Source organism: Arvicola amphibius, chromosome 2, assembly GCF_903992535.2.
Source record: "Arvicola amphibius chromosome 2, mArvAmp1.2, whole genome shotgun sequence".
Taxonomy (NCBI): domain Eukaryota; kingdom Metazoa; phylum Chordata; class Mammalia; order Rodentia; family Cricetidae; genus Arvicola; species Arvicola amphibius.
Window position 1 is genome coordinate 13,140,382 of NC_052048.2, and position 288,358 is coordinate 13,428,739.

Below are 288,358 nucleotides of genomic sequence, written 5' to 3' on the forward strand. Positions count from 1 at the left end.
TAATCCACCCCTCCCAGAAGGGGAGGGCCACTGTGGTTTGCTGCCAATTGGAAAATGCAGATCACAGGATCTGCTGTGTAGCTCACTTCCTTGGAGAAATTCAGCTTGTGGGTCAGTGTGACCCTTTGGTGTGCTTTGAGGTGACACGTATCTCAAAGATGACACTTTCTCAGCTCCTCTATCTAGACACGTGTCTTCAAGCAGTGAAATAGGAAAATAGGAAATCATTATCAGGGAGTTGGAATTCACGTTAGTGTTTGGGGGATCTATAAATTCTAACCTTTGCTTAAGTACAAAATCAAGTCCGGCTTTTCTGAAAAGTGTGTGGCTTTTCCTCCCAGAAAAAGCGGAGCCCGTTGAACTGGGACTTAATTACTTATGCCATTCTGTACAAAATTAACATTGTCTAAGACCATATGTTCTTTGGAAAGAGGACTCAGGCTTGTCTTCCTCCTCGATTTGAACAACTGTCTAATGGACTCCTATTGAATGCCTAGTGCCCTCTGAGTGTTTGAACAACACCAGTCTCAAACAAAAGTCCTTGCCCTCTGAGAGCCGGCAGTGTGGTGAAGTCAGGGATTAACTAACAAACGAGGAGCCACAGCTGTTGCCCCAACTTTGAAGGTTTGTTTGTAGTGTGGGGAGTATCTGATAATGTGGTTCTGTTTATTCAGGAGAGTCAATAAGAGCTCCCCAAGGGCACGGTGACTGACTGAACTGAGATGAAAGAATGAGGAAGAATTAGCTGGAAATTGCCAGGTCTTGAGTATGATTTCTTTAATACCGTTTTGATCTGAATTGTTCCCTTCTTATATACGCCTATGATAACCCTGGATTTTCTTCACAGTGGCAACTACATTTTATAATTCTCTATTTTTTCAGTAAGGGTCTGCTTTTATCACCAGATAAGGCCGCATCTAATTTGTTCTCCAGAGGAGTCCTAGTGTCTGTCTTAGCACCTGTCACCAACTCAGCACTCAGTAGCTGCCTGCATCTCCCACCCAGGCCCTTGGCTTTAAGCTGGGGGATGTGTGTCCCCTACCTGAAGGTTGGCTGGAATTTGCAATGTCAATGAGAGGACAGGGTAGAAAAACAAAACAGGATTCAGGGTGGGTTAGGGGCAGAGAAGCCAGGGAGGACTGTGGATCCAGTAGTGAGAAGATATTGATTAGCACACCAACATTTTCATCTTTCTAGAGAAGAAAGAAATGGCCATCGTACTGATAACGGAAGGATTTGACTTGTTTTTACTCACTTGTCTTGTTTGAAGGCAATTTTTTTAAAAAAATCATATTATTATTATTTATTATTGACTATGGTGTGCATGTGGCATGTGTGCATGTGACAGCATTGTGTGGAGGTCAGAGGTCAACTCTGGAGTCAGCTCTCTCCTTCGATCACGGGTCCTGGGCATAGAACTCTGGTCCTTGGATGTGTGCAACAGCATTTTGACCTGCTGAGTCTTCTCTCCCACTCATTTGAGGGGAATTTGTTCCATTTAAAAATGCACTTAAAATGGTTTCTGGAGTTTAATACTAGGGATTGATTTGGGCAGTTATTTTCTCATGAGAAGTAAAAGGAGTGTGCAAGGGAAAGTGTCTTAAACAAGAGATGAATCCAAGTGTGTAAGAATCACAAACGAGGCGTTGTTAAATGTGCACGGAAGGAAGGGAGAGGAAAAGGAGGGAGCTTGGCGTGTGCCAAAAGGCAGACAGGTGACCTGCAGGCTACGTTGGATTGAATCTGGTGTCGTTTTGGTGCTAGGGGTTGAACCTAGGGCCTCACATGTGCTAAGCCAGAACTCTCCGTGGTTATCTTTAAAGGGTCTGGTTTGCCTCTGGTACTTTTCTGTGTTCTATACATCTTCATCAATCTAGTCTATACTACTTTTATGACGCAGTAAGAGAATGACACCTTGTAGAGCTGACCGGAATGGGCAGAACAAGGAATTATGATGTTAACTGAAATGACTAAAGATTCTGTTACAGGTTTTTCTTTAACTCACTAAATTAGCCTTTTTATTAGTCATAAAATCCAGCTGGTCCTCATTTTACGTGCCCATGCCTCCCTCTGAGCCTGCGCGCTTGAAGGCAGAGACCTTACTGTTTGCCTTTCTAGTATCGGTCTGGCAGTAAACCGAGATGTCCTGACTTCTTTCTTACCTTTGACCTGTGTGCCTTTCTATTTTTAGAACTGAGGCGTGAGAGCCGGCATGAATGGTCATATGTCTAACCCTCCCAGTGGTTATGGAGTCTACCCTTCTCAGATGAAGTAAGTTGAAGAGTTCATGTATGATTTGGGCAGGGGTTTGATGTGGTGTTTGCTTATTTTAGGAGATGTTCTTACTCTGAAACGCAGACCAGCCTAGAACTTTCTGTGTAGTCTGATCTATCTAGCCTTGATCTTACAAGCTTGGCCTTTCAAGAGATAGTGTTTCAGTCATGTGTTACTATGCCTAGCTACTTTTAAACATATTTTAAATGAAAATATTATTTATATTTCTTTATGCAATCCATTTTTAATTCATTCAGAAGCAGTCCCCTTTTTTGTTACTAATCTGTGTTATTATTAAAAGCTATCATTAAAAAGGCCAAGTAAACACAAGTCTCAGGGATATTGTCAAGGAGTCAAAGGATATTCGAGGCTGGAATTCTATGTCTTACTGCCTTTTGTCATCAAATGTGTATCATACAGCAGCTTCGGGTATTTCTGGAACATTCTGTTGTTATTTGTAAAACAGAGCTGAGGAATGTTCATTACCATTTAGTCCACACTATATAGATATTTGCCATTCATTGTATACAAGAACATAAAGCAAAATCCAGACAGAGCCATTCCTCAAGTCTCCTGCTACCAACTGAAACCACAGGACCGAATTGAGGGGCTGTTACCTTCTATGGCATGCATAGTATAACTTTCTCATGTCTGCCATCGTGACCTCTGTTCCACTTCACATTCTTTAGGACAGGTTATATTTACTGTATGTAGGAAAACACATTTAACTATTAAATAGGACGTAAGAGGTTTCCATCTACGTTGCTTCTTCAGTATTCCTTTCTCCTCTGTGGTTGAATAGCAGAGGTTTGTATTCTAATAAGGTGGTTTCCAGCCCTGATTCTCCTTGCTGTAGTTCGGACTTGGCATTGAGAATGGGCTGAGACTGGCTCCATGGTCACCATTGGCATTACCTGATTTATATTTCTGTTTATTCATGACTTGCCTGAGCGGGAACTTGTCCCCATTGGGTTGCTCAACTAGTGTAAAGCAGTATTTTTTTTTAAACAGTTGGTGCTTGTGGTACATCGACATTTTAAACTCTTGGTTTCTGAATTTTTATTACCCACAGTGGACTTTTACCCAAGACAATGAACATTTTTCTTTTATTATTATTACAGTGGCTACGGATCTTCACCACCCTTTTCCCAGATGGACAGAGAGCATAGTTCAAAATCAAGTGCAAAGGCCCTTTATGGTACGTATGTCTATGTGATAGGCTGCTTCTATGTCTAACTGCTTAGAGATCCATATTTTTAAGCTCAGAACCTGCTGTCATGTTTGAAATGACAGAGCTAGCTAGATAATGCTACTTAAGAATCTTCACAAAACCTAAGCCATGAACTCTTTTCTTTCCTACAACCTCAAACTTTGTCTGCAGTGTGGTCAATGCTTTAAAGAAGTCTGCTGCGTGTTGCTGAGACCTCAGGAGGGGTTTCTCATGTATTATTTGTAAAATGTATGCTGACTTCTATGGCCAATCCAGCTGACAATTATGGGCCCATAGATGATGCACTGTTCCCCATAGAGCTATTAAACACTTGTGGTAGTCAGTCAATATGACTAGTTACCTTCATAGAATTTCTTTCTAGATCACAAACTAATAAGGTGTTCTCCTCAGTCCTTCTGGGACTTCCGTTAACCTTTCTAGTTTGTTTTATATATACATAATTTTAGTTTTCAGACAGAGTCAAACGTGTCCCAGGTGGCTTTAACCTCACTAAGTGGCCAAGAATAACCTTGAACATTTGATCCTCCTGAGTCCCACCATTTGTAGTCATGGTCACTATGTCCAGCTTCTGTAGTGCCCAGGACTGAAGCTGGGGCTTTGTGCAAGCGAGGCCAGCACTCGGCCCACTGATCTGCATCCCCAGTCCTCTCTACTGTTCACTACAAGTTACTAAGAAGAAGCTGAGTACTCTTGAGGCACATCACATAAGCATTGGAAGTTTATCGTTTATAGAGGATTTGTATGACCTTTTATTATTGTTTAGCAAATAAGCTAGAAATGTGATTAACAACAGAGATGCTGGCAAGAATTCCCATGTCCAAAGACATTTCTTCCACACCGGAGCTGCGTGGCCTCGAGTGAATGACTTCACCTGAGTGTGCCTCATTTTCCTCACCTTTTCCGTTAACACTGGAACAGTCACTAAATGATATATAGTAAGCTGTTTCCAAAGTAGTGTAGGAGCAGAGAGCCCTGTAAATATTTCCTATTATTATGCTTATTATTACAGTTACTCTGTGTTATAGAAACAGTAGCATTTTCTAAGTTTGGGAATTATTATACATTATCTAGGCTTATGACCTTGGTGGTTAGGACTTACCAATCCTAAAGTTTTGTGATTTGTTTTTAACAACTCAAATCATGCATTCATAAAATGAATTTAATACTATATATAAATATGTTTCTCGATGGCTATGATAATGCTGCTAATGCTGTTTTCAACTTTGTTTGTGCCCTATCGAGACATCCTTTTTTCTTTCTTCGTTCTTTCACATTTCATACATGCATATAATGCATTCTGACTACTCTCCCACACCCCCTCTTATCTCCCTCCCATACTGTTTACATCCCCCTACTCCCTACATGTCCCTCTCCCATGTTTATGTCTGTGGTTGTTTTGTGACCCATTTACTTTAACCAGGGCCATGTGGGTGACCACTATGCTAGAACTGTCCACTGGAGCCTTGTGGGGTCACAAGTGGGTATGCAGGGGAAGACAATGGCTCCTCATCTCCCCAGATTTATCAGTAGCTAACAGTTGAGCAGTGAGGGCTGAGGTCCCTGAGGCTCTCCTCCACCCATGCCTGGTTGTTGACAGGTCTGTGTTGTAAGGAGAGGACCCACTTGTTCATCCTGGCCGCCCAGCTAGCTTAGCCCTGAAATAACCAATCACTGTTTGGCCCATTAACTCTAGCCTCTTATTGGCTAACTCTCACATCTTGATTTAACCCATTTTTATTAATCTGTATATCGCCATGTGGCAGTGGCTTACTGGGTAAAATTGCAGCATCTATCTCTGGCATCGGCTCCATAGCATCTCTCCACTTCCCGACTCTGCCTCCTTTCTCCCAGCATGCCATTTAGTTTTCCCTGCCTACCTAAGTTCTATCCTATTAACAGATCCAAAGCAGTTTCTTTATTAACCAGTGAAAGCAACACAAAGACAGAAGGACCTCCTACACCAGGCCTGTTCTCGTGCCAACTCAGTGTAGACATTAGCAGTTACTCTGAGTTTGCCATTGCAGTGGTAGCATCTCTCACAGAAGATTGCACTTCCCAGCCCTTTTCCCTATTGTTCAAATCTCATGTTCATTCCTTTCCTTTGCCCATGCTGTTCCCGGAGCCTAGGGAATGTGGTATAATTGTTTCAGGCTGAGCCCTTGCTCTCATGCTTGCACGCATCCTTGTTCTCGACTCCTTAAGCAGCTGTGAGTCTGTGCATCAGAAAGAGAGGTTTCTCGGATTAGTTAAGAATAGCATTTGTCTACGGATAGAAACCACATTGAGACATTCTTACCACAGCTTAGTCACTCGTGGTCATCTTTAGAGAATGTATTCAGCACATACTTATTTGGTGATTAACATGTGCTCAAACCAGAACCAGTAAAGTCTGCTTCCTGGCTCTAAGGGTCTTGTAATAATAGAGATTGGCCTGAAGAAACTGAATAAATGAAATGGAGTTTATAAGGATAAAACAATCCTTTCAACCTTCCTTTTCTAGACTGACATTTGTTATGGACTATGTAAGTTCATTGTTATGCTTCATAATCATCATTATCTCTATTTCCATGCCTCTTATGTCATTGCAAACATAAATGACAGATTATCATAGCCAGTGTGTTATGGTGAGATAGACTAGCAGGAACTATTTTCAAATACATGTGACCACGTAACCAAGTAGAACCAAGAGGATATGAGCAATTGAATGACTTACAGAGAGAGGGAGAGAGAGAGAGAGAGAGAGAGAGAGAGAGAGAGAGAGAGAGAGAGAGAGAGAGAGAGAGAGAGAGAGAAGCAGCTTTCAAAGTCTGCAAGCACAGAAGAGCCCAGGAGCATATGGATTCACTTTTGAATTCTGTTAGACGTTAAAAGAATTACCACCAAGGCTCCCCACACTGTCCTGGAAGCAGGAACACCATCAAATTATTTTTATGAAGCCAGTGTCATTCTGATAATAAAATTGGAGAAGAAATAACAACAATGAAAACTACAAATCAATTTCCTTGTTGAACATAGATGCAAATTTTCTCAATAAAATACTTGCAAAGTAGAATTTAGCAACACAGCAAAAAGATCATAAACCCCAGACATGTTGGCTTCATCTCAGGAAGCAAAAAGATACATGTGTACATAAATAAACATAAAACAACACATAAATAGAATCAAAGGGAGAAATCAGAAAATTGTCTCGACAGATGCAGAATAAGCTGTTATCAAAATCCATCATCCTCATTCATAGTAAGAAATGGTACCCATGCAAGAGGAAGAAGGCGAGGTGTCCGTATGTGCAAGGGAAGAAGGTGTCGGGTCCACATGTACTAGAGAAGGTGTGGTGTCCGCACATGTGAGAGAAGGCGGCGATTGCCTATCAACACTGCAGTATCTCCCTTCAAAGGCAAGGAAAAGCTAACCCAAAGTATCCAAAGCAGTCCTGAAAAGTAGAACAAGCTAGAGATAATGGAATTCTTGAAATCAAATTATACTATAGGTCCATAGTAACAAAAGCAGACATGTGACCCAATGGCTTAGAGTAAAGGAAGCATAAATTAATCCCACACAGCTACAGTCATCTGAGACTCAACAGAAATGTCCAAAATATACATTGTGGTTAAGACAGACTCTCTTAGCAAATGTTCCTGGGAAAACTGTATGTATATCCATATATAGAAAACTGTCATAATAAAAGGCTAATAAAATACTAATTAAGTATATTAAATAAACACCAATTAAATATATTAATATATGCCACAAATATATTCATATGTAAGACAATATAAACTATAAATAAATATATTAATAAATACTAAATAAAGGTAAACAAAATATTCATGGGAATATATTTCAAGTCTGCTTGGACGTCAGAAAGTAGGTGTTGTCGGAAAGCAGTTTTGCTTGATGGGGTGTGGTCAGCAGGGGTTCCATGGGGGGACCTGAGCCTTGAAGTGTGTTCTGAAAAGTCAGCTGTGTTTTCCAGACACTGTAGGGGGTGAGTAGGTGGATGCTGTAAGAAGCAATGTGAATCTCAGGTATGCAGTCAGCCCATGACGGTGGCCTCCATTTGTCCTGTTCATTGCGGGGTTCCCTGTGCTTATTGATCAGCACAGTGGCTAATGCATCATTCATGCTCAATAACTACTTGTAGAATGGATATAAAGAATTAATGAACTGCTGAGAGCTTGGTACTAACTGGAGAGTGTAAAGTCATGTGTTCAGAAATAAGAGGAGAAAAGTGAACACTACCATGTTATTTAATAACTAAATAATTTGAGGGACAGAGAGATAGATGGCTTAGTGAGTACGAGCTGCTGCCACCATGACTGAAGGTCTGGGTTTATTCCTGCGGATCCACATAGAGACTGGAGAAGATGGGCTCCTGCAAGTCATCCTCTGATGGTCACTTTTGCCCCTCCTCCCTTTTTATGCACGCAAAAGTTTTTAAGCCATAAAAATGATGTGAATATTATTTCAAAATAGCAAGCAGCCCTTGGCAGCTTTCAATTAGGAAAGAAAGGTGAAATTGTTCTTGGTTTATGTATGCTGTGGCCGAACCAGATGCATCAGAAGTTTAAGTAAATAAATTAGATGTCCTGGGTCTGGAGAGAATGCTCGGTGGTTAAGAGCACTTGTGGCTCTGGCAGAGGACCTGGGTTTAATTCCCGGGACCCACAGGTGGCTCAGAACCCGTCATAATTCCTGTTCCAAGTGTTCCATTGCCCTCTTCTAGCCTCTGCAGGCAGGAGGCACACATGGGGAGACGTAGCACACATAGCTACCTATATGAGATGTCTACTGACACCAGACAAGGAACCCTTGACAGGCCAAAGTACAGATACCGCCCAAGTCCCTTTTGGTGAGCCGTGAGTTTTATTAGGATTACCTACAGGAATATGGGTGAGAGGTTACTTCCGGGAGCAGACATGACTCAAAGGCAGCTGCATTACCCCAGCACTGGTGACAGCTCACCAAGCTGGGAACCTGGAGCACACCACACAGCTGCAGGGGCCCCATTGGTCTAAACCTCTTCCAGGCAGCTAGACTGCTTTCTGCCTCTTCCCATCAGCTGGTCTGGTCTCACTGTCTCTTTTGCTACTTGGCTTGTTGTCTGTGCAGCTCTGCTTTGTTCCCCTGAGAGAATTTCAGCTTTTCTTTCTTACTCTGGCAGGGAGGAGCCTAGTGAATCTGGTCGGTTTCAGGGACTTCCTGAAGTTGTTTAGAGCAGTTATTAGTTGTAATTTTTGTTGTTAAGACTGGCAGTATGAGCCGCAGTCCCATCTTTTATTTAGGTCAAAGCGTTCTCTGTAACTGTTCTTTGTCTTTTTGTTGAAAGGTCCAGGCCATTACTTTCTGAGCAATGCCTTTTTAAAGAAAAAGTAAACGTTCTTAGTCTTAGCTGTGTGTCTGAATATTAGCTCTTTTAGATGAGCAAAGTAGATAAAAGCAAGCTTCACCATTGCCTGCTTACCTGAGGAGGTGCAGTTGTACAAACTAAACATTTGAATGAACTTGGAGTGTAATATAACTGGCCTCAAGATGGCTATCAGTTTGTGTAAGAGCTTATCAACTCAGTGCTAAAATGGTCTGCAAAGAATTTTCTCATTGGTTATTGAATCTAATCTGTCTGAATGTGCTTATGTGTTCTGTTCCACAGAATTAAAGCTAATAGCAAAAAAAAAAAAAAAAAAGTTTAGCAAAACTAGTGTTACTCAGAGAAAATGAAATTGTACTTAGGTTTTAAAGGGATCAGTATCAGCACAACACACCTCAAGACCAAGTTTTGAGCACAAATGAGATGTGTTTGCCCCAGAGAGACAAAGGCCAGGGATAAGGGACAAAGACAGGAGATTGCAAGGGAGATGGGGGTGGGATATTTGCTGGGGGGAGGGTTCAACAGACTGCCTCTGGATAAAGAGACAGTCTTGACCCATGGGCAAATGGCAGTTTATAAACAGAAAAGGAGAAACTTTGTGTTAGGATGAGGTGTTTAATTGTAATTGGGCATGTTAATTAGGGCAGCCAAAAGGGGCCTTTTGGTTGCTGGACTTAAATATGGTGATAGCTGGACCTTGGTGGTCTGCCTCAGGAGGAGGAAGTGGTCAAATAAAAGAATAGACCTTCAGGGCTAGCTTTAGAAAGGTAATCTAATGGTTTTTAGCAAGGCAGAGACCTGCCAGGGCCATATGTGCCCACTGGGGCTGGCTAGAGTCCCTTCAGGTAAAATTTATTTTGAGATAGAGAAAGTGGGGCAAGGGGAGGGGGAGGAAAGAAAGCAGAAAGGGAAAGAGCGGGAGGTGGGAAGTGGAGAGACACTGGCTTTTGTATGGGTAGTTGAGAAACTCCAAACTCCACACGCAGAGTTATTCAGTTATTATTTGATGTGCCATTTGACTGTTATTTACATCCTAACATGAACAGCAGTAGCAACCCTTGAGGGGTACACAGCCAATGAGTTGGCATTCTTACGGGTTCTGGAGTGAAGGTTTGCCTCCCAGGCTCCACGTCACAGTTCCTCTGGGACCTTTATAGATCCCAGTGGCCTGATGAGCCCTAGACCAGTACGTGGGAGTCTTTAGAGTGGGCTCACAGGTGCTTTTTGAAAAGCCCTTGGTCATAGGCAACTGAGGACAAGAACCACTGTTAGAGAAAGTGGCGATTTCCCGTGCCTTCCTCTTGATGGCTTCATTTTGAAAGCCTTCATTCGTTCTAAGGCTTGGAAAGTTTTCAGCTTAGGATCCAGAGTGCTGTTTACCACTGAATGTTTTGGTGTATGGGATTCTCATTCAAAGAGACACTGCAGTTGACTTTCAGGTGTGTCCTTTCAAAAATGCCTATTAAAGTGTTAATAATGGACTTTCTCTTGACGTTATATCACTACAATTCTTTTCTTTTTAAGTCATTTTTAGGACATTAGTACACTTTTAGGGTCCTTCTAAGGTACTTTTTGTGACACGTATCTTATTTCTTGTGAAGCATGGTAAAGAATACAAGCTAGGAATATTGGGAATGACAGCTCACCTTCTGGCAGTCAGTCGGAAGGAGCAGTTGCCATCACCACCAATCATTTTCTGTTCCTATGAATTATGTTTTCCTGGGGTTGAAATACTGTGTGTTCTGAGATTCGGGGGATGAACTTTTTTTCTTCATAATAAAAAGCCTATGTCGTATTTTGACCCTTTACTTGTATTTGCCAGTCATTTTATCTGGAAGGCCCAGTCAAGCATTTGAATATGCTGGAGCCACCATATCATCTTGCCATCAGGTACCATGGCAACCGCTGCCATTCCCTCTGTTATCCGAAGGTCACATCAGAGGAGACAACCACTGTTGTGTTCTGGGGCTCTGCTGGAGAGTTGAGTGGGAACCTGATGAACCTGTGATGTTGAAGTAGTGGTCCCTGCTAATAGTGCTTCTGTCAGATGTTTTCATGAGTCATACGCTGTGTTTCATGCGTTACAGAGGGTTTCCCACGAACAGATCATGTATTAATATCCCATATTAACCCTCAGCTAATAGAAAAATGGTGCACCTCTGTGCTACAGATGTTAGGTCCAATCACAGGGGAAGAGGTGTGCTTTGAAATGCTTGGGAAAATGGTAGGTGGAACCGGATCTTTCTTGTGACCACATTGTTTTGGTAGGAACAGACGGAGCGTACTTCTTCAGATCATCCTCCAAACAGAAAAAGAAAGGTAGCCACGGTTGGACTTTGTGGTGTGTGTGCTTTTACTGAGTGACTTTAATGCTGCAAAAGCAAAACCAGAGTAGAGCATGAGAGGCGGTAAGAGGGGCACGGAGGTTTTCCTGGGTAAATCTGCATGGGAAGATCAATGCTTCCATGTATTTGAAAAACATTCATTTGTCATGTTTTTAAAACATTGGACTTGAGTGTTTTGGGTCTGCCTATGTACTTTATAGTATAGAGACATCTAAGAGTGAAAAGAAACATGTTTATAGTTAAAAATGCTGGCTGGTAGGAAAACTATACATATCTAGTGTGTATCTATATTTATATAGATATTTTATATATGACAATATATATGACATTTATCTACACACACACACACACAAAATCACAAAACCTAGAACAAATACTTAAGTATGCTAAAGGTTTTTAGGCTTTAAGGACTTTACCTTTAACTTGTTTAATTATTTTATATGTAGTAAATCTCTGAGACCCAGGCCCTTAAGATTCTTGCCTAAATCTACTTTCTTACGTATGGACAAACTCAAAGCTGGGTCTTGGGTCACAGAGTCCCCTGATCACCTATTAGGTTCCTTTCCATCCAAATATTCTGCCTGAGAACCCTGAATTTCCAAAGAAAGTACTTGATTGGAAACTAACAAATACCAAATACGGATAATGCCTGGGCTTGGTTTATGTTTGGTTTTGCAGCATCTTCAAAAGGAAAGGTCTCTTCTGCCTGCTGAGTGGTTTGATGCAACAGCTGTCTACCTAGCTGCCTCATTCTCCCTGCCTGCTTGTCTTTGTAACGCTGAGTATCTCATTTGTGTGTCCTATTGATGTGTGATGATTGTTAGTCTATGGCAGTCCTCGGAACTGAGTCTGTTTGGGTGTGTGGAAGGAGGTGGTCCTTGCCGTGTCTGTTCGGTAACCCCCTCGTGTCAACCAGTACCTGCCACAGCGTTCACAGGTGCATTTTGACCTTGGTGCATCTGCAGAGGAAATTTGACTAATACTTTTTAAAAATCTTTTTCATAAACAGTAGGTTCCTGATTAATAAAAACCTGGATATTAAATGGCTTTTTTTTCCTCTTTGAACGCTTATAATGTGGGGGCCAGAGGGACGACTTGGCTGGCAAGCTTGTGTATTGTTCTTGTGGAGGGCCAGAGTTCAGTCCCCATCACCTACATTGGACAGTAGCTCACAACTGGCTGTAACTCCAGCTGCAAAGAATCCAATGCCTTCCTCTTATCCTCTTTGGGCTTATGCGTTTATGTGCATATATTCTCACAAACATACCCGCATATACATAATTAGTAAAAAAAATGTTTAAAACCTAGGACATTTATAATTTTGGAACTCTGATGGTTTAAATTGGGTCTGAGGGCTCTCGCATAGTGTTAGTCTTTCTCGTGACCTTGGGATTGGCTGTGAATAACGAGTGTTTTCAGGCACAAGGCACAATGGGGACTCGTCAATGTCTGTATTCATATGTGAGACAGACTAGCTTTGGAGGTGCCATGTGACTCCAGCTATGAACTTGAGCCTACTAATAGCTCAGTCATGGCTTTTCAAAACTTCTCTTTCAGAGCAAAGGAAGAACTATGCCCGAGACAGCATCAGCAGCGTGTCAGATGTGTCCCAGTACCGGGTGGAGGTGAGAAATGCTGCTCCTGCCAATATGTAGGATGCCTCTACTAGGACAGAAATACAGGGGGAGAAATCAAAACTGTGTTTCAATTCATTCGAATAGAATGTATTCTAAGAAGTTTTTGTTTTTGTTTGTTTGTTTGCTATTTCTGATTTTTTGAGAAAGGGTTTTACTATAGCTTTGGAGCCTGTCCTGGAACTCACCTAGACCAGGCTGGCCTTGAACTCACAGATCTGCCTGTCTCTGCCTCCAGAGTGCTGGGATGACTATGGATCTTCCTTTGGATTTTGTTTTAAACTGAGATGTTAGTGTCCAACTATTGAAGTTTATGTTCTAGTTTCATAATAAATACATGAAAATCTCAGCTGCTGCTCGTTGGCTTTTACCAGCCCAGTTAAAACAGGAGAAAGGCTTCCATTGCACTTTGAAATTAAGCTGTGGTACACCAAGTAGTTCAGTTTTATATTTAGTTTCCTCTAATGTCATTATTAGCTCTTATTAAACACTAGTTTCTTTTCAGTTTTGAAGATACTTGCTTTTCATCAGAATCAAAATGACCCCAGTTGATAGCTGAAATATGTAAGCAGGGCATCATTTTTAAACTGCTGTTTTCAGTTTGCTGCTTAACTCAAGCAGGCTTAATTAAACCTAAACCACTTTGTTTCGGTAAAGTGGTTGCAGGAGAGGGCAGACTTGGCAGCTGTTACAAAGCAGCACCGTAGCACGGCTCACAGGTAGGTGTCTAGGATGTCGCCATCACCGGGAATGCTGCCACTGTGCCACATTTCAATAGCTGTCGGAGTAAGGAGGGGGGACCTTAGTTTAAGGAGAATGCTGTTTATGGGTTTCTACTGCTAAGAACTTGTTTTTATTCCATGCTATTGTACCTCCACGCGACCCAGCATGAAACAGGTTTAGAGGTCTTACGAGTCAAGGCACCCTGTTCTGTATGCAGCAAGGCCCGCTCAACTCCATCCTCTGTGGAGTTACTGAAGTTGTGGTGTGCTGTGCTCATCCTTTGATTCAATGCCAGTTAACTTCCATTAGGCCAGTTCTTCCTTTGGGAAACTACGTACAGAGAACGGTTTATTTGTGTGCCGAAAGTTTTTCTTTTCTTTCTTCTTTTACTGACCATAAGCACCTGACCACCTTCGTGCTGGACCGGAAAGAGGCTATGGTAACTGTCGATGATGGGATAAGAAAGTTGAAGCTGCTTGATGCCAAGGGCAAAGTGTGGACTCAAGATATGATTCTCCAAGTGGACGACCGAGCTGTGAGCCTGATTGACTTAGAGTCCAAGGCAAGTGTGCGAAGCTCATGCTGCTTTACCCCTCAGGAATGTCAGTCGGGACAGGTTCACGGATGAGTGGAAGTTGGACACTATCAAACATTTACTCTTTTTTATAGAATGAATTGGAGAATTTCCCACTAAACACAATCCAGCATTGCCAAGCTGTGGTGCATTCATGCAGCTATGATTCCATTCTTGCCTTGGTGTGCAAAGAACCAACTCAGAACAAGCCGGATCTTCATCTCTTCCAGTGTGATGAGGTTAAGGTAAAAGAGTGATTCAACCTCCCCGTTATTTCTGTGTGTGTGTGTGTGTGTGTGTGTGTGTGTGTGTGTGTGTGTGTGTGTGTACGCGTGTGCTCGCGCAACTGTGTGCATGTGTGTGTGCAGGTACCAAGAGAGGTACCTAGTAGAGGGTGTCAGATCCCTAGGAACTGGGATTATATAACTCTTTGTGAACTGCCTGATATTTGTGCTTGGTGCCCAGTTCCCATCCTCTGCAAGAACAGCAAGGCCTCATAACTGCTGGGGCATCTCTCAGGTTCCAGTTCATCCCACAACCCCCTTACACAATGCTCTGCAGCTGCCAAATGACCCATCTTGGTCATACAGCTATTAGGAGCTAGGGTTGAAGATTCTGAGACTGTGATAAGGAAATCTCATACCTAAATGTCTTCCTTAAGTTTCCACTCAAGTAAACAAAAGAGGAGATCTGATTGCTATTTTTAAAAACACAGGGTGTGGTATGATAGTTTCTATCTGTAATTCTACCACTCAGGAGAGTGAGGCAGGAGGATTACAGAAAGTCAGAGGCCAACCTGGCCCGCAGAGTGAGACCCTATCTCAAACGTCAAACATAGACATGTGTTGTTTATCTTTGTTTACAAAGTATAAATGATGTATTAAATTCTCATCGGGCCTTGCACATATAGTTAAAATTCAATTGTTAAAAGTCATGCTGGGCAGATAGACAGTAAATACTTATGCTACAAGTCTATTTTGTTCATCGCAAACCTCAGAGCTTATATTCTTTCAGTGGAATAGTTAGATTCCCATGGTATTGATTTAAAACTTGCCATTTAATTATGTGACTTGAAAAATTTCTCCGGGTTTGTAATCCCTAAGTGAAATGAGAAATAGTTGAGCACAGTTACCAATAATAAGTTAGAGGCCCCCCAAATGTATATTTAGTACATGCTGTAATTTCCAGATGATTATAATTTGTGATGCTTTATTAAACCTCAGAACTTATCTTCCACATTGGTTATTTTTATTTTATGAGTTGGTTTCTCTAAAAGAGAAATTACTTTGGTTGAGTGGCACCTTAGTTTCTCTCCTGTCACTTGATAAAACACTGACCAAAATCAACATAAGAGAAGAAAGGGTTTATTGCGGTTTAGAGTTCCAGAGGGACTGGCATCTGTCATGTGGGTGTTGTTGTTGGTCTTTTACTCTTTGGGCTCTTTGACTCTTTTGGGGGCCGCCACCCAGCTCAAATAATCACACATGGAGTCTTATTCTTACTTATGAATGCCTGGTCTTGTTTCTAGCCAACTTTCCTTAACTTAAATTATCCCATCTACCTTTCGCCTCTGGGCTTTTTCCTTTCCTTGCTTCTGTGTATCTTACTTTCACTCTTACTCCGTGGCTTGCTTTGTAGCTGGGTGGCTGTTCCCTGAAGTTCTCTTCTCCTCTTTCTCTCATTCCTTGATCTTTTCTGCCAAGATTTCTCTGTTTATTCTCTCTGCCTGCCAGCTCCACCTATATTTTCTCCTGCCTTGCTATTGGCCATTTGGTTCCTTATTAGACCAACCACGTGCTTAAGACAGGCAAAGTAACACAGCTTCACAGAGTTAAACAAATACAGCCTAAAAGAATACAACATATCTTTGCATTGTTAAACAAATATTCCACAGCATAAACAAATGTGACTCACCTTAAAATAATATTCTACAGCGGTGGGTTAGCATGGTAGCACACAACCAAAATGGTAGCAGGAGCGAAAAACAGAGCCAAGTGGAAGTGGGCAAAGACCTCATAGCTCTCCCCCAGGCTTCCTACAGCAAGGCTTTATAGCCCAATTACCAAATAGCACCACTGACTGGCACTCAGTGGTGTTGGACAATTCTGTATTCTGTCAGTTATATTTTAAATAAATGCAGATTGGTCAGTAGTCAGGCAGGAAGTATAGGTAGGACAACCAGATAGGAAGTAGAGGCGGGTCAATGAGACCAGAATTCTGGGAAGAGGGAAGCCCATTCCTCCACAGTCCTGTCCCAGCCACAGAAGAAGATGTGACTGCTTCACTGAATAAGGTACCAAGTCACATGGCTAACACAGATAATAATAATGGGCTAATATAAGTTATAGGAGTTAATAAGAAGTCTGAGCTAATGAGCCAATCAGTTTATAACTAATGTAGACCTCTATGTGATTTCTTTGGAACTTAACGACTGCAGGAACCAGGCAGGACAGAAACCCCGACAGCAACTCAGTGTTAAAATGTTGGCGATTTGAGGAACAGTTTTCTATTCAGGCCCTCACAGTACCTTCTCAGAGCAGTGGGTTATTTTTCTTGTAGAGAAATTGAAGACCCACACAAAAAAGCACTTAGTCTCCTCTTCAACATGCCTTTGACATTGAACGATAGCATGTGAATACTGTCTTTAACAGGACAGTTTGCAACTTTTTCTGATTTTAATTTATTCCATAGATGGTTATAAAAATGTTACTTGAAAGGAATTATGTCATTTAAGTAACTTGCAGTTTGGTGTACATCAACTTTTCATGTACTATAGTGGTTTGGGTTCTGTAGCTTATTTTAATGATTTTGAGGATTTAGACATGTTAAATAAAAACCTCTAAGGTGACTATTTTGCTCCAAAAAAGAGAAAAACTTTATCGATAGATTTTATTTCTTTAATTTTTACATTTAGTTATTGAGGAGGGGTATCCCATATGGAGGTCAGAGGATAACTTGTAGGAGTTTGTTCTCTCCTTCCACTGTGTGAGTTCCAGGGATCAAATTCAGGTTGTCAGGCATGACAAGTGCCTTACTACTGAGGCATCTTGCTGGCCTAATTCAGAGGAGATGGATATCTATCTATCTATCTATCTATCTATCTATCTATCTATCTATCTATCTATCTATCTATCTATCTATCTATCTATCTATCTATCATCGAGAATACTGAGTTAAAAGACATTTACATTTTGTGTCTGTGTCCATGCTTTTAAGTACAACTTGAGAGCTGTTAGTTACTATTCTGAGTATGGGTTCTGGACTTCAGCTTCTAGGATCAAAGGCTTTCCTTTACTATGGAATTGCACTAGTGATGGATTCTCTGGACAATGCTCTGCTCTTACCAAAGCTCACAACTACTTACATGATGGGACCCACTCACTCGCTGATGTCACACTGCCTCCATTGGCCATGTTCTCCTTGCTGTTTCAAAAATACAGGCACCTTGGTATGTGGTATAACTAGTTTGTGTATAGAGCATCCTGCAATAACACTTTTTGAGTTTAAATTTTATGATGGGATGCCACATTGGTACATTTGTCTCCTTGAGGGTGGTAGCATTTCTCATAGAAGTTCGAGGTTCTAGACACCTCCAGTTTTAATCCTTATTCGGTAGAGACCTTTGGCTTTATGTTGAACATCTTGTTGGAACTGTAATGTTCTAAGGAAGTGACGCTGGATTGGGAGCCATCCCAGTGTCGCCACATTGTCAACGTCATTCAGGTCTCCCCCGAGTATTAACCATAAAGGCGAATGCACAAGGGCTGGGGAGATGGTTCTGTAGATGAACTGCTTGGTGCGCATTCTGAGAACCCAAGTTTGAATGCCCAGGACTTATGTAAAGCCAGCTGTGGCAGTGTGCACCTGTGTTCCTCACACACCTCCAGGGAGATGGGAGACAGAGAACAGAATTCCTCCAAGCTTGAGGCCAGCTGGCCCAGCTTATGGAGTGGTTGGTGATCAACCAAGGGCCCTAGCCCAAGCACAGTATAAGATGAGGGACATCACCTGAGGTTGTCCTCTGATTTCTCCACGTATACCACTGTGGAAACGCACCCCCACATCCCCCTCCCCACCTCTCTCAAATGGACCAGATGATCTTTTTTCTTTTTTTATTAAATTATATAATTTTACAAATTTTCAGCTCCTCCTCTCCTTCCATTTCCTTTCCCCTCCCTTATCCCTCCTCCCCCTCCCTCTCCAGTCCAAGGAACAGTCAGGGTTGCGTGCCCTGTGGGAAGTCCAAGTTCTTCCCCCATCCATCCAGGTCTAGGAAGGTGAGGATTCAAACAGACTAGGTTCCCACATGCAGCCAGTACATACAGTAGAATCAAAACCCAGTGCCATTGTCCTTGGCTTCTCAGTCAGCCCTTCTCGTCAGCCACATTCAGAGAGTCCAGTTTGATCACATGCTCCATCAGTCCCAGTCCAGTTGGCCTTGGTAAGCTCCCATTACATAAGTCCCATTGTCTCGGTGAATGGACGCACCCCTCACGGTCCTGACTTCCTTGCTCATGTTCTCCCTCCTTCTGTTCCTCATTTGGACCTTGGGAGCTCAGTCCAGTGATCCAATGTGGGTCTCTGTCTCTGTCTCCATTCAACATCAGATGAAGGTTCATGTTCGTCTTTTTGGGTCTGGGTTACCTCACTCAGGATGGTGCTTTCTATTTCCATCCATTTGCATGCAAAATTCTATGCATTAGAGTACTACTCAGCGGTAAAGGACCAGATGATCTTGAAGGTTCCCATCATTTCTAAATTTTTCTACTCATCAGTGCTTACTGCTAAAGAATATGTGACTCACATATCTGAGAAAATATGCATAATTACACAGAGCGAGCAAGCACCAAAATAGAAGATGAATACATGAGCAACAACCTCATATACTGTGATAATTACTGGCTACAAATAAATTCCCTTAACCAAGCAAAATTAACCCCTTAGCTACAAACCTAACATGGGTTCCCACGAAAATCTAATCACTGGCCTTGTTGGAAGAATGTTGGGAAATAGTTGACAGATAGTTCGTTTTCACCTGAAGCGGGAAAATGAAGTAGTTATTCAAATGGATGTAGTCTACAGCTGAGACTCCACCTGTTGGTGGAGAGCTACGTGAGCTTTCCATATCTGTGACAAAACACACAAGCTGGAAACCTTATAGAGGGGAGAGGTCTGTTTCCTGTGTGGCTTCCGGTGCTGCGGCTCATGGATATTTGGTACATTGTCTTTGGGCCTGCAGTGGAAAAGTCCATGACAGCAGAAAGTGTGTGATAGAATTGCTGTTCACTTCATGGAGAACAGGAAGTGAAAAGAGAGACAGGAAGTATCCTGCAATCCCAATGTTCTCTTTAAGGGCACGTCCCAATGACTTCTCCTCCACCACCTCCCAGCAGAAGGCTGGTAACCAGGCCTTCGGCATATAGGTCTCCAGGGACACTGCAGACCCAAGCCATATGAGTAGATTTACCTTAAGCTCAGAGTGTCCACGTTGGGCCTGGTGATTGTTTTGGTGAGTTAACAGCTGTCCCAGAGGAAGGCGGAGAAAAAAGGACACACCTGTCTGTCTTTACCTGCCTCCTTCCTTTCTAACAGAGTAGAGACACTCACCTGTGTCTTTTGTGCATTTGCCTTTTTATATTGGGCTCTTGGGCAGGAATCTCTAAGTGGAATCTGGACCTAGATTAACCTTAAAGATGAGTGTTTGATTCTGTTATTATAACATTCACCACTAAAAACCAGAGTCATATTTTTAAGGCATATGTTTTTTAAAACGTTTTTTTTTTATTTGCTTTACACTGTGAATTTAAATGATTTTTTTTTATTTCTATCTTCCTATGAAAACCCAGACAAGCCTGTGGCCTTCCATCTAACCCGTCTCTCCTCGCAGGCGAACCTCGTCAGTGAGGATATCGAGAGTGCGATCCACGACAGTAAGGGCGGGAAGCAGAAGAGGCGGCCGGAGGTCCTGAGGTGAGAGCATTAAAAGAAGTCGGTGAGCGGGAATTGCATGGTGTGTCTACTTTCTTTCTCCTGAAGCTTTACAGAAATTATGTTCAATAGAGGTGAATTATTCTGTTTTCCAAACTATAACCTTCAGTCTCAATTCATTTGCTCTCGCTGGCTTGCCGGTCCCTTCCTGTTTCTCCATGTATCTATCGGCTGTCTCCCGCAGAGCTTCTCACACTCGTGTAGATATTCGGACAGTTAAAAAAGATGTTGGTGTTTTAAGAGATGACCCAAGGCCGCTTCATGTATAAACCATGTGCCCATTGGCTTTTCAAATCTCATGTGACCCAGAGGAAAAAAAATCAGTGTGGTTTCCCAGGGAATTTTAATTTCTCTGCATTTCTGTGTCTCGGGAATCTATAGGCAGACACAGTGGGGCTCGTCGGGAATCCTTATTTCCTTGACCGTGACTCCTGGGGTTGAAGAGCAAACCCCAGCCACTGAGAGAACCGCTGTTGCAGAAATGGGGATTGTAAAAGCCCAATTTGTTTTTCATTCTTAGGATGATTGCCAAAGCAGAGCCCGGCATCCCCCCTCCTCCCAGAGCTCCTGCCCCTGCACCACCAGGGACTGTCACTCAGGTGGACGTTAGGAGCCGCGTGGCAGCTTGGTCTGCGTGGGCCGCTGACCAGGGGGACTGTAAGTACCTATGCTGACCCTAGTAAGGATCCATGTGTTGTCGTTCATTGGTTCAAATTCTCGTGTGGTTGTGGGTTAAAGTTAGTTTTAAGGAATTAAATCTTGGATACTAGAAAGTTAAGTCTTGACTGCTGTTAAGGCTGTCCCTGAGAATTCGTTTCAGTCATTGAACTAGATACTCTTAGGATTATAGTTTTCTTTAATACCAAAAGAGGAAGTTTCACCCGACTCACAGTGACACACATGGCAATAGAATATATACCAAAGAGAAGCCCATTGGGGTTTTGCTTTTCCAAAATATTTTGTTTCAGAATCTTTCTACTCATTGGGCAGTTCTTATGTGTTTGTAGAAAGGGCGTCAGTAAGGACCGTAGCAGGGAAAAAGGGTCTGGCCTTGGCTAACCTTGTCATATGGGCCCTTTGACCTCCCCAGCTGTGGGCTCTTGGCCAGCTTTCTAGAAGCAGGCATGAGTTCCCGTCTGTGGAGCAGGTATCATATCTAAGCAGAAAGTGGTTGGTGGCCCCTGTCATTTCCATGCCACTATCGCCCTAGATGACATATTGTGCCTGAATGGTCATTGTAGTCCACAGTGCTATTGCTGACTTCTCTCCCCCAGCAGCCTACATGGCGCCTTCTGTAACTCTTCATGTGACAGGTAGGGAGGAAACCTCCCGCTTGGTTTCTCTATGTCTTAGGACTGAAGTGTGCAGTGGCTTTAATAGGAGGTGGACTGTAGATCGTGTGGGTCAAAAATCGAGGCCTGAAACAAGACCTGCATCTCTCTATCGATATGACCATGAGACATCCTCATTTCCCACTTCAGCTGCATCTGTAAAGTGGGCATAATGACTCCTAGGTTTCTGTGACTCCAAAGGCGAGCGATGCTGTAGTCCTATGACTCATAGGAACACAGGCATCATTGGCAAAGCACATCAACAGCTTGTGCTTTAGTGATTACGTAGCTTCCTACCAATTCTCTTTGCATTTGAACTGGTTTTCCAAAGACTAGGGTTCATAATGACCTGGGCTTGTTGTGGACTAAAGTGAGTTTTGCTGGTGTTGTTTTGGTGGAAAGGGTCTGCATAGTTGTTCTGGTGGTGGTGGTGGTAGTGGTGTGTGTGTGAGAGAGAGAAAGGTGCCAAAACTGTCTTGACATAAAGAGAAGACATCTTAAAGACATCCTGAACAGAGCTGTAGGAATGAACGGATATGAAACCTAATATAATGTTACAATAAAAAAAATTATACTCAGGTGTTTTTGAGCTCGTCTTAGATTTTGAGTAAAATATTCCTGGCATTGTCACGTGTCATGTGTTAAAATTGCGAAGATGAGGTTCCAGTTCTTACCGCTTGTCCAAACGGAACTCAAGACATGATACACAAAGTTCTGTATGAGGGCCAGAGAGTCTTATTAGCAGTTCCCTGAAGGAGGCTCTCTCTGCTCCCTCTGACGATTTGCTCAGCGCTGAGTGTTGCCCTTTAGAACTCAGAGGTGGAGCAACAGTGTCTTCTACAAGTGAGTTCATCAGAGTAGTGGCAGTGGTGCCTGAGACTCCAGAATGTTGGGGAAATAATTACCCTCTGCTGGCTTTGTCTCCAGCTGGTGTTACGGGATCTCTAAGAGATCCCTTCTCTTCCTCGTTTGAGACATTATCTTCCCGTGTAGCCCTGGATGCTGTGGGGGTGGGGAGTGTTGCAACAGGAATAACAAAAACCCAGAGACAGATATTGGGGTTCAAGCTGAAGATCAGAAAAGCAAAGCAGCCAAGCTACTAGAGAGATCTTACCTCTACTAAGGCTCAGACAACAAAGGGGCGAGAGATCCTGCAGTGCTCTCCATCAACCTCAGACTCCGTACACCACTGAGTTCCTATTCCTCTCTCTCCACAGGTCATATAGCTCCTGTCTCCACCTCCCTAGTGCTGGGGTTAAAGGTGTGTGATCCCAAGTACTGGGATCACCTTTGTGTGAACTCTTGTTTCTTTTTTAGACAGATTTAATCTTTTGTAGTTTAGGGTGGCCTTGAACTCATAAAGATCAATCTGTCTCTGTCCCTGAGTCCTGGGATTAAAGGTGTGTGCTGTCACTTCCTGGCCTGTATGGCTGGCTAGTATGACGAGTATGACGACTTTACCCTCTGATCTTCAAGCAAGCTTTATTTATTAAATATATTTAATTTTATTTAATTTATTTTTTATTTTTTGTGTATTAACTAACAAATAATATACCACTACAGGTGTCACTATGTAGCTCAGGGTAGCCATAAACTCATCATATCCCTGCCTTAGCTTCCAGAGTGGTGGAATTGCAAGCAAGCACTCCTACACTTTCGACCCTCTTTGGAGTTCCTAATGGTTATGTTTCAAGTTCAGTTCCTGCCTTCTGTGATACACTGTACCAAGCAAGCCGCAACTCTGTGTAAAATAGCAACTAACTGGCAATCTTTGCTGCACACAGATTGAGGAGCTTGAATAATTTTATCTAAGAATTCAGATTCCTTTTTCTTTTTGCACGTGCTCCATGTCTGAGCAATGCTAGCATAGAGGAGGCACTGAGATTCTGAGTTCTCAGTATCTTTTGCCAGTTCTCTGCATTAAGCCTCGTGAGTCATGGTGATGCATCGGGAGCCTTATCTCCACTCCTATGATCTATTGCTCCTGTCCCAGCCATATGCCTTTGAATCTAATGTTCTCTGAAATACTTGTGTTGACAGTTACCATGGTGCTGACTGACTCACCCCAGGAAGGAGTCTGTGAGGAAGATCTCATGGTTAAACGGCACATCTGAGCTTCCTTAACATTCAAAATGCTTTTAAGAAATGTAGTCTTGATTCTAGAAATTCCTGAAGTTATATCATTTAAGATCAATGAATCAAATGTTGTGGGTTTCATACTTAATTACAGGAATTGAGAAATCCCTGTACTCTCAGAACTGAAGAACCTTTTCTGTAGTCACAAGGTTGCATTCAAAATGCTTTTGAGAAATGTAACCTCGATTCTAGAAATTCCTGAGGATATACCATTTAAGATCAGTGAACCAAATGTTGTGGATTTTATACTTAATTACCAGAATCGAGACATCCCTGTACTCTCAGAACTGAAGAACCTGTTCTGTAGTCACAAGGTTGGGATGTAGAGGAACTAGCAGCCCAGGCCATGAAGATGGTTCAGTTGGGATAGTGCTCACCACACTAGGAGGAAGAACTGAACTGCATCCCCAGTACTCAGTGGGAAAAGCCAGGTATAATAGCGTGTGTCTTTAATCCCAGCTTGGAAGACGAGATCCCTAAGGCTTGCTAGGCAGCCAAGCCTGTCCCAGGAAATGGCCACTTCCAGGTTCAGTGAGGGCGAGATAGAGATTGATACTCAAGCTTGACCTTCGGCGTTTACATGCTTGCACACACATGTGCACAGGCACCCCCTCCAAGCATCTTCATGCATGTAGACACACATACACACACCACACCACACGTGCACACTCACACACACACACACACACACACACACACACACACACACACCCTGCACCACACACATGAAGCTTGCAGCCCTGCTGCATTGGAACTTATTTCGCCATATTTCACAAGAGATGCTTAAATGCTGATTTGTTTCTTCTGTAGAAGTTGGAGTGCTGAGTCAGGGTTGGCTTTGTTGAGAGCTGAAAGGGGAAGAGGTGGAAGGAGGGGCCATAACAGCTGAATGAGTCTCATATGGGTGAGCAGGCCAGTTCCCTAGCTTTTCCCCAGACTCCTGGTAACTGTAGCAAGGGTGTAGCAATGGATCCCGAGTATGGTTTTGACTTCTTTATTCCAGAGAACCTCCCCCGACCCCAGCACCTGGAATTCTTTTCTCATCGTTTTCACAAGTTCCTTCCTATATCGGCAGTGTTTCACCAAACATGTGAAGTCTTACGATGCCCTTTTCTTTTCAGTTGAGAGGTCCCGGCAGTATCACGAGCAGGAGGAGACGCCTGAGATGGTGGCAGCCCGGATTGACAGGGATGTGGTGAGTGCGGCCACGGGCTTGAGTTCATGGGCGCTTCTGTTTTGTAAAGAGGGGAACCCAGACACTGAGATGAGAAGGGCTTAACAAAATTGGCTTGCAGAAATTGTGTTTTCTCTTCCTGGCAATCGTTATGTCCTTTGAATTTTCCCTTAACTGCTTTTTCTTCCCTCCTGATATTTCACTTGAGTTGGTCTCCTGTAGAATACTAGTGCCTTAACCACTTTACAAATGAAATGAACCCGAATTAGCAAGGTTTGGGGATGGTGTGGCTTTCCTTTTTTCATAGTTGAGGTGTCCTTTTGATATTTATTCTTTCGGATTATTAAGATATTTAAGGATGGGAAGATGGCTGAGTGGCTAAAGTGCTTGCATTGCAAGCATGAAGACTGGCGTTCAGATCTCTAGAGTCGACAAATATCTGATGGGTGGGAGCCTGTGTGTATAAGCATGCAAATATTAATGTTTTATAAAGAATAATGCTACATTTAATTTATTTCTTCGTAGCAATTAACTTGCAGTGTGGCTATAATCTGACATTCAGAATTTAATTTTTGAAAGATTTTTTAATTATTATTTTATTATTATTATTTTGATTTTTCGAGACAGGGTTTCTCAGTATAGCTTTGGTGCCTGACCTAGAACTAGCTCTTGTAGACAAGACTGGCATCAAACTCACAAAGATCCTCCTCCTTCTGCTTCCCGGGTGCTGGGATTAAAGGCATATGGCACCACCACCCAGCAAGATTTTCATTTTTAACTATGTGTATAAGCTTGCTTGTGTGTGCAGGCGCCTGAATAATTCAGGTGTGTGTGTTTGCACGTGTATGCAGGTACCTGCAGAGGTCAGGTGTGTGTGTTTACACATGTATGCAGGTACCTGCAGAGGTCAGGTGTGTGTGTTTGTACGTGTGTGCAGGTGCCTGCACAAGTTAGAAGAGAACATGAGATCACCTGGAGCTGGAGTTACTGGTGATTGTGGGCTGCCCAATGTGGATGCTGGGAACTGAAATTTGGTCTTCTGCAAGTACAGAATTCACTCTACCGCTGAGCCGTCTATCTTTCTTGCCAACCCTAGAATTTAATTTTTATATCACACTGTATTTTACTTAAATGTTTATTAAACCCTAGTTTCTAGTCTTTTAACGTGAAGAATCCTTCGTTTCAGACTAGAGAAAGCTGAGTGAAGTATAACAAGTGATTGGAATGGTCTCATGTGCATTTGTTAATTCTTCCCTGGAGAGCAGTCATCCTAAAGTCGTATTAATGCCTTTTGTTGTATATGGGCTGTGTTTGTAGGTTCTCTCCGCGTGCTATAATGGGTACGAAATAACTTCACCAGAGCCTTTATGGGGCAGGTATTTGCAAAACAAAGACACCCTGTGTTCTCCTCACAGACAGTTTTTCTGAATCCCACCCGCAGCTTTGTGTGGGGGAACACAGCGAGGGAATCAGAGTAATTGAAAGTAATTAATAATCTGATTGCATGGTGTGAATGCTTCCCTAATACCATTGAAAAATGCAGCAAAAGTATGCTTAAAGAAAGGTGTAGAGGCAAGACTATATGTATATCAGGTATATGTATTTTCTTAGAATTAATGATTGACTTGGTAGGGGTGGTCATTTTCTTTCCTCATTTATTTTCTCTCCTTTACTAACTAGCATCATGCAGCTAGAACAAAATTAGTTTTTTCTTTGTTTTATGTCTTGTTCTGTTATTTCTAATTCCAGCAAATCTTAAACCACATTTTGGATGACATTGAGTTTTTTATCACAAAACTCCAAAAAGCAGCTGAAGCTTTTTCTGAGCTTGCTAAAAGGAAGAAAAGCAAAAAAAGTAAAAAGAAAGGACCTGGAGGTGAGCGGGCCTTCTTTACTCTAGGGGTATCAGACCCATGGGGGAGTGTGACTTCATTAGTCTAGGGGTATCAGACCAACCGGGGAGCGGGCCTTCCTTACTCTAGGAGTATCAGACACACAGGGGGATGAGTATGGCATCCTCAGTCTTGGGGTACCTGACCCATGGGTAAGTGGGGCTTTCTTACTCTAGGACTATTGACCCTCGAGTAAGCGGGGACCTCCTAAGGCTACCAGACCCTTGGGCAGTTAGGGCTTCCTTACTCTAAGGCTATTAGACCTGTGTGTGTGTGTGTGTGTGTGTGTGTTCTTTAGGGCTATCAGACCCACGGGTAAGTGGGGTTTCCTCAGTCTAAGGCTGTCAGACCCACAGGTGAGCAGGTGTTCCTTATTCTATGGCTATCACACCTGTGGGGAGCGGGGCTTCCTTGCTCTGCGGCTATAAGAACTGCAGGGCTGGAGGAGCCTGGGTTCTAGTAAAGAGCTACATTGTTCTGATCTTAGATCAAGGCCCTGAGCTTTGGGCACCACCAGAGGTTCAAGTGGACAGGGAAGAACTCATGCTGGTTTCAAGCTGGCTGCGCCTCTCAGTCACAGTGACTCTGAGATCACATGGTGACCACCCGTCTGTAGACTCAGATCACATGGTAGTCGCCCGTCTGTAGAGTCTGCATTCACATGGTAACTACCCGTCTGTAGTTTTCACCAGTCTTCAAGTTGGTTTCTGCTCCAAGCACTGTTCCTTTATTTAGAGGTCTCTCATTTTAAGCATGGAACGTTTTTCACGTTAAAATTGACTTTTCTCATTAGAGTACTTTAAAATACCCACGGATTCGAAGCTCTTATCAGAAAGCCCCCAGCAGTTCATTCATAGTCACAGCTGCATAGAGCCAGTGTTTGAAATATCTTTAAAAACTAGGCCTGGACTCCTAGCACTCAGGAAGCTGATGCAGGAGGATTATTCTTAGTTCCAGAACAACCTGGATATAGAGTAAGACCTTGTCTTAAATAATAATAGTACCAAATGAAAACAAACTGGCTTGGAATGTATCAAAGTCTAACTATAAGGGTAGCGACCTCCTCGGGCAGATGGCACAAACTGGACATGTAGAGAGAGCTGGAGCAGGTCTCGCTTGACCGCTGACTTCAGGTGCTTCTGTAGGTAATATCTGTACAGGAAGAGGGTGCAGCCTCCAGTGTTGTCCTGGATGTGGGCACGTGGACATTCCTGTCCACGTAGTCTCAAATGAAGTGTGCTGCATGGCGCCTCAAGCCTCTTCTGCTTGAGTGTCCCCCAGGACACCCAAGTTCACAGCCACAGACTCCACGTCTTCTCTCTCTAGCAGACCACTGCTTTGATTTTCAGCACACGAACTTTTGGACTGCCAGCTCACTAACAATGACATGGAGACATTATTAATAATGAATACTCAATCTTAGCTTACTCTTGTAAGCTAGTCCCCATAACTCAAATTAACCCATAGTTTTAAATCTACATCTGGCCCGTGGTGCATTACCTCATCTCTCCATGCTGCCTATCCTGCTTCCTCCTTATCTGGCTGGCAACTCTGCCTTTTTCTTCCCAGAGTGCTCTCTGTCCAGCTGTCCCACCCATACCCCCTGCCTAGCTATTGGCCATTCAGCTTTTTATTACACCAATCACAGCAACACATTTTACACAATGTACAGGAATATTGTGCAACAATTTTTCCTATTTCATCTATATTCATTTTTTTTATTCTCTTCATTAGTATCCAGTTGAAACTGTCATCCTTTTTGACCCAACTTGAAAGCAGTTTTTAGCCCTCTAGTGTTCTTTCTTGTCAGGAGAATCAAGTCTCTGGGACAGAGTTTTCTGGAGCTAGCCTCAAAGTTGCTGTAAAATTAAGGATGACCTTGAATTCCTGATCCTTCTGGCTCCACTTCTCAAGTAGTCAGGTTACAGGTGCGCCACAGTCAATAGGATGCCCTTCTTAGAACTCCAGGTTGTAGTCGTCGCTCTTCCGTTCCCAAGCACACATAGTTCTATGTCACTTCTTACCTGGACATTCAAGATCACCCACAATCTAAACTGTGTCTGCTTCTCCGTTCTCACGTTTCTCTGATTTCACATTGCCTGTTTTGCGTATATGCAATTTCTCTTTTACTCCACGTTTTGTTTTAACCCTGTCACCTTATTTCCACAGACCACCCCAGGGGCAGGGATGGGCAGGGGTGGGAGTGGAGGGAGGTGGGCAGAGCTTTTCAAATCCCATCTTTAAAGTTACCAGAAGGAATTTTCCCGTATTCCTGTTTCCCAGCCAGTATGGTTCCCTGGCCTCTCACTCGGTCGCTACCCCTGTTACCCTTCTTCTGATTCATTTCCTCTGCAAGCAGGGCTTGTCTCTTACTCAGTTTTATAGGCCTTATAATGGTGACGTGAGTTCTTGGAACATAGGAAGGCTTATTTATAGAATTGAGTCATTGGGAGTGCCTGAGGGTAGAGGAATCCATTCAAACTTAAGATCTTAACTTATTGGAATAAGAGATGTTGTAGAGTAAAGGTTCATATCTGGCACATTCTTCCATCTGTGGATACAAATGTAGATTTTCTTTTTTATTTAATAAACTTTATTATGAATCTGTACTCATCTGCCCTCTGCTGGTTTTTTATTTCCTCAGAGGGTGTTTTAACGCTGAGGGCAAAACCCCCACCTCCTGATGAATTTGTTGACTGTTTCCAGAAGTTTAAACATGGATTCAACCTTCTGGTAGGTGGACTTTATTTATATATAATTAGAAGGAACAGATGGAAAAGATCAAAGACTAACCAGAATGCTCCTGAAAATTAAATTAAGAGACACAGTTGTCCCTGTAGATTGTGGGTGTGTGCTTTGATTGCCCTTTAATTAGAACACCTGATTGCAAGGCATGCGGGTCGCAGAGGCACGCTTAGCTGAGGAGCAGTGCCCGTGCTTCCTCTGGTTCTCTCCACGCTGCTGGAGCCCTCTGAGCAGAAGTGTTAGGAAGGGATCCACCCGGGGCTGCCTTGGACTTCTGTGTGAGTGTCCATCCTTGGGGTATTGCACTGTGGTAATGCATTTGTTTTCTGATGTCGCAGGCCAAGCTGAAGCCCCATATCCAGAACCCGAGTGCTTCAGATCTGGTTCACTTCCTGTTTACTCCGCTAAATATGGTGAGCATTTATTAATTAAGCAAAGCGACTCTTCTTAACATGACTTCCAACCAAGGGTCTGAACCTCACATGGGTCCTGTTTTTCTTACCATGTAAACTCTAGACCGCGAAGTTTGAGAGTGTAAAAGGACACGGACCTCACTTATGGCTGGGAATGTAGCACACACACGTGGACATAATAATAGCAATTTATTGCAACTTAGAATTATTACAAACATCTTGTTCTCCAGGGAACATTGGGAAGATTGGATGGACTCATGCTCAGGAATTCATACAAAAAAGTACTAGATTTTACAAGGCAAAAAAGAAACATGTAGAGTGGCTGTAAGGGCTCATTCTAACCAAAGAATAAATAACGTCGAAGGATTTGTTTTTACCTGTGGTGTGTGTGTGTGTGTGTGTGTTGTGTTGTGTATGTGGGGGGGTGGGTAGGTGTTGTGTGGGGGGTGGGAGGGTTGTGTGTGGTGTCTGTGGTATGTGATGTTTGGTAGTGTGGTATGGGTGTGGTGTATATGTGTGTGGTGGGGTGGGTAGGTGTTGTGTGTGTGGTGTGTGTGTGGGGGGGTGTTGTGTGTGGTGTCTTGTATGTGGTGTGTGTGTGGTTTGGTATGTAGTGTGGTGTGTGTGGTGTGTGGTGTATGGTATGTGTGATCTCTGTGTGTGGTGTGTGTGGTGTCCTAAGAAGAAAGAAGAGGGTGTCAGATCCCCGGAGCTGGAGTTATAAGCAGCCGTGAGCCCCTCACTTAGGTCTCCGGAGGCACCATACATGCTGTTAACAACTCAGCCATTTCTCCAGCCTGGCTTTTTTTTTTTTTTTCAGTAGAATGACAAAGCAGCATGAAAGTCGTTTTCAACATGTGATCGCTCCCTCATATGTGTGATTTTTCCCCTAGAGAGTAAAGATATAGCCATACAAAATACACATTTCCCCATATTGATTTAGAACATATGAAAATTTGTTTCATTGGATTCTTTAATGTTAATCAAAAACAGAGAAAATTTAATATTTCTCATACATTTTGTTAAAGATTTTAGAAAAAGAGAAAAACCAAGAAAGCAAAGGCGTAAAAGTCATACTGCCTTCCCAGAACTGACTAGGAAAGCCCTGAGTCTACCTTTGCATTGCAAGCAGATGAGACTAAGTGACATTGTCAGCATGGGCATAGGAGTGACTGCTAACAGACAGGGGCAGGGCCAATGGCTGTCGTCCAGATGACCTTAATCTTTGCTGGATGTGTCCATAGATTGTCCTGTATTGAATTTCTGACAACCTAGTTATTGCTGAATTAATATTATTGAACAATTCTTTAAAAAAATTAGAATGCCAGGCAGTGGTGGTGCATATCTTTAATCCTAGCACTTAGAGAGGCAGAAGCAGGCAGATCTCTCTGAGTTTGAGGCCAACCTGGTCTACAGAGCAAGTTCTAAGACAAGCTCCAAAGCTACCCCACCCTCCAAAAAAAAAATTAGAACAAATTGAGTTTGGTTTTGGAAGTTGGCAATTCCATACTCCAGAGGCATAAAATCAGGAGTTCAAGGGCAGCCTAGGCTATACAGAGTGTTGAGAGTCAGCCTTGGCTAAACAGTAAGATCCTACCTCAAAAATAAAAGCAACAGAAACAATAAAACAATGAGATCTGTCTCATCCAAGTGAGAAGAAATCGACACAAGCTCACTTAACAAATATTTTCCTTAGCACCTTTGATGCTGTCTTAGTATCAGCGCATGCTTATAAAGCCGCTGTGTCAGGACCTTTTATTTTCACAGATCTGAAATAGGGATCTAATGACCACCTCGTGATGTCCCCAGCTCACAGTTCACCACTGTATTCAGCCTGCCTATCTAAAAACATCTATTCACTCTATCTTTGCCTTTCTCCAAAAAGACAACTTATCGATGTTCTCGTCACCATGATCCTGCTTCTCCATGCAGGGCTGGAGACATTTTCCTCGGTCAGGGAGCTGGGAATGGACATTCATTTAGAGCTTCCTGTAAGCCAGGCAATGTTGAGTGTTTGCTTGCAAGTCTCTGCTCTCCATGTTCATCATGCCACTAGACATAGCCATGATGCATGGGCGTGTGTGTACATCTGCTGAAGTTCTTGATATGAGGTCATGGCCCGTAGCGTTAGCTCTTTTTCAGTCACTTTCCTTTCTCCTCTGCTAACCCAGAGAGCGTGGCATTTCTGCTCCTTCGCTCCTTTAGTCTCTGCGTGCTTTCTGCAAATGCTTATAGGGTTGGAAGTTTAAAGCCACAGTGTCAGAGTTGGGCATGGTGATGCCCGTGCCTTCAGTCTCAGCACGAGCTGGCATCGTGATAGCGTGTGTGCCTTCAGTGCCTTCAGTCCCAGCATGAGCTGGCGTGGCAGTGCCCATGCCTTCAGCCACAGCCCATTCAAGGCTGGGGTAGAAGAGTGAGTTCCAGGCTAGCCCAAGTTCCATGGTAAAGCCTTGTTTGGAAAACCTAAGACAGCAAACCAAAAGGAATTGAACTTGCCATGTTGGCTCACACCTGTGTGCCCAGCCCTTGGGAGCCTGAGGCAAGAGGATTGCTGTGAGTTTGAACACGGAGTGGGCTAGGTAGAAAGTGTCAGGTCAGTGTGGACTGCAAAGTGAGACCTTGTCTAAGAAATCCCAAGATGCAAAACTAGACAGCAACCGTAGTGGCGGCAACCGTAGCGGTGGCTATAGTCAGGGCGGGTTGTGTCCGTAGCAGAGTAGGCACAAGGCTTTCACCCATTTTAGTGTTTGCACTGATTCCCCCAATGTTGTGCCTTTTGCAATTAAAGTCAGTTACATGAAGAAGCATAAACTTTGTATTACAATGTAGTGTGTCACTACTGTGCACAAATTGACACCAGTGAGTAGCAGGGGAACCTTGTATCAGAGTCCTGCTGGCATTAAGGCTTCCCAAGGGATGGGGTCCCTGAGTCGGATTCTGGAGGACTGTCTTCAGGGTTACTAGAAAATCCTGTGTTTACAGAGGCACCAAGCAGCATGGCCTACCCAGAGCCCCTGACCTGAGAAACATTGTCTCAGTCTAAAGCCATTCAAAAGAATTTTAAAAAGAAAGAAAGAAAACAAAAACAAAAACCCTTTCTTCCTGCAGCACATCTCTGAGAAAGCCAGATTCTAAAAAGTCTCTATCCGGCCTGTCTGCCACAAGATAAGGACCCTCCCTCAGCCAGGACATCACCCCTGGGAGGCAAACGTGGAGCTGTCTTCACACAGACTAGTCATTGTTTTGCTTATCAAAGTGTGCACCTGTTTCCCGCTGACCATTAAACTGTCCATATCAAATCAGGGAAACTTACCTCCCTCCCTCCATGTCTCCTTCCCTCCCTCCCTCCCTCTGGGTCCTTTTCCGTTTTCTTTAGCTCCATGGGCTTAGCATGAACTGCTGAATGGAGGCTTCTTTCTCTCCCTCTCCAGAGTATTCATCCTGGATCCACAGTTTTCAGTGTCGACACAACAGATTTGCCCATTGCAGCTGGTATCTTTAAAATAACAGAAAGCTAAGGAAGTGATAGATGGTTAGACCAGCCGATGAGGGCCATCTGCACTGCCACTAGTATTTTGCAGGGAAAGTAATAGATGCATATAGCCAGTACACAGGTACTGTGAATGTCCTTAAACTATTTACGTTTATACGTTTGCACCCTCATTCTGGATAATTTGTTTTTTACTCTCTAACTTTTAATTTTAACTTATAGAAACGGTGCTTAGTTTTGGAGTTGATTTTTGTGCATAAATTTCAGATTATACAAATAATCATTTTTTCTTTTTTTTGCTAAAAAGATTTGTTCTCCATCTAGGTGGTCCAGGCGACAGGCGGTCCCGAACTGGCCAGCACAGTCCTCAGCCCACTGTTCACTAAAGATACAGTTGATTTTTTAAACTATACAGTCACAGCAGATGAACGGCAGCTGTGGATGTCACTGGGCGAGACTTGGCTGAAGGTCAGGTAAGCACAGGAAAGCTCCGTGTTTAGGAGCTGTGATGCCGAGAGCGCTCTCGGTTGCACTAACCAGGAGACATTTGGGTAAGGTTCTGTGTAAAGAACTACCGGTTGTGGGATGAAGAAGTCAATGCCATTGAAAAGCTTGTTGCCAGGCGGTGGTGGGGCACGCCTTTAATCCTAGCACTCAGGAGGCAGAGGCGGGCAGAACCCTGTGAGTTCAAGGCCAGCCTAGTTTCTAAAGCAAAGGCCAGGAAAGCCAGGACTGTTAAACAGAGAAACCCTATCTTAGAAACATCACACACACACACACACACACACACACACACACACACACACAAATGAAAGAAAAGAAAAGCTCATTGTCAAGTTGGGCCAGAGAGATGGCTCATCAGGTAAAGGATCTTGTTGCCAAGCCTGACACCCTGAGTCCCATTCCTGAGACCCATGGGGTAGAAGGAAAGAACTGACTCAACATTGTTGTGCTATGACCTCCAGAAGCGTACCATAGCATGTGTACACCCCTCCAACATGAACACATACACACATGCATGCACACACACACACACACAGAGTTGGCTAAATGAATGCAATTTTTAAAAATTAAAATTAAAATCAAGTTGCCATCTAAAGGAAGTATACTGTATGCAGAAGCGGAGGAGTGTGATGTGAGCAGACTGGGATCCATCAGCCTGGTGGAGTGATGGAAAAAGATTGAGGGAAAGGGGCATCAGGAAGAGCTGGCATTTCAAGCCAGCAGCTAATGATCCAAGTGGAAACACGCACACGCGCACGCACACATACACACATCTACAAGCACACAGTGTATGCTCTGTGGTCTCTCATGCGTTTTATAGAGATATGGTTGTTATTTCTGTTTCACAGATGAAGAAATAAGGCTGAGAAAGTTCGACTCATTTCCTGAAGTCATATAACATCTTAAGTGACAGAGCTCCAGAGTCAGGCTTCCTAATCCCCTTGCTAATGGGCCCTTCAGTAGGAGGTGCAGGGTTTCTCTAACTAGAGAGCTATTGACAGAGAAGTGCAAAAGGAGACAAGAGGCAGTGAGAATTCAGAGATGAGGGAGGAGGGACTTGGGGGGGAGTTGACAGTCATGGAGAAAGGTTGGAAGAGGATTGGTGTAAAAACTGGAGGCATCCAGAGGTGAGCCGGTTGGTTAGGATGCCTTCTCAGATATGTTGAAAAGCAGATCCTGAAGACCGTGGAGAATGACCGACCTTGTGAACAAGAGTATGACATAGGCGTGTCCATGTTCTCCCCCTCCCCCTCTCTTTCTCTCTGACTTTGAGACAGGTATTTGCTAAGTTGCTGAGTCAGCTGCCTAGGCTAGTTTTGAACTTGTTATCATCCTGCTTCAGCTTCTGAGGGAATACACTGCCAGTTGCACTACCAGCCAACTGTTTGCAGAGATCAGTCTGCCAACTGGGGCCACCTGGCCAGGGACAGAGCCCTGGGGATGTTAATGGTGCAGCACTGACTCATTAGTAATTGGCTTTCTCTGGGGTTAGATGCGGGGCTAATTATAAAATCATCATCACTTGTCAACAGAGAGACTGAGAAGGACAGACTGTTAGCAAAGGCTGACCCGTCCCGAGCAGGGCTGGTCATCCATCTCCAGGTCCCTGGGATAGCCCTTAGCAAACTTTGTTTGACCACACCTTTTTCTTTTCCTTTGCAGAGCAAGTAACTCAGTGTAGTGGCCACTTAGCAGCTAGTCTCTGCAAGTTTGTCCTTGTCCCCCTGGAGGCCTAGTCCAAAAGACGTGGACTAATTCATCACTCTTTTCTTTTATTGAAACACACCAGATAGTCCCGCTCACTTACTACTGTGTGGGAATATCTGTACTCTGTTTTACCAAACTGAAATTCCTTAAGGTTCTGTGTGCTTCTTTTCACACTGTAGACAGTATTTGTCTTTATTTGTGTACTTATTTATAATATCCATGCACCAGAAGATCATATTCTAAAGTTTTCCTGTTATTTATATCTTCATTAAAAGATTATAGCTTTTATTTTTTTATCCATATGTGAGTAGCTACATGTATGTATATGCACCACATGCATGCCTGGTGCACTCAGACGTCAGAAGAAGGTGTTGGATCCCTTGGAAGTGAATTTACATTTGGGTGCTGGGAACTAAGCCCGAGTCTTCTGGGAGAACAGCTAATGCTCTTAGCTGCTGAATCATCTCTCCAGCTCTTATTTTATATCTTATGCTGTGTTAAAGTTGCTTAAATATATTTGTAACATGCTAGGTTTTTGCCGGTTGTGATGCTATGACAAGCCTAGGCCAAGTCTAATTTTTCCCCCATAAGGCTTATTAAATCTGTCACATCTCATAGAATATAAAAATAACTTGAGGTCTTCAGTGACTTTGTTTTGAGCCATACCACAAAACCAGAAAAAATATATAATGATGGTTTAAATAGCAGCATCAAAAGTAAGGATATAATTAGCATTTAACACGAGGAGACAAAGGGTCATTTCAGGTCCTCGTTAAGGGTATTAGGCAGTAAATGAGGATTTAAAAACCCACGAGAAGGGAAAGGATCAAGAAGGCACCAAATAATTTGAATAAGAGGGCTCATTTTATCGTGGTAGAACTGTCATATAAGAACATGTCATCTGTGGAAAGAGCACACTGGAAAAGTAAAGCTGTCGTCTCCGTGGTAGCTTCTTCTGTGATTTGAGACGGACGGAGCTTGTGTGAGCCGTCTCTCAGTGGCATTAGCTGCTGAGTGGGTGTTGATGCTGACCACAGAGCAATGGACTGTCCTAATTAAAATGAAGTTGGTGCTTTCAACATATAAAGTTGGTCATCTGCTTCATTTTAGGAAACTTTGCAATTTAAAAAAAATCATGACCCTTCATAACAGTCTTGGGGTTTTTAAAGGTTTCTGATTTTAAAGTTACCCCCACTGTTGTCATGGGAGAGCTTAGGGCTGGAAAGCCTTTAGGTTCGGCTGAGTTCCATGCTTTCAGTGCTTCCTGCATTTCCATTCTCATGCACACTTGTTAAGAAACCTGCACCCGGCCGGGCGGTGGTGGCGCACGCCTTTAATCCCAGCACTCGGGAGGCAGAGGCAGGCGGATCTCTGAGTTCGAGGCCAGCCTGGTCTACAAGAGCTAGATCCAGGACAGGCTCTAGAAACTACAGGGAAACCCTGTCTCGAAAGACCAAAAAAAAAAAAAAGAAAAGAAAAGAAAAAGAAAGAAAAAGAAACCTGTACCCATGCTGAGCATCGGGCTTCAGGGAAAGTTAAGACAAAGTAGAGAAGTGGAGAGTACAGCAGAATCGAATCACTCTTTCATTTTATTTGTTTGAACTACTGACATAAATAAGTTTTCTTTCCCCTCCTGAGAAATAGAGTTGTTTTTGTGTTTGGCTGTACAGGTAGAAAGAGAACACATTGTTTAACATTTAAACTCCATGTCACCCTACAGAGCAGAGTGGCCGAAAGAACAGTTCATTCCGCCCTATGTTCCAAGGTTCCGCAGTGGCTGGGAGCCCCCGATGCTGAACTTCATGGGCGCTCCCACGGAACAAGACATGTACCAACTGGCCGAGTCCGTGGCCAATGCGGCAGAACACCAGCGCAAACAGGACAGCAAGAGAATGTCCACAGAGGTCAGGATCCACGGCGTGTAATTTCTGTGGGTGGTGGATGGTCACCGAGAGTCGTCACTCACTGAAGGGTGTTCTGGAACCAGTGATGGAATGTTACCCCCTCCTCCGCTGGGAGTCATCACTCACTGAAGGCTGTTCTAGAACCAGTGCCTGAATGTTACCCTCTCCTCTGGCTGCTCTGCATCCTCCCAGCTCTTTCTTGTGTTGATGATGGTTGCTAGGTGCTTCTCTTCCCAGCTCCCCCAGCTGAGTCACTCTGCCGCAGTCTGTTCCTCAGTCCTCCTGGTCCCGTTTCTGTTAGGGGCTTGGCCCACAAGCGCTGCTTATTCTCCCTCTCTCTTCCTTTCCCTGCCATAGACCTTCCAGGCGGTTCCTGAGCCTAGCTTCTGTTGTTTCTGTGCAACTCTTTCACAAGTACCATAATTCCACCCTCTCCCCTCCTCCTTCCTTCTCTTCCTGCCACCCTCCTCTCCACCCCACCACCACTGCTCTTCTCTCTACCTCTGTGCCTCTTCCTCTCTCCCTGATCCTGTGGCTGCCCTCCAGCTCCCTCCTCCTATTCTAATCTTCCAGAAGTGTGTAGAGGAGAAAGGTTTGTGTGGACTTTATTCTGCTGACAAATGCCCACGACAGTGTGGCATCTGCAGAAGGCCATAGCATGCATTTTATCTTTTAGTTATTGATTAAGCTATAGCATATCCCCTGTTGGGGGAGCGCGTGAGAGGAATGAAATTAGGCACAGGGTGATGTTCTTGGAGCATGACTTTTCTGTGACTTTTCTTCCCTACTGGAAAGGAAAATTGAACAGTTTCTAAAGCTGGACCAAGTTCACATGGTCCGCTCAGAACCCCGTGTAACCATGTGTAACTAGTAAGGACTAGTGTGAAAAGCAGCAGTGAGTGGCAGCTAGCTGCTCCTGAAATCTGAGTCTTCCCGTAAAATTCCTTTGCTGAGTGGCTTTGTAATTTGGCAAACACGCTATGAGGAAAGGCATTAGCAAATCACAGTATCTCTCTTGACTACTTTTAGGAAGAAACATTTAAGCTTAAAATTGTTCCCTTGGGCAAAATTGTTCTTTGGACAGGGATGTTATATAGAAAACTTGTTGCACTCTGCAGGCGGGAGATATGGCTCAGGGGGCACAGAGCCTATGTGCAGGCAGGAGGACCTGTCATCAGCTCTAGTCACCCACCCCCTCATGTTCAAGTCTAGTGGGGTGTTATGTACTTGGAATCCTAGAGATGGGGAGGTAGAGACAAGAAGATTTCTGGGGCTCACTGACTGGCTAGTCTTACCCCATCGGTGAGCTTCTGGTTCATGAGGTGACCCTGTCTCAAAAATATAAAGTAGGAGCAATAAAAGATGTCATCAATGTCAACCTCAGGGTCACATACGTGTGCACACATGACACACACATTCGACACACACAAACACAAATTTTTTTTTCTCCAAAAGGCAATCTGTTACAATCTGGAATTTTCAAAATTAAAGCTAACATACTTCATTGATGTCCCCTTTCTGTGAATGGGACTGTTTTTTCTCTAGCTACCTGGAAAGGAAGACTAGACTTCATACCTGGCCTTTTGTCTACATGCCTAATAAGGGCGACCTCCTGCTCTGTCTAGTCGCTGGCTGAGTAGCGTGTGTCCCTGCCTGAGTTTTGATAGCTCAGACCTCATGACTGAACTTTTCTTCCACAGGAAATGGTAGTTCATTTGGGGGTGGGGGAGCAGAAGGGTACACAGGCACACAGGAATGGTAGTTCATTTGTGTTGCCATAGTCACAGCTGTTTTCAAGTCACAGAAATGTCCAGCTTCAAGAAAATATGCCACTTACTGGTGCGCACCTTGAAAAGTTAAACCTTTGGAAGTCCCTTCACAGTTCCTATGTTTAAAGAGGAACCACATGCGTGTTCCAGGCTGCAGTGTATACATCTGTCTACTCTCAACACATAATTTGAAAAGTTATTGCGGATCCTCCCTTGGCATGAGCTGTCATTGTCCTGCTGTAAAATATTTCCCATTTCATGATTTAAGTGGCCATGCAGAGGCTTACGGTGCCTGCTTGGTTGAGATTTTACGGGAAAGGAGCGCAGGTGACAGTGACTTAAAGTACGTGAGAAGCATGATCTGGCTAGGAGAGACTTGATGATATTTTACTACTACTATAATAAATGCACTTACAGCAAGGATGAGCAAGTCAGGATCAGGTGATTTGGTTTACAGTTGAAAAAGGCCTAGGTGGCCCTGAGTGTTGAGAGCAGGTGACACTCAACTTCACTGCTTCCTCTTAACCCTCAGCCTGGCTGTGTGGATGGCACTCAGTCACGTGGCCCCTGGTCACATGGCCCCTTCTTGGCCTGCCCAATCACATGGTCCCCAGTCTCCTCCTTCCTGGCTTGCCCAGTCACTCTCAGGACCTGTGACTTCTTACTGTTCTGTCCAAAAAACAAAGGGTAGGAATGACTCTAGCAATTTCTGGTCCCAGTTGTTCAAGTCTTTGATTTTCTTTTTTTAAATTACCCAATTGAATTCCATATCTCTGCTAGCTCTTGGGGAAATGGTTAGTGGAGTTGACTCATCCCGGGTGTTTCGATGGCTGGAAATTTGTGTGTGTTTGTGAGGATTTGCCCCCAGTCTATATTCTAGGTGGATATGTAATTGTGGTGTTTGACATCCACGCTGGTCCACTGGAGACGTTGCCTGCGGCAGACTCAGCCTTGTTCTTACCAGCCTTTTCCTTAGAATTGGCTGCTGTGTCTATCCAGCCTAGACGCTTCCCAAACCTTCTCAAGTTCAGATCATTTGCTCCAGTGAACCCCAAAATAATACAACTCCAGGGAGTTCATCAACTCTCCCCCATACTTCTCTTTACATGAGGAAACCCTGTGAAATCTGGAGGTGACCTAGTGGGTTGTTTTTCATACAGTCTGAGCATGTGGCCCCCAGGGCTTTAAAGCCACCATGCTCAAAGGTCACAGGCATCAGCTCTCCCTTGGTAGCAGCCAGTGATCTAAACAGTGTTAACCATAGAAAAGAAATGATTACAGAATTATGTGCTCCGGGACTCTTGGCGAACAGGGTCAAAGTTCTGCGTGTATTTATAGTTACTGTTGTAGTGACTCTGAGAGCAGTCTAGCCATTGGTCACAGAATTTTGAAATGGCATTTGGGGGTACTTTGTAAAAATGGGAAAAAAAAGTAGAGTGTTGTAATTCCATTATAATGCAGATGATATTTACTTCGCTAGAGTGTTGACTGTCCATTACACAGGAAGCAAAGATGAAAGGTCATCTCCCAGTTTTATTGTTTACAGTGTTAAAGTCTATCTAAGATCAAAATCATCTGTTGCTGAAATTCCTCAGGAAAGAACTTTCTGCTTTCCTATGTAATATTTTCAGAACTAAGATGTAACCTGTACACTAAAGACAAACATGAACCACCCTTGTCATAACCTAATAGCCCAATGAGCAATGCCATGACAACGGAAACCTGTTGTAGGGCGGGGTTCTGGTTGACTGACGGGGATCTCATGCCAGCGGTGCTTGGTGACACTCCAATGTAATTCTGTCTTCCAGCATTCCAGTGTGTCCGACTATTCTCCAGCCGATGGGTATGCGTTCAATAACAGCATGTACAACAGAGGGCCACATCTGGACCAAGGGGAGGCCGCTGGGGCTTTCAAGTCAACTCCCAATCGCCATGCAGATAGGTAACACTCAGCAGATGCCATGTGGGGGCTCTGAGGGTTGTCCTGGGAGACTTAGGGTGTGGGAGTGGGGGATGGGAGGTAGAGGGGGCGGGCTTTGCTTTGCTGGTTCTCTAATGGTTTTGTCTGTTAATGACTTGGTACGGTCTGCATAGTTCCTTACTAACTGGCTTGGATGCTCAGGAGAGTCAGGGCTTCTAGTCGGTAACTCTCAGTGCCAATCCCTCTGGGTAAGTTCTGCTCTCTTAGAAGGTGCTTCCGACCAACCCATAGAGGAAGGTGAGAGAATTATCTTTAAACCCTGCTGGTTGTTCTACTTGTCCCTACCAGATAGTCCCCAGAGAGCTTTCCCAGGCAGAAGATGTGCTCAGTGAGGACAGTGCTGGCTGCAGAAGAGTGAAGGCCCAAGTCCAGCTGCCCAGAACTCACAGAAACCGGATGTATTAGCTCCTATCAGCAAGACCAGAGCGCTTTCAGTGAGATAGGAGGTAGAGACAGGAGGATCTCTTGAAGCCAGAGGCAGGCTAGCTTTCTATGCAGCATGGGGCAAAAGACCCTGTCTCAGACAAGGTGGAAGGTGACAGCTGAGCCCCTCACAGGTCATGGCCAGCAAACCCACACTCACTCCCCTACAAAGAGTTTTTCCAAGAGACTCCAGCTCAGCGATCTATAAAGGAAACAATTTCTACCTTTTCTACATCTACCAAAGACTAAAAACAAAATACAAAACCGAAAATTCTCCTGCTGTAGATAAAATATTAGACTCATCAGAATGAACCAGGTATGGCGGTATATGCCTATAATTCCGGCACTTGGGTTGACTGAGGTGTGAGGATGGTGAGTTCAAGGCCAGTTTTAGCTATATTGTGTGCTCTGGGCTAGCCTGGTTTATGGTGTGAACCTCTGTTTCCATCTCATTCCCACTCTCTGTCCCCCACGCTGTGTGTGTGTGTGTGTGTGTGTGTGTGTGTATTTGCACTAGATCTAATTAACTGTTTAAATGGAGGTCATACCTTTCCATTTTTTTACTCTTTCCTTGAGTTTTTATTTCTTTTTTTTAAATTTATTTATTTATTATGTATACAATATTCTGTCTGTGTATATGCCTGCAGGCCAGAAGAGGGCACCAGACCCCATTACAGATGGTTGTGAGCCACCATGTGGTTGCTGGGAATTGAACTCAGGACCTTTGGAAGAGCAGGCAATGCTCTTAACCTCTGAGCCATCTCTCCAGCCCAAGTTTTTATTTCTTAAAGATTTAATTTAGCCAAACATGGAGAATTGCAAAAGTCTAGAATAAATAAAAGAGCTATGAAGTTCCCTTTTTTATAAACACGTTGTTTTCTAGCAGTTATGGTTGCATAACACTAGCCTAAACCAGAAAAAGAAGAAATTATGAGATGTTGTATCAGGGATGGAGAGGGATTGCACATTCATTTAATTTGGAGAATGTCCAAGCATCTCTTTCATAAGGAGTTGCTTTTCCAAGATATTATTTACCTGTAGACTCAGAAAGCTGGGGATGTTACTTAGGCCGTTCATTGCTTGCCCAGCATGCAACCGGTCCTGGGTTCAATCCTCAGCATCACAGGAAACCATGACAGTGGCACATGCCTATCTTTCAAGCACTTGCAGGTGACGAGAGTGGGGTCAGAAGTTCAAGGCCACCTCAGCTAGTGCCAGGCTAGCCTGGGATGCATGATACCCTGTCTCAAAAGAAGGTGGGGAAGCTTTGTTAAGGATGACAGAGGGTAATCCTTGGAAACTGTACAGGTGTTACTCTAAGGGCACCAGTAACATATTAAATTGAGTTCAAAGAAAAGTCAACAATGAATAATGTATTTTGAAAATGCCCACATATGAACATAAGTTTTAATTATTTAGGAAATGATTAGCAAATGGGGAGATGACTCAGTGGCTAAAGCTCTGGCCCGCAAGTGTGGGAAGGGAGTTTGGATTCTCAGAACCCATACAAAAGCTGGGCAGACGCGGAGGCCATTCATACGTCTAGCATCTGGGAGACTGAAACAAGGAATCCGCAGAGCAGCTAGCCAGTTCCACAAGCCAGACTTGAGGAACTCTGGGCTCAGGGACAGACCCCCCACTCCTCTGTGTGAAAAGTGGGAAGTGGTAGAGGAGGACACTGGGATTAATTTGGGGTCTTATAAATATGAACACACAAACGTGTACGTAGCCTTACATATACACATGCTCACTAGGTAAGCACAAACGTGGTGGCCTGAATGATTAAATGGTTGTGTCCAGGATTTCAGTCTCTACCTGCCTGCAAGGTCACCTGAATCTGTAAGGTACAGCATCACCTGTTACCCATGGCTTGGTCCCTGCCATCGACTGTGGTAGTGCGCTTCGGTGTCTTTGAAAGCTTCCCTTGTTCTGTGTGATCTTCATAGACTCTCAGGGGACTATGTCTGTGATTTATTCTCTCAGCCATATCTTTCCAAATTGACTTAGGAAGTTAAAGTAAGGCTGTTACTGTAATGAAATAAAATGTAAATTTAGAAATCTGTAACAGAGAAGAATTTTGTGAACTTTAAGGATTAACATTATGATTGAATTTCAGATTTGTTTTTGAGAATGTCCGAGTGCAAGGCTGGTCTTGGATACATGATGAGTACCAGGCCAGCCTTAGCTACATAGCAAGACCCGATTTCAAAAGCAAAACCAAGACATAACCAACAGAGCAGATGTAGAGGCAGCAGTAATCTCAGGACTTCTCTGTCTAACCAGCCACGCCAGCTAACAATAAACCATAGTTTCTCAAAGGCAAAAGTCAGCTACCTCATGGCGTGACGATTCATACAGCGCCTACTGCATTTCTTGCATGTAAAAATAACTTCATGTAATCATAATCACAAAAGCAAATTCAAGACCCTTGTGTGTCTCACATTAGATCAGGACTTTCTGATGGCATTTGCAATAATGACACATTTTCTTTGCAACATAGAAAGTCAGTGATCCCAGGCACTGCTCACCATCCTAGTTTAAAGTGATGGCATCTGTCAGGGACTGTCTGCAAATGGCCCAATGTTACCCCTCTGAGGCTGCTGTCTCCTTGTATGTACTGCCATGGCTGGCTACAGCTGGTTTTTTTTAACACTAATTCAGATAGATGTAGATACTCAGTTGCAGGAAGTTTTCAAGTCTTTCTTAGAATACAGTCCACTCCCTCTTATCCATGGTGGTTCTTTTGCAAATGATAGAAGGGATAAATGGGAAGAAAGAGAAAGAACAGAATTACTATTTTCCTAATTTGGGGGGTTAGTGGATCTCTTTATTCCCCAATTTTCCCATATATATTAGAATATATCTAATCCTTATACTATAAATATAATATCCTTATACTATAAATATAATATTATATATTATATGATATATAAGTAGTATATAGCATATATAAATGTATGCGGTATTATATATAACAATATATTATGTATAAGTTCTATTTTATATAGAGAGAACATAAATATATGTTATTTATAATATAAATATGTAAGTTATAAATATGTAACTTTAAGGATCAGAACATTATCAATATGTAAGTTAATCTTAATATAAATATATAAGTATATAAGATATAAGTGGCAAGAGAATGTATCTAACATTAATATAATATAAATATATAAGTTAGCTAGCAGTAAAACTATCACAGTAGAGGTAGGGATATAGAATCCACGAATAACAGGCCTTAAAGTAAGATTATTCATAACATATTAATAATAAGCCAGGTATTGGTTCATGTAATCTCAGCACTCAGGAGTCTAAAACAAGGGGACCCCGATGAGTTCGAGTCCTGTCTGCACTAAACAATGGCTTCTGCACCACCCTGTGCTACAGTATGAGACCTTAGCTTAAAAATAAAACAAGGTGTAATGCAAAATGATTAGCAGCATAATCTCACTTTTTATTTTAATATATTGAAAATGGCTGGGTCGTCGACACAGCTTGGAAGACTTCCTTCGCCCTGCTCCCCATCTGATGGAATGACCGTGGAGGGACAGTGTAGCTCTCTGAGGAAGGGTCACCCTGTCTCTACACACCATGGAATGACCGTGGAGGGACAGTGTAGCTCTCTGAGGAAGGGTCACCCTGTCTCTACACACCATGGAATGACCGTGGAGGGACAGTGTAGCTCTCTGAGGAAGGGTCACCCTCTCTGTACACACCATGGAATGACTGTGGAGAGAATGTGTAGCTCTCTGAGGAAGGGTCACCCTGTCTCTACACACCATGGAATGACCGTGGAGGGACAGTGTAGCTCTCTGAGGAAGGGTCACCCTGTCTCTACACACCATGGAATGACCGTGGAGAGAATGTGTAGCTATCTGAGGAAGGGTCGCCTGCCCTCTGAGGGCCCAGGTTTGGCGCAGCCTACCAGCAACCGCGTGATGACCATCTTTGGCCTGCGCCTGTTGGGTTTTCACAGAGGCTTGTGAGGAAACGTAAAAATGTGATAGGAGGAGGTTGGGAATAAAATTGTTCAGACTCAGCATTATCATTTTATTCTTGACACATAATGCCAGAGATGGAGATAAGAATACTATTTAATGCATGAAGTTTTGTTGTTCATGTAAAAAGATAATGGTAAATGCATTGTTAAATCTGTGAATGCTGGATTATTGGAAGTAGTATTTGGTTTTCAAGGAAAATGTGCTTTTAAGAAATTGGGTCCATACATCAGTTATTATAATTTAAAAAGCTTATGGTGATATAAAATTGTGTTTTCCTCTTTGCTTGAGAAGGTTGCCCTTCCCTTGCACTTTTGGTAACTGAACAAAAGTTTCTTTAAAAATGGTCCCTAGAAATAATTTTTAGTGTGTTTAGTTGTTTATGAAATGTTGCTTGAGTGAGTGAGATCAACATTTAACTGAAGTTCTGCTGTGGGTGTTGTCTTCAGCCTGCTAATTTCACATGTTCATTCTGTTCCTTTCACGGTCTGTACACTGACCATCGGCAGTCTCTCGCATGCGTGCTTTCTTCATTCCTTCTGAGATGGGATCTCACATAGTCTAGGATGGCCTCAAACTTGATGTGTAGTCCAGGATGACACTGAACTCCTGATCCCCTTGCCTCAGCCTCTCACACGCTGGGATTCTAGGCATAGAACCCCATGCCTGGCGTGAATATGTGTGTGTAATAGACAGCTCCCAGGGGCAGAGTCTAGATTTGGCACAGTACCAGCAAGCCTTGGAATTTTGCATCATTTTCCTTTGAGCAATAGTTTGTTCTAAAAAATAACAAAACAAACAAAAAAAGAAACAAAAAGCCATTTCTTCATGTGTGCATGTCCACCCACCCCTGCACGTATGCCAGACAGAGGCCAGAAGATATAAGATCCCCTCAAGTTGCAGTTACAGGTAGTTGTGAGGCCCCAAAGTGGGCACGGTGAATGGAACTCAAGCCTCTGCAAGAGCCGTGCCCTCTTTGACCTGAACCATCTCTCCAGCCCCAGTTTGTAAGAACACGACGTTTCCTTTCAATTCTCATACTTTGAAAGGGTTGGACTGGCCCTCATGTTTACTTCCGTACTTAGGCTTCAGAAAAACTAGGAGAATTACAGAGTTCTTCCTTTCTTTTTATAGAAATTATGAGTCCGTCAAAACACAACCGAAGAAATACGCCAAATCCAAGTATGAGTTCAGGGCAAGGAACAGCAGCGAGCTCACGGTTCAGAAGGATGAAGTCTTAGAGGTAATTGAGTCTCACCCTCTTATTACCCTAAGAAAGTGGATTTTCTTTGTTCTTCTAATATGTCTCTGAGCTGAGACCAAGAACTTGTCTCTCTGTGCACAGTCCATCCTGGGCGCCTGTATCTCTCTCGAAATATTAGCTACTTTGTTTATCTGACGCCATAAGAGTGCTGCACATTTGAGTAAGAGAGACCTAGGGCACTGTGGAAGTTGGTTTCTTGGCTGGCCTTGTTGCCCTCCCTTTCTTTGGGATTCATTCAGTTTGGAACCAAGGTTAGTCATGAACTCAGTGTAGAGGAACCATGACAGTTTGAGCAAAGAAAACATTTCCTCCTTCTCTGAGTATCCTTACACACAGCGTCACACAAACGCCACTTGGTAATCACATTGAGGATAGTGTTTCTAGGTTATAGTTTAGAGCACATTTCCTAATACATGCAAAGCATTTTGTTAAAAATAGTTCTCATATTTTCCCTTTCTGTCACACAAATGGAAAAAATAGAACTTTCCAGAGTGGGCATCTTATTGCCCTTTGAGTACCTCAAATGATGCAGGTACATTTTGAGGACAAAGTATATATTTGGGTTGGATTTGTCATAGTGACTATTTTATGTAAATATCAATAACTAAATCTTCATGTAATTTCTAAGAATTTCAGTCATCCCAACACTCATGAGGCAGAGACAGACTGATCTCTGTGAGTTCGAGGTCAGCCTGGTCTACAAAAGCTAGTTCCAGGACAGGCTCCAAAGCAACACAGAGAAACCCTGTCTTGAAAAACAAAAACAAAGCAAAACAATTTCAGTCACTCATATGTTCATTCTCAGTTCATTATCTGAATTAAAAAGAATTTTCTTGGTTAAAATTGAGAAATAGATGTGAATTTGCCCATGAGTGGGTTTTCTTACCGAAACTGCTTTTTTCGTCGTTGCATACTGACAGATACTTGATGACAGGAAGCAATGGTGGAAAGTTCGGAATGCCAGTGGAGACTCTGGGTTTGTGCCAAATAACATTCTGGATATCGTGAGACCCCCGGAATCCGGCGTGGGACGTGCTGACCCCCCATATACACATACCATACAGGTAACTTGGGTTCTGGGCAAAAGTTAATGTTTACAGATTTCCATGAACAGCAATTAAGTGCCTTTTGTATATTAACCACTTTGAGATTTAATTGGTTATATTTCTGAGAGCAACTGAAGAGCCACGTGGGGAGACAATTGAGAATTATGTGTGCTTTTTGACTCATTTCCCAAGGAAAGTGATAAATGCCCAGCAATAAGTTACCGCTCCTCTGAATGCTTTTTTATACCTATTTGTAATATCTCTAACAAACATATTTTTTTCTCTTTGCCCATTGATGTGGCACAAGACCAGCTGAAGGGTAGAATTGCATCTATTACAGCCTTGATCTTCAGGGTCTAGTAAATGTTCAGCGTCTGGCAGCCTCCAGTTCACACTCAGCCTGCCTTAGCCCATGCATGGATATATGCCCTGGTGTCACGGTATTTCCCTTTTTTTCTATTAAGGTTAAATGTATCTATGATGTAGGTGAAGTAGGACAGGTTCTTCCCAATAACCACTGAAGACTAGCCGAAGCTTGCACACGCCCCATTTCAGGGCTTTAGCTGCCTGCCGTTTATCCATTTTGGCAGGTGTATTCCCTCGAGCTGGCACTCTGGAGTGAGGTCCTGAAAGAGAGCTAGAAAGGATGGCCTGTGTCAGTATAACCTCCGAACCCCATGACTTCATTCCCATGCCTTAGGGAAAAGCCTTATAATTTTCAGTTTGAGAAAAACACCGTTCCTGGCTCCATTTTTACTATGATTTTGTTAGCATCCCTGGTTCGTGTAGTAACTTCATGGATATACTGTGAAACAGCTCATTGTTGGCCACGTGTAGGTTGGTCAAGCGTCCAGGCTTTGAGTGGAGTTCATTATCCTGGCTGCCACACTGAGTTCTCTGACCACTTGGAACTCCTTGTGACACTCAGCCCCCAGTAGATCCTTGTCCCTTCCTAGAGGGCTTTGGCCTTATTAGAAGCCACGAGTCAAGCAAACACTTGATATAAAGAATTCTTATCCTTCGGTGTGGAGATGCATTCCATCTTCCCAGATGTAGGAGGACAGAAGCTGGATCATCAGGACTGTGATGTCATCTTGGGCTGACAGAGTAGGACTCTCTGACTCAAAAAAAGAAACAGAAAAAGAAGATAAAACATTAGTGTTTTTCTGTATGTTGTCACTGTGTAAAGTGATGGCGGTAGAAGTCTGTTTCCTGTGCTTGGTATCTTGTTTTTTTTTTTCCCTGTGCTGACATGACATATGTACTTATTTATGCCAATCATTTGTCATTAGCTTTTGATGCCAAAGAAGGAATTTGAATTATTCAAGGTATGGTCTGCTGTGTTTCCCGTGGATTTTGCAGTGACTTTTCTAACTTAATTTTCCATTCCTCTTCCTTTGTAAGTTCCTCTTTTTCTACGTGTGAGATGTGGTTGTCTAACAATGATGTAAGGCCTCTCTCCAGAGGATGCGTGCCAGTCCTCTGCTTTCTCTCCTGGAAGGCTGTTGATCTTATTCTTAACAGTGAGGTCATAGATGCTTGAAATGTGTGTCTGAAATACCTGCCCTTCGAGAAGTCAGGATTTTTCAACATTCTAACCACTGATAAAGTGTTTACAAAGGACTATTTGACCACACGGACAAACAGACCCAAGAGTTTCTGAGTCTGCATTAAAAAAAAATTGCTCAGATTGAATTTTGCTTGTATCCATGATTCCTAGGAACAGATTAAACTCAAAAATAAGGTGACTTAACTGAACTTACAAATAATGTGTATTCTGAGTATCTGCCCCCACTAGGGACTCCCATTCTTTCCCAACTATGGGCTTGCCTTTCCCTCAGCTGTGACTCCTGGCCCGAATTGTGTGTTGACTTGCCTGTTTCAAGCTTGCCTCTGGCTACAACGAACCCAGATGATCAGTACACTCCACAGGCAAAACCAGTCCTTGGAGAGATCACGACACCCGCCCTCCCTGACTCTGTTCTTTCACAGAACCTCATCTTACATTTTTGTCAACTTCGGCACAGTGACAAGTCTGTTTTTTAAGTGTTCACACGAACCAGGAGTCAGTGCTGAAACTGTAAAGAGAGATCTGTGGCCACGGTGGAAGGTTGCGTGTTTTGGCTGTTCTCACAGTCTTACTGCAGAAATGTATGTGGAGGAGTGCTTGTGTGTGTGTGTGTGTGTGTGTGTGTGTGTGTGTGCTCTCTCCCTCTCTTCTCCCTCCTCTCCCTTCTGCCCCCCTCTTCTCTTCCCCTCCCCCATATCTCTTACCTGCCTGCTGTGCCATCCCTGCTTCTCTCAAGGGATTCCTGTTCTTAATGAACTTGTAATCGTTCTGAAAAGAGTGGAGTAAGATAGGAAAGAAAACCCCTCAGAACCATGTCCCACCCGCTGCCTATCTCTGTGACTGTATCACAGACTCCTTTATCTGAGAAAACCAGCGCTCACTGCAGAATGACGAGGTCCCTCCCATGTGTTGGTAGAGTCCAGGGATGCTCAGACCCTCACTGTTCAGAACTCGAGTAGCTTTGGGTTCGTGTCTTCCTCTCCTTTCATGCTTCCAGTCATGGATTTGTTCAGTACCAGCATCTTGCTGTTGGTAAGAAGAGTGGTAGAAAGGCCACCACTCCGTGGTTCCTTTGCAGAAGCCAGCAGCACACCTGCCTCCAGGTCACCTGTTGCTTCGCTCTTTGAAGAGCAGTGACTTCCATCACACCCTACAGGTCTCTCTCCCCTTCCACACACTCATATCAGACTTCTGAAGTAAAGGAAGATTTGGTGACTCATAACCATCATCCCTACACCTGAGAGGTGGGAGCAGGAGGATTTCTGGAATTTGAGGCCAGTCTATACTGCAAATTAGTTCTGGTCCAGCCTGGACTACAGTGTATAGCCTTGGGTGCGGTGCCACACCACAGCATGATACCTGCTGAGTCATCAATAAAGCTGTCAGTCTGAGCCCGGAATTCTTTAAGCTCTCCATACATATGTCTCATTGAAGTCCCGCAACAACCCAATGATATAGGTATATATCACGTAGCCAACTTGGGCAGAGGAGAAATAAGAGGCTCCGAGTTACACAGCAGTACGAAGCCAGACCTGGGACCCAGCCATGTGGATCCAGAGCTGGTGTCCTGATATGCTCTCGTTATTCCAGGGAGGGGTCTGGAAATGTCACCATCTCTTTTTGTTTTAGCAGGGTTCTGTTGTCTAAGTACTCGAAGGGTCATGAGCTCTGAGCACATCTTAGAGTGACTCCTCCCCCCGCCCCACCCCATGAGTCCATCGATTGCCCTTATTTGTCCTTTTGTTTTTGCAATACTTTAGAAATCTGTGCATAAGGTATGACGGACTGGCAAAGTGGGCATTCTGTGAGTCTCGGGAGACGGGAATTGGACGTAAACTGCTTCTGGTCAGCATCTCCGGCTCACTTGGTGTTTTTAAATGGATGCAGTCCTGCTTCTCATCTTCTTCCCCTTCTGTTTCTGGTTCGGAAGGATTCTGGGGAGCGGTCCCTAGTGGCCCAAGGGCAGCAGCGCTTGTCTGTTGGTGCACATCTTTGTCTGGGATTCCGTTCTGAGGGCAGGGGTCCTCACACCTGGAGCAGCAAGTACCAGGTGTTGAATTGTCACCTGAAGTCCCTTGGAGTCTAGGTGATTTGATAATCCTCACATTTGGAGTGATTTTTAACAGCTCTCTCAAGACAGATTCCTCCCCATGGCTTTGGCAGCATTTTAAAAATTCAAGAGAAAGAGATGTGATGGAGAATTTACAAAAGTGTGTGTGTGTGTGTGTGTGTGTGTTGTGAGTGTGTGTGTGCATGTGATAGTGTACGTGTATGATGGTGTGTGTGTGTGTGTGTGTGTGTGTGAGAGAGAGAGAGAGAGAGAGAGAGAGAGAGAGAGAGAGAGAGAGAGAGAGAGAGATGGTGTATGTGTATGATGGTGTGAGTTTGTGTGTGTGTGTGTGTGTGTGTGTGTGTGTGTGTGTGTGTGTGTGTATTGTGTCTTAGTGAAGCCACCAGAGAGGGGAGTGAATGCTATCTGATGGTCACAGAAAAGTGGTCTGGCTTTCTGTTAAAATTTAGAACTCACCAGAGCTTTGTGGTCTCTTCTCTGGGCCACAGATGGCCCCCAGGTGCTTTCTTTTCATCCAGAATCTACTGCCAGGGAAAGATTATTTTTTTTTTAACTTGATTCCCAGGCTAGCACTGGCCATCTCGTGGATAGACTTCTTCCCATGGATCCCCGCTGTGTGAGGAACAGAAATGACTTCCTCCCCATCTTATTTCTGATACTACCACAGCTGGGCTAAAGAATGCTTCTGTGTATTGTCAAGTGTTGAGTTTTTATGTTTGTTATTTCTGTTGTTTTTCTTACTCCGCCAAGGGGGAAAAATAATGACAGCTGTCCAGCCATTCTAAATCTGATGACTCCACCACCCACTCTTTCTTGGCTATTGTGGTGCCATGTGAAAAGCCCACTCTAGTGGTATTTGGTTTTTATTCTGGCCTTGGTTCTGTCACAAGCTGTGTGCCGTTAGAGAAAGAATTTTATTTTTCTCAGTCCCCATGGGCTTGGCTGTGAACTAGAAGTCTGGCTATGTGTCATCAAATTTTCTTCTCTTCTATGGATCCGTTCGAAGAGCTCAGAACTGAAAGTGGGAATATTCTCTAGAGGTGGCTGTTAAACCAACAACAGTAGTATTGAGTTTAGCCCATCTCATCCATGCCTTGTTAAAACTCAGTCCAGATGCTGGAATAACAGCTGGACAGAAAGTGGCATCTGGCTAACATCACTCGCGTTCTTCAGCCAGGCCAGCTTCCTTTTAATACATATGCTTACAAGTTGTTCTGAATTATTTATAGAGGCCCATCAGGGGACCATTAGTTAGAGGCAGGCTTCTTAAACAAAAACGCCTATCATTTTTGTTGAATAATCACATTTTTGCATACATACACACATGTATATGTACATATGCATGCATGCATACATAAAAGATGTTCAAAGTACACACACAATAAATTAAAATTATCACAAAAGTAAGAGAATGAACATATCATTTCACACAGCTACCTACTCCCCCCAACATGAGCAACCATAGCCTGCTCAGTTAGCAAACCTGATTCCAGTGTCCGGTTATTGAGAACGACCCTCCTACTGCGCATTCGAGTTTCTGTTCACAATACACATCCACTACTTCCTGTCATAGGACCTGCACCCCTCCCTCCATCTTCTGTGCCTACCACCCCAATCCTGTAATCACAATCTCGCTGTGGTTGCATGTTTGACTCTGAGTGTGTCCTTTGTAAGATGTGAATAGAATGAACCTATCATACTCTGCACAAAAGGCTCCAATGCTCTGAGTGCTTACTGGGGTGTTCTGTCTCTGAGTGCTGAGCTGGAAGATGGGTAAAGAGGTGTGGGGATTAATTATGTATTTACGAGCTCCTTTGCTGGCTGGCTTGTGGGTAGGTAATTTTGCTGTCAAAAAACAGTCTGTTCATGTTTTCTGTTCATTGATGTGAATTATAATTGATATTCTTTCAATTCCATCTCCCGTGTTAATTTTCTCATTTAATGTGATTTGCTCCATCCCTAATAGCAATTACTTGGCGAGCTGTCAGAGGTAACTCATCTCCGTTCCCTCCTGGCAATTCTTCCTGTAATTTTTTTTTTTTTTTTTTTTGATTCGGTTTCTAGACTTAACACCCTCCAAATATTCCAGCTGTGCTGTTTTCGTGGCAGAATTTCGGAGAGGCCAAATTTAAAGGGCGAAAAGTACAACTCGGCGTAGAACAGCGCTTTAAGAACAGTTCTATGCCAATGGCTTGGTTGGCTTTTACTTGCATAACCTCCTCTCTGAAGCAGTACGCTGCATGAATCCAGCACTCACCTCTAATCACTTTAGTGCTCGAGAATTTTCACTCCGTTTTGGTTACTGAAGAAAAGTGACTCACTCCAGCTTAACTGTCAGTAGTAGGAAAGTACATTTCTGATGAGGCGGAGCCACTCTGACTTCCTTCAGAGAAACACACAGGATACTTTGTTTACAGTGGAGCTCTGCCGGCGTTCGTGAGAGAGGGTGGTTGGGACTCAGGAAGTGACAGTGTTACACAGAAGTGGGTCTCCACCCTGTGATGCGGCTGCCACAACCTGAGGGGTCTGTGGAGATGCGGGATGTCAGTGGTGGTTCCTGGGAAAAGCCCAGACCATGGCCTCTTATAGGATCCGAGCCTCAGCCTCCTTGGCGCAGGAACAAAAGGTTCCAAACGAGCCATGCCCAAGAAGGTCTTCCATGGCTTGAGGTGTGGGAGTCACTGGGTCTGTGCCTCCACACAGGAAGAGCCGAGCGCAGGAATGTGAAGCAAGAGCAGGCATGGGCAGTAGATAGAGAGGAGCAGAGCTGATGGGAGGGGCTCAGGACAGAGGAGCCAGGGATCAGTACCACCTGGGTGACTTTCAGAATGCGTTGCAGGGCTTGGAGGTCTGTTCCTCTTTTCCCTTCTTGTCAGAGGTTGAAGGCATGAGGCAGGCAGAAGGGACTAAATGGAGAGGGAAATATGCAAGTTATCATAACTCTGGCCGAACTCATGAAAAATGTCTTTATATGGCTTTGGACGTTTCCATAGGGGCCTAAGTTTTTGACCTGTTGTTGAGTGAGATCTGTTGGTACTGTCACCTGTGCAGCAGAAGAGGGTGAATGACCTGAGACCCGAACACATGGTGAGCCCGTCTCTGGGCTTCACTACGACACTGTCATGTTGTTTTGAGCTTCTCACAGAATGATTCCACAGATAGAAAAACACTAGCTCTTCTTGATTTTATGGAAGCAGAAAAAAAATGAATCATATTGTAGCACTCGGAGCTTGTAGCTTTTTTTTTGGCATAAGCTTTAAAAACAATCATTTAAATTCTGACACTTTGGAGACATTGACATGATTTCATCAAACCTTTAAAGGACAGGCTTGTCTAGGGGACGCAGCATGTATATTAAGTGGCTTTGGCGTGTGCTAAGTAGTGCTTTTGGTGATGTTTGCTTTGTTTGATTGCTTTAGATATTCTTTAGCCCAAATATAAGAGAAATATCTTGAGGGGTTTATAGTAATATAGCAATGCTTTCTGACATTATTACTGAATATATGAGGAGCATCTCTAGGACTGGGTGTTGGGAAAAGCAAAATTCTGTTCCTCTCATGCTAAATTTTGTGGCTTCCCCACCTCCGGCTCTTCCTCCCCTCACTATCGGGCGGCACGGACTAGCCCTCCTTCAGTGTTGGCCCTTCTGTGCATGGATCTCTCCCATCCTTACTGCTGGCTGGTGTGTGAGCCGCAGCCCTGGAGAAACCGCAGCACGGGCCAAGGGCCCCTTCCCACGAAGCTTCCCACGACTATGAAGTCTCTTCCTGGGAAGGAACCCTGGCGGTCAGTGTGTTGTTTTGTGCGTGACGATTTAATTTTAAAGTAGTGTGTGCTGTGTGTTTCTCTGGTTCTGATCTCTGTGGAATGGGGGACTTGCTTCAAAATCAGAGTTGTCTTATATTTGGGCTAATTTAGAAGTGAAAAGTAAATACTGTCTTAACGCAAGATCCAGATTTCCAGAAGGTTCGCTCTTGCATGTTATGTGGCGAGCTTCAGTGTTAATTGGAATTGTGCTGGCTCAGTATTTAAACTTCACTTCCATCATAGCTTTGCATCTTTGGCTCTGCAAAGATATGCCTATTGAGACCTCGGAGTCTCTTACCTGTAGTTAATTATGTTACCTATGCTTAAAGCCTTGGATATTGTGTTGAATAGGAAATACACAGAGATACTGTTTTATCATAGCCCTGCTTGTGTAGTTACATCTTCTTTTTAAAATATGAATCCCCATGCACATGCCTTTCTCCCTCCCCTCCTCTCCCTTCCCCTCCCCTCCTACTCCATTTCCCCTTCCTCTTTTCTTTTTTTGTGGGTCCAAGGGTGAAGTCAGAGCCTTCTGCATGTAGGGCAAATGCTCTACCATGGATCTTCCCCCCAGCCTGAAGGACTGATTGTGCCTTTATCCTTAAAATCACCCACCCTATGTATTCCCATTTAATAAAGGAAATTTCTAATGTGAGGAAATTACTGTAAGACAGTGGTAGGAAGGGCCGTGCAAATGTTACTAACAGCAGCCCACACATGCTTATTTTAAAAGCCCAGCTCCTTTAGTCTCAAGTTAACACCTTGCTCCTCTCAAATCTCCTCGGAAACAGCAGAGTTAAAGTCCTTTGACTGTAGCCTACCTTAAAAACAAGGAGTGGGTGATGCTTAATGTTCTTGATTTTCAACTCCATTGAAATGATTATTTGTTTAAATTGTGAAATAGAGTATTTTTAACCTGACATCGTCTTCTGTAAGTTCAAGCCCAAACTTAGTTTTCTTGGCCTGTATTTTTTTATTTTTATTTATTTTTTCTTGTCCTACATTATGATTATTATTCACTCCTGGTTTGAGCTTCTCGTGAAACTCACACTCTGACTTTGAACAAATAGTAGAGTTTTTAAGAGATGATTTTAATAAAGGCGATATCATATTGGATTAAAAGTGTGCGTATATATTAGGGAATGGCACAGGTAACTTTACAAATAAATATCCAGTGGTACCGTGTCAATTTGTACCTCATTTTCCAGTCTGAGTTCATACACACATGTACACACCCATTCATATCTATTTATCCACACATACACATTTCAAGTTAATTGTTGTCTTTTTGTAGAAACAAAGGATGGAGTATGGTCCAAGATCAGCCGAGGCTCCTTCTGCCCCGTCACCCCCTCCAACACCAGCACCCGTTCCAGTCCCCCTCCCCCCTTCTGCACCAGCACCTGTTCCTGTGCCCAAGGTTCCAGCAAACATCACCCGTCAGAACAGCAGCTCAAGCGAGAGTGGGGGCAGCATCGCGCGAGACAGCCAGCGATACAAACAACTCCCAGTGGACCGTAAGTTTCCTGGGGGCAACCCAGTTCACTGGGTCTGCTCGTATTAAATGTTGTTAGAGGTAAATAAGTATCACTTATACTTCATGGATAGTTCCTCCTGACTTCTTAATCTCTGAGTGTCTCTGAGAAGCGGGTCATTTTCTCACATCTCTAAGGCATGTGTCTGTACACATCTCCTGTGTCATGGTCATTGAATGTAGACTTGCTCGAACCGGACATGTTGGACATGTTGGATTCATGAGCATTACTTCCTACCTGCAATATTTCAAGGTTTTAATGATCTGCTCTGTATTTTAGCATGTAGAAAGTGGGGGAAAACAGAGCTGCATTTCCTAGGACAAGTGTGAAGATTTGAGATGATACAAGCAAAGTATTTAGTGGGGGTAGGGATGGAGGTGTGTGGGGTTGCTCAATCTCCCTCTCCCTGAGGAATGTTTTGTTTTCTTGGTTGTCACAAGCTACTGACATCTAAGCAGAAGTCAGGGGTGTTCGCCAATATCCTGCATCGTGCAGGCAATTGGAAATTTCAGTGGCGCAGAGCTTGGAAACTGGGATTGATTTTGACCAGCGTAAGCAGTCAGGAATGTCTGCTACTATCATTGTCATCTCCTCATCGGTCCCATCTCCCTCTGTCTGCTCCCTAGTGTTTGCCTGAGAACTGTCCCAGCTTAGAGCTGCGTGCAAGGCCACTTGCTCACTGGTCGGTCATTGCCACATTCCTATAGCCCGAGAGAAACTACGTGACTTTACATGTGTTAGGAGTATGGGTTGGGCCCTGAAAATGTAACAGAATTGTCCAGAGTCTGACTGTGAGGAGCAGGGCTAAAAGCAGAGGGTAGAGCGAAAGGCAGAGAGCAGCAGTGTAAGGAGCAGAGAGCAGCGGTGTAAGGAGCAGAGAGCGGCAGAGCAGGAATGGCCGTGTTGAGAGAAGGCTGCTGTGGGAGGGAGAAATGGGAATGATGAAGAAGAGAGTGAATGAGGGAGAGTCAGTGAGCAGAGAATGAATGCATAACCTAGCAGAGTATGAGAGAGAGAGAGAGAGAGAGAGAGAGAGAGAGAGAGAGAGAGAGAGAGAGAGAGAGAGAGAGAGAGAGAGAGAGAGAGCGCTGTGTGGAAGAGCTACTGTGTAGCTGTGGCTGTGTGGGGATTTGTAACCTTGTAACCGTGTGGAGGCCACAAAGAAGAGGCCGTCTAGAAAAGGGACACAGAGGAGAAATGGGTATAAAAGAACCATGTGTGGTCATGTTGTCCCTGAATATTGGAATATGGATTTAAGCAGGGGAGTGATGGATATATGTAAGAGAGATTGTCAAGTAAAAGACCAAGTTGAAGTAAAAGCCAGGGTCACCATCAGGAAAAACGTGTGTGCGTGTCCCTTTTTCCGTAGGTTACCCGCAGAAAGCACGTGTGTCTTCATTTCCCCTTAGACAGAAGTTTGGTTCTCGCTGCATTCGTGGATTTCTTTGCACTGGAGGTGCCCCTAAGTCAGCTTAGGTACATACACCATCACATTAACATAAACACCCGCCAGCATCACCTTCTGTTTGCTTCCAACACAGATTTCATGTAAACTTGAACTTCACGTATTTTCACTAATTAAAACAGGGTCTTTTTGAGAATGGTTTCTCAAAACAGTAAGAAAAGCAAAATTAAAGACATGACAACTTCAGTTTGTCTGTTTTGTTGCTGTTGTTGTTACTTTGGAAGCTGAAGGTAATTCTGAGAGTTTTGCTGTACCTTGTGTATTATACATATCTGCTTCAGGTCTAACTATGTTTATAAAGCATTGCAAGTCAATTTGCCTGACAGGAACTCATTACAGAAAACTTGGAAAGTCAAAACCAAGAAGCCATTTCCTGTATCTGAGGCTTGATAGAAAGTGGACATGCTGTGTGAAAAACAGATCAACCATTTTGTCTCATTGCCCCTCCCGAGGGTCTGGACTTTTCTCTCTTTATCAAATTACTTTTCCTATAAATGATCAACCTGTTTCCATTCCCTTTCATACTATTAATGTTGTCAGAACAGGAATGACCTGCAACTTAGCCTGACTGCAGAACCGCATCTCTGATATCCATGTACCTGTATCCGACTATTGATCTCATAGCTGATGTCATAGCCAGAGGCTCCGGTTCAAACTACATTCCTAAATTGTCAGTGCCATTTCCCCCAAGAGCCATAGCTGCAGGATTTTATCTCTGAAGTATGAGTGATTCAAATCACCTTTTTAGTCATGTTTGACCTCATTAGAATAATGCAGAGCGACCAGCAAAATGATGCAATAGGAAAAGGTGCTTGCCTCTAAGCCCGACCTGAATTTAATCCCTGGAACCTACATGGCTAAAAAGAGAGAACCAATTCTCTTGTGTTGTCCTCTGACCTCCAACCTACCTATGCGAGCGCACACACACAGACACAAACACACACACGTGCACACACACAGACACAAACACATGCACATATATGCACATACACACCAATAAATAAATACATGGAAAATATAATAAAAGGAAAATAAAAGTTTGGGAAAGCAACTAATTCTTTATCAGAAATAGCTGTTTATGAGTGTGAAAAGGTGTTTAACCAATTGAATATGCTACTAAATTTTTCAAAATATGTGTGAGCTTTTAGAGGGATGCTTGTTTTTCGCAGATACCCAGAGAAAGAGTTTTCAGATGGGAAAGTTCTATGAATATATTTTATTTCCCTGGGGAACATTCCCTCTGAGAAACAACTGCTCTTTTCTCCTTCCCACAAGTTTGCACACATCTCTGTGTGACACATCAGTACCGTGATCTCTGACACAGTGGCAGTCTGTTCCAGGCCTGGGGTCAGAGTTCAGAGGCTTCCAGTCCCCTTCTGGAACAACACATGGCCTGGAATGGCTTGTTCTTTGTCCCACTTGAAGAAACGCAAGAACCTAGTGGGGAAGATGCATAGTTTGAATTCTTTTACATAAGTGGACTCTCCTGATAATTGAGACTCATCATAATCAAATCTGCTTTTCATACGTGAAAAGGTCACGGGGTCTGTAGAATAGAAACACTCCCCAAATTAGCGCATGGGCTTGTTTCCTTAACATAATTGCTCATGTAAAATTCCTTTTTAAGATATCTCCAGAGTGCGAGAGTATAGTTTGGCATTAAATAAATTTATTTCTTTGTATAAATGAATATTTCCCGATAGCATATTTTTGGAGCAGTTTTTTTTTTTTTTTTTCTGAACAAAGGCCAGGGCTTTCTCATGGTCATTTAGCAGATGGCATAACTGTGTGTGTTTTGAGGTCCATGTTTCTCTCAAGATGAGCTCCTTGCCATGACATTCTTTGTTTGTTCCCCAAACTTCTGATAAAAATAAAATGAAAAGGCCAAGGAAGTGGGAACGTACGCATATACTATGGCCGTAGACAAGGCCATGATAGCAAATGTCTGTTTTAAATTTCAGCAAAGGGTGGGAGGTGTGTTTGGGCAGAGCGTCTTCTGTGCAATGTGAAGGCCTGAGTTTGAGCTCCAGCATCCACATGAACAGCCAGGCGTGGCCATTAGCTTCACTCAGGCAGAGACATGCAGCTCCTCAGTCCGCTAGCCACAACGGCAAGTGCCAGGTTCAGTGAGACCCTGTCTGAAAATGTAACTTGAGAAGTGAATTGGGAAGACATCTGGCTCTTACCCTACATAGGAGCATGCAGGGTGCACAGCACAACCAAGTTCACATGCCTCTCTCTCTCACACACACACACACACACACATCATACACACATTATATACACACACATGCATCACACACATCACACGCACATGCATCACATACATCACAGACATGTATCACACACATATACACACACATTACACAATACATGCATCACATCACAGACATGCATCACAACTACATCTCGCACACATGCATGACACACAGGCATGATACACACATGCATCATATGCACATACACATGCAACACACACATCACACACATGAATCTCACACACACACACTGCAGGAGTGAAGCCACCTTTGCTGCAATGGAGCATTGTTTAGATGAGCTGTTTGGAGGTGGGTGGAGCCAGGCATCTCGTAAGCCATTCAGATTAGTTTGTCAAAGATCCAGAGAGCATCCCCTCTTGCTGCTTTTGAAGATGCCCACTTGTTAGTTTGCTCTCATTTCTTGCTCAGTCCTTTGACATCTGAGCCCTTTGACTTGAGTTCAATCTTTTGTAATCAGAACTGTCACTGTGGGAAGGGGTGTGATGCTCATCTGCTTTGTTGTTAGGGGAAAGCTTTGAAAGTGGAAACCAAAACCCTGGAGCATTCTAGAAAGAGGTTTCTCTGTAATGCCCCAGGAAGGCTACGTGGACTTGTGGCCTCTTTGGTGGATAAGAAGGTGTGGTGGTATTTCAGTGGAGTGGTATTTTCTTGTTTGCTTTGAGGCAGACCTATTTCCTGCGTGCTAGCATCCTCGGTGATTTAAAACAGCTACAGAAGCACAGGCACTGTTTTATTTATATCCATCGACAGGGTCCTTTCCCTTCTTTCTTCCTGCATTTTTCTTTTGTTCTTTCTTAATTAACTTCTTCTTCCCCTATTTGGGGAAGGGATCCTCTTTCCAAGAGGCTGTGACAGCCAATGGCTGATGGGGGACATGAAGTCATTGTCTTTAGAGCTGTAACCACTGCTGAGTTACCAGTGCACCAGGGGCTAGCTTCACCTCAAGCCCACATGAGTGGTCCTAGGTAAACCCAATGGTGCACAAAGCAAACACAAAATAAGAAGACCTAGAGGCAGAATGACTGCAGGAGAGGGGGAGGGTAACAATTAGGAAGGAGAGGGTAGAGGGATGAATATGCGCAGAACATATTGTATACATATAAGAAACTGTCAAAGAAGAAACTAATTAGAAATGTTTCCTGCATACTGAAGACTCTACTACAGATTAGACTCTATTAACGCTAATTATTTCACAGTTCACTTTCCAAAGACACCAAACACCTTCTCTGAATGACATAAACAGTTCCCTCAGCTACCAGGTCATTGCCACCTGCCAAGGTAATTAGTTAATTGGATTATTATATCAGTTCTGAGTTCTTGAAAACAGTAACAGGTAACAATATACCTAAAAGTGCACACATGTATTTTTTTGATACATAGAGATATAATTTCATATCCTTGCCATTTTTCTCATAACTCCATGCTCATTCATAAGCACATGGCTAGGAGGGAAGGATGATGGGAAAGATCGTCAACGGTGGTTTCAGGGACCTGAGTATAGAAAAGACCTGGGCTGAAACTCAGACTGTCTGGTTCTAGCTAATTTCTACTCTAATTGTCCGTGTCTCTTAGATCATTTCTCTTTGTTCTCCGTTTCCTGACCTGGTTAGAGTGTGATGGCTGTAACATGGTGGTTGTCAGGGTCTCAGAGGAAAGGTCAGAACACGCCCCACCCTGCTGCATTCACATCTGTTGGATTCCTGTTCCAGATTGGGTGCGGGAGCTCTGCGGTGTTTCTCCAGTGTTCCAACAAGCCAGAAGATTCAGAGAGTGTGGAGACTGAGAAAGAAGGCAGAAACACAGAGGCAAACAGAGAGCAGAGACATTCCATGGCCCCCGGGAGGAAGCGCTTTGAGACAGAACCATGTGGCACAGGCATTGGGTGGAAGGAGGTGGCAGCTGGGAAGGAACTGGCTCCTGGAGTTCAGGCCAGTGGGGGGGGAGAGAGAGAGAGAGAGAGAGAGAGAGAGAGAGAGAGAGAGAGAGAGAGAGAGAGAGAGAGGGGCAGTGATCCTTACAAAGAAGAAAGGAGCAGGCTTGCGTGATGCTCATACAGGCCCCTTCTCATGGATTCCTGATTACAAGGGAACAGAGAAGTGGGGAGCAGCTGGGAGGAAAACATGATCCAAAAGAGAGAGACCACTAAATGAGGAATGTCTCTGTGTGGGGGTGAAATGAAGCAGGAAAGAGGGAAATGGATAAGACACGGGATAAGCAGGAGATAAATTACCTCAGAGGGTTAGAATAGGCCTTGAACACAAGGTCTAGTGCAGAGGGTGGGGCTGGCCTAAGGAGTGCAGGCTGGGAAGGAGTGTAGCTCTCCAGTGTGATAGGGAGGAAGCCAGTCTATGGGAGCAAGTATTGGCAGGAAGAACCATTGGGGAAACCTGTGCAGATTATTCTTTACTTATTTTGAGTCACGGTCCCACTGTGCAGACCAGGCTGCTGTGGAACCCACTGTACAATTTTGGGGGCTCTCTTTTATATACTCTATTTTACTCCTAAGTTAGGAAGTGAGGTCATTAGGGTGAGGATGAAAACTAGGTTGGAGGTCTGCAGAATAAGCCATGGACATTAAATAATCGCCTGAGAAGGGATGATTCCATATGGTTCAATCTGTTATGGGAGGCTTGCGAGGGCACTGTACAATGTGTCTTGGGTTCCAAGTGTCAACCTGGTGCAATATGACAGCAGCCTTCTCCCTTGACCACCGCCATCTTTGCCCCCAGAAGGATGTCTAGACAAGTCTAGATGAGATATCACTGGTTTAGGGCTGTGTAGAAATGATCATCGGAGACATGGCAGCCTAGCGGGGATCCTGATCAATAACCAAACAGGAGGTGTTTAACTGCTGTCCCTCGTGCAACTGAGCAGGCGCAGGCACAGCCTGTGGAGACTCCTGAGCAAAGAGATGGGCCAGAGAGTCACTTTAATAATTTATACCGGGTTGAGGTACAGGTGAAGGGATGGCAGGAACCCGGGATTGCACATCTCTCGGGTCCGGGGATGATTAGGGATGAGGTTCTAGAGGGGATATCATGGCAGAGATCTTTGAACATGTCTGCTCCCTTCCGGCGTTCAGGAAGAAAGTCTCAGATGGAAGAGGTGCAGGATGAGCTCTTCCAGAGGCTCACCATCGGGCGCAGTGCCGCACAGAGGAAGTTCCACGTGCCACGGCAGAACGTGCCGGTGATCAATATCACTTACGACTCCACCCCGGAGGAAGTCAAGACCTGGCTGCAGTCAAAAGGATTCAACCCTGTGTGAGTGTCGCATGCCTCCTTCGCAGTTGGGTCCCTTCCATGCCACTCCTGACTCTTCAAAGTCGTCAAAGCCTAGGTGGCATTCTTTTTCCCAGATTCAGGAAATAGCGGCTAACTGTTTAAAAGCAAAGAAGAAGGTAGAACTGGGGAAAGGGACGAGACTAATTCAAGCTGAGAGTTCATTTTCTTCACCAGTCTCTTGGGCAGTTGTTACCAGCTGGACGGACTATAGGCATTTGATTCTTTCTCATCAGTTATGCAGGGTAAGGTGATGTTATGCAGGACCGTATCACATAGGATGTGTGACATAAGACTTCTTGTGTCTCAGGGCTGTCAATCAGAGGTATCTTCACTGCTTTCTAAACCACTGATCTAAAAGTCTGTAGATGTTCTGTGTGTGTTTGGTAACATGAAATGTTTGAACAGTACATGCCTGAGGGATCTTAATTTAGAAACTCGCTCCCTTGGCATATTTGACAGCCAAGCTCAGTTGTTAGTTGCCATGTTACGAGAAAGCGCTCTGTTGCTCTTAGGAACAGGAAAGAGAAGCCTAAGGGAGTCCATGATTTAGAAACCCCACTGCATTCTTTTAGATGCTTGGTCACCAGTCATTTTATGTGAAAGGATCCTCTGGGTCGCAGCCATGGACGTCTCTTGGTATTCCTCGTCTCAGCACTGCAGTGCCTTTTAAGGATATGGAACACACAGTGATGGTGTGCCTGTCATCCCAGCTCTTGGGAGGTGGGGATGGAAGACCTGCAGTTCAAGGTCAACCTGAGCTGCTTACAGAGTTCTAACCAGCCTGGGCTACATGAGACCCTGCCTCAGAAGTGAAATCAAGTGAACAGTCAAGGAAAAAAGAAAAACAGATAGATAAAGGATGGATGGATGATAGATAGATGATAGATAGATAGATAGATAGATAGACAGACAGATAGATAGACAGATAGACAGACAGATAGATAGACAGATAGACAGACAGATAGCTAGAGAGATGGTTTAGCTGTTAAAGCAAGGCTCACAATGAAAAGCTTGAAGCAGGATGATAGAAGAAGCAGCCGCTTTTCTCTTGCTGACATCTGCAGCCCTCTGGTAACTTCCTCATGCTCTGTATTTCAGGACTGTCAATAGCCTGGGGGTGTTAAATGGAGCACAACTCTTTTCCCTCAATAAAGATGAGCTGAGGTCCGTCTGCCCGGAAGGTGCCAGAGTCTTTAGCCAAATCACTGTTCAGAAAGCTGCTTTGGAGGTAAGAGCCGTGAACAGAGCTGGTGTTTGTCGTCTTTGGAGAGTGAGAACTGGAGCCAATGTTCGTGTCCATATTGGCCAGTTTCTCCTCACTAAAAAGAAGAATTAAATTTGTCTCAGTTTTTCCTTCTCTGCTACTAGATACCATAGGTAACTGTTTTCAAAAAGATTATCTTTCAGGCTAAGTAGAGATTTATTAACAAAAGCACGATGTTCTCATTTTATGGCACAGGCTCCTATAAAAACTTCAATTTTGCTAATAGAAAATAAATTCATACATGAATTGAGTAACTGTCTGGGAAGCAAGGACTATTTTTCCCATTTTTATTTACTTCAGAAATGTCAGTACAATGAATAAATAGAACCCTAGTTGTGGGGTGCTAGAAAAATGACCCTACTGTTAAGAACATGCCCTGCTTTTATGGAGAACCTGAATTCTGTTCCCAGGACCCACTAAAGGTCACACAGTAGCCATCTGTAACACCAGCTTCAGGAAGTGGACAAAAGAAAAATAAAAATAAGTAATCCCCAAGTTAGGCAGGGTGATGGTGCATCTATAAGCCAGCTCTTGGGAGGTAGAGGCAAAAAAAAGCTTAGTTCAAGCCTTAGGTGTATAGTGAGTTCAAGGACTGCTGGGGCTCCAAGGATCCTTTCTCCAACAAACCAAAGTTCTGGGTGCATTTTCCAAGCCTAGTTATCTATCTTTAGAATCATCAGGAATGCTAAGAAAGGATATTGAAAACGTGTAGCTGTGGGGTAGGGAGAAGAGTGTGCAGTTATGAGGACCAGGGTTCCAGTCCCAGCATCCACTTAATCAGGCAAACATCCCACAAATACTTCTGACTCCGGTGCTGAGGGATCTGCCAGCTATTCTGGACCCTGAGTGCTCACAGGCAGACCTGTGTGTGAACACTCCACATGCAAATATAATACACGCACACACACGAACGCACGCACGCACGCACACACATACTCTCACACACACGCACATAAATAAAATAAATCCAAGGGAAAGGAAACTATACAGCTGTAGGAAGTGTTAGTCAACGCTGTCTGCATAGCAGCTGAGGAGTGAATGGACGTCTGTTTAGCAGGAGGTATTCAAGCTGTCCTCTTCAAAGATGGCTCTGTAAGAGTTAAAAGTTTTTGTGAAAATTATAGTTGGCCTCAAATAAAAGGATACAGGATTCAACATGAAACGGATAGCTAATTATCCCTAGCAGGCATATTATGTAAATTGAACAGTTAAATAACTCAGGATAAAATAGTTTCGTGTGTATAATCCTGTGACCATTCCCCATCAAGCGAAATTCTGTTATGCTGAGAGTTCTCTTCTACAACATTGATTTGGAAGGTTTTATATTTGAGTTTGATGATTGCGTTTCCTATGTAGAGTGTGAATAAGAATCATGTGTTCCCTAAAGCAGTTTTCTTACCATCATACTTTTCAGTCTTGTTAACAATGTATAAATTGCTTCTCAGGGGTACATTAGAAAATTCTGTATCCTTAATGTTTCCGGATCCCTTCCTTCCGGGATATCCTGTTACTATGTTTGCCTTCCCGGCCTACTTCGCTGCTGATTCTACTGGGCTTTGACTGAGGCGGAACTGATCCAGTTTCCAAGAGCTTCTTGGCCACTTTCCCTCCTTGCCACTTTCTTGGATCCAGTTCTTCACATAGTTTCTCTCCACACCACACCCCCACTTGTTACCAGAGCCTTCAATCATCAGAGGAAATAAGGACAAGGTCCCCAGGGATTGTAGGGAGACCTTGGAAGGGAAAAAAGCTGGCACGATCAGAGGGGCAGAGTTGTCGGAAGGGAAACAATGTGTTCTGAAGACACCCTTTAAAATCTCTCAGTGGTAATGAGTGCCTTGCTTGACTGACCTTCTTTGGAAGGTGTGAAAAGATGGCTCATTTGATAATGTGATTGTTGTAATCATGAAGACCCTAGCTCAGCTCTCGAGTGCCCAAGTAATAGGTAGACATGGCTGTCTAAGCACTGGGGAAGCATAGACAGGAGGATTCCTGGGACTGGCCAGGCCAACAGACCAATGAGCTGTAGTTAGAAGCTGCTCATTAATTCCAGCTGTGCCCAGACCAGAAAGAATTACACAGAAGCTATATTAATTAAATTATGGCTTGGTCAATAGCTTAGGTGCCTTTTTAGCTAGCTCTTCTTAAATTAACCCATTTTTATTATTTTGTATTTTACCATGAGGCTCATGGTTTACCGATGCCAGCACATGGGTGTCTTTTTCCTCCAGCAGATACGTGGGTCCTTGGCTCTGCCTTTTTTCCTCCTCTGTCTGCTTGGAATCCCTGCCTTACTCAATTCTGCCCTGCTGTAGGCCAGAGCAGCTTGTTCATTAACCAGTGGTATTTATAGCACACAGAGGGGAATCCCACATCAGTGATCCTTAGGTGTAGTCTGAGATTCTGTCTCAGAAAACTAAGGTGGAGCTGGGTATGGTGGCACACCCTTTTAGTCTCAGTGCTTAAGAGGAAGAGGCAGAAGGGTCTCTGTGAGTTTCAGGGCAGCCTGAGCCATATATATAGTAAAATCCTACCTCAAAGGAAAGAGAAAAAATATTAATGAGAAGCCAGCACACACGCCAGTAACTATGATTTGATAAGTACAGACACCACACACGCCAGTAACTGTGTTGTCGGCTCCGTGTTTCTATTCCAGGACAGTAACGGAAGCTCTGAGTTACAAGAAATCATGAGGAGACGTCAGGAGAAGATCAGCGCCGCTGCCAGCGACTCGGGAGTGGAGTCGTTCGATGAAGGAAGCAGTCACTGATGGGTTGGGCGCCATCACTCGTGGCTTTGCTGGACATACTTTGTTTTAAGAAGCCTCGAAGGGAATGTCGAATCGCTTGGCCTGGTCTATGTAAATGATCGCCATAGAAGGAAACAGTGGGTACTGAGTAAGCAGAGGACTTGCTGCTTCTTGGCCCATTGTTTTGGTTAAAAACTGAGAAGTGGGCAGGTGAGGTTGGTTGTTCAGCAAGTAAAAGTATTTGCCGCCAAGCCCAATGACCTGAGTTCGAGTCCCTGGACCTATGTGGTAGAAGGAGAGAGCTAGCTTTTCCAAGTTGTCCTCTGACCACCATACAGGTGAATTAGCAAGTGTCATTAAAAGAATTTTAAAGATAATTTAAATTAAAAAAGAAAAAGATTACACTGTTTTGAGCTTGGGAAGCACTTTTTTCCATTTTCCCAAGGTACACTTCCTTTGGCTCCATTAATTCTCCCAGCTTCATCAGGTGATCTATGTTGGGTTATTTTGACAATGGAAAATTTACTCACTGCAACAAGGAAAAGATATGGCCATTGATGACTAAGTCTACCCACTCAGCTCTGTGACTGGGATACCTGTCATCCAGGGAGGAGGCTCAGCGAGACTACCCTCTGCCTACTTTAGGTCTCTCCTCTGACATACCTAATGACAGCATACTTAGGTGTATTAAAGTTCTTAATGCCAACCGTTTAAAAATAGCACATTTGAATGAACTGTACAATATAGCCAGACCTTGAACGTGCAGATAGGAGACTATAGTACGTTCTCAAAACGCTTTGTTCCTTGAAGCTCTGTCAGTTGCAAAATCTTGCATAGATTATGCTTTGATTTAGCTTAAATTCTGCTTATTATGTATACTGTGTAATTAAATATGAGAAAGCACAAGTGGGAAGAAGTCATATACATTCACAATCACTCAGAGTAACCCACGCTGCTGTTTATTACAGTATTTTGCTTAATGAAAGCCTCAGTTATAAATATTGATATAAGTAGTAAAAGGATATCGGGCCATTTTATGTGTTTTATCTGTGTAACAAGGGACACTTAATTTACATGTACCTTAACCCCATGAAAGAATCTAGATAGAGAGAAGAAAAATGGCTAACCTTCAACAAATGTTATTTTTGGAAACACGATTTTTGTCATTAAATGTAATATTATTTCACATTTATAAAGAAGATGTTATGTAAGAATGTTGTATATTTTAACATAAATCCATTTAGAGAGATTATCTAGATTCATTAATTTTTCATAGTGCCTTTTTCACTTGAGTCGGCTGGAAAGAGTCTGCAATAAACAGTATTTGCTGTATATTAAAATAAATAGCTTCTATCTCATCCACATGAAAATGTTTGCTTTGTAGCCTGGGCACGTGGGTTAACAGAATGAGAGCAGATGTCCCTTACACAGAAAGAAGGCCTCGGTGTGTGTCTGTAGAGCATGACCTCGGGTGCTGTCCCATGATCCTCTGGTTTAATCGTCCACGCTCTCTATCAAGCCACAGTTGCTACCGAGAATGAAAACTCATACACTCTGTATTCATTTTTATCACTGCTCCAGGCAAATTTGTATCTGGAAATCTGCAGTGACTAGGGGCCAAGTTTGCAAAGATGATGAAGGGAATAGCAGCCTTCACCACCCATCTGTCTCCCCATCATCCCGAGCAGTTGTGAGGTGACAAAGGAGAATCCAGTTAGATCTCTTATATTCCATAAACCCTGCCTTTGTTGACAAAAAAAAAATCTGTAGAGCGAATTAAAATCAAAATCAAAATACTTAGATAACCTGGTTGGGAAGTAACAGGTCCAACATAGAAGAATTGCTGTGATTCATATCTGTATACCCAAAGAGCCTGGGATGTTCTGGTGGAAACTTCGCCCCAGCGCCTGGCATCTATAGGACCCAGCCATGACAAGCTCAATAGAGGATCAAGTTTCAGTAGTTTACCCGAAGGCAATACATGCTTCCAAGAAAGACCACAAACTGATGCCATCCAGGCACCACCCAGGAACAAACTATCCAAAGGAAATTCCTAATGTTTCAACAATTATAGATGGGATCACCTGCCAGCGCACACCAATCACTTTCTACCAGAATACTCCTAGACAAATGCTAGCCAATCAGGAGTCCTGAACCTTAGAAATCTTCACCCCAACCTCTGCTATTATAAAAACCCCACCCTCAATGGAATGCTATTACATTGGACACTCAAATGTTATAGGAAAGCTGCTTGTTTGTCCCGGCCACCCAAAACGAAAATCACACAGAAACTATATTATTTTAATTAAGCTATATTATTTAAATCACTGCTTGGCCCATTAGCTCCTTATTGGCTAACTCTTACATCTTAATTTAACCCATTTCTATTAATCTGTGTATCTCCACGTGGCTGTGGCTTACCAGCTGAAGTTCCATCTGGCTCTGGTGGGGCTACATGGCTTCTCTCTGACTCTGCCTCCTTCCTCCCAGCATTCCATTTAGTTTTCCTCACCTATCTCTGTTCCCTTATAGCTCTGCTATAGTCCCAAAGCTGTTCCTTTATTAACCAATGGTATTCATAACATACAGAGGGAAATCCCAATCACCTCCCCTTTTCTGTTTAAATAAAAAGGAAGGTTTTAGCTTTAACATAGTAAAATTACATATAACAAAACAGGTATCAAACAAGAACTACAGTTACAATATTTATATCTATCTTTTATCATAACTAAAGAAAACTATGTTCTTCAACTCCATCAAAGACTCCAAAAGGATATAATGTTACCTAAATAAACAGTTCATTATAAGCAACTGCCAAAACTATAGAATTGACAGGAACATCTCACTACCTGGACAGTCACCCAAAGTTCTTCTGTACTGTTAGGGCACCCATCTTCAGCCTACTGGCCCATAGTATCTGACAGACTTTTCCATGAAGCAGGAAATTTCAAAGACAGGTCCGCCTATATTGGCAGATTGTCAGTCACTTTCTTCTGTATCCTGCAGAATGCCTGGCAGACTCTTTCATTAAGCTGGACCCCTGAAGGATGGTCAACTTTAGGCAAGTTCAGCAGTCATTGCTCTGTGGGTACTGCATGTCCAGTTCATCAAGCAGTCCAGGCAAGAGCAGTTTTATGCCCAAATGGCTAACAAACTCCATAAGGAGCCTCTTCAATGCCCATCTTCCTCTTCAAGTAACTGGTGCTGCCAGGAGCAGATGTGCCTCTTATCATGAAAAGTCTTAGTTATTAAAACATTTTAAATGCCATATTCTATAGTCTTTGAAAGGTTTGAAGAATGCCTATCCATCTGAACTACATCTCTGTACATCTAGAAAATCTAACATGACTACAAGCTTGACAATTATAGATGACTCTCTGTTAATCTATATTTCTTAATTATACATCACATTTTTAAATGAGCTGCACAAACATAATATCTTAATCAAGAGCAGAAATATACATATAACAGAATTTAACTTTGTATTAATAGACCAAGATCCATACCCATGCAAACTATTCATCTCTGTATCACACAAAGAATCTTTAACTTGAATATGAATAAGTGCTCTTTGCTTTTACATACAGGATTCAGTCTCCTAGTTGGTTTGGGGAACTCCGTGATCTGGGCATAACAGCATCCACACAGCATCCATATACTCAAAGAGTCTGGGATGTTCTTCTGGAAGCTTCACTCCAGCCCCTGGCATCCATATAGCCAAAGAGTCTGGGATGTGATGGAGGAGGGTCATATGTCTATCTGTTGTTTCATTGGTTAATTAATAAAGAAAACTGCTTGGCCTGATAGGTCAGAACATAGGTAGGCAAGGAAGACAGAACAGAACAGAATGCTGGGAGGAAGAAGGCAGTAAGGCATTTGCCATGATTCTCCAACCCGAGACAGACGTAGGCTAGAATCCTTCCTGGTAAGCCACCACCTCGTGGTGCTACACAGATTATTAGAAATGGGTTAAGCAAGATGTGAGAATTAGCCAATAAGAGGTTGAAACTAATGGGCCAGGCAGTGTTTAAAAGAATACAATTTGTGTGTAATTATTTCGGGTGTAAAGCTAGCCGGATGGTGGGACGCAGTTCCTTCTACAGGGATGTTTTGATGGCAGCTTTACCCCAGTCCCTGGAATCCATATACCCAAAGAGTTTGGGATGGTCAGGTGGAAACTTCATCCCAAACTCCCCATCCCTCTCCAAACCCTGCTGCATCTCAGAAAGCCCGCCAAATGATGAACCCTCTCCCAGAGATGCTCAAGACCATTCCCACAGGATATTTATACTGCCCCCAGAAAACAGGCATGTGGTTTTCCAGTCTTCCTTTCCCATTTCCTCTTGGGGGGGGGGGGGATGGAAAACCATCCAGAAGCATTGTATCCATTAAACCTGGGATTTTCTAATTTGGTTTTAGTTGGTCTTATTTGGATTGCTGTGTCAGCAGAGAGGCTCATCAGGGTGCAGAAATTTCCCAGAAGGTATTGCCCCAATGAAATCACCTGGAAATGGTGCCTCTACTGGCATATTTTATTGAAAAGCAGACACAAATTCTAAAACTCTTCAAAATCCTGAAAAGCAAAACATTTCTTAATTCATTCTTTGAGACCTCCCATTTTCCTCACACCAGAGCCAGACAGAGAACCCACAGGCAAAAAGTCAACGTCCCTTATATATGAGGTTGTAAAACTGTTAAGATTTTACTCATGAATATATGTCCCCTTGTATTTTCATTTTGAGACAAATTCTCAGCCAAGCTACCCAGGCCAGCCATGAACTCCCTATGTTGTTCAGATAGACCATCACCTTATGAGCCTCTAGCCTCATTCTCCTAGTTAGTTGTCCTACCAGGTCAGGCTCAGTTAACGTTTTCATTAGGTAAGGCAAGCAGAACATAATGAGCTCATCAGCTGTGCTCACTATAGGTGATGTCTAGAGAAGGGTAATGTTCTATAGGTTCCAAACTCAGTTGTAGTATGTGTCCCCTTTCCCTGCCATTCTTTTCTGTAGAGGAACGTTTCTGTCCTGCCCAGTTGTGCAGTTGTTCAGTCCCCCCAAAACACAGAGGCTTATATTAATTATAAACTGCTTGGCCTATTGGCTCAGGTTTATTATTAACCAGCTTTTACAGCTTAAATTAACTTATAATTCTTATCTATGTTTAGCCACGTGGCCTGGTACTTTTTCTCAGTAAAGCATACTCATCTTGCTTCCTCTGCATCTGGCTTGCAACTGTGCCTCTGTCTTTTATCTTCCCAGAATTCTCCTAGTCTGTTCACCCTGCCTATACTTCCTTCCTGGCTACTGGCCAATCAGTGTTTTATTAAACCAATACAAGTGAAAAATCTTTTCAGTATACAAGAGCCATTATCCCACAGCATTTCCCCCTTTTGTCAAAACAAGGCCCTGAATCTAATATCCTTTGTTTAGCTTTTTTCCTGACCATTATCCACAACAATTTTCAAACATGCTAAACAAAAACAAACATCCATAATTCATTTTTGGGGGGAATGTGGGCATAGTTTTCTAGGCTACTTCCTGCTGATTAGGGGTGCTGGTAATATTATGGGAACCCAAAGAAAATTTAGGATTAAGGTCAATTCCTGACGAGTATTTTGTGAGACTGGATCATCTCATCCAGCAGCCTTGAAGCTGTTCTGGATCCGGAAACTGCAACAGACGTGCTCTAAAACGTTGGATCATCTGGACCATTGGTTCCCACTGGAGATTTTTCAGGGGTCTTCCATGACCAAGCCTTATTTTTCTTAGCCCAGAATGAATCCACAGCCTCTCATTTCTGGTGGGAACAAAAGCAAAACTTCTTCTTCAAAGTAACATATCTTTTGACTTAAAATTTGAAGTCCAGGGATTTTTTTTAAATATATAGGTTGGATTAATCCAACAGCATTTATAAACAAATGTCTTTTAGCAGCTGTTGCTCCTTTCTCAGCAAACAATTTAAAGACAACACAATAATATACAGTATTCAGAATTTCTGTATATTTTCTATCTTTATGTGGCTTTTTAAAAAACTCTATTTTCACTTTTTTAATTTTTGATTCTTTGAGACAGGGTTTCCTCTATGTATCTTTAGCTGTCCTAGGGCTCATTCTATAGACCAGGTTGGCCTCGAACTCACAGAAATCTGCCTTCCTCTGCCTTCCAAGTACCGGGATTGAAGGTGTGTGCCACTACACCCAACTACTCTCTTTTTTTTAAAGGACTTTATACTTTTTCTTTTCTCTCCCAAGCCTACATATATTTTTAAACACACTGTAAACAATATACAGTGTTTTTCTGAATTTGTCTTTACTGTATAAATGTATCTTTTTCTGAGCACATGAATCTTTAATCTGCTAAGCAATATGGCTAAGGATATAACTGTGACTTTGGCAGATGGCTCCACCCCATTTCTTAGCTTTTTGAGTCTAGATTCATGGTGGTACTGGTGGGAGTCACATATATTACTACAACTCTGTGGTCCATGCCACCACCAAGAAGCCTGATACTGACTGCTTAAAAAAAACATGTAAGTGTTTGGTGGCAGGCCTCTTAAAAGAACAGCAAGGTTTTTGCTGCTAATGCTGATTCAGGTAGCCTCTCTTAAAGGAGCCACAGCACTGCTCACTGCCAGCAAACAGAGCCTACCAGAGAAAATATGGTTACCAAGAAACTTTGCTTAATTCTGTTCTTGTCTGTCTAGAATTCTCTTTTAAAAAAAAACTTTCTCAGGCTTTATATGGAAATTCTTGCCAAACATTTAGGCACCATTTGTAGATGGAAGTTTCTGTCCCACCTGGTCCTGCAGCTGTTCAGTCCAAAAGAAACACATAGAGGCTTATATTAATTATAAACTGTTTGGCCTATTAGCTCAGGCTTATTGGTAACTAGCTTTTACAACTTAAATTAACCCATAATTCTTGTGTTTAGCCACATGGCTTGGTACCTTTTCTCAGTAAGGCATTCTCATTGTGCTTCCTCTGCATCTGGTTGGTGACTGCATCTTTACCTTTCCTCTTCCCAGAATTCTCTTAGTCTGGTCACTCTGCCTATACTTCCTGCCTGGCTACTGGCCAATCAGCCTTTTATTAAAGCAATATGAGTAACAAATCTTTAGTGTCCAAGAGCATTATCCCACAGCACTTTTCCTTTTATCTTGATTCCCACACCCTTTTCTTTGCTTTCAGAGTCTATTTGCACATCACTGCCTCCTGGGAATTGAGAGGAGGAGATAAGCCAGAGCGCAAGGCCTTTGTGTCATGGGATGTTTTTATCAAGGAGTAGGGCATGCTTAGCCAAAGGAAGAACAACTTCTCATACAAAAATGTTGAGATTTATCTCAGCACATTTGTGAATGATTTGAAAAATGAAGAAGCCAGTAAAATTTGGATAAAGCAAATAATTTCCAAGAACTATACAAGTAGTGAAGCACTAATTGGAAGATAGTCTGGCCACCAGTTGCCCTGAGAGAATTTGTGCCTTGAGCCTGGATTTCTGGATGTACTGCCATGCTTTAGAAGTCTAATATGCTACCTGTCTAATGGGCAAAAGAGTCAGGGACTTGTATTGGGACTCTCCAAGAGCCAAGGTACTTTCCAAGGAGACTGAGGTATCATGCCTTTAATCTGCAGCTGGGAGAAGATGAACTAGTGAGCCAGGTCTTCCAACAGGCCCAGAAGCCCCTGCTTAGACTGATGTCAGGGTTCTTCCTTGCTTCCTATGTAGTTCTACACACTAGGACCAGTTGTGCCGCTTTCTGGGTGGCTGAGTAGCAAAGTCCAGGAACCATATTTCCCAGATACTTGGCTGCATACTAGACTCCTGTTACCCTGGTATCTGTTATTACCATCTCAACAATGAGCTAGAGCATCTGTAATCAATACAACAAAAAACCCAAAATACATTCTGTGTGTGCATGTCCTTGCCATTCTCTGTCTGTTTTTCTCTATGTATCTCTGTCTCTCTAACTCTCCCTCTCTACATATACACACATACACACAGACGACACAGACACACACACACACACACACACACACGCACACACACACACACACACACACACACACACACGCACACACACAAAGTGAAAATGTCCAGGTTGTTCTGTTTCTCAGTTTCATTGTTCTCTGCTCTGATCTGGTATAGCAAACTAAGTCTCCCTGTCCTGCCATTTATTCTTATCAATCAGGGCATGAACTGTATCCATGTTTGCTGATATTTTAATACATATTTCCACTTTATAAATAAGCAAATTAAAATTCCAGTAAGCTAAATAGCTTATTTAAAATAAAGTCCCCCAGTAAGAAGAACAGCTTAATTTGAACTTAAGCTATTGGATGCCTGTTTAACATGCAGACCTTTTGTCTGGAGTCAGACCAATGTATAAAATGTCCTTCTTTTTAGGAAAGAATCTTGCTATGTAGTCCTGGGACTCACATTGCCCTGACTAAGCTTGAACTCATGCTAATCCTCCTGCCTCTGACTCTCAAGTGCTGGAATTGGAGGCATGCACCACCATACTGGGTGAAAATGTACTATTAAATGGAGTTCTGTGGGGAAACCCATGTCTCTTTTGGAAGCCTTGTTTGAAAACCTGTGATTACTTTGTTTCTCTCCTCATAAGGCCCTCACATGATGTGGAAGGGTCATCTGTCTATGTGTTACTTTCAATGGTTAATAAAGAAACTGCCTTGGCTTTTTGATAGGGCAGAATTTAGATAGGCAGAGTAGACTGAACAGAATGCTGGGAGAAAGAAGCAGAGTCAGGCAGATGCCATACTTCTCCTCCCAAGATGGACTGTGGTTAGACTCATGCCAGTAAGCCACAGTCAAGTGGTGATACACATTATTAGAAATGGGTTAATCAAGATGTGAGAGTTAGCCAGTAAGAGGCTAGAGCTAATGGGCCAGGCAGTGTTTAAATGAATACAATTTGTGTGTTGTTATTTTGGGTGTACAGGAGCTGGGTGGGATGAAAAGCTGCTGCTCCTTTTACACTCACAACTGAATTTTCAAGTAGAGATTGTGTTCATTGTTTGGTGGAATATTAGCTACTTTTTAAAATCAATGATATAACAATATTGATGTAACAAAATAACCTAACAAATGCAACTTGTATTGGTTTGAATGAGAATGTCAGCCGTAGACTCATACGTTTGAACACTAGTTCCCCAGAGGCTGGCACATTTGGAGATGTTATGGGGAGGTTTGGCCTTGCTAGAGAAAGTGTGTCATTGGGGGCTGGGCTTTGGGAGTTCATGCCTCATCCCATTTCTTCCCTACCAATCCTCCCATCCTTTCATCCTCCCTCCCTTTCTCGCCTTCTCTGTGTGTTTGTTTAGAATATGTGATTGAAGATATGATCCTTCAAGGCTTCCTGCTCCAGTCACCTGCTTGCTACCTTGCCTCCTCTGCCATTATGGACTTCACAAAATAAACTAATTCTCCTTTAGTTGCCTTGGTCATGGTGTTTAACAAAGCAACAGAAAAGTAACCAATATATAACTTAAGGAAGGACGGGGGTTGTTTTGGCTCTCAGTTTGAAGGGATACAGTCCTTCCAGGTGAGGTAAGCATGGCTCCAGGAGCCTCAGGCAGCTAATACATTGTCCCCAAGTGAGAAAACAGTGAGAAATGAATGTCGTTGTTCATCTCACCTTTGCCCTCCCCCCGTTGATTTTTGTTGTTGTTTGTTTGTTTTTCCTTTTATTCATTCCAGGATTCTGGCCCATGAGATGACACCACCGACATTCACAGTGGCTCTTCTTACTATGAACACCCTCAAAGACACATCTAGAGGTCTTAGAGGTGTGTCTCCTAGATGACTCTAAGTCTGATCGTTGACAGTGATAATTAATGATCACATCAGGCAATAGTGAGGCCAGGAAACCCAGTTCTGAGTCTGAACCATCCTTTTCCATCTTTAGGGATTGTCAGCGGTTGGAAAGCCTGATTTGTTTAGAGAGAAGAATACCTTTTGCACTCGATCCACACTCCTTTTTTAAAGTATGCATGACGTAACATGCCAGTAACCAGGACTGACATTAGCTGATCTGCTAGGTCTTCCCTGCGACGGGACAGACAAGCATTTGCTGTGATAGACGCTGTGAGGCTGTTTATCCTGTAAACGCAATATGAGGGTCCTGCTCAGCTCCTAGGAGGCAGGCAGCTGGCGGAAGGATGGATTAAACTTGCATGAGTGGGGTGAGCAGAGCTATTCGACCTCAGGCTCAGGCAAGGCTGCGGCTGTTTCCTGGCTCATAAAACTCAGCCGGTGCAAAGTGAGAAGTCGAGGCTCATTAATAACCCAGTACCCTGTAGTCAATACACGAGAGTAGAGTTGACATCAGGAAAACAGTGTGAGGATGTTTATTGCCTCATCTCCAAAACCAGTCCACCATAGGACAAGATTCAGATGTTTGGACAACTCATTAATCTTGCGGCCGTAAAAAAGAAAGAAAGAAAGAAAGAAAGAAAGAAAGAAAGAAAGAAAGAAAGAAGGAAGGAAGGAAGGAAGGAAGGAAGGAAGGAAGGAAGGAAGGAAGGAAGGAAGGAAGGAAGGAAAGAAAGCAAGCAAGCAAGCAAGCATGGCGGAATGACTGTTGTTTTATGCTTGGATGGCGGAACGGTGGGATTTATGGAACACAAACAGAGACAGCTCCTTTTTCCAATTGCCTGCTTGCTTCCGACTTCTTGCAGCCTGTGTTCAACTGACTTTCCCATACACATAGGCAGCATGGTATAGACAGGACCTTTGCCTCGTGGAGTTGCCTACACCAAGTCCAGCAGGGTTTAGCAGGGAGAGGGGAGGTTGTTACCACTGCTCTGGGAAACAGACCCAAGAGATGGGTATGCTTGCAGTAGATTTGCCTGTGAGGAGCTGAATACGGCAGGCAGTCTGTGGGGGCACTTTCACCCAGCAGATGTCAGGGCAGAAGAAGCAGGATGGCTTCATGGTGTACGTGTACTGAGGGATAGCATCAGATTCTTAGTTCTGCACTCTACAGTCAATTTCATGTTTTACCGCAGTTCCTGAAAGGAGATGTGTGTGTGTGTGTGTGTGTGTGTGAGAGAGAGAGAGAGAGAGAGAGAGAGAGAGAGAGAGAGAGAGAGAGAGAGAGAGAGAGAGAGAGAGAGAGCTCGCACGTGGGCTTGCAGGTGATTTCTGTGACTTCCAAAGGGCTCTGTGACTCCATAAACTGAGCTTCACAGTTACCCAGTTCTGCACCCCCAAACCACCAGGCACCGTGCCCAGGACTTTCCATTTAATCCTCTGCACAAGGCCATAGAGGAAGCTTTTAGTATTTCTGTTACCAAACAAGGAAGCTGGCTCAGAGGAGGATTAAGTGACATTCACAAATGGTGCCTGCTTACCCCAAGCCTCTACTCTTATCCTGACCCAGGCATGTTTACAGAGTAGGGCTGTACAAATCAGCTTCCTCTTCTAGGAGCAGTGAGCTTTGTTAGCTAGCTCGTTTTGATTCATTTATTTGTTCTTTGACATGAGGCCTCATGGAGCCCAGATTGGCCTTGAACTTACTGTGTAAAGGGGATGAACTTAAACGTTTTATCCTCCTGTTTCTAGTTCCTGAGTCCTAGGATCACAGGCATATGTCACCCCATCTAGAATATATGATGCTGGGGATCAAACCCAGGGTTTCATACATGCTAGGCTAGTAAGCTTTTAAAAAGAATTTTGGTGTTGACACAGTGAATCCACACAAATGGCTTGCACAACCACAGTGTAAACCAAGGCCCATCATTGCTTTGTGGGAAACCTTTCCCATATGTGTTGTGGGGACTGAGCACACTGGACGCATGTTCGGCAGCGTGTGCTAGCAGAGATTGCAGTTCAAAGCCAAGCCTGGGCGATGCTTTGGCCCCACATGTCTATAATTTATATCCCAAGGCCCATGACTCTGAGGGATACTGCCCTGGAGAATCAGAGCTTATCTATTTCAGGTATTGGGTGCTTTTGTTTATTTATTTTTAATCAATCTATTAAAGAAGTTCTGGATGACTCTTGGAGACTGTGGGAGATTAGCATAAACTGAAATCACGTGGTTATCGTAAATGAATCCAAGAATTGTTTTTAGACTCATGTGATGTTTTTAAATTTTGTGTGGTGGGATAAACATGCCACACCCCAAGTTCATACATTGAAACTACCCCAAATGTTATAGTATTAGGATTTGGGGCTTTGGGAAGTAGCTATGTCATGAGAGCCGTTACTAATAGGATTATTGCCACTATAAAATGACCCCAGACAGCTCTCAGTTTCTATGCCTGGTGAAGATAAAGCAAGAAGCCAGTAAGTGGTGCTCACTGGAACCCATCATGATGGCGTTCTGACTCCGCATGTCAGCCAGCAGTCTGAGAAGTGGAACCCTGTACCTCCTTAGATACTCAATCCAGGTTGCCATGTTACAGCATCCTGAGTTGTGAGAAGTGGAACCCTGTACCTCCTTAGCTGCTCAGTCCAGGTTGCCTTGTTACAGCATCCTGAGATGACAATGACACACTGAGGCAAGTTCTGTCACCCTGTCACCTCATCCATCACACAAGAGAGCCACCGGAGCCTTCCCGCCCACAGTAACCATTTTCCGTTACACTGCTAGCCGCTCACATGGTGCTTGCCAGACTTCTGGTTAAAGGCAGTAGAAGAGAGTGTGACTGGGGACACCAAGAAGCCCTTCTAAGACCACTATTTTTTATATTTGTTTCTTAAGATGGCGTGCTTTTTAATTTTTTTCCATTTAAAATATTTTGGAAATTTCATACGTTGTGTTTTAATTACATTCAACACCTCCCCAAACTCCTCCCAGATCCCCACCCAGTTCCATATCCACCAACTTTGTGTCCTCGTTGTAAAACTTATTTTCAATTTTGTGATTATGTGTGGGTATGTACACATGACTGCACTGCCCACAGAGACCAGAAGAGGGCTTCAGATCCCCTGGAACTGGAGTTATAGGTTATTGTGAGCCTCTTGATGTGGGTGCTCGAAACCAAACTAAGGTCCTCATGAGGAGCATTAGAGGCTCTTCCTGCTGAGCCGTCACCACTCCATGCTTCCCACTTGTGACAGAGGCAACGGGTACAACTTCTACTTTAAATAGCACTTGGGACTTTCTGAGTGCTCTTAGAACCAAAGAAAGATTTTGCATCCTCTGGCTTTGAGCTCCTACCCGGGGCTGGAACTCCCTTACCAGAAAAGGTAAGATGAGACAGCAGTCTGGGCTGCTGCACACTGCCTGACATGTTCAAAGTTCATGGCTTCCTCTGTGTTGGGGCTTCCACTGGTACAAAACCAGTCTCAAGTGTGGTAGCCCAGGTGTCTGAACCAAAGCCAACAACAGCCTTATGTACATTCTACTGGGTCTCCTGGGAGTTTTGGCTTTGTGAGAAGATTTGGAAAGCAGTAACAGCAGCATAAAAATTAAGAGAGCTAATGTGGAGGAGAGTGGTTTCTAAAGAGAAATGTGTATTTCTAGAATAAAGTTCATCTGTTGAAGCTAAACTTTTTATTGGTGGTCTTTCCCTCCATCCTTGGTATCATGGGTTTGCGTTGCATGGCTGTTTCACCTGCCTTTTGAGAATTTTACCATTTACACATCATTGTCCTGAAAAATGTTGATGCCATGCAAATGAAGGGCTGGTTGCTTGCTGCACATGACAACTGAGAATCTTAATGACCACGCGGCTGGCAGCATCTCGTTGGTGACACATAGGCAAGTAGGTATCCTTAGTCCATGTTGTGACTCAGGGATCCAGGAATCTTCTCATTGGTCAGAAGCCAGTCAATGACCCCAGCTGAGCTGCAGGGGCCATTTTGTACCTGTAGTTATAGTAAACACTTCAGATGCTAGGTACAAAATGGCCCCTGGGGAGACCTGAAGAGGAGTGGTCACTTTAGGTTAATAAGGTTCAGGGGTAGAGGCAAGGTGGGTCTGGCCATCCACTTGGGCCCCTATGTCAGGATATTTGCTGAATGCAGAGGTGACATGTATCATGTGTGTGGCTGACCATGACTCTGCACTCTTTAAGACTTCAGTGTGTGAGTGTAGTTTTTTATTTTATTTTTTACTGACTTTTCCAGGAACTAAACAAACCCACTGCTTCCCTGGGACCCACACTAGATGCTGTGCATTTTTATCCTGGCATCAAAAACACACAAGGTCCTTGTTTTCTTCTTTGTTTTTCCATGGTAGAGTGTAAACTCCCTAAAGCAGGGACCTTGTAACATCTGTCTGTCTCCTGAACCACAGCCCTTTCCTTAGTCCAGGGCATGGCATGGGCCACGAATAAATGATGCTGTGTTTTGAATAAGGAATGTCTCCCATAGGCTCATGGATTTGAACACTTGTCCTCAGTGGGTGGTGCTGTTTGAGGAGTTTATGGAAACTTTAGGAGGTGGAGCCTCGCTGAAGGAAGCACATCACTGGGGGTGGGTTTTGAGGGTTTTATGACCTCTTTTACTTCCTGTTCTCTCTTTCTGCTGCTTCCTGTGTGTGGGGTGAGATGTGATCTCTCTGCCTCCATGCCTTCCCTGACATCATGGACTCTTCTGTCCCTCTGGAAAAGTAAGCTAAAATGCACCCTTTTCTCTCCTACTTGAGGCCCTGTCTCAAAATACAACAGGGACTCCTGGTATGGCCTCCCACACCTTCTGTTCCTTCTGTTCCTTCTGTCTGTGTGTTGCTTTTATTGGTTAATAAAATAAAATAAAAATAATTGGAAAACTGCTTTGAGCCTATGGCAGGGGAGAACAGAACTATGCGGGAAAAGCTAGGCTGTATGCTGGGAGAAAGAAGGGCAGAGTTAGACAGAAGGGATGGAGCCATCTGAGACAGACTCTGGGAACTTTAGCCAGTAAGCCACAGCCACATGGCAATGTACAGATTAATAGAAATGGGTAAAATTAATATGAGTTAGCCAATAAGAAGCTAGAACTAATGGGCCAAGCAGTCATTTAGTTAATACAGTTTCTGTGTGGTTATTTTAGATCTAAGCTAGCCAGGCGGCTGGGAACCAACAAGCGTTCCCTTCTCCAACAGACTCCAAGGGACAGGGAGGAAGGACTAAGAGGCCGAAGGTCCTGCAGAAACACACAGGAATGTGTGCAAACTGTGGACAGAGGCAAGGTCACAACCTCACACGTTGACTCAGGCCTCTTTACTGGTACCCATCACTCCACATACTGGACTAGAGCGGAGGACACATCACTGAGTCAGACCATCAGCAGGAAGGTTCTGGTTTAATGACAGTGACAGAGAATGAAACTGGAACAAATGCCCAACTCTTTTTTCAAATAGAAAAGTTGTCCTATATTATTACCTGGAGATGAAACTAGTAATTCTGCCCGATTAGAGTTTTATAGGTGTCAGGTGTGACGGGGAAGCAGTGGTGGGGAAAATGGCTCTGAGGGTGGACAGAGCTGGGTCAGATTCTTAGGTTTTTCTCTTCACAATCCAGCATGTGCTGTAATTTAGCTGGCATGGCCTCTTGATCCAGTTGCTTCTCAATTTCGGCATGTGGAAGTGGACATTCTACCGCGAGAATGTCATTTGGAAGTTAATAAACTATGATGTAAAAGGTTTAGTAATAAACTATGTTATAAAGGGTTTAGCACTTGAGAAAGGAGCCATCCTTGTCCTGAGGGTCAAGTGTAAATGTTGTATCCATCCTGCCTGAGAACATCCTGTGGCCTATTCAAAGCATCTGTGCGAAGCTGCATGTACCCTGTACCTATCTGCCCAGTTACCAGGTGAGAACTGAGGGCCTAGGCAAGAGAAAACATGAGAGAAAACAGACAAGTGCTGACTGGATCCTCCCCAAAACAGAGTCCAAATTCCAAACCAATTTTTAGGATCTGTTAATTGTTTCCTTGTGCTGATGTAGTGTGCTATGCAAGTTGTCACAAAATCTTTTATTGATTGGACATTTTCCTCATGGACATGGGTCACTGAACTGAAGATGAGCGTAACGCTTAGCTTTGAGAATAAGAGAGGCCTTTGATGGGCTGTCTTGTGATAAGCCCTTCATTGACCCTAAAACAAAGGTCCTCCTCTTCTTCACGGCTGCAATTTCTCTCCCAGGCGCCCAACAGAGACTGCTGAAAATCAGCAGTGAATGTCTGCATTTCTCTGTGTTATGTTTTGATCCTCTGTAACCCATTTGGCCAAGGTGAATATCATATTTGGTCCTGGGCATGGTTCCTGATTCTGCGCCCTGTGCCAAGCACCAGGCTGGAGATCGGTGAGCTGGGAAATGGGCCAGCTATTTGAAGTACATTGCATCAGACATTCCCTGGGGTGCAAAGGAAGGCCTCCTTGCTAGAGAGCAGGGGGAATTCTGCCCTAAGAGATCAGACTCAGTAATTTTAACTCCTTGGAGAAAGGCCAATCCTCCAGCCAGCAGATATCATGTGGCCTGTAGAAAATTTAGACACAAAGCCTCTGGCTCTTGCTTTTCATGTGGACACTACAGCCTGTTCTGAGAGCTATGTTGCCCTCAGGGGGACAGTTTAAGAATGTATTATAAAAATCCAACATTAAAAGCATCTTAGTGGATTTCCTCACTCACAAGACATGTAAATATTTAAGAATAATATTGTCTTTCTTTGCAATGAGAAAATGAAGACGAGTCCAGATTACAGAGCCATCAAAAAAGCCCCACTTCTTATTTTCTTTTCAGTTTACATATAATCATCCAGTGATGGATGGATAGATTTGTGTTAATATTACATTTGTAAGTCAGACCTTAGAGGTAGTTTGTGAACTAACTTTGTAACTTGTCTTTTTCAACCCCAAAGTAGACAAATGGTTTGTAATTCTACACTCCCTAGCTCTTTCTGTGTGTTACGCAGGTGCCTGTGAACTGTGTTTGCTAGTCTATGTGCTTATTCAATACAAGGCCTCACTCAAATGATTTTTTTAAATAACTAGCAATGTATAATCTAATCAGTCTTTATGAATACAAAATTGGGAGTCAAATACTGGGGCAAGGACCTGAACGATCAGAGAACATGGTAGGAGCTACTGACACTTCCTACCACTACAGTTCCTCCATCCAAAATGGCCAAGATCCTGTCTCAGCCCTGCCTTACCACTTCCTGCCCCTCTCTCTACAGTCCTCCAAACCTCTATGGTAGGCTAGTGGCTAGCTCCGTCCTCTGACTCCAAGCCAGCTTTATTTGTCAGAATACAAACAAAATATCACACAACCAAAGAGGCCCTGGAAACCTCACCTTATCTGAATGATAAAGGCAGGGTGGGGTTAGAAATAGAACTTGGGGAGTGGCCTCAGGGCACACCAGAGAATCTTTGGGGGGATTCACCCCTTTTGAAAATTTGTACAGTTATGGAACTATGATGCGGTTATTAGCATCCTACAGTGTGTTAACTGAAGTTCAACAAATCCTCAGTGGGAAGGAAAAGCTGACCCCTTTGCTAGCTGGACATCTTTCCTATCTTGAAGTAGAGAACCTGAGGGGCACGAGGGGACAGAGTGATGAGAACAGAGACGGAAAGAATGATCTGGAAACTTGCCTCTGTGTGACCTCTCTGCAGTCTTGACTCTGCGTCTGCAATGCAAGCTCTAGTGTTTTCTTTTCTTTTTCTAAGGAAGCTGGCCTGGGCTACTCGATCCCTCCTGTGAAGGGGTGCTCAAGGAGAACATGAAACATGTGTGATGTGCTCGCTTTCATGGGGTGTCATGGTCCAGGCAATGGAATCTATGTAAGTGTCTTTGTCACCATGAGAGGGCCACGTCTTCTCATCAGCTCTCCCATGGTTACACAGATCCACCTCTGACCTGCTTCTGTGTGATGTTCTAAGGATGTCACACAGATGCTTGCCACCTTTCTTTAACTCTGTTCATTTTGGAGACTGGCATGGTGCATTATTAAAACGCCCAGGAGGGGGAAAGAACAGAGTGAGAGGAGGAGGAGACAGCAGGAAGGTGTGGGGAAGGAGAGCCAAGTAGGTGAGAAAACTGGCATTCCCCATGAAGTCCCACCTGCCAGTCTGCAGGGTACCGATGTATCCTGCCATCCCCCCTGCCAGGCAAAGAGGCTAACTGGCCTGATATTTCAGGACCTTGCCAAGGTCGGTTGTGTCCAAGACTTAACAGTCGTAGGAGTCAGTGGGGGTGTGAGCTGTTCATTTGGTACCCTTTACTGTCGTGAAAGTCAATGACAAAGCACTAAACTGACCTTATGTAGTTTCCAGAAGAGGACTGGAGAGGAATCTCAGCTGTTAAGAGCATGTACTCTTCTTGCATAGGACCTGAGTTTGGTTCCCAACAGCCATGTCAGATGGCTCACAACTGCCTAGGACTCCAAAGCCAGGGGATCTGACACCCTCTTCTGGACTCCATTGGTACTGTACCCACACATACATATACCTATCCACACAGAGAGTTACACATAATTAAAAATGAAGTAAACCATGGGGAGAAAAAAAAGGTAATTGGACATGGGAGGGAAACTTGGAGTGGGGGCCAAATATCAGACACACAAGTGGGCTCCCGACAACCACATTAGTACAGGGAAGCAGCCGATTGTATCACTTTCAATTCAAATGTTGACCTCTATGTCTAGAAGAATGACTGTCAATCTTCCTAATGCTACAACCCTTTAATACAGTTCCTCATGTTGTGACTCCCAACCATAAAATTATTTCATAGTTACTTCATAACTGTAATTTTGCTACCATTATGAATTCTAATGTAAATATCTGATATACGGGATATCTGATATGCAGCCCCTGGGAATGGACCGTTTGACCCCCAGGAGGGTCGAGACCCACAGGTTGAGAACCTCTGATCTAGACCATCACCCCTTCCATCCTAGGGAAGTGGCACAAAATAGCAGTTTCTCACAATGCCAGCAATGTTCATGTCGACAACATTCATGGTCACAACACACAATCATGTATTTTAATCATACAAAATCCAAAGAATTAAATGCCACTAGCTACACCAATTAAAATGAATCTGACAACAGAAAAGAAAAGAAACCCAGGAGAATCTTCTGTCGGAATCCATACAGATGCTCTATGATATTCGTAAGGGATGGTGTCCAATAACTGTCCTAGCATGCTGAGTTTGTTGTCATAACTTCTGAATTCCCATCTCTTCTGGGTGGGGAAAGAAAGTGCATTTTTACAGCCTATCGCTTTAGAGAAACTGCTCTTGTGTACATAAGTGGACAGAAGAATAAATGGCGAGGCACCAGGACTAGCTCAGACAGCAGCGGAGCTCAGAGTCAGACTCAAAACTGCGGAATCAGCTCTGGCTGTTTGAAAAAGACCATGTCATTAGTTCAAAAGGGACAGGGAAGAAACTCCCAACTGTCAACAAGGAAGAAACCCACTGGGAACTACGACAAGTCAGACAAATAGTTTTTTTTTTTCCTACTCTACTTTGAAACAGGTTTTCATATTTGCAATAGGAAAAGATAAGCTGGCTGATAGGTGTGGGTGGACCCTTTCTCCCCCATCTGCCCACCCATTCCTGATCCCGTAGCTTCAAGGTTGGAGCGTGGGTCATTCTCGCTCATTTTCTTTGAAGTAGATTTATCGCTTCTTCCTGTGTGGCTGTGCCTCTTCAGTAGTGAGGTATACCTCTGTAGTAATGTTGGTTCTTTCCAGGGCTGTGGCGTTGATCAATGGTGTGGGCAGATAACAATTCAACGTTCTGATAAAATCACAATTATACAAAAATTATTGCACTTAAAAAAATCAGCCCAGCCCAAGCAGCAAAGGGCCAACTAAACTGTCAGGTAGCGCTGTGCTCCCTGCCCTTTGCGGAGCGTTTTGACATTCCTGGAATCCTTGCGAGTTTGGTCCATCAGACGTCCAGAAGTGAAGATTCCAAAAGATACCATAAGCTCCTTAAGGCTAAGTCTGGATTCTAGGAGGGAGATCACCTCCTTGGCCATGTACTACACAGCAGGGACTCAATTTAGGTAAAGAGCCCCTACGAAAACTCTGGAAACTAGAGAGCATGGGTAGATACGATGTCCTCACCTGTGGATGAGAGAAAGATGGTTAGCAACCTGATACATCAACAACCTCCTCCCAATATCACCCCAATAATATATACAACTCGTGGGGGCCTGAATTTATCTGTGTATCTTTTGGGGACTTGTCCTTTCCATGGCTCTGAATACTTTCTCTCCATTCACACATCTATCTCTTATCTTTCCTCGTGCTTCATCCTTTCAGCTGGCCCATGATGCTCTGGCTTTTACTTGTTGGACAGAGAGGTACCACGATGATACTGTTCTACCACAGTGAAAAGGCACATGTTCTGATCCTTCTGTATTTCTCCAGTGATGGTCTACTGCCCACTCTCACTCTATCAATGACCCCTGTGCCTTTCTATCAACTGAAATACTGCTCTGTTACAACGTGGAGGCTACTTGTTACTTTAGCCAGATCAGATCTTGAGATCAAAATGTGAGTGCACCCCATTGAACATGTCACTAGTGTTTCAGTGACGCTCCCCAATAGCTGCTCACACAAGTGAGTGAAATCTAGGAATTTTTGGAAACCATAATCCTGAGGCTCTGTGGTCAATATTGCTTTTCTTTTGGGGAGTATCCATTCCATCTCAAACTCTTTTGGGGGTCCTCACTCCAGCTCATAATTCTTGTAATCAACACAACATTTGCACAGCTGTCTAGGCAGAGTTGGAAGGCAGTGTCTCTAAGTGGCAGAGAGAAAGCCAGTATCGGAATGCTGAAAGGTTCTGGGCAGAGAGAAAACTAACCACGGACGTCAGAGGTTTCCTCTGCCTCTGTGACCTCAAGGGGGCATTGAAGTTTCAAGCCAACTGTGTGTGACACAGAATACATGATGGGTGTTTGTGAGTCCCTGTGACCACTCCTGTGCTCCTCAGAGTCAGACAGGAAGGCTGTCGTGAAGTCAGAATCACACAAGTCCCCTTACACTAAGAGCTTCTCTTCTTACGGCTCTGGATCCAGAACTAGGACTTGCTGACGTTCTCATAGATGACATCGCTGATGCAGAACTGTTGCTTCTTCCTCAGCCACATCAGCTGCACACACTGATGGATAAAGATGTACTGCTCCTAGGAGAGACCACAGAGGCAGGCCTCAGAGTGGAGCATGTGTGCTGAGGAGGCACCCGTGCAGGCGGCGTGATGGTCAGGATCTGGTGCAGAGGGAAGCCACTTGCATGTCTTTACAGAGACAACGCTGTAACTTGACAACCCAAGGTACTGAACTTTGAAGGTATTTTATCAGTGATAGATCCTAGAACATCATTTCCTGCGTGTGTGTGTTTGCGTGTGTGTGTACACACACATCTGTGAACATGTCCATATATGTGCATTTACGTGAACACGTGTGTGGGCCAGAGGTCAGCATCAAACATCTTCCTCTATCGTTCTCCACTTTATTTTTATGGCACAAGTTCCCTCACTGAACCTGGTGCTTAATGATTTGGCAAGACCAGTTGGCTAGCAAGCTCCAAGCGTCCTCTGTCTCTGTCTCCCGGCACTAGGAATATAGGCTACTGTCCTGATGCCCTGCTTCTAATTTGGGTGCTAGGGACACGAACTCAGTCCCCTATGCCTGGACAGAAAGTTCTGTACCCACTGGGCTGTCACCTCTGATGCCCCATACAGCAGAATTTATGTCCTGTCATTTTCTAGCTTTATTGAGGAATGGTAAGTAATATGTGGGTAAACTATAAAACGTGATATGATACACATAGGGAGATGGTTATCAGACATGTCAGTGAATGGTGGCCATTCTCCTTTCTGGTGATGATAGTACTTCCAGAACTTCTCTCTCAGCGAATTTCAGGTACCCAGCCCCAGCTTTCTAAGGTGAAGCTGCTGCATGGTGCAGGTCTTCATGGCACAGTGCTGAAGGCCATGACATGTAGCATGGTGGGTTTTGGAAACTAAAGAATTCCCACTCTTTATACATTGACACAAACTCTAGAAGTATAAATTAGGCAATGAACATGAAGAGGGAAAGAGGGGTTAATTCCTTGCTGATTATAATACAAAAGGAGATCCTAAAATTGAAAGCAATAGGGAAAATACAAAGAAAAGTTTCACCTCCTCTATGCTACAAATGGCAAAAGAGAGAAGCATATTGGAAGAGAGATGCTTTTGAAGTTACTCCACAGTGGCAAAGAGTTAGCTTTTGTTGGATGGTCTCACAGATCAGGAACACCTACAGATAAACAATCACTATACACCACATGCCAGGGAAGGACAAACTGTCTTGTATTCCTAATTTGTGTCCATGTTTATTAGGGATTTTTAAAGCAAGTAGAAGGAATATTAAGACATATGCAAATTGTGGCCGAGTAGTTGGGTGGGGTGGCACATGTCAGTCATTTCAGCTGGAGGGAGGAGGCTGAGGCAGGAGGAACAAGAGTTGGATGGCAGCATTGGCTGCACAATGAGACTCTGTCTCAAAAAGTAAAGTTTAAGTAGGGAAAAATGTAAATTAAAATGTTTATTTTCATCTATGAACAGCTGATGTAGGTGTGTCTTCTATCTATCTGATGATTTCATTGGTTAATTAATAAAGAAACTGCTTGGCCTGATAGGTCAGAACATAGGTGGGTGCAGTAGACAGAACAGGATGCTGGGAGTGAGGCAGATGCCTTGGGCAGTCGCCATGCCTCTCCTCTCCAAGACAGACGCAGGTTAAGATCTCTCCTGGTAAGCCACCCTTCGTGGTGCTACACAGATTACTAAATATGGGTTAAAGCAAGATGTGAGAATTAGTTAATAAGAGGCTGAAACTAATGGGCCAGGCAGTGTTTAAACGAATACAGTTTGTGTGTTGTTATTTTGGGGCATAAGCTAGTGTAGATGGAGCGGCGGGGCTGTGTCCCGCTACCCGGCTAGCTTTACACAAAATAATTACATGGAAACTGTATTCTTTTAAATACCACCTGGCCCTTTGGTTCCAACCTCTTATTGGCTAACTCTCACATTTTGACTAACCCATATTTAGTAATCCGTGTAGCACCACGAGGTGGTTGCTTACCTGGAGAGATCTTAACCTGCATCCATCTCGGAGAGGAGAAGCATGGCGACTCCCTATGGTGACTGCCTGAAGCATCTCCTCACTGCCTTCTACCCAGCATTCTGTTCTGTTTATTCCGCCTACCTAATTTTCTGTCTCTTAAAGGGCCAAGGCAGTTTCTCTATTAATAATGAAAGTAACACATAGACACTCCTCCATCAAGCTAGCCAGGCGGCCAGGAGCTGGGCGGCAGGAACACAGCCCGCTGCTCATCATTACAAACAGCACAGCTAAAGAAGGGGAAAAGAACACACAGTAATAATTTTGAGCTTATTAAGGTAGTCATCATTTCTTATTGTTAGAGAGGTAAAATTAATAAATGGTGTGGGCACAGATAATAGCATAAAGTAGCAAAAGCTGAAGTTAATGCTCAATAGATCATGTGCTTTCTAAACAGACACAGACAATGGGAAAATGCAGAAAAATATTCAATGTTCTACAAATAAGAAAGCAATAGAAAGAAACATTCATCTTTGAAATGGAGTTTAAGAGCTTTGGGTAGTTTGTGATATATGTTTATGTGTGTATATTAATACACTATGTGAAAATTCAATGTGAAAGAAAGGCACACATATGTGTGTAACACATATATATGTATGTATGTAACATACATGACTGAAAGCTGAGATAAAATCCCCTAGATATTAAGGTTAGTTATCTCTGTGCCACTAAATAAGTTGATTTCATGGGCTTTCTCCTTCTTTACTACAATTGTTTCATTATAGGTGGTACAATTAAACATCACCCCTAAATAATCCAGCCAAGAGGGCCACAGGATTTTAAACGGTCTCATGTAAACAACTTAACACAAAAGATAAAAACAAATGCTTCAAGCCCCAGCAGGCTGGAACCTCACCTGTGTGTTCTGAACAAGCTTTGGAGAAAACACGTTCCCTTATGTTGCGATAACACAACACTGAGCCCCGGCACACTGAGCCACCCGCCGTGGTCCTCACACGTCGCTCCCTTATTTCTGGGGTTATATGAACACTGGGAATGGACTCTCACTCCACAGCTGCCCACTAGCCAAACTTTGCGTCAAAACCACAAACAAACATAACCCATTTTCCTCAGTGGTGCAGTCACAGGGAAGTTGCCCCTGCTCCTGTAAATCATCCCTCATCCCTGCTCTTAAAAGTGCTGTAATTAGGTTCCTTGGATCACACAAAGATGTGAAAGTAGAAAGAAGACTAATTGGGAAGGGCAGGGGCTCAATGGGAGTGGGACAAGAGAGTAATGGGGGTAAGTGAATGCGATCAAAATCAGTTATACACACGTGTACAAATGCCGTGATGAATCTCACTGTTATATATAATTCATCTAATTATTATGTATAATTAGTATATACTAAATAAAATATCTGAAAATCCAAACCAAGCAAAAGCAATCATAACAATGACAAAACCATAAAGCATTGGAAAAAGTAAGTAAAAGACTATTTATGGACAAATCCATAAGACCCAGAAAAAGCCAAGCTGCCCATAGTGAGGACAATCTGCTCAAAGCAAAACCCCAAATGACCTCCAGAGAGGCAATTGGAAGAAAAACAAACGAAATGTTTGCTAAGAATAGAATAGAGTGCAGGGGAAAGAAGGAGGGGGTTCCAACCATCTGTAGGTAGTGTAGTCTGAATTCAAAGCACTTGTATGGATCTTGTCATCTTATATATAAGACATCTGCTATATTCTTTATGACAATGCACGAGAATTTCCAGCAGCTTTAGAGATGAGAAGTGAGAACCGGAAGCGGCGACCCTGATTCGTGAAGCCCTAAAGCTGAGGTTCTGGCCCTCTCCCCAGGTTCGGGCTCTGTGTCATCTCTCCACACCAGGATGGAGAAGTCCCGAAGTATGCCAATCAAATGAAAATGGTCAGGACCGAAAGGTCTGGTCTCCAGAGAGACCCCGAGGACATGGCTACTTGAGTTAGTCACTTTGGCCATTCCAGGGGATTGCATGGTGTGTTGAAATCAAGGAGGTCAGCAGTGTGGAGAAGGTCGGAAAATTAGCAACCAAGACAAGAAGAAATGTGCTGCTCCATCCCTGGGTTGATTGTGGCCAGGAAGACCAGCGCTCAGCTGGAGACAGATTCTGTCCTCTTGATTGGCATGCTTGATTGACAAGCTCAGGGAAAAATCATTTTGTTCTTTGTTCTTTACTTATTAAGCAAGTAAATTAGCAGGCAGTGGGATTCAAATGTGAGTGGGCTGAAGGACAATGTGAGATAAATCCACTTAGCATTGGAAAATACAGGTTGGACCAGGGAGAACAGAGAAACAAGGAAAAATTAGATAAATGAACAAGATGTTCTAGATCTAACCGATAAAACAGGCATAAACACACAAGCAGACGGTGTCCATTGGACTGCTGAGGGAACTCAAGGGGAGAGCTGGGGGGTTGGAAAGACAGGAAGCCACAAGGCCTGGGCTAGACCTGGGCCCCTTTCATGACTTTGAATCTCCCAGCAAGTTCCTGGAAGGAAAGACACACTTTCAAATGACTGTTTTCATGGAGATGTCAACCAGAAATGAGACTGTAAAGAAGGAAGCCAGACACCTAAAACTGCGGGCAAAAATAAGGGAGAAAACAAAGCATTGTCCTAGCTGCGTGGGAAGCCTGCCCCATGGAGACAGGCCTGGCTTCGGCGATTATCATACCTGAAGACAAATACTGGAGCGGGGAATGAGCGGGAGGACCCATGTATACAAAAGCAGTTTTTAAAGACGGATAGTTGTCAAAAATCAAAAGTAAACAGTCTGTCATCAACATCTATAAAGTTAAAAGCGTATCAATGGAGAAAGTCTGTCAGATAATTCAACCAGCAAGATGCTTAAAATAAGACGTCTTTTGAAATGTGGGGATTTATACATATTACATAGGAATATGTTTTATAAAATGTATATCGCATATAATGGACATGGTTTGATTGCATACTGGGATATGTGTTTATGGAAGTTGAAAACCAAAAGTTCGGGCTCAGATCCAGCCCCCATTTCTGCCCTTCCCATCTTCCCCCTTCCAACTTCAGATGCTCTATTTTATTCAGACTCACTGAGGATAAACAATTAGAGCTGCCTGTGTGCGCATGGGTAGGACATCTTCTGGATCCTGGGTAGCTTCCCGTGTCCTGCTTCCCTGCAGAAACCTGACTGCCTCTCCCTAGAGTCACCCACCAATTGTCCACAGCACCCCCGTGCCCACATCCCCCTCTCCACGCTGGGATTTTGCCTGGTCTGATCTTACACAGGTTGTCCTTACTGCTGCTGCAGTTCACGTTGGCAACTGCTCTGCTGTTCAGAAAACAATGCTTCCTTATCATTATCTGCGGCCTCTGGCTCTTGTTATCTTTCTGCCCCCTCTTTCAAGAGGATCGCTGAGGCTCTGGAGGAAGGAGTGTGATATGGACTTCCCCTTTAAGGCTGGTCACTCAGCAGTCTCCTGCAACCTGACCAGTTGTGGGCCTCCCTGTGAGTTGCCATCTACTGCAACAAGAAGCTTCTCTGAAAGGGACAAGATCCTGCCTAGGGTCTGCTTCCTAATTGTCATTAAGGTATCTGAATGTTAGTGGGTCATTGACCCAAACTACTGTGATCTGGATGCAAACCGGCGACAAATACATTCGAATAACTCTGCTCAGACTGAGCTGGAAAGATGGGGCGGGAAGAAAAGCAAACAAGGATAAGAAAGTCAATGTGGAACCTACTCTGCCATTACCCTCCGGGCTATTTGAGTTACATTGCCATCTAGTGGTGCTTGGTGGAGCCTGCAGGAGGAAGAACAAGACATTAAAAGAAACGTCTGGTTATGAGAGAGGTCTGGCTTGACCTTGTTCTATTCCTCAAGCCTTCCCCTCCCACACGCTCCTCCAGGAAATGCTCTATTGTACCCTTGAGGCCAGGGAGGGAGTGATCTTATAGACAAGTGATTTGGATTATAAAGAAGCCTCTGTACTTGGGTTTTTGCACACACACACACACACACACACACACACACACACACACGCGCGCGCGCACACACACACACAGATCCTCTCTGGCTGTTGCTAGTGGGCTGTGCAATGTGGCCCGGAGCTGTCCTTCCTGGGTGAGTCCATCCTAAGGTTTCAAGGGAATGAACGACTTGAGAGAAGAACAGGCAGAGGGAACACTGGTTAATAACCCCAGGGGAATTCTGGGGTGCACCATCCTTTTATTGGTTTAAGGGGATGGGACAGTGATGGTGGAATGAGACTGGCAAACCTTAAAGCCAGGAGAGACAGAATGCACAAATAGAACCAGAAGTTGTCATCTAAAGTGAATGGAGACAGAGTCACATGGAGAAAAAAAAAACCAAAGCAGTGGCAAACTTATTGACCAGCCTGTCATCTCAAGTATAAGTCAAACCGTATCTGTCCTACAGTCTCCCTTTGGTGGCCCTTATCCAGAATGACTGCTACCTTCAGCGAGCTCCATACTACCCAAAAGGCTTTTATTCTATTGCAGACACATCTACAGGCTCCATGTCCCTATAAGGCAGAGGAAGCCAGAATGAGTATAGTTACTTACACACGATATAAGAGGCTAATACCTATTTATTTTGTACTGGGGTCATCTGAAATAAACACAGCAAGAAAATGGGAAAGACAGATGTGAAATCACCCCCACAGCCCTATTAAAACATGGAGTTGGATAATGGGGGCTTTCGGTCAAGTGCAAACTTAAAGCATACATATTGTTTCAGTTCCTACCTCTGTCTGGACCATTGACATCCGGTATGACCTCATTTCCGAAACCAGTCCTAAGATGTCCACAAATTCATGGTCTCGAATGTGCTGCAAGAGCCTGTCCAGGGCAATGAAGGTTCCTGTTCGTCCCACACCGGCACTGCAAAAGAAGGTTCAGATGGCATGTGAGTCACAGCAGGCTTCCGTACTGCTGGAAGTCAACCGGAAATGCTTAAAGCCGCTAGCAGCGATGGGGAAAAACTCTCCTCACACAATGTCTTCTGCTCAGCTGTGTCTTGAGAATGCAGACCTGGTTAGGCTTGCTTAGGTGTCATATTTTTGACCATCACTGATTCTTCCTTAAAGAGGCAATAGTTTGCACCACTTCTGCCCTGGGGTCTCTGGTTTTGGAGGAGAGTAAAGACTCTCCATTAGAGCTGGTCCTCCCTCCCCCTAAGGTAGGGTTGCACAATATCAGCCTTCTGTCTCAGGAACCTGGAACCCTGCTCACAGGTTTGGTTTACACGCCCACTACCTAACTCTAGCTTAGGGCCAGAGACCTTTGTACACGTTCAGCTCCCTGTCACAGACTGTGCCTTTATTGATCTGTCCCAGGAATCTGCATGAAATTCCCAGTGATCATTTAAGTAACTGCTTTAAAGTCAAAGCTAACGCTTGAAGGCCTTCTCATGCGGTCTCTGGATCCCAGCGCTCAGAGTGTGGCTAGATGTGGACCGCTATTGCCAGCTCTCCACACAGGCTCCACCTCTCCATGTCAAAGCCGCTCTCTTCTCTTCTTCCCATCACCCAGAGGGCGGAGGGCTCTGAACTCTAAATCACACTCACGTTGTGGACAAAGAAACGGTTGAAGCCAATTTACATGTGGGATTTGCTAGAGGAAAAAAAAAAAACACTAAACTAAAAGCCTCAAGTTCAGAGCTCAATTTGCTTTTTTTTATTAGATAATTCTTCTCTCCCGGGGCTTCTCAGAGGAAATGATCTTCCACTAAGTACATCCCTGTCAAGTCCCACCCCGAACAGCACCTCCTGGCAGCTGTGGGAGGAGTGTGTGCCTTTGACCCCACAGCTGCAAGCCGCAAGAGAATTGTTTGGAGAATAATCTCATTTTTCAGCAGTCAGCTTGGAAACTGCGAAAGTGGGCAGATGAGAAGGACTGGGTCCTCCTTCAATGGCGACTTAGCAGCTCACCAGCACTTCTGATCTTGAATATTCACACATGAAACACACACACACACACACACCCCACAGAAGAACACACACAGATACACACGGCATCAACATTATGGCTCATAGAGACAAGGTAGTAGATCCCAGGTTCGAGATGTATTTGCTCTTGATGGACTCGTTGCTAATGCCTGCGCTGACATCACAACCCTACTTCGTACAAGGAATTAGGATGAATTGGGATTTAAAGTAATGTTAGGAGCCATTCATCCCATTTTACTTTCGCTTCTGAAATTCCAAACGCAATTCTGAAGTGCAACCACACTTATCAACATACTAAATACTTTTATGTTTTCTTTCCCGCTGCTTTCTCTTAAGTCTATTTAGACTGTTCTGAGTCGTGAGAAGCTTTGTAGAATTTGACCTAAGATTTATTGTGCTATATTCACTCTAGGGTTCGACGGTGATGTCACATGGTATTTGGCCGTTGGAGACCCATATGTGGAGATCTGAATCGTAATTTCTGTGCTCTAGTTGAGTGAACTTTTGTACATCTTTGCATCTCTCTGTTATGTTCTTTTGCTTTTAAAATTGGGATAATAACATCAATTTTAAGCTGAGCATCAAGGCACATGCCTATAATTCCAGGACACAGGAAGCTGAGACAGGAGAATGACTACAAGGCTAGCCTGGGCTAGAGAGTGAATTTAAGGCTAGACAGGGCTACAAAGTAAGATTCTATCTCATAAAAGAGCAAATTAAAAAAAATATTTCCCACAGTCTCTAGTAATAAATGAACCATATGATAAGGAAGCAGTATATACAGTAAAACAACTAGACACAGACTCAAAAATCATAATTAATTTAAAGAAAGAAAGCCATGGTATTTATAATATGATGGTTAACATTTCAAGTTAATAGGACCCAGATCCACCTAGGACAATGGTTCTCAACCTTGCTAATGCTGCAACCCTTTAATACAGTTGCTCATGTTGTAGTGATCCCCAACCCTAAAATTATTTCCAATGCTGCTTCATAACTGTAATTAGTCCTAATGTAAATATCTGATATGCAGGATATCTGATATGCAACCCTTGTGAAAAAGTTGTTCAACCCCCGAAGGGGTCACAATCCAGACTGAGAACCACTGGCCGAGAGACAAGCACCTTTTATGGCTGGGAGGGAGTTTCTAGACAGGTTGACTGAAGGCAGGCAACACCATCGCACAGGCTGTGGCCCCTGCTTGAATAAAGAAGAGAATGCTGGCCACTGTCAGTATTCATCTCTCTCTGCTCACGACAGTGGCTACCTTAAGTCCTCACCACTATGATGTCCCACCAAGACAGACTGAACCCTTGAACTAAGTCAACTTTCTTAAGTGGTCATTGTCAGCGAGACAGGTAACTAAGAGGAAATGCCAGACGAAGGTTACCTGCAGTGGATGATCATGGGCCCTTTGCTCTTGGTGGCTTGCTGTCGGACCATGAATACAAACTGTAGGATGCTTTCGGCAGCATTTGCTGGAGGCACACCGTGATCAGGCCAGGCCGTGTAGTTGAAATGCATGACGTCTTGTGCCTCATCAGCCTGTAGGGGAGAAACACCAAAGACCATGGATTAGTCACTGGCATGGCCCGAGCCACCATGGCATAGCAAGCTGGTACTATATTCTATTGCTTTTCATCCCCCGTCCCTTCCCAACTCTGAGCCCTGGCATGGTACTCATCAGGTCCTGAAGAGAAAAGTTAATTATAATTGTATAAAGCCCCCAAAGATGGAGACACAGGCTAACCCATATCTATTAACTAGAGGCTAAGACCAAGAGCTTATGTAGACTCAGGTTGACACCCTGCCTCTGCCATTCAGAAGCTGCCTCAGGCCTGGCCAATGAATTTTTGAAAACAATTGTTTGTGTCCTACTTGGGGCTCTCTTCCAGCCCAATATATCACATTCCCTGCTAGTGAAACCACTGGTCCTTCATCCAGAGACATTCTCTAGCCAATGAGCTTTCCTGGAAAATTCCCAAGAGATCACATTCATGTGCCAAAGCATCCTGCAGATAAAGACTATTATCAGTGTGCAAAAATCCGTCTCTGCATTGGAATGGACCAGCACTAGATTGTCACTCATGTCCCGGCATTCTTGGGAGATATGACTGAAGTCCAGCTCTAGCTGGATGCACAGCTGCATATGGCACCACATTCGCTTTAAGCCCACCAATGCAGATCTTTTGAGATCAGCTCTGCTTAGTCTCCAATAAGTTATAAGAATAACTTGTTCCCTTTTTAATTGTGAGGCTGGTTCCCAAACCAGGCTCTTCTCAAGTATCTGGTTCATCTCTCATCCATCAAACTTGCAAAGATCCTACAATCTGCTCTGGATAGAATATTCTAGCAAATCTGTAGACGGTTTGGGGTTCAAGTTTATATTCAAGTAGCAAAGAGAAATGAATTGCAAAGGGCAAAACCGTACACTCTTAAGCAGAATTTGCATCTGTATCAGTAAATTTTTATGTAAATAATAGGTGCAAGTACATGGTAAGATTTACAGTGATAACAATACCATCACGTCAACTATATCCACCGTCTCTTTGGCTCCCAAGAGCATATGCCACTCACAGGCAGCATAAAGCGCTCAGAGGCTCTTGTTCCAGGCACACAGTGTAATAATGACCATGAAGATGTGTTCTGGCTTTCCTTATGTCACCAAAGTAACTCCTCCATAATAAACTGTGCAGAATATCAACTATTCAACACCCTGAGTGTTTCAAGTTAGTTGCCTGATAGTCTGGCTTGTCTACAAAGGCTCATAAAACACGCCAACTCTGTTCACATGCTGATCATTGTATTGCCTTTCCACGATCATAGTCCAATATAGCTAATCTGAAAATGTCATTGGCTAAAAAGTATAAGTGGATATAAAACGAGGAAAGCCACTAGGGTCCTTAGTCTCCTTCCAGCTCCAGAGCAGGGCCATGGGACTGGCAGCATCCTTTCCAGGTGATAGCAAAGCCTGGCGTCCCATGGGAATCAGTAACTTGTTGATATTTATTTAATTCACACCAGTCTCCAAATGCTGGGGGAGTAGCAAGCTGGCATTAAAGTCGTTTTCCTTGCTTAAACGAGAAAACCCTTCTGTTTGATCTGACTCGGCTATCCTGAGTTCTCTTCCTCTGATATTCTCATTATTTGTATCTTGTTGAAAAGATTCTTTCAAACTTACTTTACGCATCTCAATATGGAGCAAAGAAAGAAGGGCTGGTGTGGACAAAACTTAAGGGGAAAAATTGCTTGCCTGACCAATTTAGGTTCTGCCAGTTTACTGCCTGAAGAGGGCGCTCCTGCCACCAGATGCTGGTGTCCTCTGAGCCTCCTTACAGGCAAACACTGTTGTTTGCTGCATTATTTCTGATCACTGAAAGATGGGGCTGTCATTTAAGACCAAGGACAAGAAGCATATTATTGCTCACACTATGATCTATGTAAGTCTTCCCTGTAAAAAGAGCAGGCATGAGAACAGACCCCACATTGTACTCTACTTCTTTCCCAGCTCCCAGATGCAAACGTGGGAAAAGATTTGTTCTCTATTCTTTAGCAATTTGCACTGGCTTCCCCACTGAAGCAGCCCAGAAAGCAAGCTCAGTTTAAATGGCATCAAGATGGTGAAATATCACCATTGGTTGTAGAAAAGTCAATTGACTCGGGTAGCACTTCATTCATTCTGAAATAACTCATTCTCAGATACGTTCATTGCGGAGAGAAAGAGCACTTGCTGGTGAAACTGACAGTACTGAAGGGTGGAGGAGGCGAAGAAAGAAAACCGCCATGGATATGTGCTTAGCTGGAGCAGTGTGCAGGGGACTCCAAGGCAGGCAAGGAGGGGCTCAAGTCGCAGAGCCTGGGAAGGCTTCATAAAGGAGTGTCAGTAGTCCAGTTAGCTGCTTGGGGAACAAGAAAGAGCTGGACAATTCAAAAGGAGGGAAGGGACAAAAAAAGCCTGCTACACACACACTGGGGGTGTGCCTGGATTTTTTTTTTTTTACACACCCCAGAGAAAGCTACCGTTTACAGCTAGTAGATAAGAACTGGTTTATTACTTCTACACCAGTGAGTTAGTGGCTAACTGAGTGCTTCTGTTGTATTGGGTAACCTTTGTTTACATAAAGACACATTTTCTGGAAAGGGCTAGGTAGGTATTTTAGTATTTTTAGATATTGCGCCCTGTAGTTTCCGTGGAAGTCACAGATAATATATAACAAATAAATGTTGCCTGTGAGCCAACAGAACACTAGGCACACTGAAGTTTGAGTTTCATATATTTGAAGTATAATATTTTATGTGAAATTACCTTTAAAATTTTTTTCTTGGGGGGCTGGGACTTAAGATATTTAGTTAAGGCGAGCCCCATACTCCTTGTCCTCCTGCCTCAGCCTTCTAAGAGCTGGGTAGTTGGTATGTACCACCATGTCTATGAATGGCCAAAGCCCATGTTTGTGAAGAAGGAACTCCAAAATTTGCATCTGCCATCTAAGCGCTAGGCTGGTTGACTGTATCTCTAGTCCTTCCAACATTTGAAAGCCCAGAGGACATGCCTAACTGTTATGAGATATTTGATCACACTGTGTGAAGACTTTGCTGTTTTACCTCATCTGCCTGAAGCACCTTCTGTTTGGTTTAAAAGAGGCAAACAGCCAATAGCTAGGCAGGAGAGAACAGGTGGGACTTCCCGGCAGACAGGATTCTGGGAAGAATCTGAGAGGCAGGGTATTTGCCAGTGAGGTCGGAGATACGGTACCTAGGAGAGGTAACAAGCCGTGTGGTGGAACACAGATTAATATAAATGGGTTAAGTTTTAAGAGCTAGTTGGGAACAAGCATAGGCTAAAGCCAAGCTTTCATAATTAATAAATAGTCCCATGTCATTATTTGGAGCTGGCAGTCCAAAGAAAGACCTGTAAAACTCAGGGGGCTTTACAAAACAGGCAGTGGGTGCATTTGGCTGAGCCACAGGAGTCAGTACACCCTCTCCTGCTCAGTGACAGTAGGAAGGGGTATCTCTGCCCACAAAAGAACAAGGCAAGAGGACTCTCCAGTTAAGTTTTTTTTCTCGACAGATAGCTCACTGCCAGGGGACTGTACTGGTAGAAATGCTTTTCTCTCGACAGCAAGCTGAATAACCTTGGCTGATGTGAGCACTGGAACCTAGCACTAACACAAGCAGCCCTCAGAGTCTTGTCAGCTGAGACAGAAGCAGGTAAGGGGACAGACAGATCTTTTTGGAACTTTACCTAACTTTAAAAGAGACATTAAGGAGGTTTAGACATTGAAATCAAGAACAGGATTCTAACTAGTAAGTGTCGGTTCTGATATTTAATTGAACTGTATTCATGCTTTATATATTTGGTGGTCACTCTTATCTGATTAATGCAAGTAATGAGAACCCCGCCCCCTCAGTGTGATTGACAGCCTTGCACAAGTTTGAGAAGGACCAGTGCAGATGTTTCTTTCACCTCCTCTGACCTTCAAAGCCAACATTTCTTCCAAAGCACACTTGATGAAAATAGGGAGTAACTCTGCTGAGTCAGATCTTCTGTCTCCTGCAGGTAGCAGCACGGCAGAGCCTACAGTGCTCCCAGTCTTACATAGTGGTGGTCTGATCTCCAGATCCTCACACAGGGGTACTGGTGGGAGAGCGTAGGGCTGGGGACCACCCTCCCTGTGTCTGTTGAAAACTTACATAATTGATCCGGAAGTGTCTGCTGGCCCAGTCGTCCTGTTCTTCCTCAGAGATCATCTCCACGGTGATGTCACCATAAGCGATGGGTTCTTGTGTGAATGGCCAGTAGTGGTCACATTTTACCTAGGCAAAAACAATATGATTTTCATAAACAAACAAACAAACAAACAAACAAACAAAAAGAAGCAGGGAAGAAATAGAGTATGTGCTCACTGACAGGCAGCGAAGACCCTCATTTCAGAAGAAACATGCAGCCCTGTGGTCAGGGTGAAACCTAGGCAAGTGAGTTGCTTCTCTGATTGGACACAACATCCAGGGTATGAATGGGGTGCAGATGGGGGTACTCGAGGCTAATAGGCACACAGTGCATAGGTACACACCCTCCTTTTCTCATTGCATTGAGTGAGCATGACGATGATATGAGACTTCTGCTGGAGGACCATCTTCCAGAAATCGTTTCTGGTTTCCGGCAGTGGCCCCTGCGTGGCGATGTACTCCTGCGGCGAGTTGTATCCCTGAAAGACGAGAGACAACGTTAACACGTCAGCAGCCACCTTCACTCACACACACCTGCGGGGACAGCTGACATTCTGCCGGTGACAAAGCTGGCAGAGGATCACACACCTACACGGCGTTTTCTCCTTCTTATCATGGGAGAGGTAACTGGAGGGACTGCATGGGTCGGTGTGATCTTAAGTTCTTTATGACTTAAAGCTCTGTGTTGTAGGAGCCCTATCAAATCATGTCCACACCTTTTTATGACCACCACACTCTTTATCGCTGTTTTAAATGCACAGGTGAACAGGTGTGCCCTTTGAATCTGGGCTCGGAACTCTAAACACAAGGGAGAGACTCTTTGGTGTCACCCCCTTCCTTTTACTCTGCTGGTCTCTCATGAAGGTCTGTGAGCCCCTCCCTCTACCTGAGAGTGGTTCTCAACCTGTGGGTCGTGACCCTTATGGGGGGCAAAAGACCCTTTCACAGGGGTCACATATTAGATATCCTGCATTTTAGATGTTTACATTCCGATTCATAACAGTAGCAAAATTACAGTTATGTGATGTAGGAGGGGCATCTGTCTATGTGTTACTCTCATTGGTTAATTAATAAAGAAAACTGCTTGGCCTGATAGGTGGGTGGAGTAGACAGAACAGAATTGTGGGAGAAAGAAAGGAGAGTTAGGCAGACGCCTCAGGCAGTCGCCATAGCTCTCCTCTCCAAGATGGACGCAGGCTAAGATCCTTCCTGGTAAGACACCACCTCGTGGTGCTACACAGATTACTAAATATGGGTTAAAGCAAGATATGAGAATTAGTCAATAAGAGGCTGAAACTAATGGGCCAGGCAGTGTTTAAATGAATACAGTTTCCATGTAATTATTTTGGGTAAAGCTAGCTGGATGGCGGGGAGCGGCCCTCCGCCATTCCATCTACAGTTATGAAGTAGCAATGAAATAATTTTATGGTTGGGGGTCACTTCAACATGAGGAGCTGTATGCAGGGCCATGGGATCAGGAAGGTTGAGAACCACTGCATCCTGTATTCTGAACAGGGACAATGGAAACTGCCCATTTGCTCCCTGGGCTCAGCTGTTGGACTGGGACAGCTGCCCCCTCTTCATCTCACACACCCACACAGTCCCTATGGTCTCCCACGGCCTGGATGGTACAGTTTTGTGTGCTTGGATGCCCAATTTCCTTTTCTACTCACAGGGATATAGTTGGCATTAATGTAGTCTGCTCCTTCCTCTTCATTCATGGATACTAGTCTCACTCGGCTGAAGTCATCTATGAAGAGGAAGGACAAAAGACATATTAAAAAATCAGAATGGAAGGAAAATTATCCCAACAGTCTCCATCAAATATCAAGTTAAATCAAACCCTGAGGAGGGAGCTAATATACTGTAGTTCTGCACTGGAGACATTCTGTAGCCTTAGCCTCTCCTGATAACACATGATCAACTTCCAGCCATTCGGCTCCTCCGTCTCTACGAGAAGTATCTGCAGTCACTTCAGGCAGGAACTAAAATATCCTCGTGATCATACGGAAAGATATAGAATGAGCCTCAATGTATGATTCCCATCTCACGAGGGGTTTCCAACAGCCCACGACCTTACACAGGGAACAGAAGGCTTAGGGGCCTTTTGAAGTTATTATTAATGCACTCTGAGTTTAAATTTCTTATTGCTGAATATAGAATTTAATCTTTAAGGCATGCGTGTGTGTGTGTGTGTGTGTGTGTGTGTGTGTGTTCACCCACGTGTGTATTAAGAAATAACTACTAGGCTTAAACGAACAAGCATATCTACCATCTCACATTGGATTCTTCGGTAAAAGTATATGGAGCCCACTCCATAATAAAATCTTCAATGTATCACCCAACAGTAGTGACTATTGTCCTTCTAGTGTGTTTAGACCCCCAGACTAAAGTGTTGTCCTATCAATCTGTACCCCCCCCACCCCAATTCCTGTTCGTTCTCTTTTGTGTTATCATACTATTATTGTAGACCTTTTTGATTTTAGTTTTTTGTCTTGGTTATTTCCCCTATTCTTTTCTTTTAGTCTATTCTGAATTATAGTGTTAACTCCTTTTTAAAAAACATTTCTTTATATGTTTATATATATGTATATATATAAATTTACATATATGTATGTTTACACACACACATTTACCCTATGTGGTGCTGAGCTTCATAAAGAAAATCCCTTCTTGACAGTAACCAACTGTCAATTGTACTTAAGCCCACTCAAAAGGACCTGGTACTGGAAACTGAGGTGCCTCCTCAGTGCTGGTGAGGCTATGGCTCTTAGAAGAGACCCTCCTACCACCACCTCACTAGATCAGAATAATTCCTAGCTGCATTCTAAATACCTACACTTACATCCACAGGGGAGTGTACCTCTTACCCTTTCTCGAAGAACCTTCCCTTTGCAGCAGACAGAGACCATTACAGAAAACCATAACTGGTCAACATGCAGAGACCAACTGATCATGGGTGCTCAGCCCCAACCAGTACATCTACAATACAACTCCTGCACCTAACCTCAGGGTGCATTGTGGACGAGGGGCAAAGATGGTAAGAGCCAGAAAAACAGGAAGTCTGCTTGTGTCTCCTAGAAACAACAGGGACACTATACTCATGATATCTTAAGAGTGGTGGCTCTTAAGCTGCGTGGTGGTGGCACGTGGAGCACTTGGGAGGCAAAGGCAGGTGGATATCTATGTAGGCCAGCCTTCTCTACAAGAGCTAGCTCCAGGACAGGCACCAAAGCTACAGAAAAACCCTGTCTTGAAAAATAAACAAATAAAGAAACAAACAAACAAAAAGAATATGGATGCCTAAAAAGAGAGGAAACAGAGCAACACAAATACACATACGATCATAGAAAGGGATCTCATAGACCCTACCACCAGACAAAGAGCGACAGGCAGCTAACAACTGCTGAGAAAGGGAAAATTAGGCTTCCCTGGGGATGAGCTCCCTAATTGTTTATTCCAGTCCAAGTGGTCAGCCCTGAAGGCATGTGCATATGAGCAGCACGAAATAACCTGAGCAGGTTGTATTCATATATGTAACGATAATAACCAAAGGAAAAGCGGCCATGAATTGAAAGAGAGTAAAGGGACCTGGGAGAAGTTGGAAGAAGGAATGGGAAAGAGGAAAATGGTGTGATTATGTTTTAATTAAAATTTTTAAAGAAATTTGCCTTCAACTATATTATATATTGTGATTCCATTAGTCCCTGTTACTCCCCACTTTCTCTCTGTCTCCTTGCTTCGTTGACTTTTGTTTGTTTTCATTTTTCTTTCTTGATTTTTGGGCTGTGTGTGTGCATGAAAGAGAGAGAGGGAGAGAGAGAGAGAGAGAGAGAGAGAGAGAGAGAGAGAGAGAGAGAGAGAGAGAGAGAGAGAACAAATATATGAAGCTGGGTGGGTAGGGAAGTGAGGAGGACATAGGAGGAACTGGGTTGGGAGAGGACAAATAATATGTCCAAAATAAACTGAAAGAAAAAATTTTAAACAAAATCGTTTCTCAATTACTGAAATGTTTTGGCTTTAAAGTGGCCAAATTTTGTTGACTCCTAACTTAATTGAATTTTAGTGAATTGGAAATTAGGGGAAGGCTGTTATGGGGGCTTTTTAACTAGAAAAGCAGATGTGAAGTGTTATTATAATTCTATCTGCTTTTATCAAGCAACCACATGAAGAATAGTGATATCTTTCTAGAACTTTTAGTATCCCTCTTTCTGTGTTTGCCTTCTTGCCTAGCCTGCCCTGAGGGTAGTAGAGATGAAAAACAATCAGTCTATATTTATTACAGGCATCATAACTGCCCCATGCATACTTTCTGTTGCCTCGCTCTTGAATGCTGCTTTTTATTACAGAACGCTAAACATCCGCTTAACTCGGCAGACGTGAGAGGAAGGCGCTCTGCCTTAGCCCCTTTCGCTCTCAGTGAATTCACAGAAAATATTCCCTAAGAGCACAGATTATCTGATCCCAATTTAGCTAAGCCCCTTTCCTAAAGGTCCAATGCCTAGTCTCTTCTGCTCAGATGCAATTTATGTAAAAGCAGTGTAATGAAATCTCCCTCCACCGAATAAGATCAACGCATTAGTTAGGCACAGGAAATCGCTGCAATAGCCCTGAAATTCAGACTGCACCTGAGTCTGGCTGGGAACTAGTGAAACAGAGTAAGCGGCAGTAGCAATGCTTTGACCTTGAAAAGACAGGGCTGGGATCAGGGCTGTGGGCCAGCTTACATGGCAGGATGTTCGTGTAGCGGTTTTTGCATCGGTTCAGTGGAAGATCTGCAGCGAAATGTGGAATATCCAGTCCGATCAGTTTCAACTCCTGCGAACGAGAAAGAAGAGGTTTCCAGCGTCTTGCTGTATTACTCTTGTGCTGCACACAAAAAAATCTCTAGTTTTGGAAAACTTAACCCAAATCAGTGTTATTTTTTTCAGGTTAATTAGAGTAATCATGAGCTTTTTTAAATGATGCTTTTTCCTCCATTGATTAAAATATTTACAAGCAGACTTTCTTTAGAAAAAAACATAAAGGATAATTTGTCAAAATACCTTCCTTAGTTCTGTGTGCCACGTATAAACTGTCTTTTGAAAGTGGCTCAAATCTCCTCAACATCAATCTAATTATCTCCAAATATATCTTCTAATTTCTCCATTCTTTGCTGGCTTATAGTGCTATCCAATAGAATAATCACACTCAACAAAGGCAAACGTTGCCCTACGGCTACCAATTGCAAAACACTCTGATGGTGTGGTTGTGTTTGTTTCTGCTTTGTCTGGCTTGGGTCTATAATGACTCCTTTCTTTGCCATTGTGTGGATAAAATCACAACTCTCCTTCACTCCCCTTCCATACCCCAATTTGGACACAGACTAAAAAGCAACTGGAAAAGACACAAAAGGAATCTTAGAAGCAGGCTAGGGCTGAGAGCTGGCAGCGCACATGGAAGCTGACTCACTGAGAGACCTGACATCGACTGTTACCTTCCCAGCTGTAAAGGCCCTAAGTTGGTAAGAGCCGCTTAGTTGACTGAGCAGCCGAAGTGTAAGTCAGTCAAGCTGCATTGCGGTAGAGCAGTAGCAGTGTGGACACCCAAGCCACTCTGTGGGCTTCGCAGTTCAGCTTGTCAGCAGGTGAAATATCAAACAAGCTTCTAGTTCAGTCACTCCGCAGCTATTGTCTCTCCAACCGCATGGAAACACAGAGACTTAAATCTTCATTAAGACAAAGTGTAGGGGTGATGGGCTGGAGCCACATAAATCATTCTTGGGTTTCTGTTCACCTGTTTTCCTTCTAATATAGCCAGTCAAGTTTTTACTTATTGTAGACATCTCTGGAGCGTTGAATGGTGTTCACCAAGAAGCGTGTCCATATTAGATCCTATGGATGTAGCCCTTTTGTAAAAGCTGACAGAGATAAATCACTACGGATTACCAGATGACAAGCCACAGAAAGATGGGCTCAGAGTCTGGCTTGATGCAGCTGCCAGTCCAAAAACACTTGGGGCCACCAGAAACTGAGCAAGGTAAAGAAATGCCCTCCCAGAAGCCTCCAGAGGGAGAGAGGTTCCAGTGACTCTGCCTTTCTGCTTCTGAATCTGACATCTGGGAGGGTAAACATCTGTTAAGCCAAGAACACCGTGATGACTTGCGAAGGGCCTAATTTAGTTACCCAGTCCTGCCCTGGTCAGTACTGGGGCAGAGACTGTTGAATCTTTTAACTCCGGGGAAAGAAAGGACAGGCATATGTACAGTGTGTGTGTGTGTGTGTGTGTGTGTATGTATGTATGTGTATTGTGTAAGTGTATGTATGTGTGTTGTATATGTGTGTATGTATGTGTGTGCCTTGTGTTAAGTAAGTCTTTGTATGTGTGTATGACTGTGCATGTATGTATGTGTGTGAGTGTATGTGTGTTGTATATGTGTATATATGTGTGTATGATTGTGTGAGTCTGTGAGAGAGAGAGTATGTGTGTGTCTGTGTGTGTCTGTTGCCATAACTGAACAATAAGAGAGTTGTGGTTTTAACCAAATATTGTTATTATTTTTCAGGCATGAGGGCTGAAAAGCCCCAAACCAAGGTGCCAGCAGTGTAGACTGCATTGTTAATCTGCGGTTTGTAAGCAGCTGTCTGTCAGCTCCCGTGTACTCCCATGTCCTGTCAATGTGAAGCTCGTGGGAAGAGTGGGCAAACTCACCAGTTTCTCTTTTGGGAAAGGCTCTGATATCACCACTAGACTCCCAGATCCATGACTCTGTCTACCCTAATTATCTGCAAAGGGCCTGGTCTTCAGACACTGACAGTGTGGCTGGGCCCTCGACACAGATGGGGGGAGCATAGTCAATCGGTCCTCATCTAAAACAAGCGCCAGCTGTGTTCTCTCTCAGCACTAGCTGCATCGAGCCCAGAGGACAACACTTGGTGTTTACTCTGGAAATGACTGGGCATTAGAGGCCAGTGATATGGGTCAAAAGACCACGTATCCACAGGGGAGGAAACGGGGAGGGAGCAAAAGTGGACGTCTCATCTGCAGCAAGTTAGGGGCAGAGTACAGTTGCAATGTTTGCTTATCTTCAGATGACCATCCAGGGGGACGAAAAGGCTTAGAGGAAGCTGTCTAGTGTGATTCTGTATAAGTCTCCTGGGGCTGCCAGGACAAGGTGCCACAAATATGCTGACTTAACCCCAAATCAATATATTGTTTCATAGCTCTGGAGTCCCTAAATCTGAAACCAAGGCGTCAGCAAGGCTACATCCCCTCTGCCATGGCTGTGGTGGGAGTTTTTATTGCCTTCCCTAGTGACGCATTCACCAACAGCTGCACATAGTATGGCTTCTTAAGTTTTGACCATTTTAACCATCGCCATCCATCATAGTCCTATTGGGAAATGAGGTGGCATCCTGTGGTTAGAGCCTCAGCAGATGAGATAGGGCACAACTCAGTCCATCAAACATACCTCAGGGAAAGAGTATGGCATTGAATGGGTGGGTAACAGAAGAGAAGAAACAAAAGAAATCTTCCCTAGGGAAGTCTACAATAACTCTGGAGACCAAGATGCAGTTCATATCAGGGACAGCACACAGAGCAAGGCTACGGGGCTAAGTATAGGCCTCTGGAAATGGATCAAATGTCTGGGAGAGAAGGAGTGAGAGGAGAGAAAAGTCAAGTCTTGGAGCAAAGACCTTGCACCTAAACACTGATGGAGCAATGTGAGGCAGCCCATTCTAGTCAGGACTTCAGGGAACAGGCCTGAGGCTCACATAATATCAGCCAAGACTGAGCACATCAGAAAGAAAAGGTCTTGCTTGACACTCAATCTTACGTTCACCTTTGTAGCCGTATTTCTAAAGAACGTGAGGGTCTTGTGTTCTCGTTGACCACGAATGCCAGAAATCAAGGGGAGAGCAAGGGGTACGTGGAATGCCTTGCAAACGACCCCACCTCACGCTCTGAAGTCTGGCTCTTTTGGGTCCCTCTTATCAGAGACATCAGAAGCGAAGCTGTCCCTTTGCGAGTTCCCAGCCTCCTTAAGGAAAAATGCGTGCTTCTGTCAGACAAATAATCTTTCCCACAGTTGCCAAATCAGAGACCGAGTGAAAGAGAATTGATCCAGAGACTAGGAGGCAGAAACTGATAGCTTCATGTACGACTTAGAGCTCTATTGGTAATATATGTAAATTGGTAATATATGTAAATCCGTTATCTTCGGTTCGTGTAATGGTTTCAAATGATGCAATTTCTCTCTGCATGTCTGGTCTTTCAATGTCAGTGCAGAGATGATCTCAAGTAGTATAAGCATTCAGATGAGTAGAGCAAGTCCCTGCTTTCGCTGCTTAGCTAGAGTCGGCTGCTTCAGTCATCCGAATACCTTCTCAAGGCACCGTGAGAGCCAGAAGCATTTCCCCCTCATGTTTCAGTAAATACAAATACAAAATACTACAAAATCTGATGCCTGTTACATGAAGGTGAGGTTTATATACAGAAAGCAGCTGCTGGAGCTCAACGCTTCCCTGAAAATGGTGAAGAAATCACGCTCAGTCCGAGAACACTGTGAGTGATAAAGATGTGAGAACGGACTGGAGGCTGTCACAGAGAAGGGGAAAACACCCAGTGGGTCCCTGGCTGAGCAAATGCTTGCCCAAGACATACAGTCCCAGTGCGGGATGTAAAGATCCCCGTGTTTCCCACTGAATCATGCACACAGAGTAAGCATGGAGCCAAGTATATTACACACATGACTAATAGTGTTCTATGAATAAAGACATATGAAAAAATGGTTATTAACCGTAAAAGGCCTAAACATTTCTCCAAAACCTGGCACCATGGCTGCACTTGTGTGTCTGCTTGGCTAGGCTGTAGTGCCCAGTGGTTTGGCCACATAGAAAGCTAGAGCTTGCTATGAAGTTAGCAAAATGTGTTGAACTCAGCGGACTCAGAGTAAAGTAGATTACTGCTTGTATATTGGGTGGGACTTATACAATCAATTAATTGAATTAAAAGGAAAGGTAACTCCCTGACAGAGGAAGGAATTCTTCTCCCTACTGCCTTCAGACTCAGGATTGCAACCTCAGCTCCTCTGTGGTTCACCAGGGGACATCTTGTCCTGAAGATTAGAGTTTCTAGTTGTCCTAAGCCAGTTCCTTAAAACAAATCACTCTCTGCAATCCTGCTGGTTCTGTGTGCACATCCCATCGGGTTTTCTGGAGAACTGTAACACACGAGCATGGTAAAGCATGCTGCACGGTGCTCCTCATGAAGCCCAATGTTTTGGGGAGTATTACTGGTCGAGGACAATTCCTGACTGCACAGCTTGAGGAACATTTAATTCTCCCGCCCTTCTCCCACTGTGTACTGTTAGTAGCCACCACCCAAGGCATTCACTAAAGCCACTCCCACACCTCACCGCACTCTTTGGGAACTGGCTGGGTCTTGCTCACTGGGAAAATGACTAATCTAGTTCAGCCTGTTTATCTTACAGGTGAAGAAACTGAGGTTTTGAAAAGTGTGACACACTCCCATATTGACTTATTAGTGGCCAAATAAATAGAAATCCTTAAATACAAATACAAATGTTATAAACTAAAGAAAGATGTTCATGCATACATTAAACACATAAAAACCAAGCACATAATAAATTGGACATTCAGCATGTAAAGTGTACAATTATTTTAATATATCTGTATGGTATTTAAAGCTAGCACTTAAATTGCTGATTGTCTGGCAGGGCCCCATCTTTGTTCAGGAATATGGCTGTCCCTCACTTAAGGTAATTTAGTCATGCTATCTTGCTCAGCAGACCTTATGTGACTCTTTCTGCTTTAGTAGTTGGTTAAAATGGGCACCATGACCCAGACTGTCTAGACAAAATTCCCTGTTAATTTTCAAAACACAGATGAGCAAGAGAACGTTATGTGGAGGGGTAAGAAACATGAAGAGTAGGAGAAGAGGACTGAAGAGGGGGAGGAGAGGTTGGATACTGTGATGGTTTGAATGTAGTTCGCCCCCATAAGCTCGTAGGGAGTGTGGCTTTGCTGGAGTAGGTGTGGCCCTGTTGAAGGAAGTGTGTCATTGTGGGAGGTTGGCTTTGTGGTCTCATACATGCTCAAGACACTTCCAGTGTCTCAGACCACTTCCTGTTGCCCGTGGGTCAAAATGTAAGAGCCCCCAGTACCTTCTCCAGCACCATGTCTGCCTGCAAGCTTCCATGCTCCACCATGGTGATAACGGACCAAACCTCTGAACTGTAAGCCACCTCCATGAAATGTTTTCCTTTAGAAGACTTGCCGTGATCACCATGTCTCTTCACAGCACCAGAACTCTATCTAAGACAGACACTGAGTTTTCTACTGAGAGAAAGGAGTTGCCTTGCAATGAAAGAAAGCAAAGTCAAGACCAGAGGAGAATGGAAGTGAGGAATGAAAGGGCCCTCTCAGGGATCTGGCTCGAGCTTCCAGCCATCCCTGAGTCTGACCCACGGTTTATCTACTTAGCCCTTCCTTTACTCCCATGAGATATACTAATACCTTTCCAGTAAAGTCCCCTTTACTTAGGTGTAAGCTGGTTATATTATATTTCACTTACCATTAAAGTGTTCTTTTTTTTCCAAATTAAAAAAATAGCATTGAAAAAATATTTTGAGACAGGGTTTCTCTGTGTAACAGTACTAGCTATCCTGGAACTAGCCCTTGTAGACCAGGCTAGTCTTGAACTCATGGAGATCCACCTCTCTGCCTCCTGAGTGCTGGGGATTAAAGGTGTGTGCCAGCATTTAAATAACTATACAATCTAAAAACACACAGTAATATTTGCATTTTGTTTTGATGGCATAAACCTCAGCAGAGGTCATGACCCTTAGCTGTGCCACCAATAGCATCTTTGGTGGCCTGATGAAGAATGTCCTCCGGAGGTGAGTGGGTTTGAGCCATTGGTCCCCAGTTGGTGGCACTGTTTGAGAGGGTTGAGGGACTGTGAGCTTTTCTGGGAGATGTGCAACCCCAGGGTCAGGCTCTGAGACTTTACAGCCTGGTCCCACTTCCTTCCTCTCTGTGCCTCCTTGATGCCAGGCTTGCCTCAAACTGCCGCCACCATGCCTTCTGCACCACAATGGACTCTCAGATCCTAGAACTCTAGGTGAAAGGAATCTGTTCTTTTCTAATTCGCTTTTTATCAGGGCATGTCTTATCAGAGCAACAGAAAAGTCACTTACACAAAATCTAATCTCAAAGTAATTAAGAAACTTTTTACTCAGGTTAGAGGTGTGGCCACACCATCGTTTTCACCTCCAGCCTGATAGCCATCCAACTATTCAGTTCTTTTTAAAGAATTTTGGCTCATTATCAGTATTTTAAAAATATTCTCCTTCTAGTGGCTTACTTTCTGAAATGCTGTTCTTACTGTAGAGCCCGAAATATAATTAGATTTCTGTTATTTGAGCTGTTATATGATACTATTACTGGTACTATTGATAATTTTATATGCACCTGCAGGAAATAGATAATGGGCCAGGCTTTTTGTGAGATTTATCAAGACAGGTGGTAGTTAGGGGTCTTTGAATTTGGTAATGAATAAGATCCTTCGCGGGTCAGTGAGTTATGGTTCTTTCTACCCAACCTGATGATCCCATGAGTCAGATCCCTGGGCCTCATGTGGTGAAGGGGGCACCTGACTCCTGAAAGTTGTCCTCTGACCTACAAACACATTGTGACTCACATATATGCATACATACGTACATACATACATACATACATACACACACACATATATGTATACACACACAGTAAAAGTAATATTTTAAAGATTCTTTTCACCCTCAAACTCCCTGGAAAATGCCTATACTCAGATTACTCCTGGCCGATGTTGACTAAAGGGGTCCTTGGCTGATGAAGATAAAGAAGAAATGGAAAAAATAAACGTGATAAAACCAGTTACTCTAATGGGAAAGAGAACTTAGAATTAAAAAGAAAACTACAAAAGATCAGAGTCATTTCCTTTATCCAGAATCATGGCTCAGTGGGTCAGTGTAGCTGCCATGGCACCTGAGGCACGTGAGGGGCCACGGGGCTGCAGGACCAAGGCCCCAGTTTGTTCTGTTCCTTTGTCCACTGTTTATGCGGGCACTGGTCTCAGTGTGGAGTTCTAGGGAAGGGAGTGTGGACAGTGTCCTCTGTCTACACAAATCATGAACAACTCTGTCCTCCCAGGTTTTCAAAAGAAAAGAAAGCCAGAAAGCAAGACGTGTTCAGCAGTGTTGCTTGGAACCCCAGCTTCATGAGTGCCCTGCCCTTGGCTGTCACACTCCTCAGAGACACAGGTCTCCACCTGGTCTTGGGTCACCTGAAGACACACCAAAGTCCCTGGAAGGCAAGTGCCATGCCAGGTGTCGGTCTTCTTTTCGTCTTCTTTCCTCTTGACTGTTCTTGACTTTTCAAATATGTGATCTCCTGGTCTCATCTATTCACTTTTGACCCCCACTCCTGTTCTCTCCCTCCCTGCACTTAGGCTCTCTGAGCTCTGGCCTTCTAGACAATTGTGGAGGCCCCTTGATCTGGTCCAGAAGTTAAGCTCTCCCACCCCCAGGAAATCAATGGCCTTCCTTGCTTAGCAGTATAGCCCATGTTCCACCCAGGGAGTAGGGAAGTGATCCCACTGTAAACCTGACCATCCCCATGCCACACCCACCCCAAAAGGGAGAGACTGCCTCATCACTCACCTCAAATTGAAGAGAGAATTTATAGTCAGAGTCCTTGGCCATATCCTTGATGTAAGAATCAAAGTCATCCAGCTGAACTGGGCTTTGTCAAACAGAAAGAAAGGGATGGTTAAAAATCAACCCAGTGGGCAGCATATTGGCTGACACCTCAGTTTGTACTTTCCTTGGCAAAAATAGAACTTTTACTTTTCTAGGATAAACACCGACTGTTACTACATTCTCTCATTAAGACTGTCAGTTGGCAATACAATTTTAGAAAAAGTATATATATATATATATATATATATATATATATGTATATATACACCAAACTTCCTAGAGATGTCTCTATCTGCACTTCACCTTTAACTTAGGGAAAAACATATTATATACACACTTCCACTTATATATGCACACATATATACATGTATGTATTTTATGTGTTTGTGTGTTGTGTGTATGTGCATAGAAATACACATCCATAAATTTGTGTGCTTATTTCTGGAGGATCCAGGCATATGAGGAAGAACAAGGGTTTATACTCCAGAGACCTGTCTGAGCTGTGGTTTGCTGCTCTTTGTCTAGACTGTGACTCTGGATAATCATCTAACTTCTCATAAATTCGCCACAGTCATTGGAAAAATGCTGTGGCCACACCCACCTCCTTGGGATCACGTACAGCATTCAAAGAGAATTGTTAATTAGACAGCTTTCTATGGATAAGGAATCCTGCAGCTAGCTACGGCACCCCCAGAGCAGGCGCGGTCCGCAGGATGGAGCATTTTGCTAGAAAACTCAAGTGTCTTGCCTGAGAGAACTGTAATTAAGCTGGTGAAATCAACACAACTGTAGAAATGGTTTAGAAGTGCAAGCAGGTCACACAGCCAAGTTCCTATACCTAAGGTGGTTTTTTTCATGAATAGAATTTAACTTTCATGTTCTGTATATTTTGGTTGCTTCTCTTTAAGAAGCAGCCTGCACCAACTTCTTCTCTACCCTACAGGAAGCTGCAATTTCTTTTCTTATCCCAGCCTTTCCATTTAGGTTGGGTCTGTATATCTAACCTATGCTTTAGTCTTACGACATGCTGTTCAGATTCTCCCATCTGTCTGCAGTCCTAAACTCCATTAGCAACTACACAGCATGGAATAGGTATTTGGTTAAAGCTGCTGACTAGTTAATCTGGTAGATGAAGTTATGATATTCGTTTATACTAAAATTTTAGTGGATTGTAAGAGAATTAAAGTTCTCAGGTATTGCCTCAAAATTCTGATGTTTTTAATCAGAAATGATAGGAACAATGACTCTTGATCATAAAAAACATGGTAGTTCAAAAAACAGGCTGTCATGCTTGGTGGGAGCCACAGATGCCTGGGACGTAGCTTAGGGGCCTGCCTAGGATGTGGAAAGCTTTGGCCTCGAGCCCCAGCACAGCAGAACCAAACAAACATAAGAGAGTCCTGGTTAAGGGAGGAAAGTGGGACCTCTGGGGAGTAGAGCTCCGACAGAAGCGCAGGCAGAGCAAGTTGGTTCAAAGATTTTCCCACTTTACCCTTCTTCTGTTTCTAAAATATCAGCTAACGATGGGCTCCCGTGTCTAACTCCATTAGAGCTGCTCTCTCTGGCTCCAGATGTTGTGGGGGCATTGATCTTAAAGTTGGATCTAACATTTCCACGCTACACCTTGTTATTAGGAAATCAGGAATATGCCTGGTGGTGGCAGACCAGATTTGTGGGCGAGAAGAGGCAAACCCAAAGATGAGGGAGACAGACTGGAGAAGGCCGGCATAGAGCTAGGGCAGAGAAGGCGGCTGGCACACTGGGAGGGAGGGGAGAGCAGCAGGAGCATTTAAAAGATGGGGCAGAAGGTGGAGGAGGGTGTGGCTGCATGATGGCGGGGGAGGGGGGGCGGGGGGAGTGGACGGATGGACGGACAGAAATCCGGAATCACAGGACCAGACCATTCATCTTGTGTCTGCCTGGGACTAAGAAGGGGACATCTCAGTGTGTCCCCTCCACTTTATCCTGTGACTCTGTTCCTGGATATTCTAGCCAACTCCTCTTTAGGTCCCTTCAAAATCCACCAATAGTTTTGAGCAAGGAAGACTTTCTACTGCTGTCATAATGTTTCTCTCAAACAATTGTCACTCCCTGATTAATGGCCCCTCTGCTGTGCCCCTTGCTTCATGCCAATGGGACGTTTGTTGATTTTACACAGACTCTGGAAAAATTATCTTACTGGGCTCTGAAATTATAATCCACTCAAAGCTACATAACAATATTTTATCTTAATGTTTCTTTTGAAGTATCTGACAAAATACTACATTTTTATTTCTCTATCAACAATACCGTCATCAGAACCCCATTGCCTTTTCAAACTGATACATCAGTATTCTGTCCTTGGTAAGAATAAAGATTCAGTTTATAAAAAAATGTTTCACTCTTTATATATACTACAGAATTTTAATCAGGAAAAGGCCTGGAGCTTATAAACACATAAGCTTTTGAAATCTGTGGTGATAATTTCCACTCACCATAGCATAGTCTATGATTTAAGAGTTCAGGAGGTAGGAGCACAGGCTAGCTCATTATTTTTCCTATTTATCAGAAAGAGTTCAGAGGCGGTATTATCAGAGTATTAATAGAAGACCCGCCTCCATCATTTCCCCTTTTTCTGTTTAAACAAAACGGAAAGGCTTTAACTTTAACATAGTAAAATTACATATAACAAAACAGTTATCATGCAAAAATTACAGTTACAATATTTATATCTACTTTATCTTTTATCATAACAAAGGAAAACAACTATAACTATCTATTCTTCTTCAGCTCAGTCGGTAGAGCATGAGACTCTTAATCTCAGGGTCGTGGGTTCGAGCCCCACGTTGGGCGCCATTCTGTAGCGGGGAGCAGCGGGCCGGCCTGTTTCTCATCCCACCCGGCTCCGGCAGGGCTAGCTTTGCACCCGAAATAACAACACACAAATTGTATTCTTTTAAATACTGCCTGGCCCATTATTTTCAGCCTCTTACTCACATCTTGATTAACCCATATCTAATAATCTGTGTAGCACCACGAAGTGGTGCCTTACCATTTAGTTTCTAGCATACGTCCATCTTGGGCTGGAGCTTCATCGTATCTGGCTGCAGAGGCAGGGCAATTGTCTGAGCCATCTACCTCACTTCCTTCTTCCTGTTCTGTCTACTCCACCCACCTATTTTCTAACCTATTAGGCCAAGCAGTTTTCTTTATTAATTAACCAATGAAATCAACAGATTGATAGAAGACCCGCCTCCATCATAGCACCAACTAGAGTAAAAACCTTTCTCTGCAATGAAGTAGAATTTCAAAACATAAAATGACCAGAGGCTTTTGTGTACCTTTATGTCCATATTAGATGGTCATATATTTGGCATGACCTCTTGCAACCTTTTTGTGAGTCCTAACAATCCATTCGTTTTCTGCTTTCCTGTGATGAGAACTGATTTTTTCCTGGAGTGGCTTCTGTGACAAGTGTCTCTAGGGGTCTCTCCCTGCCTGTGTGTAGCCAGCGACACACTGTGCTTTTCACAGAGACCCACCTCTCCTGAGGCACCCTTTCCATTTGGGCGCACGTGATCTTTCTGTCCTGTTAGCATCACTTGAGACAGCATCGGGTTATCTGGGAATGTAATCTTAGTTACGAGATGGCCCAGATCATATTAGCCTGAGGGTGTGCATGCCTGTGGGAAGTTGTCTCGAATGTTGTATGATGCAGGAGGACCTAGAGCACTGTGGGTAGCGCCATGGTGCTCTGGGCAGGTGATTCTGAACTGTGTAAGAAAGCTACCTAAGCGCGAGCCACAGCAAGCCAGCAAGCAGCGTTCCTCCATGTTTTCTGCTTCAAATTCTATTCATTTTGTTTTTGAGATGGGGGGGGGGTCTTTCTCCCATAGCTCTGGCTGCCCTAGAACTCACAGAGAGCCACCTGCCTCTGCCTCCTGAGTACTGGGATTAAAGGCGTGTGCCACTGCATCTGGCTCCGGCTTGAGTTTTTGCCCTGGCTTCCCTCAGTAATGAACTGTAACCTACAAGATGAAATAAAGCCTTTTCTCTCCAAAGTTACTTGGGTCAGACGTTCTATCACAGCAGCAGAAGGGAAACTAGACTAGGTTTTCATCTGGAAAGTGAAGATCCTTATGATGAAAGTCTCTGAGTGTAACAGTGCCACAGACTTACTTCGTCAGCTTCCTCTTCCTTAAGCCATTTTTACTCCTGAAAATTGAAAAAAAAAAAAGTCCATCAGAATAAAAAGTTGATTAATAGGATTCAACTTCAAAGGGCTTTAAACTTTTTCATTAAGCAATTTTTCATTTAATTTTTATTAACTATACTTCAGATTTGTTAAATTAGTCTTCCTTAGGTAAAGATAGCTATTTTAAGAAACTACTAGGTTGAAGCACATGCCTGCATTTCATATTTCCCGTTTGCTAAAAACCGCATTCTAGAGCTACAGTTGCGGACTCCTGGCCGTTACCTTTCTAGAAGGTTTTATTAGTAATGGAAACATCCATTTCCTGGTTTCCAGTGTCTGTAGACAAGAACGAAGAATGGGGGATAAAGAATAAAGCAAGGAAGCTGAAGGCTGGGTTCTTACTTATGGATTAAAGCAGCCTCACCGTCGTTTCTGAGGTGAGCTGCTGGACTGCTGCAGGTGTGTGGCTTGCACAACTCGATGTTCTTACACTCTTAACATATATGAAGAAATGGACCTGCCACATGGTTCTTTTTAATTCCTTAATAACCCATAAACCCAAACACAGGAAGTGTTAATGTACGGTTTGGTTAATTACGTTAACTTAGCATTACTTAGAGTCATTGTTTTCATGAAGCGGGTAAAGCAATCAAGCCCCGTCACCTCACATGAGGAGAGCAGCTACTTGAAGAACTTTGTCGTTTTTTTTATGATCTGTACAAGTGGCGTGTGATAGCCTAATTCAGCTTCTGAGCGAAATGATAGTAACCGTGGCTGTAATCAATTCCCCAGGCCCTTCAATATTCTAATGAAGGCGTGCATATCTTCAGAAATAAATGTCAGTAGAGAATGATCAGTCATGGGTACAAGTACCTTCGTGTACCAGATTATTTATTTGTACATTAAAACTTTGATTGTCTGGATAGCTCAGCTCCAGAAAGGCTTTAAAAGGATGAGGCAGTTCTTTCCCCGGGCGTCCATAGCTCTGGCAAATGGCCATTTCTCACGTGGTAATGGGGGATCCATGTTAACCCACCTGTTAGACACTGTGCCCTTCAGGGCTGAGCACTGACGGTGGACACCACAGTGGCTTGTTCACAAATGTTTATCATGTTGAGTTGAAACAAAATATTCTAAATTTGTATTACCCTTACAGTTTCACCTTGTAAGTTAATTATGCAAATTATCTATCTTGTAGTCTTTTCTATTACATGCAGTCTTATATATGGCGTGAAAGTCCAAGCAGGGCTATCTGGGGACCAGAGGAGGGCTGACAAGAAGGAAGGAAGGATGGTGGGCTGGATATAGAAGACAAGTATGCTCAACGCACATGAAATACTTGAGGAAAAGGTTTTTATGCAGGCCAGGAGCTGGCTCAACCAGAAGAGGGTCTTGCTGACAAGCCCAAGAACCCAAGTCCAGGCCCCGGAACTCAAGGAAGAAGGAGAGAATTGACTTCTGAAATCTGTCCAATGTGGTGTGAGCTTGCAATCGTTACACACAGGTACACACACACACACACACACACACACACACACACACACCACAATATACAATGAATGGATACCAGTAACGGAAAGATTGTGTACTATTCTCAAACTGTCTAAAGAATAGCAATAATCCTAGATTTGGCCTTGTAGGTCCTGCGAAGTGAGGCTTATAGAGCAAGCAGTCAGGTCAGGGTTATAGGGAAGCACCCTTAGTGGTCCATGGTGTTTCTGGGTTTGAATAGCTTTTATTTCCTCCAACTTCCAAGTGAAGACTCACTACCCCCTCCCACCCCCATTGCTTCACTCCTGTTTCTTCCCTTCTCCCCTGGTCTCATCTTCTTTATCTTTTATTCTTAGACTTTAGAAGAGGTACAACTCTCCCCCATCCATTTAAAAAGCACTGATGTTGGATGTAGCTGTGTCACCTAGGATGCTGGAACCTAAAGAAAGCTCCATGGGCCTTTCTTTGGTTCAGTTCTCCTGGTAGTAAGTTAATTTCAGGAATGCAACCCAGCCAATCACGTCAGCATTTGGGAAAGCAGAATGCCAGGGCAGGTGGCTGACAGCTCTGCTGGGATCAGGAGACTGAGAGCGAAGAAAACTCCTTTCCTATCCAAACAGACTGCAAAAGGAATCTGAGACAAAGGGGTGTGTGCGAAGAGAGGTCTTGAATACATCCATGCAGAAATAATGAGCTGCTGTGCTTGGTGGCTCAGGAGAAGCCAGGCACAGACTTTTTCATTCTAATCCCATCTGTTACCGAGTGAACGTTCAGTGTGATGTAAAATTCCGCGGCGTATTTTGTATGGTGTGCTGTGGCCATGAGGGTATGTCTGTATGATTTGTGGCCGCGTTCAATGTTCTATTTAGATTCTGCTGAGTCTGGAGTGTCCCTGTATCTGAAGGCTGTGGAATATGCCAAGACTGACCGATGACAGGCCATGGCCACACGGAGAGCATCTTTCATACACACACACACACACACACACACACACACACAGAGAGAGAGAGAGAGAGAGAGAGAGAGAGAGAGAGACAGAGAGAGAGAGAGACAGAGAGACAGAGAGAGAGACAGAGAGACAGAGAGAATGAGAGAATCATACACATTTTATTTTTCCATTTTTTGTTTATGTAAGACAAAGTTCAAATCCCCAGTGACACAGAGAAATTAAAGTGGATTCTTCCTAAATTCTTTAGGGCCACAACAGGCCCTAAATCCAACCACACTGCAGTCCATTCCTCAAAAGAATCCAAGGTAATAGCAGAGACATGGAATGTGCAGTGATTAAAATAAAGTATAAAGCCCAGAGGTCCCCGGGTTCCTAAGTGCAGCTGCTTCACACGCTAAAGGAAAGCCACCCAGGCCTTTAGGTTTACAGCCGTCTCCAAACACAGCACGCAATGACCAATGAATGACCTTGTATACATCTGAATGCTGTCACTAAAAGTCGCCCTGTCCTTAAAATGCGACTGTTATTAGGAGTTAGAGCAGACACATGCATGTTTGTGTATGGTATGCAGGTGGTTATGGTAGAGAAAAGAAACAGCAGTGAATTCAGTTCAGAGTAGGGGCTGCTTTTAAGAAAGAGTAACGCTCCAGGGCCACCGAAATCAGGAATCCTCACGGAAACCAACTGACCAGGCACTAGCGCCAGACACCCACCACCTGGTGATAGAATTCTCATCAGACAGTGAGAAGTGTCTGATGGGATCTCTCGATTTCCACTCCAGGTTCCAGAGGCATCTGAGAGTGTTAGCAAATCAACAGAAGCCCATCTCTTGGAGAAATCCGCCACTTCCCGGAGGGAGCTGGCTAATGCTTTGGGAGTGTGTGGGAGCCTAGCGCTGCTGTTTGGGGCTGTTGACAGGGTAGATGGCATCTGATGACAAATGCATTCGAGGGAGGCTTAGCAAATGCAAGCTTAGGGAGTGACCTGCTGATCAAGCTGTCGGGAATGCGAGCTGTTCTTTTCTGATTGGGATGTGTGCATGTGTGAAAGTTATAGAACCTGACAACAGAGACTAATCTCTTCCTTGAAGGTCTCTTCTCCCCTCCAGGCAACCATTTACAGCCTCAGGATGTTTTCTAAACACAGTGGGGGATTTTGCTCCCCTTACCAGGGATTCACACAATTTGGTCAATACTGTTGGTAAGGGGCCTTGAAGGGGTTGGTGATCTGTTCATCCACGAGTCGTTAAGAAAGATGCACAAGGCACGCAGTGTAGAAAATGGGAAGATCTCGGGCTGAGCTGGGATAGGGATATAGCACTGGATGGACAAAGCTTTCTGTGGTGGATGCTCTAGTCACTGCCTGCATCCTAAGCAGGGGTGGAATTCCCGAGGATGGTGAGAGGATGTTCAACTGAAAGGTAATGCCAGTTTTGAAGGGGAAGGTGGAAGCAACATGTACTGCTCATACTATCTGACACTCAGCACAGCACACACTGAGCTGATGACGGTGAAGTCTGAACTTAAGAAGCAGCAACAGCCCAGGGAACGGTAGTGAATGCTGCTACAGTGAGATACGATTGAACGTGTTTTAAAGCGCTTCCCTCTAGTGTGCTTTTTTTAATGTGCAGATTCTGTAGTAATGATGCATATGGAGGAAGTCTTTCTCAATGTTTCTCCCTCTATGCCTTGATGTCATAAATTACATCACCTGCATTCTTTTTGCCCTCAGAGGACTAGAAGAATATTTGGCCAATAGCTTCAATGTATTCAATGTATGAATGGTTGTTCGGATTCCCACATCCTTCTCTCACCCTCCCCTCCCCTTCTCTATCTCTCTGTCTGTCTATGACTCTCTGTTTCTCTGTCTCTCTGTCTCTCTGTCTGTCTGTCTCTCTCTCTCTCTCTCTCTCTCTCTCTCTCTCTCTCTCTCTCTCTCTCACACACACACACACACACACACACACACACAGAGCCACTATTCTACTCCATGAGATATTTTTATTGCTTCCTTCCAAGCCTGCTTCACATTGCCCACATTTCAGGTATTTCATAATTGTTTACTATCTAAACAACCATGTGTTAGCTTAAGGGCAATGACTGTGTGTGCATGTGTGTGTGTGTGTATACGTACGTGTGTATGTATGAGTGTGTTGTTGGGAATTTTGTCATTTTCCTGGAAGACTGATCTATTCCTCTGGATCATTTGGTCTAAGGAGTCAAGTTTATTATCATAATTATTACCATTATTATTATAGCATAAGCAAAAGCTAAGAAGAATATGTTTCAAGGCTTCATTGTCCATGTGGTTTAGACACTAATGCAACAGTAGACCAGAAGAAGGGATCTTCTTTTCTGTTCAGAGGAGAGAGGAGACTTTCTGGGCTCTGAACCTGTGTTTATTATATGATGGCTCATAATATCAAAAGAGTCACTCTTTTGGGGGCACTATTTTCTTTTCTTTTGTTGAAGGTTTTAGTTTGAAATTGTGTGTATAAATGTGCATGATTGGGTTGTGTACATGAATGCGAGTGTCCGAGAAGGCTACTGGATCTCCTGAAGTTGGAGTTACAGGTGCTTGTGAGCTGCCCACTGTGGTTTCTAGGAACTGAACTTAGGTCCTCTGCAAGTACTTAGCTGCTTAACTGGGAGCCCAGAATTCTGTTTTCCTGTCCCTAAAAGGACTATCACACGTTACAGATTGTGGGGTATTAGATAAGATAATTGCATAGAAGGGCTTAGCTGAGCTAAGTTAGATATTCAGTAGTTAGAGAGTTGAGGTTGTTATGAAAGCAAAGAGGTCTCCAGATTCAGAGACTCCTTCCCCTACCTTCCTACATTTACCTTCTTGAAAATAAAGAATTTTCTCATGTGTGGAGATGGGAAGAAAAATGGGATTCAAAGATGGGAAGCCAATGGACAACTCCAAGAAGGCACAAATGACAAATAACACAGGACAGGAAAGCCTTCAAGAGAAGCTCAGGAAATCTAACTGGGATGACACTGTAGGCATCTGGGTACCATTCACTGTCTTGATAACTTCCCAGATGCTCATCGTCCTGAGTACTGAGAATCACATGAAATAACTGGCAAGAAAAACAAATCCCTTAATCCCATTTTGTTTACTTTCTACATGTTAACTTGTAAAGACTCGGTGTTGGGTAAATAGTAAAAGTGAAATCACTTACCAAGGGTTAATATAAAATGCCAAAAGATAATCAGTCCAAAGACATGAAGGCAGCAGGGTTAAGAAAGCAAACACACTCCTACGCCTGCGAGCATTAATAAACAACAGATGCAAAGATGAAAACGTGGTCAGGGTTAGTAATTCAGCTGTGAACAGATATCAATAAGTCACTGCCAGGGTCAACTCATACCCCAGCTAAACATCGTTCTCCTCTGTGGGCTTCTGATGGGGAGCTTCAAGGCTACGCTAGTGACCCAATCAGCTTCTATTCACACAAGTCCTCATCGTAATCAGCGACACCGTCTTTCCACCCATTTGGCCTCAGTTCATCTGCTCTTAGATTTCATTTTCCATCTGGTTCACCGAGGCACATTAGTCGGCTGGTGAGTTATTCTCAGCTCTCACCCCTTCCAATTTAACCTGATTTAAGAAGCCAGGTAGCAGAGCGGTAGCTTGTCTGAGTGAATATAGATGGTCAGGTCACTTAAGTGCCGTCCTGGGAGGACCAGGGTTGTGTACCACATCCTTATCAAGTTGACCCGCTTCGTGTTACTTTCAGTAGTGTTTTGAATTTAAACCCGAATCCGGTTTCTAAAGCTACTCCTTAAAGCACAAACTCAATATGCTATATGGGTATCAGCCACTCAATATCAGCACCTCATCCACAGCCTGGGGGTTTTTCATTGGTTCTCATCAGAATGGAAGAAAAACATTAAGTGATTGGATTTTAATTCCAATTGAGGTGAAATGTCTGATTGGAATCTGGTTGTAAGTCTTCAGACAGCACTCAAAGACAGACCATCCAATCACGTGAATGGGAAAATACTGGTCCCACCTACATTAGCGTGAAAGCAAGGAGAGAGCTGTCATCTTGTCACTTCAGTTAGAGCGAACCCCCACTGACACAGCTAGTCTCACTCCCTCACAATATGCTCCTGCTGGTAAAACCAACTTTGCTACGAGTTGCAGGAGGGAATTCTTTGCTTTGCTTTTAGTTTCCCCAGGCTGGCCTATAAATCTTAAAAATTGCGAATGGTCAGGAAGTTCATTAATGCATAGCTTCCATGGGTCGTGGGTACATTTAGGACAGTTTCTACATGGGCCTCATGCCAGAGCTTTGAGGACCTGGTCTTTTAAAGGGAAGAGCAGGAGTTGGTGAAACTCTTAATCTTGAGAAGAGTCCTAGCATATTTGAACAAATCTGCTCATGTTTCTGAAATTGTCAGCATCAAGGGCTTAGAAATTCTCTTTCTTCATAACTGGGTTGATCATATTTTAATAGAAAAACTCTATTAATGTTAAATTTTAAAATGACCTGAAGTGCAGTTATATCAAACAGAATCCCATTTCGCCCCTGCCTTCAACTAGCATGGTCATCATCGCCACTCAGAGAGGAAGGTTTTGTGTTTTAGATAAGGTTTTTTACCCTATTGATTCTATAGGGTGAAATTTCTGTTCTCTCAGATCTGTTTATTTAATATTAGCCACTTTGGGGAAAATGGGTTCATTTAAACACTTCTATGGTAGCCCTTGTTACAGGAGAAATTTTTACTTAATTGGTGATTCTCTTGGATATTTTAAACTTAATACTTAGCTGGACAGTATTGCTATTGATTACACACATAGTTCAGTATAATGACAACCAAATTTATCCCTCGACATTGTTCTAATTCCCTAAACACCTCTTCCCTCTGGGAACTACGTCCCAAACTGTAAATGACAAAGGGCTCATACAATTTTTAAGTTTGTCTATGTCTTTGGTAGAAGAGGCGAGGGCTTTGGGTTACACAACTTTACTTAATTTTTGAATGGAAGTGTTGGCTCCGGTTGCCAGGTACTCAGCCATGTTGCTTTATTTAAGTCTCCCCTAAGGGCCTCTTACTGCCATAGTGGCTCTTGTGATGGAGCCTCTGCTCAGCACAGTTTTGGGCCCCTTGCTTGACTTTATGGCCTCTTTTCCCACTACTTAAGAATTGTATTCAGCTTGTAGAAACCATTTTTGCCCATGATAATCTAGTCATGGATTACCCACCGAAATAAAGGAGGACAGCCATACACACACACAAAAGTCATCTGTGCCTTAAAGACAATAGAATCAGTCAACATGTCCCAGAATAACACTCACCAGCTGTAGGGAAGTTTCCCTTCCCTCTCCAAGGATGCGAAATTGACAAATGTTCCAGCTCCGCACTCCCTGTTTGAAAGAGACAAAAACCAAGGTTACTGCTTGGTGGAGCTCTTTACCTGACAGGTCAAGAGAGCCTTTATCCAGCTCATCATGCCAGCATTAAAAAAAAAGGATAATGCATGTTTTATATGATTCTCTTTCATATACAATATCAAAAAACAAAGGAAGATAAAACACAAAGAAACAGCCCCTTGAAATGCAGCAAATCAAACTCTTGAGTCAAAACAGAGTCTTTCACAATCTTTGCCAAAAGGTGTTCATGACCCTGGAATACACCTGCATGTCCATTGCTGCCCCTCTGCATTGATCTTAGGCATGGCTGTTTATTTCATGATTCCTTGGAATTGTATATTATACCATGCTACTGCCATGTTGTTTACTAAATGCAGATTAAAGTCACCCTACCCCTTCCCAGGATGTGAAGTTTGGTGGCTTTCTGAGCCACCAATTTTTAGTTTTTCTTTTCCTCCATTGGCAAGAACTCATCTGTCTCTTTCTGTCATCTTCTTTTCTTGAAATCTCTGTCTGTATCTGCCTCTATCTCTTTTTGTGTGTGCTTCTCTCTCTCTCTCTCTCTCTCTCTCTCTCTCTCTCTCTCTCTGTTTTTGTTTGTGTGTGTGGGGATCTGTCTGTCTGTTTGTCTATCTTTTTCTGGTTCTCTTTTGGGTGTGGTGTGTGTGTGTGTGTGTGATATGCATGTGTGCATACAGGGTACAGGTGCCTGTTCACATGTATATTTAGGTCAGAAGACAACTTAGAGAGCCCCATTCTATCACTTTCTGCCTCACTCCCTTGAGCTCATTTAAAGCTGTAATGTATAATTAAGAAATATATGTTAATAGACAATCATCTATAATAGTCAAGCTTGTAGTAATGTTAGATTTTCTAGATGTACAGAGATGTATTTCAAATGGATAGGGATTCTTCAAATCTTCCAAAGACTACAGAATATGGCATTTAAAATGTTTTAAGAGCTTAGGACTTTTCATGACAATGAGACATATCTGCTCCTGGCAGCACCATTTGCTTCAAGAGGAAGATGGGCATCGAAGAGGCTCTTTATAAAGTTTGTTAGCCATTTGGGCAAGAAACTGCTCTTGCCTGGACTGCTTGATGGTATGCTGTGTGAACTGGACATGCAAGACCAATAGAGAAATGATTGTGAAACTTGCCTAAAGGTGAGATTGTCCTTCGGGGTTCCTGCTTCATGAAAGAGTCTGCCAGACATTCTGCAGGACACAGAAGAAAGTGACTGACAATCTGCCAATATAGGTGGAAATGTCTTTAAAATTTCTGCTTTATGGGGAAGTCTGCCAGATGCTATTGGTCTGTAGGCTGAAGATGGATGCCCCCATGTTGCAGAAGAACTTTGGGTGACTGTCCAGGCAGTGAGATGTTTCTGTCAATACTAGAGTTTTGGAGGTTGCTTACAATGAACTTATTGTTTATTTAGGGAATATTATATCCTTCTGGAGTCTTTGATGGAGTTGAAGAATAGTTATTATAGTTTTCTTTAGTTATTATAAAAGATAAAGTAGATATAAATATTGTAACTGTAATTCTTGCTTGATAACTGTTTTGTTGTATGTATTTTACTATGCTAAAGTTGAAACCTTCCTTTTTATTTAAGTAGAAAAGAGGAGGTGATGTGGAATTCCCCCCTGTATAATGTGATTACCATTAATGAATAAAGAAACTGCTTTGGACCTATAGCAGGGCAGAACTTAGCTAGGTGGCACCAAACCAGCTCATGTTCCCTCTCTCTTCATTGCCTCAATATAGCCTGTTTTCTGCATAAAATCAAAATGAATGTATCAAAACTCATCAGCACTCATTAACCTGCTCCAGACTCTGCAGTGACTGTTCACATCACCCTGAGTGAAAGCTGATAGTACCACAAGGGCTTCTGAAACCCTCTGTGGTCGGGCATTACCTGCCACTCTTCCCTGCACCTCCTCTGCTTTAACTGTCCTGGAGTCTCAGCTAGTCTTTGAATACATTAGCCATGACATTAGGTGTTTGCACTAGGTGTTCTTTACACTGGACACTTTCCACAGATAATATACGGCTTTCTTCCTCATGGCTCCCAAGCCTTTGTTTTACATGGTTGCTCTTCATCAACCTTTCAGGGTTTCTTTCTATATCCTGGCACTGCCGAGCTCCACTCTTTCTTATGACCCTCTAGCACACTATGCAGCTGTAGCTTTGTCTTCACTGTGTGTTATCTGTGTTCCCCATTGCAAGGGAAACTCCATCAAGTGTTGCCAAGGTCAGGTACAGCAGACACTCAGTACTTGGGTAGTTGTTAACTTAACAAGTATCCATTAGAATGTGCTAAGCCAGTGAATAAAGTTTTGGTGACCTGCACAAGCTCACACAGTTTGTAAGTCTAGACTTTACTTGAGGAGTGCGATGTTATAGGTTTTCCTTGGAGCACTACTATGTAAAAGTCATGCCCCCACCATCCTAAGAGTTATTCCAATACCAAACTCCATAAGCTGGTGGCCATATTAACAAGTGACCATTGTTGTCTATCATGACATTCCATTCTTATCCTTGTAATTAGCTTGAGTCAGTTTACTTAAAATGATATTTTCCTATACATGTTGCTAGCTGGGTTGTAAACTGCTGTTGGACTTGATGATTGTTTGTTTTCTTCCTTCCTTCCTTCCTTCCTTCCTTTCTTCCTTCCTTTCTTTTTCTTTCTTTCTCTTTCTTTCTTTCTTTCTTTCTTTCTTTCTTTCCTTCCTTCCTTCCTTCCTTCCTCCCTCCCTCCCTTACTCACTTCTTTCTTTCTTTCTTTCTTTCTTTCTTTCTTTCTTTCTTTCTTTCTTTCTTTCTTTATTTCTTTCTCTCTCTTTCTCTCTCTCTTTCTTTCTTTCAACAGTGTCTCACTATGTATTCCTGATTGGCCTGGAACTCATTATGTAGACAAAACTGATCTCAAATTCACAGAGATTAGCCTGCCTCCATCTACAGAGATCTGGGATTAAAGGTATGTTACTATCCCTGATTTATTTTTAATATACCGTATAAGCCACTAATTAAGTCATGATGAGAAAGAGCAAACTGTAAAAGATATTGGTTTGTTACTCAGCTGCCCAGCAGTGTACCACTGTATATTTGAGCCAAATTTCTCAAATGCGGTTGTTACCAAATGAGCAGCAATGTCTTCAGAGAACTGATAGGAAATTCTAGAAATGTGAAGAAAGTAGTGGGGGATGTGTCTAAAGAAGAGTTCTCGATGTTTATCCTAGTGGTAGAGTGCTTGCCTAGAATCCACAAGGCCCTAGAGTCTTTCTAGAACTCACGTGCGCGCGCGCACACACACACAGAGAGAGAGAGAGGAGGGGGAGGGAGGGGGGGAGGAACATCTGCATTTTTCTTACCTAGCCATCTGCAGGTGCTTCTTTCTAAGAATGATAAGGGTCACTAACAGCAGTCCAATTAAGAGTGTACTGAGGATGGCCAGCACTGAGATCACCACCACGTTAGGGTTCATCTCTGTAACTAGAGAGAAAAGCCACATGTTGCTATAGGTCCTAGGACACAGAGACTGACAAGAGTCATTCATAGAATTCCATCTATCCTTAGGAAGGTTGAGTTTATAATGAAGATGATAATGGCAACAACCAGGTTTGTCTAAGGCAGCCATTGCCTTGCCTTCTGGTAGAGCGCTGGAGGCTGGCAGACAGTCCTTAGGTATGAGGAGGAACCGAGTCTGTTTCTCAGGCCTCCAGCACGCAGAATGCTCTTAGAAAGAAAAGCTGCAAGTGTGAAAAGAATCCATGCTATGGCTTGCAACAATTTGAAAATTAAAAATCATTACCATGCATTACCACTGCTTAACATTCTCAAAAGCTTCGAAGGTGGCAGGTTCTTATTTTATGCCCATGACTTTAGAGTCGGGAAGCACCGCTGTACAGTTTTCTCTCCGCTAACAATGCATAGGAGCAAGGCATTAGCGAGCTGCCATCTGTGGTGGCATTTTACATGCTACCAGAAGCAGGCATCCTGACGATCTGTAGCCATATGCTCCGAGGTTTCCCATCTGCACAGACGCAGAGATTAAATCTATTAATAAGTTGGAGAGTCCTTAGGAGTGGGGTTGCTCTCATGTGCTTTCTCTGATGAATGGCCTGCTCACCACAGCATGCCAGAGGCAATCTTCACCATGAGCCAGGGAAGATACATGTCCTCCATCATAGGTTAGAAAGCAACAGAACTGATGGACATGGTGGTACATCCTGTATCCAAGGACTTGGGAGGCTGAGGAAGGAGGGTGAGAGGTTTGCGGGCAGTTTAGACTACTTGGTGAGTTTGAGGCCAGCCTGACTTAGATGATAACCATTTCAAATACCTACAGAACCAGTCCTCAATGCCTTGAGTACTTGCTACATGCTACCTCTGCTCGGGTTCTTGGCTGAGTTCAGAGAAGAGATAAGAGCAGGCTAGTCAGCTCTATTTGAGAAGCAACTTCATTTATTTCCCTTCTTCCTTTTCACTAGTAAGTAAACTGGACAAGAATTTCATCTGTTGCTCTAGGTTTCCAGGGAAAGGATAAGAATTAATAGACATTAAAGTATTTTTTTGAAGAGTCACAGAAGTCAGGCATGGTGACATATGACTGTAATTTCAACTTTTGAAGGAAGGGCTGAGGCAGAAGGATTCCTATGAGTTCCAGGCCACGCAGGACTATATAGTGAGAGCATGTAACAACTCTGCTCTTCAAAAACCAAGCAAACACACAAACAAAACCTGCAAAATCCGGGGAGAAAAAGTGTTGTGAGATGTGAGGAGAAACACCATTAAACACACCGCCCATGCCTACTTTCTTCTCTTCTTCTAACACATTAAATGTTAATAGCAAAGACTTCAAAATGAAACGAAGCAAAGGCCCATGTTACCCATCCCTGTACTCAGTAGCTAAGTGCATGGCTAGTGTGACGGACACAAAAGCAGACACATTAAAGGGATGGTGTGCTCTTGTGCACAGCTGTCTTCATAGGGTCTTCACAGATGGTCTGTAGTTCCTTCCATTAACAGTGTACATAATCCAATGCAGGAAAAGAACGAGGAGGCCAGCATTGTTCCAGACCTTGCATTAGTTACTAATTTTCCCATTAGTACGGCTGAACTAGCAGCAGTTTTGCTCTGACTTTTGGTAGGAATTGTAACTACTCCTTAACCATGGCCAGCCAAGGACCAGTGGAGACAGAGTGAACTGACCAGAAGTATGTGTACCACTCTTGTGGACTCCAAGGATGGTGGCCTTGGTGATCCCACCAGCCTTTTTACAGAGTACACCAGGGCTTTCTGTATTTTCTCTTCTAACTTTCAAAATAACCTAGAATGGAGCTGGAAAGATGGTTCAACAGTTAGAAGCACTGATTGCTTTTGCAGAGAACATGGATTTGGTTCTCAGCACCCACATGTTGGCACACAACCACCTCTATCTCAAGTTCCAGAGGATCTGATATCCTCTTTAGACCTTTACAGGAACCAGGAATGTACATGGTACACAGAAATCCATGCAGGGAAAACAATCATACTCATTAACATAAAACAGAAAGAACTCAAATAACCAAAATCTAAAATTCATATACTGTTATTCTATATTTACATATTTAAAAATATTTCAGGGTAATCTTTTCCTAAGTCACCTGTTCTTTGGGATTGGAGTCAAGGGCTCCCTGAACACATATCTTGGGGTGTTGTTTTTAGTAGAAGACCGTTTCCATCAAAAAGCAGACTATGTATATTTAAAAGGAAACATTAAAGAAAATATAGAAACTTTCAAAGACCAGATTGCCTTAATCTGCACAATTACCCATTGTAGAGACAGCTATGAACGTGGGGACGCTGGGACTGTTGTGGCTGAAGCTGGTGATGCTGCAGTTGTAGGCAGTGGCTGGAAGCAGGCTCGAGATGGTCACGACGTGGGAGGAAACAGCTATGGGTTCCTGGAGATACAGAAAATAAAATTCATTTCATGTCATCCTCGTTCACTTTGTCTTTAAAACTATTTTTCATATCAAGGAGGTTGTATGGAGGGTGGAAGCAACTAAAAGATGGAAAAGGTTAACAGTGAAAAATCTTTCCTTCTTTCTCTCTTCTCTTCTATACCACTGTGTCCCGTGGAAGCAGCCAACATTACTGGATGTTTTCCTCCTTGTACACATTTGATGGAGGTATGGACGGAGAGGTCATATTGACAGTTGTGAATGACTTACACATTACTCTGTTTAGCTTTACCTGAATCAGCAGTATCTTCTTGTTAACAGAGACTTTTTTTTTGTTTGTTTCACGGCCAATCAGACCCAAATAATCACACAGACACTATATTAGTTATAACACTGGTCAATGGCTCAAACATATTCCTGGCTGACTCTTATATCTTAAATTAACTTATTTCTATTAATCTGTGTATCACCACGAGGCTGTGGCCTACTGGAAAGATTCTGGTGGGGGTCTTTCTCCTTTGGCAGCTACATGGCGTCTCCCTAACCCCACCTACTCTCTCTGTGTGTCTCTTTTTGGAGTTCCTGCCTAGCTTTACTCTGCTAAGCTACTACTGGCCCAAACAGCTTTATTCATGAACCAATAAAAGCAACACATATACAGAAGGACATCCCACATCATGTTTTGGCATTCTTACTTTAAGTTTGTATCAATCTGTTTAATCCTTTTTTAAATTCATGCCTGCACAGACTAGAAGATGGTACCGTATCACCCAGACCTGGAGTTGCTGACAGGTGTGAGAGACCATGTAGGTGCTGGGAAACAAACCTCAGTTCTCTGCAAGAGCAGCAAGTATTCCTAATCCCAAAACCATCTCTCCAGCTCCCGTGTTACTATTCTTTAAGGAGTGCACACAGGTCCATTTGAAGTTTATACTTGACCTCACCAGCCATCTACCGATGAAAGTTCAAGTGGTTTGTTGATTTCTTTGTATGCTATTGAAAACAATGCTAAGTAAACAGTATCTTGCAAATATATGTATAGTATTTATGTACGTGTGATGGTTAATATTGATCACCAACTTGACAGAACCTGCAATCACTTATGAGATGAGGGATTGTTTAGATTAGGTCATCTCTGCACATGTCCCTGAGAGATTATTGTGGTTAGGCTAATTGACCTAAGAAGATCCATACCAAAGAAGGGTGGCACCAGTCTCTGAGCCTTGATCTTGGACTGCAGTTAGAGGAGACAGCTGTCTGAACAAAGACACCACGATTCTCTATTTCCAGATTGCTGACACAACGTGACCATCTGTCTCCAGCTTCTGCTGACAGGACTTCCCCACCGCGAAGGACTATACCCCAAAACTATGAGTTAGAAGAGATGCCTTCTCCTGCAAGTTGCTTTTGCTTGGGTACTTTTGTCACTACTACAGGAAAAGCTAAAATGCATATATGGTGTACGTCTACGTACACACACAACATGCTGCATGGAAAGGCACATACACATATGTAATTATACAGTCCCAGCAGTTACTATGTGGTCACAAACCATGCCTTTGTAATACCGAAAACTATTAACAATCAACCCCTCACAGGTCAGCTTACCTGCTCACTACTGTTGTGTGGAGAGGGCTGTTTCCCTGCATTCCTTCTAATGTGGCATATTTGTCTGTAGGCTTTCCCAATGAAAATTCTGTCTAGTAGTTTTATTTCGCAATTCTTATCGCGAAGGAAGTTATCAATCTTCCATATGTTGAAGGTCCCTTTGTTCTTTGTTTCCTGCAAGTTTGCTTAGGAGTGTTGCTTATTATCTATTATTCATTTATTCTTTTACTTGTAGCAGTTCTCTATATAGTAAGAGCCCCAACCTGCTTGCCCACATTCTTTTTTTGTCACACCCATCCAAAGCATAGTGACAGAAGATGCTCAGAAGCAAAATCGTCTCATTTTTAAGAAGAATAAATTGCTAACTTGGTGGGTCCATGGCGAGGCAGTGACACAGAAACCGCACACTGTAAACAATGTGTCAGCATGCCCCGCTTTTCCCCAAACCCTCCAGACTAACAAGACAGCAGCCAACAGCACTGCCTTCCCGTCCCACCATCACCTGTCCAGAAAAGAATTACAGCCAGGAGGGAAAGACATGCTGGCAGTACTAAACTCCTGCTGGTAGTTGACCAGTCATTGTGTGTCTAACGGAAGACATCACTACAGCTACAGAGAAGAAAATGCATCCATGGCAGAAGACTTATTTTCCAAAAAGGTTCTTAGCACAGAGACAGGACTCAGCACAGATCAAAAGAGATAAATTTACGGATGCACCTATCAAAGGGGCCGAGGGATCCAAGCACTTTATCTCCGCAATCAGTGCAAAAGGTTTGCTTGCCCAGACATCCTCCTATTCTTCCTTCTCATGCACAAGGTCTTTATTTATCAAAAGAGCATCAATTATTCATGCTAAAAGAATTACTCGACCCCCTGCCTTGCGTGACTCCCTGTCTTTTTCCTCCCCCACCTCCGGCTGCAAAGTTTTTTCTTCTCTCCCCCAACCTTTCCTTCTCTTTTCTTTTTGTGAGTTAGTAACTCTCAGAGCTGAGTGTCCACTTCTCCTACCCTTCATCACAACCTGGAGAACCATAAAGTAGTTTATCACTTCTGCTCTATATGATCCCAAAGCTTTAACAATAAGCATGTTTCAGTGTTTTGTCTTTTAAATTATTTTGACAATATGACTCTTTGCTGGGGAACTTATATTTTACTTATTTCTCTATTTGCACAATACCTGAACTGATATCTTTTATTTGTAGTGTTTTTTTAAATTTAAAATAAACAAAAAATAAATCAATTTACAAGTAATTAAAAGAAAAAAATTGAAGGCGACTGTTGATTCTACTATTTGTGTTCTCTAGAATACCTTTCAAAAACTGGGCAACTGGTTCCTAACTGTTAAAACATAATTTCAATGTCATGGTCCTCATGAATATAGTCCATAAATACTGTTAACTTTTATCTTTACAGCCCAAAGGAACAAGCAGACAGTTTTCACTTCTTGTACTTTCATGAAACAGAAAGTCTTTAGTTTGTTTCATTATCCTTAACCAAAAGAAACCCAGAAGGAAAGTCGAGGCAATCAGTACCTGGAGTTTGACATCATGGCTAGAGCCGAGCTGTTGACAGAGGACTTCAAAGAAATCAGCAACACCCTCTTCCACCCACAGAAGAGTCACCGACGTCTGTGTTTTGTTCACTGCAAAGAGTGATTTCGGAGGGGCTGGTTCTGAGGAAAGAGCAAAATATTTAAAAACAGAATTACACACACACACACACACACACACACACACACACACACACACACACATTATCCTCGTTTAGTAGTAAATGGGTGGGAGGTCCAGAGAACTCACAGGCAGGGATAGAAAAGCCTGTGTTTTACTGCCTTTGAGAAATATGCCCGTCCACAAAGCCTGCCATCGACAACCAAAGGCAGGATGTTCTGTGTTCTTCCCCACTTGTCTTTCCAACTTCTCCTTTTGGACACTTCTGTTTTCTTCTTCAGCTTTATAACCAGAGTCTATTAATAGTTTCTGTGTCATCCATCCTGGAGTTAGCATTGTCCTGACAACACATAGCTTCTTGGATGAGACACAGAAACAAACAAAGATGAAGAAGAAGACAGGAAAGATGGGGAGGGGGCTCTTGTTCCTAATGAGGTGATGACTGGGAATTAGCCTTCCCAAGTCTTCCTTTCTTTGGACGTTTCTCTTGGGAAAAAAAGATCAGATTCTTGAAACTTTAGCGAAATTTAAGAGAGATAAAACTGAAAAGATAACATGATTTTTTTCTTTTGTAAAAGGATGATGGAAAGGAACCAGATGCTTAATAACATGTTAAAGGTAAGACTTTTATCATAGACTTTTTATCATGATCAATAAATTAATTCATTAGTCAAGGGCCCCGCACTGTGCTATCTGGGCCACTTTCTGTTCCTTTTATAGTAATTGAAACACAGGCTTGGTTGAGAAGGTCCTCTGTTCTGGTAAGTTTTCTACACTCCTATCTTCCACTTCTGGATTTTTTCTTCTCTTCCCATATCACTGTATTATGGATGCTGTGTGGTGATGCTGAGTTGTGGGTGCTGTGTGGTGATGTTGTGTTGTGGGTGCTGTGTGGTGATGCCATGTGGTGATGCCGTGTGGTGGATGCTGTATTATTGGTGCTGTGTGGTGATGCCATGTGATGATGCTGTGGTCTGTCTTTCTAGACCCACCAGTAGTATATAAACTGCTGAGTTGCACTCCTGGTCAGGAGCTAGGTCCTTGTAATCTGCTGGCAGTTACCTTTGACATTGCTTGCCTGGACATACAATATCTTCCCCCTCTAGGTTGAGCTGTCAATGTGCTGCCCTGTCTGCACTTCCCTTTCAGATAGCCAGATCTCTGCTGCAGGTCTCCCATTGTTGTTAGTTTGATTTCTTCCTACTTTATGTCCCAATTCCTGAATCTGGCCCTAGTCCTGGATTTTCCCAGAGCTTGAATGTCCAGGAAAACTGTTGACCCTTGCAGATCTTTCTTTGTAGAGCTGGTAAAGAAACAAGTATTTAAAACTAGAAATCCTTTCAGGTGGCTTGAACGTGAGTCATTTTCCAATGAGAAAGTGACAATTTTGGGTGAGTGGGCTAAAGGAGAGAAGAGATGAGTCAGCTTTGGACAGTGAAAACCACAGAATGTCAGGGTCTCCTTTTCCTTGGCAAGCGTCACCCACTCCTCCAGACAGAATTCAGTCTCACTTCTCTTCTGAAGAAAAGGGACAGATGAAGCCTCAAGTGTCAGAGGTCAACATCTCTGCTCACATCCGTCACTGCTGATGGGACTTCGAGATACATTTAAGACCTCCAGTGATTTGTGCAGCTTAAAATCAGGCCCTTGGGAGCAAATGCACGTGGTTGTGGTGTACTGGATAAAGCTAGGCTTCTTTCTTTTCTAAAAACATGTACTACAAAGTCACTCATAACAGCATGCACCAGCGATCCTAGCAGTGGTGGTGTAGAAGCAGAAAGACCCGGCGTTCAAGCCAACTGCAGTAATGCAGTGAATTCAAGGCCAGTCTTAGTTATATGAAAATGTGTCTTAAAAACCAACCTAACAAAACACAGACAGATAAAAGAAAGTAGCTAAGTTTGGTAAATTGCTTGCCACTCAAGCACCAGGACCTGGGTTCAGATGCCCAGCATCCACATGCAAAGTCAGGCATGGTAGCCTGCGACTTCAGCATTGAGGAGACAAATACAGGCACATCCCTGGAACTATCTGGAATCAGCAAGCTCTTAGGTGAATGATGACACCTTGTCTTAAAAAGAAATATAGAGAGTGATTGGAAAGTGTCAGTTGGCTTCTGACCTTTGTACACCCCCCAACACATGCTCATACACACATATGTGCACATCCATATGAATGGTGTGGGAGGTCTTTCTGTCTATGTGTTGCTTTTATTGGTTAATGAATAAAGAACTTCTTTGAGCCTACGGCAAGGGCAGAACAGAACTAGGAAAGTAAAGCTAGGCTGTATGCTGGGAGAAAGGGCAAAGTCAGAGAGAAGCCATGGAACTGCTGAAGACAAATGCTTGGAACATTAGTAGGTAAGCCACAGCCATGTGGTGATACACAGATTAATAAACATGGGTTAAATTAATATGTAAGAGTGTAAGAGTTAGTCAATAAGAAGCCAGAGCTACTAGGCTAAGCTGTGATTTAGTTAATACAGTTTTTGTGTGTGATTATCTCAGGTCTAAGCAAGCCAGGCAGTTGGGAACTAACTAGCGACCTCCCTCCAAAATATGAATATGCACGTAACACAACACAACACTACACACAATGTTATCAAGCACATTGTACAGAACTTGGACAGGATGGAAGACAGCAATGCTAAGTGCCTTTTAATTTATACTGATCATGAAAGGATCAAGCTGCTGCTTCTGAACTTAGAGCTGGTGCCTCAGGATCCTCCAGCAAATCCCTTCTTTCACTTGGAGGTTATAAAGGAAATAATTAGGTGTAACACTTAGTCTTGAAGCAGAACCTAATGTCTTGAATGTCTCAAATTCATCTTTTTCTACTAATCTACATTCTTTCTTTCTTATTTTATTGGGTAGGAGGAGCACAAAGGAGCAAGAAGGGGACGGTTCCATTTTGGAAATCACTATGTGCCTAGACTGCCCTTGTACTCAAGGCAAACTTTCTGCCTCAGCTTCTCAAATGTGGGGACTAAAGGCATGTGACATAATGTCCCACTTACTGCTTATTTTAATGTCAGTCATTGATGTAACTGTCCACTAAATGGTATTTATGAGGTGTCATTATATCGAAAAGTGCAGACGAGTTCCCCACTGTCTACATTTTTCCCTTTAAATGTGATGGGTTTTACACATGTAGCATTGGTAGTAAGAGGATTTAATAGTAGTGCTATAAAAAAATCTCTCTGACTGATGGGGAAGAAAATCTATTTTCAATCTTCAGCCTCAGTGTGAAGAGTTTTCTAAAATTTCTTCATGTCCGAAATTCAAATTGAGAGTCTGTTCCATGTGTGTTATAATGAAGTTTTCTATAGTGGAATAGGTCCTGTGATGGAGGATTCTCATTGGCTAATAAACAAACTGCCTTGGCTTTTTGATAGGGCAAAATTTAGATAGGTGGAGTAGACAGAAGAGGAAAAAGGAAGTGAGGTAGATGGCTCAGACAATTGCCCCACCTCTCCTCTCTGGGGCAGACTGCTGTGCCTCTCCTCTGGGAGAGAGATGCCAGATGCAATGAAGCTCCAGCCCAAGATGGACATATGCTAGAAACTTCCCGGTAAGGCAACACTTCGTGGTGCTACACAGATTATTAGATATGGGTTAGTCAAGATGTGAGAAAGAGGCTGAAAATAATGGGCCAGGCAGTGTTTAAAAGAATACAATTTATGTGATGTTATTTCGGGGCATAAGCTAGCCGGCGATCAGGAGCAGGGCGGCAGGAACGCAGCCAGCAGCTCCTTACTACAGAATGGCACCCAACGTGGATAACTGAATCCACAGAAAGCCTGAGAAAGCTTGGGAAAGACTAGAGTAAAGCATGTTTTCTTGATAACAGCAATTTCTCGGGTCTGAGCAAGTGCTCTCATCTAAGAGAGGCTTCCTGACTCAGCTTCAGCTGCAAAACCGTGCAGCTCTTTTAAGAGGTCCTGCTACAAAACACTTATACAGTGTTGATGAAAAGCTAAATGCATGTTTTCCGGTTTTCAGCCATAGCAGGAAAAAAGCTGTGCTGTTTTAAAATGCCGACTTTCTGGGCTGTCTTGCCAGTGCAAACTCTGACTCTTTGAGGCTGGAGGGCCAGCTACAGAGATAGGACTTGAGTGTTGTCTGTGGACATACCTTTGCAGCTTGCTTACTGGCAGGGACCTCAAAACGTGATAGAGTTGTGGTAATAAAAATGGCTCCAGCGGTATCTCAGCCACATGGCTGGAATCGCAGAAAGCTAAGGAGTGGGCTGGATCTAGCCCGCAAAGCCACGGCTTGAATTCTACTCATATTGCTCAGTAATTTAAAGGCTCATATGGTCAGAAAAAGAGAGATACAGTAAAGAGAGATTGAAAAACAAAGAAAACTTCTAAATGATTTACACTGTGTTAAAAATATATGCATACTAAAGGTTAAAGTTCTTAGGGTAAAAAAGGAAGAAAGAAAGTAGTTGGGTGTGATAGTACACACCTTTAATCCCAACACTTGGGAGACAGAGATTGACATCTGTGACTTCAAGGTGTGGTAGCACACACCTTTAATCCCAGCACTTGGGTAGCAAAGACAGTGGATCTCTGTGAGTTCAAGGACAGCCTGGTCTAAAGAGTTATTCCAGGACAAAGATATACAGAGAACCTGTCTCAAAAAGTAAAAGTAAAAATAAACGAAATAGAGGTTAAAGTTAAAGATGGAAAATACACAGAGAATCTTGATACTGTATACTATTATGCTCTCTTTGAATTGTTTGAATGCTGAGGAAGAAGCAACAGCTGCTAAAAGATATTTGTTTACAAATGCTGCTGAACTAATCCAAGATAGATATTTTGAAAATACCTTGACTTCAGAATTTGGATCTAAGGATATGATGCTTTGGAAAAGAGATTCTTCTTTTGTTTTTACAGAAAATGAGACTCTGTGGATTGCTTCTATCCCAATATGGTATGATAGACCACGTCCTCCTGAAAGGTTGCTGTGAACACCTTCAGGAATTTACTGTACCCAACTGATGACTGAGATGAACCTGGCACACAGGTTACACCATGAAAGATCTGATTAACAGCATCCCCATTCAGCAGGAAGCAGTTTGGAGAGAAATAACTGCACCCATGTTCCCAAATATTGTTTATAAATGTTCTTTTACATTTAAAGGGAGAAATGATATAGATGTGAATAATTTACATTGGTATAAATTTTACTCTATTGATATAAATTTAAGGTCAATTTTGTTATATGTATATGTACTTTTGATACTGATTAAGGTATTGTGATTGTGCAGTTCATTTTAAAAATGTAATGTATAATTAAGAAATATAGGTTGTTAATGGATAATCATCGATAATAGTAAAGCTTATAGTCATGCTAGTTAGATTTTCTAGATATATAGAGATATATTTCAGTTAGATAGGCATTCCTAATATCTTTCAAAGGCTACAGAATATGGCATTTTAAATGTTTTAATAACTTAGGACTTTTCATGACAATGAGACATGTCTGCTCCTGGCAGCACCAAGCTACTTCAAGAGGAAGATGGGCATTGAAGAGGATCCTTATGGAGTTTGATAGTCATTTGCGCAAGAAACTGCTCTTGCCTGGACTATTCCATAAACTGGACACAGAGAACCCTCAGAGAGAGGACTGCTGAACTTGCCTAAAGGTGAGATGATCTTTCGGGGTTCCTGATTCATGAAAGAGTCTTCAAGACATTCTGCAGGACACAGCAGATACTGACTGAACTGCCTTTGAAATTTCCTACTTCATGGAAAAGTCTGCTGGATACTATGGGCCTGTAGGCCAAAGATGGATGCCCCAACGGTACAAAAGAACTTTGGGTGACTGTCCAGGTAGCAAGATGTCTCTGTCATTTCTACAGTTTTGAAAATAGCTTACTTCTTGTTCACCTAGGTAATATTGTGTTCTTCTGGAGTCTTTGATGGAGTTGAAGAATAGATAGATAGTTATAGTTTTCCTTTGTAATGATAAAAGATAAAGTAGATATAAATATTGTAACTATAATTCTTGCTTGATAACTGTTTTGTTATATGTAATTTTACTATGTTAATGTTAAAGCCTTTCTTTTTTGTTTAAACAGAAAAAGGGGAAATGATGGAGGATTCTCATTGGCTAATAAACAAACTGCCTTGGCTTTTTGATAGGGCAAAATTTAGATAGGTGGAGTAGACAGAAGAGGAAAAAGGAAGTGAGGTAGATGGCTCAGACAATTGCCCCACCTCTCCTCTCTGGGGCAGACTGCTGTGCCTCTCCTCTGGGAGAGAGATGCCAGATGCAATGAAGCTCCAGCCCAAGATGGACATATGCTAGAAACTTCCCGGTAAGGCAACACTTCGTGGTGCTACACAGATTATTAGATATGGGTTAATCAAGATGTGAGAAAGAGGCTGAAAATAATGGGCCAGGCAGTATTTAAAAGAATACAGTTTCCGTGTAATTATTTTGGGGCATAAGCTAGCCGGTGGCCAGGAGCCAGGTGGCAGGAAGCCGGCCCGCAGCACCTACTACAGAAGTCCTGTAAATTATTCTCAACTTTGCCAAAGTATCTCCCACATAAGCAGTGGAGACTAAGTAGAGGCATCATGATGCTCAAGTTGATGGCAGCAAAATCTGCCAAAGAAAGCTCTTTTGGAAACAGGGGGAACGCAACTGGAGTAAGGAGAGAAACTGCTAAGGATGACCTATGGTAATTATGCCATAAAAACTGGAAGAGGGAAGTTTGTTTTAAGAACAGGAGTCTGTCAGATTTGGGGCTCTCTAGACTCTTCTCATTGACCTAGGTAGACTCTTCCAGATTTCAACCACTAATTTGAATATTTAAAAAAGCAATACTATATATACATACATATATGTGTGTGTGTGTGTATATATATATATATATATATATATATATATATATAGGCAAACACTTAACATCTGAAAATGTTTTAAATTATTAATTAGAGACTGAAGAGATGTATTAGTGGCTAAGAGCTAGTTACTCTTCAAGAGGCCTCAGCTTCCATTCCCCAAACCCTTGTTGAGGTCAACAACTGCCTGTAACTCCAGTCCCAAGGAATCTTCTGGCCTCTGGGGGCACCAGGTACTGTGTGGTGCAGATACACATGCAGAGAAAGCACCCATAAAAACATGTTATTAACAATGGGTGTAAGAAAGTACTCATTAAATTCCAGACATACCAAATAAGTTAAAAAAAAACTCTTGTTCATAATCAAACGAAGTCTTTAAAGATTTTTCATTCACATCAAAGTTTTCATGACTAAGATAAAGAATGGCAAATTGATGTCCTAAAATCCAGTTTCCAAAAAGGGAAGTGAAACCCACAGGGTGGGTATTGGAGGGTCCTCCCATGTCTGTTATATGGCTGCCAAAAGAAGGAAGGTTTTAAAAAAATATTCCCTAATCCAGTAAAATGTAAAAAGCAGATGCACACAAGGCCCGGTCCTCTGTCTCCAGCTCCTGGCTGGGTGGTGTGTGAAGACCATCACATCTCTTGGCTCCAGCTTGACCACACGTTGCCGTGTGCAGTCTTCTGGCAGTCAAGCTGGGGGATTTCTCATCTCTGGTGTCTTGCACGTGTGTGTGGCCTGGGAAAGCGGAACTTCACAAGGGTGGTTTACAAGGGTGGAGCTGGGTTTTTCTCTCTCTTCATTGGCTGCTCCATGGTACCCTCTCTTCCTAGAATCTTCTCTCTGTTCAGTGTGTTGGAATGTAGGCCACACCCAGGGCTTCTCACTTCCGTCTCTAATTAGTATGGGTGCTCTAACTCATCCAGAAACCCCAGAGCAGAAATTCCTTGTGATCTCTGGACATGGATTGATTATCTTGCTGGACACATGTGCTTTGATTTTCTATAGTTTTCAACTCTCTCTCTCTCTCTCTCTCTCTCTCTCTCTCTCTCTCTCTCTCTCTCTCTCTCTCTCTCTCTCTCATTTGAAGATCTTAACACAACCCTCCCCATTCACCCTTTCATGGCTCCTGCTTTTCTCTGGGTCTCACTGAGTTGCACAACCACGAAACAGAGTTACTCAAGAGCCAAGCTGAGACGTCATTCTTACTTTTTCTCTCTCTCTCTCACTTCCTACATCTGTCCCAAAAGAAAGTTCTGGAGTTCCAGTCTCCAAAATAACTCCTGAATCCTGTCCAATTCTCTTCATTACAGTTATCTTAGCTGGAGTAGTTCTCATTTCTCACGGAATTTAACTAAATCACAGTGATCTTGCCCATATTAAGACAACTAACCTCTTTAAGTAAGTTGTGGACTCAACTTACTTTTTATTCTCTTTTTATTCTGACGTGTGCATGTGTGTGAGAGAGAGGGAGAGAGAGAGAGAATATATAAGTGTGTGTGTGTGTGTGTGTGTGTGTGTGTGCGCGCGTGTGTGTGCACATCGTGCATGTGTATAGATGGAGCCAGAAGACTGTGTTGGGAGTTTTCCATATCCCTCTGCCTATGACCCCAGGGCTTTCCTCTTCTCAACTAAGTTGAAGCCAGCAAACCCCTATAGTCCACCTGTCTACACCTCCCTTGGTGCTAGTGTGGGGGCCAAAGTTATGTTTTCAGTTTCAATTACTGTTCCCAAGAGATCCACAACGCAAAAATGCCTCTAGTCTGTAAGCCCCTTGCCCGAAGACAGATACTGAGGTGCTGGAGGTTGCTGTTCAGGTGAGATAACAAACCACGTGTTTTCACTCCCCTAGACAAGCTTGTTTGACCCAACTACACTGGGTATTCTTAATGCAGGTGGGAGGCACACACACAGGAAGTACATCAACTTATATGCTTGCCCTGATTGGACTTGGTGGGAAACACATAGATTTATGGGTTTGCCTTTCTAAGCCTCTGCAAATGTGACTCGCTGTCATTTCCTGGGAACCCCAGCATGGATCTGCCTAGAGCCCATCATCCTGGCCAGTAATTTAATTAAAGCTTGCTTCAAATTTGGCTCAAAACTGTGGTAGAGGTCTCATTCATGCGTGGTGGGGTTAACACAAGGATTACTGGTGGCCTTGTTTCGTGGTTGTGGGAGCTGCACTGTGGTCTCACAATTGAGGAACAAGCCCTCTTAACCACGGGGCTACCTCTCCAGCCCTTCCACCCTATTTTGCCCCTCAAGTCACCAGAGTTGTTATTTTAAATATCAGTTCTCTCAAAGACTTTTCATTGTTCTGAAACTAAAACCCACCCCCACACCTTGAAAGTCCTCTGCGCCTCCCCCTCCATCTGTCACACTTCCCAACCATGTTGTGGTTTTTGTCACTTAGACCTCAGCTCCCACAGCTTCTTCACAGGAAGCTTTCACCCCGGCGTCACTCCAGCCCACAGAACCAGGCTTTAATGTTTTCTGAAGTATTTGTTAGGGTTCCCTCCTCCCCTCCAGCATAAACTGATGGACAGAAACAAAAGCAGCCCCTTGAGGTTCATTCCACCGTGTCTCGGGTGTAAGCAAAGTTTAGAACTTCCATCACTGCCTCTTCCATAAGGCTTAAAAACAGATTCAGACAATGTATGAATGCATACCAATGGATTCACACAAGTGTATTCTTTCCAAGTTGGCCCATCTTTCAAGTGCACTCATGAATCTATGGGGAAATGAAAATTGCTAATGAAATGATTGTCCTGACTCAGCACAAACCATTGTTGAGCTAAAACTTTTGTGGGTATTGTCGATGTGATAATCAAAAAGGGTTGACAAATTTTTGCAAAAAAACAAACAAACAAAAAGACTCAACTTTATATCTGCTCGTAAGTCCTCTTGGTGAACCTCTATTATACTGGACACATTGGCACTTTATTTCCACATAAGTGTACTCTACCCCAACACTGTATTGGAAAGAGGCCTCAGTCACAGAGAAGTGAGCTGCAGGTTAGTCCAGCCAATTTTGCTCTGAAGTTTACAGTAATTTTCTGATTTGAACAAACTCTGGAAACATCTGTATGCCAAACCTGTATTTTCTACAAAGTAGAATCAATGCAATGCCTGCAAAGGCAAAGATGGATGCAACCAAGAAACGCAAAATGGCTTGAACAAAAGTGTCACAAAACAACCCCTCCCGATGCCTTTAATGCAGTTATGAGTAAGGTGAAATAGTCTTCCATTCTCCTGAAACTGACAGCTTGCTTTGGCTAAATAGTAACTAGAATACTATATAACTCCAAGGCCACAGTCCCATTTCCATTTGGCAATGCTTATTGAACAGCAAAGAATTGTGCTGGAAAACAAAAACCTGAAGGTCGTTAAAAAGCACACTGTCATGGTTACCAAAAGCCAGACATCTTCAGAAGAGACAAGTTGGATTATTTAGTTACCTGCCAATAAGGAGAGGTCTGTATATATGATTCGTCTTGCTTTCAGACAAGAACGAGACGGATGCAGCACTCCACCTGACACCCATGCACACATAAGGAAGTTTATCACCTTTGAAGGTTTTGATGCCATGGAAATGATTTCTCGGGAATTCTACTTTTCATCTTGAAATGCACAAAGGAACTTTCTTACCATGTTTAGATAATTCTATCAGGGAAATATGGAGGCTCAAAACCACACGATGGGGGTTGGAGAGATGGCTCAGAGGTTGAGACCTCTTGTTGCTCTTCCAGAGGACCCAAGTTCAATTCCTAACACCCAGTTGGGGCCTCACAATTATCTGTAACACCAGTACCAGGGGATCTGACCACCTCTCGGTCTCTTCAGGCACTGCATGCATGTGACAGACATATGTGCAGTTGAAACACCCATATACATAAAATGAATAATTAAAAAGTCAACAGCACATCTGATAGATGAGAAACCATCTTGTTTAAACCGTCACTTTCCTGAGTAGGTTTAATGATGCCAACCAGAGATACTCCGTAAAATGGGAATGAGGCAAGCAATAAACCCATTGAAAATTCTTCTGTGGTATGCCCACCTTTGAACTTACATTTTTAAGGACAACTGGAAAACCCAATGACAGAGAGGAAACAGGACCCAAGAAACACTGATAGTTCCACAAGACAACCCCTGGGTTTGGGGAAACTGAGGCATTGGGACTGTGGGCACAACTCTCAGGTCTGTCATTACACTTACCTGCAAGTTGGTTTTGAGCAAACCTTTCAGCCCGTGAACAATATTAGAGAGCATAGCTGGAATCATAGGAAAGTGGTTTGTTTTCTCGTTGGACAGATCATGCGTGCTGGAAGGTGGTACCTTCTTCATTCCTACCACCCATGTGCAGTTGCTGGTAAGAGTGGCTCGTCTGCAGTGTCTGAAATGGACACTACCTGGATTCTCAGTAGGAGTAGTACTGCCCCCTCGAGGGCATTTTGAAATTTGAGAAAATAATTGAGAAAATAATTTCCATAGCCACAGCAAAAGGAGTTAAATGATCAAATTGTGTCAGGTCACAAATGATTTTCTTTAAATTTTCATAATTATATTTACTTACTCACTATGTGTGTGTGTGTGTGCGCGCGCGCGTGTGCGTGTGCATGTGTGTGTGTGCGCGCGTGTGCGTGTGCATGTGTGTGTGTGTATGTACACTGTATGTCACAATACTTGTGTAGAAGCAGAGGACAACTTTGGGGAATTGGTTCTTTTCTTCCATCATGTTAGTCCCAAGGATACAATTCAGGACATTGTGCCTGGCCACAGGTGCTTTTGCCTACTGAACCATCTGGTCAATCACCTTGTGACTTTCTGATATGATACCAGAATAAGCCCATCATGAATAGAAATTGTACATGCTTTTCTATTTCATGATATTAGACATTTGTAAGGAATTAAGTAAATTAATTTTTAAAAAGTTGTCATAAATAATGATTTTAGCATCAAATTAAAGTACAACTTTAAAATTATTCATCACTTCTCTTCTGCTTGTAGCATCCGTGTCTCAGCAAAGATCTGACTTGCACCATGCAGATGAGAATCAGAGACCTTCTCAGACGTGGAGGTGAAGAGGAATGACTTTATTGGGAATGCTAAAGAAAATGCTGTTTTGTTGAAGATTCTCCTTTCTTTAAAACTTTTTTTTTTGTTTTTACATTTTTTTCTTTGTTGGGGAGTGGGGAAACATGATGCCAACATGATGCCACAGCACACACGCAGAGGTCCAAGGACAATTTGCAGGGGTCATTTCTCTCCTTTCTCTACCTGGATTCCAGGGATTAAACGCTGTGCCAGATTGGCAGTGAGCACTTATCTGAGGAGCTGGTTCCCCAGCCCATTGTTTCTGATTTCCTAGCATTTCTAACAGTACCTTCCCGACATCAATACAACTCCAGGGTGTTTGTGCTTCTAGTGAGCTAGGCCTGTGTGAGCCCCTTCTAGTGAGCTACACGTGTGTGAGCCTCTTTACTCATAGCTACTGATATGAGCATAAGCAATAATAAAAATGTTTTGAAATTCCCATGAACACGTTTGAGCACAAGCAAAAAGTTAGCCTGTGTCTGAAACAGAGATGGCAGCAAGTTGTAGTAACTATTTAGAAAATGTATATGATTTTTGTCATACTACACATTTTAATTTTGAAACACACACACAAAATGCTGAACTTTCTGCCACAAGCCTTGGATAGTGATGTGATGCATTTACTTTCTGTTTCATGTAGTGTGCGACAGCATGTCACCCTATCACCCAGGCTCAGCTTGATCCCTCCTGCCTTCAGCATGCATCTGCTTCTATGTGGCTACATTTACAGTAATGATGCCCCAGAAGACTAACATACAACTCTCTCCCAGCTCACCCTCTATCACCCATGGCCAATGAGAGATTGACATTTTCCAAACTCCCTTTCACCTTAAAAAATGAAATGTGGTCTTAATACATGGTAGAGTTTTCAATGACTTATTGTTGTGATTGCATGTACCCACTGGGGGCAGTGTTAGGCAAACTGTAAAGTTCCTTCAATATGTAAGGATCAAGTTGGGCTTATTGGCATACCCACGTCATTATTTCTTTGTGTTTAGAGCCTTAGAGCCCCTCTCTGCCACCTTATAATCAAATACATCAGGTTACTGGAAGTAAAGCTAGCTTCCTGTGCTCTTTATCTTGGTCTGCTACCTCTCCAGTTAAGGCAGTTTTCCTGGGTGTCTCCCTACATGCTAACACTTCTGCATGTTAACACTTCTACATGCTAACGCTTCTAGTTTCTTGTCACTCACTGTAACTTCAGCTTCATTCTAAGCCATACTCGTGTTCATGCTTGCTCAGTTATTTATGAGGAATTAATTAATCTATTTTTTTTTAACATTGATTCCTTTCCTTATTTTTAAGGATATCTTTTACTGTATTTGTGTGTGTGTGTGTGTGTGTGTGTGTGTGTGTGTGTGTGTGTTTGTGCATGTGTGTGTACAGGTGTCCACAGTACCCAGAAGGGGCGATGAAAGCTGTTTGTGAACTGTCTGGTATGGGGTGCTGAGATCTAAGTCCTCGCAGAGAGTAGTAAGCACTTAGCCCCTGAGCCGTTCTCCAGACTCCCTTTTCTACTTTTTATATTCCTTTTCTGGACTTCTACTGATCTCTTCATTTCTTAAAGCCCAAACTCAGTCCTGTTTGCTATGCATAGGCATCATGCAGTCCTATCAGAGGAAATAGCTGTGTCTGAACATGCCTGCAGGGAGCCTATATTAGGTAACACATAGGTGGAATCTTCTCTTGGCTAATGAGAGTGAGTCTGTCTTTCCCTTTGAGTTCCCTGTTATACATTATTTTCTCCTTATGTTTATTTTATTGGAATTATGAAATGATGTTAACTTTAATAAAGTTAAGATATTTTATTCAATCTAAATTACTAACGGATACTGGTGTGGGTGGTCCTTCTGTTTGTGTGTTGCTTTTCTTGGTTAATGAATAAAGAAACTGCCTTGGCCTGTTGACAGGGCAGAACTTAGGTAGATAGGGAAGACAGACCTGAATATTGGGAGGAAAAAAGGTGGAGTGGGGGAGAGACATCACGGAGCCCGCCAGAGACAGACGCTGGGAATTTTACCTGGTAAGTCACTGCCTCCTGGCAATACACAGATTAATAGAAATGGGTTAAATTAATATCAGTTAGCCAATAAGAAGCTAGAGCTAATGGGCCAAGCAGTGATTTAAATAATACAGTTTCTGTGTGATTATTTCAGTTCTGGGCGGCTGGGACGACCAAGTGGTTCCTTGCAACAGGATATTTCATGACAGGGAAAGGTGCTGAATCAGGTGAAGACACTGAACTAGTTAACCAGCAAGGCCTTTGATTTCTAAATTCCTAAGTCTATTTGGGTCCTCCAATGCTGCTAAGATGGGCAAATGTCGATGTCGCAGCTACTCCCCACAACACAGCATCTCCACCCTGACCCATAGTGCTGCTCCCCCTACACAGCATCTTCACCCTGACCCCCAGTGCTGCTCCCCCAACACAGCATCTTCACCCCTGACCCACAGTGCAGCTCCCCCAAACACATCATCTCCACTCTGACCCACAGTGCTGCTCCCCCCAACACAGCATCTCCACCCCTGATCCACAGTGCTGTTCCCCCTAACACAGCATCTCCACCCTGGCCCACAGTGCTGCTCCCCCAACACAGCATCTCCATCCTGACCCACAGTGCTGCTCCCCCCAACACAGCATCTCCATCCCAACCCACAGTGCTGCTCCCCCCAACACAACATCTTTTCCCTTGACCCACAATGCTGCTCCCACCAATACAGCATCTTCTCCCCTCACCAGTGCACTCTTCCTACCTAGCTTGACAAGGCGGAGCATGGAAGTGTTGCTCCCTCTCTCAGTGCAGGCTGTGACAGAGAGGTTGTAGATATCTCCTGGAGGCAGGCTGAGAATGGCAGTCATGACGTTGCGTGTTACCTGCGAGACCATCAAGATTTGTGTCCTCAGTGTGGAATGAACAAGCCAGCCTCTCACCCTGCACAGTGAGTCCACAGCTACTAACTCCAGGGCTCTATCAAACAGTCCCTTTCCCATGAGTTTACACTGCAACCTACAATTAACTTTATCATTGCTTGATTGGATCGTATGACTGCAAGCTGTCTTAAAGTGTACAATACATATCAACTCGAACAACTCTGTAATGTGTTCCCTTATTTGAAGTGGCCGTTGCTCTGATGCCATCCCACATATTCACTACAGCTTTTAGAAAAGGCAGTTAATATACAGTTCCAGAATGTCTGTACACTCACGGCCTCCTGCCTGTAGACTCTATTTCCTGTCTTCTACAAAGCTGGACGGGATTGTGTGGCTGAATTCTGACCAATGGATTGCAAATGAAAGCCACTTGGGCAACTCAGAGTTTAGATGGTGAAGCCTCCTCTGTGTAAATAAGTACTCCACCTAGCAGTGGGTGGGGCAACAGAGGAAAGACTAGGGAGTTCTTCATTTTCTATATTATTTAATTCACTCTTTTTGTTTGTTTTGGCTGCAATAGTTTATCTGTACCCTAACTAACTACCTGATCAATAAGCTTAATAAATCAGGAGAGAAGAAATCAATACTCCAAAGGCACCCAGATATTTAGGTATTGGGGATAAGTGATGAAAATATTGATATATGTTAAGGGATGGTTTGTTTGCAAATATTTAGCCTTCTGAAGAAAAAGATTCGATTATAACTTTGTTTATTGGTTTTTGAGACAGGGCCTCACGTAGCCTAGGATGGCCTTGAGCTTGCTGTGTAGTTGAAGATGACCTTAAACCCTTCTCATGGCTCCCCCACCTTCTCAGTATTCCCTACACTCAGCTCTTAGACTGCAACTTTAATTATAAGTGAGATCAGTAGCAACACTGATTTCAGCTCCCCATCAAAGATGAAAAGATAAGCTTAAGGGTGGTCAACAACTCATGCAACCAACTGTTTAGATGTCGGATGTCAGAACTCGAAGAAACATACACTCTTTTTAATTTTCTTCTTCCCTTCTGCCACCACCATCCAGTGCAGCATCCTAGAATGGGACAGGTCAGTGTGGTCATCCCCATAGGTCCAACTGATGTACAGCAGGCTGTTGTAGTACTCCACAGAGGTGATGTCTGGAGCCACGGGAGCTGCAAGGAAGGAAAGAGGTACAGCTCAGAACAGGAGGCTAAGGACTGAGGTACTACTTCTTTACAAAGCCTGAGATCCCAGCTGAAGCTGACTTAGAAAATTCAACTTCACATCACATGACTATATCTCTGAAACAAAAATGGAGGTCAGTGGTACATTGCTATATGGAACCAACTTTGCACATCTCAGGCACAAGATAGCTGGACCCATCCCAGCCAGAGATATCAACGGCTCCTGTCTAAATTACAGTTTCAAGATGCCTGAAATGTTTGAATGTTTGGGCATATTGGGTACATCCCTCAGTGTTAAAAGGCATTGTGAAGGTAATTATCACAACAATATTGGAAGATTTGGGGCCTGTAATATTAAATCTGTCACTGTGGTGCATTAAAGATGCTTAGGAGACTAAAGAACAATAGGGGAGATGGGAAGAAACAGAAGACAACCATGACGGAAGGACAGACAACTGTTACTTCCCTAGCATAACATGGTGACTTCACTGACAGAATCAACCCCTGTGCTGTTGTAGAAAATTAGTTGAAGATGTTGTAGAACATTTGTTTTATAACACCAAGATGCTTTGCATTCTTTCAAGTTGCGTTTGTTTAACTCTGTGAAGCTGTGTTACTTTGCCTGACTGGGTTATAAAGAACTGAATGGCCAATAGCAAGGCAGGAGAGAGAAACAGGTGTGGCTGCTAGACAGAGAGAATAAATAGAAGAGAGAAGAGGGAGGAGAAAGAAAAGAAGGAGAGGAGGATGCCAGGGACTAGCCACCGAGGTACATAGTAAGCCACAAAGTAAGAAGGAAAGAAAGGTATGTAGAATAGAGAAAGATAAAGCCCAGAGGCAAAAGGTGGATGGGATAATTTAAGAAAAGCTGGCTAGAAACAAGCCAAGCTAAGGTTAGGTATTCATAAGTAATAATAGTCTCTGTGTGTTTATTTGAAAGCTGGGTGAGCTCCCCCACCCAGGGCGAAGAGAAAAAAAAATCGACTACACCATGCTTTTCAGAAAGTGGACTCTCAGTAAATGCAGACATAAGCAGTAAAGAAAGAATAGATTTTTAAAATCATGCCCCAAAGCTTTCGTCTAACATTTAGGTTATTTCTTTAATTCATATTCTAACACTTTAAAATTAAAATTATTTAATTTAAAATGTAATTTTTGCTGATGAGGAAAGTTTATTTAAACTTCATATCATATAAGCTCTGAGAGCATATTTTAATTATCTTTTAAAGTATCCTAAAATTCTAAAGATCTTAGAGAATAAATATGCAATTAAATTAAAATTGCACGTGCAAATTGGCTGGAAAGCAAGCACTTCGCCTCGAGACACGGCATAAGATCAGTCAAAATCTTTAAAGTAAAATTTCCAGAAATTGTAAGAATTAGGTTCTTTAATCGGAAACTATTAGGTGACATGGATTCTCAGTAGACAATTTCAAAACCTATTAGTTACTGAAGGACTTAGAGCATGTGTGTAACTTACAACACGAGCATAATACCTTACATGGGACACGTGTTTACATGCATGTCTATACCAATCACTCATCTGTTTCCTGTGAAGTGTGAGCAGTCCCTTCCTGTATGTCTACTAACACAATCCCTAATGATCAGAGATGCTCTCCCCTTCCTGTGTCTAACACAATCCCTAATGATTAGAGATGCTCTCCCCTTCCCCTGCGTCTAACAACATAATCCCTAAGTGCCAGAGATGCTCTCCCCTTCCTGTGTGTCTAACAACACAATCCCTAAGTGCCAGAGATGCTCTCCCCTTCTTGTGTCTAACACAGTCCCTAATGATCAGAGATGCTCTTCCTGCTAGGATCCTGAATATCCATTCAAAGGCTGGAGGGGTGATGAAAATCTTAGGGGTGGGGCCTAGTGAGAGGAAGGCGGTGCCTGGGGATTTGACCTGGAAGCATATGCTTTGTGCCAGGTCTCTTCCTCTTGCTCTGTCCACTTTTCTGATGCGAGTGGCTTTACTACTCCAGATTGCTACATGCTGCCTCACTGTTATTAAAACTTCAGAAACCATGAGTTATAAGAAAATTTCCTTCCTATAAGTTGGTTGTCTTGGGATAGTCTGCCATAGTAATGTAAGACAAAAATGCCCACATCATATTTCATAATAATCTAATGCAGAGATATGCCTATGACTTCTTGATAGCCTCTTAAGATATTCCAGTATACTTCATCATCTATAGATAACTATACATTGCTTGTTCAATGGCATTTTCTTTACATTCTGATTTTGGTGAGGGCAAGAAATACTCGAAATTGTAAACCTAGAAGTTTGTGCCTGCTCCTCCTCACAGAGCTGGGCCTTCAGATTTGGTACTTGTTGCTTTTAAAGGCCACAAGATGTCACTAGTTGTTTATTTATCACTGTTTGGTATATTCACATAATTACCATGAATTTGGCTTTCAGACAAATTGCCTAACCCTGATAGTAGATTGAGGTTCGAATAAGTCCTGCTTAATTTAAACATTCTGTTTTTATTTCATTTGGTGATGGGAGTACTGAGAACTGGACCTCTAATACTAATCTACACACCCATTCTCCTGCGGTGTTTTTTGAGACAAAGCCCCACTAGGTGGCTCAGGCTGGCTTTGAATTCACCCTGTAACCCAGGCTGGCCTTGAACTTGTGATCCTCCTGTGTCAGTCTCCCAGGTAGCTGGGATTAATGACCTGTGTTTCTAGGCCAGCTTGCTAGTTTCCTTTTACACCATACAATTGATAATTTGGATTAAAAATCAAAACATAAGAAAGTAATATATGAGAATCTCATTAAAAAATAAGATTCTTGTCTGAAATGGTAAATAAGTCAAGTAAAGAATCAAATGGCTAGAATTTCAACCAGTTTAATATATAAATATATACACATATGTATATGTGTGTGTACACATGTGTGTATGTGTAATTTAAATTTTGTAGATTTGTGGTGTTTGTTATGTAGGTGGGCTTGCTCATGCTTATGTATGCAGAGGCCATACGTAGAAAGGGATATCTTGCTTTCCACATTTTTTTAAATGATGAAATCCTTTCTGCTCCTGGAGCCCACCATTTCATTTCATTTCATTTCATTTCACGTCTAACTAAGGTCCTAGGGGTTTGAACATAGATCTTTGTCTGTGTTCAGCAAATGCTTCACCCACTGAGCTATCTCCAAACCCTGCTAGTGTATTCTAATGACTTTTATGATATCGTTTAATTCTTATACTGTTCTATTACTAAACCTAGTTTTTAGACATGAAAATTGAAGACAGTTGTGATAAAACTATAGAGTTAATGTCAGCTGGATTAAGCTGTTCCTCAGGAAAAAGTAAATTCTCAAAGATCATGTTATTGGAGATAGTAAATTAGTCACTAAGGCAGATAACTATTGGAGACCCATTATTTATTTGAACGATACATCCCATCTAAACTGTCGTAAAGTTTGCTCGACCCCAGGCAGGTCCTAATTTTCTTTATCTAAAAGATTTTATTTTTATTTTTAATTATGTGTAGGTGTGGTGTAGGAGGTTCTTCTGTTCATGCATTGCTTTCATTGGTTAATGAATAAAGAAACTGCCTTGGCCTTTTGATAGTGAAAGGTGGGGAAAACAGAATTGAAGGCTGGGAGGAAGAAAGCAGAGTCAGAGAGATGCCATGGATCCTCAGCCTGAGATGGTCGCTGGTTAGAATCTTTCCCAGTAAGCCACTGCCACGTGGCAATATACAGATTAATAAAAATGGGTTAAATTAATATAAGAGTTAGCCAATAAGAGTCTAGAGATAATGGGCTAAGCAGTGATTTAATTAATACAATTTCTGTGTAGTTATTTCCGGGCTAAATTAACCTGGTGGCCAGAAAGAACAAGCGGGCCCTCCTCTTACATATGTGTGTGTACCCTGGGAAAGAGGTTGTGCACAAGATGGCGGTGTCCAAAGAGGCCAGAATTGAACACCAGATCCCTTGGAACTGTAGCTATGGGTGGTTATAAACCATCTGACAGGAACGATGGGAACTGAACCCAGGTCCTCAGCAAGAGCAGCAGGCATTCACTGTTGAGCCATCTCTTCAAGTCATTGTTTGAAGAGGCATACTGCACTACTGCAGACAGAGCCCAGACTCACATTAGTTCACTCTTGCTGCTGACCAAGACTCTGTGGAGGCGATAGTCTAATGGAAGAACGTTTGCTCTATGGATCCATTGACAGGATCTTGTATAATTCTGCTGCTGGGAACAAGTTCAAAATCATTAAGCTGTTTCACTCAAATGTCCGCAACCAGGAATGAGCAGAGTAGTTGGGCTGTGGCACACAACTTTAATCCCAGCACTTGAGAGACAGAGGCAGGCGGATCTCTGTGAGTTCAAGGCCAGCCTGGTCTACAAAAGCTAGTTCCAGGGCAGGCTCCGAAGCTACAGAGAAACCTGTCTCAAAGAACCCAAAAATAGAAAGAAAAGAAAAGAAAAAACAAAAGAAATGATCAGAGCAAGTTAAAAAACCAAGTCTTTTTAAAGGTTACTGTCTTGTCTTTGGAGGAAAGGTCACCCACTCTCTAAGGGCAAATGTCCATGAAGCAAACCTGCAAGAATTTGTGCTATAGTGAAGTTTAACTGGGGTTAACCATGTGCTTATTGATGTAGTTTGAGAGATGACCATAGAGTTGACCTAGTCATTGGTACTCCCTCCTGCCCCAGGATTTTCCCTCCTACTCCTTCTCATATGACTATTGGCATGTGGAGCAGAAAGTGCACTCGCTAGGGGCAATTAAGGGAAGTGGCATTTTACAAGTAATTGCCTCTACCACCTTCCCAACACAGCTCTATGCCCAAAGGAAGTTCTTGAACAACATTAGTCTGAACAAGGGTTTAGTGCTTCTTTTATTTTTAAGATTTACTTTATTTTTAATTAATTCTGTGTACTTAGGTATCTGTGTGAGGTTAATGTTGGTGAGTGCAGGTGCCCATGGAGGCCACAGAGGGCATCCAGTCTCTAAGCTCGCGTTCCAGGTGGTTGTGAGCCACCTGGACCATAGGTAGTCCTTAAGTGACTTTTCCATCTTCCTTTCTTCTGCAATTGTCACTGATGTAAGTGCACAATTTGAGGGACTAAGACTGACTTAATTTAAGCACCTAAACATTGGGCCATGTGTTTTGCTAAGCAGCTTGTTCAATGGAGAAGTCATCATTGCTTGTAATGATAGACACTTCACAACACAACCTCTTCTGTGTCTTACACAGACCTGAGGCATGTGGAAGTCAGCTTCCTCAAGCTCACAGAGACCTGAGGCAAGGCCCCAATGAAGTGACCACTTCTTCCAATGCCTGCAGCGCTCTAGTACCATCAGCCGGTGAGTGCAGAAACGGAGTACTAACAAGGGAATGAAGCTCTCTCCCAGATTTGATAACCTAATGTGTAACATCAATCAAGGGTGCAGGAGAAGCTGAAGGCTACGTTTTCAGCCTCCAGCTCTATTCGGATGGATGCTGGCTAGAGAGCCCCTGACTCCAAATGAGTAAGAGTCAAGGGCAGGAATTGTTGATTTTCAAATCATACTTTCAGTTTTTATGTTGGCCACTAAATCATGAAAGACCAGTACCAAGGATGTTTCTTTCATGAATATGCCAGGCCAATGACTAATGACTGGTACTTTCTGATCATAAGATCCTTTGGTACCTGCTCAAGATGGCATTCTCTCATGGACCCTTTCTTCCAGAACTCACCTGTTATGAAGCTGATGGTGGAACTGTCACAACAGCTCAATTCTGGATCTCCCCACGTAACCATGGTTACCCGAAAGTTGTAGTACCACGCTGGCAATAAATTTGCTATTCTCTGGAAAAGGATGGGGGAAATCAGGAGACAAACGACTAGGAGGAAAACAGTATTTATGGAGTTGATTTATATTCCATGGGTCACAATAAATATCACCGAATACTTTTTTGTTTTCTTTTTCTATGTCTTTAGAATTATTTTTGAAGTGAAATCAGCCGTAAATGAAATGAGATATATATAATTTAAAATGATGATTCGAAGACAGATAAATACGGGTATTACTTCACCATTTCCAAGGTTATACTGCACAATGAAGTGCCACTTATTTATAAATGTCTGCACACATTTATTTCCCTGCTTCTAAGAAAAAGGAGCAGTAGTCAAGCATGATGCTAAGCAGCAATTGTATGCTTTATGTGTCATGCGTAGGTAGCCTGCACTTTGCAAAATGAATCTGGTCTCAGAAAGAGCAGTAATTACCTAAGCTTTGAAAGCTGTTTCCAAGGCTTAGCAATATAGGTATTTAATCATCTGCACAAGCCAAGAGTCAGAGCTAGAGACTGACAGTGTTGGTCAGCTGTTGAAGGCCAGAGAGAAGCCTCTTGTGTGATAGGAATGTTAGTGTGGGTGGTTCTACTCGGATTTGAGAAAATTCATTAAGAGAAAAATACCATCAGGGGTAAACGGTAGTTGCATAATTCTCTCTCTCTCTTTCTCTGTCTCTGTCTCTCTGTTTCTCTCTCTCTCTTTCTCTGTGTGTGTGTGTCTGTCTGTCTCTCTCCCTCTATCTCTTTCTTCCTTTCTTTCTCCCAAGACAATGCAGAATCAAAACCTAAGAGAAAAATAAAGCCACAGACTAGCAACCAAATCAAAAGTAAGAGTGGCCTGGTACTTGCTTACATGCAATTCTAACACTTTCAAGGAGGTTCATGGTCATCCTTGGCTACGTGATGCTGTCTTAAAACCAACAAGACAAAACAAAACTAAATAAACTAAATAAAAATTTAACAACAATTAAATGAAAAACCTAGGGCCTTGAAAATTGCTATTTACCTATGCTTACTTGCCAAATGACCTAATTTACAGATGACTCTCTCTAACATACTTGTGACACAGGCATGGCCATTTACACAAGAGTGCACCAGCGGGCTAAGGGAGGATTACCACAGATGCTGTTAAAGAGACGGTCGCTGCTATTTCGTAGTAGGTTGTCCACTCTGAGGTCATGGTGGTAGGGTTGAAATAAAACATTTCAACCACGTATTTTCTGAACACTCCCAAGTAAGGTCGGGTCCAGCTCAGTACTACTGCCGTGGGACCCAAGGCATAGAGCATTAAGTCCTTTATCCCAGTGGGAACTAAAAGGGAGAGGGACAGAGAAGAAAGAGAGAAAACCAGGAGGGAATATTAGTATCCTCACAATGGCTTAAAAACTGAACAATCAGAACTGTCATTTTCTTAACACCGTGCTGAAAAACCAGAGTAGATATATTTACCTCTGACTTTCTCCCCTTTGTAGTAAACAGAAAGATGACTTCCGAACATACAATTTTGCTTATTTGAAGTAGTCAGTCCTTCACAATAGCAGGTACTGGAATCCATTTACTTAATTCAATGAGCAACAGGTGTAGACTTTATGGATGGATTTACTATGCCCATGGGCTGCCCTGTAAGCCTTACTGTCGAGTATAGTTGTCATCTCATGGTAAATCTACATTCTTGATCTCCGACAAAATTGCAGTTAAAAAAAAAAACGTATCTTCTAAGAGTTACTCCTTTCTAAACAACACAATAAACTCTTAGTGTAGTTTCTATACTGTATTAGATGTTATAAAAGATGGAGCCAGCTATGGCTAAAGTGTTCAAAAAGGTGTCCATGGGTTATACATACACACGAATAACTAAAATATCTATGACTTTTGGCTTCAGCTCCATGTGTGGGGAGACATCCCCTGGAAATTAACTCCCATAAATATTGAAAAACCTGTAATCTAATGCAGAAATATTGAACACATCTCCAGTACTTTTCTATATGTAATGAGTTCAGCCTGAAGACTGTGCCTTTTCAAACAGCAGTCTGGTAAAGACGGGTCATTATTTCTGTGGCTAACAACTTACCAATGGCAAATGTCACAGGATCAGATGGTGGCCCAATCAGAGGGCCTTTTCTTAGGTACATCACAACCTGGTACTGGGCACCGGGAACCAGATTCTCAATAATAGGTTTGCTTGAGTTCACCTTAAATCAAACATCCAAAAAGATTTATGTAGATCTAGGCTTTCAGGGTGTGACAGAAAAGCTGTACAAAGTTGCCAGAGTGTAATAGTTGACTTTGAAATCCAGGATCTTTAATTCATGCCCAGGAAGGCTTGATTTAAAATATTAGGCTGATTTATAGTTTCTGTGAATTCGGAAGGAGACCCAGAACATTCAAATTTTGTGAGCGGATTTAATATGTCCCAGGGGCTCCTCTCTATGCATCACTGTCAACTGTAACCATGCACACCAGCGCTGCATCCTCCCGGAACCATAATCAAATCAGGAATACCATGAGGGCAGCCTGACATCCTAAATTGTAGTGTCAGCTGACGACATGCCAAGATCAGTGCGGAATTGTCTTTAGTCTCTCGTCACTTAGAAGCATAAAATATCTAATTATAGAGATGGAAGTGACCTCAGAGATTACCCATTTAGATTTCTGATTTAATAGATAGAGAAATGTAAAAGCCAGAGAATGGCCAAGGTCAGATTCACCACTGGGAAGAGAAGCCCAGTGCTGGGACTTCTAATCTGCACCCAGGGCAAGCCAAGGTACAGCTGTAAGCACTTTGCAAGTCTATTGTAACCTTATAAAATGATGTCATCGAGAGCGTGTCTCAGTTCTCCATTTTTATAGGTTATGTGACCAGTGTGATACAGAGAGAAATAGTAGGAGCATACATCTGAACAAAGTGGATTTATTCCAGATGAATGTTGGTATATACAAGATTGGTGTTTTAATTAAAGGTTAAGAAGTGAGTGGATTTAATGTGACTATGTATATGTTGTGTACATGTGTGTATATTTGTATGATGTATATGTGTGTACCTGTGCACTCATGTTTGCACGTGTGGCGGCCAGAGGCTATTTTCAGGTGTCTTTGTCCGTCACTCTACACATTTTTGAGACAGTCTCCGTCAGAACCTGGTACTCACCGTTGCCTAAACTGGCTGGCCAGTTTCTGCCTCCCAGAGCTGCAATTACAAGGTTCTGCTACCCTGTCTGGCTTTTTGCAAAGGTTCTGAGCATCTGCCTCTGGTCCTTACACTGTGTGTCAGGCACCTTACCCTAGGAGTCATCTCTCTAGTTCCAGCTTTGATGTTAGGATGTCTAACTAAATACGGCAGATTTACTTAGGGAGACAAACTAATTCTTTTCAGATTGCTTAAAATAAAACCCCAACTATGTTCTCTATAAACACAAGGACTTATTTATACTTTATTTAAAGTTGTTACCTTTGTTTCTTCATTATTGTAATGTAGGTAATAACAGAGCTTAAGGGTGCGGATGTTTAGACCAGAGTATAAGACGCATTTACTCTCAGGATCAATTGTTTTGACGTCTGAGGTACATAAGATGCAAAACTTCGGCAGGAATGAGCAAAACTGACGGCCAACAACTTTGTTTCCAGTTTATGCTGTGTTTTAAAAAGTCTCATTAAAAACTGAATGATAAACAATGCTAGTGACATGAATTCTAATGTTGTGTTTCAGAAGCTGGTTATGTGTATTAGACATGTCACGATTCGATTAGAACACAGCCTACTCTATCCCCAAAATGGGTGCGGCACATTAGAGAAGATGATGCTGGAATCGTTAATTAGTACTCTCCCCTTCTTTGTCTGTTTACAGCCTTTTATGGTAATATCTTACCCATATTTAGATTTCTTTATAATAACACTTACAGTCAAAGCTACTCATTATGATTCTCACTAAAGAGACACACTTGTGATCAGGATTAAGTGCTGGGCATGGCGGCACATTGCAGAATCCTAACCCTTTGGGAGGTAGAGTCAAGGAAGAATAGGAGTTCAAGGCCAGCCTAAACTATATAGTATGGTGGAGACCAGCATGAGCTATGTGAAACTCTGGTCTCAGAAAATAAAATAGAGAGTGCATGTTGTGCATGACAGACAATACAGCTTTAGTAAAATTAAATTCTATGTGACAAAAGTCATGCTCACTCAATGGATCAGTTGTTCATCCTACACACGAGCACACGCAATGGACGTTGTGCTCCTGTCCCACAGGTCGCAGCATGCCAGCTGGCCTTCTAGACGACCCTCTTGCATGTGTGGAATAATGTGCTGTTGAGCGACACGCGTGGGGGGCGTTAGCGACATTGCTAGAGAGTTTTGTTTTTGCTACGACATCTGACCCACGTGTAAATGCTCAGTTGACTCCTTAATCACGCGTGCTGCTATTTAGAGCAGCTTAAGATGCAAGCTGTGTAGGCTGTCCCAGGGTGTGTTGTCACTCCCGGTCGGATGATGTTTTAGGCAGCGCCTGTTTCTAACTCTTCATGGAACACCGGAGTCACAGTCACTTAGCCGGCACGAACCCACCCTAGGAAACGATGGCTTTTAGACAAACTAACGACATGTAGGAAAAAGTCACATTGCTTTGTAAAAAAAGACAAAAGGACATGATCATTGCAAACTACCCATCTTTATAAAAAAAAAAAACCATCAATTCACCCACCCCTTGGATCCCTAAATATCTGTTGTGGTATAAGCCTATATTTACACCTTAATTCTCCTGTGCTATTTTTCTAATTAGTGACCTAGCCAATAAACCAATCAATATTGAATCAATGAATATAATATAAAATCAATATATTAATAAAAGTAATAAGACATATAGTTAATATAATAACAAATATACTGTTAATTCTTTCCGCTTAATTCATACTTAGTCTATAATTCTTTTTTCCCTTGCTAGCTTTACCTTCAACCCGGATGACTCTACTAAATTCAATACATCTCCCAAAAGACTCTGACTCCGACTGTCCCTACTGAGCTAAAACACAACAAGAAAAACCCTAAGGAGAACAGTTGGAAGAAACCCAACAAAGAGTCTCTTAAGTGGTGGGTTGAATGAGGTAAGCATGAAGGTTTTCCCAAGTCTGAGATGGTCCACCCTTGTGATGCTTTCTTCATTAGCTCTTTGATGTACATTCATTTCAGTCTGACGGGCTTTTCTACTCAGAGCCCAGACAGCCACTCTCACTCTCCCTTGAACTGAGAGACATCTGGCGAAGCCTAAATAACAACACAAGTTGGCCGTCTTTTCCTTTTTTAGTATCCTCCAAACACTATGTTAGACACCAGCTCTGTTTTCCCTTACTAAAACTGTGTGAGGTAGGATTGATTTCTCTCAATATCACAGGAAAAGACATCGAGAAGTACATGAGAGCTCAACAGTTAAGGATCTCTCTCTCTCTCTCTCTCTCTCTCTCTCTCTCTCTCTCTCTCTCTCTCTCAGAGGACCTTGGTTCAATTCCTAGCCCCCACAGAGCAGCTCACAACCACCTAGAACTCCAGCCCCAGGGGATCTGATGTCCTCTTCTGGCCTTTGTAGGCACCAGGAATGCATGTGATACACAGACACACTTGCAGGCAAAACACCCTTACACATAACATTAAATAGGTGGGGGGGGGATGGGGAGACAGAGACAGAGAGACACAGAGAGAGCTGCATGGGAAAGATCACTTGGGTTCTCAGAGCTGGTAACTGTGAAGGTCAAGTCTGAAACCCTCATTTATGTGGTGCAGTTGTCTGTGCTCTAGACGCTCACATTGGCTGTCTCTGTACCCTTTCCCCACCCCATGAGGCAACACAAACTGTCCCCAGGACCACCAGCAGCTGTGAAGACAGAGCATTGTGGGGAGGGCCCTGCTTTGACACCAGTCAGCTTGGTGGCTCCCAGGAAGTCCCTTACATATCCTGCCTCTTGGGCCAATCATTTCTTCCTTCATACAGTTGAAAGGCTGATGTGTCTATTTTTCTCATCTGCTTTTGTTTCATTATTATGCACTTGTGCAAGCAGTCACACAGCGTTCATGGACCAAGGCAGATCCCATATAAGGATAAAGATGCATGCATGTCTCCTATGGCACTCATATCCCTGGTCTGTTAGTAGTGATGGCGTGTTAAGTCTTTTGAGAAGATACTCAGAGCACACTTACTTTTGAGAATTAACAAGGTTTCTTATAGAACACAGATTAAATGGTGACTTTACGGTCAACATCTCTGTGAATGGATAGCCCGAGAATAGTTGTAAAAAAAAGGATTAGCTAATTTATTTATTTATACATGTATGCATGTCTGTGTCCATGCAGCAGGTACGCATGTTTTGATAGCATGCATGCTTGTGCATGTGGCAGCTAGAAGAGGTTTTAGGAGCTCTCAGAGCGGGCATTACTGCTAGTTTCTGGATGCCTGGCTTGTTAAGTGGATTCTAGAATCTGAACGTGGATCCTCATGATTTTGCCAGCAGCACTCTGATGAGCCATCTTTCTAGCCCTGTTGAGACATTTTGAATTTAGTTTTCCATCTGAAAATTATATGTAAGTGCAGATGTTGTGTGTGTGTGTGTGTGTGTGTCTGTGTGTTGGAGCCATGGATCATGGATACTGGAGGTATAACATTATGATGATCCTCAGAAAGTCTTGTATTAGTTGAGAGGACACCTGGAATGCTGGGCTCACACTCTTAAACATCAGCCTTGCCCATCCATTATCCTTAAGGGCTTAATGTTGCATTTCAAGTGGATGGTGTGATGATCCAGCTGGAGAGGTCTTTTCTGGATCACTGATAATTTATGGTATCTATAAGAACCTTTCCTCTGGGCTCCCAGGAGAAAGATTCATAATCTGTAACATTAGAAGGGACAAGAAGGAAATGTACCTTGCACAGTGGAGTTCCAGGTCACTGTCCATGAAGGAAATACGTTTTCCCACCAGCGTAAAGTCAGTTAGGTTGGGTATGTTTCGGGAAGGAAACTAATGAGCTGAAAAAGGAGCTGTGATTGCTAGCTAATCGGCTTAGCATATTTACTCCTTAATTTAATTGAGCCAAGGGGGTGGCTTCAGCCTCTAGGAAGGGCTTATCTCAGCCTCCGAAAGCGTTTAGTTCTCCAAAGCCGTGGTGCCCAAATCAATCTTATCAACTTAAAATCTCTCACCCCTTGAATTTCACAGATGCCTAATTTCCCCAGAGGAAGGGAAGTGTCTCAGATGGTCGCCACAGGAGGAGATGGCAACCCCCAGCCCAGCCCCCCCCCCCCACCCCAACCCCATCCCCAGCCGGCCTAGGGAAAAAACAAAAGCTACCTTTTATAGAACTAGCCCAGGGCTCCCGCACTAATGATTGGCTGTAGGTGTCCATGTCTAGCCAATCACAAGGATACTAATTTGCATATCCTTTCCCCCTGCCTCAGGCCTCCCTGTGGCTGTTTAGGTCCCCCTTATCAGTCAAAACTGGGCTTTTTGGGGGGAATTGGTGAAAAGAAAATTGTTATAGTTTATAAACTTTTGCTTTTAAACTTATTTTGTAGGGGCCTCGTTACTTTCAAAGATAAAACCTAAATGAGACAATGCACGGAGCACCGAACCCTTCTAAGAGACTCAGCATTCTGCTTGCTGTCTCCTCCCTAAGGAAGGATTTCTTTGACCACTTTTGGTACTCCGTCCTCACCACCTGTATTAGAATACGGACAGACCCTCCTTTTGTGAACTCAGGGATCATCTATTGCTAGCTTGGGATTCTGAGATGAGGCTCAGTCATCCTGTACTCATTTTGGTTATTCTCTCCATTGTGAACGCACTGCTGGGCAAGGTCGGAATGCTTCGAATTGACCTCAGACTCCGGCATCTCTCTGAGCTCTGGACACACAGTAGGCACTCAGCAGAGGCTCTTGAGTAGGACAAGGAAGTGATGGGACGGTGACCTCTGACAAACGTGAGAAGAGCAGAGGAACTGCCCAGCCATGCCCACTCATTTCCTGGATGCTGAGGAAGGTCTTGCTAATGTGCATGACTTGGGGGAAGGGTCCATCTCGCATCGCCACGGGCTGAATTTCAAGCGGCCTCCAGGGTGTTTGTCCTAGTGCCCCTTACCTGGGTACAGTACTGCTTCTCTAGCCGCTGGCTCTCCTTCTGCTTCTGGCAGGTCAGGGACACCACAGACACAATGGTGCTGTTGTAGTTCTCCTGCGAAGATGTCCACGACATCACCGCTGTGGTTGAGCTTAAGACGTGGACACTCACGTGCTGGGGCTTCTCGGTCAGCTCCTCCATCCACTCTCCTGTAGGGCCTGGACATCGCAAATCACAGTAAAAGGGAGGTTGTATGCTGAGCTAGTGGAGACAGAAGATTCTAGACTTAATGGTCATTATGTGCTCTATGTAATAGTGTCAGCAGCAGCAATGATAAAAACAGGTTCGATTTCAGTTGTCAGGTACGTCTGAGAATATTCCAGTGAAATCTTCATCAGAGGGCGTGATACTGTGGCATTTCATCAGTGTTTGTAATTCCTTCGCTAGGAGGGTCTTTCTAGAAATAATTGCTTTGAGCTGCAAAGCAGCCGCTACCATAATCTTATGCAAACAAATGAAATGTAGTAAAGTAACCAAGAGACAGGTTGTGGCTGCCTTAATGAAATGGGCAATAGGCTGGCGGGGTTCAAGAAGATGCCTAAATCCTGGGTGATATTTGAGGAATGGGGAGGGGTTGTATGATGACGTTCTCTGTGGAGGTACCACCTGGACCCTTTCAGCTGGCTCTGCCTATGCGCTTCCTCATATCTACGATAAACATTCTCCTCCACCACACCCACCTTTCCTGTATTTCCTTCATTCAGTTTGCAAAGTGACATGCAAGGAGCAGGCGGCTCCACTAAAGAGGATGGCGCAGACTCCCGTAAGTGGTGTGAGCCAAGTCATACTGTAAAAGTGATGTGAAGACGGAGAGATGAGCCCTTTACAATCAGGCTCTATTTCAAATGCTTCCCATTCTAGTTTGTTAATACTTATCCCAAATCAGGGAGAAAAGTACGGGTCTTAAATCTCAAGTTTAAATTAAGAAACTGCAGTGGATAGGATTTCTTTTTTAAAAATTCATGATTTACAAATGTGATGTCAGACTTTATCAATACATGTTTTTAGGGTCTGGGAGTTGGGTTTGAACAAAACATTTTATGCACACGCATGAAATTCTCAGACAATGAATTTTAAAACTCCGTGTTCTTAACCATGCATATGGCTTTCTGGATGGAGCGCCATGGACCCATGAAAAGTGTTGACCCAAGGTTCTTATTTTCTCATTGTCATTGGTACAGTTTTCTCCGAGTGGGTCAGCGACTCCGAAACTGGGTTACAGTGTGTGCAAATGGACCACGTGTAACACTAGAAAAGAAGAGATCCTGGGTGGACAAGGGGTGCTGTTCAATTGGTGGACTGTTTGCCTATACGGCACGCACGAAGCCCTGGGTGGGTTTGATACTGTCTTAGGGTTTCTCTGGCTACAACAAAATACCATGACCAAAAAGCAGGTTGGTTAGGGAAGGTTTTTTTTTTTTTTTTTTTTTTTTTTTTTTTTTTTTTTTTTTTTTTTTTTTTTTTTTTTGGCTTACATTTCCTGATCATAGTCCATAGTCCATCACTGGAGGAAGTCAGGACAGGAACTCAGACAGGACAGGATCCTAAAGCTGGAGCTGATGCAAAAGCCATGGAGGAGAGCTGCTTACTGGCTTGCTTCCCCTGTCTTACACAGCCTGCTTTCTTATAGAATCTAGGACTAGCCCAGGGATGGCACCATCCCCTATGGGCTGGGCCCTCCAGCATTGATCGCTAATTGAGAAAATGCCTTATAGCTGGGTCTCATGGAGGAATTTTCTCAACTGAGGCTCCTTCCTCTCTGATGACTCTAGCTTTTACAGAGCTAGACTCAGCCATTCCAGAGACCCAGCACCCCATAAGCCGGGTGTGATGTTGTATACCTGTAATCCCGGCACCCGAAGGCAAGAGGATCAGGTCTTCGAGATTCTCTTCAGCTGCATAGTGGGTTTGAGGTTAGCCTGAGTTAGGGGCACGAGACTCTTCTCAAAAATTAAATACATGCATAGATACATATGAATAAAAGATAAGAGATACAGCGCCTTAACTTTTTAATAAGGAAACTGGATCTCAGAGATTCAGATGCTCTGTCCAATGTCATGAAGACAGTGAGTGTTTGGATCTGGCAGCACAGTTGACTCTAAGGTAAGGGACACTGCCAGTGCCATGGAATACGACATCATCAGAGAACCTTCAACTCCAGTCTTGGTCTTGACACATGTGAAAGTCACAGTAAAATATGGGAACGGCAGATGTGTTCCTCCAAGCCAGGCATGGCGGAGCAAACTTGTGAATCCTAGCTATCTGGAAGGCCAGGCAGATGAGTGGTAGGATCAAGGCCTATCTGAACTCCATTAGGAGTCCAAAGCCAACTTAAGCAGCTGAGTGAGACCCTGTCTTAAAATACAAATATAATGAGGAATTGAGGATGCAGCACGGTGGTAGTGCTTGTCAATCATAAAGAGGCTCCGAGTTCAGTCCCCAGCACTGAAAACAAGCATGCTCTTGATAGGACCAGAGGGGGATGATGTAAGGATGTGTGTGCCAATATTCTCATGTTTGGGAAAGGCTTCAACTCTACACAAATGTGAATCGTGATGTAGTAACATGTACATACATCTTGATGTTATTAATCCCGTCAGCATGGACTGAAAGCACTATTTAGTTTGTGCTTACTCACCTCCCCAGTAAGTACAAGTATTTGTATCTACAGTCTGATACATTGTTTTAAACCAAAGGAGCAACTGTACTTGGCATCTGTGCACTTAAATAGACTATTTCAAGCACTTAAAATATCATCCTTTCATTGACAAAAGTTTTTCATGCATATACTAAAAGCAATCTCTTTACAATAATCCTGTTCACAGTGGCTCTACGGTCTGGTTAAGAAGTCATCTGAAGGCCGGAGAGGTGGCTCAGAAGGAAAGATACTTTTGGGAAAGTCCAAGGGCCTGAGTTTGATTTTTGATCCTGTGTGGTAGAAGTAGAGAACTGATTCCCGTGAGCTTGCCTCTGATTCCACAAGTGCATCGTGAGATGTATGTATGCCCCCACAGACACACAGAATGAGACAGGCACTGAAGGGAGAGGAGGGGAGGAAAATAGATAGCACAATAAAAAATTTAAAAAGAATATATGACCAAAAAAATCTAGCCAAATCTCCCATACCAAGTTCTATGCTTTGTGCTCTGTGCTGTGGAACGCACCTGAAGTGCGAAGAAAAGAAAGGCCAACGTGGCTGTCACCATGCACTGAGTTTTCATGGCAGCCATCAGCACTTGCTGTACACTTGAGCAAGGTGACCTCCTGGTTAGCAAAAGGTTTTCAGAATCGAGAGAAGACTGAAGGCTCACCTTGGTGCTCTGTCATGGGTGATCTCGTATAGAAACATCTTTTATATCTGATACACACCCCAGGTGATTCTCAATGTCCTTTGTCCCTTTGAAGACAGACCCTAGAGGCCTCTCTGTGGTGCTGGGCTTTGTTCCTTAAGTGTAAATGTTGTGTGGGAAGATTTTTAGTGTGTTGAAGCTGCTAAGTGAGCTGATCTCCTGCCTCTGACTACCTACCCTTTGAAGGTTATTTCAGGCAAGGTAGTATTTGGACCCTTTGGGGAGAGGACAGAAGTTATACAGACTATTGCCTTTGTAAAGCTACCTTTATTTAATCTGTTTTCTGACTTTGGTTTTTGTGAATGTAAAGGCACACTTAGCGTCCGGTAAGCTAAGTAACTGATTTTCAGCCTGTGGGCTTCCAGTGGCCAGCGTTTGTCTAAAGAGTTTCTGTAGCTCAGAGAGCCCCACTTTTGCTCTGTTGTCAAAGCTCCCAGGATACTTAGAAGCCTCCCCTTAACTCAGTACTGGGCCTTGAGGACTCCCTGTCTTCTCCTGCCAACTGTGGGGAGACCCGGAAGGCTTGAATCAGCTGGAGTTTTTCTCCCCCACATAATCCTATAAAGCTAAATTTCATTACAGCCTCAAACAAAAGTGATATTTCCCAAACTGTGTGTGCACATCCTTGGAGACATGGTTATAGCAGGTGTGGAAGGCCGGCTTAATAAATGTTCAATTATCACAACAGTGACCAAAAAAAATCCTGTGGTTAACTCCTGAGGCGGATTTGCTATTAAATATACATGTACTTCTTTTCCTGCACACCGTCCCCTGATCCGGAGGTACTCCAGCATCCCTGGGGCTGGTGGATCACTGACACCCAGGCATCACTGACCTCAGCAGTTCCATGCTTCCAGCTCCCCTGTAAGTGCAGGATCGTCCCTCGGCTACTCACTGATATAAAAGCTGAGCGACTTCGCTGACTGGCTTTTCCGAGGCTCACAGACTCCTGAGGAACTAAAGGTTGTCACCGAGAGTTTGTATTTCCCAGGCTCCTTCAGTTCTGCAACAAACTCGTGGGCTTCTTCATCCACTGTCAAATAGTCAGTAAAGTTCTCTAGATCAAATGCAAAAGAGCCACACAAAAAAAGGCAAAATTAGAAGACATGTGAATTGACACCTGGCAGGGCCCAGGATACAGATAAACTGGTTAGGTTTGTAAAATTTATTATTGCATTTCTTTCTTTTTTTCCCAAATTCAACCATACCTCTAAGACGAAGGCACTAGAAATGAGAAAAGTCAATTCAAGTTCAAGTTGTATTCATAATACTTTAAAATGTCAAACCTAAAATGTAGTGTCTCAGTCCATCACACGGGTGCATGGTATTAACACACACACCCCTAACACAATCGTGTACACAAGAGAAATGGGCTTTGAGGGAAAGACAGCGTTCACTACCCTCCCTGTATGACTTTGGAAAAGACAATACATAATTAGTTCTCACTAAATACCTCACTAAGTTTCTGCAGCATTAAATGTCTTTTAAATATTGGGTTACTTCTGATTCAAAGACACGCCAGCTCCCCCACCCTCCCCATCTATCTGCTCCAGCACCGCAGACGGTAAAGTTTATTCTAAGCGGCCTCTGTGTCTGCCTCCCGCAGTTTATAATTTCAGTTGAAGCTGTTACTATTATTTGGCAACAGCAGTCTCCAAAAAAGCACAGTACAGTCAGATAAATACATGATTTAATTGAACTTTCTTGAAAATAGGCTGTAAAAAAGTGCTTTGAGTTACAAAATACTCGGTTCCATAGAGTAAACTGAGAAACAAACAAACAAACAAAAAACATAAGATGAAAGGAACTTTAAGAACAAATAGGCAACTGGGGGTGGTGGCACATGCCTTTAATCCCAGTACTAGGGGGGCAGGGGCAGGGGCAGGGGCAGGGGCAGGGGCAGGGGCAGGGGCAGGGGCAGGGGCAGGGGCAGGGGCAGAGGCAGAGGCAGAGGCAGGTGGATCTCTGTGAGTTCGAGGCCAGCTTGGTCTACAAGAGCTAGTTCCAGGATAGGCTCCAAAACTAAAACCGCTGAGAAATCCTGTCTCAAAAGAAGGAGAAGGAGAAGGGGAAGGGGCAGGGGCAGGGGCAGGGGCAGGGGCAGGGGCAGGGGCAGGGGCAGGGGCAGGGGCAGAGGCAGAGGCAGAGGCAGAGGCAGGTGGATCTCTGTGAGTTCGAGGCCAGCTTGGTCTACAAGAGCTAGTTCCAGGATAGGCTCCAAAACTAAAACCGCTGAGAAATCCTGTCTCAAAAGAAGGAGAAGGAGAAGGGGAAGGGGAAGGGGAAGGGGAAGGGGAAGGGGAAGGGGAAGGGGAACGGGAAGGGGAAGGGGAAGGGGAAGGGGAAGGAGAAGGAGAAGGAGAAGGAGAAGGAGGAGAAGGAAGGAGCAAGGAGAAAGGAAGAAGGAAGAGGAAGAGGAAGAGGAAGAGGAAGAAGAAGAAGAAGAAGAAGAACAACAACAACAACAACAACAACAACAAATAGACAACTAGTAAATACCTATAGTGACCAACAATTTCAGGCGACATTAGAATGTTGCTGATTACTATTGTCTAGAATAAAGAATGATGAGTTATTTTGTCTCATTTTGTTAAATAAAAGTCAACCAGCTTTGACAATAAGGCAACATGATTCTAAAGTCCCACTGTAAAATAAAGGCTGCCATTTTAGCTCCAAACTTGGATGATTGCGCAACTTTTGCTCTCTAAATACTAGGCAGGAAAACAGAAATGGCATGAGCTCTTGCTAAACCCTAGCAAGCAGTAAACAACACAAAAAATCAACAGTGGAGCTATGCTATGGCTCTGCTTTTATAAATTCATATAGTATATACTATAATATGATATAATACAATGTATGAGTCTGGTGAGTGTGGCGGCACACACTTGTAATCATAGCACTTAGAGGTGAAGGCGTGAAGGCCAGAAGCCCAAGATAATCCTCAGCTACACATCAAATATGAGGCCAACCAAGGCGATACAAGGCCCTGTCTCAAAAAATAGCATGCGCGCACACACACATGCACACACACACATATGTACACACACATACATGTGTGCGCAAACATACAGACTTATAGGCACACATATAAACTCTTTCTCTTTTCTCTCTTGCACGCACATGCACACACAGACATACATGCACGCACGCATGCACACACATACATGTGCATGCAAGCACAGACTTACAGGCACACATAAACTCTCCCTCTCTTATCTTTTGCATGCACATACGCGCATACACACATACATAATTTCAAATGATGGATGTGTATCGACTATGGTGGGGATACTATCATCTCCTGCCTATTTTCCATTTACTATGAACTCGATGGGGCAAATTTGATCACCAGATCCAAAGGCCACATCCATTGTACTCAAGCTGGCCATGGAGCACAGACATCTGGAAGTAGTCACTTTGTAGAAGGACTCTTCATTGTAGCCTCAACTATGCACTTAAGTAAACAACATTTCTTAAGGGTAGGCTGTGTTATGTTTGGTGGTCCTGTTTCTAGTTCAAAGGATTTCTGAATATAAAGTCTTTAGAGGCCTGGGGTATGTGAAATGCTGGCCAGAGAAATGTGTAAAGTTTGCAATGGCTGTAACTTGAAAATCACCCAAATATTAAAATTCTGATCTAATCTGTGTATTTTGGTTTTCTGCCTTCAGGCCATATACAATAGTTAATTAAAGTCTCTCTTTGACCTCGCGTGTCCATCTCCCTCCCTGAGTTCAGGTTTCAAAATCACTTCAGTTCCCCTCCCTTGGTGCCATTTACGTCCTCCAACTCCCGGCTGCCTCACCTTCCCTCTCTATGAGGATATTGAACCCATCGAAGGCTGTGGGCGGTTTGGGCGGTAACCAGCTCAGCGTCATCTGCACCGGGAAGGCTGAGAAAGGGTCAGACGTGGGCTTCTCTGTCCGGCTGAGTGTGGTGTCGCTCTCATAGTCCACAGGCAGCACGCTGACGAAGTCCTCCTCGTTCTCGGGGGTCGCAGACGCGCTGTCCCACCAGTAGGGTTGAGATGTGCTTTCATAGTCCGTGCCGTTTAGGTCAGGCCAACCGGAAGACACATTGCTGGGTGGAGTCTCTGGAGTTTCTTCCGGGAAATGGAAGAGTCTGTCCCTTCCAGTTGTATCCTGCCGTTTGAGGAATGAGTCATCCGGGAAGCTCCCACTTGGCTCTTCCCAGTTCTTGTTCAAGTTGACAAAGCGAACGGAGATATTTCGCGGAGGATATGGAGCTGTGGAAGAGAGTTTTCATTTTCAAGTAGCTTTTTAACTGTGAACTGAATATTCATTTACTCTTGAGTCCAACATGCAGACTTATCAAGTACAGTTTAACTTTGCTTCTAATATACAGAAAAAAAATTAAAAACTTTTATGGGGGTTGTGTGTGTGCGCGCGCACGTGTATCCACATGCCACAACATATGGAGATCAGAGGATAATTTCAAAAAGTTGGGTCTGTCCTTCTTTCATGTGGGTCCCGGAGATTGACCTCTCAGATGGTTAGGCTGCATCTCTGGACAGCCACAGAGAAAGTGTTATGAATAATTGAGGTTTTAAAGCAAATCATATATAAACTTCTAACATTTTGTAATATATATATATATATATATATATATATATATATATATTTCTACCTCTCAGCATCTCACTCGTAACATTGTGAGACTGTACATGTTGATGTAGTAATTGGACTTCTCAAGCAGAGTTATGCAAAACAATCTGACTTTAAGAAAACGTGTCTCTGTCCCTGAGTATCTTAAAACGTCAATATGATTTGGTTTTAGCTATCAGAATACACAGTCCCATCTCTGAAATGAACCATATGAGCACAGAGGAACTATGTATTATGGAAACATGTTTTCTCTACAGATAGCAAGTCATAAAGACAACTGTTACATTCTCTGCCCACAACAGTTTCTAGACGCCTATCAAATGGCCCCTCCAATGCTCTCTCCATGGACATCTAGGCAGAGATCCATCCCCCTCCTTCATAGCTCTGCTGCGCTTCTGATCTCATTCTGCCCTGCTGCCCTTTGTGTCAGATGACACCCTTTCTGAGGACAGATTGCTTGCCTCATTGGTCTCTATATTTTCATCTTTCTTAGAATTAGGACCATGTCCAGATGAAAAAGAGTGGTCATAGATGTGTCTTTATCAGAACAGAATATGAAAAATGCAATTAGAATGGCCGGTGTCGATTTAAGAGGAATTACTTGTTAAGATCTTCCTGTCTTGATGGAATGAACTGGGAATCCTGACACAGAATTCCAGACAGAAAGGGGCCTGGGTGGTCTGTCCTGATGAATCCCATCCTCATGAGAATGGGCTCTCCAGCAGTACTGAACACACCAGGCACCCTCAATAATGGTTAAACGATAATATTTGGTAGTATGTGTGTAGTTTATGCATCCATTCCTCTAGCCATCAATTCATACCATAGTCTTTCTGCAGTATTTTTAGTGACTTGAGAATTTCATACAGGTGTGCAGCGTATTTTGATTATATCCACCCCCCCACTCCTTGCCTCCAAGTCTTCTCACGGTCCATAAGGGTTTTCCTTATTACCGATGCTACTAAGGTCAGTACTGAAAGCTTTAGGCATGCCTGAGTCCTAATATTTCCTCTCAATAATCAATTATCTGTACTAGGATGTCTGCCATCTGCTTTTATTCCACGTGGACACTGGTCAAGGTTAGAGAGTAAGCAAAACCTGCCAGATCCAGGTAAGTAACTTGGTTATAACTTTTAAGACTATCATCTGTAATTTTATTCAAAAACATAAAAACTAAGCTTCCATTGATTTACTTTAGATTTTTCTTCTTGAATATTTTGCTTAGATATCTTTAATATGGATACAAATTTTTCTTTGTTATAAAAAATAAGTTCTTTCTTAGCATTGTGACAAAATATTTCTTAGAAATATTATGAATTTTTCCCCTTAGAAACATTAAAAGTAAACACACAGCAGCACTTATTTTCTTGAGCTATTTTCTTATGAGGTTCAATTCCTCCGAAGACTTACCCGTTCTGTGTTGCTTGGGTTCATGGCCCACACCGCTGTACTCTACCAGAGTACTTTTGTTAAACGTTGCCTCAGATACCAACTGAAAGGTTATGTTGCTGTAACATATTCCTGGTAGCCAGTGGTTAAATACTGTTTTCCCCTTAAAGAAGTCTGTGAAGGGAAAGACCAGTTACTTTAAAGTTAGGAGCTTTGTAATGTCACATACTTGGAGAAAGTCCCAGTTAAATTTAAATATCTACAAAATGACTTTTCCCTTGATGCCTGGCACAGTCAGTAAAAATGAACTGGGAGGCTGGAGATGAAAAACTGAGCCTGAGCCGCTAATCCTGAAAAGTCTTTGTTTTTTAACTGTCAGCATTCCTAACACAATTTGACACAATTAAAATTAATTTTTTATCTTCTGAATGTTCTGTGTATATAGGAATTATGGATATTATATTAGCTCTCTATTAATAGGAAAAATAAGTGAGATAGCACTTTATAACAAAAGAAACAGCAAGTGTACAGGAAGGTTTTCTCCTGTAGAAAGGGAAAGTGTCTTATAGGGGCTGGAGAGATGGCTCAGATGGCTCTTCCAGAGGTTCTGAGTTCAATTCCCAGCAACCATAGATGGTAGCTCACAGCCATCTATGATGAGATCTGGTGCTCTCTTCTGGCACGCAAGCATACATGGAAGGAATGTTGTATACATATACATAAATAAATAAAAAAATCTTTTTTTTAAAAAAAAAGAAGAAAGTGTCTTATATAGAGCGTTCATTGGTTTACCTGAAGAGTGGTCACAAAATACCCAAAATACCACCTTTTGCTTTTGAGAATAATCTTGGACCCTCTCCAATGGAAGTGGGTGAAAGCTGCCCACTTGCTAGGAAGCCTAGAGCCATCCTGCCCAGAGGGAAGTGCTGTGGGTGTGGTTGTCTCTAAACTGTCTTGACTTTGTGTCCTGGAGCAGACATACCGCCTTTGGCAAGAATAACACAATTCAAACCAAAGTGAGAATTTCTCATTTTGTATTTATGACTTCCAATTCTCAGCAAATGAGCTGGATATAGTAAGACCCCTCACAACAAGGTTTTTCTTGAATCAATAACTTTTTCTTAATGGCTCATTTGTCAGTCAAGTAGTGAATTATACAGACTCCTTAGAATAAGCAAGATCATCTAGAAAAAGTCTGCAGAAAGTTAATAGCCATGTTTCTCCAGCCACCTCTTGCCTCTTACCTTTGTAGAGCATCGTCCTGAAGTCCCTGCCTTCCCAGTAGCTGATGTTTACTCTGCTGAACACGTTGTATTTTTCCGGATAGTGAATTTCAAACAGTACTCGTGTTTCAGGAGAAGGTTTGTAGTCGTATATGGAGACACTGGTTACAGGCAAAGGTTCTACAGGGGGAAAGAGAGGTGACAGAGAGAGGGATGGAGCCATCGTTAGTCCAAGAATGCACTGTTGCTCTGATATAATCTCACTCCCACTTTTACAATTGCCCTTCTTCCACGAAGACCTCCTCTGAGCCTTAGCAGTAATTAACAATGCATGCTTTTGATGATCTTTTCTGCTTTTCAAATAGCTCTCAACCTCGACTTCCAATTTCTCACTTGCAACAGCTTTGAAGGTTAGGAAGTACAAATATCAAATGTCTCAATTCACTAGACAAACATAATGCAAACCTGGAGTTTATAATGCTTGTCATATGCAATTTAATAGGTTTTATGGCAGCATCTGTCTGTATTAGCAGATTCTTCGTTCATTTTCCTTGTGCCAACAAAATTAGATATCAATAATAGACAGGTAACAAAAAGTAATTTTGGCTGTAGGCAATGATAAATATTTATGGGGTCATTTATTTCTTTGTGTGAATTTTGCGATTTTTCTGTTATGAATAAGAGTGCAAACACTCAGTGTTATGCATACGATCATTTATATCATGTATATTAAGCCCCTCTCTTTACAGAAGCTCAAGGATATTCTTAATTTGTTTGGTTTTGATTTATCATGAAACATTAGAAGTACATGCTCTAAAAAGCCCATGATTGTTTTTCATATGTCCTATGCACCCCATGCTTACAGAAACAGTTTCTCTACCCTTCCAAAAAGGGAAGTAGCTATATTTTATTTGAATAATTTTGTAATAAAATATTATAAGGGCTAAAGAGGTGTCTGAAGTAGACAGAATCCCACCCCTAACAAGAAGCTACTTGCAAATGATACTTGCTGGCAAAAGGGAACTCAGTTTTCTCCAATCATGTGTAACTGGGTATATCATTCATACTTAGGCAGGCCCCATACAAAGAAATAATTGGCCAACTGAAAACAGAACCTGTGTTTTTGTTTTTATCATATATTTTGGTATTTTTGTTCTGTTGTTTATTTTTGTTTGTTTTGATTTTTTTAGAAAGAAAGATAAAAGAACATAAATATGAGTGGGTAGTGAGGTGGGAAGGATCTGGAAGGAAAGGGAAAAACTATGATCAAAATATATTGTCTGAAAAATATTTTAAATAAAAACATCAACAAAGCAAACTTTTAATTTAGTCTAGATAATTATGTTTTTTATTTCAAAAGATTTCAATTCCACTGTATATATTCTACGTGCTTCATTTGTGCCATGTTTTGTTTGGTTGTTGCTGGAAATTAGTTTTATTCTGATCTTTATGTCTGTGAACATTGTGAATATACTGTATAAATAGCTATTTTAAATAGACTCTGACCTATTGTTCTTTTTGACAACTGTCACTGTGAGTGTAGGTTTTTTTATGTGACTTGAAGCATGGGCTCTAAGCTAATTGCTTGTTTTTTTTCACTTTTAATACAGTTCGGTCATTGTCCCCTCTCAACTGCGGTGGCCCGTCACTCATTCTGAGATCCTTCATATTGTGGATGCTATGGTGCTTGTTGCAGACTTTTACCAAGTCCTACGGGGAGGTTTTGTCTTGTCGTTCAGATTATCTATGTGCCCTTCTCTAGGTGGAAAGTCCAACTGTGCCTGCTGTAGCATGGCACATGTTGATTCTTTTGCTAACTGGAGTCCAAACTCAGGATTACCCTTCTTATACCTGGACTTCAGCAAGGCCCCTTCCTACTATACTAGAGTTTCAGTTTCCTTCATGACTTGGAGACAAGTGTGCCCTTGAACTTGGTCCTATGCCTCGCACTTCCTTTTGCCTTTATGGAAAGAGCAAAATGTAGACGACTGAGCAAGAATTTGCTGTCCTCTTTTGACTAGCAATCCCAATATTAATTGATCTTAGATTTGCTTTTAATAAATAATAAACATATGACACACAGTAATGATGTGGGAGGGTCTTCTGTTTTGTGTTGATTTCATTGGTTAATAAAGAAACTGCCTTGGCCATTTGATAGGCCAGCCCTTAGGTGGGTGGAGTAGACAGAACAGAATGCTGGGAGGAAGAGGGAAGTGAGGCAATCGCCATGACTCTCCTCTCTGGGTCAGTCGCCATGAAGCCAGCCACCAGGTCAGACATGCTGAATCTTTCCGGGTAAGCCACCACCTTGTGGTGCTAAACAGATTATTAGAAATGGGTTAAGCAAGATGTGAGAGTTAGCCAGTAAGAGGCTAGAGCTAATGGACCAGGCAGTGTTTAAATGAATACAATTTGTGTGTTGTTATTTCGGGTGTAAAGCTAGCCGTGCAGGAGCCAGGCGAGACAAAAAGCAGGCCCACTGCTCCTCACTACACAGTAAGGTCTTGTTTTTGTCTAATTACATGTTTGACATAATTTTTTTTGGAATTCTTTATTTTATTTATTTATTTTATTTTTGAAAAGAAAACAAACTGCCTTTTTTCCTTTTACATACCAATCCCAGTTCCCAGTCCCTCCCCTCCTCTCATTCCCTTTAACTACCCTCCACCCCACCCTCCTCCACTCCTCAGAGAGGATAAGACACATTGCTTTGGGGAAGGTCCAAGGCCCCCTCTACAATATCTAGACTGAGCAAGGTATCCATCCAAAGTGAATAGGTTCCCAAAAAGCCAGTACAAGCAGTAAGGATAAATCCTGGTGCCACTGCCAGTGGCCCCACAGCCTGCCTCAGCCATACAACTGTCACCCACATTCAGAGTGGCTAAGAGAAAGTGGGAAGTAGCCTTCAATGCATGGGCACAGAAGACCACTTCCTAAATATAACACCAGTAGCACAGACACTGAGAGCAATAATAAATACATGGGATCTCCTGAAACTGAGAAGTTTCTGTAAAGCAGAGGACACAGTCAATAAAGCAAAAAGGCAGCCTACTGGATGGGAAAAGATCTTCACCAACCCCATATCAGACAGAGGACTGATCTCCAAAATACATAAAGAACTCAAGAAATTAGACATCAAAAATTCAAATAATTTAATTAAAAACTGGGGTACAGAACTAAACAGAATTCTCAACAGAAGAACCTCAAATGGCCAAAAGACACCTAAGGAAATGTTCAACATCCTTAGTCATCGGGGAAATGCAAATCAAAACAACTCTGAGATACCATCTTACACTTGTCAGAATGGCTAAGATAAAAAACACCAATGATAGCTTATGCTGGAAAGGATGTGGAGTAGGGGAACACTCATCCATTATTTGACATAATCTTAAATCATGTTTAGATTTAGGATATTTCCTTTCCCTTAACTCTTCTCTTTGAACCATTCACCACAATCAGGAAGGAAGTTGGTGTGTGGAGGTGTGCAAGAGGTGTGTAAATTTTACTCTCCAATAGACAGCACCAGCATATACAACTATAGGACATTGCTGCAGACCACATTCATAGCTGTTTATGTCTCAGTGAGAACATCACAGGCCCAGTGTGTGTTCTCTGTAACCACACCCACTTCCCGCCAGAGGGCTCTGATACTGTGTCCAGTGTGAAAATCTGAAAGGTCTGCATGTGGTTACCAGACAGGACATGAACAAAGGGCAGGAAGACCAAGAAGCCCATGCTTGATAGTAACAGCTGACACTAGAGGCACTTCTGCTTGAGATGGCCTTGCTTTGCCTGATTAAAATCTAAGGAAGAATCCGGCCATCAATGGGAGAGACCTAAGCACCTGTTTCTCCTGGTGCAGTTCTCTTGAGCAATAAAGGAGCTATGATTATACCGTCCTTTCTGATGGTAGATGTGGGGAAAAGACTGATCCAAAATCCCAGCCCAAGCTCCTGCTTCATGTCTAGAAGATGATTAGAGATTGGACCTGCGTGTATCTAAATGGATCCCTGAGGTATGTGGGCCACAGTCACCCAGGACACAGGAGTGATGGCCACCATTCACAGCCACTGCTTTCATTCATGTCTGCACCAATTTCCCCTTAGAACATTTTAACGGCTTTCTGAGTTAATTCTTGCCTCTTATCTAGCCTTTATCTTTGTTTCTTCTCAACACATGTAAGTCCAGAAGCCACTTGATTCTCTCACATAAGTCAGTATCCCTGTCACAAACTAGCCACCCTTACATTAGTGACATTTCCTTTCTCAGTTTCAATTTTCCTTTGTTCCTGATGTTTCCAGTAGCTTTCTATCTAATGCCATTGGTAATGCTTTTATTTGTTCGTCACAGGTTATGTCTTAAATATTCACTTGATTTTATATTATCAGTCCGAGTGAGAAAGACACATAATTTTATATATTGCAAGAACATGTATATTTTTAAACAGTACCTAGTAGGCACTATTATTCTATAGGGTAACAATAGATTAGTCTGGACAACAACAGACTCCTAAACTAAATCTGAATTGCAACTTGCTTGGATGTCTCAGGAGACAGTAGTGGGGTTTTCATTTTTAAGAGATTAATGGGAATCAGAGAAATAGTAACTTGTGACACATGAAAATGTTTTGAAGTTTGGATTTTGGTTTCTATAAAGTAACAGAAGAACATGTTCATGCTACCTCATGTACATACTATTTGTGACGATAGCAAAGTTGAAGAGCTACAATACAGGGTGTGTGGCCTGTAGTGTTTCATGTCTATGTTATTCGGGGCTTTGTAGAAAAGGGTGACAGATCGGAAATGGACTTAGAGGGAATTCACTTCTGCTCAAGGCTACAACGGACGGCTTCTTGAAGACTTTGACAGTATGCTCAGTCTCTGAAACACAACTTTACACAGTGGCTTGGTAATTTGTCCATTGTCTAGGCAAGACTTGATGTCTTTCAGCCTGGGGGTTCTGCTGTGCGAGAGCTTTTCCCGGGGAAATCACCGCCTGTCGTTTCTTTGATCTGTCTTCATTCTTTATCATGTAAAGTCTCAACTCACTTGCAGGCCACTTAAAATCTCTCCCTATATTTCTGGCCATCTTTCCTGAATTATTTTGGAGAACTGGTCAGCAAAGAGCTACTGAACAATCTGGCCAGGCCTGGCTAAAGGTGTTTTTATGTATGACTATTTCTCTGGTATCCCGGCCATGACAGATAATATGCTCAATAAATAGAATTAAATAAATTGATTATTTATATCCATAACAGGAGTAGATGGCGAATAAACCCATGTGCTGTTTCCATGTGTCTCCTGCAACTTTGACATTCACCATTTCTACATCTTCCCTGACACAGGAACCAATTGCATGGTCTAGCATTTTCCCAGTTCTTAAGTGATTGTTTCCAGGTATTATGTTTTTCTGCCAAGAAACAGCTTCTTTCTCCTGAAATGCTCACACTGTACTAACCCATTGTCATCAGTTAAATATTAACTGGGCTAGAGCCTATGGCTGCAGGGCTCTTTTGAACTGGTCACATTAGTCCATTATGCCCAATTTATTCTTTGCCTCTCCACTCCATGCCCCCAACTTTCTCTAGACTCAGAGCAACTGTATCAAAAAATCCAAGTGCTGCCCAGAGCGTCCTGCTCTGTCATTGCTTGTTTCGTAGAGACAGGCTCCAGCACACGGCTGACGGCTGCAACAAATGCCCTTTCATCTTCGAGAGCAGTGGAATCTGAGGTGGGACACTTAAGCCTTTAAAACAGGACACAGTAATGCTGGGGAGATGGCTCTGTCAACTGTGTTTGATCCCTGGAACCCATAATAAGAGCCCGGAGTGGAGGCTGAGGAGATGACTCAGTGGGTAAAGGTGCTTGCTGCCAAGCTTGAGGACTTGAATTTAATCCCCGCATTTCACATAAAGGTGGAAAAAGAAAATATATTCTTGCATTCCTCTGATCTCCAGATATGTGGCCTCACATGTGTACCTCCATACACACACACACACACACACACACACACACACACACACACACACACACCATAGTCAGACGTGATAGTACAAGCTTGCCGTCTCAATGCTGGTGAGGTAGAGAAGGTTGATTCCCTAGAGTTTAGTGTCTAATTAGGCTAGTTGAGCAGACAAGCTGCAAGCCAACAATGAATATTGTCTCATCCCCTGTCTCAAAATAAAGATGAGTAGTGTCCCTGAAGACAACACTGAAGACAGCCCCCTGGTCTTCACAGATACACATGCAACCACATGTGGGGGTTGATTGTACCTCATTTGTGTGGCAGAGTATTTGTTTACATTGTGTGAAGATGTGTTGCTGTGACTGGTTTAATAAAGAGCTAAATGGCCAATAGCTAGGCAGGAGAGAATAGGTGGGACTTCCAGGGAGAGAGAGGAACTCTGGGAAGAAGAGAGGTGGGGAGACATTAGCAAGAGGCAGAAACAAGTCATAGGCACAGAATAGAAGAGAGGTAAAAGTCACGTAGATTAATAAAACCAGGTTAATTTAATTATAAAAGATAGTTGGGAACAAGCCTATGCTAAAAGGCCAAACTTTGATAATTATAAGTAATAAATCTTTGTGTCATTATTTGGGGCTGGTGGCAGAAAAGAAAGTCTAACTACACACTTGAATGTCTATCTTTCCTCCCTTCTTTCTGCTTCTTCTTTTTTTCTTTTTAAGAGCTAGGGTCTCATGTAGCCTAGGTTAGCCTTGAATTTGATATATAGCAGAGGTTAATGCGGAAATCCTTATCTCCCGCCCCACTGCCTCAAGTGTTGGGATACAGGAATTACAGGTGTGACTAACCACAGAGTCTTCAAATTCCTTTAATAACTGTCAGCTGAAGGGCTTCAGCTTCCAACTTTACTTCTTTGGAGTGGCTCTGTACTTGCTGATAAATGTAACAGAACAGGGTTTGTGTTTCTACATCCCCGTTTGCACAATACTTTAGTAGCTGCTCCCCTGACTCTCTCTTATTCATGCTGAACTAATCTGAGATAAGATAAAGGAACAGCTATTAAGTCTCAGGCCAGGTGTGAAGCGATGAAACTGTGTGAAGCAGGATGTTGACTTCAAAGGGTTGGTTGTAGTTATGATGCACCCACCGCTCCGGCCTGAGTCTCAGCCAGATTCATCTTTTCCTGGAACTTAAGATGGGATTTTACAGGTGAGATTTCATTTTAATTGAATTAATTTCCAGCTCTTTCCTTTAGCTCCATTAGCCTTGCAGGTCTTGGGTCTCTGCCATTGTTAATTTTCAGAATTTAATCATGACCCTGGGATTCTGCCAATGAGACTTTAATTAATTTTTGACACCCAGGTTGAAAATACGTCCCCTCGCTTGCTTTTGAGTCCATTCTTCTGATTGCTTCTCTTTTCTTTGTATCCTAACGGACACTGTCGGACTGTCCTTTCCCCTAATTATGTCCACAACAGTCACGAATAACTGACAGATTAATGATGGCAGCCATGAAAGCCCACCCAGAAGCACATGAACAAAGGGGACTTTGATGACGCTCTCCATTGTTTCACAGAGACAGCTCTTCCGTGTACTCTGTAACATGGTACATGTGTAACATATGTAAGCTTATGGCATGGTGCTGAAGCCAGAGAACATGGTAACATATGTAACCTTATGGCGTTATGCTAAAGTCAGAGAACATGGTAACATATGTAACATTATAATGTGATGCTAAAGCCAGAGAACATGGTAACATATGTAAGCTTATGGCGTGATGCTAAAGTCAGAGAACATGGTTAAAATCACCTGCAGTTAAAGCCACTGCTCAAAACTTCCCAGTGGCAGCACCAACTCTCTATTGCGCTTTATCTTTCAGCACTTTGCTTGGGCAGTGGAAGCCAAGGCTGTATTTAAGGTGCGATGAGGAATGGTGGCTGTTGCCTGTGTGTAACTCTAATTCCAGCATTTGGAAGGCTGGATCTGAAGACCTGGGAGGTTGAAGCCAGCCCAAGTTATACAACAAGACCCTGTTTAATAGCAAAGAACAAGCAAACAGCCATGTTTTTATGTCCTCAGCTGAGAATGTCCAGTTAAGGTCAAGTCAGCTGGCTATGAAGGCAAACTCACTCTCTCAAGGATCAGTTGCTTCATATAGGAAGATGTGTTCTGGGACTAAACACAACAATCTAAGATCATGCATTTAAGGTATGTGGGAGAAATTTGGGTGGTCCAGTCATTAACCTGAAATTATCATTCAGTCTCAAAATATATTGTCAATGAGGTTCACTTTTTTTTTAATATAAACCAGTTTTTTTTAAAAGTACTAGTGAATATGATCAAGCTTGGGCTTGGGTAAGGAACTATTTTCTAAATTTCAGGGAGGGGGTTGAGTTATGTCATTAGTCCCCACGCTAAACAGTCCTGCCATTCTGGTAGACCCTTTTTTCAGCTATAGGAGACATATGATGACACACCCGGAGGAGCACAGAGAATGTCAGTCCTGCCTTTCTGGTAGACCCTGTTTCAGCCATAGGAGACACACTCACGAGGACACACCCGGAGGAGCACAGAAAATGATGTCACAGGGTGCTTACTTGTCAACACGGTGATTGATCTGGAGGGTTTGGTGACCACGTTCCCGTTGACTACCACCAGAGTGATGATGTAATAAAGACCATGATAAGTGGCCTTGAAGACCACAGGAGGAGGCAGTGTGCTGTTGAATGGCTCAAATTCGAAGAAATAATTTTTGGACTCGCCAGCGACCCTCACAACATACACAGACGCTGGGCTGACGACATCGGAAGCTTCTAAAGACACAACAATGCTGTTGTCATCTTGAACAGTCACGTGGAACGTTGCAACAATCTGAGAAAGACAAGAGGTAGAAGTCAGAGTCAGATGATTTGCCGTAAAATTATACCAAGGTGATTTTCCTAAAGCAAACACTCGTGGTGAACGTAGTTACCTGTGGTAGCTATGTATATTTCAGTCACACAACAGAAGTCAGTTTGCCCATCTCATGAAATTTGATCTGAATTTTACTAAGAACATTTGATCTTCCATTGAAAATCCATCTTGAGCTCATGGCGTATTTCGTGTGAAAAGCATACAATACACATCAAATGGGCGAGCACATGACAAATGAAGTCACTGTCAAAGTTAATTTCCAGCGAAGCTCTGTGTTCTGAGAAGTGGGAGAAGTGTTTGAGCAAACACTATCTTAGAGGAAGTCTTTTCAAGGTAATTATTTCCTCTCTCTTTCTCACCTGTCAGTTCTGAAAGTGGGGAAGATGTCAGGACAGAATCCTGGGAAGATAATTCTCTTCATTACAAATTAGCCAGCCCTTAAGCAAAGAAGACATGGAATCTCTAGCCTTTTGGATCCCTGGTCCTTGTGCACAGTGAGTACAACCCTTGGATGGTGATGCTCATGCTCACCTGAAGGACAGGACAGTGCACAGCTGACCTTCCACCCTTGGAGTGAGGCCAACAGAAGCCTTCAGTCTTTCTGTGCCCTGAATCTACTCCACGCTGCTAAGTGCTGCTGTCCCTAACCAGACAACTGTTCGAACAGCTGCATTCTCTCGGCCTATCTTTTCCTTGCTGAGAAGGAGAACCTGAAACATGTCCCTTAGTCGTCTGAAGCAGCAGGGAGGTGTGCTGGGGACGAGGGAGGAAAGAAAATGAGGATTCAAACACAGAGAAGCCTCAGAACGAGGTCACGTTTGGTGATCTCCATGACTCTGTTTATGAAATGCCGAGTAAATCAGACACTCGGGTGATAGCGAAACCTTCAAATTAGCTGACAATTATTGAGAAAAACATTTAGATTTTAGTTTATTGAAATCATTGACAAAATGTGCTACCCTATCCATAATAGTTTTTATTGAAGTGTATTTCGTAGCTTATTTGGAATCTAAGAATATTTGTATCTTGGTCACCGAAAAGAGTCTTACTAGTTATCACTATTTTCCACAGATCATACATATAAGGATTTACAGTGGGTATTTGGCTCAACAGCTGTAAGTTACATTTGGGGAAAAGAAAAATAAAATTCACTCATTTAATTTTTTTATATTTCACTTCTTCCTTACACAAATAAAGTTTTTAGCACATAATAGCAACGAAAATGTCCTGTTAATCAAAATCTAGAACTGCGCCAAGCACTGAATAGTTGTCAAATCTGGCTTATGCGTCTCATTGACTATAGAAGTTGATTCACTTACTCAGAAAACATTTAAGTTTACAAACATCAAAGTCATAATTATAAAGAATTTTTTGCACCATGTCTCAGCCAGCCAGTAGCCAGGGTGGCTGCAGCGATAAGGAGGGGAAGCCAGGGGCGCAGTCTGTGTTTGAGTAGATGTCTAATGTGTCACCATGCTTTACAGACAGTGGCGTCTTCCAGAAAAGGGAGTAATCTTCCACATGCTAATGGCAGCTTTGGCGATGATTGTATCAGCTATGAAAATAAGTCTTGGCCCGTGCACTCCCCAGTTGCCAAAAATAAGTCAGAGTGGCTAATGAGATTCACTCGCTGGGACTAATGGGGACAGGCAGTGGGCCAAGTGAAAGCTAGGCACAGAGCCTGAAAGGAACCTGGCCTTGGCTGGTGCCTTCTTCCTGGTCCATTCTACCTCGAATTGTCCTGGGATCTATCTATGCTCAGAAGGAGGGTCGGACTGTATGCTTCAGGCATGAGTTCTATGCTAAGAGGAAGAAGGAATAGAAGGAACCATCCCTGATTTATATCCTGACTGTAAAAATACCTTTAGGAAAAAATTTTGAAGCTGGGCCCACCACTGTTGCTTGACTCTGTACTAAGATTTTCACCTTAATTTCTTTTACATAACACATTTAGAAAGATTTTTTTTATTGTTTAACAGTTTCATGCATTAATATGATGAATTTAGTAGTTCTCAGCCCCATCTCCCTCCTCTGGACCCCCACTCTCTTTGGCACACTTCTCCGCAACGCCTCCTTCTCTTCGCATGTCTTGGTTTCCTGCAGAGCCACTGAGGTTAAGTACAACTTCTTGCCAGAGCAGCGGTTGAAGGCTCTTTACTGGAGCAGGGAGAACTCACCAACAGTTACACGATGGAAAAAAGTGACAGCCCTCTCCCAACAACTGTTGATTGTCAAGCATCCATCTCAAGAGGTGGGATCTCATGGAGTGAAGTGATGGGACCAAGTTTATCTTCTCATGTCTATTGGGATTCGTGGTTCATGAACTAAAGATCAGCTCCTGGGGGCAGCAACTAGGGCCTGAGGTTTGGCTGTAGCAAGAAGTGGTAAATCAGGAGCTTGTGATTGGCCCATAACTATTCCTGAGAGGAAGGAGCTCCTGGAGACAGGGCGGGAAGCTTGACTACATAGGCTCTGGGGTATAGGATGAGGAAAGAGATTGACCAGAGACCACTTAGGTCCTGGTTAGCGGTTCACTGTCCCAAATAAAAACAGTAATAATGGCTACTATTTGACAAGCTTTTGTAATAAGCATTTTTACATATGATTTTTCTTTTACTCCTTAAAGCAGTCATCAGACATAAGTATTATTATCTCCAGTTAATACGGTGAGGTAAAATAATTTATTTACATCCATCGCCCAGGCTTGGTGTCAGATGGTCTGTGTTTATATTCCTGCTTGGCAATTTACTACCTATAAGTGCTCAGGAACATCCGAGGATCTCTGAACTTCATTTTTGTGATGTCTAGAATAAAGAAATATCACTTGTGAATTGTGTGCATGTGGAGAGAGTTCTATGGTATCCAAGCACAATGCAGAATGATAAATAATTCCATCACTCACTGTGTACTAGTACGAAACATAAATGACATTTTCTTATCAAGCTGTGCATGGAGGGATGAAATGGCAGTTTACTGTACTGAACAACATAGGGACTACTTCCTGACATTATGGAGATATGACACTTCTGAGGAAGAAGTCAAACCTGGCATTTTTAAACAAAAAGGAGACCACTGTGTTGAGAGATGTGCCAAGATTTTACATGACATGGAGGGATATCATAATAGCCATGTACCCAATTCTGCATTTCATAAATAACTTCAGATGCATCCTCTCATTGAGTCATCAAAACACCCAATTATGTTGTTATCTCAACTCACAGGTGATGTGGGAGAGTCCTGCCCGCCGAGCTCCACACTACACACAGGTGAAGTCACTGAGGATCAAAGATGATATGTAGATTTCTCAAGGCAACTCTTACTGTATGAAGGAATGGACACCATCCTAGTTAGCTTAGCAGTCAACTCGGCTCTGTGTAGAGTCGCTTGAGAAGGGGGCTCAGTTGAGGGGTTTCCCAGATTAGACTGAACTATGGAAGGGTGTCCTGATTGTTAATTGATGTTGGAAACCCACCCCAGCATGGGCAGCACCAGTCTCCAGACAGGCGGGTCTAGCTGTATAAGGAGAAGGTTTCTTCCATGGTGTCTGCTTGGGTTCTTGCCCTGATGTCCTCCCCCATGGTGGGCTGAGACCTTGACGTGGAAGTGGAAATAAACCCTTTCTTCCACTGAGTCCCCTTTTGTTGGAGTGTTTTATTGCAACAGTAGATTGAAACTAGAAGATAGACTCAGGGAAATTTGTGACTTTTTGTTATGCTACTGTCCCCACACTGTAAGACACGAAGAAAGAATGACTTCCCAAATGCCGCCTTCCATATCTGTGTGCAGTTGATGGGGAACTCCCTCCACACAGACCATCATTGATCCTTCAATATTATACCCGGTAGATGATTGGAAAGTGTGGTAGAAAAAAATTTAAAGATTAACCGACTTGAATTCAAATTCCACTTCATAGCTATTGTCTCATTTTAATTCTTCCCAGGTGTGTCCAACCTAGGGATGGTTATGAATTCAGCTCAACACATTTGTAGACGACAATGTCTTATTACCGTGCCAAAAGGTTGGACATCCTTTTGGCCTTTGTTGTCTCAAGTAAGTGACAGAGATACTAAAACCTGATGTGAGTATTTTTTTTTTTTTGGAGGGAGATTGAGTTTATAGCTGCACTTTGCCTACCTTCCTTGCAGCTAGGAATTTAGTAGATTCTCCCTAAGGACAAGAGCCTCCCACTACACTTCTATTTATTTTATTGAGAGAGAGAGAGAGAGAGAGAGAGAGAGAGAGAGAGAGAGAGAGAGAGAGAGAGAGAGAACACATGCCACAGCTTTGGGGATCTCAGAATGACTGGCAGGAATCACTTCTCTCTTTCCACCTTGTGGGTCAGAGGGATTGAACTCGGGTTGCTTGGTGGCAGGTACCTTCACCCTAAAGCCGCTAATACATTTCTGATCTATTTCCTCATTGATTTTCTTTAGCCTATGTAAATTTTAGAATCTGCATCTTTCCTATAGGACACAGAGTCTAAGAATAACAGGACCAGTAGTCCTGACTTTTAGACCGTTTGCTCACTCCTTAGTGCTAAGCTTCTGTGATGTCACGAACAGTAGAAGCCAGCATCTCTCCTTCTCTTAGCGCTGTGACAGCCTGAGCTCACCTGTTTGAGTGAGGTAACCACGGAAACAGTGTTAATACTAATGAGAAAACGGGAAACCTGAAATCTGTGCTTAGCTGATGATGATAGGTGGGGAGATGGGTTTTGAGCCAGGGACCCACAAATTCCAATCTTAGCAGGCAAGCAACTGGGCACATTCTAGACACCTGTGACTTTCTTCTGTCTTTATGTGCTATGAGAACTAGATGATGCTGGTCGCTTAATTTTGCCCCTTTGGAGTAAAATTTGAAAATGGCTTCCCCTTGCGAAGATGCTTGGGAAATGCTGCTGTTTCACTTGCTGGCAGCTACTGTTAGAGACAGCCGTGCGGAGCTCTTATTTTTGAAAGCCTGTGTGTAAATTTCCTCACAGCCGTGAAGTATCTTTCCAACAGTGACAGCAGTTAACTAAAGCCTGAAGATAGTTAACAAAGAGCTTAGCCTACTGCCCGAGATCACCACATGCTTGCTTATGTAAGGCCCAGGCGACACTGTGTAGTTCTGAACTTTAATGACACTTTCTTTTAAGTTGCTTAGGTTGGCAGCACCATGTGAGACCTTTAAAGAAAACAGTCTCATGTATCCATAACCAGTAGGGCCCTTTAAAACATTTCTATGTGCATGGGGAAAAGCCCAGAAGTTAGGGAAATGGAACACAGCACTTTACTGGCTTTGCTCAAGGTTTTCTTTCAGACAGTAATGGTCCCAGTCTGTGGAAAAAGAAGTTTCTCCCATGAGGCATGAGAGCCACATTTATCTGTGAGTATAAGGGTCTACATTTAAAATTAAGTTAGGTATTATTATGGTTTGATAAAGTGGTAGTAATAGGTTATTATTGAAGATTCCTGACCTAACCAGCCATGGTTGTTGGCTGTTTCTGGTACCAGGCATACTTCTCTCCTATTGCGTGGACCTTTAGTCCAGTTAGATTGCTGTTGGTTACTGCCAAGATGTAAGAATTAGCTTATAAGAAGCTAGAGCTAATGGGACAAGCAGTGATTTAAATAATACAGTTTCTATGTGATTATTTTGGGGCCAAAGGGCCAGGAACTAACTAGCAGCCTCCCTCCACACCAAGCCACCAGTGCCGCTGTTGAACCTTTAGGGATATCTTGCCATGCAGGTCATTGTCATTCTTCATAGGAGTCACATCGGGTTAGGATCAGCAAACATCACTGAAAAGGGACTGGAAAGATCATAAGCCAGGAGACCAAGAAACCTGCTGTGACATTTTTGTGTTCTACATATGACAGAGGAGCTACCCTGACAAAACCTGAACAATTCTAATACCAGTTGACACCCCAAAGGGTATGGGTAAATCTACCAGGGCCCCGTCCTTAGATGGAGAGCTGTGGACAAAGAATGCTGGAACAATGAGAATTAGTCTTTCCCAGGAATGAGCTCCCTAGTTGCTTATCTAATACCAAGTAGTCAGCTCTGAAACCATATACTTATAAACAATTTCGAATGACTCAGTATGTTTTTCTTATATATTTACCTACACATGTGTATTGCATGTGTGTGTGCACACACACATGTATATCAGAAATGATTAAGGAAAAAGAGGCCATGGATTTGAGAAGGGCTGGAGGAAGGAGAAGGAGAGGGGGAAATGTTGTAATTATATTTTAGTTAACATAAAAGTTTTCAAAAGTTAAGAATTAATGCTAAGGCAAAAGAAATACCTCCAGGTTGTGAAGTAGGAACTGGCCAGCTCCCATTCTAAAACAAAAGCAAAAGTTCCCCTACATTGCCCGATGATTCCAGAACGCCTATCGGGAAAATAGCTGCTTGGTAAAGAAGGGAACTATTGGGAAAATAGCTGCTTGGTAAAGAAGGGAACTATTGGGAAAATAGCTGCTTGGTAAAGAAGGGAACTATTGGGAAAATAGCTGCTTGGTAAAGAAGGGAACACTCTGAGGGTCTGAAGAGAAGGATCAGGGCAAATGAACAAAACCGTAAATAGCTAAGCTGGTATTCTACTTACAAACTCGAATGGCTTTATTCCAAATAGCACAGGAAGAAATGAGAGACAACGAGATAAGGAGACCAGTAAGAAAGGAGCCAGGAAGATGGTGAGATCCTGGGAAGTGGAAGGGGCAGGCAGCCAATGGAAACACAGATGGAGAGGGAGCCAAGGGTATTGTAAAGCTGGGAATGGCTAATGTTGTGTTTGAAGATAGCATTTTAATCAGCAAATGTTTTCCCTCTCCTGGGCTCCCAGTCTTCAGGAAGGTCTGTGGCACTCACGGCGCCTCTTCGGTGTGCCTGGAAAGCTTCTGGCGCTCCCTAAGAAGGCTGTTTTACCTCAGCATGGTAGGATGTAGAAATGGTCTCTGAAAGTTGGCACCTGACGGGAAAGGAATTGGTGAGAATGAGCATATCTACTAAGTTAGCAAAATATTTTGTGGGAGATTTGAAATTTTATCTGAGGGGAGGGGATTGAAAGCGCCCTCTTTCAGGCGTCTGTGAGAAGGAAGACATTCCTGACTCCAGCATGGAGTCCTGAGTGAGGAGAAGCGGGGGAGAAGCAGAGGTGAGGGGAATGATGAAATGGCTTAGGAGAGAAATCACAGGAGCACAAGTCTGCGCAGCCTCAAGAGACTCAGAATGCAGAGCCCTCCTAACCTAGAGAACTGGATGGGTGTATGTTGGTTGCACTATGGGTTTTATACACATACACACACACACACACACACACACACACACACACACACATACTGGCATACATGCATGCACACACCAATATGCATGATTCAAAAATAAATAGCAAAAAATCAATTATGAAGACTAACAGAGATTTAAATTAGCAGCCTCTATATGGAACAGTATTATAAAAAGAAAAGAATCATGAAGAAAACAATACCATTTGAAAAAATCCCCATGTCATGGTTTGAATGTTGGGGGTCTGTCTTCTGAGACTCATCTTGATGGCCCCTGCGGTGGCCTTGGGGTGGTGGTGGTTTAAGATGTGTTGGTTTTGTAAGAGGGCTTAGCTCTTCCTCACGGGTAGGTGCTTGCTGTCTTGTAACTGGGGTGCTTTGAGGAACAGACCACTTTAGAGTAGTTCTTCTCATCCTTCCTAAATGCTGCAACCCTTTAATATAATTCCTTATGTTGTGGCGACCCCCAACCATAAAATTATTTTCATCGATTATCTCATAACTGCACTTTTGCTATTGTTATGAATCATACTATTGACATCAGATATGCAGGATATCTGATGTGACCTCTGTGAAAGGGTAGTTTGACGGCCAAAGGGGTCATGACCCACAGATTGAGAACTGCTGCCCTACAGTAAGACTGCCTCCATGTCTCTCTCTCTCTCTCTCTCTCTCTCTCTCTCTCTCTCTCACATGTTTGCCTGCCCATATTATGAGCTAGCATGAGACTCTTATTAGATGCTTCCATCTGAACAGAGAACTACACTCCTTTCCTTGGTTAGTGAACCGGCCTCAGAAGGTTTTGCTATGGTACTGGGAAGACAGATGGTGACAACTACATTGGATGAAGGGTCTAGAGTAGGTAGCTCACGGGGTCCGTTCTAAGTGTCCAGCAAATAACAGCTCTGGTCATGAGAACTTAGGGATAAGAAAGGCTTGCTCTTCTTGTGCATCCCTAATCTGTTTCAGGATGTCAATCAGACCTTTCACAGTTTGCCCTCCTGGTCTCTCTACCACCACTACTCCAGCACAGTTTTCAAGAACTCGGCTAACAGCCAAAGCTTGACAGCATCCACCCGCCCCACGTGCCCCCTGCCTCTGTGGTCCTGCTCGCGTGTTCCTTCAGGGTTCAGATTTCCTCTCCTCCTCACTTTTGCTCTCTGACACTGCATCCCTATTTAAACAATCAGCCTTCTCAGAGGCCCTTGACAATTAGTCTATTTTTGTACTCTTACAGCCTGTATAAGGACCTCCTGGGACATGTCCCTCTAGATGCCAGACCATGTCTCTTCTCATCAGCCCCAGGTCCTCCCACCGTCAATTGTGCATTTGAAGCATCTCAAATGGATACAAAGGGGAATGATGCGCAGATTCTCGGTGGAACTGGGGCGGTTTTCCTGTGCATCTTTCTTTCCTAGTGTCAGCTTGAGTCACCAGTGCGTGAGTGGGTGCTCAGCCATCACTGATGCTGCTCAGAATCAGAAGACGAGGGGAACAACAATATGATATTTATGTTTTATAAATGAAACTCAGAAATACCCTTGTCTTTGAGAACAGCTGGAGAAAGACAGTCTGCAGTCTACCGTGCCGAGTGAAAGGCTCCATTCTTCTGAAGGTCGCACATGTGCATAAAGAAGCCTCTCAGGCTGGGTGTTGGGACATGTCATGACTTCTCTGTGACATATGGAACTTGTTCATTGCTATTTCACTGTTAAATATTTCTCATTATTGTATCTTTTTAAAAATGTGAGAAAACAGACATTTTTCATTACTACAGAAATAGTTTTAAAGGTAGTTTAACAGTTAGATAATTTCTATGGTACTGAGCCCATGGCAATGGTAAACTAGTCTGTAGGATTATTCAGGAATGTTCTAGTCTCTTCCACACATTTCCTTGTTTATACAGACAGTTGCTCTTGGTGGTCTGACCCAAGTCCAGTGTACACCAATCTACAGCAGTTAAGGTAAGATATTTCCACTTAGGAAGTTTTATTCATTCATAATAAAGTCACAACATGAACCACTTTCACTGACAGCTGAGGGGGAAAGGGTCACAGTTTGAAACCAATGCCAATGTGTTTGAACTTCTGAAACTTGCCTTTCCTATCTTGAATACCCTGAACAACAGCTTAAAATCAACATTTAGTTTTCATTTCTCAACCACTTGATCTCTACTTCCTCCTTCTATGTCTCCTATTTCCTTCCCTATGTCTCCTCTCTCGCCAGCCTTGTATCTGTTTGGTTAATTCTGTATATAAGTTTCCTGGTAGATTTTAGCCTCACAGGTATAAAAAGCTGGTTTGTTGTCTAACATAGTACTTTGCTATGCAGAGTTTAATAAATGTTTGCACAATTAAATCCACTTCCATATAGTCACTGCACCTTAGCCTTTAACCAGAGCCTTACTATGACTGTAGCGTATGTCTCATGTTTCAGAGTTTTGCTTAGGATATCTCAGTTTCTCTTTTGCTAAGGCAAAACACTATAATTGTTGTGGGTGGAAATGAAAAGAAAAAGACTTGGCCAAGCAGGGCAGACAGTAAGAGAGAGAAATGAAAGTGAATGGAGGGGAGGATGGGGTCCGACAGAGGAGAATAAGAAAGCAAACAGAGAAAGACAGGGAGCAGAAAGAATAAAGTTTCCGAATTAAGAATAAGCGCAAGTGATCAATGGGGGCTGTACACTGATATCTTGTGCCTTTGCCGCTATTATTGACTTGGGTTATTAATTTCTTGTGCTCTTATTGGGCAGTTAAACCTCAAGCTGAGCACCAGTGACATCTCGCTTGTCTTCCTTTCTGCTGCTGACTCTCCTCTTTTTATCCCATGACTAGGCTGCAACTGGTTTTTGATTATTCAGAGAATTATGTGTTCTTAACAACATGCAGACAAATCATCAATATATCATCTGTTGCTATGGAAACTATGGGACATCTGATCATCCGCCTTCCAGGAAATAGCCATCCATTCACTTGGGTAGGCTTGTGTATGAAGAGTCAGTCACAATCCCAGAGAACCCAGAGAACAATGAGGACCCTAAAAAAGACATACATAGATCGAATCTACATGGGAAGCAGAAAAAGACAAGATCTCCTGAGTAAATTGGGAGCATGGGGATCCTGGAAGAGGGTTGAAGGGGAGGGGATACGCAGGGAGCGGAGCAGAGAAAAATGTAGAGCTCAATAAAAATCAATAAAAATTAAAAAAAAAGAGTCAGATACTGGATGGGAGGCAGGACTCAAGGATTGCCTTCATTTAATAAGTTTTCAGAATTATGAATTAGTAAAAGTTGAGTTCATGAGTCATTTATAAGCAGTGAGAGACACACCTCAGATGCCCCTTTAGACAACTATGGGACTCATCTTCTACAGTCATTTCTCCTAGGCTTTCTCTATTAGCAAGCTTTCAGGAAATAAGTCGTAGACCCTTTGCTTACATAGTTTACTAGTATTTTATAATAATACAACAGACTATTTTCCATGCACAGTTGTGTCTAATTTGTGATTGGTAATAGGAATAATTACATATACCTAGTGAATAACAGGGAGATTCTTTCTTTCATTTCAAATATAAAATACCATTAATGTGATGCATTAGCTTAGTTGATTAATGGGTCTATTTTGGTGCAATCCATTTAGCATGCGAAGTGTGAGAGATTTTTACTTCTCAGGCAATTATAATCTAAGCCCAAACTGACTGCTGTAATAAAAAAGAGAAACAAATGACTTCAACAGCAAGAGTTGGCATACATTAAGTGCATAATGTATGCTGGGGGTGGGGGTTGTTCGAGATATTCCAGATGAGTTGTGCCTCTTTCTTGAAGCAATGTTTAGAAATTATTATTATTATTATTATTATTATTATTTTCCTGTAATCAATGAATAGGAAACAGGCAACAGGAATTCAAATGGAAATTCAAACAGTAATTTTATATTCTTACTTCATGCTCAATACATGAGCATGTTTGTGAGCAAAAGAGACAAAAATATCCTGCCATCATGAAAGTTAATTGGAAATAAATAGTAGCTGTAACAATCAGCAAGCAATATAAGGTCAGAGTGCTGTGGTAGAAAGAATGCTTTATTAGCAAAACTGAGCTTAGCAGTTGAACTGTGTGATCTAGGTAAAGTATGTGGTGCCGGGGAACTCAGATACAAGGTTTCCTGGGGACAGAGAATGAATACATCAACCTTCTAGGAGCAGATAGGACCTTGTAAATCATACTTAGATGGCAGAGAGATCTTCCATGGGTGTCAGTGCTCTGTGGAAGAGAAGCCACGAGCAGCCTTCTCTGATCACAGAGGCCTGAGTGGCCATGTGTAGCCTAGACTGGGATAAGTAGAATCCTCAGGTTTCATGAAGCCAAGGACACCTGAGGCCCATGACAAGGAACTGTTTTTTTTTTTTCCCCCAAAGGCGTTCATAGGAGGAGAGTGTTTCTCAAATGTGGGTCTTCTTGAATTCAAGCTAGTGAAATTTGTATTATAATGTTTCAAGTTCTTAAGCTTGTCCAAGCTGCTTGTTCTTCTCTGCCTCAAGAAACAAAGCTTGCTTAGTTAGGCTTTCTGCTCACTCTCTACAGACACGAAGGAAAATGGAAAGCTGTGTTATTGGTTGGGGTTAAAACTATTTCTGAAATTAGGTAATGATTTTCTAAGGGGAGGTCAAAACTGCTTTCAGTATTTCTCATTTTAGATAACAAAAAAATAAAAACAAAAGCAAGACACTAGGTGGTTTATCACTGGGTTTTCTCATAAATGTACTTAAAATTACATTGTCATAGAAAATGCCTACGTTAAACTATGCAGCAGAATAGGACTTTGGAACTTAAAAGTCACAGAAGCATAGGAAGCTTAAAAAGGGATCTGAGATTCTAAAGCTGTCAAAAGGCACCCTGGGGGTGATAACACTGCTGGACCAAAACAGATTTTGCCAGTAATGCCTTATTTTTCAAAGTTTTAAGTTTATATGCTGTAGGCATAAATCCCGTGGCTCCAGGTAACTCCCATATTTTTATCTACTTTTAAAAAAATGTTCTCTTGTCCAAGCCAATGTGACAAGAGTCATCCAGGCTAATGTCACTCTAAGAAATTCTTGCCAATAGTTGAGAGGTGTTTTCACTGTGAAAATGGAGGATTGACTGGGCAGGGTAATTTGCAGATAATCCAGTGTTAAATCTTCTTAGCTGGGTCTAGCTTTCAGCCACGAGGGAAGCACATGTATAAGCCTGAGAGATTTGAGTAGAATAGGCCAGTGCTTGTCACGTACAAATCACTGTTATCTATGTCCTTCACAGTATGAAAGTGAGTCCTCTACTTTGGTCATCTGAGACCAACTCATGTTACCAGCTTCATGATCTTATTAACCTTTTACTGACACTATGCTTTGTTGTCTATGCAGTTGTTCATGTCAAGTTTAGGTTTAGAAGAATTAACAAAAGGTAGATGGATAACATGTCCAGAAATTCTATGTGGAATAGAAAGAAGGTGGTGAAGAATTAGGTCACTTGATGTCAGCAGACTGGTAAATCTTCCTCCCAAAGATTCCAAAATTCAACAAGGAGCTCACCAAGTAATTTCTTTCTGTAAGAGATTTGAAACTTGTTGAGAAATTCCTTCATCCTGAGTAAATACAGAAACATCAATACCTGCGCAAGAACTTGAGATGTTCTTGATCCCCAAACCCTACTATTCCATGTGCTTGGGAAAGAACAGCCTAATGATACTTTTAAAAGGCTAGACCATTGTAGGCTGAGGCTGCTTACTTGTTTCCTGGCCTCCCAGACCTGAAATAACCGCAGATAAACTGTATTAATTAAAACACTGATTGGCCAATCACTTAAGCACATTTCTAGCTAGCTCTTACATCTTAAATTAACCCATTTCTGTTATTTTATATTTTACCACAATGCTCATGGCCTACAGGCAAGGTTCCAGTTGGTGGCTCTATGGTTTCTCACTGACTCTGCCTTCTTTCTTCCTCTATCTGCTTGGAATTCATACCTTGATCTATTCTGCCCTGTGATAAGTCCAAGCAGCTTCTTTATTCATTAACCAATAAAAGCAACACATATACAGAAGGACTTCCCATATTAGACCATACATTCAAAAATTCTGGTTTTCTTTGAGGTATTAGCCTAGAAAAAAATGTTCAAAATAAAGATTCAGGATTGAAATCAACCCTAATGAAATTGAAATATATGAATTACCTGATTCAAACTGACTTTTGAAAATACACTCAACAAGGTCAAGAGAAAAATAAATGAATGACATGACAATTCAAATGAGGTAGAAACTTTAGAAATTTGCCAGGAAATCAGAACAGATAAGACTTATCTTAAGAATAAATAACTGAAAATTTTACTGGAGGGGTCCAACAACATTTGAGCTTCACTGAAGGTAAGATCAGCACCCCAGACAAGCTATTGGATGTTGTTCAGTTAAAGGAACAAACAGAGAAAATGATGGAAAAAGTGATAGAATCTTAGGGGACTTCTACAATACAATCAGGTTGGTCAGCCAATGTACACTCTGTGATAAAAAGAAAGTTGGAAGGAGAAGGAAACTTAATCAAAGAAACAATGATGAAAAATGATCCATATTTGGAGGCAGAGATCCCAGTAGCCCTAGAATTCTAAACAAGATGAACAGAAAGATATCTACACTGAGGTAAATTACAGTCAAATATTCATTCCAGACAAAATTTGATAGCAGCAAGGAAAATATGACTACATACAATGGGGTTTCCAGAGGACTGCTAGGACATTCATCAGTCAATGCCTTGCAGCCAAGCCAAAACAGGATATCATATCACAATGTGACAAATGAAGCCCTCCAATCAAGCGTACTATAAGTGCCATATTGTTGAGGTGTCATAGGCAAAGCTTCACTGTCATTCCTAGGAGACAATCTCACAGCACATTTCCTGGTCCTCTGGTTCTTACAATCGTTCCACTAACCAAGATGTTCCCTGGATCTTGGATGCAGGTGTTGTTTTGTAGATGAATCAACAGACTGGCTGCCTAACAAGACCTGAACATTGACAATACCAATAGACCTGCTAACATGGAAGACCACCCACAGACACAGAACTACAGAAAATGAAAAGACACTGAGAGAGGTAAAATTAGTGTCCCCCAGGAATGAAGGTCTATTGCTTATCCAATACCAAGTATGAAGGCGTATGTCACAAACAATCCCACACCAGTTTGGAATTATGATTAATAGAATGGTTATTTACTTAAAAGGGAAAAAATTACAGATCATAGTCCCAGCCAACAGCCCTCTTCGCAATCAGGAAGGGAGTCTAGTCGCCGGACGCAGAGCCGGAAGTCAGAGAGAGAGTGGAGAGAAGTGGCCACATTTTTAAAGAGAGAGACCACACCCCAATGGGCTGGATCTCAGCGGCTATTGGCTGAAGGAGTGGAAAGAGCTCCCGCAACACAAGTAGTCATTCCTGAAATCATATACATGCAAAAACACTGAATGGGATGAGAATGCTATATTTACATATTTATGCATATATGTAATAATAGCAATTAAAGAGAAAGAGGCCACAAATTCAAGAGAGAGCAAGGGAAGCCATGAATGGTGATAGAGGGAGAAAAAGGAAGAGAGAATGATATAATTACACTTTAATTTCCAAGTCATTAAAATTTAAAATAAAAAGAATAAGAAGCAGTCCATACTAAAAATAAATAAATAAATAAAATGATACTATAGATGGCAACATTGGCCTTTAAAACTGAAGGTAAGCAGACTTTTTTGGGCAAACAAAAGTTAAAGCAATTCATTCCCTTGCTGATCTGCCTTACAAGCTCACATAACAAAAGCATATGAAGTACAGATCTTACTGAGCAATGTAGCCAATGAAGACAGAATATTATATAGAATGTTTTAATACTCTAATGATAGTGAATAAATCACTTTTAGGTCCAGTACAAAAACCAAAAAGCATGAAAAGCTATTGTCACTGTAAAATACTCTAATAGCTACACAATATGAAAGTGTAAATTGTGTAATCAGTAATGAATCAGTGTGGAGGGAAGCAAAAGATTATTCATTGAGGTGTGGTCTCACTCTGTAGTCATGCTGGCCTAGAACTCACTATGTAGCCCAGGGTAACCTCACATTAATCCCATCCCTCCTGTCTCAGCCTCCTGGAGTCTGAGATGACTGGTATGAGCTACCATACTGGATGGAAAGAAAGAGTAGATGACCTGGGTGTGGCAGTGCACACCTGTGATCCACATACCTGGGAGGTGGAGGAAGGAGGGTGGAGAGTTCAAGGTCTTATTGTGAGATCAAGAAAGAATTTTCCTCTTTAAGGCTAAATTATCTCCCCTACCATAACCACCACTCTCTCTATGTGTATACAGTTTACAATTTAGCCATTTATTCATCAACAGACACCCAGGCTGCTCTCATGCCATAACTGCTGAGAGTAACATTGGAATGCAATAGGAGTTCAGATAGCTCTCTGAGTTACTAATTCTATTTCCTCTGGGTGTAGATTCAGAAAAGAGTGTTCTAAATCATATAGTGCTTCCGTTTTTAATTTTTAGAGTCAACTCTACTGTCTTCCACACTGGTACTCTTTTACCTTCCTCCCACAATAGTGTACATGGATTCTGCTTTTCCCAACCATCCAACAAATATTTAATGAGAACCTACTGTGCACATCCCTTTTGTAAAGTGGTCAGCTCACTTTTGTGATCCTACCATCCTTTTTTCTAAGTAGGGAAGATGCTCTGGGGAAGAAAGCAAAATGGCGGCACTGCTAGGTTCATTATTTTGAATAAGATTTCATACTGCTCAGTAATATAAAAAAAAAGTACACTATAATTGGGTCTGTTGGAATAGCTCAGTGGCAGAGCATTTGACTGGCATGTGTGAGACACTGAATTTCATCAGTACAACCAAAAGGAATTAAAATTAGAAATACACTGTAATAAAAATGAATTGGGGTCTGCTAAACAGGGAATGTGCATTCGTGCATAGTGTTTTATGTTTCAATGTTATATGATGCATATGTTTGTGCATATAGGCTGGTGTGTTCATGTGTGTGCGAATACGTGTGTGTGTGTGTGTGTGTGTGTGTGTGCGTGCCAGAGTTTGAAGTTGGATGTCCTCCCGGTCACTCCATCATATTTTTAAAATTGTTGTTACAACTTCTATAACTCCTGGTGCATGTGTATATGCATGTGACTATAGAGTGCCTGGGAAGGGGCAGGAGAGGATGGTGGGTCTCCTTGAGATGGAGTTACAAGTGTTTTGCACTGTTCCATGTGGGTTCTGGGAACCAAACTCAGGTCCTCTTAGCCTCTGAGCTTCTGTTCAGAACTCCATCTTTTTTATTTGTTGAGACAGATCACTGACTCAATTTGGGGTTTACCAGATGGCTAGACCAGTTGTCTAGTGAGCACTAGGGACTCTACTGTACTGTGGTATACTGCTTTTTTAAAATTGATTTTTATTGAAATTTATATTTCTTCCTGCCTCTTCCCTTCCCCCTTCAGCCCTCTCCCAAGGTCCCCATGGTCCCAATTTACTAAAGCAAAGAAAACCAGCCTACAAATCCAACCCAAAAAAACTTAGACAACAATGAGGACACTAAAAGAGACTTACATAGATCTAATCTACATGGGAAGTAGAAAAAAATAAGATCTCTTGGGTATACTGCTTTTGTACACTGTAAAGATTTGTCATTTGTATTGGTTTACTAAAACACAGATTGGCCAGTATAAAGGCAGGAAGTATGAGAGGGGTGACCAGACTAGGAGAATTCTGGAAAGAGGAAAGGCTCAGTCTGCAGTTGACATCTAGATGCAGAGGAAGCAAGATGAAAAGGCCTTACTGATAAAAGGTACCAATCCACACAACTAAAAATAGATAAGAATTATGGGTTAATTTAAATTGTAAGAACTAGTTAATAAGAAGCCTGAACTAATAGGCCAAGTGGTTTATAATTAATATAAGCCTCAGTGTTTATTTGGTACTAAATGGTTGTAGAATCAGGTGAGACAGAAACTGTTGTGAGGAGGTCGCTTGTTGGTTCACAGCTGCTCAATTCCCAAATAATCACATAGAAACCATATTATTTAAATCACTGCTTGGCCCATTAGCTCTAGTTTCTTATTGGCTAACTCTTACATCTTAATTTAACCCATTTTCATTAATATGTGTATTGCCACATGGTTGTGGCTTAACAGGTAAAGTTCCCAGTGTCTGTCTCTGGTGGTAGCACCATGGCTTCTCTCTGACTCTGCCTCCTTTCTCCCAGCATTCAGTTCTATCTTCCCCACCTACCTCTGCTCCACCCTGCCATAGGCTCAAGCCAGCTTACTTTATTAACCAATTGTATTCACAGCATACAGAGGGGAATCCCACATCAATAAACTTCTGTCTATACCCTTGTACTACTCTTCCAATACTGTCCATGTGGGTACAAACTGATACAGTTCCTTTCATGGGTGCTGGAGTCTAATCTTTGTAAAGGGAGACTGCTCATTTGTTTGCTGGTGACCCAGACAAAAATGATCACACAGAAGCTATATTAATTACAACACCGCTTGACCAACAGCTTAGGTGTATTCCTAACTAGCTCTTACATCTTAAATTAATCCATTTCTATTAATCTATGTTTTACCACAAGGCTGTGGCCTACTGGTAATGTTCTGGAGTCTTTCTCTTTTGGCAGCTACATGGCATATCCTTGCTCTGCCTACTCCTTCTATATATTTCTGTTCAGATTTTTGGCCTGCCTTTATTCTGCCTTGCCTTAGGCCAAAACAGCTTTTTTATTAGTCAATAGTAATAAACATATTCACAGCATACAGAAGGGGCATCCCACATTAAATCTTGTGTTCTCATGCTTGTGTGGCAAACACTTTACTGACTAGACTATCTCCCAGCCTATATTTCAGTATTTTTTTGTTTTTTTAAAAGATTTATTTATTATATATAGTATTATGTCTACATATATGCCTCCTTCCAGAAGAGGGCACCAGACCTCACTTCAGATGGTTGTGAGTCACCATGTGGTTGCTGGGAATTGAACTCAGGACCTCTGGAAGAGCAGCCAGAAGCCAATGCTCTTAACCTCTGAGTCATCTCTCCAGCCCAATATATTTCAGTATTTTATAAGCTTAAGAAACCACACACACAGCTCATGTTTCTAAGCAGTTCTCTATTGCCATGACATGACTGCCAACTTGTTCCTCTGTTGTCATAGTCACATCAAGTAAAAACAATTTGAGAATTCTGGAAACCGAAATTACTGTGTCTCCATGACAAGGGAGCAATTTTCAGTTGTTTCTAATAGGCAGCTCGATTAGAATTATATTTCAAATCCAAGTGTACATTTTCCTGTAAAACAGACCTGAAATTCATGATTATTCTCTGAAAGAATACATACAACTTGGAACTATTCATTCTATGAAGAATAATATTGTCAGTTTCAAATGAACCAGCAAGTCTACAAACCAATCATTGTTCCTTAGATGGGGTCATGTCTGCTTTATTGATTATTGGTTGACATGGGTGTTGAAAGACACTGTGGGTGGCACTATCCCCAGGTGGGGAGGGTTCTCAAGCTGTATAAGAGTGCGGGAGTCAGACTGCAAGCATGAAGACAGTGTGATGTATTTCTCTCTACTTCTGATGTGGTGTGACTAGATGCCTACATTCCTATGAGTTCTCCCCCAAATTGGGCTGTAACCAAAATTGTAACCCTAAAAAAATCTCTTCCTCACTTAAACTCCTTTGGTTGGGTAATTTATCACAGTACAGAAGGAAGTGAGAGAAAGGCTGGGATCTGGGTAAATCTGGAGTCTTCTTTGGTTGCCTCCTTTAGACTTGCCCAGGAATTCATTATTGCCTTTAAAATGTGTTCTCCTTCTGGATCTGAGGTTCTGCCCCTTTGAAGGGGTCAATCTCAGCTTGCCTTGGTGAGGTCAGCAAAAGGTTAAGCTCTCTTTCTTGTAGGAGCAGCATTTAAACCCAAGGTAGCAGACCCATGCTAAGTTGGTGCCTCCTTTTTTCCCCTACCATTTGACTTTTTATTCTCTGCAAATGGGCTGGAATTGAGCAACAAGAACTGGCTGCGATCTTTTCTCCCAGATTTACTTATGTGCACTTTGGGAGCATTCTCTTATGACACTCAGACTTCCATGTCTCCTCCCTTGAAACTCAGCCACAAGGACAGAATCAAGGCCTTTTGTCTGTTTCTTGGGTCCACTTGTCATAACAGGCATATGGTGAAGACCTCTGATCAACCCACAGGTCTGTGCTTTAACTAGATTCCTCTTCTCTCAGGGACCTCAGGCTGAGACTTGATGATTCATGAACGTCAGAGGGCAAGATACAAAAGGAGTCACTGCAAAGTGGGTGTACTGACAGTGTGCCAGCAGCCAGGACAGAGAGGTCAGATGACATGTGGTAATTATCCCAAGCATGAGTAACACGGGCTTTTAGCAGGTGCCGTTTGCTCGACTTTCTTTTTTTTTTCCTGCTTGCTGTAACATTCAGTTAGATCCAGACAGAGAATAGCATGTTCCTCATATACTTCCTGTTCACAGTGGGATGGATCTCAGTGTCCTTCAGGGTACCTTTTGATGCATTCCTCTCAGGCCTGAGTTAATTAGGAAGAACTTGAGTGGCCCTCCTGTTACTTTCGCTGGCATAGGACAAGCTGCCCTGCTTACATTATAAAGACCTCTTTGTCCTCCTTCACTTTGACGGGCAGGAGGAACCTAAACGATTTTGAGAGATATCTTTCTGATTCTATTTCTTCTGATGGCTCCCCATACTCTGAGACTTGTTGAAGAGATGTTGGGAAATGGTCAAGTTTGAAATATAGAAGGGCTGGATGTACAAGCACAAGGACCCAAGTCCTGTCTCCAACACCCATGCCTGGAGAAGCGGCATGCAGCTCTAGTTCCAGTGCTGTGTAGAGACTGGAGGACCCTAGTGGTTTGCTGGGCAGAAAGTCAAGCCTAGTGAAACGCAGGTTGGCCAGGTTCAGTGGGAGACCCTGTCTTAAAAAGACAAGGAGTGGTAGAGGAAAACAAAGGATGTTGGCTTCTGAGCTCCACAAATGCACACCTAATTGTGTGCCTCCACACATATGTGAACATGCACACCACACACACACTCAAGCACACACACTGATTTAAAAACACAAAATAGAAACCCTAACGGTTGAAGGAAAGACCCAGGACTGTTCATTTCTCCTCAGACTGAAGCACAGAAGGATAATCTAATGGGAGGCAGCCTTCTCTCAGTCACTTCTCTAAGTTGGCCAATGCCTTCTCAATGAGGCCTTAGCACAGTAGAGCACTGCTTACAAAGCCAGGATCCTTAGGTTTTCCTTAGCATGGTAAAAGTCACACTTCACAATGGCAGTTTCAAGAGGACGTCCCCCTGCGGGTGTAAGTTCACCTGATTTGGATTTGCCTGAGCTGGTTCTGTCCTCTTGTTCTGATACATGCCCTCGTCTTCCTGCACATAGGCCTCAGGCCTGGTCTCAGAAATAAGGGTTGATTTATAGGTGGCATTTTATAATGTGAACCGAGGCAGAAATCTATGGAAACAAGTGTGCGCCGGTTCACACTGGTTAATTTGGTGCAATATTTCTTTTTCTAACCAGAGATAACAAGATACAATGATGATTATTTCATGATGAGCATATGCTGATTATAACTTCAAATGTGAGTCACAAGTCTTGCCTAAAAAGAATTAATTTTAATCTTTGGTTAGTTCTTATAAATTTAGTTGTATTCAACCAAAGAAATCTTTAAAAGCCTAACACTTTGAAACTAACCAAATAATTTTGCTTTCCTTAAATTAATGTTTTTTAGTGAGTATGTTGTTATGTGTTCTAAGACTGTTTAATTTTAGGGGTATCGTTATCAAACCACAAGTGGATTCGATGATATGTCCTGGATAACATGTTAACACATTGAATAAGCACCAACTAACATATTAATCTGTTTCATAGCTTCATGTTTTAAAAGGAGAACACGTAAGCACTGTACAAAATAAGGACAGAAATTATAAGACAGTAACAAAGGAAAAACATCTCATAGCCCCATTACCCAGAGGTGGCCACACACTATTATTCTTTAATAAAAATTGGATCCTTTTGTTTTCTAATCTTTCTCAGATAATGTATGGAGAAAAAAAATCCCTGTATATCAAGGTATAGTCTCTGCTTATATTTATTTTACATGACTGTGTTATATTCTACATCTTGAAATTTGCAGGCAAATGGATCTACCTAGAAAAAAAACATATTGAGTTAGGTAACCCAGACCCAGAAAGGCAGATATAGTATGTACTCACTCCTAAGTGGCTTCTAGACATAAAGCAAGGACAAACCAGCCTACAGTCCACGACCCCAGAGAAACTAGACAACAAAGAGAACTCTAAGAGAAACATTCATGGGTCTACATAGGAAGGTGAAAAAGACAAGATCTCCTGGGTAAATTGGGAGTGTGGAGATCATGGGAGAAGGTAGAAGGGAAGAGGAAAGGAAGGGAGGGGAGTGTAGAAAAAATGTATAGCTCAATTAAAACAATAAAAATGAAAAGAAATTTAAAAAGAGAGTTTTACTCTTTGGGGTCAAGAAGGATGATAGTCAACGGTTGATGTCTGGGTGTAACAGGTGTTACCCCTTCATCCAGGCAGCTGGGATTATCTACAGGGGCCTGACTCAGTAAGGCGTGGCTTGTTGACTTTTTCCAATAATAAGAAGAGTATGACAGGTCACTAAACCATCACTCAAGAGTCTAGCAACTCCATCCTGCACCTCTTCCCAGGTCTGACAGGACCCCAGCTGCGTGTGGTCTCAGGAGTGCCGGGTGGAAGGGTAGCTGAAATGGGCGTTTCCATTGCTTAAAAAAAGTTTTCATCCATGGTGAGTGGAACTCTGGTGATGTTGCTGCTTTGAAGTTACCCATGCTCCTGTAAGGACATCTGATAACTCACCGTTCACCACACAGACCATTGGTTCCTTATTCCTTTGCTCTGTGGGTAACACATCTGTGGAGAGCAGACATTTACGCATGTCTGCTCAGGAAGAATTAATGCAGCACACCAGGTTCAACTTGGGGTAAGGTCACTACCTGGGTCAGAGACATCTTTCTGTCCTGTGCTCACATGGGATGAAGAAGAAGCATCCCAATGGGTTCTCTTGCGAAACATGAATCTGGGGCTGGTGAGAGGATTCAATGGTAAAGTGATTGTCGCACAAGCATGAGAACCTGCAGCTGTATCTCCAGCACATACATACAAGTCAATCATACGTAGAGTGACTGGTTTCCCGGCACAGGAGATGGAAGAAGAAGGTCTCAGGTGCTCTTGGACTGCACAGTCCATCTGAAATGGCAAATTCTGGGCCCAGTAGGAGACATTGTCTCAGAAAATAAGGTGGAAAGCGACTGATAGGGAGGACATTGGGTTTTGATCTCTGGCCTTCATATGAGCACATGCAGACTGGTGAAGGTACACACATTTGCACACATGTATGAGAGAGAGACAGAGAGAGAGATGAATTCCATCTGTGAGGACCCAAATTTCATGACCTAATCCCTTCTTAAAGGTCCTACTTCCAACATTCTAGCACCGGGCCTTAGGGCTCAACACAGAAATGTGCCAGGCACACACTGTCCATGACTTCCTAAGTAGCAAGAGAGCCAATCAAATGTTAATATTTTGTGACAAATTCTCAAAGCAAGTTCTATTTGCTTTGTGGTAAAATAGAGTTTAGGTTTTGTGGGTTTTTATTGTTGAGATAGAGTCTCTCCATGTTTCCCAGGTTATCTTCAAAGTCTGTGTTTCAGTCTTTCTCAGTGTGAAATAATGAGCAGGCATCACCGTGCCCTCACCACCGCGCCCTCGCCACCACCATGGTGGGTCTTCCTTAATTTGACTTTACATTAATTCATTTTTGATGAGAGAATTGGTCCATTGATAAGTAAAAGCAGGGCTAGGGGATATGCTGGGTAATTTTCCAGATATGGTCCAAAAATCACACCCAACGTGGTGTGTGCCTGGAAATGTCTGGTCCAGATATCACAGCCTGAGTCAAGAACTGGATGGGCTAATGTTTCGAAGGACACAGCAACTGGAATTTGGAGCTCAGTGGATAGGGTTTGGATAAACAGGTGATCTGCTATCCGTGGTACTGAATGGTCTTTCTCTCTAGGTTGGTTTCCCCCCTACACTTTTGAATGAACACCCTGATCTCATAAATTCTGAAACTAAAAGGAGGGAAACCGTAATGATATAGAAGTGGAACAAATGAGAAAAGAGAAGAAAATTGTATACTAAAGGCCTTATATGGAGAGACAGGGAAGAGAGATGGGCTGCTAATTCGTTTCCTAAGCAACTACAGCCAACCTTGCTGAAAATACCAAAAGAACAACAGATTTCTATTCCCTGCCATGCACACAGCACCCATGCTGACATTAATAAACACAATCTTCTTGAAAGGTTGACAAAAGTTAGCCATGCAGGTGCATGAGTGACGCATCATGTCAGCCCGACTGCACAAACATTTTCGTGTTCCTTTGCCTTCATGTAAAAACATAGGTGAAAACTGAGGTTAAACTCTGCCAAACAATACGAAATCATGGCTCTTTTGTTAGTTAGTTTTTTCCTTTGCAATTTCACACATGCATTAAATACATCCTGACTGCCCTCAGCTCTACCCTCTCTTGTCTGCCTCCCACGCCTGTAAGCCCTCATCCCTTTGCTAAATTCATGTCCTTTTCTTTTGTTTTGTATCCAATGGAGTTTGGTCAGAGATGTCTGAGTGACCATGGGTTTTGAGCCTGGAGGGCTCATTAGTGGGCTTAACTGAAGAAAATTACTCCCCATCCCTCCGGAGCCATCGATAGTTAATAGTTCGCCAGGAAAGGGTATGGCACCATGCACCCCTCCCCTGACCATGACCGGTTGTTACTATGTCCATTCCTGTGCAAACCCAGTGCAGGTAGCCACGATTGCATCTGTTATTTCATGCCCAGAAGATGGTGAGTTTCCCTTCTCCTCATCTTTTGGTTCCTACAGTCTTTCTGGTCTCTCTTCTACAATGCTCTTTGAGCCTTAGGGTGGTGTAAATGTTCTGTTTAGAGTTGAGTAATCAAACATTGCTTCTCAATACCTGGATCACCCATGAGTCTGCATCTAAGGCCTTTTTTACTAAAGGAAGCTCCTCTGTGTAAGGCTGAGAGGAGCCCTTGTCTATGAGTGTATACACAGAAGGTAATTTGGCACCATACAATTTCACTACTCAATAGTGTAAGAGTCCCTAGAGCTTTGACCTCCCCACAGACATTTATTTTTGTTGTTTTTGGCTTATTTGTTTTCGAGTCAAAGTTTTACTATGTAGACCATTTGGTCTTGAACTCACAGAGATTCTCCTGGTTCTGCCTCCTGGTTTCTGGGAATAAAGGCATGCATCACTGCATGTGTCCCTAGACATAGGTCATTGACTGAGTTTACAGAACCAGTCACGAATTCCTACACATGGGACATCCATTTACACCCTAACAGCGGCGTCACTATGGCAACCGCAGGCACTATAGATTTTATGGTTCAAATCTGGGTGAAGCTGTTATTGTTTTCTTCCCAACATCCTTTATAGCATCTCTGGGCACTGTGAAATCTCTCCAGCAGGAAGAAAACTTCAGCTTGGGTCTAGATTGATCCTTCTGGAACTTACAATCAACTTTTCTGGTGTCTTTAGCAATAGAGTCTTACCTTGCTCTGGTGTGCAACCTAAAGGAATGGCAAGAGCCTATGGTTTGGGGAGGGCACCGAGGATCTCCCTAACTAACAACCTGCCAGGCGATATTCAGCAGTAGATGCTAGGGTTTCTGTAAAAAAAAAAAAAAAAACCCTGAATGAATAATTTCCAAACTTTTGAACGTGATTTAGAAGATAAATAAAACACTCTGGTCCTACTGACAAGCAAATTTATAACTCTGTCCTTCCCTTGCCCTCTTTTTATGAATAAGTGAAATATTTCACATTGGATGGTGAGAAAATAAGCTGAATGTATAACCTCCAACTACAAGTGAGTCCGAGGGAAATAACCACGGCCTCCTGAGAGGTGCCCTAGAGGATGCAGGTAAAACCCAGAGGCCCCTGACACATCATCTTGAACTTACATAACTGTGTGTGTGATTCTTACAACCTGAAATGATCAGTTTTTATGGATACATTACAGTTTGCTTAATAAAACTTCCATCTGTGTCTGTTCAGTTTGTTTCACACTTCCAGTCATACACCCATGCTACACTGGACCACTCTACCACCTAATTATCTCTGCCCCCACTACCCAGCTCATCTAAATGTCAACATCTCATGCACATTCTGTTGACTGAAGTTCTAGAGGCTGCTCGTGAAGATCAGCGACATTTGGTCAGTTCGGTAAACCTCCAAAAATTAATGGATGGTTGAATGGATCTTTGTCTGTTAAAGGCAGAACAGCACCTATAAAAATCAAGAAAAATGTCTTTATTTATGAGTGAAATACTTTTATATCATCTGTGGACAGGACTTGGTGCTGAAGTGGATTTCCAGATGATGGTGAAGAGAGCACATCTTGTCCTTTTATGAGAAGCGCCATCTTCGTGCCTCCCTGCCCACCCTACAGTGGAAAGTACTCATTTTGCGTCAGTCCCCTGATACCTTCCGACAAGGGCAAAGTGCACCAAAGCAAATCCAGTTCGTAGCTGCTGGAGAGGTAGTGGGGAAGAGTGAGTGCTTGAGATTTGGTGTGAAATAAGAATCCCTCATGTTGGTCTATGGTCATTTTTAAATAATAAATAGTTAAAAGTGCCAGACGTACTATAAAGAGCTGAGGATATTTGGTAGAATTTGTACCAGAAATGCAGGAGTTAGTTCTTAGAAGAATAAATTAGTCATTTGTTGTGAGCAACTTCAGAGCACACTAAAGGAGTCTAAGGTACAGGTATTCACACAGGAAGGGGCCTGAGATACAGGTGTTCACACAGACATGTAGCCTGAACTACAGGTGTTCACACAGGAAGGGGACTGAGATACAGGTGTTCACACAGACATGTGGCCTGAGCTACAGGTGTTCACACAAGAAGGGGCCTGAACTACAGGTGTTCACACAAGAAGGGGCCTGAGATACAGGTGTTCACACAGGAAAGGGCCTAAGCTACAGGTGCTCACACAGGAAGGAGCCTGAGCTACAGGTGTTCACACAGACAAGTGGCCTGAGCTACAGGTGTTCACACAGACAAGTGGCCTGAGCTACAGGTGTTCACACAGGAAGGGGCCTGAGCTACAGGTGTTCACACAGACAAGTGGCCTGATCTACAGGTATTCACACAGGCAAGTAGCCTGAGCTACAGGTATTCACACAGGAAGGGGCCTGAGTTACAGGTATTCACACAAGAAGGGGCCTGAGCTACAGGTGTTCACACAGGAAGGGGCCTGAGGGCAGATGTTATTACAGAAATAGACCTTCATTACAGGTGTCATCACAGATTCCAGAAGTTGTACTACTTTCTCAAAAGTAAATATGTATCTACCAACAGGACAATATGTTGAAGAATATTGAAAGTTGCCTCTAGATAAAGACAGATTTTTAAAAAATTAAATAAGGGTAGTAGACCGCTACTGGCATTGATCCATAACATGTCTGGGTGTTCCCAATCCAGCTCTATAAGCAGTATGCACTCAGAATCTACCAGTCCTTACCCCACAGAACTGGGATTCCAAAAACACACAGCCATGCCTGGCATCTTTGTTAAAAGGTGGATTCTGGGTATTGAAGTCAGGTTCTGAAAGGTCACACTGTCAAAAACAAACAAAAATCACACTGTAACCAACTGCAACCTGAGATCAGTTTTTTAAAACTTACAAATGGAAACGATGAGAACTGAATTTTACTTTTTTTGTGAAAATTGTCAATAATAAAATTAATGTGGCCGAGGAGAGCTCTAAAATTGGAGGTCCTGAAATAAAAGAATGCTCACATCGAGCAGAAACATCAGGAGAACAGAGAATGACATCAACGTGTACAATAACCCCCTTTCCAGCAAACAAGAATGGAAAGGGATCGGAGGAAGAAATATTGTTTTCCTTCATTCTATCTTATGAACATCTAAAAATAAACACAGCAGCAAAATGAGAATAGTTTGATTAGAGGCCGATGGGACCATGGAAGAGAAGTTACTAGAGAATGTTTCTCTGAGAAGAAACAGAATTTAGTTCAGAAGAGCTCTCTAATGACCACACATAACGACGACGGTGACTCCCATGCCACAGGTATCAGACTGAGGAAATGGGAAGAGAGCTATGAGGGACATCATTTTTACTTGTCCTCTGTCTGAAGTTACACCGAGTGAGGTACATTGGACTATTTAATCCTAAGCCAAATGTAGCAGCCACTCCTTAATGAGATGAATATGAAGCCTTTGAACTTCAAGGAGGAAACCAGCTTTAAACCCAACAAGGAAGAGAACAGAGGAAGCTAACAAGGTGCCAGACTGGGGATGACTCAGATGAGCAGCCGACGCCCCTCTGAAACCCAGGGCATGGGTTTCCACAGAGGTTACAGAGACCTGAGATGAAGGAATTGAGACTCTGGAGGTTTGTATAGTAGCCAAAGGGCCATCGAGTGTGAGGGTAAAATAATTACTTCCGACACAAAATCCAAACTCCCGAGAATAGTCAGTGATAAAATATAGGAAGAATTTCAATTAAAACCCAAGACTAGAAAATTAAGAATATTTTCATTCCAGGTACAGATATGTGGAAATGAGACAATATAATTAAAAAGTATAAACATTGCAAAGGTAGAGCTAGCAATTTTCATGGATATTAATGTATAAGAAAAAAATCTAAGATAACTAATTAAAAGCCACTGCTTAATGCAGAAGTTATATATGAGAACACGGAAACATTAATAGTTTTGCTGTTTATCAGCAGGATTCAATTAGAAACTTTAATGGGATTTGAGATCTCATTAAGTGTGGAAAAACAATGATAAAATACCTGGGAATACGCTTAGCAAATTACAGTGTAAGTTGGCAACCACATTTGGAAAGAAATGGAGCAGAGCACAAGAAACTCCTAAACAAACAGAGCACACAAAAGTGTGTAAAAGACAATTGTTTTTTAAATAATTTCAGCTTTACTTATATTAGTTCATAACCAGACTGCAGTCTAAGTCACAATTCACACCCTCGGACAGTTTTCACAGACCTGAAGGAGTTGAGTCCACCTTTCTCTGGGAAAGCAGGCACAGAAAGAGAATAGTGGCATATTTTTGAAGACACGTTACTTTATTGTGATCACCGCCAAAAAGCCCTGGGAACTGGAGAACTGAACCCCAGCGAAGGGTGAGCAAACTGGACAAGGAAATTGAATAGAGGTCCACAGAAACTACATGCAATACACGTGCATATGCAAATCTGTCTCAGAATACATGCAGCATTTCTAATCAACGAGACGATTCAGGGCCAGTACCGTGAGAGCTGGTGCAACACCCTAGGGGGCTCTTCAAGTCACCGATAAATGGCTCTTTATGAGATAAAACGGTGAAAGATTAAAGGAGGAAAATCAAGAACACCAAAGCCCCAGGGAGCCAGCCTTTGGCCTCCAGCATCTGAAGCAACACCTTTTCAGACCAGTGCCATTGCTACCACACTAGGAAAGAGGCAGCCAGTGGGGGTCAAGAGAGACCCATCCATGCCCATCCTTACGTCACCCCGAATGACCTGCACAGCTGGGCCCAACCTGTCTTCAGGATTGGCACTTGAGATGCCATGCTGGCAACTAGTTCCTGACCTTTCCACACAGCTTCTTAAAATCTGTTGGCATCTCTGCCCGATCCTCCTCCTGGAATTTCTGCTTCCTTCAAGTTTTCACTCAGACATTGTGTTCTGGAACACTTCTCCCCCATTTCTCAGAACAGATGAGGTCCTGAATTCAGGCTGTATATTACCAACTGTGGAAAATATCCCGTCCTGGCTTGTTTAACCTTTCTATATGCATTCCCCCTGCTCCCAAAATCAGAAACTCCTGGGGACCAAGACCATTGCTAGGATGGGAACATAACAGAGACTTAGTCTTTGTTAATTTGATGGCTTCTACTGTCAACTTGACTGGATTTTGTATCACCCAGGACACAAACCTCTACATGTCTGTGAGAGAGTTTCCATGTTGGGTCAAGTGACCTAGGAAGATCTACTTATTCTATAACATGACCTGAGATCTGGAGGGAATAAGAAGGGGAAAGGAAACTGAACCAAATATCCATCTCTCTCTCGGCTTCTCTACTGTGGATGCAGAGGGAAGAGATGCCTCTAGCTTCTGCCGCCATGGCCTCTGCACCATGACGTGAACCACGAGCAATGTAAAGCCTCCCATTCTGAAGCTGCTTATGTTAAATATTTTGTAATCAATGAATTCACAAAGTAATGAGTGATATTGGTTTTTAAAGGCTTCCCTCTTGGATTTCATAGTTAACTACAAATTGATTCTGTTACCTTTAATGATTCATTCTACTAAAATAAAATCATAAAGCTTTCTTTTCGCACATAGTGTGTGTGTGTGTGTGTGTATGTGTGTGTGTGTGTGTGTGTGTGTGTGTGTGTGTAAGCCATTGCACTCAGCCAGCATTTACATGGACTCTGGTAATCCTAACTCTCTTTCATGCTTGCATGGCAAGTGTTCCACTTGCTGAGCCAGCTCCTATGCCCAAGTCATGCAATTTTTAACTATTAAAGAAAAAGAGAAAGTGCTGTCAGACTTTTCGTCAAAACATTCTCCCTTCACAAGGAAAACGCCTCATCAGAAAAAGAAAATATTGTCAAATACTTATGGTGTGGTGGTCTATAAATACCAGACTTAAATGAGGCTGTTCACCCTCTGCAAAGAAAGATTTTCCTTCTTATAGGTGTATTTATTCACAGTATATACTTGATACAATAATGCCATCAAGTACCGGAAAGAGGCTGATCATTAGGAATGTCATCGTGCAAATCAGAGATGCTTCTTCTTCAGGCTGCCTGTATTCATTGCCTGTCATGTTTTAAGCGGCTAATGAATTCTCTTTTGATGACTGGGCTCTTCATGTGCCCTTTGATGCTTGAGACAGCAAAAGACAGGATGGAGTCACGGGAAGTTATCTCCCTTACTTCATCTATCATCATGAGTATCCGTGGCATTAACTCTGAGTCATAAAACTTGGTTAGGAAAGCAATTAGGATATTGACAGGAGAATCGATGGATGGAAGTGCGCATGTGCTTATCCCATTACTTGCCCTTCTCAGGGACATGGGGACCTTGGGCGTGGGATGGAAAACAACAGCTTCAACTCCGAGTGATCCTGAACCATCATTCCCCAAAAGCAACAAGACTCCAAAACACCTCCAAGGTTTCCCAAATTGGCTTGTAGATCTTGAGGGATAAAAGCATAAGCAACATGTATATGAGTGTTGAATACAGGAGTGTAAGCGATATTCCTCACATCCTAAAAGAAGCTATTCCTCGGGCTTAATAGTACATTTTGCTAAAAATACAATCATATCATTTTAATATTAAGGGAAAATGGGATTATATTAAAACTGATGTCATTTAAATTCCTATCTTCATAACAACTGTTTTCAGTTGTCCTTTATTCAAATTCTAGCTCCGCAGAGGTTTGTCCTCACTGAGATTATCCTTCTGTGAAACTATAATTCAACATGGAGACCATTTCTTGGGACAAACTGTCTCAAGTTTTTAACTGCTGTGCTTCTTCTGCCTTAATATTTGGCCACATACATTTAAAAGACAGCTAAAATAGTGTGGTTTCACAGGTTTAGTAAAAGTTTCAAATAAAAACGTTAGTGGCGTCAGAGAGATTCTTGTCCAGGCATCTTGTTTTATATGAGAGGAATGTGCAACTAAGGAGGGAAGAGAGGTCCACCCAACGTTCCCAGCAATTGGCGGGAAGCAGGCCGAGAGTTCAGATCTCTTCTCTGCCAGCCTGGGGATACCCGTTTTTCTTCCTGCAATTTCTAGGGGAAGAATTTCTCGCCTTCCTCTTACAAGTTAAAGAAATGGTTTCCATTTATATATCGAAACAGTGATAGGTTTTTAGAAATTTGGGGAAAATGTGTACACTGGGATGCAAAGGGATTGACCCACGCTGGTTACCCCACATATTACATAAGGAAAAGCAAGGCTCCCTGCTTTTATTAGATATGGGACTCCTGTCTTTAATCTGTATCTTTCCTTCCCACAGCCAATGCTTGGTGCACCTGTGATTAATTGCTCAGTGTTTACCCTCTTTTAAATGCTTGATTTCATCCTCCTCGGCTTTTGTTTATTAAGACAAGCCTCGTTTTCATTGTCTTGTTATTTATATGACCAGGAAATGCTAAAAGCGATGCTGGAATTCATGGCTAATGAGAGAGGCTTTCAAACTTGAGCCCTCCTCCTAAACTGTACCTTTGTAAACCCTGCCTGACCCAACTCATTCATCATTATAATCCCCAATTTCCTCTCTGAAAGATGAGTAGGCTATTATCTGGAGTGCTAGAAACAGGTCCTCTACCTGGACCTTATCCCACAGTGCTGGCTCCCATCAAAACCATCAAATAATTCAGTGTGATTTGGTTATATTAAACATTAGTCACGTAACCGACATTCAATTGTACATCGTTATTTAAAATTTCTCTTTTATTATTTCATTCAATTTAAAGCCACCTTTATCCAGTTTACTGATTATTCTATTACTACAGTATGGAGCATTGTTTTAATTTTTTATTTGTTTTTTTCTATTTCATTCGTTGTAATGAATTGTAAAGCCATCTTGATACTAAGTCACAGTGTTATTTATTTATGAAGCAGGGGTGTTCCTGTGCTTTCCTTTTACAGTATCATCTGATAAAGATGAAAGCCAGTTAATTTGACGAATGTTGCACCTGATTGAACTTCAGTGGAACAACAAAGTGCAATAATAATATGGGTGTCACAAACTGAACTTGATGGCTTGGAAATCAACAGAAGATGTGAAGTTGGGTGGGTAGTGAAGGGGAACAGGAGGAGTTGTGCCTTAGGGTGAATGAGATCAAAATACAGTGAAAGCAATTCTCAAAGTATTAATTAAAAAATCAATAAAAAAGAAAATAAAATACAACCCAAAAATGATCTTAAATTGCCATTCTCCTTGGGAAAATGTTTTGGTGTCTCCCCGACCCCTTCCCACAGAAATATATGCACACAGACACACACAGGCACACACACACACACACACACCCAGATAAAGAGAGAAAGAGAGAGAGAGAGAGAGAGAGAAGCTTGCATACACAGACACACACATGTAGACACAGACACAAACGCGTACACACACGCACATGTGCATACTCACATCAGAACACTTCAGACTAGTTTATCTCATTGTTCCTTTATAACTAGATGATAATAAAGATAATAATAGATAGGTTGTACTTTTTTCTTACACACTGACTATTATTCTAAGTATTTCACATGGTTAGAGTTTAGACAGACAGTGTCCTCCATTAGGATCCTGGGCTGAAGGCTTGGTGTCTGCTGGTGTCCTTACTGAGCAGTGATATTATCGTGAAGGCTGTGAGCTAACGAACTGATTAACTCCCTGGTGGTTGTAAGTGTTGGTGAATCCAAAGCCCAGGTACAGCCTGGGAGGGAGCATCTTGGCCCACACCTTCCTGCTTCCTCTGGTTCTCGATATCCTCTTTCAATGGCTGCTGCTCTTGTGATACTGTCTTGCCACAGACCCCAAAGCAATGGAGCCAGTCACCCTCAGACTGAGCTCTTGACACTCCTCCGTTAAGTTGTTCTTAAATGTGCTGTCATAAACACAGAAACTATACCCATTCACTGCCACCAAGTCGGTGACGTCATAGTAAAGGCTAAAGCACAGAGAGAAAGTCAATGACCCTGGTGACGAGTGGACAAGTGGCATCATCATAGATAAATGAGGAAACACCAGCCCCCTGCTGATAATCGGTTAAGCTTGGAATGTAGCAATCAGCATTCGCTCTATTCCTGTCTCTATGCAGTCCGTGGGCATTCGCTCTATTCCTGTCTCTACGCAGTCCGTGGGCATTCACTATATTGCTGGCTTTATGTTTACGTATCCTTCAAATTTTCCCTGAAATGTTTAGAAGGTGAAGAGCCGCTCACCAGACAGCAGGCCTGGATGGAGAGCCCTGAAGAGAATGAGCCAGGGAGTTTGCCTTCTGTGTAACTGAACGGCTTGGTTGTGATGAATGGGTACCTAAAGGGCATACCCATTAACCTTGCTCAGTCTCACCCCTTGCTGGATCACTTCTGTCTGAAAAAAAAATGAAAGTAACAACTATATTTTTTCCTTGCTCCTTCTCATGGGAACAGTGTCGACTTAAAGGTTGTGCCTTTAAAGGGGCGTTAAATAAACGCGCAGCAAGTGATTTTCTTCTTGGTACTAGGACAGACAGTTGAGGTACCTGTTTGACTTACCAAAACAGACCTGGCCTCCAGGGTCTCCCCACATTCCCCAAGCCCTACTTGTTATAGGGTATGACTGGCTTACCCCTCTGCCCTCTCTACCCTTCCCCCAGAGGCTTTTCTTTGCATAATCCAGACATTTTGTTTCCTGTCCCTTTCGGACTTTTAGGCTCCTGGCTGCTGCATCTGGTTCCCCTCTCTTCCTTCTCCGTTCCCCTCCCGCTCCCACATGGCCCAGAGCAGTCTGATTCTGTCCACTCTGGACTCTCCCAGATGTCCCTGCCTCTGGCTATGCTCTCCCACGTCTACAATAAGCTTTCTCCTCCACCACACCTAGGAGCAGTCATGGTCTCGTCTCCCCACCCCCCTCCGTCATCAACTTAATAATCTGAAGAAAAATTTCCACACGTCAGACTTCTGCGACTTAAGTGACTTGAAGTTATTGCGAACTATTGCAAAATTGGTGTAAGTCTGTGTGTGGGTACATATGCATATGCACACGTATGTACAGACATGCTCGCACATGTAGGTGCATGTGGAGTCCAGAGGCTGACACTGGGATATTATCAATCTCTCCACCTAATTTCAGAGACAGGGTATCATTAAACCAGGAGCTCTCCATTTTAGGAAGACTGGTGGGCCAGTGAGCCCCTGAGCTCCCCCTGTCTCCCCTTCTCAGTGCTGCAGTTACAGGTGTTTGTTGCCACACATGGCTTTTCAGGTGAGTGCTGGAGATCTAAACTCGGGCTCTCATGTGTGCACAGAAATCACTTTGCTTTCTAGAACATTCCCCCAGGCACCTGAATGATGTTGACTGCAGTCCTATATGTAAGAACACTATATCTAGGAATGTAAAAAAGGCAGTAAAGCCATCCGCATTGCTCCATTGTCTGCCACGTAGTCTTCCCGACAGTTTCTAGAAACCATCTTTAATGGGCGGTTTCCCTGGTGTAGCGACCTTTCTCTGAAACTCCTGAGTCTGAAAAATCAGATCCCATCAATTAGGGCCTTTCCTGATCATTACAAGAGCATTTGAAAGGGATAAATGAGCGGGCCGGCATCATAAGAAATCTTCTCAAGAAGCACGTGAGAACCTGCGAAACCCGGCCGCTGCGAAACCCGGCCGCTGAGAAACTCACCTTTGTTCTTTCCAAATTGCACCTTTAGTGTTTTGATCTTTTGTGTACTTGAACTTCAAAGACTGATTTCATATTGGATGCCTTGGCAACGCTCTGAACTCTATAATGTAGGAATTGTGCTAACGGCCGTGCAGCATCTTATTCTTGAAAGGCTTTTAGGATTATGACATTTTTCTTTATTAAGATATCAATTTTCATGGGTGCATATAGGACACAGGCAGCTTTAGGACGACATCCACTCTGAAGATCATTCAGTGGAAGAGAAGCATTTACGAGCATGTTAGGTTTTGAATACCGAAACATTAGAGTAAGAATTGGATTCAGCCACAATTCTCCTGCTTTCCCCCAGGGCTTCACTGCCTGTGCCTTTTGAAAGGACGTGAGATTCATTCTTTGGACCTCTCTGTGAGTCCTGATCTCATCAATAATCACTTCTTACCCCAAATTACAGAATATTCCCACTACATTCATTAAAACTTCCCCCTTCCCCATTCTTGTCTGATTGCTTCCCCACCTAAAACTTGTGGAAGACCCGTTAGTAAAACCAACCATATGCCAGAAAGTCTAGTAATCTCAACCCAATGCGGCCTTGAGATCCGAGACTAGAAATCTAGCAGTAGCCACGAGATATTACCGACTTAACGGACTGATCTAGAGCAGAAATGGACACTCTAACACGAAGATAAAACATGTGGATGATGACAATCCTGTCTCTTGGCTTGTGCTGTTCCACTTTCTAGTCCACAATCCATCAGGGACAAGCGGTGCCTGAAGAGCGATAAGCGCACTGCTTCCTTCATTGAAAGGGTTTCCCTGGGGCTGGAGAGATGGCTTAGTTGTTAAGAGCACTGGATGCGCTTCCAGGGGACTCAGGTTCAGCTCCCACACGGATGCTCGCACCCATCTGCAGCGCCAGCTCCAGGAAATCTGACCCTCTCTTCTGGCCTACGTCGACACCAGGCACCCAAACGATGCACCAACTTACATGCAGGTGAAATATACACATTTAAAATGAAAGCGGAGAACTCTTTCAAAGAAAGAGATTGATCTAGTAGTAGATTGGAGAGTGTGCCTACTGACACAGGTGACGTTCAGCCTCCGTATCCCAATGTGTGTTTCTGAGGAGGTTCTCATCTGTCCTGCAGATTAGCGGCGAGCAGTATGTGAAGGGGCACCCAGTCCTCTGATGTCACTGGGGGTTGCCGAGATTTAGGGCACGTTCTCAGCCTCCTTAACAGCAGACTTGGTTCACAAAGGCTGTGAATAATGAGGGCACACATGGAAAGGCTGCCACTTACGGTTGAAGGCTCTGAAGAGGCTGGCTTCCGAGTGGATGCTGGGAGCTGCCCGGACAGTGGCCAGAAGGCGGGACAGAGCCACACCAAGGCCATTCTCTTAACCACACTAGGTGTATCCCCTCATCTGTTCCTGCAGCAGGAAGTCACTAGCATCTGTTGTAAACTCAAGAGAACACAGTCCCGCAGATAGTATGCAGATGGAGTTCCCAGGGACCTTGTTTAAAATGCAGATTCTGCTTTAGCAAATCTGGGGCAAACCCTAGTTCTGTTTTGTTTTGCTTTCCAGTGTCAGGTGTGGTACCTAGCTAGCTTCTCTTGTGTACCAGGCAAGGACTCGGCTTCAAGGCTGCACTTCCAGCCTGAGTTTCTACTCTTCTAACAAACTTCCAGGTGTCTGAAGTGTTACAGGTCTGTGGATCACTCTGAGAAAAGCAGTGGTGTTCAGTGTGTTGAAAACATCACTAGGCCAAAAGTGTGTCAGTCATTTTAAGAACATTCTTTTTCTATTTTTAGGAATATAAACAAAAGATTCTGCACTCGACAATGTATTGAAGAGCATTGTATTCAGTGGCATTAATGGAGTCAACGGAGTATTTATAGCGCTTTTATGGTCTTGATATTTTCAATGTGCACAGCTATTAATTATGATTTTTAGCGGTGTGTGGGTAATGCTGGGCACAGCAACAGTGTGGTAATGAAAGAGCTGACGTTTCCACAGCGTTGTTTAAAGGTTCAACAGATGGTTCCAGAACCCTGTGCTTCTGAATATGAGCAAGTCTTTTAGGATCAGTGAGATGGCTCAGCGGGTAAAAGGGGCTTGCCACCGATGCTAATTCCTTGAGTTTGGTCTCTGGGCCTCACAAAGTACAAGGAAAGAAGTCATGCCCCTCCCCCCAGTCATCCGACCTCCACCGCACATGTTCCCACATACAAATACAAAATGAACAAACATATCACAAAGAGGCAACTCTTTCGATTGGTTCCAAGTTGCACATGTTTGTACAGATTAGAAGCTTAATGTAAGATGTCTACCCATGTCATTTTCCACTTAGTACATTGTATATTTATTCACCCTTACTATTTTCCTCTGTCCAACTGCCAACACAGTTAATAAACTGTGTTGTATAAATTCTCGAAAGTGATGGAAGAGGGGCTAGGAATATGGTCCAGTGTATAAAGAGCTTGTCATACAAGCACGAAGACCTGAATTCAAATCCCCAGAACCCAGGCAGCACGTGGTATGATAGCATGTATCTGTAATCCTAGGGTTCCTGTGCCTGTGACAGGAGAACTTCTGAAATACCAATTCCTGACCCGGGCATGTGCAGCAGCAAACAACAGACCCTGTCTCAGATGGGAGGACGGGAAGGATTGCAGACAGGCCTCCTTCTGACCTCTGTATGTGCACACATGGAAGGGGTATTCAGGGAACTTTACAACTTTCTACGAATTTTAGTACTTCTCTGAGTCTCGCCAACTTGGAGAGCAATCTCCACAATGAGAGCAGTGACTGAGAAGCGGCCAGGGAAGCAGGAAGTAGTGAGCTAATGCCAGGATACAAAGAAACCACTCCATCCTCACAGAGATGTCAATAAACATCCCAGGAAATTGGATTAGCAGAGAGGAGCTAAGATTAGTTTCCCCATTAATCATGGCATGGGGGGACATTCAGAAAGGCGGGAACTCATGATTCATTCATTCAGCGCAACAAGGGCATGGCACTGGGACCAGTTCCAAGGTGCAGTCCCTGTCTCCTAGAACCACTCAATACCGCGCCTTCTGATGAACTTGAGACAGCCCGTTTACTGGGGAGAAAGGGGTGCAAGGATAGGGAGGAAGCAGACCTTGGCCTCACCCAGTCCAGATGGATCACTAAGTTGGGTAACATAACATGTAACTTCTATTTGTTCCATGCCTGAGCTCTGCACTCCCTGAGTTCATGTGGAAGACTTTAGAAGTCTCAGGGTTGGTTCTTTATCACATAGAGCATAGCTGTCTGTCTTTGCAATAGTTAACTGATGATGACTATTGACTCTCTTATCTCTTAGTAAAAGGAAGAAGTATTTGTGCTTTTCTCCATAGCAGCTCTATTACTGTTCAACTGGCTGTCATACAATGGCAGAGACTCCAAATTAAATTAAACATGCAGTTCCTTTTTGCAAGGGCTCTCTCTCTCTCTCTCTCTCTCTCTCTCTCTCTCCCTCTCTGTGTATCTCTCTCTCTGTGTGTGTGTGTGTGCAAGTGCACACACATACACATTCTAATTTTATGATCAAGATAATGTATGATAAATGCATTTCACCATATGAAATCCCCGATTTCTGTAAGAGAAGGCAGAGTGAGGAAAGACATAGGAGCTAGGAGCAATTTGGAACTATGAATTTTATCTGCCTTTTCTTGGGCAATCTGCTGATTAACCCAAATATAGCAGAAGGGCTATTTATAATTTTCTGTTTTGTCAGCTAGGCATGGGAGCAAAGAGCGAACTTCTATTATTTGTAGATTTCACAAACTCTTTTGAGTATTTTCATGTGAACTGTGTATGGAGAGCTAATTTGGCCCCTTTCTCTCTCTCCCTCTCTCTCCCTCCCCCCCTCCCTCTCCCCCCCCTCTCTCTCTTTCCTCTCTCCCTCCCTCTCAGCCTTATGCATGCAGGCAAATGAAGCACATCTCAGCCACCCCCCCCCCCCCGCTTCAGTGCCTCTCTCTGTCTCTGCATCATCTCTCCCTGGAGTTCCTCACGTGCACAATGTTTCCTGTGGTCCAGTCCATCCTGGTGGAATGATGGAACTGGCCTCATATTTACCATGGTAACCTCCAAACAGCAAGTGGGTGGATTTAGACCAATTTAAAATAAAAATCAAGTAATGGTTTAGGAATGGTATTTTTCTAAGAGGCATCAGGTAATTAAATTCCTTTTTCCAAGAAACAAAAGTAATCACATCCATTTCTTCCTTCTCTGTGTTTTATTAAAATAAAACGTTCCACGGCATTTGCTCGGTCCCTTGACAAGCATCCAGATAATTAGTTTCTGGCCAAGATAAAGGATGAAGATGAGATATCTTCCTTAAAAGGTAACATAGTTGCAGTTGAGGCAGCAAAACAAATTAAAACTTGAAATAAATGCTGTTGGATGATGAATTAGATTACAACGAATTTCAGAAGAACAGTCAGCAGGAAGGGCAAATCTCCATAGAAAAATACAAGGCAAAAACCAGGAGGTTTCTAGGCCAAAAGCAGTCAGGACAAAGGAGTGAAGAGGGGAGGATGGAAAGAGAACAGGAGGAATTGGAAGGAGGAGGGGAGGAGGGGAGGAGGGAGGAAGAGAAGGGAGCACTTTCTGCAAGGGCTGCAAGTACTCAGATTGAGGATCTGCTAGAAGAGGTGTTCTATATTAGAAGCCTACATTCTTGTAGAATTTTCTGCCACTGAAAAGCAGCAGTGACATCAGAGGATATAAATCTGCACTTTATCAACTGAAAATTGTATAAACATTATTCATGTTAATCTACATCAGAGGGGCCTCGTCCAACATCAGTAGTGTTTTCTATTGGCACGGTAAGTCACTGTTCTGTTGGGGACCCAGGAGACTGATGGCTAAACAAGTCTGGAGACTGGCAGTTGTGTTGAGATCTTAGTAGCCCCTATTCTACTTGAGGTTTCTCTGTGGATAGACCCTCTTATGTTTTGTTTCGAAGGGTAGGGAATATGACCAGGAGAAACAAGGAAAGTGGATTGCTTAAGCTGAATCAAAAGCAAGTCTATTCTTGAAAACAAGTTTGAGAGTTGTTTCAAACAGAGTTGGAAATAATAAGAGTATAACTATTTCATTGTTATGTAGAGAAATGGTCTTCGTTCTATATGCAGACAACAGAAGCAAGTAATTAACTTGAACCCCATGCAGTGATTTGAATATAGTAACTTGGAGAATAGTGAGATAACGATCTAATAAGCAATTAATTGGATAACTACAACTGCTTCTTAAATTACCAAGCATGCCTCTTACTTTTTAAGTTAACCAGCTGTTAAAATATTGAATGACCCAAAAGCCATCCACTGTCTGTAAGACACAATTCAAATACCTTTTTAAAATGATAATTGATTTCATATTTCTCTTTACTTTCCCGGACTTTAATTTACTGAGCTAACATTTTGTCATTACCAAAGATGTTGCATAATTGCCTGTCTGATACCTTGGGAAGTTAATTATATAGCATCCTGTTCTTAGCTTGGAGAATTACCTGTCAAGGACATATGATTTCTATGTGCCAAAAATCAAGCAGGAACTTTCTCAATTTTATTGTCAAATATGAAGAGCTGTGGTAGACACAGAGGTCAATAATAAATCAGGGCTCCAGTAAGGAATTGTGGTTTCCTCCTCGTGAACAACTCCAACTCTGAATCTCCTGACTATTCACGGCAGGGTGCTTATAATCCCTCTGAGTTGAAAATGAGCACGTTCACACAGACACAGATAAAACTGCTTTTAATTGTCTTTGTGTGTTCATGGAGACACCTGCTATAAGGTATAAGTTTACATGGTTGTGGGTGCTAAGAGTTATCAAAATTTGCTGTTTTCATGTGGGAGACAGTGAGGCCATTAGTGGAATCTGAAGAGCTGAGAACTCACAGAGTATTTCCATTCTGAGTCTGAACTGAGAACCGGAAATACCAGGGGCAGGATGTTACAGTCACACAGTCAGGGACAGAGCAGGAGAGCCCAACTCTGTTTTCCTTTTAAAAAGAAATTCTCCTTCTTAAAATAAGGTATTTATTAAAAGTGTGTGCATGTGTGTGTGCATGCGTGTGTGTGTGTGTGCGTGTGTGTCCGTGTGCAAGCCACATTGTATGTATGGAGATCAAAAGGCACCCTTATGGAGTTCATTCAGGGCTTGAAAAGTTTGGCTGATGTCATCATCTTGGGAAGGATCTTCCCCTCATTCAGTTTCACAGAAAGCTCCTCTGGAAACATCCTTGCTTGATTTAGAATCAGATGACTGGACATCTTATAGGTCAGTTGCATCAGCATACAGAATGTACGGTGTACAAGTCAATAAACTACATTTAATCCTTTGGTATTTCTTGTGTTGACCATGTGAAACTGTGTTCCTCTCGCACTTTTTTCCTCCCCCCTGTTTGTCTCTCTTCTCTTTGTCCTTTAACAGGAACTTTTTGGTGTACTTATATAAGGCAGCATTACCATGACGTTTTCCTAATTCTCTTCTTAAAGACTTTGAATCTAGGCTCCTTCCTCAGAGTGATACACTTGATCTCATATGGGGAGAGATACTTAATACCCTAGCCTACCAGAGAATGGCAAAGTAAAACTGGTCACATGTAGATGGAAGTTTCTGTACCGCCTGGCTCTGCAGCCATTCAGTCCCAAAGAAACGCAGAGAGGCTAATATTAATTATACACTGTTTGGCCTATTGCTCAAGCTAACTAGCTCTTACAACTTAAATTAATCCTTCAGTCTTATCTATGTTTAGCCACGTGGCTTGGTACCTTTTCTCAGTAGGGCTTTCTCATCTTGCTTCCTCTGCATCTGGCTGGCGACTGACTCTCTGCCTTTCTTCTTCCCAGAATTCTCTCAGTCTTGTCTCCCCACTTATTCTTCCTGCCTGGCTACTAGTCAACCAGCATTTTATTAATACAATACAAGTGTCAAATCTTGACACCGTACAAGAGCATCATTCCACAGCACTCACATTTACTTTCTGTTTCATTTTTACTTTAGATTTATTTTATTTTTAGTGGTTTGTATGTGTCTATGTCTGTGTATGAGCGAGTATGAGTGCAGATGACCATGGGTGTGAGAAGAGAGCCTTAGATTCCCGGGAACTGGAGTTACAGGCCATTGTGAACTGATTCACAGGGGTGCTGGGAGCAGAACTCTACAAAAGCAATCTGTACTCTCACCAGAGTCATCTCCCCCAGCCCTTTAGTTTCCATTTCTGTATAGTGATTGTACCAAAGATAAATATGATGAACACATTAAAAATCAATCTCCACACTCACAGAGAAGTTTCCAGACATGTCTGGAGGAAAGAAATGTGTAGAGGATGAACATCAAATATGCATTATTTCTTGGATCAATGACATGTCAATTCTAGAAATTAAATTGAATGACAATCATTGAGAGTGTTTAACACAATAATCTTGAATTAGAGTCTAGAAATTAAAGGAGATTAAATCAGCTTAACTCTCAAGTTCCCCCATCCATCCTGTCATTGTCTTCTTCCTCTTTTGCTTTCGATATAGAAGCACTCAGCTTTAAAATGCAAGAAGGGTACTGAATGAGCTTGATAAATAGGCTATTCTGTGTCTCCTGCTTGAAGGTCACACAAGAATTTGAAGGAATTGTCATCTATCTGCTTTTCTGACTTGCCTTCTTCATGCCTTTCCAACATCCTGAATTGTCCAATTTTTCAAACATTAAAGGTGAAAAGAAGCAAAACTGATTTGTATTATTACAAAAGAAAAGTTAGAGATCTAAATTATAGTATCAGGGTTAGATGTTGATCATGATTATAGAACATGGCTGCTTATGTTACATTCATATAGTATATATGTATCATATGTTTATATGTTTGAACTATATATACAAAGCATATGCTTACATACACATAATTTTAATATATATTTTAGCATGTGTATATACATATGTGTGTGTGTGTGTGTGTGTGTGTGTGTGTGTGTGTGTGTGTGTAGCTTATGCCCTAAAAATTTATAGATCAGGGCTATACATAACTAACTCATAGTAGACCGAATGCCTAGTGTCTGTGAGGCCCTGAATTCTCCTCTCAGTTATGAAACATTCAAAAGAACAGTTTTCAGGTCAAGGTGCAGAGCTTCGCACCTGCATGCTCTTGGGGTGCTGAGACATAAGGAGTGCCACAGGTTTGAGACCACCTGGGCTGCAAAATGAGTTCAAGGCCAACTTGGGCTATAGAATGAGATGTTATTTCCAAACAAAATAAGCTGCCAGACAGAACCCAGTCTGTGAGAGTACTGCTCAGATCTGCAGCCTCCAGTCTTCAGCTGCCCTATGCTGAACCATCAGACCGATATGAAGCTGCCCTGAGAGAAACAAAATCCCCTCTGAGAGGTCCTGTTTCTCTCACAGGACTCAGAACCGCTCCCAGGTTGACATTCTGAAGAGTTTTCTGGATTATCTGTGGTTCAAGATGGGTTTCAATCAATCATTTTTAGAGCTCAGATTAGTTGAATAAGGGAATATATTCGTTACTTCTCTTCTCTTGTTGACATGACAAAATGCTTGATAGAAGCAATGGGAGAGAGGGAAGGAGGGAGGAAAGGGAGGGGGAAGGGGGAAAGAAGGAAGGTTAATTTTTTCAAGATGTAGGAAGTAAAGAGAGTTGAATGGTTTCTCCATTTCAACCCAAGACCCCAACTAATGGGAAAATGAACTTAACATTTAGGGTTTACCCTACTCTGTTAATCCTCCTTGGAAACACCATCACAGACATGTTGAGATGTGGGTCTTTTAGGTGGATTCTAAATCCTGTCCAGTTGGCAATATCAATCATCACAGGGAATAAAAGGGGGCAGACAGTCTTTGTTCATGTGTAAAGCGAGCTGTGGTGTGCTCTCCAGATGTGGTTAAGACGACACAGAAGCTGTATTTGTTTTATACTATTGTCTCTAATGTGACATAAGCTCATACATTAGGGCATTGATATTTAGAATAATAATTCATTGACTTCTAATAAATTAAAAATGAGAACGAGCCACTTCAGAAGCCTTCATGTGCTAAAAGTTGTCATTTGCAGTAACATGGATAAAACTGGAAAATAGTAAGCACCATTGCCAGAAACAGAAAGTACATCCTTGAGATTGAGCAAGGAATGAAGATGGTGGGAAGTGGTGGGTGGATCTGATCGTTGTTGGGCGCATACATATGGAATGTGACCATTCACACATACAATTAACCTCCCACCCCTTTTTTACATGTGCAAGTGTATTTCCTGTGTATGTTTGTATGTTTGTACATGTGTGGGTACGCATATGTGGGGGAGTGTGCACATGCATGTGGGGGCCAGAATCTGACATTAGGTGTTTCGTTGGATTGATGTCCTTTTCATTTACTGAGGCAGGGTCTCTCACCGACCCCATAACATACAGATTTAGCTTGTCTAGATAATCAGACAGGGGATCTGCTATCTCTGCCTCTGGAGTGTCGGGATTATAGACTTTTACGTGGTTTCTGGGAATCCAAGCTCCAGTTCCAAATTCACTAAGCCATCTCTCCAGTAATTAATATTTTAATAAAACAACTTCCTCCATATTCTTCAAACCAACACTCTCCATGGTCAAATGATGATAAAGATAATATTAGATAATTGCTTACTTTTTTGCACCAACAGTATTGTGAATTTTATTCTTCCCTCATCTCCATACAGAATTTTTTGTCTATCTGCCAGGTGTTATATACCTCTTCTCAATTGTATTCACACCAAAAGCATAACTAACCACCAATCAGAGTTCTTGATTAATATGAGATACAATTTTACCTTCTAGAGTTACAAAAATTGACCCTAAGCTCAGAAAAAAACAAAACAAAAAACAAGTTCCAGTTTGTTCCCACAGTTTTGTTACTGGCAAAGGAATAGTTATTATTAGAAAAGTCAAGATAGGCTAATAAAATCACAGTACTTGGATCTTTAGAATATTTTATGTGAGGAGCTCATTTTCTTTTTAGAACAAATATACAAAAATGTGAATTTACTTAATAATCTGGTGTGGACTAAATGTTTATGTACTCCAAAATTCATATGCTGAAGCCTAATTCCAAGTTTGATGCATTTAATGATGAACAGTCCTTTGGGTAGTAACTATGCCATGGGAGTAAGGCCATCTTGAATGGGACTAGTTGCCTCTTAGGAAGACACAAGAGACTTGGGTGTGGGTGGCATGTATCTGTAATCTTAACAGCCAGGAGACTGAGCAGGAGGTTTCCTGGATCACATCTAGTCTGGGTACACAGTTAGATTCTCAGAAAGTAAGGAAGAAAAGGTTGAAGATGAGGAGGAGGAAGAAGGGGAAGGAGAGAAGAAAAGGGGGGAGTAAGAAGGAAAGAAGGAAGAAAAGGAAGTAGAGGAAGAGTTGAAGAAGAGGAGGAGGACCTCATCATTCTTCAAGAATAATGAGAATGCATCCGCCTGCAAACCAGGAAGTCCCTCACCAGGAACCACAACTCAAGCATCCAGGTCTTCGCAGACCCTAAATCTGGAAGATAAACATTGGTTGTTTGAGCCACTCAATCTATGGTTTCTCTGTTATGTCAGACGAAACTAAGAAAAATGTCTGTAGCCACACTTTGAGAGAGTCTGGTTAAAAGTACTGACATCAACTGGCATGCAGAATAAAAATAAACACAGCTTTCCGAGTTAGGTATTCTCTATCTAAACAAGGATGAGTCACTTGGAAATGTTTCTCTTAATTGCAGATTATTCATCTGTGGAATATGGTTAATAATGTTCATAGCAAAAAAAAAACACTGACAGCTTTCAGGTCATAAAAAGAAAGTATTAGGTACCAAAAAATCATGAAATATTAAGGGGCAAATAGCAAGTTGGCAGGCCTTTTAATAGTAAGTAATATTACCAAAATTTGGTAATAAGTTAAAGGACTAATATCCTGATAAAATTAATATAGTGTTTGCACATTAAGAGATTCTTAGGTATAAAAGTAGACAACTTATAGTACATAAAATTCACTAACAAAAAACCTTCTTGAGAACCAGAACCTCTGCTGTGAGATTGTCTTTCCTAGACATGGGAAGCTTCACTAGTGTTACCTCAACGTACCTCAACAATATGGCTGCCTGAGCAAGACTCGGCCAAGGCTGACACCAATTGACATGCTACCGTGGAAACGGGAAGCTTCATGGGCCCCAGACAAAGAGCAGGAGGCAACTAATGGATGCTGAGAGCAGGAGAAATCGTCTTCCCCAGAGCTGAATGCTTTAATTACTCATCTAATACCAAATTCATATACATACAAATAGCAATAAACAGACGAGCAGATTGTATTTCCATATATATAACTGCAATGATTAAAGGAAAAGAGGACGTGGATTGGATAGGGAGCAATGGGAATACGTGGGAGGGGTAGGAAGGAGGAAGGTGAATGGAAGAAAGATGCAATTATTTTTTTTTATTTGCAATAAATAAATGAGTAAACATACTTGACCAAAAAACTTATAAGAATATCCAATACCTGAGTAATTACCATGGCAAATTAAGCCACGACCTGAAATTTTCCACTGGGACAATTAGCACAGCCATGGGGAAGGACACTCTGTGCTGTACAGTCCAACACCGTTCACTGTGCTCATCATGCATGCTATTGAGGAGCGGTAATAGAACAAAGAACAAGACAATGGTGTTGCTGCAGTCATTGGCCTTGTTTTCTGGTGTGTCGGGGTGTCTGCGTGCCTGTGTGTGTGTCCAGAGTGTAAGGGAGCCAGGCAAGACCACCCAAGTAGAGGAGATCTGGGCCATATTTGGAGAGATAAGAAGTAGCTAGATATGTTAAGGGCCAAGAGCCATGTTCAGAAATAGAAAATGACCAGCAGAAAAGCAACAGCTGAAATTGCCAGGACGCTCGGGGCTTAGGAATTACAGGGATGCACGGCACTGTGAGAATAGACAAGGTACGATGTGGTCAGGCCATTCAAGGTCCTATGTGAGGGAGATTCAATTTTACTCTTAATGAAATGCAAACAGATATAAATTCTCAAATGAATAAGAAATCAAATGTTTGCCGTGAATTCAAAATATTGAATAAATCACTGTTTAAATAATGCTCCAGAATTTAAGCTGTAAGCTGTCAACATTGATTTAACCTGTCAGATGGGTTCTTCTGCATTTGCATTTGATGGTCGTATTTAACACAGGACGTGACAGTGTAGGCTATTTTTAGTTACACATACTTAATTGCAGGAGCAATATTCTTATCTTGTTACTTTGAGCCTATCCTTTACTTACCATTCATAGGGTGTTGTTTGGCTTGAAGCCACTGTTCTCTTACTTTGCCCCGTATTCTCAGCAGTCAGGATAACTGAGGTTTTGTCATTTGGAACCAGTGAAAATCATAATCCAAACAAATGCTAACATTTCTCACCAGGATGATGTAGACTGCACGTGTGTGTAGATAATCATCTAGTAGACACACTGAGTGATTTGCACAGAGGACTTGGGGGGTCCTGATACTATGTCTCTGGTCCCCAGATGGGAAGAACTGATTTGAGACAGCATTGCAGATTTCTTTCAGAACTGACAAGCATCAAAATTTTGTAGTTGAAAATCCCACTGAGTTAAGGCTAACAAATTTCACAAAAACTTCCAATTGTAAGGAGGAATTCCTATGGATTTTTTATTTGTCTGGTTGTATTTTTCCTCCATTTAAGTTCCAAAGGCTTCTTTTGTCCAAATTAAAGATAGATTTCAACCAAACAAATGCCAAGTCCCCATTTGACTCTCTGAACCATCTTCTGATTCTTTTACTTCAAACTGAAGTAAAATGCCAAGCCATTTCCATGTGTAAGAGGCATGACCTGTAGTTGGAATCCAGCGAAATGATGAGATGCAGTTTATACTCTAGTGGATTTTAATTAATTTTTAATTAAAAGCAGAAAACGGAATGATGGGGTAAAATGCGCAATTAAAGCGAGCTTGGAGAAGAGAATGTGTGGCAGAGAGTTGTGCTTTGTTAGCACCATAGGATGTGTTGGTGTCCGGACACACGTATGGACCAATCTAATGAAGTCCAACCTGTGGAATATTTCATAGTTCCTATGAAGTATTGGCTTTTTGTTTGTAGCGAATTGCAGCTATTTTCTGGTTAGCTTGTGGCCATTGTGTATGGAAATATCTCATTTCTGATTTATCAATCAAGAATATAGGAATGTGCACAGATTTTTCTAAGCAGAAACAACACCAAGTCACTTCATTAGTAGCCCACCTACACATCCTCTGCCTATCAATCATTAGTAGCCCCACCTACACATCCTCTGCCTATCATTAGTAGCCCACCTACACATCCTCTGACTATCATTAGTAGCCCACCTACACATCCTCTGCCTATCAGATGAACTCGTTGTGGACAAGGAGTCAGGACATTTATCTGTTCCAGTTGCTCTTCCCTGGGATTCAATTACCTCTCTCCTCAGGGTTTGTGCAGTCCCCTCTGTTATAGTCAGTAATGCAGCTACCAAGCAACGCTTCCTCGTCCCTGCAGCCACCTGCAGTTGGAGAGTGGCAGGTGACTCGCTCTGGCCCTTGAGTTTTCAGGAGAGATGTGATGAGCAATTCTGGGGTGGAGTATTTTACTCTTGGTTAAAAACCATCTTTAAATCCCAGTCAAAGCTTGGGGAGAGCTTCCTTTCCCTCTGTCATAGTAACTATTGGGTTCTGAAATGATGGAGATGGAAAAAGATCTTTGATCATCCTACAAGCACAATATACGGTGTACATATAAACCTTTTCTGTATCTAGCCGCTGGAATTGAATCTTGTTTGTTTCTCCGATATCACCCTGGTTTTTCTCACTGATGCTACAGACAGCATCTTCTGCTCAGTGCTGGATACATCTGTGAACAGGATTGGAAATCATCGCTGGCTACATCTAGCTTCTATTTTAGTGAAAATGTTGCAATCATACACCGATTAAAATACACTCAATAAAATACGCTACACACAGGCAGAGATTTTTATGGCTTCCTGATAGAAAAGTGCCTAGTGGATGGTACTTATCTGCCCCATCAAATTGTGTTGAACAAGCAAAGGAAACCTTGAGTTAATGAAAACGTGTAAGTACCCCGACGCAGAGATGAGCTGGCTGTGATGAGGGTACCCAGAATCATGTGAGATGCCCAGTTCATCTGAGAGGAATAGAAATGGTACCCTTGTCAAAAAATGGCTTTGAGGGTGGAACTTAACTATAAGAGGATGGCAGGCAGAGCACACTGATGGCAAATAGATCAGCTACCCTCACATGTTAGCACAGGATCGTGAGGGAGGAGGTCAGCCATGTGGAGGCTGGATGGGGAGCAAGAAGCCAGTAATAGCAGCAGGAGATCCTATCAGGCAGGGCCCTCAGCAATAGATGTTAGCATTAACCCGGGAAGATGGAAATATTATTTGAGGGCATCAAAGTTGTAGTCAGGATGCTGTGAGGGAGATCTACTGGGGAGTCTGTGGAAGAGGAAGTTCAAGAAGATTACTGCTTCAGCTTCCTGCTGCTTCTAAGTTAGCATCAAATACAATGACTTGGGGCTTAACAATTTGTCTCAACTTTCCTACTAAAAATAGACCCTGGATCATTTCCGGGGAGAATGTGCTGTCTGAACTGTTCCCTCCTCACTAGGGATACTGGTGGTGCCTTTTGTCTCTTCAGGAGAAAAAGACCATGCATACAGAATGTTCTACAAGTCATTATTCATTTCCTTAACAGGGTCTCTGTCAAGTTGACTCCTGAAGCTATTATGAAAAGTTTTCTTAACTTGATGCTAAAAATAGATTGACTTCTGGTGAGAAACATTCTTTTTCTGCTTTATAAGTAAATAAAACACAGATCGATGAATCTTCTTTTCTCCCATAGCTTCTGAAAATTGTAGGACAGCTCTGAGTTCCATCTGAAGGACCATCACAGGACAGCAAGTACACTTAGATGGACATATCTCCAGAGTCATTTCTGTTGTGGTTTTAGTCTCTTTCTCTACTCATTTAAGCCATCCTTCCAAGTTTATGTGTCTGCGCTGTGTTATCTCATGGGTCTGCTGTTCCTAAGTGTGGGATCAGCCAACATTCTCTAAAACTCTTCTTCCCTTTAAGCTGCTCAGTCATCACCTTGATGTTGAAGCAACACAGTTCCCCAAGACGCACCTTTTAAAAAATATTGAATACAGAAAACAAGTGATCTTCATGTATTTAAAAAAGAATCGCTCACTGATTCCTTACTTTGGGTCAGGTACTAGAAGGACCATGTCAAGGAAAAGTCAAGGTGACCCCCGCCTTTGAGGAGTTTGTTGGTAAGTAGGACAATAGATGTGTCCCTAGAAACCTTGAGCACGCCATGCTCCTTGGGCTCTCCAGCTCTAGCGTCTGCCCCATCTCTTTCTTGACTTCCATGTGCCTAATTTTCCTCGTGTGTGAGATGCCTTCTAGTGTCTGTTTCAGAGGGTTGTTTTATTAAATGAATTAACATGGGCAAAGCTCATAACTGTGTCTGGTAGAGCAATTTTATTTTTATAAATTGTTATTACTATAAAGATAATTTGACCTGAAGCAGTATCAAAAGTACTCGTGTTGAACTACTAACAAGAACTTAAAGAGCCTTGTTTTCTCATTTGGTACTAAGTGAAGTTCTGTACTCTGCTTAGAATTATGAGATCATTGAGTGAGAAGACATCTTAGAATTCACCTAAGGCAAACTTCAAGTAGATTTTAGGGTTATGCAATCTCTATTTTCTTTCTTGCTTCCTTCCTCCCTGCCTTCTTGCCTTCCATTCTTTCTTCTTCTTCCTCTCTCTCCCCCTTCTTCTTCAATATCATCATCTCTTCCTCATTATGATTATGAGCATGTGCATGCTACTGCATTAGGAGGTCAGAAGACAACATCATGGAGTTGTTTTCTCCCTTCGCCTTTACATGAGTTCTAGGGATGGAGTCAAACTCAGGTCACAAGATTTGCATCATCGGACAGCAAGCACCTTTACTAACTGAGCAATTTTTCCAGCTCCTCTTCTTTCCTTCCTTCCTTCCTTCCTTCCTTCCTTCCTTCCTTCCTTCCTTCCTTCCTTCCTTCCACAACCATTTTTGGTTTTGTTTATGTTTTAAATAAGGTCTCATGTAGTACGCATCGTTTTTGAATCCTTGGCTTCCTGTCTCCATCCCCCAAGTGTTAGGATTGCAGACATGAACCACCATGTCTGGATCTGGGTTAAGAAAATTTGTATAAGGGGAAAAAAACCTGAACAAAACTAAAAATTCCAGATTTCCATCCTGAATGAACGCACTGAGTGGCAATGTTCAATCTGTCCATCATATACCTTGAAGTGTTGACCTGACCTAACCCTAGAACTGAGAAGAGGAAACCTCACCTGAGGAATTTTTCCAGATAACATTTGACTGTGGCCATTATAATGGTCTGTTCTATCTCTTTAAGAGACAAGCTCTGCCCACTCCCTCCCCCTGAGGCAAGCACATCTTCCTTCCACTTCCAGCTTGAGCTCCTTCCTTTCTCCCCATTTCTCCCCTTCCCCTTTCTCATCTCTCTCTCCTCTCTCTCTCCCCTCTCTCTCTCTCTCTCTCTCTCTCTCTCTCTCTCTCTCTCTCTCTCTTTCTCTCTCTCTCTTCCTCCTTTTCTCCCTTCTCCCTTCCCTCTTTCCCTTTTCCCTCCATAACCCACTAAATAAATGCCCACTTTCTCTGCATGGAGTGCACAGCTCCCTGCCTGGGACCAGCTGCCCTCATGGCCCGCTGTGGTCTTGTGACCCATTGCCCACTGCTGCCACTCAGAGACCTGCGGCATTTTACCTAAACCACTAATAGCCATGCCTGTGAGGCCTTTACCTAATTGATAATTGCTATGGGATGGCCTAGTACTCTATGAACATGTGGTCCTGGGTAGTATAAAGAAACAGACTGAGAAAGCTGTGTGGAGCAAGCCAGTGAGCAGAGACCCCATGATTTCTGCTTTAGTTCTTGCTCCCAGATTCTTCCCTTGAGTTTTTGTCATGGCTTCCCTTCATCATAAACCACAACTATCAGCTCAAAACAAAACAAAACCAAAACAAAAAAAAAAACCCCTTTTTTCACCAGTTGTTTTTGGTCAAAATGTTTTACCACAGCACCAGAATAAAAATTACAACAATGTCAGAAACACATTAACTACCAGCTTCAACAAGGTTATTTTCGTGCTTATGATACTAGAAATATTTGTAATATAAAATGCAGACCATTAGGCCATGAGTATTTGTTGAGTATTTTTTAATGAGATCAAACAAAGGTTTATGTAGCATGAAACACCCATCTATTGTTAGAATGAACTAGGTAGTCTAAGAATTTAAGTAAATGTGCTTCTTCAGCATGCAAGCAATGGTGTAAACTTCATCTCAATCTCATAACAGTGTACGATGGGTCTCCAGTGGGGGTACATGGCTTCTCTCTAGCTCCACCCTTCTTTCTCCCAGCATTCCACTTAGCTTTCCCCGCCTAGCTCTGCTCCCCTATAGCTCTGCTATAGCTCCAAAGCTTCCTTTATTAACAAATGGTATTCACAGCATACAGAGGGGAATCCCACATCACCTGTAGTTAGAGTGAAATACGAAGAAGCAAGCTTCAGAGGCACCTGTTTTTGAGAACGTACAGTGACAGCTTCTATATAAACAGTTGGCTTGGCACAGAAAAAGAAAATCTCTCCCTTTTCGCCATCGTACATAACAAATCAAAGGTCTAAGCAATAAGAGGAAATAAAAATGTTCTTGGGAATTACAGAGTGGCAAACCTCCACTATTTTAAAACATTAGGTCCCCCCATTGTGTTATGAGACATTTAAACAATGCAATGCTTCCGTGAACTACTAATTTCCCCCAGCACAGCAAACAGCCCATTCATATGCGGCTGATGATGTTGTTAGTGTGTAAAGTGGCTCATCATTCACTTGAGTCAGTCATCATGGCCACTTTAGATATTTCTGTTTGGATATTAGAAATTCCCAGGGGCTCGTGTGTTCTAATGCTTGACTCCCAGCGGGAAGGACTAAAAAGTATGAGGGAGATCCTGATTGGAGGAAGCAGGTCCCTGAGGGCGTGTCTTTGGAGGACTATATCTTACCCTGACCCTTTCTTGCTACAGTCACTGCTTTCTGTCCACTGTGATGTGCACTGTCCTGCTTCATGGCTGGTTCTGTAGTTCTTTCCTACCAGATTGCTGCCACTATAATGTTCTACCCAAGCACACGAGGACTGTTTAAGTTATGGTTGCTGTGATAAAATATCACAACTCAAAGAAACTAATGGAAGAAAGGATTTATTTTGGCATACTGTTCCAAGGGCACAGGATGCTATTACGGTAGGGAGGCATGGCTGCAAGCATCAGGCATGGTGGCAGGAGAGAGTGATCTGGAAGTGGAGTGTCACTATAAGCTCTAAAAACTGGCAAATACTTCCTCTAGCAAGGCTGTACCCCTCCCCGAAGATCACCCCCGAGTCTATGGGGGTCATTCTCACCCAAACCACCATAGCATCGAAGCAACCATGGACTAAACCATCTGAAACTATGAGCCAAGATGAGTCATTCTTCCTCCGAGTCATTTCTCTCAGGCATTTTGTCACGACCACACAGAACTAATACAGCCTACTTCCCACCATGTTAAAAATGGAAGCAGTGTAAGTTGGGTGGGCCAGTTATCCATGGTTGGTCTGAGGCCTCTTGTCCTGTGGATAGTGGCTTTGACTTAGAGGGCACTATTTTTAACTTTTACTTTGGGATAACTACTAATAATATTTGGGATCAATGGAAGGAAAAATCAATTACTGTATTGATCTATATATCCAATTTCTGTAAGTCCTGCCCCAGAGAGTCTAGGGTTTTTATTTTAAGATTTGTGTGTGTGTGTGTGTGTGTGTGTGTGTGCTCGCACGCACACTGCATAAAGTCAGAAGAAGGCATTGGATCCCCTGTGAGTGCTGGAGCTGATAGTAAGGTACCCAGTGCAAGTACTGGAACTGAGTCCTGCTCCCCTGCAAGAGTAGACTGTACTTTTAACCACAGAGCCATCATCTCTGCTGTCCCAAAGTTCACAGTTTTAAACAGGGATGTTTGTTGCTGGTGTCTTGTTGGAAAGCTAGCATTCAGAACTTAATTTGCACATTTATCTGCATCTTCTCCCCACCCACAACCACACAGAATTTGATAGGATATAAGCTCTGCAAAGACTAGAACTTCCACTATTGTGTTCATGTCCCCACAATAGTAGACGGCAGGGAGGTGCACGATAATGGTAAGCTGGTTGGTTGGTTGGTGGGTGGGTGGGTGGATGGACGGGCAGGCTAGAACCAAAGTTACAAACCCTATTGCCCACGGAATGAGGGCTGAGTATTGATATCTGAGTCCTCATTTAACCAGATGGGAACCAAGCTTGTAAGATTTAAGTTCCCACACTGACAGCCATTTTGAAGTATGGTGGATAACTGCAGCAATTCAAAACAAGCTTAACTGAAAAGCATTAAATTCTCCTTGCCTCTTTTAGATCATGGCAAGACTTTTTAATCAAACATAAGGTCCAGATCCTAGGCCTTATTGTCTTTAAAATGAGGATAATGTGTTAATTCTTCAAGGTAGGTTCAAGGTGTTAGCATGAAGATGTATTTCATAAATCCTGGCACATAGCTTTCGATCATTTTGCACAACTATAACATGATAGAAATACAAACCCTAGCCATTGCTTGATCTCAGTGGCTAAGGAAAATCAATTTAAATAGGAAAAAAATTCTTCTATTTAAAACATTTTATGATAGACCAATAGCCAAAACACTACATTATTTCAGGATACCAGAGGACCTTTCTATTAAGGGCAAATATCGAATGGCCTTGGAACTTAGTGATGCGTTATAATTGGAGAAAAATAACAGTCAATACTTCCTGCTCTTGGGTACCCCAAAACTGATGGAGCTCTCTGAGATCAATTTCACCACATTAGCTACAGAATTCATCTACGTCCTTGGAAAGCAGTTTCTAAAACTCCTTTGCCTACTGTTTGTACGGATGGTCTTTCTGTAGCTGCATTTTCTGTTGTCGTTACTCCCCTGGGAAGGCAGAGGACTGAGTCTGCTTTGTGGAAATCATTCTCAGGGAGGAATGGTGCAGAGAGAAGGACCAGCGTCATAAAAATTTGTCTTGGATTCTAATTTTACCTTCTCTGCTGGAGCACAGAGGTCTGCTGAGTGCTGGAGAGCAACCTCTCTCACATTGAAACACTGTGTTGTTGGGGAACCCCTGTCAGCCAATGATCTTTAAGAGGTTGGATCAGGTTAGGGCATGACATTTTCAGTACCCAGAGAAAACCACCAGTCCACCCAGGGCTCTCTCTCTGGTTGCCATGTCACACACTTGAGGTTGGACTTCTCGTTCTTGTTCCGTGATTTTGCCCATTATAATAAAGAAAATGTAAGTGGAATCTTTTAGTGTCAGGAGGGGGATTCTTTGACCCGTGTCCTCATGCCCCAACACTGTGTAGTCTGTAGACACCTGGGTTCACTCTATGAACATGTTTCTAAATATTTTGTTCATCAAGCAAGTTTTTTCTTGCCCTTTTCCATATTTTTGCATCTAAATAGTTTGCGCTTAATTCTTTTATTTTACTTTTCATTTTTCAAGACAGTATTTCTCCGTGTAGCCTTAAAGTCTGTCCTGAAACTTGCTCTGTAGTCAAGTCTGGTCTCAAGCTCACAGAGATCCACCTGCCTCTGACTCCAGAGTACTGAGATTAAAGGTGTACACCACCTTTGCCCAACTTTTAATTCTTTACAATAAAAAAGAGTGATGAGCTGGGTGGTGGTGGCGCACGTCTTTAATTCCAGCACTTGGGAGGCAGAGGCAGGTAGATCTCTGTGAGTTCAAGGCCAGTCTGGTCTACAAGACCTTCCAGGAATGATTCCAAAGGTACCTTATCTCAAAAAAACCAAAAAAAAAGTGACAATTTTAAGCTCTTAGTCCCCAGTAACCTCAATTTAAAAATTTAAAGTAAAAACTGAGTGACACCCACAGCTCCACAACAATAGCTGATTTTCCTCATACTTATTATATGTGTTTAGCTGACTTATTTTCCTACATTTTAAGGAAATTTTCATTAAGATTGAGATACCAGTCTGATTTAGTTGAGTCTAAATTCTACGGTAAGCCTTTTGTTAAGAAGAGAAAGTAAAAAAGCCAGTACTCCATCTATAACAGAGCCCGGCTCTTGTATCTTTTGGATTTAATATGCTGTTCATTTAAGTGCAGAGTCCCCTTTGAGGTAGTGAACAGTCATGATCTTGGAAAAATTTGATACTGGACCCAATGGGAGACCATCCTAGTCCTCATTAGAATCCACTCTGGCATAACAGATAGTTACAGTGCCATCTCTCCTTCTTGATTAGCTTGCTCATTGCCTGCACTGGCACCACCACTTTGTCTGGCCTGGGTTTCCTGTTGGCTAGTGTGGCCCAGATTTTTCTACCTGGGAGAGCTGAACTCTTAGATACAGTACATATGCTATAATTTCTTAATCTTTTACCCCTGGACCTGACAGCACAGAAAGTCACCCCACGCCACCCCACACCTCGTTCCACGCCTCATCCAATTCCATTCTACCAACTCTAACACAATATAGAAACCGAGGGTCCTTACACCTATCAATATAGTGACTTCTAACCTTGGCTACTACAATGGTGTGTCCAAGCCCAAAGTGACCAAATGGTCATCGTGGCTTCAGGTTAAAGTTTGTGTCTCAGACCCCTCTGCCTCAGCCTCTTGAGTGCTGAAATTATAGGGGTGTACCACCACATCTGGCTTTTAAAGGAAGCTTTCACTGTAGGCTTCTAGAAACAGGAAGTGAAGTGGAAGATAGATCCAGACTTCCCGTCAGTCTCTTGCACTTTGGGTAAGTCATTGGCTGTGCTGTGGAAACAGACAATGCCAACAGGGATAGTGGCCAGCAGGGCAACAGCGAACCATCATTTCAACTGTGAAGGTGAACACGCAGCCCCCCCCCAGAATTCCTGTGGCACTGAAAGACTGGCTTTAAGGTGAACGGGTGGAATCGATAAACAAGCTGCGGCCCTCGATGATCTCATCATATTAACAGCAACTGGCCATGAGTGACAGCAAATTTGGGGACCATGTTTAGATAAAATCTATTAATTAAGAAGCTGAGCCCCATGGCCGAAGAGGAAGTAAAGAGTTATGCTAATGGTCATCCTCCGTGTTTACGTTCAATGTGCCATTCACTTTGAGCATTGTGTTTCCTGGCTAGTTAGAAATTCCCCGGAGGGAAAGATGCTCTCACCATAGGTCTTTCTTTATGAAGACTGGAAAAAAATAAGGGTTTTTTTTTTTTTTTCCTTTGATGTGTCAGTAAGGAAAAAAAAGAAGCTGGTAACAGTAGGTGCTTTTCTAGAATGGAGGAATTAATCACCATCTACGGCAGAAAGATTTTCTGGTGAGGAGGGTTAAGAGTTGTGCCAACCTATGGGAATAACTATGTGCAGCAGTGGGCAGTTTGAGGCTGTGTCTCTTTAACAAATAAATAGTATTAAGATACTCCCTTAGAGTCTATGGGAGAATTCTCCCTGCCTTGCCATGGTTTCTGGCCCAATTAACAGTGCCAGGCATGAGATCTGTCTAGAGCTGTGGACCTTAAAGCCAGTCATAAAGCAGTTGGCTATTTCCAAGACATTTGTGCCACTATTGCACCAATGTACAAATCTTGCCAGCTTCGTTATTGTGGCTCACAGAGCACACAGTTGGGTAGGAAGCAACACTAGCAGATACAGCACCTTCTGAAACTGCAAGGACAGTACCAACTGTGTTCTCCAGATCCTATGGCTCAAGCATCTATTGTATTCACCAATTGAAACAAAAATTTTAATTTGGACCTTATGGAACAATGAAACAAACCAAACAGACATAATGTGGTATTGAATTTGAAAATCTCCCAGCCAGCTACAGCAACAGTTTCATATGATAAAATTATTTTAAGGAGTTTTTCCACTAACACTTACAAATGTAGTAACTGGGGAAAAAAGTGTTTCTTTGCTCCTTGAAAGCTAATTACAGAGAGCACTTTAGAAGAGCATATTAACACTGCCACTAAATTTACATCAAAATTGGATATGCTGTTATCTACCCATTGAGGAGACACGGTGTGTCTACTAATCACTGCTTCACACTGAATATTAATCCATGAACCTTTTCCAATTAAAGGTCTATTCATTCCAGACATGGGCATCTTATCATTTTGGGTACATCATTATTCCATTGACATTTGGAAATGGTGGGTCCCTGTGACTATTAACAAAGATCTTTCAAATCTTATAACTTCTGAACAATTTAAAACAAGGAAAAAGAAAAAAAACCTTCAAATGGTTTTAGTTAAGAAACCAAAGTTTTACAATAAAGCTGCAAATTGGTAGCTATCTCTTCTATATTATTTAAAAGGAGTCTGCGAAATTTATGTGCAATGTTTACTCTTGAATTTACATAATTTTTCTTTGAGTGTGTTTTAACATGTAAAACATTCTTGGGCATGCTATATATTTTGTTCTAACAAAGTAGACATTAATCATGCTTTCACTAGGAAAACAAACCCATATACTGATTTTGACAATAAAATAATTTCTGCTTTTAGAGAGAAATAATCCACTATGTCCTTTAATATCCCCGAGGGCCTTCTTCACTGGCCTGGTTGTGGCCTGTTCTGGGGCACATATTGTTTACAGCTAAGCAGATCCCTTTCTGCCTTTCTATAGAACATCACCGTTCACAGAAATCACCCCCTGAGACCAGGGTGATTAGCCTTGTGATGCTTGACTGCAATCTTGCTGGAAAGCAAGAAGAGTCCTTTAAATTCTGCATCACAGAAAGAACTATCCTAAGGCTGGCTTCACCAAAAAGATACACGTTGGAGTTTAAAGCCTGGTACTTATGGGGTTTTGTGCAATAAAATATTCATGAGACTGCATTGGGTCTCTCATTTATTTCTGTATTTTTCTCTTCCCTTACTGATCCTTCATTCAGTTGACAGTTCATTCATTTTGCAGTCACAAATACTACCAACCTATGTTTCAACGTGGATCCACAGAGGTGTCGTGGGGCTTACAAGGAGAATCGTGGTCCCATTGATGAACAGAGAGCATGAGTAAGATGCTAAGAATGTACAAAGGGCAGAGCATTGCACATCTTGAGGGTGTCAGAAGCTGCCTCTGTAGCTTCCAAGTTAATGTCATATAAAGTCCATGCACTTGGCTTGGTCACAAGCCTGTGGTTCCATTCAAAAGTAGGGTGAGCATAGTGGAAGGGATGTAGGTCACTGGGGAGGTTCGTGAAGACCCCAGCACTATCTTCTCCTTCTTTGTGATCTGGCCATCCTGCCCCTGCCACGGTGCTTTTCCTACCACAACAGCATGAACTAAAGCTTCTGGAACTGCAAGCCAAGGTAACCGCTTACTCCATATACGCTCATTGCCTGTGGACTATTGCTACAGCAGCACAGACTATAAACACAGAGGCTTCTCCGAGGAGCTAAGATATGAAGAGAACTGGGCTTTGAGAACTGCCCTACAGACTAGTAGACAGTGAGCAGAAAGACACTGGGTTCTTGGACAGCTAAGCTCATCGAAGCGATAAGTTTTAAGGCTAAGGACAATGGTGTGTCCCCTCCTCCTCTCCCATCTGCCACTCCTGTTTTTTTAAACACTGTATTGAGTTTAGAATTTTTGCTTGAGGCTAAATATTTATTTTTCTTTTCCTGGAGAAGAAGAAAGACTAGATGTGTTCGGGAGGTAAAGTCATTAAGAAATTATTGCTGATCCCGGTTTTGGGAAGATTTTGAACCCCCAGCAGGAGAGTTTGGACCGTGCTATGTAGGCAGTGAAGGTCTGGGGAGGTGTAGGAGTCGGGGCTGCACAGGATGCCTGGGCTTGCCGTGGGAGGTGCTCATGCCTGGGATGATTTCCCTTGATTACACAAGTGGTTCTCATTCCTAACTGCAGTACACGTGCTGCTGAAGGGAGCTGGCACAGCGGCTCTCACTGACAGATTCCCCTGAACGAGGCTTCTCTGCTTTGTAATCTGGAAGCCGAGATTCCTACCTCTTGTTTCAAGCTAGTCTCCAGTCTTGATCACAAAAGAATCTAAGTCTGATGTCACTAATAAGTGTTGGCCCCAAATAAGCAACAAGGAAGGCAGAGCTACATCTGCCAGGCATTTCTGGAGAACATGTTGAAAACACGTCAAACTGGGTGGTTGCCTACTAGAAGGACCATGAGGTAGCAGAGGTAAAAGCAAGTGTCAGACAAACCTAGCCAAGGGTGAGCTTTGATATTATGACCTTATCACACACAGACGTGATCTACACCCCTAAAGATACTGTCGCATCTGAGATATACTCTTGAATTGCTAGAGCAAAAGGAGAAATATCGACGTACAGATGGCCTTTAATTTGTACTGCAGCTTCAACCTGAATGCATCCTATATGGGCTCTCATGTGAGCCTGCCGGTCTGTGACCTTTTGACACACAGTGCGGAAATTCAAAGCATCAAATGATATGCTCTGTGACATATTCATATATATACAGTATAAAGTATAAGTAGATAATAAATGATAAATAGAAAGATGATAGATGAATAGAGAAATCTAGATGATAGAGATAGAGAGATAGTCTATAGATACAGTTATAAGTAGATTTGGGGTTATATTATCAATGTTGGTGATAGAGACATAGCAAGCACTAAAAAGCCGGGTTGAATGTTTGAACATTTGACATGTATTTTTATTTATTTTAATTTTATAATCATTTAAAACAGTAAGTTCAAGTATTAACTATTGGGATTTTCCAATGTCTAGTAAGTAATTGTATTTTAGTAACAAATTTGTTGTATATATGCAATAAAATCTGCTTTGTTTCGGGACTAAGTCCTGAATCAGGTGTAGTGGCAGGGGTCTGTAACCCAGAACTCAGGAGGCTAAGGAAAGAGGATAAAGAGTTTGGAGCCTGCCTGGGCTGCAATAGGGAGGTTCTGTTTCAACAAAAAGGGGAAGGACTTCCTGTGTGAACTAGTTAGATAGACGGGATCTCTCGCTCTTTCCCAGTAAGTTTCTGCATGTGTTACATCTTCCCCGATTTGTTTCGCTCTCTTTTGTAACTTTGCCACTCAAGAATATCCTATTAGTCAATTGCCTCTTTAGTTGTCTTTCTTACATTTTCTCATATATAAAAGTTATTATTTTGTTGGGTTTTTTAAAAAACCAAGTGTTTTTATTAATAATCTTCTAAAAAAATCTTTAACTTAATTCATGATACTGCTTCAATTTAACCTTGGTGTATGATCCAAATCCTTGTTCATCTGGCCTTGTTGTTTGCTGTTCATTTAGATGGCATCTCCCAGTGATCTGTGCTTTCTTTGTGTTTACTTGTTGTATTTTACAGCTCCCAGTGGCTGCTCTGTGACTCCTTCCTGCATCTCTGCTTATTTCTCAGCTTGTGACACACAAGTGCTATGCTTTCCTTTAGCTCTTTAATGGGTTCTTCTCAGCTGTCTGGTCACATGTAAAATAACTTAAAGTTTCCGTGAGTCTATTTACATGATTATGAGCATGAATCATATCCTAGGTTTTGTTGAAAATTGAACCTTTTGAACTGGAGCTCCCTTTCCCTGGAAGGTATTGCTGTTGACTTTTGTCGTTGTTGGTAGCTCTGGAGCTAACTCTCAAAAAGTCCGTAATCCCTTCAGTAGGCAGGTACCAAAGTTGCTGTTTGATTAGCTCCGTGGTCAACTAATAACTGGCCTATGAGTTTTGTTTTGTTTTCAGTTTAGTTGGTGTGTATTTATTTATCTATTTATCTAGGCAGAGCTTTGTGTGGTCCGCATGTCATTTTCTAAGCTCGGTTTCCTTTGTTAAAACACCTCAGTAAAAGAAATGTTAAGGTAGAAAGGATTTATTCACCCTAAAGTTCAAAGTAACAGTCCCTCACTTCAGAGAAGTCAAGACAGGAGCTTGAAGTGATTCGTCACATCCATGGGAGTCAAGGGCAAAGAGGGAAGCCAAAGCACACGTGCCTGGTGTTCAGCTTGTCCTTGTTACTCTTACACAGTATGAGACCCAAACCCAGGGAATGGTGCTGCCTACAGTGGACTGTCTTCTCACATAACTAACATAAGCGAACAGTCAACCACGGGCCAGCCTGATCTAGATCGTCCCTCTTTAAGACGTCCCAGGTGAGTCTAGACTGCATCAGACTAACAGTTAAACCACCACGGGCCCTAATCTCGTTACAGAGCTCGTACGATTGGCTCCTCTTTCTTGCCTTCCTCTCCCCGTTGCTGGGAACACAGGAACTTGTCACCAATTACAGCTGTACGAGTGCTAGGGATCTAACTAGGGCTTTGTGCACGTCAGCACACAATCTGCTGATGGAGCTGATGAGCCCTTCCACCTTTGCCAATGAGTTTGTGTTGGCCCATGCTTTCAACAGTTGGTACTGTTGCCTTTGCCTTCGTTTTCTCCTATAATAGAACCTAAGATAGGCAAGAAATGAGAGGTTGGGCATTACTTGGTCTTTTCCAGGCACACATACAACCTTATTTATATGGGTGGCTTTTAAATCCCTAACAATCTGCCAAAGCCTTTCAAAGACTCACTTTGATTGATATATCATTAACAGCATCTTCATTTTGTTCTGATTCAGGGTCTTCTTAATCAAACAATACTTAAATGGCATTTAATCATGTGCGATATTAAACATTTACTGCTGATTGTTTTCACCAAATGCCTCGAGACAGGGCCTTTGAGCTGTCAATCCAGTGGGGGTGATAATGCCCTATTTCCTCAACTTTTGAATGTTAAACTTTTCTCTCTCTAAAAATCTACAACAGTCTGATTACAACAGGTTGGGATGGGAATTTAAACAAGGCTTTTGAAATCAGAGAAAGATGAGTTTTTTGAAATCAGAGAAAGATGAGTCTTTCCATTCCCACCAGCTCTCCGATTGCCTCTCCAGAAGATCCTTCAGCACGAGACCACGTAAAAACCTCTAGTGAAGATTCATTCTTAGAGCCCTCAGCTGAGATACCCATCTCAGACCCCAAATTGCCCCTTTTCAGTCCTTTTGTGTGCTGCTCACGGTACGATTTATTATCAGCATTCTGGCATTAACAGTTTAAGACAGACAGCAGAGCCTATCTCCAGCTTCATGACTCCATAATTACGTTGGCTTCCATGTAACTCCAGTGCACGCTTTAAATTAGCATTTTAGATATGTATCTGACTATAATAACAGCATCTCATAGATAGGTGCAGTAATTGCTTCTACTTTAATTTTTCCATGTCTTTTAACTAGATTCCATGTAAAACATCTGGAGGCACTAATTGCAGCCTGTCCTATAAACTTACACTCCAATTTGCCCTTGTGACAGTCATGTCATTAACTGACTCAGAACCAACTTCTAATTAATCGGCTGACAAATATAGATGGTCCACCTGCTGACACCAGCACCCATTTTAGTCCGACTCTAGCACACAATAAGAGCCGATGAACCATGGCCCGGGAACATCCCCAGTGCTGAGGAAGATGGTCTTGTTATGGAGCTAAATTATAGAGGAAAGCCAAAGAGTACTGTCATAGTCAGTGTTAGCATCTTCTTGGATATTTCCGGGGGAAGGTTCAACTCAGGAGCAAATAGGGAGTGTCCTGTGCGTCTTTCTCATCGGCCCCACTCAGCCCCCAATGGCTGACTAGTGGAGGGAGTTCTGGCATGCTATTGCACAGTCAGGCACTTAGAGTTTCATAACTGCTTTGGCTGCCTTCCAATCTGTATAATTACCTTGTCCTCCCCTGTAAAGAAAAATACAAACCCCACCAAATCTTAGTGTTTCTAATTAAAGTTACTCTTGAACTCCCCTCTTGAGAAAAACAGGAACTGACCAAATGGCATAGCTACAGCTACACTGTAGCTGCCATCGAACCCAAGGGCCTGGGCTTTAGTTGGGTTTTAAATATGCATTAATGTCCTCCTGATAAAAGACATCATGGAACTAGAGAGTGACAGGAATTACACAAATATTTCCTGTTGATGACAGCATGGATAGAAATGTTATCTGATTCATTCTCCTTACCTACCAACATTCCTGTGAAATGTGAAACACCTATCACAGTTGTTAAGTTGAAGTCCTGCAGGCTAAAAGGCATGAGTAAATGTACACAAGCACACACACACACACACACACGAGTCAGTTGATGAATATCTGGGGATTGTTAATTTCCCATACTCAGCGATCAAATTTAAAATGTGTTCACCTCTTATTTAACCTGAAGAGATTTTTGAGGACTGGAAAGTACTCCACATGTGGCAATGTATTCTTTTCCAAGTTGCAAATACTTTCTCATTGAACAAAACGTGGAAAACCACCATCTTGTCAACTACGAAAAGGTTTTATTTGGCAACGTCATTGTTTGATATGACATCACAGTGTTGATGGCTGTAGATCCATGAATATATAGGCTGTGCATAGTCTGCTCAGTAGGTTATAAAAAAAGAAAAATTAAGGGGGCAGGAATTTAGTAAGGGAACATGGCGGTGCATTTGGAAGGAGTTGGAACAGGGAGTGGGAGTGAATCTGATAGAAATCTTCAAAGATCTTATGTAGTATACATACATATATGGTATGTATAAGTGTGTGTATATATACATATACATACATACATGCATACACACACATATGGAAGTGTAGCACCAGATAAACCATGGACGGAAACCAAGCAGAATGAATCTCTCTTTGAACCGTTTGTCTCCGTTATTTTCCAGAAAGATGGGAAACTCATACAGATGAAGCTCTCTCCAGGTTGTAACAGATATTTTAGTATATCCAGTCTATTTTCTTCAGCTGATATGTATAGTAAAGTCCTACACCAGCTATGTCTTTGTGGGACTTCCACATTGCTGTATACTTTGTGAAGCCTTGTCATTCTGGTTTCAAGACATGACTTCGTTGCAATTCACGATCTCTGTGAAATGTCGTTCTAAAATCTCAAGGAAAGATGATCGGTTTTCATAGAGAAAATAGGTGAAACAGCAGTCATCTGAAGCCTTTCAGTACGTCACTAAGGTCTGACCTTAGTCTTCAAAGGATACCACATGGAAATATCGCAATGAGCAAATAAAACCCACATTTGCATGCCTTCCTTGGTGTTTACCACCAAAGCATTGTGGCTTTTCCTTTGAAAATAAGCAAGGCCATCTCATCAATACATTATGTCCTGTAGTGCTTTGGGTACTGTAGAATTACCTAAGTCAGTCTTTAGACTTAGGTCAGTGTAGTCTTACATACATCAATTGGCCAGAAGCTACTCAGAGGTAGGAACTGTGTATGTTAATACTACGGTCCAAACTTCAATGAGTTAGAATTAACTGACCTTTGTCAGTCACTGACCTTCACAGAATGTGGTGGCAGGGACGGGACAGAGCTACACTGAGCCGATTCCACATGGATTGGCTCTGCTTTTCTGTTGCCACAGGCATTAAACTGCAAGTGGGATGATAGCATTTGGAAAGGAAGTGTCCCATTCTGCTGATGTTTCAGGGTTTATCAGATGAGAAAAATGATGTCTATTTGTTTAGAACAATTCTCCAAAGTAAAATTCTGATAGCTAAGAAAATAGATGCTGGGACTCTATGACACGGGTTTTTCAAATTCTGCTTTGTGGCTTTAGGTGACTCAACATGGTGTCTTCTTCACCTGCAATGAAAAGGAGTCACTACACATCTGGCTAGTTTTGTCTCCATCATGGGCTGTAGTTTAGAGATATCTTGGGGTGTCTTTGGAGATGGAGTCCCCCGATGCCTGAGTGGTCTGCACTCCCACTTAGGAACTCTGACTTTCTGTCTCTCATTTGGTAGTAGATTTTTACTTTAATTTGCATAAATCAGATGATCCTGTGGACTGGCCAGATTTGGACCGTCAGAGTGGTGGATATGTGGAAGAAAGACCTGGATATCTAGAATGTGGATATCTAAAGACCTTCATGGAACATGGGAGCATACACACAGCAAAGTACAATCATGGCTCTCAAAATTAGATTCAGAGGGTTTGTTTATTGTTATTAATAATTATTTTATTATTATTTTATGTATGTGGATGTTTCACGTGAATGCATATCTATGAGACCCACGCATGTAGTACCAGCAGAAGCCAGAAGAGGATGTTAAACGCCCTGCAAGTGGAGCTCCAGGTATCTAAGAGGCTATGTGGGTGTGAATCAAGCCTGTGTCCCCTGGAGGAACAGCAAGTGCTCTTAACTGCTGAGCCATTTCTCCTACCTCAGATGCAGAATTCTTGATGACTATGTGAGAAAATGGTGTAAGATGTTGGCATGATGCCAATGAGGCAAAGTTTAGTTGAGAAAAGGGAAACCGGTCAAGTTCAGACAGAAAACGATAATGAACCAAAGAATGAGACAAAACGCCTGGAAAAGTTGGGAGCTCTAAGGGTGTTCAGGGGCAGAGCACTGTCTGGCATCCCTAAAACTCTAGTTTCGGTCCCCAGTACCGAAGAACTAATCTCAGGGATCACTTTGGGGCAAGCGTCCAGTGTTAGTCCTTAGAGTTTATGAGCCTGTAAATCACGTTGCCTCTTTTCTCATTAAACAAAGGAAAACTCCTCAGTAGTTCAGGATTGTGGGTTGCTGGGCACAATTACGACACTCGTGTGTGTTTCCCAACACAGAGGCTACTCTGCCTGGCATAACACGTCATGGGAAACTCCGCGGTTACAATGGAAGCGGCAGATGTCTGGTAAGTGAGGTTTGTAACTGAAGCATTGTGAAACCCACAGAAATCAATTATGGTAAATATTTCCAGAAAATTCACCTGACATTCCGTTGAGATTTTTTTTTTAACTACAATGATTTATTTAGAGAGAAATCAAGGAAAAGCATTTCCCCCATCTAAGAAATGCACCAATTCTAAAGTGATGAATAGGTGCGAAGATAATAATGACTTTTCTCATTTGCTTCTTCTCAGAAACTCATTTCATTTCGCGGTAAATGTGTCATGTGACATGTGTCTTTGTGCTTTGAACCGATACCCCAAAGTGTTTTCTTTGGCAGACTCCTGGGTCCTCTATGGTCATAATGAAGAGTGTCTTTTTTTTTTTCCTTCTGCACTGTAAGAAAGTCAACTGTTATTAGTAACCAGAATTACAAAAATAATCTAGGTTTAGTGAAAGGGATCTCGGTCGTCTGCCCCTTGATGCAGTGGCTCGCATGTACATTGTAGCATTAACATATGCAGCATTGTGATGCCTTCAGCATTTACAAACCGGGTCATAACCGGCACCCTTGAGGTTTTAGGGAAATGACCGTAATGGAGGTGATTGAGTGTGGAGCCTTTGATCTCCACTCAACAAATGCTACGCTCACAGAGGTGACAGCTGTTTGCCAGGTCCATTGCAATCGTGCCACCGTGTGTAAACCGTGGTCCCAAACCACGCATGCACGATTCACCTGGCGTCAGTCACACTCACTTGCTGGTTAGGAGAAGCGGCCACCAAGCCACATTTGGCCTTTCATCCAACAAGCCTTCTGGATTCTGTTGTGCTAACCTCTCCGTGTGCTGCTGTCTTAAAGTCCCCACCCTGCGTTTGTAGAGTTGGTTTCCACAGACTTTATCTCTGTCTTGGTTACTTTCATCATTTTCTGCCTGTACCTCCAGCCTCTTCAATTGTTGTGAACTCAGACTCTGTCCCCAACATCCTCATTATCTTTTAAATCTGGGCAAGCTGAAGGAGGTGTGTTTAATTTGTGGCCCAGCCAGTGTCACACAGCTGCTCTGCGAAAAATAGAGTGTGATTAAATACCACATGAAGGAGAGGTAATTACTTTCCTTTGTCCCCAGAGAAGACAGCTCCAAAGTCTTGCAAAACTAAGATATTGGGGAAGCTCAAGGAATTAATCCCCAAATATTTACTTTCATTCCATATTCGCTTTCAACTTTGTTCTCCATAGAGGAGGAGCCCCATTTGCTTTCGTCCCCACTAGATAGCCAAGGTCAGCATGCAAATTAAATCCCCACCATCTTGAATCTGTAGCTTGTTTCTTCTAAATTTTATCCCAATCTCATTTTGTAAGTGTTTCAAGGTTGGTGTGAACCCTTAACTTTCAAAAGCTCAGTTTATAGTGTAAAAAATATAAGCCCTTATACTGCTGCAGCCGAAAGCATTTAACATACAGGCTAGTGTTTCTATATTGGAAAGGGTGAATCTCATGTGACTTATAATACTGAGGACACATAACTCAGATTTCCATCTTTTGAAGATGAGTATCATATTGTAGTTCAAGCTACTGCTGGATTGTATTCTTCTCTCTGGTGTGCTGGTTTATGGTATCTGGTTTGTCATTCTTGAGTCTTTCGAAATGAACTCCTACACTTTATATACTACACCATAGAATAAAAGAAAAACAATAAAGCATGTAACCTGAATAAGTCCCGTGCAAACATCAGGTGTTTGCTGTTTACTGGCATCTCTAACATAAAACCGTACTCATAAGGAATATTTGAAGATATTTAGAAAGGACTGAGCTTTACTGAACTAGAATTACAATGAACTTGTAAATTAGAAGTAATAATGGATAAGTGATTAAAAATATGACGGACACTGAAAGTGTAGCGCCCCATGTGAAGCCCCACGGCTACAGAATACCCACTGTAATTGTGTAGAAACTCATTAAGGTGTATGGACTTCATCGGGCTGATCTTACTACGCAATGTTTTTATCTGTAAGTTATTTTTAGTTAAGTTTTAATTAATAACACCTAAAAGAAAAGGTAAAACCAAAACTACTGTACCAGTATGGGCTTCCATCTCTGACACTGTTGAGCAGAAGGATGCATGCAATATCAATGTCCAATTTTCGGACAGGCCTGTTTTTCTTCCTACCTGGCTCCCGGCCACCTGGCTAGCTTATGCCCCGAAATAACAACATACAAATTGTATTCATTTAAACACTGCCTGGCCCATTAGTTTCAGCCTCTTACTCACATCTTGATTAACCCATATCTAATAATCTGTGTAGCACCGCAAAGTGGTGCCTTACCGGGAAGATTCTAGCGTATGTCCATCTTGGGCCGGAGCTTCATCGCGTCTGGCTCAGAGAAGAGAGGCATGGCATCTTCCCCAGAGAGGTGAGGCATGGCGATTGCCTGAGGCATCTGCCTGAGCCATCTACCTCACTTCCTTCTTCCTGTTCTGTCTACTCCACCCACCTATGTTCTAACCTATGAGGCCAAGCAGTTTCTTTATTAATTAACCAATGAAATCATCAGATAGATAGAAGACACACCTACATCAATCAATGTCCAATTTCCTAAAGATTTTCTAACCAGGAATTGTCCATTTGTTTGGCTTTCTCAGAGTTGTTAGTAGCTGTCTTAGGTGACCTCAAATTCAGAACTCTACATGATGGGCGGGGATGCTTCAAAAGCTCCCACAGTGAATGCACATCAGCATGGGTTTGGGCAGTAGTAATTCTCAGAAATGCCCCTTGTGCAGCATCCGAGGGGTAGTTTGTGCTAACAGGAGCTTAGTATGGGAGTGGTATAGGAAAGAGGACGTTGCTCTTCTCTGTCGATTAGTACAGTGCTGGGTTTTGTGATCCTACCTTCTGGTTCATGGTTTGTGAAGTGTTCTCCACCTACAGAGTGCTTTCCAGTCTTCCTGAGGAGCTGGCCAGTCTGGAGTCAGTCTAAACCTACACCACATGACACCTTTCTACTTCTACTTTCAATAGTTTATAGAAACCAATCTGAAAATCACATTAGATTCAACTTAGAGTCCTTGTTTCATTAATGTGTGTGTGTGTGTGTGTGTGTGTGTGTGTGTGTGTGTGTGTGTGTATGTGTGCATGGTACCCACCCCCCCATATTTGGAGTAAGATCCAAATGACCATGGCATATAGACTTTATAGATTTGTATACTCAAAGCTGAATTTATGGAGCATGCAGAATTTGGTCTAATTCTGCAGTATGAATATAGATATACAAATTTGGGTGGTTCGTGTATGTTACTTTTAAAGAACTTATATTTACTATTTTCATTTATGTGTATATGTGTGGGTCTGTGTGAGTGAATGCCACGTATGTGTGGTGCCCACAGGGGCCAAGACAGAGCACCAGTTTCTCTGGAGCTGGGGCTGCAGATGTGGGAGCTTCCCAATGTAGTTTTCAGGAATAAATGTGGGTCGTCTGGAAGAGCAGCATGTGTTCGTAACTGCTGAGCCACCTGTCTGCCCCAGTGTTACTTCCCATTGTCATTCTGTCCTGATACCCAGAGACAGTACCCGGAACAGAAAGCTCTGCATTTTTCCTTGTCATGATCTTCGATGCAAGTGTATGTTACTTGTGTGTTCTTTTAGCATAGCCACCCGGTATGTGAAGTTATATACTGAAAATGTGTCTTCTCCGCACGACAGGAGAGCGTCAAATCTTCCATCTCGGATCTGGATCACTCATGATCTAGTCCTACATTTCTGCAGTGTCTGTGGTCAAAGGGGTCAGAGATGCAGCTATATACTGTCACCCTCAGCTGCCAGCAGTCTTGGGGTCTCCTTTAATCTTTTAGAGCCCTTGAATCAGGCTAAATGTGATTTGTGGCTTTGACAAAGAAAAAAGTTTTAAAACTAACCAGGATGAGGCAGAGTTGGGGCTTTTATTGAGAATACAAAAGACTAGGAGAAAGAGGTGCCCAGAAAGTAAGACCCAGTTGTGAGTATGAACTCTTCAAGAGGAGGTCCTCATTTCAGCCATGTCTGACTCCAGGCGATGTCCAACAGGTGCTAAGAAATCTTCCCTCTTCTCTTCTTCGCTCTCTATTTTGATAACTAAGATTGTAACATGGCTCCAGAGATGTCTTGGATGGGATTATATGGGATTGTACTCTGCTGATGTAAAGCAATGAGCCACTAGCATCACACAAGGAGTTTAGTTAGCATGTGTCTTTTCTCTCAAAATAGGGTTTCTGGTGAGATTCTCAGAAAAACTTCAGATTTATTGCCAAGAAGGGTGAAAAGCTTTTAGTAGTTGTTCCTGTGCTGAAACATATATTACAAGAGGGCTCAACTAAACTCCCACACAAGGGACTTGGTTCCTTCTCCTGTCCCCAGTTCCCCTCTTCTTTCCCTCCAGCCTTAAAGTCCCTGCTATTTGTACTGAGGATTTGGAAAACCTGAGACAAAAGAGAGAAAACTCACATGTTATGGTATAGTTAGGAACAAATTTTTGTATATGTTGAGCTTTTTATTGAAAATAAAGTCTTTTGCTGGGCGGTGGTGGCGCATGCCTTTAATCCCAGCACTCGGGAGGCAGAGGCAGAAGGATCTCTGTGAGTTTGAGACCAGCCTGGTCTACAAGAGCTAGTTCCAGGACAGGCTCCAAAGCCACAGAGAAACTCTGTCTTGAAAAACCAAAAAAAGAAAAAGAAAAAAAAAAAGAAAAGAAAGTCTTTTTTTCACATAATACATCCTGACCCCAGTTTCCCTCCCTTTCTTCCTTCCAGCTACTCCCCATCTCCCCTCTCCCCAAGTTCACTTTCTCTTTTGTTTCCTCTTCAGGAAAGAGCAGGCTTTCAACAGTCAAACAGGACAAAACAAGATACAAAAACAAGACAAAAGCCCTTACATCAAGACTGGACAAGGCAATTCAATAGGAGAAAGAGTCCCAAGAGCAGGCAAAAGAGTCAGAGACACACCAGCTCCCACTGTTAGATGCTATGGGAAATCCTTCAGCCAATAATAGCCTTTAAGATACCAGCCCACTTTGGGCGGGGTCTCATGTACTATAAATGGAGACGAAAAGCATGTGCAGGTCTCTTGGCTGCGGTGCTCTCAGAGGACTGTGGGTCGCTACTCTTTCTGTGAGTTTAAGATGAATAAACCTTTGTTATACTCCATTCTGGGGTACTGTGGAAATCTTTTGTATGCCAACCAACAGTAAGGAGTCCCACAAAAACACCAAGCTAACAGTCATAACATATATGCAGAGGACCTGGGGCAGACCCATGCATAGACTGACTTTTTAAAAACTCTTAAATAATAAAGAAAAAGGAGCCAAACACTTAAAAGGGGGGAGAACATTCAAGGCACAGGCAAAAGGAACATCAGGGTTCTAAGTAAGGAAAATATGTAAAGAATTTCGAGAAACGATTTGAAACTTGGAGTGGTTAATACAATGGTGTGAAACCTAGGAGATGAGATTTAAAAGGTAGATATGTAAACTCTTTGAAATAAGTAAGAACATTCTTAAGTTATACTGTGTGAATGCCTAACACCAGAAAGAAAGAAAGAAAGAAAGAGAGAGAGAGAGAGAGAGAGAGAGAGAGAGAGAGAGAGAGAGAGAGAGAGAGAGAGGGAAAGAGAGAGAAAGAGAGAGAGGGAGAAAGAGAGATGGATAGATAGTTAGATAAATAGATAGACTCTTCTAAAATATCAACAAATCAAATAAGAAAAATACACTAGAAAATTAAATTCATTTGCAAAGCAGTCAAACTATTCTGAGAATAAATATAGTAAGGATATTAAAACTCAAAAAGATAAAAAGAACTTGAAATGCATCTGAATAAATAGAAGAATATTTGTATAAATGAGTATCAATATTAATTGTTCTTCCTCCTTCCAACTGTCCTTTCATAGTCTCTGATGTAACATACACTCTCTGGGAAACAACATGTTAGATAGTCTGGAAAATATGGAGTGATTTATAGCCCTTTATATCAAACCTCCCTTGAGGAGACAGCCCAGTTCCAACTGTCATTTCATATTGCAGAATTAAATGAAATTCCCCATGCACCAAAAATTCAACTTTGAGTAAACAAATCTGTAAAGTCTACATGCCTTGGTCATTTGACTCTCACTTCATTAAAGCTACCAGGCAGGAGGAAACAAAAGGATTATAAAAATGCCCTGGGATTTGGGGGGAGATTTATGTACACTGAGCTTAGCATTCCTGGCAGATGTGACTAAAACCCAACAGAAGCTCTGGCAGTGACAAACTTTCCACATGGGCTTCAGATTTGTACCTGGCGCTTGCAGCTTCTGTTCATGTTTGATCAGCAACATCTGTTCCACGAGCAGAGGTAATAGAAAGTGTACAAGATCCAGATGGCCATGCTAGATTGGTGTTCAGTCCTTGCTTTAATGTTTAAGATATTGGACAATTCATTTAGCATTGAGCTTCTTCGTTTCTGTGGTTTGAAGCTAGAATAAAGCATTTCTAGGATCCAGGAACTGACTGAACAGAGCTGCAGCAGGAAGGGACACAGGGTTGTGTGTGAGGTCTGCCCGAAATGCATGGAAACTTGAGGACCATCCGTGGGGCAAGGATGGGATTGTTTAGTCATCTCGCCTAGACCAGGGACTGTGGATATAGGAATGGACAGACCATCTTAAGAGTTCCCATGGCCAACCCATCTTCCTTTGTACAAAGCACACCCACAGTGAACATCTGCTGTTTTAAAAATATTATGTTAATGTTCGTGTCTGTTGAGTTTCAACCATCCAGCACTCTGAAAGGAATCAGTCAAGTCTCTGAACACATTGCGCAGGGGGATGAAGGCAGGAAGAGTGGAAATAATCCGCGGAGCATGTTCTAAAACAATCACTACAGCCTTCAGGCACTGCAGAGTGACAGCAGCAGTCAGAATGCTTTGGCACACAGTAATTAGAGATGGAGAGACATAGATTCAAGTTCTATTATTAGTGAAGCTCCTCAGCAGAGATGCTCAATGAACAAATGCAAGACCCCACGTGCGTACTGGGAATGACTTGAGGCAGCAGATCCTGGTTATGGTCTGCATAAGCCAGTGTTAACATCACAGGTACCATACAAAACTATAACCAGGGTGACAACTACTCCCACAGAGGCGGAGGCAGGGGGATGAATGGCAGAAGCAAGGCAATGAGGGCAGGAGGCTCCAAACAGGGCTCATCTGCAATATTGACCATGACCCCTAGACAATCATGACCAACATCTCCTTGTTACCTGCCTATCATCCTGTAGAAAAGATACGTGAGAATTACAGAGCTGACTGTAATGTAATCATCAAGGTAGCAAACAAAAACAGAAATAAACAGTTTGGAGTAACTACCGCCACTTAAGGTTCAAACACTGATAATCCTGTTTCTGTCTCAGGGAAAAATGAACTAATGTTCAAGGGGCTTAAGAACTTCCTGGGGTCACCAATCTGTATAAACTTGGTTTATTGGACAACATCCTCTGAACTCAGAAGGCAAAGGCAAACAGGAAGAGACTGAGTTCCAAAAACCCACCCACCTGTAGCTGCTGCTGCTTCTTCTTCTTCTTCTTCTTCTTCTTCTTCTTCTTCTTCTTCTTCTTCTTCTTCTTCTTCTTCTTCTTCTTCTTCTTCTTCTTCTTCTTCTCCTTCTCCTTCTCCTTCTCCTTCTCCTTCTTCTTCTTCTTCTTCTTCTTCTTCTTTTTTTCTTCCTCTTTTTCTTCTTTCTCCTCCTCCTTTTCCTCCTCTTTCTCCTCTTCTTCCTCCTCTTCTTTTTCTTCCTTCTCCTTCACTTTCCTGTTTCTTTTTTTTAAACACTCCCACTATCTCATGGGATAAAGGCTCTGAATACAGACTGGAGGGGCCATGGCTACCATGCCAAATTGCATATTAACTTTCCCTTAATTATTGTCATTGTCATTGCTATTTGTGAGACAGGGTCTCATTATAGAACTTAGATTTAGACCATAGTGGCCTCAAACTCACAGAGATGTTCCTGTCTCTGCCTCCTGAGTGACAGAATTGAAGCCATGTACCGCCAGGCCCAGCCTTTCTCTTCATTTTTAATAGTGTACTTGGAATAAAATTTAAAATAGGAAGTGGTTTTGAGTAGACTGGAGAGGGAGATTCTGAGAAGGGGCTTAGCCCTTGGCATGGGGGATGGGAGGGTTGTGTGTTTGTGGTTCATGCCTGTGACTGCACAAACATGTGGATCTCAGAGCAGAAGGTCAGAACTTGAGGCACGGTTTCTCACTGGAGTGGAAGCTCAGCATTTTCACGGGGATGCTGGCGAGCAGGCTCTTGAGATCCATTGTCTCTACCCTCCTCCCAGCAAGCCTCCAGTCATAGGCAGGTTTAGGTGGATCTGACGTTTTAAATGAGTGGCAGGGCTTCAGATGAGCAAATGCCTTTACCCTCTGAGCCATTGCCCCTCACCCACAGAAGAATCTGACTGGTAAATGTAGCTCTGAAAAATTCACTTTTAATGAAATATTTCTTCCTCTAAGATAATGTCACATGGATAAAATATGACCTTATACAGTGATCAATAAACAATTTGCCTTGATTTCATCAGGTATGACCTTACACAATGGTCAATAAACAGTATGCCATGATTTCATAGGTATGTGTCATGACTTCATTCAGATTTCTCTTGGCTGACATAAATCTTAAATAGTAATTTCATTTTGGTTGCTATTAACATCTATAAAATTTTGACACTGTAAAAAAAATGAAAGGCTATTTATTAATTCGGTGAGGCTCTAAGCCACACTTGCTTTTCCCTGTAACAGTCTTCGGCAGGGCTCCAGTCACAACTTACGCCTGTCATTTGCTGTAATTAAAAGTACACAGTCATATTTATGCATTCTGCCTCCTAGCAGCTGCAGTGAGATTAACTTTGAGCAAAGAAAACATTTTGACACAGTTAATTATACGGCAGTTCTCCTGTGCGAGCGAATACCAGCTACCTCCTTGCATGCCTGGCACTTTTTTTCTGTTATTTTACTTCAACACAATCTCCTAAGTAACCACAAAGATCTTTGTTTTATAGCTACAAGGAGTATGCACCCCCCAAGCCATAGCTCAAGAAAGGCTAAACGTATGTGGTAACTTCATGAAGATATGTATATCATATTATCAAGGTATAGGGGGAAATTTGGGGGAGCAAAATTTCAATCATTTTTTAAAGTATCACTTGAGAAGGAAAGTGGAAACAGGATTCGGGTTCATCTTTGCATGAGATTAGCGATTGCAGGTAGATTTCCCCCACCTCTTGTTTCTAAGCAAAAGCTGTGTTGTTTGAGGGCAGGGTTTCAGCCAGCATTGCATTTACATGCTAGACAAGGGGGCAGGGGTTGCGGCTGAGGCCATGACGGTGAAAATGAGAGGGACAGGGAGGCCAGGGTGCAGTATTGATGTGAAGCCTGAACCATCCTGTGACTAATGATGACAGTCATTTCTGATCACCCTCTCCAGGCCTTTGTAGAAGAGAATTACGAGGAAGCAGTAACTGTGGAGCAGATACTCAGCTCATGGTACAAATGGCCCACTTCGAAGGAGAGCCTGAAGAAACTGAGGGAAACATCACCCAAGTTCCCTTAATTACTAAATCCAGCTCCATTCTTGTCATTCTCTCCCCATTTCTCTCTTTCTCCCCTGCCACCATTCCCTACATTATGTTGCTGCTTAGAATCTCAAAAATAGTAGACTGGCCATCAGCACAGACTGAGGAAAAAACTGGGCCTGGATGTGCCAAACGGTGGGACTGCTTAGCGTGAAATTAGACGTAGAGGCCCTATAGTTTGGGGAGAACCCTTTGTCAAATTCCTTTAGAATAAATAGCAAAGTACTGAGATTTCCTCAGCGGCTCCAAGACTTGGCTTTTCTCATTCACAGCAGTGAGCGCCGTCCGTGTTTGTCTCACATGTAAAACAAGGGCCACCTCCTTTCGCATGTTGCGAGCGTTCAGGAAGACAGTGAATGTCAGGAGCTTACTGCAGCATCAAGCCCTGCTTAAATGGTCCCTCTCGTAAAACTCAGTGTGCGAGAAACATACACCTTTAAAAAGAAGGAAAGAAACCTTTCCTACCACTCCTACTGTCAACTAGATGCTTAGTGGTTCTCTTAGGTGAGTGGCGTCACCTCGTGATCTTCACCTTTAGGATGTGGGAGGGTAGTGTGGGGGTGGGGTGGTAACAGACTTCTGCTTCTGGCACATCATCGCATGAGAATGGTGGTACTAAGCGCAGGTGGTAGAAAACATGTTACTTAATCATAGTAAAAAAATGTACACCATGCTGAAAACCAATAATTTCTTCACTAAAAAGAATCCCTAGGAAGTAAATAATGGCTATTTATTCCTCACACAAACATATTTTCTGGAGGGCTGATGGAAGTGCCCCCTACAGGGAAACCATGTGGGTACTGTGTGCACTCACCTGCGGTGTAATACAAGCTACTAAATATGATTGTATAAAGTCACTTTGGTAATTCATGTCTATCTAGGCCAAACCACACCCCTTTATCTTTAGGGTGGGCTGAGAAGTACATCATCACAATTTATCCTCAGCCTTCACGCCTCTGAAAAATCAGACCCCCTATGTCACCATTGTTAGTGCTCACTTTGGTGAGGAGAGTTTCTGTGGCCTCCAACTGTGTACATTTCATAGCTTCCTTTTACACCATCACTCCAAGATTTGGGGGGAAGTGACTGGCTGATGGCAGCTGGCTGAGGCAGTGAGTGCTGTAACCTACTCGAACTGTCACCAGGTCCATTGCCATGGTTGCACGCTGGGTCAGACCCCATCAGGATGCCTTGCTGGACAAGAGCCAAGGACCACGATAATTGGATTCCCTCTCAAAGTGCATCAAAGCCCATCCACAGAGAAGGTCCCTATTGGATTTTGCTTTTTCTATCTGCAGCAGACACGGGAGATGCATGCTCAGTAATCTCCAGTCCTCCTGCCTGTGCCTCTCATGTACAGAGCACCCTGTGGTCATTTGTAAACATTTGTGTCTCCTTGAAGGTTACTTCTTTTATAAAAAGCTTCAGTCTGCATAGAGCTGGCAAACCTTGAACATGAATGCCGGCATGTGTTATAAAAACTGGGGGGATAGGGGTATCTTCACACTGAATGAAGGGATGATTTTATTTTATTAGGTTGCTAAATCTTTGTAACAGGTTGTACATCATTAGAGATCCAATCCAAACCTATTTAAGAATAAAAATAACTAATAGTTGGAAAAATTACTAAGTGTGGCTGGATCCACGTGCATAAATATCAAACACACACACACACACACACACACACACACACACACACACTCCTTTTTATTTTTCAAATATCTTTTCTCTCCCTTCTATTGGCTTAATTGTATTTTCCATTTTCAATGTGACAGAATGTCATGAATAGCTTTTGGTAGCCTTTTATCTCCTGTTTTTAAATGACTGGTCTCTGACCCCATTAATCTCAGAAATAGCATGTGGCGATTTTCTGTCCCTGATTTCCTCTGACTGCTGCTGTACCAGTTTCTGATGTCCTAGATTTCATATGCGGATTAGCCAGCCTGTCAGGAAACCCTATGGAAAGGGGAAAGAGAAGGGCAGTTCCTCTAGGAAAGAGTATAAGGTGTGGGTATAAAATATTGCCAGGATGCATATGCCTTTTGGAAATTAAAACTTGGACTGGAAAATTTTCTTTCTAACATTGTTTGAAAGACACCATTTGCTCTCACTTCCCGGATGGTTGTGATTAGACTCTGGGGACTGTGGGACCCTTGCAGAAAAGAATTTTGTCATATTTTTTAATCCAGATCTGGCAAGTTCCCAGTTTCTCCAAGTCCCTCAAACAGTTGATTTTATGAGAGGAACCCAATCCTTCCTGTATTTTCTCTAGTTTCTATTTTGCATTTCGAGGCCAAGACAGGAGCGGCAGAGGAGGAAGACAAGAGACCAAGAGCTCTTCCTCTAAACTGGGATGCAGTTCTGAAATTGTCATAGTGAAAGGAATGCCAAGCCTCCAGGCTCAGCAGGCCAACTCAGCTCCCAGACACATGCCTGGGGCTTCCATCGCTATCAATGGGTCTTGTGTGTGCGTGTGAGCTGAAGACAGAAGCTGCCTGTGTATAAATAGCCCTGCCATCGTGCAAGCCTCTTCTTGTGTTTGCTACAAGAGAGGTAGTCTTTTGCAGTTGGTGGCTGTCTCTCCCTCTAGCAAAAAGGAGACAGGCATTTGTGCATAATCCTGATTCAGAAATCCCATACCAGACTCTGTTGGCAATTAGTTCCATCCAAAAGATTTCAGTAGAGGGAACCAGGAACAGTATTTGGCTAAACTCTTCTCATTTTCCAATAGTAAATCCAAGCCAGATTTAGCAATGCCTTGCAGGACCAGCCTTCCATTCCCTTGGCTGAACTGCCCATCTGCTGGTTGACTTGAGTGACAGGGAGCTAGTTGGTAGGGTGGGAAGTCATTGTGCTAATTTGGGGGTTAACATAGATATCTTAAACAAAAAACTTCCATTCCTGCTGGTTACTCACCCAACAGAGCTACCTGACATGGTGGGCCCTCCATGAGCTCTGATTCTATTCCCCAGGGTGCAGGGACTGTGCTTGGGACCCTTGTTTATCTGGCATTTTGCCCACCTCCCTGGTCTATGTCTAATATGTTAGCATCAAGTTACATTGTCTTCCCTTATAGCTTCAGATGAGGTATTCCTGCAAATCACAGTTAAGAGTGAACTCCTGTTATCCACCAGAATGAGAGACTTCAAGTAGGCATCGTGGTGCACACCAATTCACCCAAAAAGTAAGGTACCTGTATTGAGAATTTGGGACTGGCCTAGGATGCACGGTGAATCTTTGTTAAGATGGAAGGGAGGAATGAAGGAAGAAAGGAAAGAAGAAAGGAAAGACAGAAGCACGGAAGGAAAGAAGGAAGGAAGGAAGGAAGGAAGGAAGGAAGGAAGGAAGGAAAGAAGGAAGGAAGGAAGGAAGGAAAAAAGAGATTTCTTTGAGTTACATGTGAGGTAATTCAGACTGTGAAAGGTGTATACGCTACTGTTAGTATTATTTTCTTCCATGCATTTAGTCTAACACTGTAGTGGTTTTCCGTTGTTGCCCTAACAGATCTTTACAGACGTGGTCACTTTAATAGCAATAATTTGTTATCTTGCAGTTGTAGAAACCCAAAGTCGGACGTGGGTCTCACTGGGGTAAAGTTAGATGTCATCAGGGCTGTGTTCTTTCCATAGTTCTAGAAAGCATCCTTTTGCTCATTCGGGGTGTTGGCAGAATCCAGTTTCCAGGAGTTATAAGACCAAGGATCCTATCTTTCATATGAGTGTCCACACTGAAGAGGCTGGCCACCTCCCTGTGGTCACCCCACCTTCCTGTTATCTTCAGAACCACTTCAGACTCTAGATAGTTCCCAAGAGTCTCTCCCATCTTTTCCTTCCAGGCCTAAGGAGTTTTATGATTAGACTGATCCCAGCTGAAAACTTCAGGATAATTTCACCACTTTGAAGTCCCTTCAAAACTCATTTATAGATTTTAGCTGTAGATTTGGGCAGCTATTGTTCTTCCCATTAGAAATCCTTGCAGATGTCAGGTGATGAGCAAGAAGCGCTCACTGAATGACTAACAAAGGCATGACATACCACGGGTGCTGACCATGCTGGTTTGTGTGGGAACCAGGTGCAATTGAAGGTCATAGATAAATCAAGTAAACTGGGATTCATGTCTAGGGTGTGTGTGTGTGTGTGTGTGTGTGTGTGTGTGTGTGTGTGTGTGTGTGACAGGCTGTTACTCTACAGCTCAGGCTGCCTTTGAATTTGAGATTCTGCTACTTTAGTTCCCAAGTGCTCAGATTTCAGGCCTGTGTCCCCACACTCCTCATTTGTCATAAAACTGGTAAGACTATTACATATGACATTTTCTAGATGTTTCTTCTTTGTATGGCCTGACCAATGAACTGTAATAGAATAATAGGCAAAATGTAGTTTTCTATGATTTCTTTTTTCTATGATTTCTAATTGAAAATGAAGTATATAAAAAAAATAAAACCTAACCCCACAGACCTTGCTTTATTCTTTTTCTTACAAAAAAAGCTTATTTTGTAAGATGTTAATTTGTAACACTCCTTGATTTGTTTAAAAAGCATTTCCTCATTTGTATTTGTGCATGCCAATATTCAAAAAATGTACTAGATAAAGACAAATTAACACATTAACCCATGCTTACAGAGCAATAGGAAACTGGAAAACCGAGAAGGTGAATGTCCCTGAAGAATGAAGAAGTGGGGAAAGAGCATTGGGAAGTCACAGGCAGCAAAGATATTTAATGTTTTAGGTTAAAAAATATCTTTTAATATTTAATAGGAGGTTAATATAGGTTTGCTTTACTGGTCAGGAAAGCAAATATATAGATAAATATTGTCTCTGCGATAGGATAAAACAAAGAACATCTGCATCTTTGAGTTGTGATGATGCACTAAGGAGTAAGTGTCTACTTCCCTTGGACTGATGCTGAGAGGGCTGTAAAGAGAAGGTGTCTCATGGAATAAATAGAACTTGTCCAGATGGGATGAGGATAAGCTCTAGGGAAAGGGAAACTTGGCTGCGACTCAGAGTCGCAGAGGAGGGGGGTCTGGGGTAAATTTAGGGCCGTGTCTTTGACTGAGAGCTAAAGGATTGACAGGACTAAGGGGAGAGAATACGAGAAAGGAATGGTCAGGTAGAGTGGCTGGCACCTGCAGAGGGTCAGCTGGAGGTGAGAATTAGCAATGGAGAAATCTCAGAAGGGCTGCAGCACAGAACAGGAAGCAAAGGCTGGAGACATCAATACTAGAGAGGCAGTAAGCTAGGAAGTGACATCAAGGCCCAGGAAAAACGTGTCCTTTCTCAGAAAGCTCATGGAGAGAGATTCATATGTTTTAATCAGTGTCACAAGACAGCAGACACTCATCTTGCTCAATTTCATTACCCTTTTGGTAAATGAATTAGCCAACAGTCCCCTCCCTGACACCAGAACCCACTTTATTTTTATATTGCCCATTTCCTCCTGCATCGATCACCCTAGTTCTCCTTCAGCCACACCAAGCAGGTGCAGAAGTGTCTTGGGAAGACAGGCTAGTGTTCCTCTACTCTACAAAATCCCACCCAAGGGGAACATCAAACTTATCTGGGGCCAGTGTTAGACGACACTGAACCTGCTCCTTGGATCTTACTGTGTTTCTGGCTCTTCACTGGGGGAGGGGGAAGGTAAGCAGATGTCACAAGACCGGGGTTTCTGCTGTCAGCTCCAAGGTGGCGGGGCAATAGCGGTGATAAAATGACACACAGGAAAGCAGTCTTAAAACATGGTGGGGAAATCTGGGAGAAGGGAATTTGGAATAAAGTCCTTGGAGGCAGAACTCTGTATGTTGCTATAGTGATGGCACTTTTCTGGGGAATAATGAGGAGAACAAGAGCAGCTACTCAAGGTCGCTGTTCACACCTGAAAGTGATCACATGTGGAGTGTCTGTTTGTCAGGAAATATGGAAGATGGAAGCTCTGAAGCTTAAGACTCAAGATAGAAAAAAGATATGGTGGGATGCCCATTCAGCCTTGATGCAGGGAGGAGGAGCTTGGCCCTGCCTCAACTTGATATGCCATGCTGTGTTGACTCCCATGGTAGGCCTTAACCTTTCTGAGGAGTAGATGGAGGGGGCAGGTAGAAAAGAGGTGAAGGAAAGAATGAGCGGAGAGGGAGGAGGGGAAACTGTGGTTGGTATGTAAAGTAAATTTTTAAAATTTAATTTTAAAAAAAAGGAAAAGGGAAGTGAAAACTTAGAGGATTAGACTCACGACTCTAAAGGAAAGATGTGTTAGGCACAAGAGAAATAAAACCAATCAAAATTGACAACTTTCTAGATTCATACTTGATAGTTTAATGTCTAGAAGAATTCATAAAACTTAAAAGCAGCGAAGGAAGGGATGGGATATTGAAAATATTGAGGTGCATCTTCTGAGCTGTAGAAAAGCTTTTCCATGTCCTTGTCCTTATGCAGTACTCAGCCAGTTTCTCAAGAGCCAGCGAAGAAGAAAGGGCTTCCCAAGCATCTTCATGGACAACAACCTCCCTGGCTTCTGTGTGGAATGGTGGGAGTTGTCTACAGTCTAGATTCAGGAATGCTCAGGTCTCCATCCAGCGCTCACTGTGCTTGTGTTCTGCTGCTTTCAGTATCATTCCAAAGGTTTGCATGTGAGGAACAAATGGGGAGGAAGAATGGGCTCCAGAGTTAGAGCATGAATAAGCAAAATAGAAACCAGGTAGAAGACAGGGAAAGATGCTGTAAGAAGGGAAGGTGGAGGAGGTAAGATGGTGCTGGCCTTACTCAGTTGAACTGTCTAGCTAGTTTTGCACACGGTGAAAATCATACGGGCTTTGGTCCTTGGGAAATGAAATGGCCAACAAAAAAAGATGGGTCTCGGTCCCGTAAGCAGAGGAATTCTCCTTGAGCAACAGCACCGTGCTGAAGCATTCACAGTTTATCACCAAGTATGGTGCCACGGAAGTGAGAGATTGGCGTGTAGACCATCTGGTGAGAGGCAACGTGTCAATCTCCCAGATGGCTTGTGAAAAGAGAAAGACTGGATGCTGAATTGAGATCAGCATATGAAAAGAGCCATGGAATCACAAGCGGAAAAACATGCTCTGTGGAGTAGCTGGGAAACTTCACAAAGTGCATAGATCTTACACGACCTGAGGGATCACAGATGAGAGTTTGACTTCGCAGTGTAGAGCATTCTCAGTGATGCACACTGCGTTTGCCTTCGCTTCTTTTAGCAAGAAATCGTGGCATTGGGAAGTGGAAAATATTATTCCTCTCTCTTTTTTATTTGCACTCCTTCAAGTTTCACAAGAGTTCTGTGCAGGGAGCACTAGCAGAAAACGGAGGCTGCGGTTCAGTGGGTGCAATGGTCAGTATTGTATGAAATGTGTCCTAAGGCTCGGAGATGAACTGCTCGTGGAGTTAAATTTCTTAATAAATACGTGTCACAGCCGTGTGGATGATGTCCACTATTGATCCTGAAAGTGAGGGGACAGACTTCCCCTGTTCACATAAGTCAAGGTGACAACAATTAGAGTGTGCAAAAACAGGAAATTTAGAGATGCACACATTTCTTCTTATTATTCCATTTTTATAAGACAGAGTATACTTATCTTCCATTTTAGGTAGAATTTGATAATCATTCATATGTTCTCATATACAAATCCACTTTCAATCTGGAATGTATTAATATGAACAATGAAGCTTATTTTTTTAACTTTTATTTTTTAATTCATGTTCACTAGCTGTCTCTTAGAGCAAATACTTTTTCTTTCATCTCCCATTTCTTTTGTTCCAATATAATGTCCTTGAGACTTTCATACATATATGCAAAATATTTTAATCAGACCCAACTCCCCCTTAATTCCTCGAAGATCCACCCTTCCCCCTCCCAACTTTGTGCCTTTTACTAACTAATTCTTTTGAGAGTTTTGTACACTTTTTTTCTGATCATATTCGCCCCTTGCCCTCCTCCAAGAACCGCCCTTTATCCTGCCCATCCAACTTTGTGTCCTCTTTTTTCTTCCCCCACCAATTCCAATTATGGTACCCATATATACTTGAATATACAGCTTTCAAAAATACGTAGTACTTGAACCACGGTGGAACTAAATGGATGGGGGGAAGTAGAAATACAATTTTGACCTTGCTTTCAGTTTCATGTTGAACTAGGATGACTAACTTTCACAAAGGCCAGAAAACAGCATATCTTGCATGGATGTTCTGTTGTCCTTACTATGATTGTGTTGTTGGGTGGTTACCCTCACTCCAGCACCCATCCGCACATCTGTCTGCCTGCCGCAAGGCCTAGGGTTAGTCTGCTAGTTTGTTCGACTCTACCGGGAGATAGTCAAGGTGAATGGGAGGAGAACAAAGTTCGACAAGTCATTTTTCAGCTGTGAATGTGGTAGGATAGGGTTGGGGAGGGAGAGTCTAGCTCATGTCTACAGGGAATTCAGGCAGGCCTGAATAATTAGTGTGACAAGAATGACGTTGATTGACTCAAAACTGACAAGCTCCAAGGAGAAAATCAAAACAGACAGCACAAGCTTGGCCTAGAAAGAGAGTCTTAATTTCTCAAGAGGAGGGTCGATTTTGAGAGCATTGGCAAAGATGCTGAGATGGTTAGTCAAAATGTAGAGCCTGGAAGGGCAGAGGTGGTACCCAGGAAAACTGGGATTTGGGAACAAATGACCCATGGGACGCTAAGCATCCCATAACAGGGCTGTTTCTAGGAAATAGAGCAAGGCATAGGGTATGCTGAGGGGCTGGATGCTCTGTGGTTGGAGTTAGTGCTATAAACACACATTATCTTACAAACTCCAGAAAACAGTGATAAGAACTACGTGACCAAATAATTAGTCCTTAATAGATATTCATAGAAAGAATAAGGGAATTAGGGCTGGCGTTAGCATTCGGCAGATGACTACTGACCGTAAGCATAAACCCAAAGGGAATATTGGCAGTACCATATGTACGAAAATGTACACTCATTTTTGTTAGGGGTTTGATCAATAGCTAAGTGACGGAGCTGGCACGAAGGTATTTGCCATCTTCTAGAAACATCCTGGGTCATTTCTGCAGCAGGGAATTCCAGTTAAATAACCTGTGAGAACAAGTGACCCACAGTTAACTCGAGGTGGGGGGGCAAACTTTAGAAAAGGAATGTGATTGAGTTTGGATGACCGCCTTCCAGGACTCATATGCAAATGTCCTTGCAAACTCCTGGGGGGGTGGGGGGGAAGGCAAATCTCTATGAAGGTAAACGAAACGGACTCTGTCGTCATTTTGAATAGGGTAGCATGTACTTAAACGGCGCTTTGCGGTTTGCTAAGTGCTTTCACAGATTACCTCATTTAGACTTCACAGTACTCCCTAGAGATGGAAGTGATTAAGAACCTTCTTTTTCCCAGAGAGGTGATGTGGCTGAGTGGAGGTGAGTGAGCTTGCAGCTTTGACAACTCTACCGGCTTCATTCATCAGGAAATGGGTTTTCTTCCTCCCTGACCCGAGGCAAACACTAATTGTATTAAAATATCTACCACAAGGCAGGCTCATTGAAAAATTCCTCCTAGAAAAGGCTTCCCTGTGCAGTGATCAAAGTCGACAAAGCCGGGGCAGCTCTCGCGGTAACACAGCTCTGTCAGATGCAATCCGCTCCTTCAAACATTACCATAGAACAGATTGAGAGCTAAATGTGATCCGCAGAATGTTCCAGTTAGTGCAGAGACCTCACTTCATTCAGCTCAATTCTAGATGGGCAAGATGGAAGCCATGTTGAAGAAAACGGCCCCTCCCCCTCGCCTTTGGTCTCAGTCACAGTAGGGCACTCTTTGTGGGGAAAATGGTATGACAGAGCTTGATTGGCTGACGACGTCAGGGTCTGGGCATATTCTAAAGTGGGGGCAGTCGCCTTCTGGGGGTTCTTTTCTGTAAATCATTATTGCTCAAAATACGGACTTTAAAATCCTACTGATAAACTGAAAAGTTATATATATAATATATATATATAATATATATATTATATATATAACTTTTCATTATATATATGAAAACGGAAAATAACCATCTCTGGGCGAATGCAATTAGCTTCTTAAAATGTGTTAACAGGTCATGTTTTCCTTCCACATCTTTTTAAAGACACTCTAATAAATTAAATAAAACCAATAGGAAAACAAACAAAACCCTTATCTCCAGGTACGATGCTTTTTCTTCCTGAAACCAATTCCACAGAACAGTCAGATATGTAATAGCTGGCCTCCCAGGGATGTGATTTTTTATTCAACTTGACATGCAAGTCGTGAGTAATTAATTATGTCTTCTATTTACACGTTGTCAGATAAGAGTATTAAACAGAAGAGCTGAGACCTGCACTGAGCGCCACCATTAATGGGTTTAATTTGCAAACCTAATGCAATCAAAAGGAAGACATTAGTGTTAAAATGTTATTGTTGTCCTTTCTTAAAGGTACAGGTCCTGTCTGGTGGGTGAAAGTCACACAAAGTGAGGAAGTCACAAACTCTGAGTCTACCTGTTCACTTGGGTCTTGGACTGTAGAAGGTCTGAACATACGGTCACTGAGATCGGGAGTTGTCCATCCCAGCATGTTACGGTTCAGCTCTGTGTAATCAACCAACAAAGTGTAGGAGCGGCACAGATGTGCACCAGACTACAGGAGGTGAGAAGTGAAAGCAAGAGCCTGGTATGTGTGAACTTACAAAACCTCACAGCAGGCTTGGGGCTGCAAACTCGTGACTGACAGATTGGTGGGCAGAATGGAAAAAGCGCAAGGAAGATTATGGATGATCAAGAACTGTTGCGGGGAAAAAACCCTTGCTCCACTTCTGTCCAGATATCAGTCCTCACAAAAGGCCTTAGGAGTTGATTCTGGCACAGAAGTCTCAAGACACTTCTGAAGTAGGAGGCAGGAAGACAGAGAAGTGGCAGGCTAGTGGATGGGGAGGGGAAAACCATGCCAGACAAGGCAATGCGATACAACATTCGTCTATGCCATGGGTAGGCCAGGGGCTCATTCTTGCTCCTTCTGCACATCTCTGAAACTCAGTTTCTCCATTACTGGGACAGTGACAAAAATGGAGAAAGCTATGCAAGGATGAGATGCTGTAATTTATGGACAATGAGGACAAAGTCCTGAGTACTAAGCAGCGTGTCACCAGTCTCTTAACCATCATTAGGAATACAGCAGCGAGGCTCAGAAGGACTTATCTGATTTCTGCGAGTTACTCACATTGCTTGATTCCTTTAGGACCAACTGATATCACCCTATTTCAAGAACCTTTCTTTTGATTTAGCACTTCTGTTTACAACTAGCTCTTGATTTCTCAGCAGGATTGGTTCAAAGACCAGAATCTATAAATGGTAGAATCCCTAAATGGTTCTATATCTGAATGTAACCTAGGTACATTCTTCTCGATATTTTAAGCAATCCCTCACTTATTCATAACCACTAATGTGATATAAATGCTAGATCGGTGTTATACTGAATTTCTTCTGGAGTAGATTCAGGAAAAAGTGTGTAAATCGTCAGTGGAGACACCATGGTCTTCTGAATATTTCCAACTTGAGGTTGGACAAGCCCAGAGATGTGGACGTCCACAGGCAGAGATAATACAGTAATACTGCTACACAGTATTACAGTATAGCATGTAGAGTAGTACCACTATATTCTCTATTTATATGGTACCAAAAGCATGTAATTAACTCGTGGCTTAAATAAGAAAAAAAACCTGTAGAGAAAATTTCATAATTATAAGAGCATATTAATGCAAATTATAATTATTATGGTCACAAGAGCAATTTTTAGTCACATCCAAAGGAAATAAGTTTGAAAGTATGCCAACAGTTACAATATGAGTCTGAAAAAATCCATTTATTTCTCATTTGTCTGTAAGAGTAGCTACAGATTAATGTATAAACAACAGGATCCAGGAGAGTTTAAGTCTAGGGACTAATTTACTGAACTACCCAAGCAACAGAGGATTATTTTATCTAATTAAGACAGAGCGTGCGTATTTAGAATTAAGCATTTGCATTTAACAGCAAATTCAGAATTATAAAAGCAATTAAAGCTAAAATGAGGTATGATAATTTTTCCTGCAAGCCACTGAGGAGTCCCAGTGTATCTTAATGTGTGCCTGTGTGTCTACGGAGGAGAAGCGGTGAAGAACACAAGCTCTCAACTCTCTCCCTTCCAAATTCTTGCCCTTTGGGGCATGTGAATCCATCCACCATGTCTTGATCAAGCCTCCTAAACCTAACTGAATTTCTCACCCCTAGATTAATCTAGGGACAATACAATTCAGTCTGCAGCCGGCCTCATAATGAACTTGAATTTGTCCCTGAGAGTGTTTGATTAAGGTCCTTGGGTGTTTTGTGTATTTCCTACATTATTCCACATTAGTATAAATACCTTACTCTCCCTACAAATGTGGTCATTGGTCTTCTCCATTGCTCCAGTCTGAAAGGTTTTCCTTAATCTAATCGCTCTCAAATCTGTTGAACAGGATCCACAGGAACATTTATTTCTTTATAAAACAAACGCTCCTTCAAGCCTGTGTGCCCGGTCCTTCATTAGTAGGAAATTCTATCTCACTCATCTGCAGGCTAGCCGGCTACTATATCCAAGCTTTTACAGTATTCTCATAGGCTGTCCCTTAAGCTTGTGTGTGTCCACATTACCTGCCTTTAAAAATGAGCACAATACTTTCCTTCCTGGAGCAGTTGAACTGAGGACAAATGGTAGAAAGAAACATGAAATCTTCAAAACATTCTCCAACCACCCTATATTTTACTCAAAGTTTGGCAAGTTATCTTATACTTTCTATTTAATTCAAATTTATTTTGTCTACTTTCCTGATATGCTACAAAAAAATTCCTTGATCCCTTGAAGAACAACTATCCCTTGTCAATCAATTCTATTCAGATCTACCATGGTGACGTCTGTGACGTCAATTTCACCTGATTCTCTGAAGCCATAGAAACATGTTCTTAGTGTGAATGTGAGTATTATGAGTGGGGCTGTCTTAACTCTTGGTCCCTTTAAGGATTTACAAGACAAGTCTTGTAAAGTGTAGTTCAATATGCAACCTGCTTCACAATAACCTGTGTTTATGAAATAAACAACAGAGGCACTAAAGTTTACCTTTGAAATAGTCATGGACTTATAGAAAGATGAAAATAATGGCTGGGGCCATGGCTCAGTGAGTAATAACTGAGTATGATAGGTAGTAAGTATCTGGAACTCCAGTATTGCAGGGGAGGCAGCGGAGGCAGTTAGCTTAGCCTTGTTGCTAAGTTCCAGACTCAGTAAGAGCCCCTGCTTCAAAAAATAAAATAGAGAGTAAAAGATGAAGATACCAAAGTTGACCTTGCCCCTACCCCTACACAGGTGAGCATATTTGCACACCAACTCGTCTCACCAAGCAAACATCCCCCTCCACACACACCTAAGTCACAAATAAATATGCAGAAAAGGGCCACATACACTTCACCTAGCCTCTGCCAGTGGCAACAATGCTGCCTATCAAAATAAGAAAATATCCAAACTATGGAACTGTCATTGCTACAAATCATTCATATTTTACCAGCTATACATGTACTCATGTGTATGTACACATTGGGTGCAAGGGTCCTGAGATGTCTAGACCTTACAACTATATATGGCTTATGATCTCGAGGTTTCCTCAGGCAGCCCCTTTATAGATACATGCACCATCTCCCCATATACCCAACTCCCATCCTCGGTAAACAGAACTTGATAGCCCATCTCCGTGACTTTACTACTTCAATATTTTTACATAAATTAACCCGACCAAACGCCATCTTTTAAGACTATTTTTTCTCAATAAGAATACTTTCACTGAGGTGAAGCTACTGTGAGCATCCGTCTGTCTTCATTGCCGTACACTGAATGGATGTGCCACAGGTTTTAACCATTCCCACACTGAAGAGCATTGTGACTGTCTTCACTGTCTGCCTAAGTTTTTACTTCGGGTGCAGGGTTTAGTTTATTTGGATGAATTATGACGCCTCTAATATGACTGGTTCAGGTCAAAGGTGTCAGAACTGGGTAGCAAGGGTGAGGAGATGACGAAAGATACAGCCCATAAGATAATGTCTGTTAGTGTGTTCAGGAAGGGACCCATTTACCCCGGCCTTCCCAGAACAGATCAGTTTGTTTCCCCTGGCCCACACAATGATCTCTTTGCTCACAGAAGTGCCCCAGTTGGTGTGACAAATCCTATAATCACTGTGACTCTTCAGTGATCCTGAGGGCATTACTGCCCTGCCTGTTCGGCTACAATGGGACTACGTTTCAGCGGGTTGCTGTTTCGTGCCTGTTCTCTGTAGCTGTGCGGTGACTCTGGAGTCTGAGAGATGAGATCCATCTTCTTGCAATAAAGGATAGTCTTGAGGAGGTCTCTTCTGCCTCAATCTGCATTTTCACACACATAAAACCATTTTCTCTGCTGGTTTCACGGTTGAGAGCAAGATTTAAGCTCATGCCATAGTGCCAGGCCCATGGCTAGTTTCTAGTCCGTAATAAGGCTAGGTCCTGGGTATTCTAGCTTCAGTCACAGGCCTATCCCAAAGGCAGTTCTCAGTAAACTGCAGGCCTACAGTGACCTTAGCTGGGACCAGCTGTCCAGCTCTCTGTCAATCAGTATCTCCAGGGCACAGGAGTCAAGTAAGAGGAGAGTGGGAAGAAGTTCCCTCAGAGGGTGGAATGCTGGGGTCAGGAAGCATGCCATGGGAGGAACTGAAGGGATAGTTCCACATGACCACCTCAGCTTGTCTTCCATCAAGAGGCCGGTACACCACCAAATGGCACACAGCTAGCACAGAGTTCAAGCCAACTACTTTACTTTTTTTTTTTTTCAAGAGACAGTCTACGTTTTTCAGTTTCTTATAATGGGACTTGAAATAGAAAAGGAGGAAATAAAATCCTGTCAATGTAGCACTGCAAGACTTTGCTAGTTGTTTGGGTTTTTTTTTTTTTTTTTGACTGCTCACACTCATGGACAACAAGCATATAAGGAATGACCTGTTGTAGGAGGCTGCTTGTTCATATCCTGACTGTCAAGACTCCCGAAATAACTACACAGAAACTGCATTAATTAAATCGCTGCTTGGCCCATTAGCTCTAGCTTCTTATTGGCTAACTCTTACGTATTAATTTAACCCATCTCCATTAATCTGTGTATCACCATGTGGCAGTGGCTTACTGGCAAAGTTTCAGCATGTCTGTCTCTGACAATGGCTCCATGGCTTCTCCCTCAACTCTGCCTTCTTTTTCCAGCATTCAGTTTAGTTCCCCACCCCCTGCCTACCCTATTCTGCCCTGCACAGGCCTAAGACCGTTTTTTTATTAACCAATGGTTTTCACAGCATACAGAGGAGAATTTCACATTAATGACCTCTTATTCCCCAAATCCCTGATCCCCACATCATGCTTATGATCAATATCAATAATCTAGCCCTTAACTAATGCAAATACACCTGGAAATCATATATAATTGATCCTTAGACTTATAGCTTCATGTAACAAATTTCAAAAAACTGAAATACACATACCTTGAAAAAATATGCTATGTTGAAATGAGAAGAACATGCATGGTATAGCAGCTTAATGATTTTGACTATTATATTTGTACACACACATAGGAAACAAGTTTGGAATATGCATATTTAGAGGGTAGTGACTTGGGAAGTGGGCTGTTTATGAAGAAGTTTTCTTCTTTTTCTGCTTATTGCTTTTGTTTTTGTTGTGGTGACCATCTACTTTGAATTATTAGTATATTAATATAAAAATATTGTGGCCATTGACATATATCTGATTCAGGCTTCTTCAAGTATTGCAGATAAAGAGGTCCTCACCTCAGACCTACGACAAACCATAGAGTGAAAGGCTAATTGGAGACTTTGGCATAGCAACAAGAATTTCAATAGTCTTCCTACGTTCTCTATTAACCTTCAAAAGTGAAAGACACCCTATCAATCAAAGATTTGAAACCAGCAGGATAATAGTACACAGGTGATCACAGTTTTAAAGGTCGTGTAGACTCTTATGAGTTGCAAATACATAAAATATAAATCCTAGGATTCAACCCTGGGTACCTTGAACAGTAGCTGCATTTTAGCAGATTTTGGTAATTAAAACAACAACAACAACCCCACAACTGCCTGAGCTCATCTTTTAGAGTCAAGTCCAGGTATTGCGTTCTAAGCCCTGGCAATCACATCAGTCAGAAGCATTTACAACACCAGCATTTCCATATTGCAAATCCCCGGAGTCTAGCCACTCTGAGTGAAGCCCATAGCCGTTTGTGAGACTAATTACAAAGTATAATTCAGTTAGAGAAAACTGCAGAAGGGAATTCCCCAGCACAATGCACAGTAAGTTTGTTCACATCTTGCTACTACATTTAAGTGTAAATAATGGTTTGTAGCAGTGCACTTCAATGTGAAATACCCAGTTTTCTTTTACATTTTTTTAAAACCTCAGTACTAGATATTTAATGACACAGCACAAACAGCATACAGTTAATTTTTGTTCTACTTTGGGCTTGCTGCTGCTTCAGAAAGGATTTCATTGTGTGTTCTGGAAGCTGTAATCCTCCTGCCTTACCCTCTGACCTCCATCTCAGGGCCAGACCACATGATACCACATTCAGTTTTCCCTGCTAGGAAGCTTAAGATCTACAAATTTTAAGCCGTTTGAGATGATGTGTTTCCCCAAATAGGAAATAGAATCAGGAGTGTAAGGTCATCCTCAAGTGCAGATCAAATTTGACTAGAAGGCTCTGTCTTATGTGAATATTCAGAGTTTTGATGACACCTAAATAATAGGCATTTTCCAATAACAATTTATTATTGTAAATATCACAGTTATTCTTGGTGGTTTTCTGTACTAGCTGTTTCTCTTACTGCTGTGAGAAAATATCTGAGAGAAAGCAGCTTACAGAAGGGAGAGTTTCTTTCTGTCTTCTTTTCTTATTAAGGAATTATTTTTACATGCTTGAATGGTTTGCCTGTGTGTATAGATGTGTACCAAGTGCATGCATTGCCCTTAGAGGAAGAGGGCACTGGATCCCCCGGAACTGAATATCAGACAGTTGTGAGCCACCATGTGGATGCTGGGAACGGAACCTGGGTCCTTTGTAAGAGCAGCAAGTGCTCTTAACAGCTGAGTCAGCCCAGAGGGGGAGTTTCTTTTGCCTTTCAGTTTGAGGTTGTATAGTCTGTGGTTGCAGGAAAGGCACAAAGGCAGAACTGGGAGGCAGTAAGTTATGCTGAGTCCCAAGTCGGAAAACAAACAATGATAAACGCTGCTACTAAGATCACTTCCTCTTTTACTCCTTTTTATTCTATCTCAGACTTCAGCCTGTGAGAATGAAGCCACCCACGTTAAGGGCAACTTTTCTCTCCTGAGTTCAACCTCCAGGGAATACGGTTGTAAGACATGCACATGTGTGTCACAGCCTGGCTTCTCGTTCCTACACTTCAGTTCTCAACGTATTGCCAAACTAAGCAGAAATCCCTGGGCAACATATTTAAACCTCTTTTTTATGGACCGCCAAAATGAGCTAAGTTGAAAACTCCTGACTAGTCTTCTTAGAGAAAGATGACACGCGGCAAGCAGTCTTATCTAACGACGCTGCTTCAGGGACATGTGGGACTTGTATAAATGCCTTCTCAGAAGTTTCTAGAAACATTGATTTGACAGTGAGTAAACACTATAAAACTCAATAAAAACAATTTACCTACGAATGAATTTCTAATATTACTCTTTAGCTCTGTAGATGCAATTTAAATTTTTACACTTTACATTCATTCATCTTTGTGTGTATATGAGGGCTCATGCCTGCCATGAAGCACATATGTTGGGCCGTGTGGGTTCTGGGATTAAACTTGGGCCATTGGAGTGGACAGCAAGTCTCTCTACCTACTAAGGTCTTGGCCAGGCCTCCAGATGAAATTTCTTATGATAAATTTGTGGAGTCATGAGAAGCATTGCTTTCATTCACTAATGTGAAAGCATAAATAATTTGATTACAGTTTTGCCCTAATTCTGGCTCTAATTGATCAACAAACAAAAATGAAGTCAAAGTTATAGGAAACAATTAGAGATAATCTACATTAAGAATGCAATAATAGACCATTCATATAAACCAATATGCTGCAAGAGCTTTTAAAGACTTTCAGCCCACAAGTAAGATTATGCTTTGATATGTGTGTGTGTGTGTGTGTGTGTGTGTGTGTGTATTTCAGTTGCTTGAAAATTTAATTATCTGTTTGTTAGGCTATATGATAAAATTTTAATGATGACAACATTGATTCAATTAGCATGTTGAGCCTTCTGTTAGCATTGAAAAAGAAACTTTCTCTGCTTCAGGATGTGGCTCATGTTTAATATTAAGCCAGAAGATGCTTAAGTATCTTTCCTCTAACGTCTTACATTTCCTTTATTTGAACACACATCTAACTGTGTTTTGTGATCCTTTCTGTTTCTGTGCCTCTGCTCACATTGTGCCACCACAAAGACACCTTTGACTCTGAGCCACTCTTTCCCTGCAGCGTCTAGCTGATTCCGGTACCTAATAGATGATCAACAAGTGTTAGGTTGACTGAACAGACCAGACAACAGATCACTCTCCTATAATTTCCCCATGCTTCCATTTGGGTTTTGGGAAAAGATTTATCAACAGTGATAATAAATGTTAAGTCTGCTTAACAAGAAAATTAAAAGGCAAAGAAAATTAAAGAAGTTGCCAGGGGTCCTGATAATTCAGAAACTATCAACGTTCAGAAACAAGGTGGTGTGGGATTCTCATCCATAAGCAAATCAATGATCTTTACTTAGGAAAAACATAACAAAACAAAGGTCTCAGTTGTCTGAAGAGTTTTACATTAGTTTATTTTTGTGTATATATAAGGGCACATACATATCATGAAACACATGGTGTGTATTGGTTGGAGGGCAGCTTACCAGAAAAAGGAAAATGGAGACACACACAAAAAGGGAAATATTTATCATTTTTATCATACACACACATATGTATATACATATATATACACACAAAAGGCAAGAATACATACATATACAAATATAGACTTAATAGTAAAAGCCCATGAACTACTAGAGTAAAATAGATTTAACTGGTTTATCACTTAAGATGGTAGCAGTTTTGTTGGGAAAATGAGTTGTATTTCTTTTGTCCCTGAAAGAGCATTCTGAAAGAAGCACACGGGTCTGTGAAATGGCTCAGCAAGCGAAGAGACTCGCCTCGAAGCCAGGCTGTCTAAATTCAATCACCTGGACCCACAGAGTGAGGAACAAACTTTCTCCAATGAGTAGTCTTCTGATTCCACAAGTGGGCATAAAATAAATAAATGTGATTTTTGAGTAACCCATGTATTTGCACACAGATAGTTGACGGTAATCTATCTGTTTTCATCAAATTTAATTTCAGTCTCCTGGCGTTCATTTTTTTTTCAGAAATTTCATGTGTGTGTATAATTCATAATGTCATTCTTGAACTTGAAGACCTATTTCCAATTTCAATTCTCTGTGGAATGTTTTTCCAACCACTTGTCATTCTTTTCCTCCTTACTGCCCCAATTTCCTGACAGAGGGGGAAGGAAAACCCTCTCATCGAGTTCTTCAACCTCACTTCAAGATCTTCTGCTTGTTTTGTTTCGAAATACAGAAGACAGAGGAGCCCAGTTGTTGCCTATTAGCAACTAGAAAACCTCAGGAAAAGAAAGGTTGTTCACTGTAGAATTAGATGCTGAAATAGTTGAGAGATGGGAACACAGCATGGTTGCCTCTCTAACAATGAAGTTGGGAACACTGTTTGCAAGGAGAAAACAATCTAACATCTGGGTTTGTGGAGCCCTGGAGCACACGTAGAAAAGAAAATAGAAACAACAGTTGCTTCAGAATTACATAGAGGTTTTGAAAGTCAGTTTTTGTTGCTTCTGTAATTATACCTTGTGTTCTCACGTATTCTCCTCCGTGGCTCATAGAAACCATATGGAACCTTCTGGAATCAATAGCACCAGAGAAAAGAGGCGTCTTTGTTTTGATTGTTATTTCACTGAACCTGTCCACATTCTTATTTCCTCAGCTTATGCCAGGCAGGGCATGGTTACTTTTCTCGTTTTTGTCATCAAAGGCCCAACAAGAAACACCTTAAATGAGGAGGAGGACTGCATTTTGGATGACAGTTTAAGAGGGGACACAGTCCCATCAGGGCAGAGAAGGCCGGGTCACAAAGCAACCACTCCCCCTCCAAGTCAGGAGGCAGAGAAGCAGCAGGAAATGGGCCAAGGAATCCTCCAGTGAGGCTCTGCCTCCTAAAGGTTCCTCAACCTTTCTGAACAGCGCCAGCTGCTGGAAGCCAAGTGTTGAAAAGCACAAGCCAGTGGGGATCACTCTGCATTTAAACCACAGCCCTAAATCTTCTCCTCACTTTGGCTTCTTGGGTCAGTCGGTACTAATGCCCAAGGAAGCTCTCACACACTTTACTGAAGCAGAAGGAGCTGAGACCAAAGGGCCCCTCTGGAAGAGTTGTGTAAATGACCAGTTATAACCCAGTATTAAATACCACCATAGGAATTACCAAGAGAATCTGTTGAAAGGGCCTGTTAGAGGCAGGGTTCTCACAAAAACATTAGAGTGTCTCCTACTACTAGGAATACAGACATATTGACCCCGGGGAGATAGGAAAGCTCATGGGGAGTAGTGATGCAAAGTGGAAGCCAAAGATAATCTTAGTACACCCATATCAGCTGTTGGTCTTGTATGTATAGGTAAATTTTAGGTTTTATAGGAACCATTTGCCGTTGGCATGTCAATTGTGACTTGTTTTTTGAAGAAAGCATTCCATCTTACTGTAAGCATAGATAACCATGAGCTTTAAATCCTCCTGCTTCAGTCTGCTGACTGATAGGTTGACAGGCATGCAACACCGTTCCCAGCTTCAATGGCTACAGTTTCTTTATGCAGTCCTGGAGAGCTTTGAACTTGTGCTATGATCAGCTGTGGCCTTGAACTCCCGATTGTACTATATAAGTTCTGCGATTGCAGACATGCCTACTTGTCATTGCTGCTTCCAATCTTTCAATTTATTTTTAAAAGATTTATTTACTTTTACTTTTATGTGAACGAGTGCTTTGCCTATGTGTGTACACATTTGTGTAGCACCTGTGCAGGCCAGAAGAGGGCGTCGGAGCCTCTGAAAGTAGAGTTCCAGTTGTGAGCCACCATTTTGGTGCTGGGAATGGAGCCTGGGCCTTCTGCAAGTGCAGTTAGCTCCATTAACCATCCAGTCATTTCTCCAGCCCCCATTACTGCTTTTTAATTGGTAAAATCAAGTAAAAATTTAAGAGACACTGATGCATAAATGCATAACTGAGGATATCATATTTTTGAGAAATATATCAGGCTTGTATTTCAATTTGTGATTTTAATAATATATTAGTGTATGGCTGATAAAGGTTTACTATTTATAATGTAGTAGTTGCCTTATAATTATGATTATTTAACTGTTATAATGATAGTTCTTCAGGATTTCCTTATATAGACATGTTCACAAGTCAATTATAAAATCTCAGAATGCTTAGAAGCTATTTATACAGTGGAGAAAAATTTTAATTCTGTTTATTCAGTTGTTATCACACTTCTAATGCCAGGTGCTAGCACACAGGGAAAGATAAAAGTTATGAGATAAAACTATCTCAAAAGTATTTGTAGTGTATCTGGATTCATTAGATGAGGACCACTAAATACTGTGTGGTAAAGTTCATCTTTGCAGTGGGATATGAAGAAGAACACATCAATCAACCCATGAATCTGGACTCCTCACACTAGAAGAGAGGAAAAATCGATTTCTGTAGTCATTGACAGTAAGTTCCCTAGTTTGTCACACTGCTCTGACCACAGTAGTGGCACCAACGCAAAGATCCTTTTAAACCTCTCAGGACTCAAGTCGTTTAAGAGCAGCAGGTCAAGGGTTGGCTGTGCAAGCATGAATCCCTGAGTTTAGAGTCCCACAGTGTGCGTAAAAGGCCAGAAGTGGAGAAATGTGTCTATAACCCCAGAGGTAGATCCCCAGAGTTCTCTGACCAGCTGGGCTAGCTTAAACACTGAGTTCAAGTTTCAGAGAAAGACCCTGTCTCAAAAAAGTGAAGAAGATGTAGAGTAACCACACCAAAAAATGCCTGATATGATCTAGAGCAGGAATGTGCTCTCAGTGGGAAGGCACAACACCCATTACCTGTCAAAACAGAGGCAGTGAACTGTCCCCAGAACACTCAAGATAAATTTTCCACAGGAAATGAGGCATATTGGGTATGCATGTGTGTGTATGAGAGAGAGAGAGAAAGAGAGAGAGGAGACAGAGACAGAGACAGAGACAGAGAGAGGGAGACATAGAGAGGCAAAGATCTTAAGATCTCATGGGCGTGGAGAAAGGCAGAAAGACCATGGACTGGAGGTATTTATCCTGGGTAAGAGTACAATGGCCAATATCATAGCAATGATAAAATTAAAACATAGACCTTTAAAAAGTACAGTATTGAAATCCCTTTCAAAGTTAATCATCTTTTATGGCATCTCATATAAGAACAGAAATAAAGAAATAATGGACTCTTACTGAATGAGATATAGGGGTGGGGAGCTTCCAGTTGACCATAAATAAGCAACACTTCAGGGAAGACTGACTTCAAATTCTGATGAGGTCATAGTCTGCCGTTTGCATCTTAGTTGATAAAGCACTGATATTGACTGGGTTGATGAAATAGGAAGCCATTTTCAGGAAAGGCAGTAAAAATGTGATGTTGTGTTGTTTTCAGTAGGAATTATGGGAAGACACACAAGGGGGAGACACTACATAAGCAATTCATTTGATCCATAGACAGAAGATTAGACGGGGGCTCTTGATGGATAGTAGAGCTTTGATTTTTGTTTCTAGTTTTACAGACACACTTACCAGCAACATGAGTACATAATTCTAAGTGTTCCATGACCAGCACCAGGTGTACCCTACATCAGTTATGAAGATGTCAGCTCATGTGGTGGGTGCAATGGCTAACTCAGACAACCAGAGGTAGCTTGTTAAACAAATTCATAACTAAAGCATGGGCAAGCAATGACACACAACACCTTGCATGCCCAACCCCTTCCAGGTTCCCTCAGTGAAAATGGTTATAAACCAGCATATCATACACACCCCCACATTTTTACAGCTTATAATTACCTGAATTATAGAAAATAGAAGTGAAGTAGTGGTGGTGCATGCCTTTATCGCAGGATTCAGGAGACAGAGGCAAGTGGATATCTGTAAGTTCGAGGCTAGCCTGGTCTACAAAGCAAGTTCCAGGACTGCCAGAGCTATTACACAGAAAAATCCTGTCTTGATTAACAAAAAACAAAGAAAGAAAGAAAGAAAGAAAGAAAGAAAGAAAGAAAGAAAGAAAGAAAGAAGGAAGGAAGGAAAGGAAGGAAGGAAGGAAGGAAATATGAAATTGCTCATCAAGCTTCATAGTTAGATATATTTGGCTTAAGTTCTTTAGAAATATTGGTTCACATGGAGGATATATGTATGAACATTGATAAATGTTGGCCATAATTAAATCTATGGAGATTTTCACAGAAGATGGGAGAATAGTTTGTCTCATACCCCTGGACCATTTTAGGTGGTGTTGTTGACCTCTGGTAAACTATTTGACATTTAATAATGGATTATTTTAATATTCATGCCACCATGTGCATGGTTGTGTCTATTTTATTGGCTCTTGTTCAGTACTTTGAATTAGAAACATCAAATTTATAAAACACTTATACTGTATGCCTGATGCCCCATGTAACACACCAACTACAAAATTTATGATATTACACTACATGCCTATTGTAGCCCTTCAAATATCTCTTGTTAACTGTTTGGAAATGTGATTCAATCAAAGAGCATGTGTGAAAATTCTTAGAAGATTGGGGCTTAGTGACTTTCAATTTATAGCTTTTCCCTTTTCTGCTATACTTTATACTAAAATGAAGCAATTGCTGCCCTTACATGAAATAAATATTAATAACTTCCCTCACAAAATTATTTTCTCATTAGTGTATGACTTATTTAAGATTTGTCAGTGTATGTTCTTGATAAGTAGCTCATCATGATAGACGTTTGCTGGCAAGTGTTAAGATAGACACATACTATGCAAAAGAGAGTGGAAGTCTATTTCGGTTACTAAGATACCACCATGTGATCCCTGCCTGAATTTTTCCTGTTCCATTATCATGTTTTTACCATCTTTTCTCCCAAACTAAATGGTCTCATTTCTAGAATTACCATATACTATGAAAGAAAGACCTAAAGTTGTTCCAACGGTTAAATGTAGCTCAGGTCTCTCTCCCCTCCTCCCTCTCTCCTCCTCCTCCTCACCCTCTCTCCCCTCCCCTCTCTCTCTCTCTCTCTCTCTCTCTCTCTCTCTCTCTCTCTCTCTCTCTCTCACACACACACACACACACTGCTGCTCTCTGGAAAATATGCACCTCAGTTTTCATCTTCAGTTCACAGAGTGCTGCCTAGATATTTTAATTGTTGTGGAGCCTAGCAAATGGTTAAATAAACGTTAATTATAAAAATCATTAAGCATAATATATCTGTGATGTATACTAAGGAAAAGCTTCCTACAGGCAAGACATGCTACTGAATTTATTATTCACCAGTTTTTCAAATAAAATAATGACTGACGACTTAAAATTTGAACATATATCAAATATAACTCAAAACTTCACTCGTGTACTCGCTGTTTACCCAGAGACTACATTTCCTGCGATCCGGAAAGACAAGAAGAAAATAGAGAGTATTTTAAACTGCTGCTGCCAGGGATTCATGGGTCCCGTTCACTGTAACCTTGGGGAGCATTCATAATTAATGGGCATATGGCCAAGAAGTGAATCCCTAATGCGGAAGCAAAGCGTTTGCAGTCCTGAAGTGTTACAGTTAGGTATCCGCGTGGTGCTGAAAGGACAGCTCCGGAACGGATCACCTGTGGCCATCCTTGCATCCCTTGGACAAGAAGGGAAAGGGGACTAAGTAGCAGAGAGCAAAAGTAGACCCCTGAAAACAGGAGCGAGGGGGTACCACTTCCTAATTTCCCCTCTAGTGCCAGGAAAACAATTAGCTATTGTGGTTGTTGTTTTCTTTCTTAATTGCATGCTTTAGGTGTCAAGCTTTTGTTTTTAAACATTTTCTTTTTCACTTTTTCTCAAAGTACAGTTTTGAGACACACGTTTCAAAGAGGACGGGTAAAGTGAATTTTGTAAATTATATATTCCACCATTAAAATAAGAGGCTGCATCCTGTAACGAGAGGATGGAAGCGGAGGAAGTGTGGAGAGTTTCTCCAGGCATTCCCAGGTAGATATAGGTTAAGACAGGGAGAGACCTTCCCTCGTGTTGAACTGACTCCTTATTCCATGAAACCCTCTCCCTAGTGCCCGGCCGGTGCGTCTGGTACAGAGCTCAGCGCCCTGCGTGTGATTCCCGCAGAAGGTGAATTGACTGAGACAAAGCAGCCGCACGGAGGCTCCACTCGGGGAGGGCGAGAAGGTGAAGTGGAATTGGGGTGAACTGGGGACCAGTAAAGAAAGTGACCTGATTTTGCCGGAGAAAGCCCTATCCGGCTAGCCCATCGCTGAGGTGTCAGAGTACAAAGGGCGACAACTGGAAGGCGCAAACTTCCACATCTTTCCACCCGCAAACCCGCAGCCCAGCCGGCACCGCGCTGAGGACAAAGCGTGCGCGGCTAGCGATCCCCGCCTGGTCACCGCGCCCCGAGCGTGTAGCTCCCCACGGTGGAATGGG

At 42.6% G+C, this 288,358-nt stretch overlaps 2 protein-coding genes across 2 annotated transcripts; one reads left to right on the top strand and one right to left on the bottom strand.

The window, feature by feature from the left end:
- The first annotated feature begins 2,203 nt into the window (after positions 1-2,203).
- Positions 2,204-69,019, top strand: Eps8 (epidermal growth factor receptor pathway substrate 8). The gene is made up of 20 exons (XM_038319579.1): positions 2,204-2,271; positions 3,396-3,472; positions 12,773-12,840; positions 13,973-14,134; positions 14,242-14,391; positions 20,034-20,116; positions 20,655-20,791; positions 24,723-24,796; positions 26,525-26,651; positions 29,312-29,400; positions 29,751-29,825; positions 33,640-33,788; positions 37,247-37,430; positions 41,008-41,141; positions 46,739-46,847; positions 47,789-47,932; positions 56,657-56,879; positions 63,724-63,904; positions 65,024-65,153; positions 67,846-69,019. Exons 1-20 carry the CDS (start codon positions 2,213-2,215, stop codon positions 67,957-67,959), a joined length of 2,469 nt encoding a protein of 822 aa, XP_038175507.1. The 5' UTR covers positions 2,204-2,212; the 3' UTR covers positions 67,960-69,019.
- Positions 69,020-86,849: 17,830 nt separating this feature from the next.
- On the bottom strand, positions 86,850-219,919 carry Ptpro (protein tyrosine phosphatase receptor type O). The gene is made up of 35 exons (XM_042054499.1): positions 219,886-219,919; positions 219,089-219,223; positions 216,555-216,745; positions 213,109-213,204; positions 208,494-208,746; positions 208,357-208,410; positions 206,715-206,868; positions 206,073-206,405; positions 192,393-192,429; positions 185,784-186,057; positions 177,244-177,402; positions 176,021-176,173; positions 173,791-174,231; positions 170,884-171,045; positions 166,600-166,796; positions 160,559-160,679; positions 159,605-159,798; positions 158,389-158,500; positions 152,517-152,668; positions 151,358-151,478; positions 136,510-136,649; positions 133,237-133,369; positions 130,796-130,916; positions 127,344-127,412; positions 125,220-125,303; positions 119,577-119,612; positions 115,380-115,461; positions 107,404-107,494; positions 104,350-104,426; positions 103,021-103,155; positions 102,641-102,763; positions 98,337-98,491; positions 95,744-95,879; positions 88,894-89,035; positions 86,850-87,969 (listed from the first exon to the last, which is right to left on the bottom strand). The coding sequence occupies exons 1-34, from the start codon at positions 219,917-219,919 to the stop codon at positions 88,931-88,933; spliced, it is 4,860 nt and encodes a 1,619-aa protein (XP_041910433.1). The 3' UTR covers positions 86,850-87,969; positions 88,894-88,930.
- Positions 219,920-288,358: the final 68,439 nt, after the last annotated feature.

Bases quoted from the DNA above. Each gene is read 5' to 3' on its own strand.
- Eps8 (XM_038319579.1), top strand. From the start codon at position 2,213: ATGAATGGTCATATGTCTAACCCTCCCAGTGGTTATGGAGTCTACCCT. The intron at 29,826-33,639 runs GTGAGCATTTAT...TTCTCCATCTAG, and splicing joins TGTTTACTCCGCTAAATATG to GTGGTCCAGGCGACAGGCGG. The intron at 65,154-67,845 runs GTAAGAGCCGTG...TTTCTATTCCAG, and splicing joins TTCAGAAAGCTGCTTTGGAG to GACAGTAACGGAAGCTCTGA.
- Ptpro (XM_042054499.1), bottom strand. From the start codon at position 219,919: ATGTGGGGAGACCCTGGAGGCCAGGTCTGTTTTG. The intron at 98,492-102,640 runs GTAAGTTTTCAA...TCTCCCCTACAG, and splicing joins GACACTTCCGGATCAATTAT to GCTGATGAGGCACAAGACGT. The intron at 89,036-95,743 runs GTAGGAACTGAA...GGTCTCTCCTAG, and splicing joins TGTCAATGGTCCAGACAGAG to GAGCAGTACATCTTTATCCA.